Source organism: Gymnoscopelus braueri (genome assembly GCF_963280865.1).
Source record: "Gymnoscopelus braueri genome assembly, chromosome: 18".
In the NCBI taxonomy this organism is placed as follows: Eukaryota; Metazoa; Chordata; class Actinopteri; order Myctophiformes; family Myctophidae; genus Gymnoscopelus; species Gymnoscopelus braueri.
Window position 1 is genome coordinate 31,844,149 of NC_137618.1, and position 222,309 is coordinate 32,066,457.

General features: G+C 40.6%; 3 protein-coding genes across 3 annotated transcripts; 2 read left to right on the forward strand and 1 right to left on the reverse strand.

Moving 5' to 3' along the window:
* Nucleotides 1–14,232: 14,232 nt before the first annotated feature.
* slitrk5b (SLIT and NTRK-like family, member 5b) lies at nucleotides 14,233–16,836 on the forward strand (the record flags this gene model as incomplete). The annotated part of the gene is made up of 1 exon (XM_080457041.1): nucleotides 14,233–16,836. One exon carries the CDS (start codon nucleotides 14,233–14,235, stop codon nucleotides 16,834–16,836), a length of 2,604 nt encoding a protein of 867 aa, XP_080313167.1.
* Nucleotides 16,837–83,069: 66,233 nt separating this feature from the next.
* LOC308105745 (glypican-6-like) lies at nucleotides 83,070–198,648 on the forward strand. Its single transcript, XM_080456672.1, has 9 exons — nucleotides 83,070–83,541; nucleotides 113,857–114,015; nucleotides 132,749–133,140; nucleotides 141,474–141,639; nucleotides 163,429–163,559; nucleotides 164,280–164,423; nucleotides 190,310–190,446; nucleotides 191,710–191,885; nucleotides 196,193–198,648. The coding sequence occupies exons 1-9, from the start codon at nucleotides 83,391–83,393 to the stop codon at nucleotides 196,396–196,398; spliced, it is 1,662 nt and encodes a 553-aa protein (XP_080312798.1). The 5' UTR covers nucleotides 83,070–83,390; the 3' UTR covers nucleotides 196,399–198,648.
* Nucleotides 198,649–201,770: 3,122 nt separating this feature from the next.
* On the reverse strand, nucleotides 201,771–209,771 carry dct (dopachrome tautomerase). The gene is made up of 8 exons (XM_080456797.1): nucleotides 209,176–209,771; nucleotides 208,719–209,018; nucleotides 208,101–208,201; nucleotides 207,215–207,381; nucleotides 206,695–206,874; nucleotides 203,797–203,932; nucleotides 202,344–202,545; nucleotides 201,771–202,202 (listed from the first exon to the last, which is right to left on the reverse strand). Exons 1-8 carry the CDS (start codon nucleotides 209,468–209,470, stop codon nucleotides 202,027–202,029), a joined length of 1,557 nt encoding a protein of 518 aa, XP_080312923.1. The 5' UTR covers nucleotides 209,471–209,771; the 3' UTR covers nucleotides 201,771–202,026.
* Nucleotides 209,772–222,309: the final 12,538 nt, after the last annotated feature.

Sequence of the window (222,309 nt, forward strand, 5' to 3'; positions counted from 1 at the left end):
GAATGACTATTATCTCCAAACACGTGGCACCCCGATGGGTATGGGCCCAAATTACGCAGGTCTTTATATGGGCCTATTTGAACAAGATTCTGTGTTGGGTCCCAACAACCCCTTCTTGACCCATATAAAACTCTGGCGGCGCTATGTGGATGACATTTTTCTACTGTGGGGGGGCACTGAAAAAGACTTAAAAATGTTCTTTGATTATATAAACTTGTGTAACCACTCACTAAATTTCACAATCACCTCTGACAAAATGGAAGTGAATTTTCTGGACATCCGCATAATGCGTAACGGCAAAGGTTTCAAAACAGACGTCTACAGAAAACCCACAGACAGTAATTCCTTGCTGAGAGCTGACAGTTTCCATCCTTTACCCCTGAAACGCAGCCTTCCCATTAGCCAACATAGTCGCATCAGGAGGCTTTGTAGTGATGGAATGGACTACAAAACGCAAGCGGACCTCCTAGATATGCGCTTCAGACGTAGAGGCTATCCAGACGAATGGTTAAAAAAGGCACGCGACAGATTCAGTGACTGTACACAGGAGGAAGTCCTACAGTCCAAACGGGATGCCTCCCCAAGTAACGGACGGTTTCAAGGACATGCCGAGAGTTGTCTACAAACGTCCTCCTAATATAAAACATACAGTTGTAAAATCAGATCTCATCCCTAAAATGCCAGAATCGTCTTTTTTGACTCAAATCCCGAGGGCAATTGAATGCAAATGCACCGAAAAGAGACCCACTTTTACGCACCCACTCACAGAGAAATATTTTGATATCAAGGACACTATAACATGCACAACCAAAAAATGGAGATACCTGCTAAAATGCCCATGCGGTCGAGGATATGTTGGTAAGACCAACAGGGCGCTAAAGACAGGCATTTCTGAACACAGAAGCAGCATTCGCAAACCAAGATCCAAAGAGCCCAGTTGCAATGCACAATGTCCGCCAAGCACAATGTGGCAAGATATCAGGGGATTGAACATGTTAAATGCCCTAGACATGGAGATCTTAATAGATTGCTGCTACAGCGGGAATCTTTTTTAATTTACACCCTAAACACTATGTCTCCTAAAGGAATGAATGAGGACTTTCCAATCAGACACTTTCTATAATTATAACTTTTATAATTATAACTCGTGTTGCCCAAGTTTATTTTAACTGATTATTTAAATTCATTTTTCTATAGATTTTATTAATCAAGTGTCCATTTGTATTTGTTCCCACTGTTGTTCTGTGGATATGTAGATGGTGACACTGTATCTATTAGATGTTTTTGAGTGTGCAGGTTTATTCTTTTTCTTAATGTTACTTTCCAACCCAGCACCTCAACCAAGTGATGTGCGTATTCTATTAGTCGTCATAGTATCATGTCAGGATCACAACATAAATTAACAAAACAACATGAATTATTTGAAAATTAATAATTTAACTTCAGCTTTCACTATACTATAGATAATCCTTATTAACCTTTTAATATATTTCCCTTGTTAGTAATTATTTATTTAATATGTAAATTATAACCATCCAGGTACTTGTAACTACAACAAAACAAATGGTTTTCATGTCCCAAAATAAGCAGAATGGCCCTTTAATGTTTCATAATGCTGCTGCCTCACTAACCAAGGCTAGCTAGCTAGCTTAGTGATTAGCATCTTGGTTAGCATTAAACCTCTTCATAAACATCACTACAACGATACAGTTTTGCACTAAAGTACGTTTAACACAACATTCTCACAACCCCTGGTTGGTTTGTATCAAGTATCTGGACTCAAACAAGCATATAAAGTATGTTATGACATAGTTAGCATAGCCCCGGAGGCGACCTCGCGCCGGCCTTTAGTAGCACCGCTGCTCCTCGGGGCGGTGTGCAAAGGTGGGCCCATGGCCCCAAGGCTTCCATCTTCTAGGCGATGGGAGCGCCGCTGTGTCCGCTGCTTGTGGAGGCCGCGAGGTTCCTGGCCCTCGCGAGCCGATGGTCCAAGTGGAAAACAGTGAAGCACGCGCAGGCCTTACAGGCGTCCTCGTCACCTGGGTAGTAGCAGGCGACGTATGCGTGGTTCACCCCCAAGCAGGACATGCAGACGCGGTGTGGGTCATCCGCTGCGATGAGGAGGCAACAGCCCTCCAGGCCGCATTCCCTCGGAGACTCCATTCTCTTTCTCTTCTCTCCGACACGTGGCGTAGACAAAAGGCTAACTAGCCCCCTAGCCTAGCTTAGCTTAATTAGCGTAGCCTAGCTTGCTAAGGAAAGATAAAAATAAAATAAATAAACGAAATACGTACTTTTAACTAAAACTTTGTTTGAAATACCCTCGCTTTGGGATCAGCTGGATTTCAATGTAAGTTTCTCCGTAGATGTTTCTTGGCTCGTGCGCATTCGCTGTGCAGAGTGAAGTAAGAGGGCGTATCCCAGTTACACAAGGGGTTTTATACCCCTTCCGGAGTACCGGTACGCGTAACATGACCCTATCCAATAGAATTGTCGCGGGAATCCATGTGTGTAGTGCTCTGTGCATCGCCAGGGGGCGATGTTATCCCATAAGTGAATATATTACTTCGAAGGTAAAGAAACTGGGGTTACATACGTAACCCCTAGTTATGACATAGTTAGCATTAGCAACACACTTTGGGCCAAGTGGTTTCACAACAACACTAAACTTGACTGAATTCTCTTTGGTCGGGGCTCCAATAAGAGAATGGCTCATTGCGCTGATGTATTATGGAAATAATCAACACTAAACAATTATTATGTGTGTGTTTTCATACCAGTAGTTGTTCACAGCTTGTTCTCAGCAACTAAAACAACCTGGAAGTGAAGCTTACAGACCAGGAAGCAGTTCCTGAATATATAGTGTATTTGTATTGCGCCCTCCAGTGGGAACATTCAACTACACCTGTTTTGAGTGCATGGGGATCTCATTTTAAATAAGCCATTGTGCTTTTATGAGCGATCCAGTTTAGAGGACCTTGTATTGTGAATTGTACTTCCATGTACTGTTTCCATACAGTACTTCAATCAAATCAAACCTCTAAATCACACATTTCTAGTAGCCCTATGACTCATAGGGTTACACACAGACTAACATACACATAGCAACGATTACTCCCCATACCACTTTGATTCTGGCACACTCATTGATTGATTAATTTGATTGACTACTTTATTTAGAAGTTTGCAGAAAAAACCCACATTTGAAATCATACAAGGTCAACAAAAAAGAAGCCCAAGAAAGCCATTGACTTGTTTCAATTGGGGTCCTTTTGTACTCAATTCATAGTGACTCAAACTCCCAAAATCCACCAGCATACTGGAAACCCCCCAGACCTCCCGCTTGGGGGCATGGTCAGTATGACCCCCACCCCCCTAGAAAAAAAAATCTCCTGTTTTCTGACGGTCTGAGGTTGGCAGGTATGTTGGTGTGAAAGATAACATTTTTGCCTTTGGAGGAGAAACACTGCACTGTAAAGTCTGTTTTGATCAGTTTTCCTCAATTTATGCTGAGCCACTCACCGAAAAATCCAAGACATGATGTGAGGAGTATAGGCTGAGTTTGAGTTACAAGCTTTAAACATTTTAACATTTATTGATTCATTTTTTTGAACTGAACTTGTTATTGTTGTATTTATTTATTTTTTAGTATTATTATCAAGGAACCTCAATGGTTAGGATTGGGGGCACGCTAGTATGGTGTAAACAACTTTTATTACAAAGGCAAACAAACCTTGCTCTTTCTGCAAGCGAGCTGACAAGCTGCAAGCGAGTTAAAAGTATAAATTTTGAAAGGATTGTCTGGCTTTATGGAACCAGTAGGAAGATGTAGACCTATGTTTAACATGTTTTTATAGCCCCTATAGCGGAAGGTCATCTATTCTACTGCCACCCTTCAGCCAAAATCTTCACAATTTCCAAGACATCTCAATATCTATTTGGTGACCATGAAAATTGCTGAGCATATTCATGCATTTTAGTAACCTCTCTAGTGCTATCCATTCCTCAGGTCACAAAAAAAAAAAAAAAGGAAAGGAAAAGAAAAGAAAAGAAAGAAAGAAAGAAAGAATGTTGAACCCCACTAAGTGTGGCTCGGTTGGTTCAACTGAGAAAACAACTTTGACCTGGTGGGGTGTAAAGAGCAGCATGGCCTCAGCCTAGGGCCTTGTTGAAGCTGCAATCAGGAATGTCTTTTAATGAATAAAACATTTAAACGTTATTTTATCTATACTACTCGGTAACGTTGCAAGTTGGAAACGATGCAAATAGGGAATGCATGCCCCACCCTGTCATACAATAACCATCATACCATCAAGGACGCTCCAGAACCGCAGATCCCCCTGTTATGCCTATATATGGGTATGCCCATACATATCGGGGGGATCGCTGGGGATATAACCAAGCTTCGAAATGTTCACTTTTAATGTCACTGAATTGAGGCATTTATGGATGTAAGCCGGCAGAACCAGAATATTCCCAATGAAGTGTGGTCCCGATGGTGGTCAACATCCTGTGTCCTGGATTTTCTATTTGAATGCAGTACTTTGTGATGTAGTTTCCTTTTCATAACCCACCACTGCACCTGTTTGAAACAAATATCCTAGTATGTCATATTTTCCATGGCAACAATCTTACAAAGATGGTAAACAGCTCAACCGGGTGCACAGTGTTCCAGATGGGTCCAGATGACAGAATATACTTCACTGTAAAATCCTGAGTGAATTTAACACTGAAAGTGTTGTGTCCATTTGTACACAGACAGAGTTACAATTTGACTGAATGAACACTGAGGATTTTACTGTGTACGTGCCATCTGTAAGTAACATACATCAACAGCTCTAACCATCATCTACTGTGGCAAGACTCCAGCTCCATTTGTGCATCTCTGACCTTGCAACCCATAATTGTGAGTCATCGTCCTATTCTTTTCATAATTTGTTATGCTGATTGTGTGTTTGTGTGTGCTTGTGTGTGTGTGTGTGTGTGTGTGCGTGCGTGCGTGCGTGCGTGCGTGCGAGCGAGCGAGCGAGCGAGTGAGTGAGTGAGTGAGTAATTGAGTGAGTGAGTGAGTGAGTGAGCGAGTGAGCGAGTGAGTCAGTCAGTCAGTCAGTCAGTCAGTCAGTGAGTCAGTCAGTCAGTCAGTCAGTGAGTCAGTCAGTGAGTGAGTGAAGATTATGTTTAGTGTCATGGAAGACCTAATAAGATTCTAATCAAATCATCTCATGTTGCTTGCTTTTTCTGCCTATGGATGCACATGATGTATCATAATTGGACTTCCTTTGAATGAAATATAGGCTACTAGTGATAATATGCACACAAACAAGCAAATTGCTATCATTCAATGCATTATAGTGACAGCTGTTAATATACCAGCTGGTAGGTTGCATGGTTTGTTCATCATCAAACAACAGAAATACTAGTTTATGCACAAATAGTAGTATAATGCCGGGGTTCCGCTGATGCTGAGGGCCTCGCCCAATATGCAGTGTGTTATCTCCGTTGCAGAAACAGGAACAGAAATTATATGCATGCAAGCTGCATACAGACTTTATTCTCTTTTAATATGTGCCACAGGCTGTGTCCCTGCTGTGTCTGTTATTCTCTCATGTGAGCAGCACAACCATGCAGAGTGCATGATGGAGGCAGTTCCATGAGGACACGCGAGGATGATACACAATATACTTGACATGTTTCCACATGATTGTGTCATGACTTAAAATAAAAGGCAGACAAAGTGGAGACCACACATGACTTCAGTTTCAATAAAACGTAAATTTATTTAGAAAAAGCAATAGTAAATAAAGTAATTGAGTTAAAGTAGTTTATCAATATATCAGTGATGTGTGCAAGTGTATGGATGTATGAGAATTCAAAGCAACGTAAACAAATCAAACAAACTCAAAGAACCAAAGCAACGCAACCAAACCAAACCAGGTGGAGAGACAGAATGAAGACTCAGGCCCCATTATATAGGGTGAGCAATCACCCCACCCAGGTGTACAGGATTCCCCACTAACGAGTCTCTCCCCAGAGGATCCCATGAACACCCATGGACACAGTAAGCCACTGCTCTAAGGCCAAGGGGCCGTCACATCCCCCTCCCCATGAATGAGGTCCACCTCATACCCTGAAACAACAAAAAAAATCAACACAAATACAATCAACCTCCAAAATCCACAAACATTTTCCAATTCTAATCCATTACAACAAACTCTACATTTTCAATAGAATTTTTCCCATCCCCTCCCAATACCTCTACTTATCCTCAGGACCCAGCAACCTTAGCACAGGAAGAAGCATTTTAAGAGTACCTGAAAATCTTGGACAGCAGAAATATCAGAAGAGGACAAGCAAATCTAACAGAACCCTAAGCCCAAGGCGCACGCGACAAAGCATCTGCAACTATATTGTCCTTGCCCTTGATATGACGTATATCCAAGTGATACGGTTGGAGAAATAAGGCCCATCGCATCAACCTATGATTAGGGTTTTGAAGAGACCGCAAAAATGTCAATGGGTTATGGTCCGTATACACTACCAGTTGAGAACGCGACCATATATAGACATCAAAATGTATTAGGGCCAAAATCAGTGCAAGAGCTTCTTTTTCTATCACAGAGTAATGTCTCTGATAGACCTTAAATTTTTTCGAAAAGTAGCTAACTGGTCTTTCAACAGCATTATCATCTGACTGAAGTAAAACTGCCCCAGCCCCCACATCACTGGCATCTACTTGCAACTTAAAGGGCAGGTCCAACCGAGGAGCTGCCAGCACTTTAGATGATGTCAACAATTCCTTTACTTGTTCAAAAGCCTGTTGACAAGTAGGAGACCAGACATAACTTGTATCAGCCTTTAATAACTCAGTCAGCGGAGCAGTTACAGTGGCAAAATGGGGACAGAACGAGCGATAATACCCAGACATACCAAGATAGCGCAATAACTCCCGCTTCGTGGATGGAACTGGAAACGCCTGTATTGCCATAACTTTAGCCTCAACAGTTCGAACTTGGCCTTGCCCAACAACCTTACCCAAATAGGTCACTGTGGCTTTAGCAAACTCACATTTAGCCAGGTTTATGGTCAAACGGGCCCAGACCAACCTCTCAAACAAAGCATGTATCCTTGCAAGGTGTTCCTCCCACGAGTCACTATAAATCACCACATCATCCAAATAGACTGCACAACCCTCCAACCCACGCACCACCTTGTTCATCAACCTTTGAAATGTGGCTGGAGCATTGCGCAATCCAAATGGCATCACTGTGTAAGAGTACAGACCTGATGGTGTTATAAAGGCACAAATTTCTCTGGCCCTTTCGGAAAGTGGTACCTGCCAGTAACCCTTCAGAAGGTCAAATTTACTGACATATTTGGCCGAGCCCACCTGATCAATACAATCTTCCATCCTTGGCATGGGAAACGAGTCAGGTTTTGTCACTGCATTAACTTTCCGAAAGTCAGTGCAAGGTCTATGTGTGGAGTCTGGTTTACTCACCAACAGACAGGGCGACGCCCAACTAGAGTATGAAGGTACAGCAATACCATTGTTCAACATGTATGACACCTCAGAATCCAATATCTTCCGCTTTTCTGGATTCACTCGATAAAAACGTTGAGTGATGGGTTTCGCATCCCCCACATCAACATCATGCTCTATTAGATTAGTACAAGTAGGAGTATCTGAAAACAGACATGGATAACTTTGTATCATGTTAGCAAGCTGTTTACTTTCGCTGTTCTCCAGATGTCCCAATACTGTACTTAACCTTGCTAGAGTTTCTGAGTTTTTAAGCCGGGGTTGCAACACACTTTCCTCCGACATCTCCTCTTCCAAGTCTAACATAGAGTTATTTGCTATTAGCACTGGAAACTCCTCAACAACCTCATCAATTGCATAATAAGGTTTGAGAAGGTTAACATGACAAATTTTACTGGACTTCCTCTTATTAAGCATTTCAATCAGGTAATTTTGTTCTGAAACCCGACGGATCACCTTGCAAGGACCAAAGAACTTTGCCTGAAAGGGAGATTCAACAAGTGGCCGTAAAACCAAAACCTGATCGCCAGCACTAAATTCTCGTCGCTCTGTACTGCGGTCAAATCTTTTCTTCATTTTTTTCTGCGATGCTTGCAAGTTTTGTTTTGCCATTTCCCCAGCCTCATAGAGCCTCTGTCGGAAACCATTAACATAAGCAATCAAGTTCTGTGGAGGGTTATTTGACATCCACTGATCCTGCACCACAGACAGTGGACCACGGACAGTATGTGCAAAAACAAGCTCATTAGGACTAAATCCTGTACTTTCTTGGACAACCTCTCTAGCAGCCAACATGAGCCACGGTAAACCCTCCTGCCAATCTGCCTTCCACTCTGTGCAATACGCCCGCAGCAATGATTTTAAATGCTGATGAAAGCGCTCAAGTGCACCTTGGCTTTGTGGATGGTATGCAGAGGATTTATTGTGCTTTATGTCAAGCTGTTTGAGAACCTGTGCAAACAGCCGTGATGTAAAATTCGATCCTTGATCACTTTGGACCACTTTCGGAATCCCAAAAACAGATATGAACTCAGTGATTGCTTTAACTACAGATTTTGCAGTAATGGTACGCAGTGGGTATGCAGCCGGATATCTAGTTGACTGACACATAACGGTTAACAAATACAAACAGCCTGACTTGGACCGAGGAAGAGGTCCCACACAGTCAATGATCAGATGTTCGAATGGCTGACCCACTGCCGGAATAGGGTACAACGGTGCCGGTTTTATAGTCTGATTTGGTTTACTTGTAACCTGACAAACATGGCAGATCTTTATATAACCCGACACATCACGTTTCAAACGTGGCCAGAAAAAATGTTGAAGTACACGATTGTAAGTTTTCTTTACTCCCATGTGTCCGGCCACACCATTGTGAGCTGTCTGAATTACAGATGACCTAAATGTTGAAGGCATTACAATCTGTACAATAGGATCACCACTGAATGACTCACCATGAGGAGCCCACATTCTAAGCAATAGATCATCTTGGAGAAAATACCCCTGCCTAACCTTCCTCACTTGCGAGAAAGGCAAAACCAGATCATACAGGACTTTCAGCGAAGGATCTTCTTGCTGTTCTTTCACCAGTACTGAACGCGAAACCGAAAGTTCACTTGGCAAAACAAAGTTTTTTACCTCAGATCTTTCTGACACCATATCACCCTCCACCAGAGCAGCCGACATTGCCCGAGTCACAGCACAAACAGTATACACAGGTTTTTCTCCCTTCGATACACCTTGCTGCTCTGTGATCTGTGCCCGATCTGGCTCAGGGACCTCTGAAGGTTCTGGAGAAGAAATGCATGTCTTTTCAAATTGCATTGACACATCAGATTTTTCTACCTGCTCTGGTTTGATGTAATTTGCCCAAACACGGGAACCTGCCAAGTCATTTCCCAAAATGATGTCAATTCCTTTGACTGGCAGTTCCGGGCGAACACCAACCTCCACCTCTCCCTGCACCAGATCACAGCACAGAAACATTTTATGCACAGGCACAAATAAAGTTTGCATGCCCATGCCTCTAACTGGAATGCAGCCCCCAGTATCAGAACCTGGAGAAAATGGTAGGGCTCCCTCTCTTACAAAAGTATGTAAAGCTCCCGAGTCCCGCAAAATTCTGACTGGAACTTCCTTTGCACTCCCAATTAGCTTTGCCACCCCATCAGACATAAATGGAGCATAACCGAAGTCAATCTCTGAACGGTCTATTGGCTTAACATGCATTTGAAAAGGACCCACCAATTCTGCTCCCTCCCCACCCATGGGATTTTGAATGGATGTAGCCAAACCAGCTGACTTCACATATGGACTACTCCTTTTCTCTTTTAGCAAAGGACATTCTTTCAACCAATGTCCCTTTTCATGGCAATAATGACATTGGTCTGGGTTACTTCTACCACCAAACTGGCGTTCCAATTTAGGTACTACAGAGTTGGGTTTCTGAAATTTCTCCACATTTCGATCCCCAAAGATACGCTTATGTGTTAAAACATATTCGTCTGCCAACACTGCAGCCTCACTGGGACATTTGACTTTGCGTTCATTAATGTAGGTTGCAATATAATCAGGAACCGACAGCTTTAACTGTTCTAGAACTACCAAATCACCTAAGTCCTCCAAATTTTTTACTCCAGATGAGGAACACCATCGGTTAAAATTTGACAACAAATCCCTTGTAAATTCGACGTGTGTCTGTCCACCATTTTTACGCCCTTCTCTGAAACGTTGGCGATATGCCTCAGGAACCAACTCATAGGCCTTCAATACAGCGGCCTTTACCTTTGTGTATTCTTTGCAATCCTCTACCGACAGTGCTGAGTAAGCCTCTTGTGCTTTACCCGTAAAGACACACTGCAACATCAGAGTTTGTTCCTGCTCAGGCCAGCTTCTGGAAACAGACACACGTTCAAACATACAAAAAAATGTGTCCACATCCTTTTCATTAAACTTAGGCATTAACTTTAAGTTACTTCCAACATCGAACCGAGAACCAGAGGATCCCTCACTTAAAGCAGTTGCAGACATTTTCCCTTCTTTTATCAATCCTATTTTTTGCAGTTCCAAATCCAGTCTCATTTGTTCCTTTTTGTATTTCATTCTTTCCATATCCTTCTCATGTTCTATTTTTAACATTAACAGCGCCTTCTGTTGTTCAAATGTTAACCCAGCCATCGCACTTTCACCACCCTTACTTCCCTCCTTCACCAGTACCCCAGAACCTTCCAGATTAGCCCATATGATACTTTTAATGGTTTCTTTTGTACGCTTGGTATCAATGTCTATGGAATAATGTTGAGCAATATTATTCAATTGGTCCTTAGTAAAGTGATCCAGCAACTCCTCAGATGGAGACTTAAAAAACTCTTCTACACTGGCAGCCATACCAACCCAAAGAAAACAAAAAAAAACCAGACTTGAGGCAAACTTCATAACCAAACGAGTGGCTCAAAATACCAGTTCTCCCCTGCCCCCTCTTCGTACAGATACTTGCGGGGGGTATTTACTCACTGTAACCTCAGGGGTTGGAAGGCAACTGTATACACAGCGACCCCCAAGAGACCCTGAGACGTGATCCCGAGCCGATGTAGGGGAAGGGAAAATTAGGATGCTCTACCCGCGTTTTCTCTGTCACCTAAGAAAAAAAAACTGCAACCGACTCTCTATTAGAGACTGCTGCCCCCCGAGGAGAACCAGTTCTACCTAATGCCACTCCAAATTTTAGCTTACGTTATCCGTGTACCTCAAGCCAACGAGCCCAAAAGGATTAGTTAAACCTCCCCATGTCAAACTAAAACAAAAATGCCCTCCAAAAAAAAACTACTGCCATGTGTGATACTCCACATGACCAAATTTGTTTTTAACAAGTCCAAATTTGTTTTGACGAGCCCCCATTTGTCATGACTTAAAATAAAAGGCAGACAAAGTGGAGACCACACATGACTTCAGTTTCAATAAAACGTAAATTTATTTAGAAAAAGCAATAGTAAATAAAGTAATTGAGTTAAAGTAGTTTATCAATATATCAGTGATGTGTGCAAGTGTATGGATGTATGAGAATTCAAAGCAACGTAAACAAATCAAACAAACTCAAAGAACCAAAGCAACGCAACCAAACCAAACCAGGTGGAGAGACAGAATGAAGACTCAGGCCCCATTATATAGGGTGAGCAATCACCCCACCCAGGTGTACAGGATTCCCCACTAACGAGTCTCTCCCCAGAGGATCCCATGAACACCCATGGACACAGTAAGCCACTGCTCTAAGGCCAAGGGGCCGTCACAATTGTCACTACATGAGGCTGAGGAGGTTGGCAATGGCAGCAGGTCCTCTCTTTACCTTTTGCTCTGAGTCACTAAACCGACACATGGTGCAACACCGGATTATATAATGTGCAGTATTCCTCAAATGTTAGGACTATGAATAAAAATTAGTGAATTTAATATGGTGTGCTAATTACGTTTGTGTCTGTGTACCACTGTTTGGTCTTCATTAAGGCCAGGTGGAAAAGCAACGATTAAGGGCTGATGAGTCATATTCTGTCAACTTTTAATGAATCTGAATAAACCAGCAGGCAAATATTTCACCCTTGTAATTTAACAGTGTATCATTTTTAAAATATTTAAGCTTTCTGCTGCCATGAGGCTAATGGCTTGGAACTTGTAATCGGGGTGACAGCTGGATGAACAGCCAAAGGTAGAGGCTGGCAATGATATCCTGACCTATTTATTTACATTTGCATGGAAAACTGTATATCCCTCAAATGACATCTCTTAAGACATGCTTCAAAGGATGATACTATTAACGAGGCTGATCGGAGAGCATATTAGTCCAATTAATTTTACCCACTACCAAAATGGAAGCAAATAGACAATTCATCCAAAGATTTGCTGTCATCTGGATCTTGACTAACCTAAATATTATGAGTCCTGCATAAGAAAGTCAGTAATCATATGTTGGCCACAATGTGTAGGTAACCAGGCTATTTCTTATAAACACTATCACTATCAAAAATAGCGACTGGAATATGAATACATTGTGCTGCCATTTGAACCACTTGCAATGTAATTAGGGCATTCTGAAAAAGCAATGCAGCCATTATGATAATTCTGACATAGCTTAAAATGTAATTTGTAGCCTCTGCTAATATACAGTATGTAGGCTGTGTGTGTGTGTGTGTGTGTGTGTGTGTGTGTGTGTGTGTGTGTGTGTGTGTGTGTGTGTGTGTGTGTGTGTGTGTGTGTGTGTGTGTGTGTGTGTGTGGGCTACTGTAAGTAGGTTGTTTGTATATAGTATGTATGTATGTATGTATGTATGTATGTATGTATATATATATATATATATATATATATATATATATATATATATATATATATATATATATATATATATATATATATATGTACGTACGCACGCACGCGCGCACACACACACACACACACACCACACACACACACACACACACACAGGTATGTAATGTTAGTGAGGCAATACTGTAGCGTTGTTAATTCTGCTTGTGTTGTCGGGTGAAGATGATAAACGGCTGAACTATCCTTTGAGGACAAGGGGGTGCAGTAAATGATTGATCTTTTGGACAGCTATTTATTTAGGCAGGTCAACATCTTTAGAGTGTAGGCTGTATGGCAAATAAGGCAATTAATGTTTGTGTATGACATAAATTGCCATGCCGAATTGCCAAAGCGTGCATACGTGTGATGTGATTGCACATGCATGTGTGTGTGTGCATGTGCGAGCAAGTTCGTGTGTGGCTGAGTCGCTGTGAGTGTGCAGCCTGTGGGTGAGAGAGAGAGAGCCTGTGGGGGTGGGGAGAGAGAGAGAGAGAGAGAGAGAGAGAGAGAGAGAAGGGGGGGAGAGAGAGAGAGAGAGAGAGAGAGAGAGAGAGAGAGAGACGGCAGAGACCGAATAAGCAACTTTGTTACCAGGCATAGCTGTGTCTCCCACGGCACAGCGTGTTAAGAGAAACGTTTGGCAGATAATGGTTGATCAGCATTTATTTTTATCCTATTTGGTGCATTTAGTGACGGCGAACTTGCGAGCACCGAATAGAACATAGCCTGTTTCAAACATCTGGACTTGGATTGAGATGAACATAGTGAGATACTTGACGACCATGCATCTTCATCATCGTGCGTGAGGTAGGCTATGTGCACTTCTCCCAAGAGATAGAAATCATGCAGCTGTTTCTGTCTGGCACGGCATGAAACATGCTGCAAAAAAATCATTAAATGTGCTGTGTGCTGACATATTATTTTAGAGTGTTCATTCAAAAGTCTAACAAGAATGCAATTATTAGCCTACTTACATTTGACAATAAATACCTTGCCTTACTGTGGATATTGATAATTATTTTGTGATAAATGTGATGTCTTGATTTGACCTTGTACTTTATTGCACATAGACATGTGTTTTTTTAATTTTATTTACATGGCTTAATGAAATTGTTTTCCACTTTTCATCTTTGATTGAGTAATTATAATAGTAGCCAAAAGTTACCGCTGGGCAACCGCACGAGGCTTTGAGTTTCAGGCTGCAGCTTCTTTAAGGATTCATAGGCTACTCTAGATACATGGTTCTTATTCCTGTCTCCCTTATTGCCTGCATGTCTTTTGTTTCTAGATGACATTGGATACCTTGTCAGGACAGTGAGCTTGCCCATCAAGACAAGAAGATGCATTTTTGGATTTCATTTTTTTGGTTAAGTGCAACAGCGTTCTGCACTATAGAGATGTTTGATAGCTATGGAGAAATCTGTCAAACACTGTGTGCTTGTGAGGAGAAAGAGGGGGTACTCACAGTGGGCTGTGAGAACAGAGGAATTGTAAGTCTCTCTGACATAAGCCCTGTGCACTTCCCAATGTACCATCTTCTGCTCACAGGGAACCTTTTGAAAAAGCTGTCTGCTGATGATTTTGTTGAATACAATGGACTTACAATATTACATCTGGGCAACAATGATATATCTGAAATTGAACCAGGAGCTTTTAATGGACTTCAGGGATTGAAGCGATTACATCTTAACAATAACAAAATTGACGCCTTGAAGGAAGAGCTTTTCCTTGGTTTTGAAAGTCTGGAATATCTACAAATCGACTATAATTACATCACTCATTTGGAGCCAAACGCTTTCAGCAAGCTTCATCATCTGGAAGTACTGATTCTTAATGACAACTTGATATCCACTCTGCCCACAAACATTTTCCAGCATGTCCCACTGACTCATCTGGATTTAAGGGGGAACCAACTGAAAGTATTGCCTTATTCAGGTCTACTAGAACATATGGGCAGTGTTGTAGAGCTACAATTAGAGGAGAATCCATGGAACTGTTCGTGTGAGCTGATTGCTCTGAAAACGTGGCTAGAAAGCATATCATACGCGGCTTTAGTTGGTGATGTTGTTTGTGAATTTCCTTTCCGGCTTCATGGGAGAGATCTTGATGAGGTTTCAAAACAAGAGTTGTGCCCTAGGAGAGCCATTGCTGAATATGAGATGCCACCCCAGCCACATCTGAGCACTGATGCATACTATAGGACCACACCAGCTCTAGTCACGGCCCCATTCACCTCATCTGGAATTGCACGGTCCTCATCAAGGCCCACCAAGGGACCTCGACAGTCGGGCAAATTAAAATCGAAGCCAACCTCTCGCATCCCATCCAATAAACCACAGAATTATGGTCAAATTGTTTCATATCAGACCAAATCCCCTGTGCCTTTGGATTGCCCTACTGCCTGTACTTGCAATCTTCAAATTTCAGACCTCGGCCTGAATGTCAATTGCCAGGAGAGAAAGATTGAACGCATTTCTGACTTAAATCCCAAACCTTACAATCCTAAAAAGATGTATCTTACTGGGAATTATATCCCTGTAGTGCGTAGATCAGATTTTATTGATGCAACTGGATTAGATTTGCTGCACCTTGGTAACAACAGGATAGCTCACATACATGACAGAGCCTTTGGAGATCTGACACATTTACGAAGGCTATACCTGAATGGAAACCTTATAGACCGCCTCACAGTCGATATATTTTATGGACTAGAGAGCCTGCAGTTTCTGTATTTAGAATACAATGTCATTAAAGAAATGACTTCTGACACCTTTCAGCATGTGCCCAATCTCCAGCTACTTTTCCTGAACAATAACCTTTTAAAAAGCTTGCCGGTAGGAATATTTAATGGTCTAACACTGGCCAGACTAAATCTTCGCAATAACCACCTCCGCCATCTCCCTGTCAACGGTGTGCTGGATCAGCTGACAACATTAGTGCAAGTAGATCTGTTTGAGAATCCCTGGGACTGCTCCTGTGCCATCCTAGAGCTGAAGCTGTGGTTGGAACAGCTCAGCACAGGGACAGTTGTAAACAATGTCATCTGTGGCTCGCCTAAGAGGCTGGCCGGAGAGGACATGAGATACATTAAGACGGCTAATTTATGCCCTAATAACTCGGTTATGCTCTCCTCCATGATTCCACCCTCTGAAGAATCATTCCCTGGAAGCACCATCACCATAGAGACATCCTTGGATTCGGACGCACGATACGGCACTGTCCCTTTATCTGTGATGATTCTCGCCCTTCTCCTAATGTTCATTGTGTCTGTGTTTGTGGCTGCGTCGTTGATCGTGGCCATGAAAAAAAGGCATCACAAGGCCCAAAATGATCAGAATATGTCTGTGAATGCTTGCATTAGCTCTCTGAACATGGAATATGGTCTTTACAAGAAGGGCTCCATTCCCAAAGTCAGAACATCCGCTGGCCACGTGTACGAGTACATTCCACCTGCAGTGGAGCCTGCATGTAGAACCACCGCCTATGCCCCAATGCAGGGCAAATCAGCGGATGGGTACAGAGATTTCGATGAGCTGAATGGAGCATTCCTGGGAGATTCTGATGAAGTGGAAGCCAGTAATACGATAAGCTCTGAATACAGTGTCGCTTCTCCAGAGCGGCTCAACAAGCCTTCCACCTCTTTGCAGGGTGATCAGTGTTACTACAGAGATGTGTTGGAGCCAAACAAACAGTCACCCTACAGCAGTACTTTACCATGCAGGCATACAGCCCATTCATCTACTCAGTACACCTCAGACTTTGATGTGAGACATCAATACATTCATCCAGACAGAATACAACAGACAATACTATATTGTACAGCACCGAGTACTGTTTATGTTGAGCCCAACAGGAGCGAGTACTGGGAATTGAAAGCCAAGCTTCACATTGATCCAGACTACCTTGAGGTCCTTGAGAAACGTACAACTTTTACGCAGTTTTGAATGATTCTATAAAAATCTGAAATGATTCCATGTTCAAAAAGCAGGACAGAGAAAAAAGTCTAAATTTACCTTTCTCAGTTTGTTTATGTCAATAATTTTCAGTGTTGTTGTGCTTCAAACGATGTGTAATAAAAGGGAATAGTGCTTAGTTTAAAAAGTTAAGAATCCACTTGTGTTATTTCAGTGGTTCTTGACTGTTTAATCTGCTCTTCCAAAGCAAGAAACCAGATAATTAAGACTAATCAGTCATAATTATCAACATAATCTGATGCTGGACCAATGATATGAAGTGGGGGACAAAACTCTCAAATTAGTTGTATCTCACCAGCATTTGAGAGAACCAACCCGGTCAACCAGATAATAGCCTATGGTCTTGTCCTCCAAGACTCCCCAGGGTGTTGTCACAGTCACCTTGTTTCCATTATTTCCAACGTATTCTCAGTGGAGCTGCACACATCAGTATCAGAATCTAATTTATTCAGCACTTACATTTACATGTACCAGGAATTTGGTGGGCAGCGAAGTCATTAATCGTATAAGGGTCAGACACATTTGGGATGGTAGTGCTTAATGCAGACCTGAAGTCCACAAAGAGTTTATCCAAAGGACTATAGAGGCGGAAACACACTGTTCTTTTGTTTTGTTGCTGTAAGAGAGAAGAGTTAATTTTTACTGAAATGCATTGAGCTGTCCCAGGGCATGAGGATAACTTGTATAAAATTCACTGGTATGTCCATTTGAGAGCTTCCTCCTCCCCTAACTAACAACTTGCTGATTATGTATGCTTAGTTGCACTTGTGTCTGAAATGAGGAATTCAGCTGTGGATATGACTGAGTGTTTTTGTTTCTTTGTGTCAGGGGCGGGGGTGTTATAAATCATAGATTGAAACTCTGTGTGCCCTCTGGCCGATATACAGTAATACATATTTTAAATGGTTGCTTATTTTTATATGATTGATGTACGGATAGCAATCTTTATCTCCTTGAATTCTTGTTCTCAATTAATTCTTCTTTTGCACAAAACTGCACTATTGACCAAAATAGGTCAAGAATATGATGTCACTTTCTTAAATGTGTTTGTTGAAAATGTGCATAGAGCCATATTATGTACACATGAAAGTACCACACAAAAATCATTGCACTATGCATAGTTGTAGCCAGATATGTGTTCAGGAGCCTACTGTATGTGGACAATCTGTAGATAGGCCTAGCACCCCACCCCAATTGCTCACCAACCCTTCCCCTCCCTGCCCCACCGACTATATAACATTTAATATTATCACAACCCAAAAATCTGAAATGACACAGGAATATTGAGTGGTATTTTGTTAAGCATGATATTTTAATTTATAGATTTTTGTAGGATACATTCAGTTCATTTATGTTTTATCATAAAAATTCCATCTCATTAATTGATATGGTTGGCTGTAGCTTTTTAAGGGCCCTACTGACAGTCTGGCATGTTTAGCCCATTGTCTATTGACATATTTCATGACGTACCGTAGTTTGCAGAGACTAAATATCATCGCACATTATTATTATTATTATTTGTCAATGCATTTATTTGAACAATTTAGCCAAAAATAATCCTTGGAGTTTTTTTTTCTGAACAAAATTCAAACATTGACGACTTATTAACGACGACTCATTAATAGAAAAATGTTATATGATCATGTACAATATATGGCTGATGCAATCAGTAGACAATGAAGTACTGACGGTAGTATGGCCCATAAATGCAAAATTTACTGGAATCAGACATGTTCTCATGTTGCTTCTATATGTGGAGAGAAAATACAGCACATGAATGAATTTATTTATTTTCTCTCTCTTTCTTTTTCTTCTTCCCAATGCCTGTCTGGTTACAGTTTTCATAAAATTGTTAGAGGGTAGCAAAGCAGGCAGATCAGTCAGAGATAATGAAGAGTAAACAACCCATTCTTGGGTCAAAAGTGCAAAGAATTGAAGTTTTTGACTTGGAGTAAAATAATGCCATATGTAGTAATATGCACTGAATCTGTTGATAACAGCCAAAAGAGGACATGGTGTGTCTGGACTATGTCTGCGTGTTATTATATACTTTACACCACAGCATTATTCATGCTGTTTTCAAACATACAGTGGCTTTAGGGTCATTTTGGTGGGGGGTCACTATATCTGTCTCCAAATTCTGTTTCTCAGAATTGGAAACACATTAGGACAAACATTAAATCTGTACTGAAGCTGGTTATAAACCTGTTCAGGTGTGTACAGTACATTAAAGTTACTATGTGTAGGATTTGATCATAACTATACTGTGAAATTAGTTGTGATGATGTTCTTCTCTTGCTTTGGTCTGAGGAACACTCATTTGGGCCACTGAAGGAATTCGGGGGCTTGTACTTATCACAATTTGCCACCATTGTTTATGAGAATTCATTGATGATAATAATAGTATATTTTGAACGGAATCCTGTTCATGTTTCCTTCAACAGTTTTGCATTTCTTTTCATTTACTGTTTGTTTTGTAAGCTGATAGGCTACAGCTACCTTGTAAAGATAATTGCATTATGGATACACAAGCTGTATTACTGTATATATCACAAAATGGAAATGTGTTGGTTTTATTTGAGTTTTTCTTTTATTAGTTACCAACTGTGCATTCTTTTATCTACATTCACGTTTATGAATACTGATAGTTGAAAAACATGATGAAATGCAATGTTTCCTGTGCATATGAGCGAATATTTACTTTAAAAACATGTCCATTTGGTGTTCTCCTCTATTTTGTACTATGATTAGTTTTTCTAGTCTGCTCTTTGGCTTTCGTACGAACCAGTGATTTTGCTACATTAACCTCAGCTTTGTAAATAGAACGCCTCATCAGCATTTTCTTGCACACCTGCAGCTGCTCAGCGTGCAAACCCCTGGTCTTTTATTGCAAACAAATTCACAAAATAATACACAAAGCAGCAAAGGATATGGGAGGTACGTGTATCTAAATGTGCTGTTACTCCAGTTCTTAGATGATGAATAAATAATGTGCTGTACATTCATTCAGTATATCCTTTTATCTCTCTTGCCTTGACCCTCCAACCCATGGAGCATTTAAATGAACTAACTGAAGTCAAATGAAGTCATAGTTCTCAGGGATGAGTGCTACAGTGGCATTTTATAGACCATCGCTATTCGCTAAGATTAGAGACTACTACCAATTAGTAGTCATGGGCATGATTTAATTTAAGATGAAGTTAGAATAGAAATGTAGTCCATCACAGAATCTTAATGATTGTAATTGATTAAATGATAATTAGGGACTGTTGTCTAAAGTTTTCCAACTACAGTTGGGTGAATGACCCAGGCTCAGGACTGCATTGTAAAATGGGTTCATTCCAAATTTTCAGTTCTTTGAATTTAATATGTTCAATATGTGGCTCTTCATGGGAACAAAATATTTACGTTGTATCTCAGAGGTGATGTGTGCATACAGCTGGCATAATAGGTTCTGATCTCACTGTTACTGTACAACCTGAACAACAGCCAAATTTGCATGCGTGGATGCCGACAGACACTTGCAAATAAACTCTCTATTCTTGGCAGACACGGCTTTCCCGCACAGTATCCATGGTAACATCCAATTATCTGGGAAAAACATATCTTGTCATAGAACAAGAGGTACTGTACTGGGGCATTGTGTGGGCTAATTTGCAATTAGTCTTTTGACAAATGATGATGGGAATTGTTCTACGTTTGTATTTTAATACACAATTTAATCACTGCTTACCAAAGATGACACTGATTCATTGCTTTAATGAATAATGTTCTCTTTGCAGTTACTACTGATTCAAATTAACCGTTTTAATGGTGGTGTTCCTATTTTGGGTATATCATTATAGGCGGGAATTTTTCTTTTCTTCTAAGATTTTCAAAAATAAATAATAATTCTAAATAAATGGAAAATCTCCAAAAATAGCAGAAATGGCCGACCTGAGCCTGGGTCACAAGTCACAACGCATCAAGATGTGATGCGTTGTGAGCTTCTAGATCTGCTATTTTTTACAATTCTTTGTATGATATATACAGGGCAAGAACAGAATACAAGAAAACATACCATACTTTTTTTTTAATTGCTGTCATGCATCAGTCTCAAGTCAGACGTATTATGAACATTTTTGCAGTCTCATTATCTACTCTGAAATCCTTTTGACTAGATCCGTTTGGCACTTTGCTGGTGTTATTTTGCTTTGTCGCTGGAAGATCCCAGTTTTTGCTGTGAGAGAGAAATTAGGGCAGATCTACATTATGTAAGCTTGAGGAGGTCTGTCAGGCAGTGAGAAGACAGCATATGACTGCAAGTGTTCACTGGAGGAGAAATCTCTATGCCTGCTTATTTAGATCAAGTAAACAGAATAGAAATACACAGTAAATTCCTCTGTGTTAATCTAACTCAGAGAGTCAGATGGACCCTTACCGGTCCATTTGGTTTCATTTGCACACACTCTGAGTTGTAAATGGATAAATTAACACTCGAGGATCTTATTCTGGTCATAAAGCCAGCTTCATGTGATGCATCCCTGTTGCGTTCGATATTGGAAATTTGAGAAAAAGAAATTGAACGGGAATCTCACATCTGGTGACATGTGTATCGCTGCAGGTGCTTGTGTCAAAGAATATGTCCCTGTCCCTAAAGCGCTTTCTGCATTCTGTTTTCCTGTGCAGCACCGAAATGCTCTAAGGTCTTCCCTTCTCTCCTTTACTCTCTCTCTCTCTCTCTCTCTCTCTGTCTCTCTGTCTCTCTCTGTTTGTCTCTCTCTGTGTATGTGTGTCTGAATGCATAAATTATTGACTCAGTCTATTCATGCATGCCTCAAGGACTTCAGCCAATGTGGCAACAGTGCTTTTTTTGTGTTAAAAATAAATATATAACTTGGAAAAACCCTTTACATTATTCAGTGATAAAGTACTTCAATAATAATTAATGAGATAATGATTGAACTACGCAACACTATTTATACCTGTGTCCACTGTGCACGTCTGCATGTAGCAGGTAGCATACTAGGTATGTCCTGTCCACACATGTTCATGCTTGTCTGGGAATACCATGCATCTGGATGCACTTGGCTTTCAGGCATATTATTTGCTGCTGGTGTGGAACGGTAATTACTAAAGTTGGTGAGGTGGATTGGGATTCAAGGAGTCAGCATGCACCTCGCCAGCATATCTACCGCAGCTGGAAGCAGCGGGCGTGAGACACGGTAATATGTATAGGGGCTCATCCAAGCTTGTGACTGCCAATGCGAGAGAGAAGTGACAAAATCCCTCCTTATCCTCTCTCATTTATAGCGCTCACACTTAACGTACAACCAAAATTTCACGTTGAAGAATAAAAGAAACACCGCTTTGGCAAAAGTCTAAATAGAAAAGCTGTGAATACTTAATGTTCATAAGAGGCTTTTGTATCTCCAGAGCACTCTGTGTATTCATTAGAGTGTCAGGCTGGTGGCTGGGACGTTCCCTGTTGTCTGCGAGATGTGATGCGCTGAGGTCTAGTTCTGCCAGTTTCAAGACGAACTGCAAATGTCCCCCAACTCCAGTTCATCTCCTCTATACGTCTACATTAAAACAGTTCTCAGGGCTGTGTGCTTTGTTGGAGATTCTTTTGCTCTTACAGTGATGAGCATACTGTGTGGCTCTTGTGTGGCCCTAGAGATGCTCAGCTCACATTAGCATCTGTCTGTGCCCTACATCCAGCCCCTGTTTATCAGCTCCTTCTTGCCCACATGGTTCTTTTAGGGCATGTCCTTCTCCATATCTTGGCCCCAAAGAAAGTTGTCTACTCTTTACACTCATCTGTTATTTGTTTTACACTCTGTTATCAGTAACTTGCATGGTTGTTGGTCCATAATTTAGAGTGAATGAACATTACAAAGGTTGAGCAGATTGGCACTTACACAACACAGTCGTTTGCATCTTGTCCAGGGGACTGACTAAACAGTCTATTTTAAGACTTGGAAGATATGTAATGGCTCGCTTGCCATATGCTGCACTGTTTCACAAAGATGAGAAGACTTTGGAAGATTAGCTGCGCTGTCAAACACATTTGTTTATATTCCATTTTCAAACCTTTTATTTGTTGTAATGTGGAATCAAATCTAAGCCTCATGGGCTTCAGCACTACTCCCTTTAGCTGAGCCTTTTTCCTGACCTGAAAGCGCCCTGTTTGTGTCAAGCGAAGTTTTCTATTTTCAGAAAGCAGGGTGAAATATTCCCAGTAAAACACCAGACAACTCTCACAGTGTTCTGACAATGGAATGAACATTTTGAGGCACTGGAGCTGATGCATGCATGATTTCAGTCAGCAGCAATAGAACATGTATCAATAAATTATACTGGCTGGTAATGTGTGAGCAGGGGAAAACACAACATATGAACACTATTAATATACAGATGATAGATATGTTGCACAATCAATATGTATACAATATACAGAACACACTGTAAGATATGTACACACATTCATTGATATGCAAGTTGAGATGGTATGCAATATACAGTACAACTTCTATCAGAAATGTATATTGTCATATTATATAAGAATCTATGTAATCATACTCTATTCTTTAAGTATCATGACTTCACCCAAAGATAAATGCGCTTTGGCTGGGAAACAGTTTAATCATGTGCCATGATGCATGAGTGGTCTCAGAGCTCTCTGGGAAAATGTCCATGTACTGTGCCAGCCTGAATTTAAATGTATCTGCTGCTATGCTGTTGCACATCTCTTCTCTCTCCCCTGAACATCTTTACTGCACTCTCTGAGAGCCAAACCAATTGCTAGAGGAGGACCGACTTCCCTCTCTCCTGTAAAACGAAAAAAAGGTTAGGATGAAATGTGTTCTCTGCCAAATAGCAGTTCATCTTATGCCACTTTCTCTATGTGGGGCATGGCAAATTCACTTAATGCACATGTCCATTTTTGCTCATATATACGCGTATACATTTACTGCCTAATATTTCAGGGCACAGATTCGCAGACATGAAGTAGATATAGTCTAGAACAAAATGATTTAATTAGTTGCACAGTACTATATGATTTACAGATATAAATTGAAGTTATAGCTGTTTTTTAATGCCTGTATTTAAAAAGCAGATTTGAAAAGCTGGTTTCATACAGAATGAGGTGAAAACTGGGTATATAAATGAAACCTCTATGGAAGCAAGCTGATAATTATTTTTGGTTAATTGCAGTGAAGGAGAATAAGTCATGGCAGTGATAAAGAACACATTCCACATTTTAAATGATTCCCATGAGAATAAAGAATTTTAATCAAAACTGTCAGAAAAGAACAATTTGTGTTTTTCATAACGTACTGTACGTATAGCTTTGCGAAGTACCCACAAAAAGCATAATCACATTCTAGAAGTGTCAGTGGAAAGATTAACAGCAACTTCTTCGGCGGGACTGTGCACCTGTGGGAAAATATCCGCTGCTAGGTTGTGTCTCATAACCTAGTTATGAAATCTGTTCTAATTTATGAACAAAACAGTTTGTACTCTAGAATGTAGCACAGCAGGAAACCTTGGCCCATTATCTTACCATTTCACTGACCTAATAGGTGCCAAGGATGTAGATGATTGTGCGGATATGTCCCACACTGCAAAATCATGATTGTTAATTTAATAGAGTGCAAAAAAGGGTGATTTGCAGTGCAGTAGCTTGCATAATGTCCTGTGTGTGTACTCACCGCTAAATTGCTTAACACCTATGTTGTATGCCCTTTGAATACATGGCTTTGACATCTCCCTCTAGTCTATTTGTGACAAAAGGTGTCTTTAAAACCATGTCCAGGGAAAGCCGTTTGCACAAAACAATTTGTCTTTTTACCTCACCACAGGGACAGCCACACAGAACAACATGACTGCAGCTAGAGGGAATTCAAGGATCACTGAGGATCAAAAATGGGACCGTCTGACTTCTAATGAAGTAGGCTACTGGAGCGAACTGACAATTAAGGCATTGTTCTTAAGCCTAACTGTTTTCCGTCAAGTGACATGGTTTTACAAAGAAGTATTAGTGTAGTCATTCCAACTGGATCTTAATGACAAATCAGGTATTCCGCCAGCAGAGTGTAGAGGATAGACATCATGCAGTGATAGAGAGAAGTTCAATTCCCCAGTCAGGGAATGTGGCCTTTTACTCAAGATAGTTATATTGCCCTATAGGGATAAAGACAGTTTCAAGGCATCTCAGAACTGGATTAAGAGCTGCAGGTAAACACGTTCAGCTTGAATGTTGCTGTCCATGGCTTATTCATTTTTCCAGATCAAAGGTTAAGTACTTTGTATTTCCCGAGTGTCTTAAACTCTGCATGATGCTTCGCAACCGATTAGCATCCTCTTCACTGGCTGTTTACTGTACTGTTCAACTCTAGATAAAGTGTAACAGAATGCACATGATGTAGGTCATAGACTGTAGGTCATAATCGTCAGTTTTATAAAGTTCTAATAGATTTTGCAAGCTCTCAGCTTTGTGTCCTAAAACAATACATTGTGACTGTGACTTAATTTTTTTATTTACATCTCTTTAAACCAACTGTATTTGGCTGCATGGCACACTGCCTTTTGGGCACAATGAACTGTCTTTTAAAAAGCATGTTCAGAAAACAGGATATACCTGGATTTTCTTTCCTGAGGAAAAGCAGTTGTGTACTGCAGGGGATTTACGTGTGATACAAAACTAAGGGCAATTAACCCAACTAAAATGGACAAGGAATTTTCATAATGTTAATAATGTAGTTTCCCAGTTGATCATGATTTGATCATGAAAGGTTTTGGATATAAAGTCTGACTTGTAAATGAAGTTAAATGTTGCCTTTCTGTATCTTGTTAATATTTGAAAGCTTTTGTCTTTACAGTGAACTTATTACAATTTTTTACACTATTGTGAACTTGCTGAGGGGCTTGCTTCTAGGCTAATGTTTACGCACACTTGGCTTGGTTCCCATCTGCACAGTAAAATCTTCATTGTTAATGTAGCTCTGTAGTGTATAAATGGGTCTATTTGGTTACATTCGTACACTCAGAGTTACAAATGGATAAATGAACACAGGATTTTACTGTGTTTGGGGATGTTAGGTTTTTTCACCAAAACCAATTTTTGTGTGTTAAAAATGTTAGAATTGTGTCCATCGATAAAAATGTATGCGCAAATGTACAGTGACAAATACCTCAACAGCAGCTAAAGGGGACTAAATTATTATTAAATAATTATAATCCAATTAAAGCTACAATCCAGGACTTATTTAATCAATCTGTATCGTAGAGTATGTAATACAATAGCACATCTGTAGTGGTTGGAGGTGATCTCCAATAACGTTATTTGAACCACTATAGTCCAGACATCGTTGTAAGTACCTCTCTTTCTAACAGGAGAGACATGATAATTACGGTTTGCAGCTTTAATCACTTGACAGGGGTTGGCTCTGTACTTGGTCTGCTCGTTTATCCCTCTAGTTTACACCAAATCTCTTTGCTGAAAATAGACAATCTACAAGCTCACAACCAACGCATTACGCAACGCAACGCAACACAACGCAGCAGTGTTGTGAGCTTGTAAATCAGCTATCTTCAGCAAATGTTCCCCCCAGAATAGGGATGCTAATGTGGTTAAGTGAGATTCAAAAGGTTTTATATTTCATAAACAAATTAACAAATGACTTCTGTATCTCTGAAAAAAAAAAAAAAAGCCAATAGGTTTGAACTTAATTGCCCTTACTCTAATCACACTTCTCAGTGTACCAATCCTGAGACAGCTCAGTGAGGTGTTTAGATGAATTCTCCCTGAACCCCAACAGAAAACTTTTGTTTGATGCCAGCTCACATGCCCCCATGCACATTTTGGTTTGATGACACTTTTTTCCCTTCTTTTTTTACAACAGTGTATGGTTCAAGACATAGCAATGTTCTCATGACAGGCTGAGGGTGTACTGCAGTTCCGAAAAGTACATTTCCATGTTTCAGCCTCTTCTCTGTGTGGGTATCCTCATAGGAGATACTATGAGCTACAATGGATTTAGACAGTTGGCAAGGTGGGGGTGTCGGGTAACCATCCTCTGAACCCCAGAGAGCGCTGACATACACGTCGTCAGACAAACGTCTCTTCTCACCATTCGATTTGTTTTTAACATAATGAGATCCTGTCTTTGACATCCATTTATGGCATTGCTCCGGGCATCCTGGAGAATTGTGATTTCACTGATACTGTATGCCGAACCCTTGGTTCTCGTTAGCAGGTTTATGCAAATCACACACATATTAATGATATTGTTGTTCCAAAGGCAACATTAGATCCTCAATGACTACAACAGGGCAACAAGGCCATCAAGAATTTCCATAAAATGCAGTAGCAAATAGGTCACGGATGTGATTAATATTCAAAATGCAGCACTTCAAAGAGTGGCAACCCGATGCCTCAGCATTGAATACATTTGACCATTCTATCTTCCCTCATTAACCATGCTTGGTAGCATCATTTGCTGAAGGCTGTATACCATTGCTCACGGCAAGTGCATCAGCTCAAAGGAGAACTTCCTTTACCTTCTTTCATTGTATCAAGAATATTGAGCAGTTAAATTACTCATAAAAGAGTGAGAATATTTGCGGCTTAGTTTGTACATTGCTATTAGTGGAGACTAGGATTGTGTTCATTATGTTCAATGCAGCTATCATTTTTTACATTCAAATTAAATTAAAGGTAAAATTCATTCATCCACATCATACAACAAGGCCACCAATGACGTATATGCAATTTCCTGCTGCAATTGAGCTTGCCAGGTACCTCTGCTGAGCTGTTTTTAGCATCAACCCCTGTATTTATGCTTAGGTCTGCTGTACAGTGTCAGCAAACTGATGCAGGGATAATAGATCCAGTGTGGGGTTGGAAATTCTGTATCTTCCTATATGATGTGTGATACAGAATCAATCTCCAAACCATTTTACAATAGGAGATTAGTAAGAAAATGAAATTAATTATTCAGTGGCACTGTTTTAGATTTCACTATGTTTCTGAAAAATGTTATGTGTATCCTGCATATTCAAAAATACCTGAGTTTGTAATTTTGTGAATACGTATATCTTTTAATTCAAGAAATTGATCATTTTAACACTAACTCCCGTTCTAAAGTTGTGTTGTGAATAAGCTTTGAACTGAATCTCAAATGAGACTACAGTATTCCTTTTGAAGATGGGACTTGAAGCTTAAAGGATGACTGGCCTACACAAAGCAGAACTTCAAATTATGACAAATTTCTTCCCCTTTTATCAGCTCGATGATGGCAACCTTGATGCACTCATTTCCCCAAAGGGCAGAATTCTCCCACTAGTCATAACACAGTTCAACTCCTCACCTAGCCACTGGCTACCAGATCAAAGCAAAATCCACTCTCAGGAAAACAGTTGAGTTGGGAAAGATTGGTTGCTATAGCAACTTATACTGTACCACATCATGTATGGTCTCTCACTTTGGTTTTATTAGTGGAACAAGTGCGTATTAGCTACATTGATTAATTTTTAATAATTCAGATTTTAATAATGCAGATCCCCTGGCCTATCATCAACTATAGACCAGCACATACATACATTTATCCTATGCTACTGTACTTATGCCATCACATTTGGTACACTGCAAGAGGCCAATTATATATTAGCCTCTAAAGATGGCTCAATTCAGCACCATCAATGTTTTAACTGCATGTTTTTGTATGCATGCCTGAATCACATTTATTGCACATATACAGTATACAGTATGTCCTACTGTGCCTCCCATGAGACCTAATGCTTGTGCATTGGTATGACACAGTAGGACGACAGCATCAAATATTCACCAACACATTTGGAATGGGAGCGTCCACGGACGTATGAGATTTACTGTATAATTAAGTAGTCCGGATTAAAGCAGGAATGGGGCTTAATCAACAGCAGGATGAGTTGATAAGCATTAAGCCACGACGACAAGATTTATTAAAACCGCTAACGATCAGGAGGTCCCTCGATGCATTTCTCCACAAGAATGAGGTCAATCACTCTGAGTTTTCACACAACCGATTTGGTCTATTAAATATGCCAGCTGTTGCAATGAATATTAGTTTATGGCTTACAGAGGCAGAGGTGCTCACAGACCTGCAGTAGGGGAGTAAATACAAATATAAAGATACATTTGAACAAGATCATTGTGTCTTCAGCTTTGACTTGTTGTTATAAAGAACATTACAATGTATTTCCACACCACACAACAGATGTTTGGAAGCTTCATCTTGTGGCAATTACATTCGTCATTAATTGACCTTGATGGTCATAACTAAATTATTAGGCTTTTAGTGTGTCTTAGTGTGTGTATCTATTCACCAAAGAAATATTGGCATTACGTCAGGAAATTATATGTTCTACAATAATGTGCAGGATGCGCATGCTTTCTAATGCCAAGGCAATATGAATGTACTGTTAAGTGCATCTATTATTTATGAAAGGTACTTGGAACATTGGAACCATTTTAACTTTCCTCCACTCTTTCATCAGCCGTCTTCCCCCTGTGTTACAGCAGCCCTCTTGTGGTTGTAACATACCGGGGAGTGGGGACCAGTGTTTGGGAAGTTACTTTCAAAATGTAATATATAAAATTCAATTAAAAGTAATACATTGTGTTGTTATGTGTTGTGTTACAACGTTACTTTCTAATTTAATGTGTTAAATACATTTTTGTGTTACATTCACAAAGCACCCTCAAATGAAGCACATAAATAACATATTGTTATTAATATGAAATGGAAGAGGGTAGGCTAAATATAGGCAGGATATATGTTTTGACAAATCTAATCTCGTCAATGGTAGATAAACTGAACTGAAAGTAATGCATTACCAACTGTAATTTGTGCGTGCGTGCGTGTGTGCGTGTGTGTGTAAATAAGACTAAGTATTCCCTTGGCACATCTCAATAACCGTTCCCCAACTATTGCTGTGTGCTTGCATTTGTGTAATTAATCATTAAACAATCATTACGCATCACTTTATCTTTGTGTACTGCCTTTAATTAGAGACTGAAGTATGAATTCCCTGTAGTAAGATGGTCACTCAAGAGCAAGGAACCTTACAATACAATTAAGCTGTGCTCTGGTACTGGCACTGCACTGCTCCCAATACACTGTGTATAGAAAGTGCATTAACTTGTTGTATTGTCAGATGTCACTTCACATTAGTTTGATTAATTGTTTATGGTTTGTATTATACTTAAAGGTACCATGTAAGCTGAAAGATGACCTTAAAAGCTCATATTAGGTGCCAAATCCTAATTCCATAGTTTCACAATAAAGTGATGCCCCCCTTGAAGTACCATTTGCAGGTACAAGACTACAGTAGAAACCCATTGGGTTGGAAGCTGCTGCTGGATGTTTCTGTTAACAGTGACTGTTCTGTACGTCCAGTGAGCTGACATCAATCTTGTTGATGTCTGTTGATCACTGTGACCAAATGGTGAGTGCAGACTAGAGGGGCAGTGGTTATGCAACACTGTGCCCTTTGCACAAGTGTCACATTGAACTTGACTCATGCAAGGAATCCATGTGGCTAATTAAGTTGTGAACACTGAACTATTTCAGTAAAACCATCATCTACTACAGGCCCACACACCAGCTGAAATAGATTTTGTTGTGCCATTTTTTTTGTTGGATTCTATAACAACAAAGGCACCGCCTTTTTAATTACTGAAACTGCTCCCCTGCAAATCCTTGTTATTGCTCTTGAAAATAAACTGATTAAGCTGCAGCATGCATTTATTTATTTATTCATTCATGTATTGTCATCTGTCTTTTTAATTACTGAAACTGCTCCCCTGCAAATCCTTATTTCTCTTGAAAATAAACTGATTAAGCTGCAGCATATTCATTCATTCATGTATTGTCATCTCTGTCTTTTAGAGTAGTTGGTTATGGTGCATTTGTTAGATGGGCTGTTTGATCATGTCTGTCTATATCATAAATCAACAAACAGATAAGGCTTATAGCATCTCAAACATATATCAGTGACGTTTATGTGCATGATTACCATCCCTTGCCATGCTCCCACATATCCATTATGCCCGTTCTGAGACAAGTGCAGTTCCTGTGTACAAGGGACAATCCACTGGTTAATATCCTCACAATATCCGATGTTACATAATAGACTACTAGTGCACAAATTGGTTGCTCTATCTATGGTTCACTCACTGTAGTTTGAGTGATGGAACATGACATACAGTATATTACTCATACTGTAGCTTAGTTTTTTTTGTGTCATGGTAAAGAGAAAACCTAGTGAGATGTCAGTGGTGATCCAATTCCAACCCTCAGTGTTGAGGAGTAATTATGTTCAAAGCTTACAATAACTTACTTCCAGACTGTCTTCAGAGGCTGTTCGAGACCAAAGACACCCAATATGAACTTAGAAACACTGGTATGTTTGAAACAACATGGGCAAGAACCAATACTAAACAAAAAAAGGGGTACGTTTGTGGAGCTGTTGCGATAATGAATTAAGGAGGTGTAGATCGATATATATAGTCTTTTTTTTTAAATACTATAAACAAGTATAAAGAGGTAGTGTGATCATGTATTGTTATATAATGATATAGTATAATAATGAAAATAAAACAGAAATTAAAACAAAAATATACAAAAAGAAAGTAAAAATAGCAAATCATGTATTCACATGTATAACCATATATGTGAACATGCATTGTATTATGAAGCCAAAACCTTTGTCCTGTTTTTTCTGTATTCTTTTTTTCTTCTCCTTTTAATTTAACCTTTTTGAGAATTAAATTGTTTTTCTTTAATTGTCATGGAGGTATTTTACGTTGAAAGGGTAGGCAAAATAAGCTATGTAGCTTCAGCCTATACCTTTTTTTGGTCACCACTATGTCATGTATTATTTCTGTTGTTGTTTTAAGAGAATGGAGCATATTGTTTGCATAGTGTACAAATGACCAAAAATTAAAACCAGTGAAGTGAAGTGAAGTGAAGTGAGTGAAAAGGTTGAATACTATTCAGATGAGGAGATTTAAGACCTCTGGGGTAGCATTGAATTCTTGAAGTGGGCTAAGTTAATAAAGGTCCATCAACGGCAGCTAAGACAAGTGCAGAATGCAAACACTCTCTGTCATTGTAGCATCCCTAGAGCAGTTGGTTTAGCAGAGTGTGTTTGGAATGTTAAGGCTAGGATCCAGACAAATTACTGAATGCCACCTATAAAGGGGTCAGGAAGGAAGTGGCTCGCAGAAGGAGTGGTAGCAACAGGCAGGACACTGGCAGTGGTATCTAATGTTATTATGGTGCAACGTTATGATGAAGAACCCTTGTCCTCATTCTCCAGGCAAAATGATTATGTGTCCTGATAATCCCTACCTATTTTCCCTGTCTGCATCCATTATGCAGCAAGTTGATGAAGCCTTAATAGTAAATGTGACATAGAAATCACAAATATGTGAGATGAGCATTTCTCTGTGTTTCACACAATAAGCCAAATTGTAGAATTGTGCTCGACAGACAGTAGCATTTCTATGTTGAGGTAATTTAAGAAATGTTGATGCAAGCTTAGGCCACATTCAGTCTGCCACTGGATTAGCTTCCAGGCTGAAAAAAGAAAAGGAATTGAAATGCAAATAAGTAGAGGATTACTGAGAGAGCATTCACTCTACCAGAGCCTCCTCCATTAACTTGTGAAATACCGGCCAGATTCAAAAAATACCACTCCTTATCTGTCTAAGCCTAATGATTATTTGCAGTTTTATATTCACTTCTGTTTATACTGGTCATTGAAAAACTCTATGAATCTCTTGTCATCAATGAAACATAAACAAATGGTGTAATGCTTAACACCTTGCCTAGTAGAGATTACAAAGACTACAATATTACAACAACATAATGATCCCATCTAAGCCGGTAATCATTCCCATTACTCTGCACACTCTAGTAAACAAGATGCACTTTGGCAAGCAGTCCCTATTCCCTAACCACGTTTGCCCTTATTAGCCTCAACCTCAAATAGCTAATAGAGTTGACACAACATCAATGACAGGGGGATGTGTTTTCCATCCATGGTTAAGGAATTTGTTTGGCTGTCCCATGAGTAGTATTTGAATCCAAAGAAAATGGTGCTTAATGAGAATCTGAGTCATCTTGACTTCAAAAGCATATTTCCTGCACACTCCAGCAGTGTGAAATCTGTAGCTGCAGGGTTGACGCTGACTTGAAAGTGTCCAATGGTGAATTTAAAGTATTTTGATCGCTTTGCAGATTTGGTTAGAAATGGGAAAGGTAAAAATGTGCATTCTTATGATTTCATTCATTTACAAGGTAATACATTATTGCTTTTGGCTTGTGTTCGTTACTAAATCTGGACACGTATGTGTCTTTTTAAAAATCTATTTAATTAAATTCTGTGTTGGAAATATTTGGAAACGATGCAATAAATTCTCCTTTGCATCCATTTTATTCTAGCCTTGCTTCCGAAATATTGCTCCTTATCAGATCACTTTGATGTTTTACACTGTCACAATTGCATGAATTATTCAAATTCCTGTTATCTTGATTAAAGTTTTTTTTAGGAATATCAAGGTGACTTTTGGCCTGTTTTATTGTTGCCAGAGGGAAAAAATAAACATGTTCTTTCACATGTAGAGAGTGTCCTCTGCTGGCAAACCTCAGCTATGGCACAGCTCCCCTGCAAATAATCAGTACAACTGGATACAGGATACAGGACAGGCCGTTTTAGTTTTATAAAATGAGTATGACTTAATTAGCCAAAAGCTGCTTCAAGAACATAACCACACTTCTGTCCACCAGCTTATATTTATAATTTTGGTGTGATACATCAGAATCAGCTGAATCATATTTGACATGGCAGAGATGCTTCTGTTCAGGGATGACGAGGATATCTGACAGCAATAAGGTTAGAGGGACAGATGGCCTTCAGAGCAAGGTCACTGTGTAGGAGCCTGGGAACTTAAAAATTCCCTCTTAGTGTGAGAGGAGACTTGACTGATATTGCACAGAACAACTCTTTACACTTAAAGGGATATTTCACTTTTAAAAAACATTTTGGTTCATTTTATCGTCTACTCTGGCTTTTGGGAGCACCCCGGACAGTTTTTAAGTTGCTTGATTCAGTATTTGGACATTTGATATTCATTTTATCAGACACGCCCCCTTCCTATACAAACCCATTGTAACTTCAAACTCCATTTTAACCATGTTAGATTCATCAGAAACACTGGTTCTGGTGACTGACATACGTGAGGAGACCGTGTTTTTTCAATAACTTTTTTCATTTATTTTAAATGAAAAAAATATATACAATAACAAAATTAATCAAAATTAATTAAAAAACTAATTAAAAAAACCCTCACGTATTAGGAGGGCAGGGTGAGTCACCAGAAACAAGGATGGGTGTTTTGATGAATCTAGCATGTTAAAAATGGAGTTTGAAGTTATAATGGGTTTGTATAGGGGGCGTGTCTGATAAGATGAATATCAAATATCTAAATACTGAATCAAGCAACTTAAAAACTGTCTGGGGGGCTCACAAAAGCCTGAGTAGACGATAAAATGATCCAATCTTTTTTTTAAAGTGAAATATCCCTTTAATTCCCATGTTCAGAATCAGTCAACTTGATGGAGTGGGCCGATCCAAAGGTTTATGATTCAGCCAAAGAGTTGTAGTTTCCTGAGGTCACTGGCCCGGGAATGACCCGTCCTATTTGGGAACATAGCATAAACCACTTAAGCCCTATACTTGACCGGGACCCCCAGGGCTCCATAGTCCTTTTTCACTCAACACAATCTCTTCTTCGAAAATAGCCGATCTAAAAGCTCACAAGCCAACATGACACATTTTGAGCTTGTATCTGTTATTTTTGCCAAATGTTCACCCCAGAATAGGGACGCTAGATATTGTTAACAGTTTCAGAAGTAGTATAACAGGAAAGCACTTGCTTTGCTCAATAGTTCTCAAAGTGGGGTCCCGGAACCCCCAGGGGTCCTTGAGGGGGTTCCAGGGGTCCCCTGCTAAATTAGGTAATATAGCATCAAAATCAGTGTTGATTGATTGAATGATTGATTGATGGATGTACTTTATTTAGTAAGGCATGAGAAACAGTACATGGAAGTACAATTCACAATACAAGGTCTACTAAACTGGATAACTCATAAAAGCACTAAGCTTGTTTAAAATGAGTTCCCACGCACACAAATCATGATGACATATAAGAGACAGACAGACACACTACTATACAGAACCGTACGTCATACGATCAGCTTACAGGTTACTGGTATGAAACAGTCTGGAATTGCAGCCTCCTAAAGGCCTCCTAAAACTGCCCTAAAGGTGTTTCTTTAGGGCAGTTTTTAAAGTGAGTAGGGTTTTACACTCCTTTTGGTAGGGCATTACACATTTTTGAGATGGAGGATGACTGATCTCGAAACCTTGGTTGTCACCTGTGCAATTGTAGAGCCTGCCACAATCAGTTTAACAACTTTAACCCTACATACATGCGACGCGTTGTGAGTTTGTAGATCTGCTATTATTTTTTTTTGTGTCTAAAATATCTTTTTAACATTTTAACAACACAAATCTTGTATAGGGGTCCTTGGCACAAAATATTTTCAGATTTGGGTCCGTGGCCAAATACATTAATATGTGTGGCTTAGCTGTTGAATAACTGTTGCATTCTTTGTGATACAAAAGTATTATCTTAGCCCCTAGATTGCCATCCTTTGGAATGCACATTGAGATTTTTCACAGCAGCCCAGATCAGCTCTCAGCTTAAATCCTAATACTTCTTCACTGAGCAACTTAAAGGGACACTTCACCCAAAAAAAACTTTGTTTCAATGGATTAGTCACCCCATGGAGACTTGAATTCATGGATATTTTTTAGTTTTTGTCTCATTCCTAAGACAATAACTTGATGACCAGCGGACCGGTAGGCAGCGGTTCCGGTAGGAGACACAACGGAGACTCGAAACTAAAAAAATATCCATGAATTCAAGTCTCCATGGGGTGACTAATCCATTGAAACAAAGTTTTTTTTTGGGTGAAGTGTCCCTTTAATGCTTTTCTTTAGCCGAGATTGGCAATGCACTTGTACCACACTGAAATATGTATGACTTTGTGACTGATTTGATTTGGTATTAACTTCCATAGCAGGCTAAGCAGCTACAAAATAAATGGTTAACTCTATGGCAATATCCTACCTCTTACAGTTCTGTATAGCGTATATGTCATGTTGTGGTGGAGTTTCTCCTGCTAATCGTATTGCATAGAGCAAATTAACACGACAAATTATTCATTATCATCTTTAAGTATGGTGTTAATGAGCTGATGTGTTTGGAGTCATTTGCTGCCTTAGGGCGTCAACATAGAAAAACAGATTATGGCTTGATTATGTGAGGCAAATATAAATTGATGCCACACAGGACTGCAACTTCGCTGAGAACAACTTGTTATCACCATAGGATGGAACTGTAATCACAGTGTGGAAATATAATATTTGTATCAATTTATTGAGTCAAAATGTCAGAAGCAAGGTGTTCCAGGCAATGATATTTTGAACGTACAATACAAAGGTCTGTTTATCCACAAGTGTGTGTTTTAAAAAATATATTTATGCATAGTTTACTGTCTTTAATGGTAAACTAATACCAGTAAATGCCAAGACAATATCAATTGTTGTATGTAAAGCTTGTAAAGCATTACAGGATGCAAAACATCCTTTATTTTGAAATAGAAGACGAAACAATTCCGTTTTTTGTGTGCCACTTTTTGCAGTTCTGGCTTAATCGTGCAGTCGTTTTTAACGAAACTCTGCAATATGGTAGAGGGCAAATGTCCTCGCCAAATGGCGAGGACAAGAAACTCACAACCATTGGCCAAAGGGTGGCTCTAATAGCAAACAATTGAAAAATGCTAACTTTGAACAGGCATAGCTCATGAACCGTTTGACCGACAGCAATAAAACTTCAATACACATATGCATCTCCTCATGAGATCTGTAGATCTCCCACCATTTTGAATTATATGAAAAACAGTTCAAATCTATCTCCTCCTGGGATTTTTGCGCAATGTGCACAAAACTTTCTACACATGAACTTTGGACAAAAAAACGTACTGAAATGTTTTTAAATAAAAAAAATATGAATGTTTATTTATGAAAATTTCAGTTTTATGAAAATTATTCTTCTGCCCCTAACACATAAATGCAGAGTCACATTTTTATAGCCTCGGACACCCATGCCTATTTTTTTGTTACAAAAGAAAAAAAGTCTGGGGGAACCATGCAGGAACGGTGGTTTCGGAGTGGGAGTGAACCTTGTTATTTCCTAACCAATCAGAGTGCAGAGGGGCGTCGCTCTAAATTTGGTGATGTCAGCGTGTTCCGTGCACAGGCCGGGGGGAGACGGGGGGGAGACGGGGATATAGATTGGTGAAGCAATAGGAAGCGGCGCTGGAATCCAACCGCCTGGGTTTGGATCCGCCCTTCAAGACCATCGATAGGGCTCGCTCTTTCAGGCTACATTTTTATGAAACGTTGCAGTATGGTAGAGGTTCATTCCAAATATCTTACTCCAATAGGCCAAAAGGGAGGCGCTATAGCAATTGTTTTAAAATGCAAACTTTGAACAGGCATTAGTCATGCCTCGTTGACCAGCTTCGGATGCTATAATGCATTGAATGGAACATTATCACGTTTTATCAGACCATTGAATGGGAAAAGTAGGCGACATACTGACCTACCAGCGATTTATCATACCATTCATTGGGCGTAATCAGGAGATACTGACCTACCCGGAGGCAGAGCAGTCCCCACAACATCATTTACGATTCTGTGCCTATCGGTATATAACTTGTATATAATCATATAATCTAATCATCTTCATGTGCCCCTTTCTCTCTACTGTCTTTGAGGGTATTTATTTTCAATGTATGACATATTCCCTTGTGAAAATTGCCGATCTACAAGCTCAAAACTTTTCGGATAGCTCTATTGGTAAATTGTTTGTGAACCACTGATCTAGAGTAGTGTAAAACGTTAGTCATGATAACAGAATTTGTGACACAAGTTTGAAATCTGCATTATAAGCAACACAATACAGAGATACATTATAATATCCACAATCCCTCAGCCCTCTGCTCAGCTGTTCAGAATGCTCATTTATTAATTGCATGGGCTGCTTTGTCTCAAGTTCAATCTTTTCTATTTCTATGGCTTATTGTGCGTATTGTATTGCGCTTTGTATATTGCCTTTTCTATTTTATTCCTTGGCCCCTGTATCGCTGCTTGCAGCTATATGTTTTGTAATAATTGTTATTATTTTCATATGCTGTATGCCCGTCTGCCCTATTCATACTCGACGTAAGACCCTTAAGTAAGCAAAAGGAACGGAGGGGGAGACCAAAAAGGGTAGGGGGGATGGGGGTTTGTCCGTCGATTATGTCATCCGTCAGGTTGAGCTCTGAGCTCAACCTGACGTACGTTCACTGTTTCCCTCTGGAGGATGAATAGCCTCTTGGCCCTAATCACACATAAGAAACGTGTCAAACTATGAATGCACTGAATGCACTGACGTAAAGAACGTACCAGTTCCTCACCCCCGACGTACGTCAATCCCCATCTCCGTCTAGTACAGGGGTCTTCAACTTTTTCAGGCCAAGGACCCCCTAGCTGAGAGAGAGATGAAGCAGGGACCCCCTCTATATTGTATTAAATTTAGTTTCAGATTAAACTTTTTTTGTTTACTTGGTACTGCTCTTTTTTTCCCTCTACACCTATACCTCTTTGCCAAAAATAGCCGATCTACAAGCTCGGAGCTTGTAGATCTGCTATTTTTGGCAAAGGTTCTCCTCAGAATAGGGATGCTAGGGTTCAAAGTGGTTAAGGTAAAAAAAAATCATATCACACAAAGATTTGGCGGACCCCCTGTAGTAACTCTGAGGACCCCCTAGGGGTCCCGGACCCCCTGTTGAAGACCCCTGGTCTAGTATGTACGCCACTTAAATAAGAGACTGCAAACCCTTTCTAAAGTTTTGCACTTTCCTTATGAGATTTTACACATTAATGGATCTAAAGGTCAGAGATTAACTTCCCTGACCTAAGGTTACAACCAAGACAATACCTTGCATTCTCCATAACAATATTGTTTTTAATACGTTTCACTAAATGACATGGACGCTAGTCTATGTAAACCATATAGAGTAATGGGTGTCGGTGTGGGTGTGGGTGTGGGTGGTGTGGTGTGGTGTGGTGTGTGTGTGTAACAATAGTCAACCATCCAACAGGGAGGTTGATATATGATACATTTATCCTTTATTGACTGCAGGTTAGGGAAATATGAACAATCAATATCTTACCATTTAGCAATAACTCCCCAAATAAATGGCAGAATGTCTTAAACACTTAAAGGCCCTGTTTAATTGAGTTACTACTTATTATGAATAAATGATATAGGAAACTACAATCTTTTGAAGTAGTCAGATCTGTCTGTGTAGCATATAGGTCCATCTACTAAATTCTAGACAATTCAAATGATAAAGGATGAATTAGTTCCCGTGTGTGTGTGTGTGTGTGTGTGTGTGTGTGTGTGTGTGTGTGTGTGTGTGTGTGTGTGTGTGTGTGTGTGTGTGTGTGTGTGTGTGTGTGTGTGTGTGTGTGTGTGTGTGTGTGTGTGTGTGTGTGTGTGTGTGTGTGTGTGTGTGTGTGTGAGTAAGTAAGTAAGTAAAGCAATTAAGTAAGCAATAGGCTACTAACAGGGGCTTTAAATTCTCAAAATGTATTTCAGACCAGTTAGCACTTAGCAGCAGACAATTGTTTTTATTGAATAGTCAAAAATGTAAACAAGCACGTGTTACACAGTAAGCCAAAAAGTTCTGGGACCAGTCAGACAGACAAACCTTGAGGCCGCAGCATGCATGAAACGAATTGCATAGTAGTCTGAATGGTGCATTAAATTGATCTATATTTGGGCATAGGATTTGCCATATTTATTAAATTGCTAGAAATTATTTTTCTATTCAGGCGTTTAAATCCTGTACAGGGAGCTATGAATAACAGTAGGCCTACTACTGTGAAAATCAACCAACTTTTGGGCCAATATCTTTCTTCTTTGTACATATTACCTTTATCTTGTTGAAAGAATCACGTTGCAATATAATTAAATAAGTAACATACTCTGTAAATACGTTAGTGCTAGATTGAAAAGTAGAGTAGCAGTAGCGACCTATTAGATCCTAAATCAAGTCGTGCAACTTGTAATTTAACTCCGTCTACGATGGAGTCGCGCTCCGAAAATAGCAGATCTACAAGCTCACAAGGCGTCCTTCCGCGACGCAACGTGAGCTTGTAGATCTGCCATGTTTTAGGCGCGCGACTCCTCCAGTCCTACGACGAAGTATAAAGTCGGGCTTAAAGATCGGAAGTAGTTTCTTTATGCTAATGAAGGAGTTGGGGGTTTGCTCTGTTCAACGGGAGCCGCCCTTCATTCACCACATGGTTAAATCCACGGTACGCTGACTGGCGCCACTTTCGCAATCTTACTACGATTCACAAACTCTTAGCAAATCAAAATATCAGCAGCACACATGCTTATGGGGGTTTCGTTCATGTATCCTAGCCGTACTACATTTTTAGCCCAGTAGTTTCTTTTTTTTCTGCAGCGGTGTGTGAGTAAACGGTAAGTGTGTGTATAAGAAGAAGTGAGTGAAGATGGTGGATATTTTTTTTGAGGCGAGTGTGTCTTTACTACTACTACTCGCATGTTATTGACTAGAAGAAACCTGTTGTTTGTGGCCTTTCTGGGGTAATGCAGCAGTAAAACGTTACGGGAGGGTAAAGTGAAAAGCGTGGTGACTGTAGTAGTTCTGCTGTCTTGTCAGTGATTGTTGCAGAGTGTGTGCCTGACTGTACAGATAATTTTTTTGATATTTGAAAACATTGTTGTTTGGAAGGAAGGAGCGCATGGTGGCCCCATATCCTCTCATCTCCTCCATAGTGTGAGAAGAATGAGGGAGATTTGAAAAGGCGTCGCGTGCTGCTTGCTGCTACACTTCCAAGTCTATCTCGGGGAAAGAAACTGGACTGCTCGTTTACTCTCCCCAAAAAAACCCGATTACATTTCACACACTGAAGCGTTTAGTTGCTGCCTAGTGTGGGCACACACTCGCACAGGCGCGCGCGCACCGTTATATACAACACGCGGATGAGTGAATTCACCGGGGGAAGTTTTGATTTTCTTTAATATTACTCGTTCTTACGCGAGGCGGCGCGTGCTGTGCTTAAAAAGTGCCTCCAGAACAAAGCAGCAGCACATGGGGGTTGCAGCAAGGCCCAAGCGCGCCTTTGCTGCTGCTACCCCCCTGTCTGTGCGAGCTGCTGCTAGGCTAACTAGCGGTGTTGCCATGTTGGCTCATTATAAGCGACTTTGGGCTTATTTTTCTGTGAAGTTCCTTGTAAAAATTGGTAGTTTTGGGCTTGTTTTTTAAGTGTAGTTGCTTATTTAGGCTTGCTTCCAAAAAAATACTGCAGTGAAGGCACTATTTATTTGAACCAGTGGTTCTCAAATATATCTTTTTTGTGCCAGGGAGCCCTGTATTAGACTAGTGTTAGAATGTTTTTTTTAATCCACTTTTATTTAAAGTGTTTGAAAATAGCTTTGAGCTTGTAGGTGTGTTATTATAAATAAGCCGATAAAGTGCTCATGTGGCCCAGTTGCTTCTTTTGGCCTTGGTTTCCTAGACCTGGTTGCTTATTTCTATCTCAAAACCTGGCAACACTGCTAGCTAGGTTGGCTAACGGCTAAGTTCGTAGTACGACGTCGTCACGCGAGCCCCCTTTTCGCTCAACAAAAATGACGTATAATATTAAATTGGCGAAAAACGTGTAGAGTAACGGCACGCGCGGTACGTCATTTTTGTCGGGCGAGGAGAGGCTCGCGCGACTTGTATAAATGAGCCCTTACTTAGCCGAGTAAACGTTGTTTTAATAGCTAACGCTGTTCGTTAGTTACACTCTAGTGGCGTGTCTGTGATAACTGTCTCTCCATCGACAGCTGAACAACAAACGCGTAAAAATACGAATTCACTAAACTTTGCACGTGCTGCAGTGTTTACAAGCACACAAACATTTAGCTAGTTAGCCTAGCAGGCGTGCTAGCATAGTGGATATGACTCGAGGGCTAACCGTTGGGTCGTGTTCTGGTGCTTTACTAGCCACCGGGCAGAAGCTGCTAATCGTTATATTCACACTTAAACGCGTTAAATGCCTTTTTTGTTCTAGCAACCATAACATTTAGAGATACTACGACTGATGTGTACCCTCATCAACGCGCACAGCTAGCCTGCTAATCAGTACCAGCGGCGGTGAGCGGCTAACACCATAGCAGCACATGCTTGTATCACAGTGTTTGTATGCTGCTTGTTGTGTGTGTGATGGACTGTTGAGTAAAGTTTTGCTGCAGCTAGTCACGCGTTGTGCGCTCAGGCACCCGGGCTGCATTTGATGTATTCACGTTATCGCAGTGCATAAGGTGCATGGGTCTTCATTAAGCGTGGGGTACTCTTAGTTGCGCTTAATGCACAGACACAGGATGTCGGTTAAACTTGTATATTTAAATGCTTGTAGTGTGTTGGGGACTTGCGAGCTCCTGGGCGCCATGTTAGTTAGTGAGTGGGGGGAGGGGTCTAAGCTATGTGTCTTGACCGCAAGTGTTGCTCCCACCATGCGACTTGTGCCTAGTGTAGTGTGTGAACCTGAATCAATTGCCCCTACTCAAACAGGGAAACGGAGCCCCACCACCAGTTTCACAACCATATTTAATTGTTTTAACACTTATGAATACAAAGAACATCTCTGATGCAGAAGACGCATGTCTGTCTTATTTTAACTCTTGCACTGAACTTTAATAGTTGGCATTACACTATTGATGCATGATCTCTTTTTCGTTCACAGGTGCTTGTGGAATTCTTTATCAATTAAAGGACACCCCGATATCTTCTCTGGTGATGAACTCTTCTCCTGGACTGTTTAAGTCACTGTAGTGTCAAAGTGCTTACAGTGCAGGTAGTCTTACAATATCTACTGCAGTGAAGGCACTTTAAGCACTATACCGACAATGGTAACCGGCTTCATTGTGTAGTAATTGTGCAGGCTCTTACCACTAGTGCTTATGCTAAGGTGCATCTAGTGCAGATAGTGAAGTAGACTAGCACCTACTGCCCTAAGTGCTCCTTCTGGCATAAGGGGCTGGGACTCTCATCTGCTCTGTTGTAGTATATTGGACTTTTCTAGCAGTTCTCTGCTAGTTTTGCATAGTTGCGCTGCAAGAAAAATTAAGTTGTGCAAATCTATGCAAAACTGACGGTGGCCTGTCTCTCCATCTTGTCTTTGTGAATACCTGTTAACCATCTTTTATAGAGCCCGGCCGATATATTGGTCTGGCCGCTGGCCAGTATCGGCCATTATTTGACTTTTATGTGGACAAGGATATTGGAAATGAAACGGCCAATTTTATATCTATACTGGGCATGTCATTATAGGCAAACGTTTTAAAAAATGTTCTAAGATGGCCAACTTGCTGGTAGATTGGCTATTTTTGAGTAGGGCTTGGTCTTTAAATAATTCATTTTTGTTATGTCAAAGTCATTTGTTTTTTGTTTGGTTATAAGTTAAATGTTCTCAAATAGAAACTTTAAAATACGTTTTTCTTATTTATTTTATACAACAAATCGGGCATCGGCCGGGCTCTTGTGTCATCATACAAACACTGCACGTTTCCTCCACAGCCCAATGTGTCCGAACAGGTTTCAGCAGTATTAAAGTGCTTATAGTGCAGGTAGTTGTCTAAATTTCTACTGCAGTGTGAGCACTTGAAGTACTTCTAGATGCATGCAACATCGTGAAAAGCAGCAGAGGTGATCTATATGCACAAAAGTCTCTGGTCAGTTTTGCTGGTTTGCTTTCAGCTTTTCACTGTACTGCTGTGCAAATCCATGCAAAACTGATCATGGAACTGATAAGAATCTCATCGAAGCAGTCCCTTTCTGTGCAGGTTGGGAGAGGTAGCAATGCTTTATGCTTTATTGGTATTGCACTTGTCCCGGCCTGTTGAGGACTTGGGGAATCGACCTGCTGTAATATCTTGAAATGCCTTAGACTCTTCCTGAAAATGTGTTCAAATATATTACCATAACTGATATAGTTCCAAATTAAAACGTTGGCTCACAGATCTTTGGACTTTGGTTAAAGAAAATAATTTTAGATCGTCTCAAATCAACAATGACAAGACATTTCAGTGTCTAATTATGGAAAGTGTTTATTTTATAACGGGTTAACACTTTTGGTAGCTGCCCTAACCTGACCAGCACCTTTTTGGTAGCTGCCCTAACTTTTCCTAAGTGGATTGTTTGCAATACAGAAATGAATTTAGTGCAATTTTATTGCTTATTTATAGTTATGAAGTAGCGCTTCTAAGATTCTTCATCGTGTGTGAAGCAGCTTAGTTATGCTATGAAATGTCAGCTTTGTTCATAATTAATTCAGTTCTTTTGAGGATAATGCAAAAATAAAAGGGCACTCAAAAGTTACTTTTCACTTGTCATTTGCATGAATTTCCAAGAATTCTAACTCTGCTTGTATATAATTCATTATTGCCTGAGATGAGACCTGTTTAATGTATTGAAGTAAAACTTCAATTTCTATTTGGCATGAATTTCATGAAGTCGGCCACCATAACTTGTGTTAAAACACGGGGTTGTAACTTGAGTATACCGGGTGAAATCTGAAAGGAACTTTGATATTTATCTCTATTCCTTCAAGTGTTCACGTATCCGGACAGGATATGATTATATTGATCAAATTGTCAGTTTACATTACATGGTTGGATTTTAAATGTGCAATAACTTATAGAAGTCTGCAACCTGCAATTATCACTTGTTGGGTTTTATTCTACCTGCATTTCATGTTTTTTAATTCACCTGTGCCTAGGCCGTACTTACAATCCTAAAGTAAGGAGTAGTATTTAAGGAGTAGTTCACCCAAAAAATGACTTATTTTACATGAATTTTACACTCCATGAAGCCTTGAAATCATGGAGATTTGTTTGTTTTTGTTGTAAATTATTGCCAGAGGCAATAATTTGATGACAGGCGGGGTCTCCGGTACTGACCGATGACCCGGTCATCAAATTATTGGCTCAGGAATGCGACATAAACAAAAAATCTCCCATGAAGTCGAGGCCTCTTGGGGTGTGATTGATAGAAAATGAGTAATCTTTTGGGTGAACCACTCCTTTAATGCAAGCAAATTATCTGTTGGCTGACCATTCTTAAAATCATACTCCTGCTACAGTACTTGTGGGACACATTTCTCCTTGCCTTCCCTTGTATACTTAAATTGCAAGTTCAGATGCCAATTCCACATGGGGTATTTTAATAAATGCCAAAAACTGAACAAAATACAGAAATTAGTTGATTTTCAACAGTCTGGTAAGATATCACTGCACACTCCTTTAATTCTTAGAGGTGATTTTGATTAATGGTGATATCTTGTGGAAGGGATAATGCAATCTTTTTTTAGCAGGCTTGTGTTGGAGTGTATTGCCAATCGTGTTGAGAATTATCAAGAAAGGAGGGACATTAAATGTGCTGGCATGACATGAGTCTAATTTGAACAAGACCCATCTCTAGAGTACTGCACTGATTAGACATTCTCTTGAGGTCAAATATTTTATGTAAGTCAACTACAGTTTCATAGTCATCAGTCAGATGTGGCCAAGCTATTGGCATCCCTTATTGTCAAGAGATTTTTGTTAATTCGCCAAATTTCCCAAATGCAAACATTTTGAAAACTCTGAAATACAGTTAAAGCATTATTTTTGCTCTTCTGTTGTATTCAGTTAGTTGAAAATGCAGTTTTATGATTGAAAATTGACAGGATAATGAAACCCTTCAGTTTTTTTTACTGCATAAAGTGGGTTGAGCTTAGACATTAGATTAATTATATATGTTTGTGTGTGAATCTACTGTCATCTCCTTGAGTACTAGTGGAGCTGACCCCACTAAATGGCACATTATCTAAAGGCAGAATGAACGGGAAGCATTACTTACAAGGCAGGGACTGTATTTAAAGGTCTGAATAGATGAGATTTATACAGCACAACGGTACAACTACAAAATACTGGGCCCTTTAATGGCACAGTGAATAATTCAAATCGGTGCAGTAATCACAATCAACACATTAGTCATTTTAAATTTGCATAGCTGCCACATGCTAAGTTAATTTAGCCCTTGGTTTTTACAACAAATAATGTTGAGCAAAGGCAAGAGTTCTACAGTATGATCATTGTAGCAAGCTGTTAGTTATTCAACTTTCTATGGTTGAAAGTTGTTAAACCTCTCACCAGCAGGGGGAGGTAAGTACATAGTTAAAATGCATCCCCTTCAGTTTCATGTGTGGCATGTAACTGAATGAACAAGAATGTTAGATATTTTAACAGAATTGGGACACATTTCTGGCTGTATATGTGGCTTAAAAGATTGCTGTGAAGACAGATTTATTGGCCGGAAGGCTGTAATATGAAAATCTAGACTTTCATATATTTCATGTTTGCCATATTCATGCTGCCAATCAAGGCTTAATGTTTGGGCTTTTTTTCTAAAGTTAGCATGGAGGATGAAAGGGATGCTCTCCCTTGCTTTTCCACCTACAAACTGTGGTCTACTATGTGGCTGGTTTACAAATGGTTTCTTAACAAGGTGGATTCCCCTCTCCACTCACACACCCGAGCTGCTGCATGCAGTTTTCATTATTTGGCATTGTATGGTACGTTGGCAGAAAGAGCCATTTACTGAAGTGTTCACCTTTCATTATTCTGTCCTCTTTATTTGACAGTCAAGATAAATGGGAAGCATCCAGAAAGGACATGAACTCAAAGATGCATTTCTGCCTGTCAGCCTGTGCCGATTGCTCTCACAACCTCTATTTACTAGGATGTCCAGAAAATCTTATGCCTCTGTGAGAAATGGAAATGCTGACTGTTTATGGGCTGTCAGGTGCAAAGCAGGTGGTGCTAATAGGTATAATAGCTGTAGACTCAAATATACGTATTAGAAAGCATAAATAATCAGTGTTGCTCCATTTTAGGCCAAAATATGTTTATATGCTCTTTGATGAATGCTCATGATAAACCAACTAAACTAGTCTGGAAGTATAGTATACTAGTCCTAGTGGATCCTCAAATTAGCTCTCAGAATATCTTATGCCGCTTGAACTCAAAGAAGCACAACATTAGATCATAACCACAGACAATGTGAAATCATTTACCCTTTGGATTCAGTGAATGGTGAAAAGTCTCATTGGAATGAGGAAAAGACAATGTCTCACTTGATTGATCATGTCATTACACTAGAAATATCTTCAGCGATTAATTCCACCAAGGATAATAGGATTGCTCTGAATGGATGAAAACATCTCTTGCTCAGACGATTAAACATATCTATGTGTTTGGGAAATGACATTACATCATGTATTTGCTGGGAGATAATAAAAGAATATATCAATAACATGAACTATTAGTTGTAGCCATGGGAAATGAATGTCAGTCTCTGCAAAAGCATGCCTTTAAGTCATTCAAAGGCAGAGCCTAATTAAGACAACATTCTCCTAGCACAAAAGAGCTTGCTCACTGGTGGAGGCAATGGGCTTTCTGCTCTGCAGCTGATTGTTGTCTTCAACCCGCAGACCTATTCCTCCCTCATCTGTATTCACTGGACTGGTATCCTCTTTTTGTGAGATTGCTTTTAGCAGGAACAGTTTTCATCTTTTTGTCCTGGATTTTTCTCAATTAATGAAGGCGTGTGGGAGATGTCAGACAAACTGACGAGTGTCCATGATGTTCCTTAACATCTGACAGACAATTGCAGATCTGAGACACTACTAGATTATTTTAATCATCACTTCACTTAACCACTTAAAACCTGTATGTTGTTGACAATTTACAATTTAGGCATTTAGCGGACGCTCTTAATCCAGAGCGATTTACAGTAAACAAGGACAACACAAGATGATACATCAAATGCATAGAAACAGTAATCTAATAATAAAGTAATACATTAGTAAACCAAGAATCTAATAATAAACTAATACATAAGTAAACCAAGAACCTATCATCAGCCTGTACATTGAAACTATACACACTATAGGATGCCAGGTCAACAATGACCTGGCATGTTGAGCGGAGTCCCTCGGGAATCTATACTAGTGTCTTTTCTGTTTTCGTTCTATTAAATATCGTCACTGAACATAGCCAATCGACGGGCACACAACGCATTGGAACGTGAAGGTTGCAAATACACTTTCATTCCTGAGTATTTGATTGATTGGTGACTATCTGGACACTTTTAAATGCATTCTGTGCTGTGGTACAGTTATGATTTTGACATTGTCCATGATTTTTTTAGTTATTCTGCACTGGGGCCTAGATGTTGTGGTTCATCAATATTTAATACCCCACAATTTTGTACAGACAGCCAAACACTTAATCAACAACAAGCCCTGCCTTGACTCAAACTCTTGTTCTACTGGTAATTATCCAACCACATCCTTGTCTTCTTGAGACTACCCACTGCTGTCTGCCATTTATGGCAGTCACAGTTTGGCAGGTATTGATTTTTTCTTTCTATTCTGAATGGTTTAACACCCAGAGAGCTTTACATAAGCAAACTACTTTGATGGTTATCAGAACATGATTGATTGTATGGAGACGTGGTTAACTCTTCTTACTTTTCATGGGACTAATTAAATATTCAGAGGGGACCTTGTCTGTGTTGATGTTGTGTCTCAGGAGATTGTGTAATTCTGCTAACAGACACAAAAAGCCCTATGTCAGCCAGGCTGCTGAGGCTGCAGTTCACTGCTGGCATTCACTGACGGGGGCCTGTTCTTTCAGCTGACCTCTGTGAGTTAACTATGGCTCCATCTCCAGGATTCCGCCCGACCGGTGAATGAACTCTGATTTTAAGTATGCATATGGCACACCCCAGCTGTCAATTTATGCTAATGCTCTTTTGAATTAGCCATGAAAAACAATTAATTTTCTGAGCAGGTTGATGAGGAGTTTTCACAAGGAGCCTAATCACATTCCTTTGTGCCAGAGCAGTTGCTGACTGTGGCTTATGAAGCGAGACATGAACTGAATTCAAAAGGACATCCATCCAAGATGAGCAAACACCTAATATTAAACTAATTTATTATTATTCCAGATCAGACAGTGTCATGAAACACAGCCGAATAAGATTAGCTAATTCCTAGTATCCATTTATGGTATTATTTACATCAATCTATTGTGCTTTTGTACTCAAGCATCCAAACTGCTTTTCAAACATTTCCACAACTGTATGTATATGTTTTTAAGCATTTTCTTTGCAAATGGTAAATGCAAATCTCTTATATATTTTATGTGTTATAAGTGGGAGAGGTTGTACACTCCAACTTTTCATCAAATGAATTTAGGAAAGAAAGAAAAATACAAGCCTACAAATTTGATCAATGAACTCCAGTTTAGGGTTGTGAAGGGATGAGTGCAGCAGAGGTTAACAGGGAGAAGTGCATTTTAGATTTCTAAAAGAAAACTGGTTTGTGGGATATATATTGTGCAGGAAAGCCCTTGTTAACCCACCAGTTCTGATTGGATGCCCCTTGATTGATACAGCCTTGATTAGGTTTTACATTCAGCTTGCATGTTTCACTTAATCAGTTTTGTCCTGTTTGACATGCAGAGCTGTTTTCCCCTTTCCTGATCGTGTGTGTTCATGTAAAAGTATTGTTTTATTTATTGTAGAGTACGGTTAATCATTGTAACATACTTAAAATCTCATTCATGTTTCCTGTTTCTGTCATTGTTTTCTGTTGGTTAAACATGCAGTGATTGTAATTTAGTGTTTCCATTTTACATTCATGTCCTGTTATATTCTTTGACTGAATATTTATTATGTACAGTGTTTGATAGGCTGTATGTGCTGTGCCTGTATTGGTTGAACAACAATTTTTCTTTATGCAAGAAGAGTGATTGCTGACTGTTATATTGTGTTGATTATTAAGATTATGTCATCATTTGTGTTTTGTAGACCGCACGCATATCCTGTGAGTAAAGACACTGAACAGAAGCTCCTCTCCTGTGATTATTTTACCAGAGTCATAATATCCATAGTGCACCAGTTCTAATCCAGCACAACTGTAGAGGCCCTAGACCTGTGTTATATTTGTACGTTTTGGTACAAAGAGTAGGCCTACATCAGATAACCGGTTATTGCACAACAGGTCCCTAGGGCATGTATTCCGACTTGTATCGTTCTCGCCATGCATGGCCCCGAATAGTCCGACTGATCGACATCAAACTCAGTGTGTGTATCGGCGAGGACCCGAGGGAGTGTGGTGTCCGGTGAGAAGTCGGTCGGTGGTTTTCCAGAACTGACAATGCGAACGATATGTCCATATATAGGCATATATGGAGATCAGAGATCAGAACCGCTGATCCGACTCCATGGCGGCTCCATAGATGGGTAAATACTGATGACATTACGGACCTCCATATATGGGCATAAAATGGACAAAAACAGATGGATACGGAGATGTCCATATAAGGGCACAGAATAGGCACAGACAAAGATACAGAGATCTCCATAAGACAGACAGACAGACAGACAGACAGACAGGTACAGCAGTATTGTAACAACGGTTATTGCATAACTGGGTGTGGCATGCATTCCCAACTTGCATCGTTTACATCGTTTCCAGACTTGCATTGTCCCATAGTAGTCCTACTCCTAGTATAATCAGTTCACATTGTGGCGGGCGATGTCTGTTGTGGCGGGCACACGGATAAGCCCATATATGACCTGGACATTTGCAAAGACGGGCAGGCTGATTATGCAGCGTGGAGCACCACTTTAACAGGCCAAATCATGCCCAATGTCAATTGACCATTACTATATGCACGGAACAGCGAAGCCCGTATTTCGCTTTCCCGAAATGTCAGCTGTTTATTAGCGTTTTTGTGTTCGCTGGCTCCCGGGTTGCCAGATCATGTGCGCATATCCCCCCACGGGTATGGACTAGTTGTAAAAAATAGCCAATTCTGTCTGTTTCCCATGATGCATTTTACAGGCAAGCATTGGCCTGGCATGCCTCTACGGTGTAAATGCAATTTTGTTGATTGAAGTGAAGCTCACTGTTTTGACGTATACAAAGCAGACAAGGATTATGTCATGGCCACGGCCTCAAGCAGGAAGTAACGGTTATAGTGACACTTGTTTCAGAAACACAGAAAACTGCACAGTTTTATGGATGCAAATGGACCATTAGCCCTAGAACCAAACCAACTGTATGTTGAAAATCATGATAGTATTCCTTTAAAATGTTTCCTGTCTGAGATGGCCACAAGTGGACATATAGGAGTAAATGCACTCAATTTGTCCTCAAGATGTCCTGACTGTGCCACATTCAGAGGTGGTCTGGGACTTATTTGTCCACATGTGTAGTGTAGTGTGAAATCTGTGAACGCAAATGTGTCTCTGACTGTACATATTGGGACAGCTCAGTGGGGCAACGTTGCATGTAAATCTTTGCTAGCCATGGTTCATCAGTGAATGCCAATTAACCTGCAAGCGAAAGCAGCTGCTCTCAAATTCAACCTTTTCTCTGGTTCTCAAATTGTGTAAGGCGACATTGTCCACAATATATGAGAACTTTAAAAAGTCCATAGTAAAAAGATCCACAGAGCGACAGAAAGGATGTAGCTTCATTTCATATCACAAACGGGAATGAAAAACATTTCGCTGTGATCCTCTGGTCTACTTCAGACCTGAGTGTTGTTAATGTTTGCATGCAATGAAAGAATTAGTCTTAAAAAAATCTGAACTTTATTGTCACATCACAGGTTTACAGGTGTAAAACAGTGTGTGAAATGTGTTTTTGTGTAAGCTCCAGCGTTTTTGTTATTTCCATGAAAAAGAAAGGGAAGAAGAAGGTGGGCAAGGGGTAAAAAAGATAAGAAATGATCTACAAAGCCCTATTTACACATGCGGTAAGTACCTGTACCTGAGGTACAGTAAGACATAAGGTGCAGTACCTGAGGTAAGACATCAAGGTGTGTGAACATAGCATACAGTACATGATATGCTATGGACGTTAGTTAAGGTGCGAGAAAAAAAAGACAGCGCGTTGCACTTGGGATTAAGATTCAAAGTGTCAGTGCGTGTCGACCGCATAGTCCACATAAGGTAACTGACACTGGTATAATCCACAGGTAGGTCCATGCGGAAGAGCAAAAGTCTCAGACCAGCCTGACGACAAGCGGTGATCATGCCGTTCAGCAGTCTGACATCACGGTAGCCGGGTGGAAGCTGTTCATGAACCTGGTGGTGTTGCCCTTTGATACTGCGTTAGGCCTCCTTGCCCGGCCGCGGTCGTTGTAGGGATTTGAACAGTTTGTGGCTGGGGTGGTGCTTGTCCTTGATGATGCACTGGGCTTTGTACACACCGCTTCTTGTACAGTTCTTGGAGTGCAGGGAGCTCGCCTCCCATTATGCGTTCTGCCGATCACACCACTCGCAGTAGGTTTTTATATTCTCGGACAGTACAGTTTCCGTACTAGGCCCAGGCCGTTACACAGCCTGATAGAACGCCTTCAACTAAGCTGTTGTAGTACAGCCTTAGGATGCCTACTTGTGTCCTACTTCTTCAGGCGGCGAAGCCAGTACAGCTGCTGAGCCTTTTTCCTTACGTGTATGGTGTGTGTGTCCCATTTGAGCTCCTCCTCGATGTGTACTTTTGCTGACTATTGGGGTGAGAGCGACAGGTCTCTAGTCATTCAAGCATGTCACTTTGGCCTTTTTAGGGATGGGCACAATGGTTGACATTTTGAATCCTGCAGGGACCACGTAGCCTGGGAGAGGGAGAGGTTGAAGATGTCAGCAAAAACTCCTGCCAGCTGGTCTGCGCATGCTTTTTTTTTTATTTTTAGGACCCGGTCTGGAATCCCATCAGGTCCCGCCACTTTCTGGATGTTGACTCGGTGTGAAAGATGCAGGGTAGAGGTTTTTCCTTGGTATCTAGGAAGTGTGCATGCAAAGTTTCATGCCGATCGGTCCAGTTATAGGTAAAAATCGGCCTGTTATAGCGCCCCCATGAGGTTGATTTGGAAAATGTAGGGTGGCATTTCTTCCTTGGCCTAGTGGGAATGTGTGTGTAAAGTTCCGTGGCAATCGCACGATGTGTTCATGATTTGAGGCATTTTGTTAAAAACTACAAACTACAAATTGTCCGAAGGGTGGAGCTAGTGGAAAGACCATGGGGTGGCCAGATTCAGTTTGGTTCCTCCTGGAAACTGTCTGGAATTAGATCATGAGATATCTTGTGTGCATTTTTTTTATTTCAGCCTAAGTTTGGCGCTAGAGGAAAGGCCATTGGGTCACCAGTATTAGTAGGGGCCACTCTCTGGGATTCATGAAGGCGCAGTTACAATATACTTCTATGGCAATCCACAAAGTACTTTTCGAGATATGTGGTTTGGAACCAAAGCGGTGTACAGACCGACCGAAAGCCATTATTTAGTGACCCGCCGCTAGCAGGGCTACTTCAGTCGGAGGCCTTACTGAATGGAATACGATCATGTCATTTGCATTACATTTGTATTTGCCGTACATGCTTTGGCACAAGCCTTGTCAATGGCATGCAGTTAAATTACAACAGATGGCAGGTATCTGCATTATAGGCAACCCTGAGAACGACTTGTGCCAAAACATGCCAAATAAAAATACAATGCAAATTACATTACCTTCTCCTAAATTCAGTCTTGTTATTCAGTGTGGGCATCTGCTATGTTTCAGTTTAATGTTTCTGCAACCAACCAGCACCTGATTATTAGGGACTGTACATGGGCGACTCAATTTACTTGCATATAGCCTATGTATTAGCTATATCTATACTACAATCCGCAAAGTGGCTGTAAGGCAAGGCAAAGTGGCTGTACGAACGAAGTGGGAAGAGTGGGAACGAAAAAACTGCGCACTGCGCATGCGTATGCACCGCTGTTGCCAGATCGTGCGCGAGCAACAAGCAACCAGCTTCATGAAAAAACACAAAGCTGCGCACTGTGCATGCGTCGACGCACTTTCTCTAACCAATTTACACCCACTTCACGCTTACAACACCTGGACATGAAATGGCAACCCAACCCAACCTCACTCTCCCAGCCTATCAGCGTCGTCGCTCAAACACGAACGGCAGCCATTGTTTCGGTCCATTGTTTCTGTAGCCAGCTTTCTCCGGACTTTTCAACTTCACAAAGCTCTCAAACTTCTTCTTTGAGGCACGGAATTTACTTATAAGATATCGTTTGGATAGAATTTAGTTGTTTCACTTCATATGTGTGGTCAATTAATCATGACAGAGCCTATTTAAAAATAAAAATTCAGAGAACCGGCAGGGGCGGTCAGTCACACGCATGTATCCGAATAAGGCACCCTATTTTGGGCATGGCCATCTCAAAAGTCCCGTTGCATCACATTAGTCGCGGAGGTGGCAACCACGCACGTCTCTGTGTGTGTGTGTGTGTGTGTGTGTGTGGGTGGGGCGGGGGGGACAGCCATGCGCGCACACAGGGAGAGGGGGGGAGAGAGAGGGAGGGAACGAGGGAGGGAGAGAGAGGAAGACAGGGAGAGAGAGAGAGAGAGACAAGGAGATGGAGAGAGAGGGAGGACGGCAGGACGCGATGCATTGTTAAAAATGTAAAAAACCTTTTTGGTTTTGAAGTGAATTGGTTTGCCTGGTGGAAGTTAAGACTAGAGTCTGTATTGTTCTGATTTTACACGCATTCCATACCTTGCCTAAACAAGTGTGTAAACTAATGTGTGTGTGTGTAGGTTGTGTTGGTGTTGTGTAATTGTGTTGATTTGGTGCTAGATGTCTGGCTGACATCTCACAGTGGATGTCTTCTCACCGCCTCAAGCTGAACCCAGACAAGACCGAGCTTCTCTTCTTCCCAGGTAAGTCCTGCCCCATGCATGATCTAACTATTTCCATAGACAACTGTGACTTCGGTTCCCATGGCCAAAAGCCATGGTGTTGCCCTGGACAGTCAGCTCTCATTCAAGGCACACATTGCAGCGGTCACTCGATCCTGTAGGTTTACACTCTATAACATTCGAAGACTTAGACCAGGGGTCTTCAACCTTTTCAGGCCAGGGACCCCCAAACTGATGGGGAGATGGAGCAGGGACCCCCTACCTCGTAGGGTAGGGGGGGCTACCACATATATTGTATATTTATGTATACAATTGTGTTTTATATTGCCTGCTCCTATACGCACCTGCCCCAGTAGGTGTGCAAAATAAAAATTCTCTACAAAATATGTATAAACATACCATGTTATTGTGCATTGTGCCTCCATTTATCTGTTTGCTATGGATTCATGTTATGTTTAAAGACAATTTGACATTTTGGGGGATTTTTTTTTTTTTTTTTTTTTTCAAACAAAAATATTGTTTAATCAACAATTTCGCGGACCCCCTGTTGAAGACCTCTGACTTAGACCCTTCCTCAACCCGGTGTCAGCCCAGCTCCTTATCCAGGCCTCAGTCATATCAAAACTTGACTACTGTAACTCCCTCTTTACTGGCCTCCCGGCATGTGCACTTAAGTCTCTCCAAATTATCCAGAATGCCGCAGCACGTTTGGTCTTCAACCAGCCAAAAACTTCACATGTCTCCCCCCTTCTCCGCTCCCTCCATTGGCTCCCAGTTGCGTCCCACACAGAGTACAAAACGCTGATGTTGGCCTGCAAAGCAACCAAAGGCATGGCACCCCATACCTTCAAAGTCTGATCCAACCCAACAACCCCTCCCGCTCACTCAGACGACCTTTACAGAAAAACAAGCCCTAAGTCGATTATAATAAGCAGACCTGGCAACACTGAACCTCACCACTCTGATGAAGGAGAGCACCCATTTTTATGATCAACATGTCATCCACAAGGGAACTTTATTCCAGCAGCTAATCGTCACCGTTTGCAGTTAGATGAGCCCAAACACCATGTTCACCTGCGTGCACACTATAATTTCCCCTCATCCCTATGCACTTGGCTTGTGAGGATGTTCTATCCGTCTTCATTATACAATATAATCGCACACATAATGCATAGTATAATTCAAAGGTAATGGACAGGGAATAACCCGTTATTATTAAATGACAATAACATACAGATGGACTTTTAATGGGTGGCCATTATATTGGGACATAGGGGTTTGTTAAAGCGTTTTGTCACATCATTGTATGCAGGCTACACCCTGTGTGTGTGTGTGTGTGTGTGTGTGTGTGTGTGTGTGTGTGTGTGTGTGTGTGTGTGTGTGTGTGTGTATAAGTTTGCGTGTATGTGCATGTCTTTTCTCGATTAATTTAGCTACCTGAAAGCCCGACCCCCCCCCGTGTGTGTGTGCGTGTGTGTGTGTATTTTCACTATTAATTTAGCTAAAAAAAGCGCCCTTCCTACCTGATAGTCTCCCCATTCCCATTGCTGTACAGGATGAGCCCTACTGATTGTGGTGACCCGATGACCTTGTGTTTAATTTCCTCATGAGCATTAAACATCTTAAAATCTAATGGGCGGATTGCCACAAAAGCGTATTATAGATGAACCCTAACAATTATACTGTAACTGTAGTGACCCAAAATGTAAACTTTTCACACAATTTAATGGGCAGGTTGCAGGATGACCCCTACCAGGACCGAATCTTCATTCATGGGCCCTACCCCCCACCTCCATTCTAGAACCCCAACATTGACAAACAATAAAAAAAAGAAAATAAGAACTTAAATAATATCAATAATCAGATCCAATACAATAGATGATAGAAGGACATTGTCACCTTAAATATTCTGACAGTGCACTGATTCTGCCTGGTCAACTAGACTACAATCAATTCTAACATTTTTATCTGTCCATGTAGCCAGTACAGAGGGTTGCTTTGAGGTGATTTGGAATTTGTTGTTCACGCAGACGGGAAGGGACGTTTTTCCAGTCATTAAGTCCTGATGTGAGGTGAGGGCAGTTGTTTTCTTGCCAGAGAGCTGGCAAAACATAATAACAGAACATGTTGCAGCAGCTTGAGAGTACATATGGTAAGCCACTCTAGCTCGTAACTCACCATTTTTTGGCAATCTGAAAAAGTGGTCATGTCAGTCTTTAGTTGCTGTTTGTTGTCTCGGCTGTAAATACGCTCTGATGCACTAGTCCCCTAATATTTGTCTGGCCTTTTCCAGGTCAAATACTCCCTAATATCTTATTTATTTTCACAGCACTAGCCCTTCAACGAGTAAGTCATGGTCTTAGGTGACCAAAATGTCCTCACCCGCCAGTGAGGTTTGGAACTGGGCGGTTTCACATACAGTACCAGTTTCATTTAGTGCTGCCATTTGACCCAAAAAAAAAACATTTTTGGTGTAAGAAGTAGCACAGCCCCTTTCTTTTGTTTTTGCAATAAAGCATGAAAAGAATTGCTTACCTTTTTTTAATACAATAACTTAATTTCAAATGAATCATAATAATCGACAGGTTAAAGCGGCACTATGTAACTATTTCTAAATGTAATTTTGTACAATCTGTATGGTAGAGTATGTTAATCATCATCCTATAATTCTACAAAGCTCTGTGGCTCTGTGTGTGCGTCTCTTCTGCCCGGTTCTCCTCAGTGCCTGGAGCAATTGATCTGTATTTGCACACAGCCATTGACCATCAGCATGTGCACGGAACACCGACGCCCATTTTTCACTTTACCCAAATTCGAGCCGTTTAATAGCCTTTTTTAGAACCTCTGTTTAATTCTACGGCCGGAGTTTTCGACGTTACTGCGCATGCGTGGCCAAGTGCGCATGCACTCAAAGCCACGCGCAGCCACGCACGTGCGCAAATGCGCTTGCACGTTTGTTGTCGCTGGCGACCAGGTTGACATGTGCGTGAAACAAGCGTGTCATACTTTGGGTGCGCATATCCCCCGACGGGTATGGTCTAGTACGATATAACTTATACAATTGGGGTGGTTGTGGTTGCTCAATGGACTTGTGCAGGAAACCAGGTTCAAATCCTGGGTAGAAGAGGAAAGTTACATAGTGCAGCTTTAATCTATTACCAAAGCAATCATTCCTACTCAAGTTGCTAATCATTTTGGATGGTGTGGCAGGTTTTATTTCCACCAAAAAAGGGACCGCTGGTAAAAAGAAAAGTGTGTATACAATGAATAGAATATTTGATTATTCTAATAATGACTGAATGAATGTAATCAAATTACTTCAGCAATCAAATAATCAGTTTAAAACATTTCTATTCAGTGCTATTGTCACGTTGTGAGTCAGGTGTGGACCCAGAAACAGACGAGTACGCAGGCAGGTCAATTCCAATAACATTTATTTAACACAATGAAGGGCAGGATAGCAAGACAGAACACAACATAACTCTAGGATCAGCTACAAGCTGATTGCTGAAGTGGCCAAAGGTGTGCAGCACTCAGAGAGCTGCAGGGCTGATGAGGAGTGGAAACAGGTGTGTAACTGGGACTGAGGTCACACTGGGCAAGACCTAGGCGGTTGAGTGTCTAAACGGAAATACCTAAATTTGGCGGAAGTACCTAGCCTGGTATCCAGCCTGCTTCGCTACGTTCGGCGGACTTTTTTTTCTCTCTTCGCTTCTCAGTCTGGAAAGCCTCCTATCTCCAAGGGAGGCGGGACATGCCAAAAGCTTCGAATCGAACCTGGGGCTTCTGATTGGTCTGTGGTGCGGGGCGGGACCAAAAAAACAGTGTGATCGTTGTGATTCGTCATTCGTTTGAACAACATCCAATCAGCAACGACGTTGCCCAACGTAACATATGTAGTTCCAGTGTAGTTCTGCAAAACCTCCCAATGGGAGGCTTTCCAGACTGAGAAGCGAAGAGAGAAAAAAATGTCCACCGAACGTAGCGAAGCAGGCTGGATACCAGGCTAGGAAGTACCGCCCAAGGAAATTAAGTTGACACTTTTTCAAATCTGTTTACATTCTCCTGAATGAAACGAGTGTTATGATTGGTCGAAAAGATTGTTTCCGGGGGAACTACATACGAAGGAAGTCCCGCCCCTATAGACACTCTGCCTAAGGTCGTGACCAGACTTTTCTCTTGGCAGATGAGTAAGGCTGGGAACGAGGCTAGACTGAGGTTAGGTGGAATGCAATGTGGGAGTGGCCACAGTAGAAAGACAGAAAGCAGGCAGAGAGACAGACAAAGAGAGAAACAGACAGGTGGAGAGACAGAACGTGACAGCCATGCACAACTTCACTAAAATGTCAATGCTTGTTCTGTATTATAAAAACTGTGGGGTAAATATATTAAAGGAGGAGTTGACATGACTTAAAGGAGAAAAATGACTTATTTTCTATCAATTGCACACCCTATGAAGCCTTGAATCCATGGATTCTTTTTAGTTTTTGTCGCATTCCTAAGCTAATAATTTGATTCCCGTCTCCTACCGGCTAATGTATCCGGTAGGAGACACAAAGTAGATTATTTGTGTCTCCTACCGGAAATACACACGGTCATCAAATTATTGTCTTAGGAATGCCACAAAAACAAAAATAAATCCATGAAATCAAGGCTTCATGGGATGTGTAATTGATAGAAAATAAGTATTTTTTTGGGTGAACTCCTCCTTTAAGCAATTTCAAGGTGTCTATTTGGATTCAAATAACTTCTCAGAATCAGAATAATTTGTATTGCTAGTTATGTTAGCACATAAAAGGGATTTGTCTCTGTGACGTTACTACAAGCTGAGGATATGCCATTGTAAGCCAAATCCTACTATGAATGCGCAAAACCTCTGCATATGTGCGTGTGAGTGGGACTTTTGTTCACGTATCTCGGGAACTGTCCGACCCATCGACTTCATATTCTATGGACCAAGGAAAGACCAGAGGGAGTGCTTTTCCCGGTGTCAAGTCGCTTAGATAGGCAGTTGTCCAGAACCACCGATCTGACTGATATGCCCATATATAGCAGTTTACATGGAGATCAGGGTGTCCAGAACTGCCGATCCGACCAATATGCCCATATATGCTGATATATGGGCATATACTGATGACAACAGGGATCTCAATATGTGGGCATAAAAGGGACATGGTCAGACAGATACAGAGATCTTCATATATGGGCATAAATGGGACACAGACAGAGGGTATAATGGGTATTGCATAACCCATTGTAACACTGTTGTAACACATTTCCAACTTGCATCATTCCAACTTGCAATTTTGACACACGCAACTGGGTTATGGTAGAGGGCCTTAATCATTTGTCTGCATTTATATGCATTCTGGACCAAAACCAAACGTTGGCAGCTTATGAAATAGATAAGATAAGATAGATAGGATCACTAACAATGCACAGATAATTAATTGTTGCACTTGTTGAATTGAGTATGCATCACACATGAGTATTTACCATCATCTCGTCATGATTATCATCATCTTTACAACCTTATTTAACAATTGTATGGTCTAAATGAGTTGCCCAGATTGATATATAATAATAATATATATGTAATAATAATAACCATTGTTGTAGCCCTAGTTAAATGCAATGTAGGCCAGTTGAGATGGTCTCAAATGGGGTTCTAGGGCAGCATGTGCTCTGCGTGTACATGTGAGATGGAGCTGTGCTGTGGTTATAGACTGTATGTCTTTAACCACACTACTTCACATGCTACCACTCTGTGTCCTATTTTTGTGGTAACCCCTTCTATCACCTGTCTCTCATTTCCTGTCTGTGGGGAGTCTATGGCTCCCCCTGGCTGGAAAACCTTCCTCGTCGTTTTTCATCAGTTCAACTAATTTCCAGCAGGCAGCCCAGTAAGAGGATACTGGCAGAGGTTCTAGCTCTACAGATGTTGATGTGCCAACTGCTCCACACAGTTCCTCTCTGCGCCCCTGACAGACACTGCAATGACAGCAGTATCCAACATGTGAAATGATGGTCCTCTTGGTAACTCCCCAAACCAATGACATTACTATATTTGTGATTGGTAATGTACCTCCTAAACAGAGTTTTTAAAAAAAACAGTGTCCAGGATATAAACCAGCATCTGTCTTGCGTTTCTGTCCAAATCGGTTCTAGAGAACTCAGCTAAATGATTGATAGTTTGGAACCAAATGGACCCATACGGGTCTGTAACTGTACTGTACAAATGAAACCAAATGTATCCATAACAGTCCATTTGGTTCCATATAGTTAAATGAAAGGGGAATTTCACTTTAAAACTCTTCTGGGTTCAAGTGTTTTAAAGTGAGGATTTTACAGTGGGTCCCAGAGATAAAAACAACAACTATTAATAAAAAATCATATCAAATGGGGTCCGTGGCCTAATGCATTTCGTTGCTATTGGGCAGAAACCTTCTATTTCCATTTTTAAAACATGTTTTTTTTTTTTTTTTTTAAGTAATGGCCTACTGCGTAGCGTAGTACCAGAGTGAAAAGTAGTGAAAATAGGTTAGCCGATCTACAAGCTCACGATGCGACGTGTTGTGAGCAAAATAATTTGAAAGTGAGAGTGGATATGTCTGTCACTGGGTTTTATAAATATTGAACCAATGAGTATTAACAAGAGCTTGTGACTAAATAATAGCTACCAGTTCCCTTTTTTCCATTTCCTGAAAAGTAAATGGTTTGGACATACAAGGTTTCCACCCAACAGTGACGATATCAAACTGAAGGTCCTTGACATTAAAAAGGGTGAGAATCATGCTCATGTTCCAGGAACATAAGTATTTTCTCTTGATGGATTTTTAAGAGGCTTCTCTGGTGATGATGAGATTGGCTGCTCCCTCCTGGGGTCGGGTTATGTGGAGTTCATATAGGGCAGATGATGGTTAAACATCTGTGTGCATTCTATCAGTATTATAGAGTGCAAACCATCCAGAATGTACCATCTGGGGTTCTGCTCACACCCTTGAGAGTGACAACGAGGGGGCCGGTCTTATGCCTTGACCTCATGTGCCACTGTCATTCTCACCCAAATGCCCAAAGTTTCTGTCTAGACTATTAATTGCATCAATGTGTATATAAAAGCTGCATTAAGCACTACATTTTCGATAGTCACAACAAGGCCTGAAAATAATATGGGCTGTGTTTCATTGAGATATAATGCATCTGACAAACAGGGATATTATGCAGGGTTGGGCAGTTGCTGCTCGAATTTCCAAAGGGCACTTTAATGGTAGGGATGATGTTTTTCTACTAATAATTAAATAAATAGCTTACATGCCTAGAATTATTAAATTTCAAAGACAACTTACTCATGTGACAGCTGATTGACTCGCATCAATTTGCCAGGTCATACACACTACATTAGACTATTGTGGCTGGGGTGTGCCGGTAGTGACCGGATACAATGTCAGCCACATAATTGCAACATCCCCGGTTCAATTCCGGACAGAGACCTGCGTTGCATGTTGTAACCGATCGATCGGACAATGGGCATTTTTGTTTCAAAGGTCCGGAGATCATCTGTAGCAATTTGTGTGACTTTTGGACGAGGTAAAAATGGCACCCAGAGTTCTGAGGTGCCCATTGTTCCTATTACCCTGTAGGAATGGCAAAAACTATTTTGAAGAAAATGCTAAATTGTGCTATATCTAGTTAGGCAGAAATAGATGTTGTGATTGATTGAATCTTTATTAACATTTTGCAAAAACAAGCACAGGGAAGTACAGTTCAATACAAGGTCTGTTAAGAGGATTTTAAACCCAAGAAAGCACTATGCCTTGTTTCCATTGGGGTCTTGTATGTACTCAATTCATCAAACCGATTGACTGATTGTTGTCTATGATGAGTTGCGTCATGATTCAGGGAATCCAGGGGGGAAATGTATGAGTCTATGACCTATGGTTCAAGAGTAATAGGTAATGTGGACTGATATAGCGCCACCATGAGGCCAATTTGAAAAATATGCTGGGAGTGACGTCCTTGGCCTACTGGCATGCACAAGAAATTGGCACTGATCGGTCTAGTTTGCAAGATTATCTCTGGGCACACAGACAGACACAGAGACAGACACAGACAGACGAGGGTGAAAACATTATTTCCAGACCTGGCCTTTGGCCATTGTGTAGACTAATTCTGGGCACTTTAGCAGGATGTGCTAATATAGGTACAAACAAACAACATGGATGTACAGTATTTGTGGTGCATAAAACCCAGAATGCTGCTTGTAGCTTCACATGTTATTTCTGACAAGCAGACAGCAGTCAATAGTAAATAAACTCTAACCCTATAAAGGTCTATATCGACCGATGAAATCAGCCGATATATTGGTCGGGCTCTACTACCCTTGTTTATCATAAGGCAAAAATTATAAAGTTACTGTATACAGTAAATGTCTGCATTTCTATAGTGCTCTTATCCACAGCACTTTAAAATGTGTGTTACATTCACACACCACTGGCAGAGGCAACAACCATGCAATGCACTCAACCTAGTTAGGAGTTCAGTGTCTTGCTCAAGGACACTTCAACACAAAGCCAGCAGGAGCCCTGGATCAAACCAGGCACCTTCCACTTCCCAGACAGCCACTCTAGCTCCTGAGCCACTGCTGCCAGAAAGTAACCTTTCCCCCCCAATTTAGTCGTTCGGCCAACTCCCACGTAGCTGCTGGCACCTACTGTACTGGTTGTCTAGTTAAGGAGCGTTTAGACGAGCACATGTCCCCGCCGATATATGTGAAGTCACCGGCCTCTTCTTACCACCTGACAACACAAATGGCCGTGTCTCTGCCATAGCGACTCCTACAGGGTACCTGTTCAGTAGGGAGCAGAACTGGGAAGGATAGCATGTTCCTTGTATGCCGAGGAGACAATGAGACATGACTAACAAGTAGGGGTTGACAGTGACAGGGGCTATACTGTACATGTAGGGAACTGGCAATGACTTAATTGGCAAAAAAAGAACTGTTGATATACAGTAGTGTGTATGTTGGGGAAACAACAATGCAAAATAAAATGATGGGAACAAATCAAAATGTTTTATAATATAGTAGTAGTTTTTAAATATCAGCTAATTAAATAATGAACACCTTTTTGGTACAATACATATCATAATGGTACACTTTATCCTTACAAAGATAAATACATAATTATCAGGGACACAAATGTAAACATTCTTTAAAGAGACAGTTTCACCACCTGCTTTTTGAGGGTGCTTCAGACAGCTTACTTCAGTGCCAATAGTGTATTTTAAGAATCCTATCCTCAAGTTATTGCTTCATTTGCTATATAGCCAAAGCTGTCAATGCATGGCAAAGATTTCAATTAACACCTTCCAACCACAGCCTAGCAGCCTATTTTTATACGTGTTTGATTGTGAATATATTATCACTTTTACAAGAATACCACACAAGTTCAATTATTTAAAAGCCACTGAGGATGCTTTATCTCTATGCCTTAATCTGACCTCAAATGATGGCCTAAAACAGAATTGACATTGAAATATAACAAAACATGGCATGGGAAAAAATTATAATATATTAAGAAGTGTGTTTGTATCACTCCAGAAACAATAGAAAAGGTTGTCACTTCATCCCATTATGTTTCATAACAGCAACTTGAAACATAGGCATGGCCTTATACCACCAGAGTTATGTTCACTCAAACGCTTCCAGTTCTGAATGTAAATTGTTTCTCTTCCCACATAGGTCCTCATGTCTCCCAACATAGAATCCCCCTTGAGAAAAAGTTCATTTTGCCATTAAACCCTGCATTTCTCTAATGGTAGACCATAATCTTTCTGGCACAGTGTTACAGATGACAGCAGATCCATCAAGAGGCACAAGCTGGGGAGGAAGTGGGTGTGCCTTTGACTGACACGTACACGCCATCTCTGAGTCATGGGATGTAAACGGTATGTAGATGAACAGACAGAATGCGTTGTCTAATCTCCAGACAGTTCCATCTGCTCCATCTCTCAATGCGATGTGTAAAAGGTTTGACACCAAGGACTCTGGGAAATAAAACCTTGTGGTGGGAAAGACTTATTGGCAGCCAAAATGACACGTTCATTTCCTGCAAAGGATATACACGGCGGGCCTCTTAGTTCTCTTCTAATTAATAAATTGTAACACAAGGTCTTGTCTACTATAATGTGGCAGGCACTATTGATGATAAGCAGTACTGGTGTCTACAGTCTAATGGTTTTCATAAGACTACTGGGCCATTCTTATCACAAAAGGCGAGTGTTACTAATTATGAAGAAACTATGCGATATTGGGACAGTGCGCTATTTAGTTATAGATACGGTGATCTCGATCAATCAAATGAATGATCCAGTGAAAGTCACTATACTGTGGACTTGTATGCTTCCGTCAGTGTTTGACAGTTCAACCTAGCAAGTAATAGACAACGGACATTTTGTCCCATGTAAGTAAGCAGTATCAACAGTGTCTATGAATCATAATGTTACTTGTTCATGCAAATGCATTATTACTAAACATGTTTAATACAGGAAAGGTGTGTGTCATCCCACCTCTCTTAATCAAATGATGCATTAGTCCTGTTGCTTTCAAGCAAATTAATCATATAATTTCCCAACAGATATTTCCCCCTGAGCTAGATCACAATCAAAAGCCCTGTCTCTTAATTGCCTGGCCTGAATTACCATATCAAACTTCAGGCCAGTTCTCTGAAAGTTTACAGAATAAAGCTGCAAGCAATTATCTGTCACCATCTCCAGTCAGGAGAATTGAAGGTTTGACCCCACTTGTCTGAAGATCACATTGACACTGGTACTCCTGCAGGCAATGTCAAATAAGACAGCTGGGGCTAACCCTGCCAGACACACGTGATCAAGTGCTGTTACAGATATATCAACTGACAGAAATAAACTAATGTTTCCTCACAGCAACAGCTATCCATGTCAATATGCTCCATAATTACTGAGGCAAATTATTTGCATGAGGGAGGAAAGACCGCACCTCATCGCACAACTGTGATGTTCGCTTGTGCTCTGTCATCGATCTGAACAACGTAAAGCAATGTGAGAAACGCCAAACTCCTGTGAGCCAGGCAGTGCTCAAAGGGTGTGAGACCAGACCTATACTGTTCTTAGACAGTTTTGACAAGGAACTTGGCAAGGCTGTCAAATTGAATGCCGGGAGGGGTTCAGTAACTGTAGTCCACCAGAGAGACAGCCATCACAGTGCATTGGGGACCAGACACTCTGAAGGCTGCTGTGAAGTTTATCATGCTTTGACACTGTGATAGGATGAACTTCAAGTCATTGCTGTTTCCTTCCACTGTGTATACCAGTATATATTGCAACTTTACATTATGTTGTTTGTATTCATGAGTTCATCATGTCAAAAGCACTATTCATCTTTAGCTGACAAAGACGAGACTAAACCAATAATAATGAAATCACACCTGGGAATAATAGCACTGTGTGGGTGTTTTCTCTTCTGAAAAGCACTATTCACTGCGTTCATTCATACTGTGTGGCAGGAAAAGAATTGAGGAATTCAAAGGAGGCTGTCATTAATAGAAATGTGTATAGTATTTTATTAAGACAGTAATCATTAGGATCTTTTTGATGAATCGGTGGATTGTTTCAGGCATATTGAAGTTCAGCAGTCAATTTTCTGTTTCAGTGTCAAATCTTTCCATTGATGGACAAATTGGTTATTATCTGATATGACTTAAACAATAGCTAATGATTTCACATCCTATAATAATTTGATGGTGCATGTACAGTAAACTACAGCTAACATAGGAATCTTATCATATTTATAGAATGTACCTGAAGGGTATATCTCTTAACATTTCCTATAAGGCCAGTTTGTCCTATAAATGGAGGGCCTCTGTCTTAACCCGTTCATCACAGCACCTTGTCTTGGTAATGGAACATAGACAGAGCCTGCACATCACTCAACCGGCAATTTAAGAAGCCAAATTACAGGCATATCAAGAATCTCCAAAAAACTCTGCCATAAAAAGTTGTTAATGGTGTCCATCATTCAACTACCACTTAACCTCCACTGCAACACAGGTATACATTAGCCTATTACCAATTTATTAACTACATCTTTTGCTTGTGCTATATCAAGTTTTTCTATTATATTTGGGCATTAGAATGAATGATTTATGACATTTGTGAAGAACTACTGTCAACAAATACACTGCTGACATGAAGATATATCACAATCTTTCCTTTCCTATTGATAAACAGTGAGTACATTTGTCATGATGAGAGTGCAGTTGATTTATTTGAACGTTATCATACAAGCAGTCTTTCATTGGAGCCAAGCAAAAGCCCCTACTGTAGTTTGGATTTTGGTTTGCACACTAGTATTTGCAACATAAATCTCTTACGCAATTAAAGGACTTCTGTTCTATTTCATTTTGTGAAAGATACAAAAATATGTTTATGCTCACATGAAGGTACAATATTAATATAATTTATATTCCATCGTGATCTGAGCTAGTACGACAAAGTATAATTCAGGCTTATGTCTGCCACGAATATTTTTGAGTTTTACACGCATGTACTTATAGGGGAGTCAGGCAAAAAGTATATGTTTACAAAGGACTAAAATACATGGAAGTAGAACAATTCTATGCTTGGATAAACATGTAGAAATCTGATTGTTTACGTATAGCTTTGTTGACTGGTTCTGAATGAATTTGTGACTTGAATAAAACATTCTATTTATTAATTCTCTAAGAACGCAAAGAAATATAGCCTAGTTTTTTCATCCAATTAAAATTACAGACCATACATAAGCTTAGAACATTGAGGCTGATTATGTGTCAAACTTGTCAAACCGACTTTTCTTTCATTCAAAGGTTGTTGTTTTGTTGTTGTTGTTGTTGTTGTTGCATGCAGTATGATGTTTGAAATTGAATGTGTTCTTGATGAGGGAAGTTGGGAATTGGCCAGCTGTCAGATCAGCACTATTATCTCCCTTTAGGTTGGAGGTAAATTACACTTGGGTTCTCTGAGATCCTAGACCAGGAGTAGGCAACCGTAGGCACGGGTGCCAACATTGGCACAGGGGATGGCACACTGGCATATGTGTGAGAGAAAGGTTTTTTCTTTTAAAATTAAATATTCAAAAAAAGTTTAGTCAGTTAAATTAAGTCCCCTCACATCTATGTTCAAATGATACTTAGCTTGCGAGGTTAGTTCAGGCAGTATATACTCGAGAGGTTTCACACTGCGCTTATGAGGGTGCATAGGGATGCTTACTACTAACGGTATTACGCAAGACCCATACGTCATACGCTGACGTGGCAATCAGCCGACTAATTGGCAAGTTATTTAAGCTCACCTCAGTCTCTGTTCTTCCTCCTGCTGTCATTTGTCCCTGGACTGTTGGTATGTGCCTGTTTCCTCCCACCGCCACCCCAGCACCACAGTGGGCTCTGCTATTAGTTCTGTTCCCCATGGGAAGTTGTTATTGTCTCCGCCGGAGGCGGAGAGTATGTTTTCGCTTCGTCCCGCTGTGTGTTCACCTCCCTCCTAGCCAAGCTAACATTGGTCAAGCTCCACGTGACACGTGACAATATGTTGACACCAATGCTTTTGATTGGCTAGAGGGACGCATGACGAAATAAAATCCTATAAATAGGTGTGTCACTTCAAAAAGCCATATGTTTTTGAAGTGAGGTAAGACAGGATCAATCAGTCTTGATTGGAACAGTACCTTCCAGTACAAATCACCCGTCCGTGCGTGTGTGTGTCCCTCTGAGAACACCTAACATTGGTCAGTTTCACGTGACATCACAATATGTAATATAAATATATAAATAGCTTAGACAGGAGAGGCTGAGATCACACAATGCAACTAACTCCCATTACGCAAACTGAAGAAGCAGCAAATCATCATCTGAAACCTGATGAAGAAGCAAAGGCGCAGAAGGCCAAAGCTAAGAAACAGAGAGAAAGAACACTAAACAGAGACAAAGAATCCCTAAATGACAAAAAACGAAGACGAACCACAAAAGTGATTTCATTTGATTAAAATAGCACGGGTCTGCTGGCGGAGACTTGTGCTCCGAGGAGCACATTTTCTAGTTGTATATCTATCTCCATGCTCTTAAAGGAGTAGTTCACCCAAAAAAATACTTATTTTCTATCAATTGCACACCCCATGAAGCCTTGAATCCATGGATTTATTTTTGTTTTTGTGGCATTCCCAAGCCAATAATTTGATTCCTGTCTCCTACCGGCTAATGTATCCGGTAGGAGACACAAAGTAGATTATTTGTGTCTCCTACCGGATACACACCCGGTCATCAAATTGTTTGGGTGAACTCCTCCTTTAATGGTTAATGATGGTTGTCTGGTTGTGCTGAGCAGGGAGGAAAATGTTGCATGAATGTAGAGCCTGAACGCCAAGATAAAATATTATATCCACACATTCTCATTCTATAATAAAATATTGGTTCAATCTATTTGTGAGTTATCTGACTGAAATTTCATCATGGACATACGGTAATTCTACATTCATTCAAACTCCTAACTCTGACTGGGGAGGGGAGTCTTGAGTGATAGGTGTGGTTATTGCTAATGACGAGTCTAATGATCATTAGCCTACATCCTAATGTGAAAGAAAATATTTCTAAAGAAAAGAAAGAAAAAAAAATTAAGGTTATGTATAGCCTATGGACAATCAAAATCAGTTGTAAATATTACATTTTGATGTGGTGTCATGATTACATTTTATGTTGATATTGCATACTGACTATCAAGAAAATTTAAACTTGGCACTTTCATGTCAAAAAGGTTGACAACCCCTGTCTTAGACCCTGACATAGTAGAGTAGAGCGTTCTCAGAGCGTGTCACTTCCTTGATGGACATTTTTATCAGTAGAAATTTCACAGTCCCATTTGATTTTTTTCACACCTTTTCTTGATTTGTTTTTTCATGGTGAGTCAAATGACAGAAAATGATCCAGGTTGTTGAATAGCCCTTGACACTTCTTGACCACTTCTAGACCAATGCAAGCTGGGAACGATGCAAGTTGGAAATGTATATGCCCCACCCGGTTATGCAATACTAGGTGTACCCGTCGCTGTCTGTCTGTCTGTCTGTGTCCCTTTTATGCCCATATATGGAGTTCCAGCATGTCAGGCATGCCCAAATATGGAAACCAGGCCAGTATATGACGCCAGTACTATGATGTCATATTGTGAACATCAGGGTACTTCAATTATGGGGAACGATTTATTTTGTACCTGTGTGTCTGTGTCCCTTTATGCCCATATATGGAGATCTCTGTACGTGTCTGTCTGTCTGCCTGTGTCCCTTTTGTGCTCATATATGGAGAACCCTGATGCCATCATCCATCCATCTTCAACCGCTTATCCGGAGTCGGGTCGCGGGGGCAACAGTTCCAGCAGAGAGCTCCAGACCTTCCTCTCCTGAGCAACATTAGCAACTTCCTCCTGGGGGATCCCGAGGCGTTCCCAGGCCAGTGTGGAGATGTAATCCGCCCATCTGGTCCTTGGTCTGCCCCGGGGTCTCCTCCCAGTGGGACGTGCAGCGAGGACCTCCCTAGGGAGACGCTCGGGAGGCATCCGTACTAGATGCCCGAACCACCTAAGCTGGCTCCTTTCCAAGCGAAGGAGCAGCGACTCTACTCCGAGTCTCTCCCGGGTGACCGAACTTCTCACCCTATCTCTAAGGGAGATGCCAGCCACCCGTCTGAGAAAACTCATTTCGGCCGCTTGTACCCGCGACCTTATTCTTTCGGTCATGACCCACACTTCATGACCATAGGTGAGAGTAGGAACGAAGATTGCTCGGAAGACCGAGAGCTTTGCCTTCTGGCTCAGCTCTCTTTTCGTCACCACAGTGCGGTACAGCGACTGCAATACCGCTCCTGCTGCTCCGATTCTCCGGCTGATCTCCTGCTCCGTCCTCCCCTCACTCGTGAACAAGACCCCGAGATACTTAAACTCCTTCACCTGGGGCAAAGCCTCATTCCCTACCCGGACTGCACAATCCACCGGTTTCCTGCTGAGAACCATGGCCTCAGATTTGGAGATGCTGATTTTCATCCCAGCCGACGCACACTCGACTGCGAACCGATCCAGTGAGAGCTGAAGGTCCCGGACCGATGGTGCCATCAGGACCACATCATCCGCAAAAAGCAGTGACGCAACCCTTAGCTCACCGAACCGTATACCCTCTCCGCCACGACTTCGCCTCGAGATCCTGTCCATGATGCCATCAGTGTCTGCCCATATACCCGTATACACATATCCGATCGGCGATTCTGGACAACCGTCTATCCGAACGACTTGATGCCGAGCCCTGCACTCCCTCGGGTCCTCGCCGATGTGCCTGACGAGTTTGAAGTCGGTCGGTGCTCATACATGCACATGATGATGACCATATATGAACATAGCGGTCGGATCTGCAGTTCTGGACAACTGGATCTCCATACTGTATATATATATGGGGGTATCGGTTGTATCAGCGGTTCTGGATAACCGCCTATCCGACCGACTCGCACAAACATACAGGGCCACATTCACTAAATGTTGACGGCAAGTAAGCCGTCAACATTTTTGCAAGTTTGTTGTGTCTGCAAAAATAACAATTTCAGAGTGTGCCCTTTACATATGTGTGGGTTCATTTCACATCATAACCATTTTTAGGATAGTATGTTAGTGCATGTCACTTCCAGCCTATTTGGGTTTTTATACTTTTATACTATACATGTCTACGCAGTTATAATGAATAATTGTTTTTTTTAATCATTGCTATTGTTGAGGCACAGGAAGGCAGACAGTGATATTTTCCTAGAGTTTTATATGCAAAGGAAAAGGAGCAGCTATCGACTGGGACAATACTTTGAGGATATCTCCTGTGAGATGTTCTGAAAATGGAAATATATCCAGGGAACCTTTTACTTGAAATTGAATCACACAGATGTGCTTTGGGTAGAAGATTATTTATGTAGAAAAGGTGAAAGAGAGTTTCTGTTTTCATACAATTTTCATCGGCATTCTTTAACAGTATTTAAAAATATATCTTATCGGGTTACTTCCTCGAAAAAATCTTGCCACCCTTAAATATGAATATTCCTTCAATATTAATGTCAGAGAGCAATAAGGCTGCTATGATGACAATAAATTCAATGTTTTATACTCATAAAAGGAATATGAGACGGCTGTGGCCTGCCGCTAAAACTGCCTAAAAAAGACCCACTATGGCCAGTACTTTCATTCTAATGGATCAATGACTTGATAGCATCAAAGGTTAAAAGCATCCAAAAAATATGATATAATATATATCTTCAGCAGGGAGCACCAGACATAATAGTAAATCAAATTAAAAATGTAGAATGGCTGGCTGCCACAACAATGGTTAAACACCTCGACACCACAGTGTGGTGGTCCTGTTATGTATAGTTGTCTCCGACAGGCCGAAAGGCATGGCGAGAGAGTATGTTTTGGCCTCTGTCCGTCCGTCCGTGTGTGTGTCCGTCCGTCCGTCCGTCCGTCCGTCCGTGTGTCCGTCATTCTGTCTGTGTACAGCTAATCTCCGGCACCGTTGGCTTGCTCGTTGGCTTGCTTGAAACTGTGCACACACACTCCCTGGATGCCACAGCAGAACCTCTGCCCCAAATTTTTCACATGGGCCTTTTATAGCGCCACCAGGAGGCCGATTTGTGCAAAACATATTTTCTGACAGTACTCCTACAGATTTTGTCCAAAAATCCCGCAAATCGGTACACAGTATCTCTATAGTCATTAAACGAAACTAGTCATTCAGATTTTTCATATTCCATCCTGATTGGCTAAAAATGGCTTCCAATGTTTGCAGGAGTGCTCCGTTTTGAACAAAATGCCTCAAATCATGAACACAGTATGCACTCTCCTTGAAATTTTGCACGCATATTTCCATTATGCCGAGGACGAATTGTCACTTGAACATGTTCAAATCAGCCTCATGGTGGTGCTATAACAGGCCGATTCGTGATTTTACCTATAACTGCACCGATCTGTGTAAAACTTTGTAAGCGCACTCCCTAGAGGTCAAGGAAAAACCTTTGCCCTGCATTTTTCACATCTGCCTTTTATAGCGCCACCAGGAGGCCGACATATGTAAAACATTTCTTTTTTATATTACTCCTTCCGATTTTATCCAAATTTCACGCAAATCGGTACAGATGATCTCTATAGTCATGTGATCAAGACGGTTGTTTGATTTTTCATATTACATCCTGATTGGCTAAGATTGACATCTAAATTTGCAGTAGTGGCTTGTTTTGAACAAAAATCATGAACGCAAATCATGAACGCAGCGTCCGATTGCGGTCAAACTTTGCACACACATTCACACCATGTTGAGGAGCAAATGCCACCCTTTTAACATTGGCCTGTTATAACGCCACCAGCAGGTCTAATTTAGCAAAACACTTTTTTGGAACAAAATGCCTCAAATCATGAATGCAGTGTCCGATTGCCGTGCAAGGCCTAAGAAGAAATGGCACCCTTTTCACATTGGCCTATTATAGCGCCACCAGGAGGCCACAATAACCTACCTGACCTGGCGGAGACCTGTGCTCCGAGGAGCACTTTTTCTAGTTTGTAATGAGTTTATTGAGATATAGCCTAGTAGGCTTTGGTAGCTGTCTCAAAAAACTGTGAATTAATATACAGCAGTAGGCCTACACACATACGCATACGTTTATTCACACAAACATGATAATGTACATGCTTTCTCCACTCAACAGCGTTAGCTCTAAAAAAAACAAAATCAAATACTAACGCACCTGTGCTCAAAATAGCTCAGTGGATCACACAATCTACCAATGTTCTTTTAACTTAATAGTACATCAGTGTTCTTTCTCTGTACCATCCATCTTGTCTTATCAGTGTTTATGTGCCATCAGGTGTGTGGTGTCTCACAGACCCTCCCCACCCCAACCCCTGGTAATCTGACTTTCAATGTGTTTTCAGAACATCTTCCATGCCCTCAGAATAGTCATTATGGTCCCTGGCAGATACAGAGCTCGGAGCGGATTAACCGGAAAAGAGCCAAGGCGGGTGTCAGGATTTGGTTTGTTTGCCCCAGCTGTGTTGTTTACAACCCCCAGTGCCAGTCTGTTCAGCTTGTAGCCCAACAGAGAGCAGACAGTGGAGAGGTGTTCGACACCAGGGGCTTTGTCGAGCCTATCTTCTCCCACGCTCATCCGCAGGCTCTGTGTGTCCACTATTGGAGAGTGATTGACCACTAGCTTTAGATTGGAATTGATTGCGTAAGGGCCATAACAATGAAATGCTGTTGGCATTCTGACAACGGACGGGAAGGAGTGTCACACCATGTGATGCGGCTGTCGGTAGAACAACTAGACGCTTTATTAACACACATTGTCTTGTAGTCTGATTCTTAGGATGAGAGCAGGCCTTTGATTTGAGTAATGCCGTGGTTCTAATTGGGTTGTATTGATCCGCCCTGCTCCTGTTCATGACTGAGCAGCCATGATGGATGTCAGTCTGCAGCAGTACTGAAAAAAAGAAAAACTGGAGTGGCCAGATGAACCTTGCTTCCAGCTGAAGTGGGTTGTCTCTGTGATGTGTGGAGCCAGGCCCCAAGCATTTAAGAAAGTATGAAAACTACAGAGCGGAGAAGGATACATCACAATAATTTGGAGACCAATTTGAACATTTTGGAACATTAGCAGGTAGCAGGACTGAAACCAATCATGGGTTCTGTTTCAGTGTGTATTTCCCCCAGTTACTGTATCACACTGTTATCATGCCCTAGGGCTGATGCAGCCCAAGGCAAATAAATCAAAAGATGAGCTGCTCTGTGAGTTAGTATGTCCTATGTTATAGCAGAGCTTTGACTTCTGAAACTCGACATATATATTATGCAAACGCTATATCAACTTCTGACTCTACAAATAATAAAAAATAGAACAAAAATATAGACATAACTCTGATGTAACAAATGTTAATTATCTTTGGATACTTTTATTCAACAGACATAAAAGGAGTGGATACTGTATATTTGTGTAGAGGCAATTATTATGCAGAACATTCTTCTCATAATGTAAATGTAAATTTAAAGAACGTACAGTGGAAAGGCATACAAAGAGATACATGAGTGTGTGGGAGGAAAGAAAGAAAAAGCAAATTTTGGCCTAAAGCATATTGATTTTACACAATACAATGTTTATTAATCTGACATTTGTATGATCACGGTGGTACAGAGATGTTATGTGGCATTTGTTTTGAGTTGCTCTAAGCAATTGACATTAAGCAATAATTGTATGTCGTTGTCGATTCGGGTGACATTTAGAGCAATTGCCTCAGCTGTGTACAAATTCATGGCATGTTTTGGAACATTTATGAAAGTTTAATAGGCACTGATTTATCATGCCATGTCTTGAGATATGCCAGGAGAGGGAGAAGAGGCAAAGCGGGAAAGATAGAGCGTGTTAAATCTGTCACGTTAAACATCGAGTCCACACACTAGATAATGCTTCCATGAACATTTATTGGTATACCACCAAGTGAAGTTTCGACGTATAGACTTACCAGTAACTGTTCATGACTGTTCATGAACTGTTCCTGGGAGCATTGTCTAGTAGTAAGCAGCCTCTATGTTTCCTTTTTTCATATTTCTCTGTCCAGCACCTAGTATTTGGATGTGAATGCTTTTGAAACTATTTCAAATCTGTCATGTCTACGGATAAACAGCAGAGTGAAAAGTCCTATGATGTGAGCATATGTCAAGTCACGTAGGTAAAAGCCGATACTTATTAACTCTACGCTTCTGCGGAATGGAGGGTAGCATTTGAGCTTGCACTCAGATGGTAAAAAGTGGGTTAATGCTGTGTTCCCAGAAATAGTCATTTTTGATCTTGTGTTGGAGCTGGTATTAGCTGGCAACCTACTGTGTGACGCTGCCAACAGTGTCCTGCCAACAATAACACCTGCCCATGACCCTCTGCCGTCTCTGGATGAATCATGGGGTGCACAGGAACATTGGACCAATGCCAATATGCCATTTCCATAGATCCACCAACACAAAGCACAGTTAATTCATGCATTTGTTCATTAGAATTCAATTGGACATATAAGATATTGTCATACATCATATTGTCATTCCAGTCTGTCAAGAAAATAAACTGTAAATTGTGACGAATGAATAAACCTTTTAGGAAATGGAACAAAGTCTATATAAAATTGCAGTATTCAGTTTGGAGTAAAGGTGTTTCTGATATCTGAAACTTGTAATATTATAGAGAACTCTGGATTTTGGCCGATTAAGATAACTTGGTCCTTAAAACAGTGTGAGGTCCTTCAGTGTCATAATAACAGACTGAACTTGCCACGGCCTACAGCATGCACAGCTAGATTGATCACTGAAATAGTTAGGTGTAATGACAGCCCACTTATTATTATGTGCTGATCTACCCAGCTTTATTGCTTCACCCCGGCTGTTTGCTGATGATTCGCAGGCTCTGTCAGGTGGAATTCCTACCTCAGGGTGGCCTACAATCACATGAATCTGCAAGCCACTGTTAAGAGAATGCTAATTAGGACTCCAAGTCAGCAGGCCCAGGGGAGGAAGAGGTTTAGGCTTTGCTTTATGAAAGATCAGGTATAATGATTTTAAGGCCGTCAACGTTGTTAAAGACCTCAGTTGAGAATGTTTCTTCTTCCCTTTTGAGATGTTAGAGAAATACATATTCCTTGTCATTGTGTGATTGCGTGGGCTACTGTCAAGTAAGATACCACAGACAGATCTATACAAGTCTGTCAAAAGAGAAGATTAATTCTGTTGTTTGCTGTATTTGCATACTTTAACTGTTGAACCTTTTTCATTATGCAGTAGAATAATTTCCCACAGTCAGCCTTAGAAATACCCCACAGACATATTTGATTCTAACACAATGAACAATTGCTGAAGTCATGGAGAGTGAGCAATGAAAATATATTCAGAGTCATCCGTTGCCTTAGGCTTTTGTATAATGTGTGGAACCTTTCTGACCATACTTCCAGACTGTTTTATTAGAGAAACACTTCAGGAGAAGGGAGTTCTTTTAAGGAAAACAAAATAACATGACACAATTTGGACTTTGGATTTGAAATGTTCATATATATTTACTGATATCACTCAGCAGGAGTATAATGTTTTACAAGGTATCATAAGTCAAATTATCTTGTTACACTACTGCTTATAAACTATCAATGTAACATATTGCTTGATGTCTTTCTGCTCTGATATTCTAGCACAGCATTCAGTTTAAAAACACAATACATCTATGTAACACAAAGGTCTCTTTTGCAACGGTTTTATTCCAGTCATGAAGACTGTGAACAAAGATTTAGAAAGATGAATAGAGCTGCAGTTTATTAGAGGCAGAGTTACTTAACTTCCTTTTATGAATATATTTGCAATGCTATTTCTGTATCCCCTTCAGATGTCTGCCAGCTCAGCTGTGTAAACTAATATAATAATTGTAATGGTAACAATAATACAAAATTATGTATCTCTTATTATTACAATTAGTTCTGACCAAGTAATTTCATTTGACAAGAGGGCTTTCATGAGGGCTGATACACTATGCTCCAGGGGTTCTAACCACAACGATTGGCCACTATCAAGCCTACCTCATCGGAATCACGCATTCCACCAAAGCAACTAAGTAGCAAGATATTGTGCAGGAATGTGCTGCTTGCAACAGTCACTCCCATAGTCCTAGTTCAGCTGCAGAACTAGTTGTGCCTGAAATGTAAATGAAACAAAATTATGTAAATCAGAAAGTTGTTGGATTAACAGTGGGTAAATGTTTTACATTCTTATGTGCTGCTCTGTATGTCAGGACAGGTGCTGTTCTAAATTGCATATAATATATCCTATGGGCATTCATTACACCAATGTATGTAGTACTGATGATGTCTCTGCACATTTATTGGGTTTACCTGCACTTTATTACTTACTGTATTACTACTAGTAGAACCGTATACGTTTGTATGACCTTGTATTATATCTTGTATGTTGGATGTTACTTGTAGCACAGTTTGGAGGAGTTCGCCACATACAAATTTCACTGCACATACAATAATATATGATCACGCGAAAAATGAAGCCTTTGAATCTTGAATCTATAGAGAGCCTGTTTGTGAAGTTTATAAGCATAACTGGGCCTTGGATGTGTGGCTACTTTCAACATCTGAACAGTTTGTAAATATCTCAAAAGAGAGCTCACTGCTTTGGGCATAGGAAGAGTATTTGTCATGACAGGACTGTGCTTAATCATGAATCATGAATTATTAAGGATGCACCTAATGCCTTTCAAACAGGCTCAAAGGAATTGTCCATTGACAGTTGCAGTGGGGAAAAGGGCCGTCCCATCCTAGAATCCAAGTCAAGCTGAATGTAGGCATCTGTCATGAAGAACAAAAGCCTAAGATTACAGTACACAGCACCACGCAATTTTTCGATTGATGTTTGTTATGAAAAAGACCAAACTAGGCTGACCCTTGAAAAGAAGGTGGATGGAACATAGTCCCATGTGCATTCTATGTAAAGTGTCTTATGCAACATAATGCTGTATCCTTGATGTTACGTGACACTCAACATGTTGCTCTGCTTATCTGTTGCCATGTTTTGTGAAGCGGTATCTTTCCTTGTACATGAGGCACAAATCCATCAGATCTGCTGCTTGGGCAGACAGACCATCTCGCTGTTACATAAGGGGGTGAAGTTGATACAGAGTAATACTCACTGTCTTACCCCCCCCCCCCCCCCCCCATGTCAATAAATGCATATCCCCTGATATAAGGAAGCTAATAACTAAAATATGCCACGGATTCTGAATTCCCTAGTACGGCTTAATATCTATCCCTCAATATACAGTGGGGATGCACTATATGGTTCATCATATCATATAGACGCACTATATATGGTTCATCATATCATATATCATATCCCAAATATTTACTTGAAAGAAACATTGTTTGCATTGTGAGCCTACAACTCGGTAAACCTACTTTCGTTGAGTTGCAATTATCCCGTTGATATAATTATAAGTGCGTTATTGGTATCGGACAGATGTAAAATGATATAATGACGCATTTATTATGTACCAACCACGTTGACGCATTGGTGGGAAAACAGCTTGTGTTAGCATACCTACACAGTCTGCGTTGTAGTATTATTTCAAAGTCTCTGGAAGTGACAAAAGATGTGCCATGTGCAATGACTGTTTAACTTCAGTCATGGGAGAAGGGAGCAAGACACAATTGTTTAAAATCAATCTCAATAAGCCACCTGAAGATCCAACATCCCAAAATATAGCACTCCTCCACACTTCCATAGTGCAGAGGTGCAGAGGAGCACTATATTTCAGAGAGCATGATCGCAAAAGCATATTGCATTTGCAATCCCATCGGAGGTACTATACATCTATATTGCAGCTCGTTTAAATCCAGCCGTTAGAAACAGAGTGTAGTTTTCAGTAGGCCTAATAAATCAGGTCATAACAAAGCAGTGTTTTTTTAGGAATCTCCAATTGTACACCCTGCATTACAGTGTGTAACAAATGTACAGTAAACCCTACTGTTGGAAATTAGTATTGCAATATTGGTCTGGGTATTGGACAATATGACAATGGAAATAACGTTATGGAAATCGTTATCTGCCAAAATGACAATATTGTGCATCCCTAAGGGCACGCTCCCACCAAAACATGGTCGGCTGCTGTTAAACGCAGGTTGTGCGCGGCCACAGTTTTTTGCAGCCAGCGGATTCTAAAAAACGGGAGTGACGCACCTGTCACTCACTTTCAAGACCGTCCCCGTAGCCCGCACCGCCTTCTGCCTTGAGCACCTTGGTGCTTCCTGAGTCTTGGGACGGTCCGCCTTCGACTCACCCGATTGGACAGAAGGGGAAATTCAGCTCCTGCCTCCAGCAGAAATGGACAAGTCGTGTAGAGCGGATAAACGCAAGGTCTGCGCGACATGCGGAAATATCCGCTCTTGTGTGAATCCACGCATTTACATTGACAAAGCATTGACAGATTCCGCCCCAGAGGTAAAATAAAAGACCGTCCCCGTAGCCCGCACCGCCTTCTGCCTTGAGCACCATGGTGCTTCCTGAGTCTTGGGACGGTCCGCCTTCGACTCACCCGATTGGACAGAGGGAGAAAATCAGCTCCTGCCTCCAGCAGTTTTCTGCTTCCAATGGACAAGTCGTGTAGAGCAGATAAACGCAAGGTCTGCGCGACAAGCGGAAATATCTGCTCTTGCGTGAATCCACGCATTTACATTGACAAAGCATTGGCAGATTCCGCCCCAGAGGTAAAATAAAAGTGCGGTGGGAGCGCGCCCTAACTCCTCAACATTATTCCTGTGGAATTCAGTTCATAGGATTTTATCATTGTAGAAAATACAATGCATGCCAAAATTGTTTGTTTGAACCTGCAAACAAGTACACCAAATGTCCCCATGGAATATGTTCTCCTGACTCAACATATTCTATGTTCTGCACACAACACGATTTATTGATTGACTGACTGACTGACTGACTGACTGACTGACTGACTGACTGACTGACTGACTGACTGACTGACTGACTTAATTAATTTGACAGATTTTAAAATATACATACTGTAGGGTTGATAGCCCTATATGCACCAATCATACACACAATACAATTGTTGAGGAATTTAAAATACAAAAAAGCCATAATGACTTGTTTCCATTGTGGTTCTCATTGTACTATAGGGCTAGGCAATAGTGAGCTTGGACAAGACTGACAATACATGAGTCACTTAGAGAAATATAACACACACACTATATACATACGTACTATATATAAGTAAGTAAGTAAAGTAGGGCAGGAGCCTATCTCCTGTTTCTGTTGCGTGTGGCAGCTTGATGTACAAGTACACCCCCTGGACATGATGGTAGGGACTTACCCCCAGTCCAACCCTTGATGCTGAGTGCCAAGCAGGGAGGCATTTTATAGTCCTTGGTAGACCCAGCATGGGGATCATCAAACCCCAACCTCCCAAACTCAGGGCGGACACTCTAACCACAAGGCCACTGAGCTTGTGTGTGTGTGTGTGTGTGTGTGTGTGTGTGTGTGTGTGTGTGTGTGTGTGTGTGTGTGTGTGTGTGTGTGTGTGTGTGTGTGTGTGTGTGTGTGTGTGTGTGTGTGTGTGTGTGTGTGGGTATATATACTGTATGTATACTGTATATAGGCTATACTACACATTCAAGAACACTATATTTTCTGACTGCTTCTCAACAACTCAGCAGCCACCTCTTGACTCCTCTTTTGAAACCGTTAGCAGTGGCTGTTGTTTTAATATTAGATGGCAATCGATTCCACTCTAGCTGCTGAGTACAAAAAGGTGTTTTTCCCCTGATGCGCTTTTAAACCTACAGGGGACAAACTGGTTGTTCATTGTCTGTGAGAAAACATTCTGATAATTGTTAGGGAAATAACTTGCATGCACCTTATGATTCCTTTTGAACCACGATTGGATGTTGTGAGATATGTGCTGCCTTCATGTCTATGGGAAAAGTACAACCAACTTGTTGTCAGTGACTTGTTTAAAGCCTTGTTTCAGCTCCCTATACTATAGTGTGGGTTATTTCAGGGGCGTTGGGTTTCATGTCCACATATTGAGTGGAAGACACTGCTTTGCTGCCACCCACCCACCACATCCCAGCCAATTTGTTGCTCTGAGACACAACATGAACTCACACCGTGTTTTTACTACACTGCTCAATCATTTGTGAGGGAGAACACAACAGACAATGCCCAGTAGCCGACCTCTTTGCTCATGCTCAGCCTGAGCATTCAAATGCTCTAGTGAAAAATAGCAATTACTACATGCAGTTCAAGATGTATTTTCTGTATACTTCTGATGATGTGACCTTACAAAATCAAAGTGCTCAGTTTTTGTTTAAAAATGTCCACAAAATGTAATGCTTTCACCTCCATTCATTTAAAAATGGATGGGGAATGAAGGGGACCTCTGTTGCAGGTTTGATTTGAGAAACAATGTTTTGTATTTCATTATCTTCTTCTAAAACATTATTAAGACATTCCAAGTTTGTGTAGGCTGCTGTACGGATGCAATGTTAATCCACTGTTGAGCTACTCTAGGATCGGTCTCCTCCCAAATCAATAAAGCCCTGCAAGCACATTATCCACAACATCCTCTACTTAGGTCACTTTAATCTTATTCTGATGACATTTCATTTCAGTGCTGGAAAAAACATTGACATCAATTAAAAATGCATGCAATCATGAATAAACTAAACCAACATTCTCAAGTTCACTGGGATATAAATAATTATTCTTTATGAATTGAAGAGACTGGAAACCTACTTAGGCCCGCTACATAAGCGACACAACAAAACAAAATCAAATAGCTTCAGTGTTTAAATGGAGCAGCTAAAGCTTAAACATTATTCTCCTAGAAAGACAATATTGCAGTTGAGCTGCAAGCCCACACAGTATAGCATCCACTACACAATATCTGCATATTGATATTGACATTCATGTATGCAATGTAGGCCTATATGGAATTCTAGCCATTCTACTGCTCACTAAAGCAGTGGTTCCCAAACTTTTTAGCTCAAGACCCAAAAGAGAAATGCCCGGTACCCAAACTAGTGAAAATAGCAGATCTACAAGCTCACAACCCCTAGCTTCACTCTGCACTGTGAGCTTGTAGAACGGCTATATTAGGCTACTACTTCTCAAACATTCTTTTGAAAAATCATTGAATTTGTTTTTAATTCATGAAAAATGTTGAATTTTGGGGGATTTTTGTTTTTGTTTTAATGTTTAGAAATGTACTCGTGAGACCCATAAAAATGTGTCGGCGGTGACCCACAAATGGGTCCCGACCCACTGCTTGGGAACCAGTGCACTATAGGATGAGTGTGTGGATTCCACTCCGTATTTTGTGGTGTGCTTTGCTGTGCTACAGCATCTGATCTGAGCTGAGAGCAGAGCGCTCCCCTCTCTCTCTCTCTCTCTCTCTCCTCTCCTTCTACATTTCTACTTCAACACAGCGACGAGCCACTCAATGCCGTTATGTCGCCTGGTGAGTGAAGTTCAGCTCAGCGCGTCTGACTGAAAAACCATTGTCTGGATTCATGTGGCACCTTGGTGATCCTTCACAGTTCTGTTTTCTGCAGCATCGGGGGACTCTTGGCCATTCTTCACTGCGAAATAAACCTCTTTTGTTTGAAAAAATGTGTTGATTAAAAACACACTGATAGTTGTGACAAGTGGCAACCACTTATAACCGCCCAGTCATTTATTAGTATAACCTGCGGATCTGCTATTGCAGGGGAGTTTTTTTTTTTTTTTTTTTCCCCAGCAAGTGGGAATCTGCAGAGGACAACATAATAAGGATTTTTTTTCCCAGAGAAGTGGCAACAATGTTGAGAATAGAAACCATCATTTGCACTTTCTCGTTGCTTTCAGTTGCCGCAAGAGCAGATTTTAAAGCACGGAACTGCAGTGAGGTCAGGGACGCTTGTGTTGCGAAGGGCTTCAGCTTCGCACATGTCCCTCTCCAGGAGATATCAGGTAAGAGACTGCATGGCGCTCAGTGCACCGGTGGTGGTAAAATAACTCAAATGTTTTACTCAAGTAAAAAAGTATCAATACTGCAATGTAGAAATACTAGTACAAGTAAAAGTACGGAATTCAGAATTTACTTGAGTAAAAGTAAAAAAGTAATGGTATCAAAATGTACTTAAAGTATACCAAAAGTAGAAAGTAGTAGTATTTTGCAGAATTTCCCATTTCACAAGTTTAAAAAAATATATATTGAAAATAGCCGATCTACAAGCTCGCAATGCATTGCATGGTGATACATTGTGAGCTTGTAGATCGGCTATTTTCAAATGGCCGAAATGTATATAGGGCTAAAGTTAATGTATGTTTTGTAATAGTGCTAATAATCAAAATCTACAAAGTAACTAGTAACTAAAGTTGTCAAATAATTGTAGTGGAGTAAAAGTATAACATTTGCCTCTGAGATGTAGTGGAATAGAAGTAAAAGTATTGAAAATTGGAAATACTTCAGTAAGTAAAAAATACCTCAAAAGTGTACTTAAGTACAGTACTTGAGTAAATGTACTTAGTTACTTTCCACGTACTGCATTGGACTGAGTGCACCCTGTCAACCAAGGCTGTCCATGACGTGTCAAAAGAAGCACTTGCAGTCGAGATAAAACACTCTTTCAGTGAAGAAATCTGTAGCCTGTCAAAATTGTTATTTCTGGATAAATAAATAAAAATGTGCGAGGTAGAAGTGAAGTGTAAGGACGTTTTGACACGGTTTATTAGCATTGCAGTCGTCTCTGCAATTTATTAGCTCACCGTACACCACTTCAACCACCTGTCAAACCAGAAAGTTTATTTGAACAAACTGACGCAAACGTAGGCTATATTTGATCAAAGACCTATGGTTTTGTTTATGGCAAAAACAACAACAAGAACAACAACTGCCTGGTGAATACCATAGACTAGGCCTTTATGATCTCCTTTCCTATAATCTCTGAAAAGGCTAAATTGCATTCCTCAATTGAAAATGACTTAAACTACTCACTACTAAATGAGGTCATGTAATAATAAACAATTAATTGACTTTTTTAACAGCGTTTGATCAGTCATGAGTCATTATATCAGTGTTCAATTCAATAAGTGTAAAATGATGGTAGCTGATGTTAGGTGTGTCTCTGTGTCCAGCAGAGGTCTCTCAGTCTACTGGAGATATGGTCAGCTCAGCAGATTAACCCCAGTGCTTTGTGAAGAGTATAGCCTAATAATACTGAAGTTGCATTAGATCAGTGGTTTTCAACCTTTTTCATGACAACTTTAAGGACCCCTAAATTGATATACATTTGGCCTTGGCCGTGGACCCCCATCTGAAAATGTTTTGTGCCTGGGACCCCCAGAAGCAAAGATTTGAGTTAAAAATGTTAGCTTAAAGATATATATATATATTCAAAGACATGCACACATTTTCAAGATTTTTCAAAAATAGCAGATCTACAAGCTCATAGCGTGGCACTCGGTGCCACGCTATGAGCTTGTATATCTGCTATTTTTTGAACAGCCAAAGCTAAGTGGTTAAAATGATTGTGACGCTATGTTAACTAATTTAGCTGGGGACCCCCTGGTACCCCCCAAGGACCACTGGTGGTCCCCGGACCACTGGCTGAGAACCACTGCATTAGATCATCAGTGATACCACGTAACCATTGTTCCCTTATTCCCTTGATTCCACATTATTTTAACCACTATGACAATAGGCCTATGCTCTAAGTCTAAAGCAACTTTTAGCACTTACAGTTTTCAGTGAAAAATCAAGTGGTAGACTTACATAATTTTTTTGGCAGGGATGGGCTAGTAGCCATGCAGCTACACAGATGCCACTATAAACTGAAATCATACATGCACACATACATGTTATTTATTGGATGTTTACACATATAGTATATAGTCAAAACGTTTTTTTCAGTCCAAGTAAAATGACCAATAAGTAAAACAGGACATATATTAACTTACAACTCATGTTACATTTTGTTCATTTAATAGGATAGAATAAAGGCGTAGAATATAATCCACGAGGTGTTATAAAACATACAATTCATACAAGTCCAATTTCATTTGAGTTTTACCCATTTGTGAAACTTCTTCTATAGTGCACTGATTCCAGATGTTAGTTGTTTGTTCATCTAATCTCAGGTGACTAGCTTGTCTGTTCATGTCATTTCTGTCAGGTATCAGGTCCCATGATTCTCTGGAAACAACAGGAAATCTGGCACAAGTAAATGGTTGCGTGTTTGATAACAGGCACACCTGTTCATAGATGGGTTCATAGCTGACTGATTAAATCCTCCAGATTTGCTCTCCGCATCATCTTTAATCTTCAAAATGAGTGATAATTTCCGTCTCTGCTGTGAATGATGTCCCTGTGTAAGGTTCTTTGATCACCTCGATAAATGCGTCATAACCTTATGTCTGTGTGAGAGGCAACGCACTGCCAACACCTCAGCATATTTACTACGACAGGTGATGGGCATGTCCTTCATGCTTGTGATTCAACATTACTGTCACCAGCACAAGCCACATGTTAAAAGTACACCAATCCTCTGAGTGGTTGTAGAGATTCCTGTACTCTGGTACAGGTAAACATTCTTAAATATAAAAAGTAAATGTTCAGTCTTCATTGCCTTAATCCCTGGAGGATTAGCTACTATCCATGCTTGCATGCATGTATATAGTAAATGATGCAATATGCTAAAACTCTGTATTTTTCCTGGGGGTAGTATTGCTGACAAGCTACTATAGATATATGAAATGCTCTTACTGCTGTACATACTGTTTATAGTTTACATGTACATGATTACATAGCTAGGTGTACAGAGCGCTGCTGATGTGTGCCTTGCTCAACGGCTCATACTTTAGCACGTCATTGGTGACATGATGACATTAGCATTCACTTAACAGTCTGCCACTTCCAAATCGTTTGGTCTTTTCAGGAGACTGTCCAGATCAAAAGAACAATTATCAAATACAATTTTAGTTATCAGATAATTGGTTTGGTGGTGTGTCAAGTAGCCTATTTTTTCTAAAATGTCCCATTTATAACATCAGCAAAATGTTCAATTTTAAAAGGAAAACTTAAGCTAGGGAAAACATATTAAGAAATTGCAAGATGTTCTGTTAGGGTTCAGATAACTTGCGATGAGCAGTTACCATTAGTTTGTACTTTATTGCCTAATTTCACTTTTATGGTAAAAATTATTTGCATAGATTAGCATAGATAGATAGAATAGCCTCATAAAAAATGAACTGACAGATAATTGATTATGAAAACCATAAGCTGCAACCTTAGGTGCTTGACACTGTTATGATCTTGATGTTTCCCTTGTTGCCTGTTATTTCAGTGAGCACGCCAGCAGCCAGCACATTCTCTTAACTTTACGAGTTGCTGATATGGGGATCGATCTGGAAACCTTTTTGTTTCGGGTTCACTCCAGACTATTGCTTGCCATTTATGTGAAAATAGGTTAAGTGAGGACTGAACTTATTCATTGTACTGCTCAATTTAATCACTTTAAGTTTGTTTAGCTTGGTCACATTCCAACACAGAGAGTCATTGTTGTATAATTGTAGTGATTGAAAAATTGGTGTTCTATCCCTGCTTTTGAAGTGTGATGCCCCAGAGACATACCACTTTAGATGTCAAATTAGACCAAAGACTGAAATTCCACTCTTATCATGAGATATATTATTATTTATAATGTTATTCTTACTTACATTATCTCTGTTTACTTTAGTGATTCCAGATTAAGTGATTACACCAGACTTACATTTTAGCACAGTATGTAAATATGTGTCCTTTTTGTTAAGCTCAATTCAAATTTGACTTGTTTATTACCGTGTTAAATGTGATTGACACCTTAGATTATAGCCAGTTTCATATGAGTGTGATATCTCATTACAGCTGTGACGTGTGTAATGGAGAGCTGATGAATGGAGCTCAACACTGGTTAGAAATGTCAGTTTCTGTCAGTTTCTTGGCATAGTAAAAGCTGAGATGGTGTGATTTTTGTTGGTGTTTTCAGCCACATGGAAGGAAGTCATGTGGAACGTCAGACCTTTTGTTAGTGTTATTGACAGAAAATTTGTTATAAGTCAGAGCCTAAGGGTTGAGTGTGTAGAGTAATGCCACAGGAGGACCAGGGCCATAGTCTCTGCAAACTGACCAGGGTGAGCTTAAGGTTGTCAGCAGCTACGCTCTATAGCCTTCCATTCCAAGGGGGCATGAACTCATGGCTCTAAGTCTTTGTGACTGTCAGCGCATCTAAAAATGGCCAGAGCTTCTCCTCTCCTGACAGTCTTGCTTGTACACGTTAAAATAAATTGTCAGCTACTTCGACACTGGACATTTTGGCCTCCTTAATTCACACACACACATCACTGTCCCTGTAGAGGACTAGCCCTCCTTACAGGCCTGCTATAGCCTCCACTTGAGTGAATAACCCCGGTGTCTCAGATGAGATGAGGAGATTTGGATGGTGAGTCACGGACTGCTGGACCCCACGGAGCTTCCTGGAATGTCACAGCTCTCACCCTATCATTTGACATCCAGCTCTGGCTGCTAATTCCCAGCCATGAGATGGAGATGGGACGGAAATAACGGCACTGATATTTTATGCGAGCTTTGGCTGCCTACACAACCAAGCAAATGATCTCTGCTCGAGCGTGTAATATGCACAGGTCCTCCACCGTCATGTAATGGGATGGAAAGGATTAAAAAGGGCCTAAATGGGGAGTGCCTGCAGAGAACATGGCTAGGTGATTCTGTGATACCAGTGTTGCTATGATGCACATGTCAGATTATTATGACCTACAAGTCACAAATATGGGACATGGGTCAGGAAGTAAAACCCTGAGATTGGTGTCCAAGTAATGCAAAAGACTGTCATAATTCTTTTGTTTATTGGACTGTCGTTAGGCATTTTAGATTATCACATTGGTGGCTGGGCTGCAGGCAGCATTATAATATAACAGTATTCCCTGATGTGACACAGCGAAAAGGAAAGCAGAATTCAAACAATCATGTATTTTTTTCTCCAATAGAAGGGATTTCTCAAATGCTCCAGCCATCTCTGTGCCATCAATCATGCATCATGAATGCCAAAATGGTTTCATGATGAGCTTTCTCTACGGGCGTTCCCTTGCAGAGCAGTAGGGAATCATTGTGTTCTGCAAACATGTGTTTCAGCATAGCAGCGAGAGAAACAATAACTGAGCAGAATTCACTGGGAGTATATCAAAAAGCAGTCACTGGGGAACACTGGAGTCCATCCTTATGGTCCAGAGAATGCTAGATTTTTAGTGCATTACAAATCAAGATTTAAGAGATTCAAGATTCAAAAGGGTTTTATTTGTCATTCACGGGTACAAGCAGCAAAATGTTGGTGTGGCATATTCCACAAAACTGCTAACAACAACAACGTAATAATAGTGATAATACTGGATGTAGGAAGTAATTTCTCTTTTTTATTTTATTTTTTACCTGACCCGGGCATTCGGGTATCTGTTAATGTTGGACCCTAATAGTACTCTATTAGGGTTGGTTGTGCCTATTGACGATAACATTGTGTATCCACAATCCCCAATTGCTGATATCTATTCCAATGTAAAGGTGATTTATGGGCTGTTAAAAAGTAACCAGCCATTTTAAATTATTATATTATCCCGAAGGGGGCAGCTGCCTAGAACTGCGTTTGTCTTGTATGTCCCCCCCCAATTCTGCCCAAATATGGAGTTACCCAAATATGGAATTTCACAGGCTCCAGACTGGCCTCCAAGCTCATGTACTGTAAATATCGGGCTCAGCCCAGACACACAGACATGTTCACAAACTGCACACCTAGTAATGTGCTATCCATAGCTACAGATTGCACAGGGAAGACATGCTGTATGATACCCTGTCTTGTTTATTGTAGTAATCCACAAGTAATTTCCAAAATGTTTAAATTGTGAAAATAAACTTCATTTCACACGCCTACACATTGTATACACATACAGTACAGTATAGTCCAACTGTCGACACTAAAAGTGTGAAATGCAACGAAGGCTGCATAAATTCACATCCTTATATAATTTGTATTTTTCAAATAGCATGAAAAATGTATACTATTGAAAAAGACAGATTATTTTGCAAATTTAACTCCCCATAGATTCTATGATGTTGCCATGATTGAGATTTAACAGAAGAAGCAGCATTTCACAAGGCAAGCTGGCTTCATCATGGTCGCACTGTCTCTCTTTTGTACTTGTAGCAAGCTCTGCCTCCTGTGACGGATGGCTGGAGTGGGCCTTTGCTGACAACAGTAGTCATGATCTCATCTTGGTGCTAGCTAGCAACCTCAACCCACTCAGTGTTCATTTATTTGTAACTCAGAGCAAGTAAAATCCTGATCCATTTATCAATTTCTAACTTGAGTGTACAAATAGAAATCCAAATGGATCCATTGGTCCAATTGCAGTGACACAGTCCAAATACTGTATCACTGATTGAAGGGAAGATCACATTTGGTTTTTCCTACACCAATATTTAGCTCTATATACTTAGTGGACCAGGGTCCCCCAGTGATCTGTACTTGCTACAGGTACAAGCAGCAAAATGTTGGTGTGGCATATTCCACAAAACTGCTAACAACAACAACAACAACAACAACAACGTAATAATAGTGATAATACTGGATGTAATAGAGTACCGAAGTCCTGACGTCACTCGTTCATCCCCTGGGTCGTGGAAGTAATTTGGAGAATAATATTGGGTAATCTCAGAGCAAGTAAAATCCCGATCCATTTATCAATTTCTAACTCGAGTGTACAAATAGAAATCCAAATGGATCCATTGGTCCAATTTCAGTGATACAGTCCAAATACTGTATCACTGATTGAAGGGAAGATCACATTTGGTTTTTCCTACACCAATATTTAGCTCTATATACTTAGTGGACCAGGGTCCCCCAGTGATCTGTACTTGGTCCCTTCCTTTTTTCCTTCTACACCTACTACTCTTTGGCGAAAATAGCTGATTTGCTAATTGACAACATGACGTGTTGTGTGCTGGTAGATTCACTATTTTGCCAAATGTTTGCCACAGAATAGGGACCCTACATTTCATGTGGTTAAGGTGATTTTAACTAACTTACTATCAGAATTAAGATGTTATAAATAGCTCTAAAATCAGCACTCTACTTTGCATTAACAGATGCTTACGGCAGAGCGGCATGTCCGCTCACGGAGCCCCGCAGCACAGTGACTATAGGGTGGATATGACACCCCGTATCCTGTTCTCCATATGCCTGCTCACCAAAACATTGCTCTGTGTTTCATGGTAGTTAACGTATGGATGTGATTTGAATTGTGATATTAAAGATAACGTTAAACAGAACATGATGCTGTTATTGTCGCACTGAGCACAGACACACATTCTTTTTAAATGGAGCCATTGGTTGAATACAGGAGACAATATTAAATGCATCGTTTCAATGTTTCACCTTTGACATTTGGGTAAAACCCATAATATTCCCAAATACAAGAGGTTATGTTTTTCTTAGACACTCAGCGACGTGTATGTTGGCATATCCCTGGCAGGGCGGGAATTATGTTTTCGCTCCCGTGAGTCTGTCCGTCTGTCTGTTTGTCCATCTGTCCGTCTTTGAACAGCCAATCTCGGGCACCGCTGGGCCGATCGGCATGAAACTTTGCACGCACACTCACGGTAGGCTGAGGAAGAACCTCCACCGCAATGTTTTTCAAATCGGCCTCATGGTGGCACTATTACTGGCCGCTTTTCCCCTGGATTCCTTGGACTAGAAAAAAGCGCCCTTTGGGCGTTTGGCCCCGCCCCGACCTGAAAGCACCATCATACCACCAGCCCCCATACCACAACAATCGACCACCCCCCCATCTCCATACCCCCACCCCCAATCCTCCGCCACCCCCCAGCTCCCCCGTACCGCCCCTCTCTCGTACCGCCATAACCTCACCCCCCCAAACCTCACCCTACGTAGGGCTTTCACGATTACAAATTTAAGTTGACGATTAATTGTCACTCAAATAATTGCGATTAACGATTTAATTGTGTGTTTGGCATTGAACATTGAAACATGTGAAGAATACAAATGTTATTTCTGTTTGCCTTTTAGACTTCCTGATAAAAAATTGCTCATGGCAGATATGACATAACTAAAATATACAAATAATTTTTATTAGTAAAAATAGCAGAAATAGTTGATCTACAAGCTTACAACGCGTCAAAGTGACGCGTTGTAAGCTTGTAGATCAGCTACTTCTGCTTGTTTTAATATTTGAAAATGTGTGAACATTCAAAATGGAAACGATTGACGATTATGCAAAAATAATTGCGATTATCTCAAATAATTGCAGACGATTGATTAGACGATTATGTAATAATTGTGACAGGCCTAACCCTACGCCCACCCCATATCGCCATAAACTCATCCCACCCCCACCACCCTGCAACCCCCACTCCACCACAGAAGTCCACCAATCATGAACTCAGCATCCCATCTGCTTCAAATGTGAATCACAGAAGTCCACCAATCTGCTTCAAATGTGAATCACACATTTAGGCCTCTAAACAATAAATTGCACTTATGCACCCATACCAGCCACACATGCTAGATGGCTGCACCCCACGACTGACACAGCCCTGGGTAGGGAACCTGGCCTGGCAGGGATCAGCTCTCCTAGGAGCGCACTTTTCTAGTTTTCACGGAGCTCCATGCTGTAACATAACTCCCCTTATAAAAGACGATGGAGGCTTATTTATTCCAATAGAAATTAATAAATGATGGTTGCATTGAACCTTCAATAACAGGTGAACTCCAAGTCTCAAAATGAATCTCTCTGCAAATCTCTAAATGTCTATGCAAGCCAGAGGTCCAACTCTGTCTCAAAACACATGCAATTTGTTCTGCAAGAAATTACCATAATTCCTCTAACCTCGTGCATTTATAACACCTCCCACCCGTCCTACTCCTGTGATTTTTACGTATCATGATATGAAAATATCAAGGATCACCCAAGCCTAGTGTTCATTTGGTTACACTCTTAGAGTTACATTTATACTGAGTTGGTTACACTCTTAAGGCGGTTACACACCGGCGAATATGCGAATATACGCAAAATTCGGACTCGTTCCGAATAATTAAAAGACGCTTTTTTCGCTCTGCGAAACTGGTGTGGAAGCTTGCATTGACTTTATAAGGTTTTTTAAAAAAAACGTATTATTCGCATGAAAAAAATCGCCCCGGTGTGTAAGGACCTTTAGAGTTACATTTATACTGAGGATTTCACTGTGCAGAGTAGTAACAAATCATGGAAGAAAGTGGAAACACACCTACTGGAACAACAGCAAGAGCTTGAAACACTTGTATGACTAAAATACTTTTGATTGACATCATCATAATATCTAACATGTCAGTAAGGTAATGATTAAAAAAAAAAAAAGCCTTAATGTCATCTCTTTAAAGCTATGAATTACTTGCTTAAGCAAGTTCATGGACTATTTACAGCAACCAAATCAATCTAAATTTTGATTGGTCGTTCTCTGTACATCTGTCTGTGTAGTTAGTAGGCAAACGTATGTAATTTCCTTCATCGAGGAAAACTATTTATTTCTTCATTTCCAATCCTTATGATCCTGTTTAGTCAGAGATATGTTTGGGTTTCTGCAGGGTTTATACCAGACTCTCTCCCACTCATAAATCAGGTTATTGGAAATACATCCACCGATGGACTTTTTCATGCCAAAAGGGGTTTTGGGGCCAGTGGGCAGAAATCCATGATAAATTTGACTTTGTTAATTTATAGCTTGCATGTCAGCTAATCAATCAGTCATCGGATATGATCTAAAGTTTAATTTAATTTACTTCCCAGCTATAATAAATCTTGCCTCTGAAAGCTGGTTTGGTTGATAGACTGTTGCATTCTCATTTTTTGCCAAGTGTGAATTCAGACTACAGGAATGAAAACAGGATTACCACTGAAGCTTTGGTTACTGGGCTCCCTCCAAGCATCAGCTGGCCAAATATTGTACGCTTCACGTGCATTTGTCCACACTGTTGAGAAGCTATTTCCGCCTAGATTATCGAGAGATTAATACTGTGAGCACGATCACAAGTCACGACCGTGAAGAATGAATGTTTGTCAAAATCATTTGAGATAAATCTACTGTGAAAAACAAGGACATACATGGAATGAAACGATTCGCTCAAGATGGCACAGTTATGGTTTGAAGAATAATTTGAAATGTGGAACAATGACTATTGTTGAAAGAGACTGAATTGGTGTTATTTTAGTTTGTTTGTATCACTGTCACACAGAGATGGAGAATGTGTTTTGTCAATGCTTACTAACATTATTAGCTCACCGTTGTGGTCTTTTTTGTTTGCAATGTGCTGTACAAGAATGTGCTGTACAACACTTTGAGTCAAGTTGGTGTACCTTACCAGCATTTTCTTGTTCGTTTTTTAAATGGAATATGTCTGTATGATTGGGGGTTTTCATCACAAATTATGTTATCTTTTTTTAGTGACAAATCCGTTGTTGTTGTCTTAAAGGCTAAGTTCAGACTCCAGGCAAGTCCGATTTGTTTCTCATATCTGATCTTAAGGACTGACTTTCCACTTTTTTGCAAGTGATCAGATCGGATTTGTGTTTTCACAAATCGCATTGGTTGCTCTGGTAATGATGTAAAGACATATGAGTAATGCTTACACATTGTCTTACAATGTTGTCACTCGCAGAAAATAGCCGATCTACAAGCTCACAATGCGTTGCACCGTGATGCGTTGTGATCTTGTGATTAGCAGAAACCAGTTGCCTTGTGCTTTTTTTTTGCCTATCTGATTCCAGTCTGGATAGGCCATATTTGGGCTGCTAGTCTAAGCATTGCAAGACTTCTGCCAGCTTACTGAAATTAAATGGGCTCAAACATGAACTAATTAATAGTGTTTCAATAAAACAAGATGAGAGGTGTTGCATTTGGATTCATTAACTTCTAATCAGGTGTTTTAAGCTTGTTGTCTCTGAGCCACAAACATAACAGAGAATGTATTTGTTAAGTTGAATCGGTAGTGTATGTGTCTGGCCTGACTGTCAGTTAAGATTGTTTTTTGATCCAAATTTGTTTAGAGAATGGCCAAAATCACACTTAAAGGAGAATTTTGGACTAAGTTTTCCTTACCTTTTCTATGATATGATATCTTAGGATGAATGGTACAGTAGAACATTTTCATAACTCCATCCTGGGTCCGCCACAGCTTAAAACGTGCGCGGATAGGCCTTGCGTTAGATCACATATTTTAATAGCTTTTTTTTTTTTGAGAGAGAGAGATCTGACGTTCATAGTGACAGAACAGTGCCCAAAAAAAAAGGCTCGCTAGACGAGATTGAAATCTCGAGATTTCAATCTCGTCTAGCGAGACTTCGATATTTTTTTTTCTTCTTTTTGGTTGCATAGTGTTCTGTCACTATGAACGTCAGATCTCACAGCTATTAAAATATGCATTCTAGCGCAAGGCCTATCCGCGCACGTTTTAAGCTGTGGCGGACCCGGGATGGAGTTCTGACATTTTTCTACTGTACCATTCATCCTAAGATATCATAACATCATAGAAAAGGTAAGAAAAACTTAGTCCAAAATTCTCCTTTAACTTAATCTCTTAAAGGAGTAGTTCACCCCAAAAATGATTAATTGCACACCCCATGAAGCCTTGAATTCATGGATTCTTTTTTTGTTTTTGTCGCATTCCTAAACCAATAATTTGATTACCGGCGGAAAGATGCTAATGTATCCGGTAGGAGACACAAAGTAGACTCTCTGTGTCTCCTACCGGAAATACACCGGTCATGAAATTATTGGCTTAGGAATGCGACAAAAACAAAACAAAAATCCTTGAATTCAAGTCTTCATGGGGTGTGTAATTGATAGAAAATACGATATTTTTTTTGGGTGAACTAAAGAAAATAAAAACTTTTCTTTTTACAGAATGGGTTCCCAGATTGCACTTAACTTAACCACCTACTGCATATTCTATATGGATCACATGCCATTTTCAAGAGATCATTTTTTATATTTCAGCAAGAGATGTGGCTGGCGGGCTCTATTTCCCTATTCGTCTTTTCTGACTGTCAACATTTTGAGCCAACACAAAACAAAGCCCCTCAAATGCCTCATCGCTGTCGTTGGATCTATCTTTAGCCACATGTCTGCCATTCCCGTCTTGTTGACAACGTCTGACTAGACATGACGTGCAACTGGAGAGGATGTGTGCCTTTTACACCACTCCTGGGGAAGGGTTACTGAGGTGTGTGTGCTTAGCAAGATGCCAATGGGAGGTTCATATGGAGCAGCTGAGCTGTGTCCTCTCTCTCTCTCTCTCTGTCCGTCCGTCCGTCCTGCTGAATAGAAGACACCAGCACTGTAGCGAAAGGCATCAGGGCCAATAATTGCTGGTGTTGCTGAACTAAGCTGTAAGTGATGAGTGAAAGGTAATGATCAGTGCAAGTCTCAGGGACCTCCTATCCTCTCCACACAAGCCACCAGCTGCTACCTGTAGTGCAGTCCTTTGCCATGCTCCAGTTAGCAAATTGACGCAGAGGAGAGTTGCTGGCTAGCGCACTCTTAGTCGTTCTCAGGGGCTTCTAGGCCTGCTGCCATGTATATCAAATATCCACAGCAGTCTTCCCATTCCTCCACCAGGCTTTTTATTACATGCTCCTCAATAAATATCAAAGCCAGACATAGTGCTATGTATGCTGATTATGTGCTGCTTGTCATTCCAAAATGTACTGCACTTGGTGTTAGCGTAATCCATATATTAATCTCAGTGGTAATAGTTTTGCTGCACACCTTGCAGGATGTGGCACATGAATATTCCCGACTTATTATAGATCTGCCATGTTTTATACTGTATAGGTATATACTGTACAAAAAAGCTTTTTTCCCCTGCGGCTGTCAGAGCCCGGAATGAGGGTGAGAACAGAAAACAAAAACAAAAGAACAAAAAAGACAAACAAAATAAAACAAACTGCATTCATGCTTGTTTTCAATGTTACTTGCACTAATGTACAGAGTTAAGCGTACTTAATGTATTATGTATACCTCCTATACATCTGTATATGCCTTCTACTAAATAAGTGTACTGATGTATAGTTACAAATCTGATACAATTTTTGTTTTCTTTACGGAAGGTTAGAATGTGTCCTGCCGTTACTACTACATTATAATCCAGCATTAGCTCTTTTATTATCTTGACATACTGTACATACTGTATACAGTGTAGCCTTTAGTATGAATGGCCTCATCCACTTTTTGAGACTCTTAGCTTAGTTCTAAGTTTTGTTTGCTAACTACACTGGACAGTGACTTGAACTGACATGACATACAGATGATAGCTTAAAGGGATAGTTCACCCCCAAAATGATTTTTTTCCTATAGATTAGTCACCCCATGGAGACTTGAATTCATTTTTTTTGATTGATTTTGTCGCATTCCTAAGCCAATAGTGTGATGACCAGCGGACCATTAGGAAGCGGTTCCGGTAGGAGACACAAAGGAGACTCTTTGTGTCTCCTACCGGAACCGCTGCAGGTCATCAAATTATTGGCTTAGAAATGCGACAAAATGTTTTAATATCCATGAATTCAAGTCCTTTTGGGGGTGAACTACCCCTTTAAGAGACAATGTAATCTTTCAATGTCACTTCATAGCCAAGAGCAGTTTTAGTAGATTTGAAACTTATATATGCTCTATAAAAGGATACGCCCCCTGCATACAGTTTATTCTGAAGTCATGAACAGTGCACATTTGCTGTGATTGCATGGATATGTTTAGTCTTCTTGTAAAGAGACCTTTTTTATAGGCACAATTCAACAGTATTTCTATTTATATTCCCATATTTTAGAATCAATGTTTTACTGTTTTATCTTCTATTACAGAGATATAAAACAACTGCATTTAGAAACATTTCATTATGAATTATAATACTTAAGAGATTGCATTTCGTTGCTTTAGCTTGCCTTCACTGTTATACATGGCATATTCAAATTGATAGCTGAATGCTGTGACATACTGAGAAATATGACATATATTAGAACTATGAAACTGTTCCAACAGCTTTATTCCTGTCCTTTTTCCCTTCACACTTGCTCTCTTGAGGATATGGGATAGCGTCATGGCATCGTGGCTTGCTTCCTTTTTATTGTAGACTGTTTTATGTGGCTGAGAATTCATTCTCTCTTGAACCTGTCCTCATTCAGACAAGGACATTGACGCTCCTGTATCAGCATCCCCCTGGTTATTTAAAACACATGTGTCTTTCATTATGACTTCTGACATGACCTAGAATGTGATAGGAATACTGTCATTCAATTTTGATTGATGCAAGTTCTGTCTTCCGCGTGCAACTTGGCTATTCCATACACAAAATCCTCAGGAGACATTATTAAAAATTGCGAAGGAGATACCGTGTGAGGAATACACAGATGTCTGGATCCATGCTGATTTCCGTGCACCCAATTGAATTCATTGCCATGCAGTTCTGTAAAACATGAACTCATTTGTTGTCTGGGTAAAAACAAAACAAAACAAAAAAACAGAAACACATTTTCACCGAGCAGTTTGTTGCATGTTAACCGCTTATTAGTTTGAAGGCAAGAATCGTCATGTGGCACAGCGTAAATGCCCAAATTAATTGAAGTGATGCGGTTTTACTCCTTGGAAATCCTGAAGCGAGAGTCTTCCACTGAGTAGGATCAAGGTTGGATAGCTCTGACATAACCTCTGGCTATGTTTTGAATTTTAATAAAGGAGGTAAAGCAAGTGAACCAATTCGATCAATGCTGAGGGGTAACCCAGTCTTCACTGTAAAGATGCCATATGGCAGAGCATGTCATGTTTATGTATGGAAGTCCAGCATGTATTATATAGAGATGTGGTTGGGTGGCTCTTTCTCAAGCCATGCAATAAGAATCAGCCACACATTGATAGCAGACATTTCCTGCGTGAGCTCATTAGGATGGAGTAGTGTGATGCCTTTAAAAGTTTGTCAGAGAAGGACCATGGGACACAGCAGATGGCAGAGCACATATGCTGTGAGTGTCTTTGGCCAGGTACGCTGATGAATTCTGTTTAGAGTTGGCCTACCTTTTTTGAGTGTTTGGACACTCTTTATCCTCAAAGCTGACTGATAAGTGGAGCTCTGGCATAACAATTTGAAATAGAAAGTGCTGGCCATAACTTCTTTATATGAATTTAAATAGCCCTGGACAGAGTCACCTCTCAGGGTGATACGTTAGGATTCAAAGGTGCTGACCTAAGTGATATTTGCATTGAGGAAGGGCGGTGTGAAGTGTGCTGTTCTTTACTGATCTTGGAAAGAAAACCTTTTCTAATTGCTCAATTATTGTAAGGGGAAAAAATTTACACTTCAATTCTGTGCTCAATTCTAGATTGTTTACAATGGCTGGGTTAAAGGTAGGGTAAGTGATATTTTTGGGTTAAAACAAAAAGTATTTTGTTAAAAGGTTAAAGCACTATATTCTGATAGTAATCATTGCTATAGAGTGTTTTTTCAGTAACAGGAGTCTCCCCGTCTCTCCAGCTCTTTAATAAACAGAAAATACATTTTCTGGTAGGTGTCAAAATTTCAGCCAATCAGGTGAAAGTACCCATTTTTAAGCTTAATTTGTATAGTGTTCCAGTTCCAATTTTTCATGCTCATTCCTTAGTGTCATCACTTCCAATTTCACTTGTTTAATCTATATCCTGATTGAGTTCTCTATCCTGATTGGATAAAATTGGAAATGAAACTGAAACTGAAACGAAAATGCATTTTCTGTTTTATAAAGAGCTGGAGAGACATTGGAGACTCCTTTATATGGACAGGACACTCTATAGTAACGAGCACTATCAGAACATAGACCCATTTAGCAATTATTTAAATAATTGCAAATCACTTACCCTACCTTTAAGCAGCCATCCAAACGAGGAAAAGAGATGACAAACAAAAAATACCGTTTATATCCATGTCTGTCCAGACTTACTTAGTACACAGTATGAAGTGAATGAAGACTTTGACGGAATTTTATTAAAATGCTTTGAGAGGTCGCAGTGACCTTGACCTTTGACCACCTATCTCTAATCAGTCCAAGTGGACGTTTGTGCCGAATATCATGAAATTCCCTCAAGTGCATTCCTTGGATCGTTTCACTGTTTAAATTCTTCTACCCTAAATGCCCAAAATAGCGACCCAGGTTGAAAGTGGTTAAACGATGCATGACGCATGGACAACGATGAGGAAATAACGATGCCAATGTGACATTTCTGTTCATTTCATCCAGCTGTTTTTATACAGATGAATGGAAACGGTTCTACCGGTTATCCCAAAATAATTGTATTTAGCTAAATAGATAATTGCGCTCAGGTGATTATGTATCGTTGTGAGTGGCCTATAGACATCCCCTAATAACAATAGTATTGCATGCAGTACAATATCTACATACAGCTATGAAAGTAGTGCAGCATATGATACAGGGCGGCAGTGGCTCAGGAGGTAGAGAGGCCTCTTGGGAATTGGAAGGTTCCCGGTTCGATCCCATGCAGGCTCCCCCTGGGTTAGTGTCGAGGTGTTTACTTGAGCAAGACACTGAGCAGGTTGGTGCCTTGCATGGTTTCCTCTGCCTTCAGTGTGAGAATGGGTGAATGTAATGCCCAAGCGCTTTGGATAAAAGCGCTATATAAATGCACCATTTATATGATTAGCAGTATCGCAACAACTGTCTGCCTCCCTCTCCCTTATACACATTCATTGTCTAACTTCCTCCAGACTTCTGTCATTCAAACTTCTCTGTAATCCACATAGTCTGATAGTTATTTCCCTTGTGTCAATCATATATCACCGCCAGTGAAAGGTTGCATCATCTTCCAGAACATTCATTTCTATTTTTTATACAAGGTAAATGAATAAATAACTAAGGGACTTGAACTCGACAAAATTAAACATAATTAGCGTTTCTCAAGCTTATTTCTATTTTTCCTGATCTGTTCATTTATAAACCTGATTGTCTGGAGGAAGAAGCTATTTAGCAATCTACGGCCAGTGGCTCTGTGGCTATGAAGCTAAGTTTGCCCTTAAACAGTCTATGGTTGGGGTGGCTAGACTCTTTGATAAGCCTGTGAGCTTTGCTGACACAGCGTCCGTCATATTATGTCCTGAATGATGGGAAGCTCACATCAACTGATGCACTCGGCTGTCCGCACGACCCTCTGCACGCATTGCAGAGGGTCCTTTGTGGTTGAGGTTAGTACTGTTTCCATACTCGGCAGTGATGCAGCCAGTCAGGATGCTATCGGTAGTACCTCTGTCATAGGCCCGTAGGACCTTGGGGCCCATACCAAACTTCTTCTGTCGCCTGAGATAACAGAGGGGTTGCAGTACCTTCCTCAAAGTCGATGTGTACGTCCCAGGTCCGTTTTTCAGTGATGTGTAATGCCAAGGCAGTAGCTGGCCCTCTCCACTGCACCGCCATCGATGTAGGTGGGTTGTGCTGTCTGCTTGGCTTCCTGTAGCTCTTTGGTCTTGTCGATGTTGAGGGCCAGGTTGTTCTCCTGGCATCATTGTGCCAGGTCTGTCTCATCATTGTCAGTGATCATGCCTATCACTGTAGTGCCAAACTTAACCACTCTGTTGGAATTGTGCATGGCCATGCAGTCGTGGTATACAGGGAGTCAGAGATGGGGACTCGAGTTAGGGACTCGGACTCGAGTCGCACTCGAGTGGCCAAAAACGAGACTCTCGACTCGACTCTGACTCGCCCCTCAAAGACTTGAGACTTGACTCGACTCGAGCCTCAAATACTTGAGACTTGACTCGACTCGAGCCTCAAAGACTCGTGGACAATCTTTATTTTATGTTTATTTTTTGGACAAATAAATGAATGAAATGCCCAAAAAACTTCCACTCGCCTGTCCCCCCCCCTCAAAGAAACCTCCGCTCCAGTGCGCGCTGCGCGGAGCCGGCTTCAGTCAAGCTGTTTCATGCTGCTCATTAACGTAAACATGGAGAGGCGAGCGCAACAGCTGCTATGTGTGTGGCCGCCGCGGCCTTTCATCATAAAGTTTAAATATAAAAACTTCGAAATTAAACAAATATGTTTAGCTCAGAATCAGCTATATAACCTCAGTTATCTTGGCATATGCTTACATTTTTTATAAGATGGTCGGATCATCTGTGACAGCACGTTTAGGAAACATCGGATTTTCATTTCGTTAAACCCAGCTGGGTGAATATTCAACACTTCACCACGGTAAACGCTACGCTCATGTAATGTTCACTGCATAAAAGCTGTGGTTCTCAAACCTTTTCAGGCCGTGACCCCCCAAAAGAATCATATTTGAACTGGGGATCCACATTTAGACAGTTTTTTGGTGCGCAACACAGCCCTCGTTTAAGTGAATTGCTTTCACCTGCTCTGCTGTTGGACTGCTGTGCGGAGTCGAGTGTGCGCAACAGGGCATATCTCCGCCAAGCCAGGGTGACCTACCCAGGCCCATGAAATTCATATGCAGGCATAGTAGCCAATTAGAATGAAATCTGCAAAAACTGACTCATATACTGATACAGAACCATATTGGCTATATATTATCGCTGTCGGGTGGAAATCTTGTATGTTCCTTTTTTATTATTATTTAAAAACAATTAAAAATCATGAAAATAGCCAATCTACAAGCTGTAATTATTAATAATTAAGAAATACTATATTTTAAAGAGTGAAAAATCAACTAAAGTCATTATTAGTGCAAGTTCAATCACATTTCATTTGAATGAAAAATAAATTGTGGGGAAAATACATAAAATCTCTAATCTGTGAATCTAATGTGATTTATTATGACCCGTCTATACTTTTACATCTATGCCCCCCCCCCCCCATTTTTTTTTTTTTTTAAAAAGACTTTAAAAAGACTCGAGACTTGACTCGGACTCGACCCTCAAAGACTTGACTCGGACTCGACTCGACTCAACCCTCAAAGACTTGAGACTCGACTCGACTCGAGCCTCAAAGACCCGAGACTCGACTCGGACTCGACTCGACTCAACCCTCAAAGACTTGAGACTTGACTCGACTCGAGCCTCAAAGACTTGAGACTTGACTCGGACTCGAGCTCAGAGACTCGTGGACATCTCTGCAGGGAGTAGAGAAGGGGGCTCAGAATCAAGCCGTGAGGGGCTCCTGTGTTGAGGTTCAGGTTTCTATGCTTGGTATCAAGTCTGGCGGGGACTAGAATGCTGAGCTGTAATATATAAACAGCATATCTCACAATCACATAAATAGTTCCTTTTCTCCAGGTGGGAGAGGGCAGTGTGTAGTGTTGTGGCTATATGGTGTCATCTGTGTGGACCTGGTTCTCCAGTGGCGTTTCTGGCTATCCTGGCCTCCTAGGTGAGATCACTAAGCCCATCTTTAAACATGAAGAGAGTCAACATTTGTGCAGTTAAAAAATAAAGAGATTGCAGTTTTTACAATCCTACAGTACATGAGAAATCACCTATTGTATAATAGAGTCATCTTGTGCTATGGTGTGCTAAGAATAGTTGCTGATTCTAATGTATTTAAAATTAGCACCCTATCCTCTGTGATTAAAGAATTGCATAAAAAAAGGAATACAAAATATAATAAATTGGCAAAATATTATATTAACCCCCCTTTAACATCCTACAGTACATGAGAAATCACCTACTTGATTGATCGATTGATTGATTGATTGATTGATTGAATACTTTATTAGTCAGAAATGTAAACAGCACGAGGTACAGTCAGACATTTAGGCTAAAAGGATAACACAAAATAGTCCTGGGAATTTGTTTCTATTGTGGTCCTATGTATTCAATACATCAACATAGCATAAAAATAACACACAAATACATATCATCAACAAATATACACTATATTTACGAAGGAGAATAAGGTAAAAATGTCGGCAGTGAATGTCACCTCTTTTCTATGGGAAAATGTAGTTTACCTCCCCTTGTGGTCTCCCGATAGATGCATTTTCAGGCCTGTTTTGAAATAAGCCAGTGGTCCACATTTTGTAAGGGATGGTGTCAGGGCATTCCACATTTTGGTGGCAGAGTAGTAGAATGAGACTTTTCCCATGTATGGTCTATAGATGGGTGGTACCAGAGCGTTGTCGCTCCCTCTAGTGTTGTGGCTGTGGGTGTCACTCCTCTTTGGAGAAGTAGTTAGACAGGTATGAGGGTATTGAGGGCACTGAGGGCTATTGTATAATAGAGTCATGTTGTGCCCATACTACCTCAATAGGCTCTATGCATAGCAGCCATGTTGGCTCTGTTCCATTTAGTGTAGCACAGTGGTTCTCAAACCTTTTAATTTCAAGGACCCCCATAACTCTGAGAGTGTACAAATGGAACCAAATGGACCCTTACCGGTCCGTTTGGTTCCATTTGTACACACTAGACCAGAGGTCTTCAACAGGGGGTCCGCGACCCCTAGGGGGTCCGCAGAGTTACTGCAGGGGGTCCGCGAAATTGTTGTTTGATTAAACAATATTTTTGTTTGAAAAAAATATAAACTTTTTTTTTTTTTTTTTTTTTTAAATGTCAAATTGTCTTTAAACATAACATGAATCCATAGCAAACAGATAAATGGAGGCACAATGCATAATAACATGGTATGTTTATACATGATATTTTGTAGAGATTTATTTATTTTGCACACCTACTGGGGCAGGTGCGTATAGGAGCAGGCAATATAAAACACAATTGTATACATAAATATACAATATATGTGTAGCCCCCCCTACCCTACGAGGTAGGGGGTCCCTGCTCCATCTCCCCATCAGTTTGGGGGTCCCTGGCCTGAAAAGGTTGAAGACCCCTGCACTAGACCATACCCGGTGAAGGGCGCAGACGAAAGTAGTTGCAAACTTGGGGTTATTGCGTCCTGTAGCGCGGTCCCCCCGCGGGTCCCCCCGCGGCACCCCCCGCGGTCACCCCTCCCCACGGGCAACCCCCCCCCCCCACGGGCAACCCCCCACACACCCCCCCGTCGCGGAACCCCCCGGGTCCCGTCGCAAACACACACACACACGCAACGTTTAGCGCGACGACCCAAGACGGACACCAAGACAGACAGAGGTTACTCAAATTATAGGAAGATGGGGAGTTACACACCCACAAGGGGCCATTTGGAATCCCCTCAAGGAACCATAAGGGCCCAAAGTGGGGTCCCTGGACCCTTATGGGTTTCCAGTGAGCCAACCTGCACAATATCAGCACCCTGATTTTGTTTGACCAGAATTGAACGCAACTTTAATTAGCATAATTGGTAACGCCTGCGAAGGAAGTAAGTAAGAGGCCCAATTTCTTTCCAATGTGGCTGCTGTGCGTAGAGCCTATTGGCTCCTCTCCACACAAAGGAACAGCAGCTTGACTCTGCGTCCCTCATGGATGACTGAGGCTGAGCTTCTCAACTAATCCCTAAGGGAGATGCCAGCCACCCTCCTTAGAAACCCCATTTCAACTGCGGGTATCCACGATCTCATTCTTTCGGTCATGACCCACAGGTAGGAACGAACACTGACCAGTGGATCGAGAGCTTTACCTTCTGGTTCTGCTCTCTTTTCATCACAATGGTGCGGTACAGCAAATGCTATACCGCTCCCGCTGCTCTGATTCTCCGGCTGATCTCACGCTCTACCCCCCCCCCCCGAGGTACTTCAATTCCTTCAGTTGGGGTAAGGATCCTACCCTACCTGGAGTGGTCAATCCTCCAGTTTCCTGCTGAGAACCATGGCCTCAGATTTAGAGGTGCAGATCCTCATCCCAGCCGCTTCACACTCAGCTGTGAGAGTGAGAGCTGGACATAGCAAATACAAAATATAGCATCTGAAAAGTGAGTTGAATTTTCCTTTACCAAGCGAGTGTCATAAAGGTTGTTTTTTTCCAAAAATGTACGTATGAGCTTGTTAAAGTTGTGTAATCCACTCATTTGTGGTCAAAAAGATCATGTTTATAAAGTTACAAACGCCCATCACAACATGATTTCACACTTTCTCTTGTTTGCTAGAGCTGTTTCACACACGCACCCGCGCACGCACACGCACACACACACACACACACACACACACACCCCCACACACACACACACACACACCCCCACACACACACACACACACACACACACGTCAAAAGGTCTACCTGAGTTCATTGAGTTTGAATGCTGGAAGCAGGCCTGGCTAATAAAAGCATTGGGGTATTGTGTAGCCATTTACAATTTGTTTCACGCGTGTGCGTTCGCATTTGCACAACTGATCCGGTCCTGAGGCCTGGCTAATAAAAGCATTGGGGTATTGTGTAGCCATTTACAATTAGTTTCACGCGTGTGCGTTCGCATTTGCACAACTGATCCGGTCCTCACGAAGTCACATTTTGCCCAGTCCATCAGCATTTGGCTTTTTGCTACCTTTATTTTGATTTTCTAGTAAAACAGAGGCTGGTTGCGTCACAGCCGTCCCGTCTCCTGGGGCTACGGGATTCACTATTGCACACCTCGAGGCAGAGAGAGGCTGTGCCAAAGCATGTTTATGTTATTGCATTGCCTATTTCTCACCTCAAACGTTTTTAATGCACCGTCCGGCCGTCATCTTGAATTATACTCGGAGCTGCCCTGTAGTGTCTCCATAATGAAAATAGGCTGCGTGGAGGAACATTGAGATCCAAATCACACAGGTCATTTTTGATCTCAGCTGGTCTTTAAATACATTTAGCAAATAAAAGGGCGGAGAGTATCACTCTAGTAGTTTCTTCTTTGTATTGGGACTCTTCTTGACAGTGTGCCATTCTTTTTTTTTGTAACCATGAGCTAAGTTTTTGTCTAAGCCAAAACTGTTAAAGATCTCAAATATAAAAGACCTTCTCTGCATCTCTATTAACAGAAGGTCTTCATTTTGCTTTTGAGCATAATCAATAGAATTTATTGTTCGCCTAATGTTGTCTACCAAAAACCTTCCTGCAATAAAGCCACACATATCAGTGTCAATATTATAATGGGAGGCACAAAAGGCGATGGGAAAACCACTTAAACTTTGTTAGGGTTAAGGTTCACCCATGGAAAACCTACCTACATAACAACAATTAACCTCTGGCACCTGTTGTCCTTGAGTGAACATAATGCAAACGAAAAGAAAAGAAAGAATGATGCTGAGTAATATGCAAAGTTAAAGGCACGCACATTTTAGTGTGAAGTGTGTTGAATATAAATGTCTGTCTATTAGGCTCATGGCAGAGCTTCATCAGCAGTGATAATAAGCCAGGTGATCTGACTGACACTCTTCTTGATTACAGAATACAGACACTCTAGTAACAGGAGGTAATTGCAAGTTATGAAGGCAGCTCCTATAGGTGTTGATAAAACACTGAATGCATGCATAAACCTCTCTCATTATAACTGCTCAGCTTTGGAACTGGCACGTTGGAACTGGCACATGTGTCCATGTGCCAGTTCCAACGCTGTTCAATGAAAGATATGCGTATCACTCCCACATGTTTGTATTACTTTGTAAGAAATGTGCCTGTTTTTTGCCCATCTCACAATAATTCTGTGGAATTGTTCATTGTCATGTTAATCACTGTAATGCTGTTGAATGTCATTACCAAATTTCACTGCTGTGACATTGGGTGGAGGTACGCTGCTTTGTATGCATGTGGAAAATGCATTCTACCTTCTCTTGGGGAAAACGGAAGTTGTGGTGCCTGCTCTTGGCCATGACAGCTCTGATGAAAGAAGGGGTGGAGATTGGGTCGGTGCGGCGAGGTTACACTGGGACACATCTCTGTATTTCACCCTCACAGCCCTCTTAATACTGAATGACTCGCCAGAGGCCAGCTTGGATGCGAGGCTATTAGTGGGAAATAATTCCCCCCTCAGCTGCTAAAGTAAAGCTTGCTCAGGATCACGGAGAGTTAGGTTGAAATCATAGTGGCTGCCATGCCAAACTAAAACAAAGGTTTCATCTGAATATGGCTGGGCTTAACATTGTTCCAAGGATCAGAGAACGGGGGTGCATCCCAAAGCCCTAAATGATAAACTGTCTTCAAGTCTAGATGAACATCTTTTAAAGAGTGTCTCCATAAACCCGTCCTTTTACTCCTGTACTCTTATTTCTCTTTTCAATTTAAGATAAGACCAGACTTGTCAGGGCATGATAGAAAGCTTATAAAAGTTTAAATATGCCCTGTAAACTTCGCTCAGTGCATTTGCAATTTGCCTCACATAGCCATAATCAACAGATGTAATCTTGTTGCTGCAGCTGGCTCATTCCTTTGTTTAAACTAATGAAGGCTTTTTAGTTGCCATTGTAATTATTCATGAATTGCCATGGACTGCATGCATAATAAACCTTTATTGGTATATTCTTCATTCTGATAAAAATGTATGTACAACTTTATCAGTGAAAATGTGTGCATTGTTTTGAATAAATGACATTTTAGATACAGACAAGGCTTCATACAACCAGACTTTAATCCTGCACTGTGATAGTCTATTATTTGTGTTCATGAGATATTATGTGTTATCTTTAACAGTATTAACGGTATTTGATAGTAGTTCATATAAATGTTTTTCTTTCTTATATAAACAGATATCAGATGTGTCTGTCAAATGTCTCATGCACTCTCTTTACTGTCTTTTGGGAACAGGCGGCCTTTCTGCTCCAGTAGACAGATCATCTGTGAGACCCACAGTGCTGTTTTAACCTTGGCTAGAAAGGACGCAGCACCTTGGCTGAGTGGTGATGTCCCTTGAAAGCCTCTTCCCATATGTTGATGTATGACAGCCTCATTTTAAGTGATGTTTAGCTCTGTTGAGACTGCTGGAACACACGGTAGGGTTGCTATGTCAATATGGAGGAGCTTTTTCTCAGTGACATATCTGATAGGCCATGGCCAAAGGGACTTCTTAGGATGCGTTTGTACTATTACGTTTCTCCAACCCGAATCACTCAAACTGCACTTTTTAAGTTGGTAATTTTTTTAAATAATCCTTAAGCCTCTGATAGCTTTGTTTTAAGGACAAAATAGACCAAGACAGCCGACAACAGTGGGGTTACAGCGGCATGGGCGGCAGTGATCGCTTCCAAACAATTCCAAATCTCCCGACACAGCACTCACTGCAGCGATGGATCGCCTCCTCATTTGCACAACAATAACAAGATTAAGTTCTCTGTGTGGAAAACGACACTGCCCCACGTCCCTTTTCCTACACAGCTGTCCACTGATTGGCTTGAAATTCGCCTACTACAGGGCAGGCGAATCATCAACAAACTTTTTGGAATCAGCCAAATCCCAACCACTTCTGTGAGGTCAGACCACTGCCGAAAATATTCACACACCATCGCTCTGGAGCCCTGCTGTTTTTAGCCGACCACCAGGTTGTTTGTTTCAAGCTTTGAAGAGATACTTTGTTGATTTTTTATCTAAATCCCATTCTTCTGATATGAGCAGAGCATAGTGGGGCAAAAGCATACCTCATGTATTCAGTGCAATTCAATGCAGAATTAACATCAAATGCATTGTTTTGCATTTGACATACACGAGATGATATATACTGTAGTATGTATAGTTTTGATCGGTGGAGACTGGAGAGAGTAGGTATGGAGAAGGCAGTTGTGTCTTCCTGGAATGTATCGTTGATTGTCGAGGTGTAAACTGGAAAGGTGTGATCTGTGGAGCACAGATCTCCGCCAGCCATTGCTTTTAAAACAAGCTAGTAAATTAACTACGTGTTCTTACTTGATTCAGTGCTTGATTCAGTACTTGTTGGAATGGGCAGCGATTTTAGCAGGGCATTATCTTTTTGTAGGCTACAGAGGTTTAAAACTCAATTTAATGAATAATGGTTGGTTGATTGATTGATTGATTGAATACTTTATTAACAGTTTGCAAAGACAAGCACAGGGAAGTACAGTTCAACACAAGGTCTGTTAAGAGGATTTTACACCCAAGAAAGCACTATGGCTTGTTTCCATTGGGGTCCTTTGTGGAAGGCAAATTTGGGCATGGATGACAGCATTCGGTAGCCTCTTCAGAGACAGTCTATAAATTGACGTTAATGGTGGTTGATACAGGCTGAAACCTTGCCTAAATATGGCATCATACACTAGCTACATGAAGTCAAAGATCCACATGAAGCCATGCAATACAGGATTTAATTGAACTACGTGACATGGCTCTGTTCACACGGGATACTCGACAAACATTCCATTTTTGTGACTTTACCACAAAATGCGGGAAGGGAAGTCAACCAAGCTTTAACTAAAGGTGTGTCTGTTCAGTGCAGTGCTGCAGTCTCTCCATCTCTGTTGCCATCTTTCCATACATGTCCCGGTTTGCCACGCCACGCTACTTTAATCTACTTGGTTTGCTTTGCATTTCCACTTTACTGTAAGATACAAAATACAAATCTAAAATAACTGGTGGCAGTAACAACACTTGTGACCCGCAAGCTTCCATGGAGTCTTTCTCATTGAGCTATGGTCTGTCCATAGCTCAATGGACATGGCTCAGCGTTATACATCACCATTTAGTATTGCCTCAGCCCTGCTCAGCCTGCTTAGAGTACCTCCAAGTACCTCCAAGTACTAATGGAAAGGCAAAGATTGATCTTATAGCCGTGGCATGCCGAGCCGGGACTATGCAGTCGAAAGGCCGGGCCATCTGTCTATTTATGTTGCAGGCCACGTGCACACGCGCATGTGTTGTTGTGTGGGTGTGTGCATCAGTCAACAGTGCTCTGGGCTTTTGTCTCTGTGCATTAATTTGTGTTGGTTGCTGTGTGTGTGTCTATGTCTGTCTGAGGAACTGTAAAACTTGCGTTGAAAAAGCAAGCGCACAATTTATGATCTAAACTAAAGGTAGAGTCAATGACATCACCACCCACATACACAGACCTGTCCGTGTGGCAAATAAAACTTTTTTTTTTGGGGCATCGTGGGCCTTTCCTTCTTTTTAAAGTTTGGAGGGATGGTATTGTATTGGTCTGTGGTAATGTGGTAACAAAAATATTAAATAACGTAGTTGTTGTTGATGGATTGTTAAACTATTCGGGGAGTTATTTCTTTGGCCTACTGGCAATTTGCACAAAAGGTTTGCTGCAAGTGGGGTCCAGCAGTTTCCGATATTAGCTAAGGCACCTGCATTCACAGACAGACATATGGGGTGAAAATATAATCTCTCTACATCTGTGTTGATGATCTAATTGAGTCCCCCCTAGTGTGTGCTACTTTACCCTAGAATTTTGCACAATGGATCATTACATCAATCCTTTGTATTATTCTTTCCCTTATTTTGGCAGTAGCCTACTCATAATAATCCGCATTTCCAAGACACTCTTTGTTTACGGTACAATTGTGTTCATTAGACTGTCTCAGAAATGGAAGTTACTGTATTTTTTTAAATAAAATGCATAATTTGAAACTCTCAAAGCTCATTCAAAATATGGTGCCTGGATGTGTTTGTATTCTGAAGTCTGTCTAATTAGGGGTTCAAGCCCAAAGGGTTGAAACCCTATTGTTTTCCTGCCTATTTTCTTTCCATCTGTAGTGGTTTTAATGTGAGATTGTAAATTGTAGAGACATAAGATTTCCACCAATAATTGGAAGTTGCGTCCATTACTTGCACAACAAGTATGACCCCAATTGGCCTAATGGAGGTACTATAATCAAAGGCCGATTTTTAGAAGTCATAACTCCCATGCCGTAAGATACTGTACTAGCTACAGACAGCCATATCCTCACTCTACAAATTTGACATCCCATAAACCATTGCTACCAAGTTTGCTGTGGGTTATTATTGGACCAAGCATATCAAAAATGAAATAAAACTTGTTGATATCTTACAGCTTAGTTTCGAAGATATTGAACAATGAACTTCCAAAGGACATGACCGAATACATAAATCAACAATCATTAGGCCAATCATCACAAAACTCAGATGTCTACCTGAAACATACCTTAAATGTGGCCCGGCACACATTTGGCCGTAAATGAATGAGTGTTTGTTCAATCATCATAAAACCTTTTAGTTATCTTTAATATGGATGTCCAAAGTCGTAAAGTCTAGACCCCTCACAGCATTACATTTTTACAGTCTGCGTCGGCTATTTATTAATTGATAATTATTGCATTTGTGTGTTTTATTTGCTTATGACTGAGGTTTCTTTGCTGTCGGCTTCAGTGTACAGTATGAGGGACAAACTCTTTGCTCATACTGTAATTTGTAAAAACAGGAAAATAGAGAAATCATTTTTTTTGCAAGGCTAATGGAAACATTTCAAATGGTAGGATAATTCCTTTTAACAGGACGTTCATGAAAGTCCTTGCGGGCTTGTTTCCAATGAGGGCCTGTGAGCAATTAGGGGTTAAGAGTCTTGCTCAGGGACAAATTTCATTTCATCGACACATATGCTGGCGTGGCCTGGGATCGAACCTGGGGCAACCAGGGCCTTTGGCTCCCTAGGCGGGCTCACTAACCACTCAGCTATGGCCACCCCTCTATATGGTGTGTGGATCTCCTTTGAAATCCTGAGATTAAACTTCAAATCCTTTATTCAGTGACACTTTCTAGTCCTTCCTATTGGTTAGTGGGAATATTTTCTGTATATTAGAATCAACATCTGGTTTCATTACTTGTTAAGCTCAGCTGCTCACCACAATATTGCATTTTAGACTGTGAAATGTAGACATGAATGATATTATATTGAGTGTGTGCAGTATGTTTGGCTTTTTATGAAGTGTTGTTTTGGGAAATAGAAGAAGATAAGGATAATTAATGTCACTACTGGCATCAGTTATGTAATATGCAAGAAAATGTTTAGAAAAAGATGACATAGCGTACTTAACTATTGATTCGAATTTGATGACATGTACCCAATGACACCCCTTTTTATCTCAAGCCTGGAAAATAAAAGAGCAATTTCAATGTATTTTTGACTCAGTGGCTGATTTCAGTAAAATATTTAATCTGTTTTCACATTTCCACACATAAGTTGTACAATTGTGCTGTTGTTTTTTCTTTTCTTTTTCTTTTCTTTTATATGACTGTCGCCACAGCGACAGTTAGCTTAGTGACATACTGTACCGCCCATTAGGAGAAAACAATTAGGGACAAGCAGTGGAAATGAATGTCTTTGTTCATGTAGTGAGAAATTATTACATTAATTTCATCTCTGGGCTTCTGGAAATTTTAATTTCACTGGGTTTGTGAGGTGATACATAAGGAGCTGGTAGGTAGCTGTAAGGACAGAGTGATTGCTTGGGAATAACTTTGATGCTTCATCCTCTGTCTCTATATCTCTTTCTCATTCTCTCTCTTTCTCCATTTCTCTGTCCAGAGAAAGGTTTTTTGTGCTTTTATTCCTTGGATTTCATTTCAAGGTTTCTATGCTTTCATTCAATGTCCCAACTCCCCGCTGCTGCAATTTTGAATCAATCATTGTGTGTCCTTTGTTTCCTATTCAGTTGGGAACCCAAATTGACACACATGAAAGCGGCCAATTTACCTGCAGATGTTTTAATGTAGTCCTGCCAATTTTCTTTCTCACATATTTTTTTCCCCTTTCTTTTACATCTATGGTTGGCAATATTAATATTGTTATTAACGGCATGAACTATGATTTAAAGCCAGATTCAGCTTAAGCAGCAATCAAAGTGGTTAAAAACAAGAACACTGTGTATTAAAAAGCTGCATATTGATCCAAACATTTTTAAGCAGCTAGCCTCCTGCTTTGAGTGAGAGCTTTGGATTTTGGTGCGCTCTCAGTCACTCATTTACTGAGAAGATCCAGTAGCATCAGCTGTCAGATTTTCATGGTACAGGCACAGCATACCAATGCAAAAATACATCCTCTGTAAATCCTCAGTGTTAATATAACTGGTAGTGTAAAAATGGACCCAAATGGTCCATAATTACAATCTCAGAGTTAAATTAGGATTTACTGTGTACTTTTAGGATGAGCATTATTTTGTGAGTGTCACAACTCATTAAATTATTCTTTATGAAGGACTGTAATTATCTACCACCTGGTTATTAAGTGTTATTTTTATTTTATTTTATTCGTCCAATATGCCATTGTTTGTATCATCGATTCATTGCTTTTTCATTTGTCTGATTAGAAACAAAACCTCCATAGCGCATAGCTTAATTCACACGTTTAGCATGTGAGAAAAACATCTCTCTCTCTCTCTCTTTTTTTCAGGTGAGCTTCTTCGAGTATGTCCGCAGGGAAACACATGTTGCACCCAAGAGATGGAGGACACGTTTGGCCAGCAGAGCAAGCAGGAGTTTGAGAATCTGGTCGATGAAACCAGTCACGAATTGCGTAGTACCTTCGTTTCCAGACATAAAAAGTTTGATGGTAAGTTATGTCTGAGGATTAATTTTCCCATGTATATTCAAATAATTGAGGTAGTATGTATTAATTTGAGGTGGCTTACTGTTCTGAGCTGTCTGCCCTCAAATGGCAACAGGGATTGAAAATCCCATTAATGTGCTTTGGAGTGGAGAAACCTCTTGGCAGTGGATTAGACAAACATGGCTCTTTGCACAGCAGATTGACAGCTTGAGCAGGAGTGAGTAGTACGAGTCTGCATTATTAAGGATGCTTGCATGGTCTTGTGCTGCGTATGATCCAGTCTTAACACCATAGTGACTTTCTTGACCACCACACCTCCACTGGGCTTCTACTTTTGGAGATGAGTCATTACAGTACCAAGCCAAGCATCTCCCTCCGCCTCCTCTGTTTTCTCTCTCAATGTCTTACTTCATGGAGTCAGCTCCTTCCAGTTACAGTTTAATGAGCAATAATAATCCCTCAAGCTTTACCAGTGGACCCTGCTGTGTGGGCAGCAGCTACTGTACCTGTCACAAAGGACAATAGCAATGGTAGAGGAATTGAAACAGGGGAAATTATGTAAAACAGAATACCCAACTTTCCCCGTTGTCAGATGTTTTGTACAGAACACAGTGTAAAATATGGTCTGTCTTGGAGAAACCCTGAACAGAACGCTTGAGTCGATCGTCTCTCTGCTCTTTTACCTTCTGTTAACTGAAAGCAGACACTGGTAATGAGAGATACAATATGTGTTCATTTGTCTTTTGTCCGACTTTGTATGACATTTTTGATTGCCTCACCTTTTTAATACATAAAAGGTGGTGTGGGAACTAATAAAAAGGCAATTTTCCACTAAAAATACTCGCAAAAGTCTGTTAAAGTCTAATAGTATATCTGGCATGGCCAGACTAATATCACTGCCTATTTCTTTTTAGCTGTGGCAGATTCGTCTGCTTTCCAGGCCAGTATAGTATAGTATAGTATAGTATAGTATAGTATAGTATAGTATAGTATAGTATAGTATAGTATAGTATAGTATAGTATAGTATAGTATAGTATAGTATAGTATTGTGTAGTAGAGTATAGTATAGTATAGTATAGCAGTGTCTTTATATTGCATATAAAAGAATTAACCCCAATTACTGAATTCCCATTTAAATGAGATCTTGCCACCCATTACTGTGGTTCAGGTTGAAGTACATGGCTGATTTATGGTTCAATCAAGTTCACTCTAGGTCCTTAACAAAAAGCAAAGCAGTGCATAACCATCACCCTATACTGTAGCAACCATACTTCATGTGGATTGTGGATAATGGGCAATTCATCAGTGCCAGTTTACTAGGCTAATTTTCTCACTTAGCTCAATGGGAAGTTTCACCTACCAAATTAGCACTGATGACCATTATTAACATGAATGATGGCGGCACAGATATGGTCTGCTTCTCCTCTTCCTGACTTGGACGTCAGGTCAGTTATTGAAGCAACCATGTGTTACATGGTATGCAGCAGAGTCTGTCAAAATAAGCATTTATCAGTAGCCTATGGTTGCACTTATTGTTTTAATGCAGAGATGCAACACATTTATTGACTTGTTTTTTATGTCGATGACTATTGCAGTTATTGCAGTTTTTCATTATTTGCAATGTCATTTCATCTTATCATTCTTCCAAAGCTGTGCAGAGTAAAGATGAATCACATACTACCTGACCTTGCCGCTGCATTGTATCTGTGTTTGGGAAGAATTGCTACACTTGCTTCTCTACTCTCTGAGGGAATTCAGGGAGACTGTAAATGTTGAGTGAGCCAAGTAGCAGGCCTTGAATTGACACTGCAGTCAGAATTACGGTGTGAACTCACATTAGCAATGCTATTGAAGAACAATGAGCCTCTCTCTCCTACTCTATCGGTCTCTTTATGTGTATCTTTCTGGCTTTGCCTTATCACTCATGCGTATAGTAGTTCAGTGGCAGCAGCTCCAAATCTTTCACCCTAATAGTCTTTCACAAAGGAAATCCACACAATTGAACCAAGTATTAAATATTTCAATTGTATTCATACTGCGGCTTCTCGATCCTGTCAGAGACAAACTCTTGCTAATGCGTGTGAAGTGAAAATATTGAACCATGTCTTCGGGATGAGAGAAAAGCCTTACATCTAGTGTGTAAACATCTCTGCAGTAGCTGAGAGTAGGCCTGGAAAAACATTTCTTTCAGAACGCCACATAGGTACCAAATAAAGAGCACAGCATATGTTAAATCCTGCAGACATTTGCAGCTAAGTAGAATCATTTTCCATGCAGTATGATGCACTTGGTAGACACGCCAAAAACAACATTCTGACATTTCTCTAAGAACATCACCGCCACTGCAGTGAAACCGCAATGTCTATCAGCAGTGTCTGAACACATCTTCATGATTAGTGTCTTGGTTAAAGCAGAGAAGGAATAGTTTCGTAACATGTTTCTGTCAAGTTGACTCATAAACTGCTATCCAAATATTGAATAAATAATCTGCATTCTGCATGTAGTACATTTTGTGATTTATTATCAGTACAGTTTGTATGGCTTTTCTGAACTTGTGCAATGAGGCCACAGTTTCCCCAGATCAATATGTCAGTATAACTGCTTACCACACTTAATATAACTATTGCACAGTCTTATCCTCCAGCAAGTTTCCCATTTTAAATATAGCATCAACATGCAATTTCTGCATTAATGCACACTATGCATGCACATAAATAGCATCAATATAAGCCCATATGATTTGATTTTGATGGGTGAAGATGGAATTAGCATAGAGTACCATTAGCAAATGAAACATCTCCCTGCTGCACTTCTGTTGGCTTTTGTCTGGCCACTCTGTAGCCTGAAACCCATTAGCTTGCATGTCAGCTGTGGGATTTAAATGGCAAAACAACAATCTATCTTCCAACGAAACGTGGAGGAGCTAGGTGTTCACACAGGTCTGTGTAGAACATTTTTAACTCATCAAAAGTCTGGTCACTGGTTGTTCCCTCATGCATTTAAAAGAGACAGAGAGGGAGAGGTTTTATATGGTAATATGGCTAGCATAAAAAAAGAAAAATGTTTTGAGTTGGAAGTTACAGTGTTGCTAATAGTAATGCTAGTACTGGAGTAGGATTCTGGACTGGTTAAACTGAGTGACTGATTGACTATAGCTATTTTACATATTAAACTGCAGATGATTATGTTTAGGTCTACAAGTTATAAATATAATAGATAGATGAGGGGGAAATTGACCATATAAATACAATCTACTTGGGCTAAATAGGAAAAATATAATTAATTTAATTCTTAAAGGCACATGAAAAGTATTGTATATTTCTCAAAGGGCTGTGGGCAACTTAAGCCCCTAGCAGATGTAAAGTACAACCTGCAGCTTTGGGTCTATTGATTTGATTTGTCAGAACCTGAATTAAAACGTACTACCCAACAGATTGCAGGACATTCTAAAACAAAACGATTTCTCGAGACTTGGATTACATTTTCTGCAATGCAATATTATTTCCCAGTGTACTCTGATATGGCCAGGCCTACAACCCTGATGTCAATGTCTGTGATTGATTGTTCTGGATCATTCTGTATCACATGATTTACTAACATCAGCATATTTTTTACTTTAAATAATGTTCTTGAGCATACTTAAATATTAAACATTGCAAATTCTTGGAACACTGGATGGCGAAGTTTCCCTCCCAAAGATTCTGGGTAGAAAATAATATGAGGCTATTGATCCAAAACCAGACAGCAATAGTTTACCTTTTCACATAGGGCAATGTTTCTCATACCACATGTTAGCAATCAAATAACATTTGAGTGATTAATGGTGTAACTCAATCCTCAGTAGTCAATGTGATGTCTTGCTTTGCCCACTCTCTTCAAACTGTTCTACATATTGTATGAAATAGATAGTATTGAGTTACAGCGTGCATCTCTCAAATGATTGCACATTGCCCAGAAACCCAATGTCAGGATGCCTGGGTAATGTCTGTCTTTTTTTTCCAGGAATACACTTCTTCAGCACACATGTGATTCCTGGAAGCATGCATAAATAAATAAGTGTTATTTTGATCGGGCTCTGTCAGGATGGTGAATGTCACGAGGAAGACTCCGGTGAGGGAGGAAATGGGGTTTGACCAGCAGCACTTAGATGCATGGCTCCAGGCACCCCTGTGCCTCTTGGGCCCTACTGCCACTCTACATAATTTCATCAGTGTCGAGGCAGATGCCATGCACAGGCTTCAGCTCCGCAGCTCTCTGTTGTCAGGAGACATCGTGTCTGCAAAGGGGTCTCCACTGACCAACTCGCTATGGAAATGTGAGACATTCACTGTTGGATGTGGATTTCACTTTGATGTTGTCTATCAATCCAGTCAGGCTGTTAGAACCTTAGCAGATGAAAGATGTTAGCAGAGACTTAAACAACCTTTGCGAACCCTGTGAATATTACAGAAATCCATCTTGAGGAGGCCAGAATTCAATCCAGCCGTCTTGTATTTTAATGTGAACTTTATAAGTTGTATTTTATTTTGCTTAAATCCCATTGCCCACGGCAATCTTGACTCTGATACAGATCTGTATGTAGGTGATCGTTAAACGGCGGAGCATTGGAAGGAGCTACGAATGGATTAATTTCGATGCCCCTTGCCATATATTTAGCACCTGGACATGGAGTCCTGCCTACACGGAATCAGTGCTTGTAAATTTTTGCCTCTTTATGCGGAGTCTGCTGTGAGCTTTACTGTGGCTGACAGTAGCAGCCCCAGCCCACGCATACCTGACACCACAGCCTATGTGTCGCTACCACTACAGTAAGAGGGCACAGTCTCCACTGTGCCAAGACTATATCCAAGTAGAAATACAGAAATATCCCACAACACCCTATAGCCATGGCTCCACTGTTGAGCAGCTGTACTGGGCTATGAGAGAAACCCCATCATGGCAACAATCAATGCCAATGACACAGCTTCTATTGCTGCAATTTATTACAATTTTACTCTGCTTGATAATGTATGCATGCTAACAGTGTATCCTTGTATATTTCCACAGTTTCCTCCTTAATCCATATTGCAGAACCCCAGGACCGAATAGCTCTGCCTGGAGACATTAGAGAAATAGCAGGCACACTAAATTTGCTCCCGTCTAGCTCATTACAGACTGAGTTGGGGGTCTTAATTACTAATCAATTGTTGGCCCTCTGCTGACCACCAACACCATGGGGCTGCGGAGCCAAACAGAATATTAATGTAGTCCGTGCCCTCCACAATTGATCTTATTTGGATGTACTGGCTCTCAAACAGCCTTATCGTTGGTCAAGAATTCCATATATCAAATGGAACCAACTCAGATTGATTATATTTAGGAGGCAGATGACGATTACATCACTGCGCGTGTGCCCCTGAGCAAAACACTTGACCCGGCCTGAGTTGCTCCCATAGCTGTTCTGTGGTCAATACAGCAGGTGACTTGTGTTTGTTTTTAGGGAGCTCTCAGTTGTGAGTTTTCCTAACTGTATGAATGCCAGGAGTAGGGTTACCAACTGTCTCTTTAAATACGGAATTGTACCTTATTCGTAAACTTTGTTCCTTATTTTTCAATAATAAGAATCAATCAATGACGCACATCTTACAAGTTCAACAGCTCATATATTATACTATAATACAGGTTGTTAACCACTTAAACCCTCTGGACCTGAGATGTCTCTATACTTTTTTTCTGTCTACACCAAATCTCTTTGCCAAGCATAGCCGATCTACAAGCCCACAATGCATTGCAACGTGTCGTGTTGTGATTTGATTTTTTTATTTATTTATTCGCACAATAAAAAAACAATACAAAGGTAACATTATTAAAACAACGCAGAAATAAGTGCAGGTGAGAAAGGAAACCCATAAAAGGTTCTCACCTGAAAATAATAAACAAGTAGTTAAACATAATAATAAAGTTAAACATAATAATCAAACAATAAGACACGACAAACAACAAATACCTAGTGAGCAGTTGAATGTGTGGGTGCGAGTGTCTGTGTATTGAGTGTGTGTGTGTGTGTGTGTGTGTGTGTGTGTGTGTGTGTGTGTGTGTGTGTGTGTGTGTGTGCGTGTGCGTGTGTGCGTGTGTGTGTGTGCAGAAAGCTACGTTATATGGTAGAAGCAAGTGGAGAGGCTTGATTCCTCAGGCTGGCCCTCAGTCTATGTTTAAAGTTACTGTTGTGAGCTTGTAGATCTGTCATCTTTGGCTAATCCCCCCGGAATATGGATGCTGGGGTTCGCTTGGCCGGATTGGCCCTTATTTGAATCTCAGGTAGTTGGCAACCCTAGCCAGGACTCAGGAGGCTCCTGAAAAAGGACACGCATAGCTACTCACAACAACCCCTCCCTGAATGAAGGTTACAACAAGACTAAAGTCTAATTTATACTTCGTAGTAGGATGCTGTTGCTTGTCGAAGAGAACTGATTTTCAAGCTAATAATGTGTTGCATTAATAGAGTATAAATGAAGCCTAAGGGCCCTATCTAGCTCTCCGTGCAACACGACCAATATAAATAACATAAGACGTGGGTGTGTAGGTCTGAAGGTGGGTCTAAAAGTGATGTGCACCTACATGGGTGACCATACAACACACATATACACCAAGTAATCATCTGATGAGATCATTATTATCACCATGTTATCACTAGCTATCACCATATTATCAAAAGCCATTATAAGTATTTTAAATATATAAATGAATACATATTATTACTGTATACATATACATACCTAGACATTACATATTATAATATTGATCCTGAGTAGTAACACAACAATCCTTGAACTTTTCATTTACAGTATATGTAATTGCATTCACTAATACAGTGTTCTTGATTGACGTGACCAAAAGAACCATTTGGCTAAAGAATTGTGCAACGGTTGAGGGATCAATCAAGGGGCACATAACCTTCCTCTCCCTCAGCGAAGAGGGATGCCATCGTAAATTGAGTATATCCCACCAGGCTGTGATGGACATCTGTCATATACTAGCAGATGACCTGGAGACGACTGCCTGCTGTCCCCATGCATTCCCTGTTGCTGTGACAAGTTTGCAAGTGTGTCTTTCCAGCTTCCAGTGAGATCAATCAGAGGCATATCGCAATCTGCCATTATTAGTACGGCAATCCATGTAGTTATACTGTACGTCAAACCTTGTCCAGCCTTGACATGCCAATGAATACATTCACTTCCTGACAGCCAAGAGCGAGTTAAACAGGAGTTCAGGGTGAAATTTCTAGGTTCCATCGATTTCACTTATGTGCAGCTACGTGCCCCAGTAGAGAACACACTCATGTATATTAACCATAAGGGGACCCACTTTATCAACAGCCAGGTCATTAAGCGATGCGCAGTGTAAAATTGCAAATGTCTGCAAATGACCCTGGATCGACCCATGATTTCTTTATACTAGCCAACTCACTAGCCAGTCACCCTGCCCTAGAGGGGTGGCTTTTGGACAATGGCTATCCTTTAAAGACCAGCTGAAATGGATTTTCGTGACCATGTCATGACGTATCTCCTAATGAAACAGGGGCTGGGTGTGTCTCAGCCAATCACAGCGATGGCGGCAGTGGGGGCGGGTCATTTACTGACTGAATCAATCAGCGCAACACATTCAGCCGACCGTCCTGTCCCCTCGGGTTGCACGTTATTGTAACAATCCCAAGAATTGGAGGCAGAGACGTAATCTTCGGTTTGATGCTCTAGCTTTATTATTCAACCTGTGGCTTGTACAACAACGGAGCTCAGCATAACAACATGCTTGCGGTCAGTCACCGGCAGTACAAACTACCCAACAAACACACACACCTCTCGACCAATCCCCGAGCTTCATGCGGCTAAGTGCTGATCCCCCAACACTCCCTCTTATTGGTCACGAGTACACAGACACAGAAAGTCAGATACAGAAATCTCCATATATGGGCATAAAAGGGACTCAGACCGACAGAAGGCTACAACAGGTACTCTGACAACTGGTACAGCGGGTATGCATAACTGGGTGGGGGCATGCATTTCCATCGTTTGTGACTTGCATCGTCCCGATTAGACAGGGCAACGGTCTAATGCTCTTAAATGTAGCTGGTCTTTAAAGACATAGCCCATGACACTATGACATGCCTACAACAGTGCGACAGTAGTCTTTCAATTGAAAGCTCACAAAAACCCATGCTGTAATAGAGAGGACATTTGGACTGGAGTGCTGAAAATGTGCTTCAGCTGTTTGGATAGGTCAGGTGGAACATTACAAGTCAGAGTATTCTTTGTGGCATGTTGTGTTCTGCATAACATCGCCATGTGTTATGGACGAGCCATGGACATTGAGGACACATTACGGGACATTCACAAACGTGATGCTGAACTCCATGTGCCAATGCCAGTAAACACAGATGCACCAGACTGAGTAGCGATCAGTTTGTAAGGGAGCTGCTCAATCTGTAGTCTGCTAAGCATACGGACTGACGGTGCACAGCAAATGATATGGCAATTGAGCCAGCAGTTTTCAAGATACTATGAGCCCTCCCTGCCCTTACCGTGGCAAAACTAGAAAGTAAGAGTGAGGTTGCCCCGACGCAAGTCGTGGCTTGCGGTAAAAATACAATTTGAGGCCCCTCAACATGTGATTGAAATGTGTCTTTCTCACATGAGTCCCCAGAGATCATGTCTGCCAATTTTTGTGAAGTTTGGACAAAATCTTTCGGAGGAGAAGCAAAAAGTGTGTTAAGAATAAAATGCAAAATGGCGGAAAGTCTAGTTTGACTGAAATGGGCATGGCATATATCCATATGATCCAGTGAATCAAGGGGAAAATACATTTTGATTGTACACCCTATGGTTCAAGAGTTATGGGCCAAAATGTAAAGTGGGCTGTTATAGCGTGGTGTTATTTATTTATTTTCTACGTAGGCCATTGGACTGTGAACCTCTCCGCCAAGTAGCCCTTATGGTTTCAAGAGAAAAACACTTGAATGGGAGCTGTCAACTCTTCCCATTGATGTCTATGGGAAACTGTAATTAACTAATACATAATATCAATTAATCTATGAAACATATCGCTTAGCAAAATGCATGCACACCATTCCTGATGAAGCCGGTCCATTTGGCATACTGTATGACTCATGTTTGCCGCCAAAACTGTGGGAGGAGTAGCATGGCAATGTTTTGGGTTTATATACTCTATAATAAATGTAACCAATAACAATACTGATGCATACTAATTACGTTTGGACCATCGAGGAGGAATATTCCTGTCAATATCTCACATTTCCAATTCTAATACTAGTATTTCACAATATCATATTCCACATGGTTTCTCAAAATATGGAAATATTCCAAGATGATTTTTTTTCTTTTTTTCGTTAAAGGTTCTATGACATTCATTTTCACTTTTTAATTTTTGTTATGTTTTTTGGGGGGTTTATGACTCAATTACACCCAAAAAATCTGAACTTTGAACATTCAGTGGATTTTCTGTGGTCTGGGGTTTTCTGAATAATTAGGCTGAAAAGTAATCTGAGCTTGGCCCTTCGGCAGTGAGGTCACAGCCGATTAATCCCGCCCACTCTCCTCCTAGCCCCTCCCCTCCCCTATCCTTTCCTATGGGGGGGGGGGCGGAGCAGAGGCGATGATTGACAGGCAAAATCCCTCAACAGTGACACCCGCAGGCAAAGATTTATTTTTTCGTTGCAGTTGAAAAGGCTTTAGAAATGTGAGAGAAAAACACCTGCCATGGATCGATGGAGTGGAATTTTTTGTTAAAACTTTTTATACACGTTTGAAGGACCATGACAAAGACTTTTAATGTGTGGTAAAACTGATCTTCACGAAACCTTTAAGAATAATTGAAGGTGCTGTAAGTGACATTTTTGGGTAAAAAGGTTCAAGCTCTACAATCTATATTCTGATTGTAATCTTTGTTATAGAATATTTGTTCAGTAACGGGTCTCCCCATCTCTCCAGCTCTTTAGTAAACAACAATTAGTTACAACAACTATTTTCTGCATATTCATAACCACTTACAGTGTTTCCCACATAGTTTCTGTTGGATGTTCCTGTAGATGTAGATTTCTAAAGGATTTGGGACAAGGGATATCCCTTGATTTTGTAATAATTTTTCATCCTTAGGGCGCGCTCCCACCAAAACATGGTCGGCTAGCGTTAACCGCAGGTTGTGCGCGGCCACAGTTTTTTGCAGCCAGCGGATTCTAAAAAACGGGAGTGACGCACCTGTCACTCACTTTCAAGACCCTCCCCGTAGCCCGCACCGCCTTCTGCCTTGAGCACCATGTTGCTTCCTGAGTCTTGGGACGGTCCGCCTTCGACTCACCCGATTGGACAGAGGGGGAAAATCATCTCCTGCCTCCAGCAGTTTTATGCTTCAAATGGACAAGTCGTGTAGAGCGGATAAACGCAAGGTCTGCGCGACATGCGGAAAGATCTGCTCTTGCGTGAATCCACGCATTTACATTGACAAAGCATTGGCAGATTCTTCCCCAGAGGTAAAATAAAAGTGCGGTGGGAGCGCGCCCTTATTCTGTTATCCCGCTCCTCTAATTCCGATAAATGAAATAACTAGTTCACTATCAAAAGCATTTCCCCCTTTTCCCTCATGGATAGATTAGATAAGGTGACCAGTGGTGGAAAAAGTACTTGAATGTTTTACTTTTTTTTTACTTAAGTAAAAGTATCAATACTGCAATGCAGAAATACTCTGTTACAAGTAAAAGTCCGGAATTAAAAATGTACTTGAGTAAAAGTACAAAAGTATTGGTATCAAAATGTACTTAAAGTACTAAAATGTTTGAAAGTAGCAGTTCTACAAGCTCACAACGCGTCGCATCTTGTAGATCGGCTATTTTTAAATAGCCTAGGTATAAAATAGGGCTAAAGTGGTTAATGTTTTATGTTTTATAATGTAATAATTTATATCTACAAAGTAACTAGTAACTAAAGTTTTCAAATAATTGTAGTGGAGTAAAAGTACAATATTTGCCTCTGAGATGTAGTGGATTAGAAGTAAAGGTATAGACAATTGGAAATACTCCAGTAAAGCACCTCAAAATTGTACTTAAGTACAGTACTTGGAGAAAATGTATTTAGTTACTTTACACCACTGAAGGTGACTATCGGCATTATCAGGTTCAGCGAAACCTGATTTCCTTTGCACGGGATGTCTCCTGCCTCTGCTTTTAACTGCTAGTGCGTGACTCAACAATAACCAATGCAGCGGAATTATCAGGAGGCGCCTGAAAAATAAAAGGTCAAACTGTCATGTTCTCCTCAGTAGCACGGCACTAAGAGCACTTCTTTCCAGGCAGCCTCTTCCCATCAGACCAATCACTGACCGTGATGGACAGGTGGAATTGGACGCTGTGTCCTCCTGGCTGTGCAGGTGCATGAGAGATGGAGGTGGAACGCGTCCGACACCACAAGCCGCTCGGGTGTATATATCATATACAGCTTTAAGCCTTTAAGACCGGGGAAAGCATAATTTGTGTCATTTTAAGATTTCTTTGGCTATTCAAAAATAGCAGATCTACAAGCTCTATCTATGAGCTTGTAGATCTGCTATTTTTGAAAAATCATAAAAATGTGTGCAAATCTTGGAATATATATTTTTTCAAAGCGAACATTTGTGAAATATTTAGTTCCAGGGACCCCCAGAAGCAAAGATTTGAGTTACAAATGTTCTCCTAAAAAAAAAATCAAATATTTGCACAAATTTTCATGATTTAAAAAAAAATAGCAGATCTACAGTATAAGCTCATAGCGTGGCACTCGGTGCCGCGCTATGTGCTTGTATAGCTGCTATTTTTGAATGGCCAAAGAAATCCAAAATGACAGAGATGCGTTCCCGGATTGAATGGGTTAATAAACGGGGGCCTTCCGCTGTGATTGTCTGTTGTATAATCCTAAAGAAGACCCCTGAAGTGCCACTGCTGAAGATTATCAGCGGTTTGCCGTGCTGCAGAGGAGAGAAACCTACCATGTTATATTTCCACTGTTTGACTAGGGTAGCATTTACTGATAGTTTATAGGTTTGTGCGAAGGAGGATGTTTTAAACATTTTCTTAAATCTTTTTAGTCTTTTTCATATTTTTTTATTTAGAGTGGCCAATTATGTTTCCCCCCCCAATTTAGTCGTTATGCCAATTAATTCCACTGCTTGCCACTGCTGTTGTACCCTGCTGGATGGCCCTGATGATGTAGCCGCGCCTTCATCCTACTCCTCTCACTCAACATTCCCCGCTGACAGGCGCCGCCCAAGCCGGCAGGAATATGACAACAAATTTTGATTTAGTTTTAGTCATTTTGAATAAAATTCCATTTGGTTTTAGTCATATTTTAGTCATCTGAAATGTTTTAGTTTTTGTCTAGTTTTAGTCGACTAAATATCATCAGATTTTTGACGACTAAATCTACAGTTGATTTAGTCGACTAAAATGTATTTTGGCGGTGCCTTGATTGCGTCATAATGGCTGATTTTATACTTGGTTGCATGCTGAAAATAGCCGATCTACAAGCTCACAACGCGTCGCGCTGCGACGCGCTGTGAGCTTGTAGATCAGCTGTTTTCAGAGCGCAACACCTGAGCGCAACCAAACATAAAATGACTTGTCTTTTAGTTCTACTGGTTCTCTTCTCCACTAGTCCCTCCCTGACATTTGAGTGTAGTTTGTATTTGGTGACGAAATTGTCTATATATTTAGTCTTAGTTTTAGTCGTCATAGCTTAGTTTTTATTTAGTTCTTATTTAGTTTTCGTCAGTGAAAAAAGGTAGTCGACGAACTTTTTTCGTCCTAGTTTTAATCGACGAAATCAACACTGATGTGCAGCAACAAATATCATCCTCCCTGCCCGGCTTCCCTCAATTGTGTTCATTCATATACAGTAGATACTTTACCCTTGCGTCCTTTGATCACGTAAGCCCTATTTGTACATAAAATCTACAATCTTTTGGAACGGATGCAATAGACATTATCGGTTCATTATCTCAGGTACTTTGTAAATATGTAGATAACTTGTCTGGCCTTCTGTTGCTCTCTTGTTTTGATCTCCTTCCCACTTGCCCCCCACCCCTCTTCTTCTCCCCCCCCCTCTTCTTTCTATGGAAATTAACGTTGCGATGGGAACGATGTACAAAAACGAATTTCACCCACTTCTTTACCTTGTAAACCTGTGATGTGACAATAAAACTGATTCTGATTCTGATTCTGATTCTGATTCAATACGATATTATCATCACAATGTCAATATCAAGGAATTTGGTCAAATATATTGTTATACCGTATTTGGTTCTGTCCTATCAAATCATCCCATTTATCCTTGACGTGTTGCATTTAGAGACATAATGCATTAATCAGTGGATTATTTTGCATAATATGCTTTTTTCACTCTCTGTGAATGTGCCCTAGGTGTCAAAAGGTGAACTTGAAGTGATCCTCTTTGTCATCGATACCATTTTTAAAAATTCTGTGCGCAGGCACTGCGGAATGATTAACATGTAAGGTCAATGTTGAGGTTGTGGCGTTTTAGTAATAGGCAAAAGGGTTAGAAATGAACTGCCAAGTGTTGATGAATGGATGTGGACAGTGCTCAGCTATTTTCCCCATGTGTTGCATTAATTATGTGACCTCCAGGTTTTCACCATTAGGTTAACACGTTAGTCTTATATCTATGTCGAACTCCTGCTCCTGCAGTAACAATCTTGTGGTTGACTGCGGCAGAAGCCGTCACTTGATTTAACACTGGAGCTTCCAAATGTTCTTCGGAACTAGAAAGAAATGTTTCGTTGGCGATATCCTTTGAACATCTGTCACACTGGTATAGTACCATCGTTTGTGTTTGCTCCAATTACTTGAGGCGTTGGGCTGTTTTAAAGAGCCCTATATAGAAGTTACGGTTGGTCACAGCTCAAGGGAGTTTGCTGTAATTAACTACTGTCTGCAGGACACATCCCTCTGTGCTCCTTTAATAAAGGCACCCAGTAGCACACTGTCACCCTCATCCATTACCATCTCTGTTGGTTATACTGTATGCTGAAGGCCAAATCAACTTGAGTCCGTAGTCTACAAATTCTCTAAAGCCTTGTCCACTAATATTATGCTGAATGAAGATTTTCCTCTGTGTTTGGGCATGTAATCCACACGCAAATTGCATTGTAGGTCTTTTTAAAACAACCCGATCTCCAGAGGAAACGTTCTCTTTGAACGTTTTTGAACGTTTTTGAAATTCCGTGAATAGACACGGAAAAACCCGAAATTCCGTGCATAGCCGCCTCGCATCTCCCCCATTGTGACTAAACCATGACGGAGGCGCGCAGTCACAGGCGAACTGTCACCCCGTGAAGGACCACCGAGGGAGCTAAGGCGACCGAGTTGCCGTCCTGAACGGTGTGACGTTCGCCTGTGCCTACTCAGCGCCGTTTGAGTTATGTACCGATAGGCACAGAATCGTAAATTTTGTTGTGGGGACTGCTTGCGACTGGTTACTGGTTAGTCCGTGGGACTCGCCGTACATATGCACGCAATTTCAGGGTTTCTAGGCGACTATCCACGGAATGAAGTGCACTGGATCCGTGCAATGTTACTGAGATCTCTGGAGATCAGGCTGTTTTAAAAACACCTTCTAAAGTGTTTTTTTTAAATATTTTTACCCGTTCGGTGTGGACACAGAGTTTGGGAAACGATGACGTCACATCTCAATTTCCGCATTCCCTTTGCACATTGTTACTTTACTACTACTACAACAACAACAAGTGGATATATACCATTGTCTGTCCATACCATCCATGGTCCACACATAAGAATCACATTTTGCTTTCTGGTTCACCAGAGCTTGGCTTTCTTTTGTTTTTAAGTCACTATTACCAAAGGAAAATAATTCACTGTGAACGCTCAGAATGTTCATCTCTGATATTTGACACGTCGTTGATGTAGACTTTATAACCACCTACTGGCCCAGCATGCTTGTTTGAGCATTGTAGTCCTTTTTGTGTTCTTGTGTGTATGGAGATATATCGTTTAAATGTTTCTTTTAGAAAAATATGCATATACTGTATAGGTGCATAGGGCCTAAAGGTCTGATTTATGCTTACAGTAATTGCACACCAGTGTCTCTCACTGAAAATAGCAGATCCACAAGCTCACAATGCTTGTAGATCTGCTATTTTCGGTGCGAGACATGATGCGCAATGTATAAATCAGGCATAAGTGGTGCTTGCAAACGAAAGGGCCACAACGTACTTTTCTTTCCATCTTCACAGAACCAAGATTTACTGTAGGAACGCTTCATTTGAAGACATTAATGTAGAGACCACTGACATCTCTGACATGTAGGAGAGTAAACCTCTGTGAGAATGAGCTGCTCTGTTTCCCAGAAGCAGAGGCTTACTCTGTATCAAAGTGAGAATGGCTCCGCTTAGCCGCAGCACAGTCCTGTGTACACCGTGTGGAGTGAAAGCCATATTGAGCAGCTTTATCAGCGAGTCGTAATGAACTCTCTGGAAGTTAGGAGCATTAGGATTTCCCCTCTGTCCAATATTTCAGGACCATTGTCCTCCGCTTGCTGGCAGCTCTCGCTGCTGTTCATTTGGACCTCTTAATTACTGCGATGTATTAGGGCTTTACGTGAGCTTTCTGAATAATTTGCAATTTCCAACATTCCCCTTAATACCCTATTGTAAAATATGATCCTCTTCATGGATTTTCTGTAATTATATTAAGTTGTCTTTTTTTAACTAAGTGTATTATTCCGTGACCTATATTGAGGTCACATCCATAATGAGAGTCTTAATTATTCATTGTAATCATTCTGAAATGGAGCTTGGAATTATTATACAATATTCTGACCACATTAACAATGAATTCAGAATCCTTCACTTATGTTGATGATTCAATTACTATCTCAGATGACACATACTGTAGGGGAAAGGACTTGACCGCATACAGATATGCTTTCTATAAATATGTGTTCTTAAACCTGACATTAATCGGAGGGCATATCACTCATCAACAGCACTATTTTCTCTATTGATGGGAAGATGTTAAAGGATCATGCTTGAAACACTACATACATAAATTAATTAACACTGTAGTTTTCCATTTAGTGAATAGCCTGAAGAGTACTGAAAGAATGTACTGCACTTTTTTTGCCAACCTCAACGAACGGCAGATGTACTAAATGAAAAAATGATACATCCCTCCTTATTAATATGTCTCTAAACGCATTGCACTGGTGAACAATGAAAAAGCTGTGTAATGTACTTTAATTATGTCCCAAAAGACGCAAACATGGCACTAGAGCTGAACAACTCAAACTCACTGTGAAAAAAAATTAAAATGAAATGATATTCCAAAACGTGTGTGTGTGTGTGTGTGTGTGTGTGTGTGTGTGTGTGTGTGTGTGTGTGTGTGTGTGTGTGTGTGTGTGTGTGTGTGTGCGCGCGCACGCGCACGCACGCACGCCATGCATATCTTTGTCAGATTCGTCTTGCAACCATTAGAAACCATTCTGTATTATGCTACTATATTGATGTACATTTGTACTTGTATGCTTAAAACCAATGCTTCTGCGGTGAGAGTATTATTTCTTTGCATAAAATATTGCTGTATCATATGAATAGTGTTTTGCACAGCATTTAGCAAATCCTTTTGGTAGTTTCAGCTACATCCGACATACTAACACCTATAAATTGTCAGTGAATAATCCTCATGTGGAAGTGGAGCAATTTTAATCTCATTCTCTGAGGAATAAGCATTATAATCAATGCTATTTCACTGGCATGTGAAAAGACATGATAATGACCTGTGTTGCAGCTTGAATGGTAATTGATTGTGAGAAATAGATAGATGAAGCCACCTACCTTCTATTTTGTACTATCTACAAAATGTATTTTCAAGTACCGTCCGTAATCACACCACAAATGTGCATCTCTTTTTTTTATTGGACCCTAATCAGATGAGGCATGTGGGTTCTGTCAGAAGATGATCAGAGCAGAACCTGATAACTGTTCAGACATAATTTACTGTGGCGCTGTGGATCTTTTTTTCCCTGTCATATGAAGATTCTGCTAATGTTTTGCTGTTCTGCTGTAATTAGTAATTTCATCTGTGTGTTGCACAGCTGTAATGAGCACTTCACATTACGATTTGATCAGAGACCCTACTAATAAGCCATTGAAATGTGTACAGCTTTGAGAGCCATGTCTGGCACACCTGGTGAATATGCCAGTCTGCCTGAGACGTCACCTGGCTTGAACTGCTTTAGTGACTCTCCTTCATTAAAAGCCCGGTTGTGAGGTATAGTCCATAGACATAGTCAATACCAGACAATGCTCTTCATTTCTCAGACTGTAGACGTTGCCCCGTAAAGCCGGCAGGAACAGAGGGATGGAAATGGGTTTAATGTAATCTCCAGTACCTCCTTTTTAGGATGTAAGTCGTGAAAGTCTCATCTGATTAGCGGTGAACTATTGCACCCCGTACTCTTAATGCAATGAGGGTGGTTAGAACCCTATTTAAATTTAATCTTGGTCCTTGGAAAGCCAAGACTATCACTGTGGATAGCCGGTGGTGAGAAATATCATTATCTCATACCCATTTCTGGTGAGCCATCTGAGGTCATACAGTAAACAATAAGTGGTATGTGTCTGGAAAGTGGAATGATACAGGTGGCCAGAAGCCAATAAAACCTGTAGATGTAAAGTAACATTACATCTTTGATCAAAACATAATTATTTTGCTCTCTAGCTCACACCTTTATACAGTACCATCTGCATAGGGACCAATACTGTAATGAATGTGCATGGAGGTTTTGACTAATAGAATCTCCAACTCTGCATCACAAAAAGATGAACTAATTGGTTTCCAGAAATGTAAAAGGATGGTTTCCATTGCAATTTCAAATCTGGCACATTTGGAAGCAGAAACGACGTTGCTGTGGAATCTCTTCAAAATTAAATCAACATGAAGGCCTTAATTGTTTATCTACTCTTGCTTGTGTGTATTTACTTTTGGAAAAGCAGTAATGCAGACTTCTTTAAATAGACATCAAGCACTGTGTCACTAACATTGGCTCTAAAGCACCATGAGCCTGGCTGTATGTTAGCATACAGTACATACAGTGTATCTTATATCGGTGGTTCTCAAACTTTTTCATGTCAAGGACTCCCAAATTAATATGCATTTGGCCACGGACCCCCATCTGAAAATATTTTGTTCTCCCCCATACAAGATTTGTTAAAATGTTTCAAATTTCACAATGTGACTCAATGCGACATGTTCTGAGCTTGTTGATCGGCTATTTTCAAATAGCCACTGTATGTAGGGTTAAAGTGGTTAAATGGATTTTGATGCTATATTGACACATTTTTCTGGGGACCCCGTGGAACCCCCTCAAGGACCCTTGGGGGTCCCCGGACCCCACTTTGAGAACCACTGTCTTATATTACAGTATATAAACAGAACATAAACAGAATTAACCACATGAACTCTAGCATCCCTAAAAATAATCAAAAATCCCGGAAATAGCCGCTCTACAAGCTTGAGCTTGTAGAGCGGCTATTTTGGCAAAGAGATTTGGTTTAAACTTTAGAGGGAAAAAACGAGGAGGGCTAGTATAGACAGGTAGATAGGTCAGTGAAGTATATAGAGCTTAAGTGGTCAAAAAAGTTCTTAAGTAATTGTGCTTTACATTTCTTTTCTCAACGCAGAATTCTTCTTGGAGCTGCTGGAGAACACAGAGAAGTCCCTGAACGAGATGTTCGTGAGGACTTACGGTACGCCTTACATGCAGAACTCGGAGGTCTTTCAGAACCTGTTTGCCGAGCTGAAGCGCTATTACACGGGAGGGAACGTTAACCTGGAGGAAATGCTCAATGACTTTTGGTCGCGCCTGCTGGAGCGCATGTTCACGCTGCTCAACTCCCAGTATGTCATCACTGAGGACTATCTGGAGTGTATCAGTAAGTACACTGACCAGCTCAAGCCCTTTGGGGACGTGCCCAGGAAGCTCAAGGCTCAGGTTACCCGAGCATTCATCGCTGCACGCACGTTTGTCCAAGGGCTCTCCGTAGGCCGGGAGGTGGCCAACAGAGTATCTAAGGTAAATCTCTTGCTGCTGTCCCCCCCCCCCATAAAGAAGAAATACATCTAACTGACACGGTTAATGAAGTTAATTGGGGGGTTAGGATGGTTTCATTTTCACTCAAACACTCAATCGAACATGTCTTAAAACGGAGGTTCTGACACAAATCAATTCCCCTTTCTTGCCTAACAATACCACCCAGAGTGCACAGCACCAATGTGATTAGGTTCATTTCATTCCACGCGCAATTACTATTTGAGAGTAGCCCATACGAGAGGATTGTGTGAAATGAACCACTACTTTGTGGCCAACATAATTTCCAACAGCCACAGAACATTTTCCATTTGTTTGTTTGTTTTTCTCTCTGGGTGAGATTGACGCTTCACCTGGGTTTGCAGCCATAACAATTTTTCTGCGTGATATAGTTGTGACTGCTGTGTGTGTTCACCGTCCTCTCAGTGCATGTCTGCAGGCGGCTGGTGCGAAAGCTCCCGCACTTTACAAGTGCTGTCTGGTAAAGTGAGGGGTGTTTTGGCTGTTTGCAGAGAAATAGAAAATAGAAGTAAAACAAATAAATAGAGAGCAAACAAAATAACTACTTGGGTTTTGCCTGGTGGCTCCGTCAGTCAGTCCACCCATTATGCTCCTTGTGGGCGTGAGGACACGGGTTCAACTTCAAATCCGACCCCTGTTTTGTTTTGTATCTTTCTCCTCTCTCTCTGCTCTTGGTTTCCTGTCTCCCTACACTGACCTACGTATCTGAAGTAAAGCATAAAGAAAATGCCCAAAACAAATCTTTTTTTAAAAAGAGAGAGAAATTGCAGAGGATGTTTGTGTCTCAACTTGCTAATATTTGTTAAGCCGGTATACAGAAGCCATTAATCGTGCTGCTGTATCCTCGATATTCCGTTTGATGTGATGTAAGCTCAAAACAGCTGCTGCTGCTGCTGCAGTACACCATACTGCCCTGGGAGTGTTGTTTAGATTTGATCATGTGCAAAGTAAGATTAAAGGAAAAGCGAGAGACTATGGGGCTTGGAATTAGTCATCATCAACAACAAGAAAGCTCTTTTCAAGATGTCTTCACGTGGGTGGAGAGAAGTGCTGTTGCACTGATGATGACCTCTGTGCAGATAAATCCCCGAGCCAGCCTGGTTTCCCCGCACTCTGCTGTATTGGTATCAGTTAAATGGGATCATCACCTTCATCGCTGATAAATATTTATAGTCCTACCGTATATTCTATAAACAGAAGCCCATAAAGAGATGATGGATCATCAATCATCGCCGAGTGAGAAATGGAAAAAGTCTCCAAATGACTGTGGAGAGATGTGCTGTGTAATCAGATGCTTTCTCATAGCTGTTCATCCAAGCCAGGTTTTCCACCACGGTGAACTCTTTGCACCCTAAACATGTTCTTTGCGCCTCCCCGAGTATCAGTTGCCCCGTTTCCAGTAGTGGTGGTGGTGGTGGTGGTAAGACTCATTTATGAGCAGCGGCTGAGGATGAGTTGTTAGTATGCATTTAGCGAGTCACACCATGGGGCTCCCTGGTAGCCAGCATGTCCCAGCCTCACCTCTGACATTTCAGCAGGACCTTAGACACAGGTCATGTGTCTAAGACGGCGGCCCTTTGATCCCCAGGGTTTAAACTCATCATGAGGGATTGGGTATAAGCATAATGGAATAAGACACTCTGCGTGAGGTGTCTATGGCAGGGCCACTGTGCGATGTGACATCCATGCTTATTGCTGCCAGGGTGTTTATTGAATTACAGTAGCCGCTGTAGTACATCATGTCTTTTCACAGCTTGGGAGACACAACACAACACCAGGGGCCTTGAGGAAGTAAAAACACATGTCTGGAGTCACTAACAAAACCCATGCATGCATATCCTACAGCATTACACAAACACCACTCAAGCTTCAAAGCCTGTGGATAAAGATTTGATCATTGGTTCCTGTAATAGTGTCGTTAAATTAGTTCACATGTACTTTAAAGGTAGGGTAAGTGAGATTTTTTTGCATTATATATTTTTTATTCTACTATATTCTGATAGTAATCATTGCTACAGCGTGTTTGTTCGGTCAAAGGGGTCTCTCCAGCTCTTTAGTAAACAGAATATAGTACATTTTCAGGTAGGTGACAACATTTAAGCCAATCAGGAGAGAGCACTGAAAATGCATTTTCTGTTTAATAAAGAGCTGGAGAGACATGGAGACTCCTTTTACTGAACAAACACTCTATAGCAATGAGTACTATCAGAATATAGAGCTATTTAACACTTATTTTAACCAAAGTAAATCACTTACCCTACCTTTAATAATAGTCTTTCCATATGCTTGTTGAGCAATAACCAAAATTGTGATGTTGTAGTCCTGCCAAAATATTGCAATATGCAATATTAACCCGTGGGAGAGTGGACCCGGGTTTGAAATTACATGTTTTATATTTACTACACATGATATGTGTATGTATATATGGGGAAAAAAATAAATGAGTTCTTCTGAATTTTAAATATGGATATTCAGTATTGCTGAACTACGTTAATAATAAGTGTTGGCAAAAGGTGCACAGCATGCTGGTCCTTGTGAGGTGCCAGCCAACGGATTTAACACTAAATAATAAAAGAGTATAGCCGCACACTCGTAGCTGCCGATGCAAATTTAATTGTTGACACAGAGACAGGGTAGACCCTGAAGAAGGCAGCTTAGTCTGTCCGAAACGTTGGTAATTTTTCTGTCTCTGTGTCCACAACGAAATTAGCATCGGCAGCTACGAGTGTGCGGCTACACTCTTTTGTTATTTAATAATAAGTGTTGTATCACAATATTTAGTATTATGGATTATTGTCCCAAGCCTATCTCACCATCTCCGTAGTTCATGGTCAGTATACTCAAGTGAAGACAGTAATTCACTTGACAGGGGCAAAAGTGCAGACAGTATGGCAACATAGGGTTCTGTTTCCATTAAATGAATGCTCGTCATGGAAGAGCTACATTAGACATGTCAGTTGTGTCTTGGAAAAAGAATGAGGCACGCGCTGAAGGAGTCATGGCAACAATATGCTGGCAATTAGAGTTAATTGATTACAAAGTAGCCGAGAAGATCGTTTCTGTTATTGAAGCATCAAAAGTGGCTCTGTCTTCTTGAGTGAAACACTGGCTTTAGAATAAATGCATCAAATCACATAATGATGCATTTTAACTAAAATCTTTGCCTCCGGTGTCGCTGGAACAAAAATATTTTGAGACGGGGGTCCGCAGCCAAATACATATCATTTTGGGTGGTACTTGACATGAAAAAAGTTTGAGAACCACTGATATTATAGCAACATAAGTTTTTTTTAAAAAAGAAAAGACTGTTAGAGCTTGTAGATCTGGATTTTTTGTATTAGCCCAAAGACATCTAAAATGACACAGATGCGTTCCCAGATTGAATTGGTTAAGATAACACATTTCTATTCTATATTCAAATAATAGTATGGTATCAAACTATGGAGGAACAACAATTAAATCATATTTAATAGCAAAATCATAATACTGATAAAAACTCAAATCAAAAGGTGACATGTAATTTCAGTTGAGAGGTTATTATTTCTCTTACACCTGTCTCTTTCGAAACAAAAGACTCACATGGGCTTTAGGAGGGCTTTCCCCTTCTCGCCATATAAAATGTGTTTAGAACAAGTTCCTAGCCATAGCACTGCATGAATAATAGTCAGGCTGTGAGACAAGTCATGCCATTTGTCTTCAGGATGATTGTGTGGCATGTCTGTCCGGGAAAGTCTATTAGACGATGCCTTTGCTCCTGTCTTGCAGATATTTACTGGTGGGCTGAGAGAGAGGTACAGTAGGGGTCCAGTCACATCAAACATTCCGACTGTGAGAAATCACTTGACTGAAAAATTCACACTGTGCTGAAGCTTTCTTCCAGCTTTTTTCCACATTTTGTGGGTTCATTTCTCAGTTTACCCTGGAACGTGACATCTCTCTTTCTCCCTCATTGCAAATATTTCTTCGTCTCAAAAGGATTTTGCAAGATGTTCACAAGGTATCTCTTAGATTCAACTAAAAAGAGACTATATATTTGTTCTCAATTCACAGTGGGCTGTGCTTTCTTGTAGCTGATTTTGAGTAAATGTAAGTTATACAGTATATTCTAAAAGTAATGCTGACACTAGTAGGGAATAGGATACTCCTCTCAGACATACTGTACAGAAATGTATGCTGTATAGCAACTGCATTGGTAGCAGCCTTGAAAACAGCACACTTTCACACAATCTGAGTTTGAAGAGCAAATATATTGAATTGTAAGATTATCAAACTGACAATGACCGTGAAACTGGGACAACAAAAATGAGTTCAATGATCAGTATCTAAATTATTTTAAGCTACATTGTGTGATATTTTTGATCATCACAATGCCTGACATTAATGTCCTGTATGAAATTGCATCCAGACATAATGCTACCGGACAATTTGTGTGTGTCCATCCGTGTTGCTGTTCTGCCCTCTCCTTTCTATAGCAGGTCGTCACAATTTGGCTTATTATTATAATTCTCCTTGTTTATCTGCAGGGAATGCACAGCACTGTTTTATGACCAGAGATACAATGAAGGAGCATTTAGACATCAAATATATCATCTCCACCAGAAGATCTTACATTTGTGTGTGTGTGTGTGTGTGTGTGTGTGTGTGTGTGTGTGCGTGTGCGCGTGTGTGCGTGCGTGCGTGTGTCTTCAGCTAATCTCGTAAACTACTTGGCCGATCTCCATCATATTCCTTGGGCATGTTGGCAGTAGACCAAGGACCTCGATTCTCAAACATTTTTTAAATCTGTCAACGACAATGTAGCTTTTTTTTAAAAGATTTGTTTTTGTATTTTCTGCCTTTATTGATAGTTCTAACTAAGTGAAGATGGACAGGAAAGAGAGAGAGAGACGAAGAGAGATACGCAGCAAAGGTTGTCGCGAACGGGACTCGAACCCTCAACGCGCTGTCAGGCTTTAGGACAGCGGTCCGGACCGACAATGTACATTTAAATTGTATTCATAATCACAAAGCACAGTTGCAATCACAATCCCACTGGGTAAATTCAATTTCACCTTGGTACGTGTCTTGCTCATTCAGGGATACTTACACATACTGTAGACTGTGCAGACCATTCTCATTGGTGAAGATTATAAAGATTGTTATGTCAGTTTAGAGACATTTAAACTACCACTGCCCTGCGTTGCCTAACTTCCTTTTGTGAAGGACTCTTCAAGGCCCCGTTTAGACTGCAGTCAAATCCGATTTATTTCTCAAATCCGAACTTTTGGCTGGGTGTTCACACTGTATTTACAAGTGACCAGATCGGATCTGTCACAGATGACTGATTTAAACAGCGTCAACCCAAAGCCGCCCTGCGTCGACATATGCTTTGGTTACCGTGGTAAAGTGACATTTTGGACAGTTTGATATATACGGTGGTTAGAGCAGGTTACTGGGTTCAGACTGAGACGCATCTTTAGAAATCAGATTTGAATCAGATTTGAAACCACCTCTGAATGTGTCTCAAGTCGGATTTGTAAAAATCGGATTCCATGTGATCTGTCTCTGTTCAGACTTCATAAAACAAATCGGATTCCAATCTGGATATGGCATAGATCTGATTTAGGCTGCCAGTCTAAACGGGGCCAAAGTGAATCAGAATCAGAATCAGAATCAGCTTTATTGTCAGATTTGTCACATCACAGGTTTACAGAAGTAAAAAAGTGGGTGAAATTACTTTCGTGCATAGTTCCCATTGTATTGTTATTTCCACTGAAAAAAAGAAAGGGAAGAAGAAGAAGGTTGGGCAGCAAAACCCTGACACGTACATTTGAAATTGCAACTTTTGATTGACTGGTGAAACATAATTGACACAGTGAATTAACAATCATACCTTTTAGATTACAGAGAAATGTGAATGTCAGAAATCTGAGAGAATGCTGGAGGAAGGTAGACAATGAACTTTTATGAGAGAGAGGGAGGCAGACAGTGGTGATGATGTACAACTGCTAATCACTAGGGATGTCAATGGTTAGACTGTTAGCCTCGGCTTAGTGAGTAATTTGCATGATAAATAGATGTTCCACATAGAATGATCAGAAACTAAACGGCAAGAGACAGTGAATGAAAATGATATGCATAAAGTACTATACCTCGGTTTGGGACCATTTCACAAAGAAAAACAATGACAAAGTTTTATGTAATCTTTGAGAAACGGCGCAGTATGAGCAACATGCTAAATCACTTGACCACTTAAACCCCAGCATCTGTATTCTGGGGAAAGCTTTTGCAGAAAATAGCGCTGCGACGCGCTATGAGCTTGTAGATTGGCTAATTTCAGCGAAGATATTTAATGTAGAATAAAAACTGAAAAGTCACTAGTGCAGAGCTCTGAGGGACTCGGGTCAACAGTATAGGGTTTAAGTGGTTAAAATACAGTCAAGCACCATTCATCCAAGCGATTCATTGTCCATTGGAACAGTGGTTCTCAAACGGTTTTATCTCAAGGACCCCCAAATCGATATATCAAACCCCCATTTGAATGTTTTTTACATAAGAACAGACCTCTGTGTTAAACAAATCGAAATATCGGTATTCAAAATTGTTCACAATTCTTCAAGATCTTTCTAAAACTTAGATAAAGATAAAGATAAAGATAAAGAAAACTTTATTGTCCATTAAATTGACATAAAATGGAAATTTGTCTTTGGCACACCAGCAGTCAGTTACAACAATAAAACATTACAAAAATACACAGGTGCATTAAAATACTATATAAAAATGCACTCACATTAACACAACAACAGTGGTCATGAGCAGTGGCGATTAGACTATTTAAACATTTTCTTATTTAAAATGTCCACAGCAGTTGGCACAAACAACGTTTTGTAACCCTTCTTTTTTGCTAATTTTGCCCTAAGCCTCCTGCCCGATGGCAACAAGTCAAATAGTCGATCTACAAGCTCACAGGGTGCGACACATTGTGAGCTTTTTTTTCCATTTTCATTCTGTGTACATGCATTTTCCAGTTGGATATGTGGATCATCAGCCTTAGGCAACACCATTCATAAAAAAAAAAGCAAACCTTTTTTATAACCGTTAATTAACCAAATAATGATGTCAGCTTTGAGTTGACATCCCTACTCCCTAGTCATCAAATGCTGTGCTACTTTTATGGCTGTGTGTAGATTATCGACCGTTATATTATCGATCAAGTCATTATTCAACCCCACAAACACACCCCAACAACTCTATTATTATTAGGGCATGACTCCTGCTGAGGATTTGCACTCTACTGTACACCATTCTTTTTGTTTTTGATTTCCTGTTGCATCGTCTCTGCTAATTGAATTTTTCATTCCTATCCTGTGGTTTTAAAAGGTCCTAATCTATAAATAAATAAAAATATCTGTTCATTTTAGTATGCACACATATGAGGCCTAGCATACACACATGCAGTACGGTATACACATGCAGTATAGGGAGTGATAGGATATGTGGTCTGGTAAGAAGGTGAAAATGAGACTGCCTGTCAGTGCTGGTGCTTGGAGGACAGAAAAAGCCATTAGCTCTTTACCCAGGAGGTTTGGCTTCATACTGTACATCTGGAACTATGTGGACTATTTGAATTGTTGACAAAAGAAATTTCTGCCTGGATATTTGTCTTTATTCCTGATTACGTGGAATTAACGGAATGTGTGGTATGACACATAATGTTTATGAAGCCAACAGCTCTCCTTCTGTATTTTAACTATGGTATGAGTTTGACACTGAAACTGAGCCATGGCCTCAGGAGAGTTCTGTTCTGTTGCTTGCTCTGTGATCCTTAGGCAGTGGTTCTCCAATATGTTGCATGAAAATGTGTTCATATTATATTATGATTAGTATGATAGTATATTAATGTATTAAGATGCCACTGAATAAGGTGGGATAACTATTCTACTGCAAAAGGATTTTCTGTTAATGGCTTCTCTTTCCAAACATTGTGTGATAGTTTATATTAAAATTATGTCTTTTGTTGCGTGATAATGTACGCAAACATTTATTTAATTATAATTGTAAGCCATTGTGCAATGAGTGACTAGATTTCGGGGAATCTTATCCAGGGTTGTGACGGCTGCTCTCACGCTCTTAAAGGATGATTATACTTGGTTGCATGCCCGGTGTCACACACTGAAAATAGCAGATCTACAAGCTCACAACGCGTGCTGCGACGCGTTGTGAGATCGGCTATTTTCAGCGCAATACGTGGCACGCAAACACGTATAAATCAGGCATTTAGTAGTGACGGCTGCTCTCACACTCTTTGCTCCCTGCAGGTGAGCAGCACTCCAGCATGCATCCGAGCACTTACCAAGATGCTGTACTGCCCCTTCTGCCAGGGCATGCCAGCGGTTAAGCCCTGTAAGAACTACTGTCTGAACGTCATGAAGGGCTGCCTGGCCAACCAAGCTGACCTGGATCCTGAATGGAATCAGTACATAGGTAAGCGCCGAGCATTGATGACCCCATGATATTATGGCAAATGAGTATGGCACATTAGAGCAGTGGTTCTCAACCTGTGGGTCGCGACCCCCAGGGGGGTCCCCACATAATTTTTGGGGGGGTCCCCAGATGACATTAAAGTGACAATTTTAGGACTTTAAGACCTTTTTAATACTTAAAAAAAAAGAAAAACGTTCTCTAAATTGTCAAATTATATAAGAAAGAGGCGTTGCGAGGCGTTGTGAGCTTGTAGATCGGCTATTTAAAAAAAAAATCTGTGGAACAGAGTCAAACAAAATTGAATGCCTCAACTCCTACATTCCTCCTGCAAGTGCTTGTCGGGGAGGGGGTCCCCAATTCAAATATGATTATTTTGGGGGGTCACGGCCTGAAAAGGTTGAGAACCACTGCATTAGAGGAGCATTACATTGTGACGTTCTGAAAGTCACATGGCGCGCTGTGCTGCCTGGCGTCGTTCGCCTCGTGTTTTTGACCGCGTCAGTCACACTGACGTCTGCTGGACCCTCAGACGAGGGGGGTGCTTTAGTTGTCATACATCTGTCTACGGTTTCCCGGATGAAAGTCTAGACTTGCTTTCTGCTTTCCTGCTGTGCTAAATGGGGACTTTGAATGGGGCAGGAGGACTCCGCGGGGAATGTCAAGCGTTGTGAAGGAGCAGCCCAACTGGAGCTTGTTAAGCTCCATTTGGATGACACACAATTAATTTATTTATTATTTGAGGATGGAATTTTGGGGTGCCTTTTCTCAGCGGCTTGCTTGAATTCGTTGGTTCTGCAAGATTATGGTAAAGTGGTGACTTGGAGGTGTGTAACTAGGCTGCTGTCAGAAATATGCAAATGAAACAGGAGCTGTTGCTAGTTCTCAACAGTGTCAGCTGCTATGTAATATACACCACTGTGAGATGGTTTTGCAGCATGAGATTTGACCTGACACACTAAATCCATTGATAAACATGGTTTCAGATCTTAACACCAGGAATCCGATAATACTGATTGTATAAACAAGCTACCCCGGTAGTCCATTGAGTGATTTAGCACAGGGGGTTTCAAACTCTTTCATGGCCCCATGAACCCCCAATTTCAAATGACATTGAATTATTGTAATAATGAAATTAAATAATCAAATGTAATAATAGTACATGAGAAATAGTGGTATAGTTGTGATATTGAAACATAGTCACACTGTAGTCATTTCTATAGTGAAGTGAATTATGGCTGGTGACCCCCTGCAAAACCACAGATTAATTACAAAGCAACCTACTGCATACACCTACAAAGTACTGTATATACATGCATATAAAGGCTTTAGATAGCATGGAATTAATTATTTAATGTTGAGTCGAAGAGCAGATGGTTTCCTCCTACGAGTCCATTAAAAACTAAGTTTATTATCCTTATGCTTATTCTTGGCCCACTCGCCAATGACTTAAATAATGACTGTGCATTCATCTGTTCCTAGATTAAAATGTCATCTGGTTGTTTTTTAACAAGTCAGTCCCTCTGCAGCTACTGTAGTAACTTTGTCCTGCTGAATTCGCCTACACAGTCAAATTCTCAGTGTTAAACTGTAATTCTGAACTTTCATGTCCTACCCGGGAATTGAGCCCGGGTCCCCCACGCAAGCGTTTTTACTGTTGAGTTGTAAGAGCACGTTTAGGAAGGTGAGTTATTGTCTCCGCCAGGCCGAAAGGCATGGCGAGAGAGTATATCCGTGTGTCTGTGTGTCCGTGTGTCATTCTGTCTGTGTACAGCCAATCTCCGGCACCGTTGGCTTGATCACAGCGAAACTGTGCACACACACTCCCTGGATGCCAATTCAGAACCTCTTTCCCAAATTTTAAACATGGGCCTGTTATAGCGCCACCAGGAGGCCGCTTTTTGCAAAAATAAAAATGTTGACAATAGTCCTACAGATTTTATCCAAACATCACGCAAATTGGTACACAGTATCTCTGTAGTCATTTAACAAAACCGGTCTTTCAGATTTTTTATGTTCCATCCTGATTGGCTAAAAATGGCTTCCAAAGTTTACAGGATTGGTCCGTTTGGAACAAAATGCCTCAAATCATGAACACAGCGTGCAATTTCCGTGAAATTTTGCACGCACATTCTCACTAGGCCGAGGAAGAAATGCCACTTGAACATTTTCAAATCAGCCTCATGGTGGCGCTATAACAAGCCGATTCTTGTTTTTACCTATAACTGCACCGATCTGTGTAAAACTTGTGTTCACTCCCTAGAGGCCAAGGAACAACCTTTGCCCTGCATTTTTCACATCTGCCTTTTATAGCACCACCAGGAGGCCGACTTATGTAAAACAATTCTTTGGATATTACTCCTTCAGATTTTATCAAAATTTTACGCAAATGGTCTCTAATAGTCATGTGATCAAGACGTATCTGTTTGAAGATTCACATCTAAAGTTTGTAGTAGTGGAAATCATGAACGCAGCGTCCGATTGCAGTCAAACTTTGCACGCACGTTCACACTATGTTGAGGAACAAATGCCACCCTTTTAACTTTGGCCTGTTATAGCGCCACCAGCAGGTCTAATTTAGCAAAACAAAATTTTGGAACAAAATGCCTCAAATCATGAATGCAGTATCCTATTGCCGTGCAAGGCCTAAGAAGAAATGGCACCCTTTTCACATTGGCCTATTAAAGCGCCACCAGGAGGCCACAATAACCTACCTGACCTGGCGGAGACCTGTGCTCTGAGGAGCACTTTCTATAGTTTCCATTTGAGTTTCGTGCAATACCTCTTGTCAACCAGTAGTAGTCCTACCCGACTGCATGATCTATTATGTCTCAAAGAGCGCGAGACCGCCTCCATCCATTCCATCTTAAGGCTGTGACACATTGAAAGCATCACTGACGTGCGTCAACGACGAAGTTTGCAATAAAAAGAGGTTAACTTTCTGTATTGCTCTAACCCCTTTTTTCTATGCCACGGACCGACACCCCAAAATAGAATCGAGGTGAGAGAGACGCGTCAACAGGTTTTGACACATCCAATTGACGCCTCCAGTGTGGCGTTTTAGCCGTTGTAAACAATGGGTGTTGTTTGTTGACTCTCGCATCTGAGGCTTGCAGTGTGTCAGACTGTCAGGGGCTTTAGCAATATTGTTTTATTTTTGGGCTTTTATTGACAGGACAGTAGGCTGACAGGAAATGGGGAGAGAGAGATGGGGAGTGACATGCAGCAAAGGCCGTCGGGATCGGGACTCGAACCCGCGACGCGCTGTCAGGCTACAATTAGCCTAGGTGCCTGAACTACTACAGCGATCCAGGCCTGGGGTTTAGCTATATTGTATATATTGTACTAATATAAATAGATATTATGTGTTAAGTAGGCATTCATGAATAGTTATACTGTATAACATTCTCTATCATTCAAATTGGTTAAAATACCGGTAATGTTTTATGCACATACTGTAAAAGTTATAGATTGCAGCTTTACTCTAACCCAGAAGGTATGATACACTAATCATGGTTCCATTTGTACACTCTTTAGAGTGAAATGAACACTGATAGATTTTACAGTGTATTAAGTAGCTGAGGGTTAGTCGAGGTTATCATCATCAACCCACAAGCACGAGCCTGGGGTGCCAGCTGTCTACTTTTATTCCCGCCTACTGCAGGTGAGCAGAGAGCAGTGCGTTTAAGTGTATACATGAAGACTGAACAGTATTACTTTTGAGAACTACTGTCCTTATCCGGTTTGATCACTGCCTTGGGCAGTTTGCTATCTCTGAGATGGAACTCTCAAACCTTGCCTTCCGATCAGTTGAGAAGAGTCATTTGACAGGTCTGGAGGTAATGCCCATTCACTCCTGCCAATCAGACTCAAGTATTAAGTCACTCTATCGTAACAATCATAAGAGTTATGACAGGCAGTGCAGAATACAAAGGAGAGACACGTTACACATTATAAATGATATTGCTACTAGAGGTTCGGGCTGTGAGATCCCTGATGTCATCAGTATATGCCCATATATGGGTAATGCCCCCTTTTGTACCCATATATGGAGCTGACTGATTTGTTTGCGCCTGATGCCATGAAGACACATCCTTATATGGTTATGGCTGAGTCATGGTGACATGAGTGTGACGACGTGGTCCGCCCGCCCGCCCGCCCACCGGTCCTCCCTTATGCAAATTTTAATATAGGATATAAAAGTATATTGCTTTTCCTGGATGTTTGTTAGCTAAAGGGGTGTCATTGTTACAAGCTGAAGTTCAGAGATGGCTATGTGTAAAACAACTCGGCCTACCTCGATCAAGTCTATAATAGTCTATAAAAGTCTACGCAATCTCTTACTGATGCCAAGTGCCTCCTGTGTGTTCAGCTACAGCACATCATCCAATGTTCTTTTGTTCTCTTGTTTAACGATTTATTTTTGGCTTTTATGCCTTTATCAATCTGGGAACCCATCGCCAAATGAAAAGGAAAAACAGCGCCCTCTGCTGTTTTTTACTATCTCACTTGGCTCTGGGAGGAAGTCGACGTAGCACACGTGCGCAAGGAAACCGGGGTTTTGGTCTGCCTTCAGCCTTTCACTTCCGGTGGTGCGACTATGTTTTCATTCCCACTAACAATATTTCTACACAGAACACTAACACCACTTCTCCCAGAGAACATGGATCGTTTTGGTTATAAGCCCACTTGTTTCTATGATGAAAGAACAAGTTAAAATGTGAATATCTTTCCGTGGTTTTGTCTGCTCCGAAGACGCTATTGTTAAATGAGTTTCGGTTTGTTTCTAGTGGGGAAGGATCGGCAGACACGTAAATCCCGCCCACTACATTTGATTGGGTAAAGCGCGGCCTGCTTCCTGATCTGAAGGCACGCCCACTTGTAGGCCAGTGCGTACGCGATATGACGAACCCCCCCCGACAGATTCAAACGCAGAGCAGAATCTGTTCTTGAGAGATTATGCCTTTATTGATTTGCCTATGGGATATTGCCTTTATCCCATAGGCAAATCTTAGATTGCGTCATATAAGAACTGTGTTCCAAAAATAAACATATCACCCCAGCGATTTTGTCAGGTATGTAAATTTGTACTTTTTCACCATCAGTTGATGCTTCATATCCATCTTATATCAAAATTGGTTTAACCCATTAAGACCTGTAACGCATCTGTGTCATTTTTAGATTTGAGCTAAAAAGCATTATTTTACACTTTGGCTATTCAAAAATAGCAGATCTACAAGCTCGGAGCTTGTAGATCTGCTATTTTTGAAAAATCGTGAAAATGTGTGCAAATCTTTGAATATATATATATTTAAAGCGAACATTTTTTACTCAAATCTTTGCTTCTGGGGGTCCCTGGAAAAAAATATTTTGAGATGGGGTCTGAGGCCAAATACATATCATTTTGGGGGTCCTTGACATGAAAAAGATTGAGAACCACTGATATAGAAACATATGTTTTTCAGAAAACTGTTGGGATTTAGGAGACATGTAGAATCGGCTTCAGGTCTTAAAGGGTTAAGGAGGGGGGGGGGCAGGCGGGCGGACCTCTGACGTCACACTCATAAGCATAACCATAAGGAGTTCCCAATGCAGCTACGCCCAAATATGGAGTGTGTTGTCTAACCTCAATGTCGTCATGGCATCAGGTGCAAACAAATCAGTCAGCTCCATTATGGGCATTTGGGTCATTGTTTATTTTTGGAACACATCTTATATGACACGATCTAAGATTTGCCTATCGGATTTCCAATACAAAAAATAACTCGGCCTCTAGCGGCAGTGATGTTAATTAATGTCTAGTCTCGCATAGCCAGGCTATTCCACAATCTCCGAATGCTATACAGATAGAGTCTGGAACTACACCTCCCAAAATGCGAGGCAGGAAGCTGTCATCTGTTCATTATTTCCGTTCACGAAGATATATTTTAAAATATCCTTACACTTTATTTTTAGAATTTCCATTTCTAATAAGCAGCGAGCTATATATGCTTCGATTATTTTGATTTATATTAGGACACATTTGCGCGACTGTAAAAACGGAACGGAAGCGTGGAGGTGGCGTCACATCCGCTTTCCCCCTTAATCATTTTCAGAGCTTCCGTGCTCCATACTGTATGACCGGAAGCATTCGAAAATTGTGGGAGGCAACAGTCTGGCCACGCGAGACTAATTCATGTCTAACTAGAAAAAGTGCTCCTCGGAGCACAGGTCTCCGCCAGGTCAGGTACGTTATTCTGGCCTCCTGGTGGCGCTATAATAGACCAATGTGAAAAGGGTGCCAACCGTGCCATTTATTCTTGCATTGACACTGCATTCATGATTTGAGGCATTTTGTTCCAAAAATGTGTTTTGCTAAATTAGACCTGCTGGTGGCGCTATAACAGGCCAATGTGAGAAGGGTGGCATTTCTTCCTCGGCCTAGTGGGAATGTGCGTGTGAAATTTAACGGAAATCGCAAGCTGTGTGTATACTTTGAGGCTTTTTGTTCAAAACGGACCAATCCTGCAAACCTTGGAAGCCAACCTTAGCCAATGAGGATGGAATATGGGAAATCTGACAGATCCATGTTGATCACATGACTATAGAGATACTGTGTACCGATTTGCATGACGTTTGGATAAAATTTGTAGGAGTAATATAAAAAAATGGGTTTTGCACAAATCGGCCTCCTGGTGGCGCTATAACATGCCCATGAAATGTGAAATTTGGGGCAGAGGTTCTGAATTGGCATCTAGGGAGTGTGTGTGCACAGTTTCGGAGCGACTGGGCCAACGGTGCCGGAGATTAGCTGGTGACTAGCCTCGATCTCCAGGCTTTTATTGTTTAGTTTTGCTAAAAAATAAAAGCCTGGCCCAGCGCGTCGGTGTACTCGGTATGAGGAAGTGTTTCACTTCCCAACCAACCAGAGTGCAGTGGGCGTCGCTCGTAATGTTGTGTTAACGGGGCGGGGGTTGACGGACAGATCGGTGAACCAATGGGATCAGGCGCAATCTCTCGCCGGCTCTATACACCCGCCCCTCTATACACGAAATCAGGAGCGTTGGGGCAGTCTAGCTGGTGACAGACTGACGGACACACACACACACACACACACACACACACACACACACACACACACACACACACACACACACACACACACACACACACACACACACACACACACACACACACACACACACACACACACACACACACACACACACACACACACACGGACGGACGGACGGACAGGGGGTAAAACATACTCTCTCGCCATGCCTTCGGCCTGGCGGAGACAACAAAGTTGTGATCCTTTGAACCCTGGAACCCCCTATTATTAAATCCTCACATTGAACAAATTATTCAAATTTCTTTGGTCAAGTGTGAAATTTAATATTGTTCCATGATTGACCAATCCAGAGTCCAGTCATAAACAAGCGAGACAGACCATAGTTATGAGCAGAAAGTTATTAGTTAGGCAAATGTTCTCGCTGAACCTAATGGTAGGCCTGTCACAATAATTACATAATCGCCAAATGAGACAATCACAATTATTTTTGCATAATTGTCAGAATCGTTTAAACATGATTAAATATGGCCTATTTTAGCCATAGTAAATTAGTTATTTTTGGGCGGTGAAACCGCCCCTATAAGTGAGGTTTGGAAAAATGTACAAATATCCTGCGCTGTGAAACCGCCCCTATAAGTGAGGTTTGGAAATTTGTACAATTATCCTGCACCGTGATTGGCCAATCACAATCTATTCAGGACTGTGATTGGCCAGTGTCACATGACACATGTGCATAGCCCTATATAAGAAACCATAACTTGAAAAAAACCATACTTTGGTTATGGTTTCGTCCATCATAAAGAGTGTTTCAATAAATGTATTTATCTTTTGTACATGATTGGTTGACTCCATTCAGTATTGTGATTAGCTAGCAAGACACCGCCCACTTCACACAGGGTGTGATTTTAATATTGGTAGCGCTCATCGTCAGTCATTTCTTATTTGTCATATCCGCCCTGTGTAAATATGGTTTACAAAGCCTAAAAGGCAAACAGAAATGTGATTTTTTTATTCATGTGTTTGCATGACAATTGATTGTCAACAAAAATGTCATGATCGTGGCAACCCTATAATGAGAAAATTTGGTAAGCAAATTGGCACCAGTGATGGTGGAGGGAATATGACGGCTCAAAGCTTTTACTTGCCAGTGACTTGGACATCAAGGTAATCATGAAGCAACCATCTATGAAGTACTCCACAGTAATGTAAATGAGCCATTCGCATACTTGCCACCGTGCATTGTTATGTGCACCACAGTGTATAATATTCTGAAGTCTGAAAATGTCACGTATGTCACGTATTACCTTTGACTGTGACTCACACCTTAAATTACTATTACTTCAGACAATTTTCCAAAGCATGCCGGTTATTATCTCTGCCAGCCCGGACCGGCTATCAGGCAGAGATAATGTTTTCACCCGTCTGTGTGTGTGTGTGTGTGTGTGTGTGTGTGTGTGTGTGTGTGTGTGTGTGTGTGTGTGTGTGTGTGTGTGTGTGTGTGTGTGTGTGTGTGTGTGTGTGTGTGTGTGTGTGTGTGTGTGTGTGTGTGTGTGTGTGTGTGTGTGTGTGTGTGTGTGTGTGTGTGTGTGTGTGTGTGTGTGTGTGTGTGTGCGCGACCCCCCATATAGGCCCACCCTTTTCCGCTTGACAAGACTTTCCGTCATTCCTTTTTCTTAAAAATACCTGCTCCGACATATTTTGTCATATTTGTCTGGATTAATGTGATCAAGATGTATCATGCATGATGTATCACAATCATGAAATTACACCTGTAAACCTGTGATGTGACAATAAAGTCACAAGAGGGGCCTTTTTTGCACCATAGATGCTACAAATCATGTCAGTGTTTGTTGCCAAAATTTGATTTATTTTTCCACCAAATTACACACAAATGATCTCAGGAGTCATGTGACAATGACCATCAAATCATTTGATACTCCATACCCTTTGCCTTTAATTGCCTTAAAATTTTGAATACAGACTGGGCCTATTTCTTACAAAAAACGCCACACGAACGCAACATTTTATCATACCCAAATTGGAATTGCATGTTGAGGGGCCCTCAAGAACCACTTTCATTTCTGCCCTTAGGGGACACCACAAACACTTTCACTTTAGCAAGTTCTGCCCATAGGGGACAGTTGCACCATCTATCGTACAAACTCTATTCCCCCCCGCATCTTCCTCGTGTCCTGACGACTGCACCCCATGACTGACAAAGCCCTGGTTAGGCCAACAGGCCTGGAGGAGATCTGATTGATTGATTGATTGATTGATTGATTTATACATTATTTATACATTTCTGTGGCTCAGCTGAAAGAGACTGCCACCTGAAAAACGTCCCTGGATAAAAGATTGTTTTACGAAAAAAAATCAATTGGCCGATGAAGTAGATACATTTAAAGTGGGTTTGTCACCTGAAAATGTTAACAAAAATAAAATAAAATATATTATATGGGCTAAATTTGCAATACCACTGATATGGGTCCTTAAGGCAGTGTTTCTCAAATGGGGGTACACTACTACAGGGTGTACCTCAGTAGCCTGGGACCAGACGAATCTGCCCTTGGCGATTTGGGTCTGGCACTGCTCCGTTGTGAATCCATTTCCTGCTCCTGAAGTCTGGGGTGACCAATCAGGGCCCAGTATTCAAATATGGGAGACTGTAATTGGTAGTTGGTTGTAGGTCTAACCAATTGCGTCCAGAGCCATTGTTTTGATCCCGCCTCCTTGGAAAAAAAACGTCCTCATAGAAGCACCAGACTCATATCCACGCAGTGATATAGTCTGGCTACGCGAGGCTAGTACATCAGAGAAATGACACAACACTGACAAACACAATGTTCAATGAAAAACTTGACTAGCACTGCACAACTGTTTTTATATAGAAAACAATACTTATTTGCACCGTTCATATTGACATAAAAATGGCCACAGTTTCAAATTAATCTGCTCAGAAGGTACTAATTACACCTCTTTCACTCCATTTCTTTGTAATGTTATATTATTCAAAAGGTGAGATGTCATTCATTCATTCATAGCATCATATGCTAGCTATGGTTTAGAGACCATGGTTTTCTCTTGCAGTTTTCAGGGGGTACTTGTATTTAGAAATCAGGTACTGAAGCCCAAAAAGTTTGAGAACCACTGCCTCCAGGGTAATATTTCTTTGATATTGAGCAAACCACTTCACTCTGTCATCATCAGAATTCTTGTCAATTGGATGATCATTTCCAGGATGTAGACTAAATGCCATATCTGTATCTTTTGTTTCTTTTGACATTTCATGTTCATTACAGGCTTAAAGATTTTCCCATTTTCTAAAGGTCCAGCTGTACAGAGATATTGACCTGGCTCTTGGGTATTATAATCCCTTTCCATTCAGTGCAGATAGACAAGACAGTATAGTGTCTGCTGATATACAGGATATACATGTATGGTATGGTATGGTTTGTATGCATACAGTGTTCTCTCTTAGATCATCATTATTTCTTTCACTTAATATACTAGTATTCACTTACGGTAACCACCTAAGGCCTATATACTCCGTCACACAATGAATAGTGAAAATAGACAATATTCAAGCTCACATGACAAATTGTGAGCGTGTAGATGGGCTATTTTCGCTATTTTGGTAAATTTGGGTACATTTTTGAAAATGTTTGTACATTTTTGAAAATGTTTGTACAATTTTGAAAATGTTTGTATATTTTTGAAAGATTACACCTATGCCAAAAATGAGAACGCCAGGTTGCAAGTGTATAACCTTCCAGTGCATTCACAGAAACTCCAGAGCTGTGTCGGTTACTCTGACCGGGCTGGAGAAGCCGGCAGCTTGAGGGCTTAGAATGAAATGGGACATAAAAGCCTTAAGAGACTGACATGGAGCTAGCACAGACTTTAAGCTAAGATATTCATCTTGATTCCTGTGGCATCTATTCAGACCAACATCATGTGCCTGCTCCACTGACCAGTGAAGACAAGATATCGGGCAAGTGAAAAACTAATTCAACCAAAGAGTAAGAAATCCTTTACACTGGAGGCTGAACCGCTGATAGCAATGATTTTTCCCCCTCAGCACTTCCTCACCGCGCAAGTCTAGCAGGAAATAACACTCCTTCTAATGAATTCAAACGTCTGACAGAACATGAACATAAAAACAGCCACAAATTCACATTAGCCCAGGTCTGACCTTGATTTATCAATGATGTTTGTGCGAGGGGAAGAGAGACTGTCATGGCACTGCTGAAAGCGGCCTAGCACAGATGTGCACATCAAGAACAGCTGCGCCTCTATATATTCTGCAGAAATATGAAACATCAGACATTTCAGAATAGCTATAACCTACGTGCAAAGTTTGGTGAATCCGTTTTTATGTTTTTTGTTAGTTTAAAAAAAAGAAAAAGGACAAAAAGAGACAATATGAAGCCTTCATTGATTACAGGGAAACATGGAAGAATGTGTCTGCGAATACGGTCATATCTACAGTATACTCTTGGGATATACATATGTATAATGTGAACTCTATACTGTACGTAGACAGTATATACGTAGTATGACGTGCAGAATCTTTTGAAAAAAAACATAGCCCTCTACTGTCCATTTCATCCATTGACCACGCACAAGCGTAACCACGACCATGCGCAGGGAATGATTATCGTATGCCCGCCTAAAAAACCTAGAACACACCACTGTACGTAGACAATATAAATACCTACTATAAAACATCTCAAATTAGATGTCCTTGAGAACTTAACAGTAATTTATAAGTATTGTAGCAACAAAGAAATTTTGGTTTGTTTTATTTCGCTCTCAGATGGGAGAACCAGCAAGTCGGCACATTTTCCTTGCCCAAGGCAAGGAGCAAGTGGGGCAAGCAAATGAAATGTGACTTGGATATTTCACTTAAAACAAAAGGTGAATGCGGGCTTCAAGGATCGCTATCGTGATCCTGGGCTTCAAGGCCCAATGTCAGATTTAAATAAGTGGTTCACACAGGGTTATTTTAGATTCACCAGGCACAGTTCTGGATCCAGTAGAGCTGCTGTTGAACTTGAAAAAGTCAGCACACTGCAAAATCTGGAGTGATAAATTGACACTCGAGTGTACGGGTCCATTTCTTTGAATTACACTTACATGCCAGATTTTTCAGTGTATTCATGTTAATCGTAGTGAGCTCGGCTCATGTTTCCTGTGAAATAGCAATGGTGACTGAGAAGAAAGTGATTTGCTGCACTGGGAGGGTGATTTTCAGCTTTTATCATTAACACAAATGCCTATTGTTTTAGAAAACTATCAAAACTAGACCTGCCTATCTCCATATGCAAATCCATTACCTGTGAGATGGTTAATGTCGTTTTTTCCCCCCTAGCTTGTATTGATGTAATTAAAAATAGAATAAATCATGGATTAGTCTACGTGGGTTCCACTGAGTAGCCAGTCACTAATCTGTGTGCTCCCACTGGAGGATAAATCCTTGCTGACCTCTCACTATTCTGCACATAAAAAACAAGAATCCCCCAGTATATAAATTATAGAAACAGGTGGCGCGTCGCCACGCGTGTCATTCTTTTCACGCTGTATTTTATATTAATTCCGTATAATACATTTATGACAGAGTTCTGAAGTGAAAGTAGAAATTAATTGGCATTAGATTTCTACGCACTGCTTGCTCATCATTGAATATGTAAGAAAGAAAGACAGAAAGAAAGAAAGAAAGAAAGAAAGAAAAAAGGTCTTGTACGTAATGTTGTGTAAAGTCGCCTGAGATTAGGAGTGAGATTAGGTTTTGATTAGATGAATTATGTGAAGCATAGAGCCACTGATGAACAGCTGTCAGTCGGCTCCTTGGCACCTGAGCGCTCCGTAGCGAACATAATGAGTCCTCACGTTCCAGCTCCCCTGGGGTGTATCCACATTAAAGCTTCCGCATAAATCAGGGCTTGGACTTTTTTGAGCTGGACAGTTAAACTGTGTTTACTCCTCTTTTGAGATGTTCAAAAGCGTCTGTGGTTTTGAAAACAACAACACACACGGTCCAGACACACAAATACCCACATTCCTTTTCTTGAAGAATGTTCAGAGGTGTGCTGTTTTTAAACATTTTGATGATGTTATTTATCAGTCTGTCGTTGTGAATTGATGTCTCCATCCGCTCATGTCGTGTGAACATCAGTCACACGCTGCGGATGATGAATATTGTCCTCTGTAGTTTTATACCTCATGTGTCATTATCATTTTTTTTTGTGTGTGTTGACAGCCAGTTGACACCAGTGATAGAAACCTATTTTCCCTCCTACTCCCACTCAGTGCCTACAGAGAGACTAGCTATTGGCTTCAAGTCATAAAGTCATAAAGTCATACAGTAAAGTACAGCAGTGGTGGAAAGTAACTAAGTCCATTTACTCTAAGTACTGTACTTTTAGGGTTCAATATTCTGCTACTTTATAATTGCACTCCACAACTACTTGTACTCTGTTTGATACATTACCTTTCCTTACTTTGCCATTAATAATATACAGTAAGTATAATCACTAAATAAATTAGGATGTATTATTGTAGATTAAGTTCAAATTTATATTGATGGGGTGAATTAAAATAAGCCTCTCCATATAATAACATAATATACACTGTATTAGTCTGAAATGGGCTATACCGCATAATGAATAATTATATTTTTTGATACTTGCACGACTTTCACTTGTATTTCTGTGGTATTTCTCCTTTTACAAAATATCGGAGGACTTCTTCCACTGCTCAAGCAGAGTGAACTGGACGATGGTGCTGCAGTTTGATCCGTCTTTGTGTTCCATTGCTGTTGTTGCCGACTGTTGTTGTTTCCCTCTCTAGAGAGACGTGTCACCACATTGGAAGTGATCTGCATCGATTCTATCTGCTCATTTCTTTTTAATTAGGTGATTTGTTTCACTGGGTAACCAGAGCTAGCCACAACCTCACAGTTTATGAAAACTCAAGCCAGCAACATATCCTCCCCTTTGTGAAAATTTCCTCATGAATAAAATATAGACAGGGTGAAAAAAAAGAACACAGCCTTCTAATACACCATGAGGGGACTGCCCATGGCTGGAAATTAGACCTCACAACTGGGCCAATATATTTCCTCCTCTGCAAGGACACTAAGGGGACCGGAGATGTTGATCTCGTTCATTAATTTTGTGCTTTTACATTTTGTTTAAACATGGATATTATTAATTGCTTCTTACATTTTTGACGCCGAGCCAGCTAATGGAGTCCCCCAGGAGGTACTCGCTGTACATTTACTATATTCTATTAAGGCTCGTCTGTCTTTGTCTTTCAAACAGATGATTCTACACATTGACGTCTTTCACAGCTTGGTATCTAACTTTGAATGCCATGGATCTCGGAGAGAGTGCTCTCTTCAGAAATGTGGCCTTGAGCCAGTAATGATCAGATGAGAATAAGCCCTCTAAATAAAAGATAGTAACATCTGATATGATATCTGCCATGCTTTTCCCCCCGCACTCTGTAGCCTGCCTTGTCTGTACTCTACCCACTTGAACCTCAGCATCCCTTTTCTGGGGCTAACGTTCAGGGAAAATAGCAGATTTTAAAGCTCACAACGTGTCGTAATGCAACACGTTGTGAGCTTGTAGTTCGGCTATTTTAGGTGAACATATTTTGTGTATTGCGAAAACAGGAGGGAGCATATAGTATAGAGCCCTCCAGCCCTAAAGTATAGCAGAAAAAAAGGTCTATATGTACAGAGTGTGTGTGTGTGTGTGTATTTTTTTCCTATCATGCTGTATTTCAGATGAGATCACATCCGCATCTCTGATTTCTCTGTAAGATTTCTAAGAGAACCTCCATGCTACACTCCATGCTGCGTCGTGACTCTTGCATCGGCAAGTTGTTAGTCACTGCATTCATTCTGAAGAAAGAAAATAGACGCAAACGCTGACCGGCAGTCTGATGATGAATCTAATAATAAAGCTCTGTGATTGTGCAATCACATCGGATAGCTTGAGAACTTGGTTTGCGACAGAACCAGGCAAGCTGCCATCGGTTTCTCTCTGTGAGGAGGATGGGATCTGTACAGCCAAGACCCTTACCACCCACAGCTGAGCAAATAGAAGAATTAATTGAATATGTAAATTATTTCATATGGCTCATTCATTTATACTTTGTTGTATGACGGTGTCACGTGGTGAAAATAGCTGATCTACAAGCTCACAAGGCTTTGCATCCGCAACACATTGTGAGCTTGTAGATCGGCTATTTTCACCACGTGACACAAGTATAAATCAGGCTTTATTTCTCATCTTATTGCCCATTATATTCCTAAAACTGCACAGGGCCTCTCTGCAATGCTATGCCGCTACAAAATTAATACCTCATATCAAACCATTTGCGGCTTGTTGCACGTATCCCTGAATATCTCTCTTTCTTGCGAGTGTGGGGTCAAAATTTCCATCCGGAGGGGATAAAAGTCTTTGAGAAGGGGTGACTTAACACAACCCTCTAAAACCCATTTCACCCACACCTCTGGACCCTTGGCTAAATGGATTTATAATGGTTGTTTGCTCTGCCTAATCTTTGTGGCCTGTATCACAACACACGGACACAAGGTTAGGCAAATACAAATAAGTAATCTTATGTCCTTTGTGATGTGACCACCACTGATACAACTCTGAGGAAGTCATTAATGCTCCCAACAGTATGAAAGGTGTCGGGTGAATGGTCAGGGCTGTTAGGAGGAACACCTGATTTAATGAGCCTGGCACTGCTAGAATACACTCCAAACACATTAGGATTTATTCCCCATGGACTATAGGCGCAGCCGGCAATACATGCCTTTACCCAATCTGTCAACAGGAGTCTGGTGTTTAAGTTGGAACATTGTGTGCTCTTACTTGCATAGTAATGCAACAGTGAGTGAAAATAATGCCCTCACCCCCCTTTTTATGGGCAATGGCATCTGTAGCAACAACATTAATTCCCATTTAGTTTTATAGTTCCTTACTAGGCTAATCACTCATGGTTACATAAAGATGCGGTTGAGTGGATCTCATTAGAGATTCTCTCTTCCCACCTGTGTAATTATGAGTGTAGAAAGAGGGATTTGGGTTGAAAAAAGGGAGAAATTGTTCTCTCGGCTGTGCCTAAGAGCGGTGAAGCTAATCATTGTTCAGAGCTGCTCAGCTGTTGAGACTGTCCAGATCACATCTGGGTTTTGTGGTGGTGATATGCTAAAAACATGTGGCTTTTACAAGGAAGGGAAAAACACGATGTTGACCTAGAGGAAGGACCAACATATTTGTGGACAAAATAGTTGAAATACCCCTGTCAGTACGCATTAGACACAGATGCTTAAATGTGGTAAAAAGAAAAAAGAAAAAAAGAAAACAGGGATAATAGAATATATATAAATAAATTCCATGACATCCCCAATGCTATTAGTAATGGGATCTGCTTGAGAATGGCTCATTATTGAATGCTTTTTCTCATTAGCAGTACGACAGTGTCTGCACTCTCCCATAATATGGTGTTGACAGTTATGCTTACTGTACCCTGGTATCCATCCAATTCAGGCAGTGATAATGGAAATATACATACTAGAGATTATGGGTGTATTATGTTTTTTTGTTAAAATATGCTTTAATCGAGCTAGGACTTCATGAAGCACAATAAATATTTCTTACAGCACTTCTGTGGATTTTCTAACCTAGGTTAATATACAGTTTTAGATGGTAGATGGTATTTACAGTATACACACACACACACACACACACACACACACATACACATACACATACACACACATACACATACATACATACATACATACATACATACATACATACATATATATGTATGTATACACATACACATACATACAGTACTCTCTTATACTCTCATATACAGTACATACAGTATAAGAGACAGACAGACAGACAGACAGACAGACAGACACTTGGTTGGTACAGGACAGGAGGACATAGTTGAAGGAGTTTTTATTAAATGTTTGAATATATTATAGTTCAATATGTGTGGCCATGTAGAAAATCCTACCCATTTCCCCAGCATTACCATTAGATTAAAAGGAACAGCCAGCCAGTCAACTCTGGCTGGCTATATTGTTATTAAGCTCCTGTTAATACTTTTCACTGGGTAAATATTTATAAAACCCACAGACAGACTTAACCACTTTCAACATGGAATCCCTCTTGTTGGCATGTTATTGTAGGCAAAATATGTTTTTCAAACTGTATCGGGGAAAAAAACAGATCTAGATTGGAGATTGGCTATTTTCACTAATTGGATATGATAGATAGATAGATAGATAGATAGAATACTTAGCAGGCAATTAAACCAATCAAAGCGCCTACATTGATTAGACACAAAAAAGCCAAAGCTTGTTTCCATTGTGGTCCACTATAATGCATAGTTACAACACCCAACAGACTATACAATAGTTTTGTGCCATAATTTCATACGGCAAAGTCTAAAATCAGGCATTCATTTCTGAAAAAATGAAATAATTAAAAGATAGAATATAGTTTCTGCCCGACAGCGACACTATTTGTCTCCCTAGTTTAATGGACTAAACATCTTAGAAAAGTCCTCACAAGACATGTCTTGTTTGCAAGTATTTATACAGTCAAAGCAAGCTCTTTCTGATCTCTGTATTGAACAGAGGATGCTACTGCATGGCTGCATGTTGTCTTTTTTTGTGTGACTGCCCCTAACAAGTCTCTGGAGGTTGGTGTTGAGAATGTACAATATCACTGGCCTGGCTGTGACCGGAGAATTTTCATTGGGCAGACACTGGTCTTTTGGAAATGGAAGGGAAATTACCATTTTACTAAAGCTTTTAAAGTTTGGCAGGAAATGTAATTCCTGCCAGTATGAGGGTGTCGTCTTTATGTGTTTTTTTTATTGCTATGAATATTTCAAAAGAACAGTTAAAGCATCGTTTGTCACTGTACGCGTGTGTGTGTGCGTGTGTGCGCTTGTGTGTGCTTGTGTGTGTGTGTGTGTGTGTGTGTGTGTGTGTGTGTGTGTGTGTGTGTGTGTGTGTGTGTGTCTGTGTGTGTGTGTGTGTGGGCATGTGTGTGTGGGGGGCGTGCGTGTGTGCGTGCTTACTGTACACGTGTTCAAGGACTTTTCTATCAGACAAATTGTGTCCAAGGGACAATATGCTTTTTCCCTGCCATTCTTTCGGCATTTCATATAGCACCATTAGTTGGTTGAGTGAACCACAGATGAGCTATGCTTTACAGAATCCAAATTACACAAGAGCCATTTTTCATCCCGTGGATCTCTTCAGAGGCAAAGAGCCATAGATGGGCTTTTCACTCTCCTTATTTGTCCTTGTCTGCTGGAGGTTGCCGCCGGCTGACATAGCCTGAATTTAAGTGGGCATCAATCTCGATAAAGAGGCAGAACACAGAGCAATATTTGCTCCTCCGAATATTTTTTGTGTGCCTTTCATCAAGGCAATGTAAATTAGTTGGCCATTACACATAATGAAGTAATACGACTTAAACGTGAAACAATATAATCATTTCGTGAGGTGCACAGTGTTAATGTGATTTTACTGTGCCACTCAAGTTGTCAAATGAAGCAGGGCAAGATTCCCAGTTATTGTTTTCAGACCCCGCTCATCTCTGAATAGAACACGATCGGTCTATTTGCATAGCTGCGTCGTGACGATAACCAGATTCCCTCCCCGTTTTTTTTTGGACAGTGGCCTATCTCCGCACTACAAAAGTGATGCAGGGAGAATTTGGCTCCTCGTAGCAGCCTTGCCACAGTGGACTGGACTTCATGCACTCTTTATAAATGAGAGTCATTAATTCTCCATGTAGGTAGAGTTTGCCACATGTAGCACATGGGCTGCTGTTCCTCAGAGAGAGAAACTGCCCTGCCCTGACTTGACCCAATCAGCAATGCCACCCCCCATCCACGCCTTCAATTTTCTCTGTCTCCTTTTTTCTCTTGTTCCTGCTCTCTCGCTTTATCTCCCTGTCTCTCTCCACCCCCCCCCCCCACACCTCTCTCTCTCTCTTTCTCTCTCTCTCTCTTTCTCACTCTCTCTCTCTCTGTTTCTCACAGTGGGTAGTACTAAGGCAGAGATCCAGAGTCCCTCGGTTTTCTTGAGTCTATCTGATAAATAGAAGTCACCCATTGTTTGGGAATGATTGCCATCATCCTTGATGCTAGAGGCAGTGCTCTGTTCTCTTCAGAGATACGAGCGGCTCCCAGTTAGTTGCCATGACCTGAATTTAGAATTTTCAGCATTTGCACTTGACAGACTCATGTTTGATTGTGATTATATATTTGTGGCTGTTTCGAAATAGGTCGGCCAACCTGAGGCAGGTTGCATGCATTTACATCATAATCAGACCGAACAGCTGTTTGGCATCATCAAAGTTGTAATATTCTCTGAAAACAATAGAAGAAGGTGACAGCATTCTGCACTTTTATTGTTTCTGTGTCTGTCTCTTGACATGCATACGCAACATGCTGTACAGCCTTTCTATCATTCATTTAAGCCAATGGTGAACCTTTAACCTAAGCCTTCCTTTCTCCCGTTAACTATGCAGTTAAATCCTTAGTGATAATTTATCCAGAATGTACAAAATGTTACAAAATGTTTTTTTCCCCTTGATACCAAATGAATTTCTGTGAAATTGTGCAAGCTCATAATGCATTGCATTGCGTTACAACATGACACGAACGGCACGTTGCGAGCTTATAGAGCTGCTATTTTCGGTCGAATGTTCACCTCAATTAGTTTTTTGAAACTATACTTGTAATGGCACTGTGGTGTGATGAACCAGTGCTGTAAAAAACTTTTTTTTCTTTCATTTTTTTGGGGCCCTGACCTAACCATTCTCTGTGTGAAAATGTGAGCGCGGGCATTATAGGCTACGCTCAGCCCCAAGTGTAAACAAACAGAAGTGCTCTTCAAAGGCTCGGCCTTCGACGTAATTGGAAAGGAAATGGAGGCAGAGCTGAGCTAATGTTTCTCAGCTCTTTTCCCCTTAACATTAGCGAAGCTGAACTCCCAAGAGACATACAGTAGGCCCGGGCCAAATATGCTATCAAAGAGGTGCAAATGTAATTTAGCTTTTGGAAATATATTATGTTTCCCTTTAGAGTCGTTGTTTTTTTGTTTTTTTTTCACCAGTATCTTTTTTCTTTTACATTTTTATCAGTTCTCAGTGTTGTTGGATATAGCATTATTTAGATACAGATCTACTCTCCCTGGACATATCAGGGGATGCACAGAACTGTATCTGTGATACACATCTTTGCTCCTCTTATAATGAAGGGTTTCAGGGAGCGTATCAAAGGGAACAAACCACTTGAATTTTGGTACGGGCTGAATGCTTAAATGTTGGAACAAGCATGGAAAATATGATCATTATTAGTAGCCAGTCTGTAGCCTCAAAATGACAGGATGACCTTATTCAGCCGGGAGGTAATTGTGGAGTCATTATGACAGACCACCGCTGAGGTACTGTCCTGGGAGGTCTCCTGCTAGAGGAACTCCTTCAGCCTTTGCTGCCTAGACTAGCGAACCGTTGTCCAGACCCGGGGACCTCCTCCATAGTGAGTTAGTAGTGCAGGGGGAGCTGTCCAGCCTCCCCCTGTGACACACCACTCAAACTCTGCCCCGCCATTACAGACAGTAACATTAGCATGAGCCGTTCTCGAGGGTTTGCGAGCACAGTGCCATTGTTTCATGGCAACGAGTGAGCTCAGCTCCGGCCCAACTGATTTAAGATGGTGTGAAAAAATGCCATTCCACTAGAGTATGCAAATACATGTTTCGAGCACATTGTCATTTTTTTGTAAAATGTTTCAGGGTTGCAGGGACGTTGATTGGACGTGATGGGGACAAGGCGGCCGTTCAGAGACGTTAATGCAAAGTGTCTCTTGTGTTCAGACAAGGCCTTATGGTTTCTGTCCACACAGGGATATTAATGAGCCGTTGACCTCACTGCATCCATGGCCCGCAGCGCATGTAAATATGACCTCAAAATGCTTAGCTTTCAAAAATTCCATTAAATCAATGACTCATCAGCAGGATTCACTTTATTCACGTTAACTACATTTTGTACCCTCGATTGAGTTGATCTACATAAAATTGAATTTTGCCCCCAGAAGCATCCATGCCTAATGTAATTATGTGTTGGTGTGCTGTGATGAAACAGAGGAAGTAATTGACATGGCTCAGGCTGTGTAGTAATCAGTTCAAGAGACACAATTGTTTGGCATTCCCAAAACATGTACTCTGCTTCTGATGACTGATAGTGAAAAGTATCATTTGTTGGTCTGTTGTATGGAGAGCAAAATTATCATTCACTGGCTAGAGAGAAATATCGTCCCACACTCTAGGGCTGCTACTATTGATTATTTTTCTAACGACTCATTTCTCAAAATAGCGATCACGATCGATTTGCGTTATAGATCTTCTTTATTTTGCTATTTTTTAAATAATTTTTGCCTGTGTGACGTGCCCAAGCGGAATGCCAGGTTGAAAGTGGTTACCCGTTGCAGCCCTATTTTATGCTACTTGATTATTCAAATCGATTCTTTTTATAATTAATAATATCCATTGGCTCGATTTACTTTCACCCCTACTACACTTTTTTCGGTGTTTCTTTGACTGAATGTGTCTTTTTTGTGCCCCTTCTCATCAAGTACTCGATCCACCCTCTTTCTCTTCCCACACACTGTTGTGACAGATGCCATGTTGCTGGTGGCACAGCGGCTGGAGGGGCCATTCAACATCGAATCGGTCATGGAGCCCATTGATGTCAAGATTTCAGAGGCCATCATGAATATGCAAGATAACAGTGCCCAGGTCTCCTACAGGGTACGTTGAATATCTTTATTCCTCAGGGAAACAAAAACATGTGCAATGGGTTGTTGATGCCAAATAAAACTCCCACTAAACTACAGAGTAACAAACTTTAAGTGGGTAACCCACCATAAGTTATATGGCAGTTTCACATTCTTACATGTATGCTTTCCAAAACAACTCCTCTGCGTCTTAAGGTGTATAGTCCAACACATTCTAATTATGTCCAAGTTTAGGTCTTTGTATTTGAATTACATGTTTCATTTTGGTCAGATAATCTTAGTTCAACTAACAGTAGTTAATGTGTTTCCTGTGTTTTACTGCATTTTCCTTTACCCACAAAATTGTAGTCACAGCAAGACAAAAAAAATGTAGGTGGTTGTGAAGACATTTTTTCTGCCTACACAACGCTGGATGCCAGTTCTCGTTCAAGGCTAACTGCTCTGTTGGTTTTCTCATGGAACAGATGCAGTTTTGTTTATCCTGCAAGTATGTGGTGTATTCCTCCAAAACCCTGTAAATACTTAACTCCATCTTTTATAACGTTGGTCATGGTCATGTTGGAGACCCGTTAGATAAATGTGACTTACTGCAGAGCAACGTCATGCTGGTAATGTGGGGTGAATGACCCGCAAGGCCTTAACTAAACATCGTGTTTTCCCCTATTTTCCGCGATATAATTCTAGCTCTTCAAGCTAGTCTGAAGGTTGGGTGCCCATCTCTGTGTAATTGCAGGTTTTCCAAGGTTGTGGCCAGCCAAAACCCGCAGGAATGAGCAGGTCTGCCCGCGGTGTTTCGGATGTGTTCAACGCCCGCTTCAGACCGTACAGCCCAGAGGAGCGGCCTACCACTGCAGCTGGCACGAGCCTCGACAGACTGGTAAGGAGACACAGAGCCAGGCTTCTGTTTGCAGGCGGGGACGCTGCTTCACTGTAAACATCATTTGTCTTTGTGACTTGACACTGTTGATTAAAGCTGGTGATTCGCCATCGTAAGCCCCTGGCGCCGGAAATTAATTCTTTGTACTTGTCCTCCATTCAGGCTCCTCTATTGATCTGTGTTTGTTAACGAATCAACAACCTAACCCCAAGAGGGCAGAGGAAGGCGCGGCGCTCTAAAGTCCTGCGTCCTTCTCGTCTCTATGTACTTTGCAAATAGAGGAAAAGAGGACATGAATAGAATTCGCGAGATTGACCAAATCAATTGTTCGCCCGTAAAGCAAACCTTTGCTTTCTATCAGATGGGTTGTATGTTTGCTGGATTGGATCTTTGTTGTTACATGGATTTCCATCTCAAAACAACCTTGAAACCTAAAATGCTGCATCAGGGTAAAGGTTAACGTGGAGCTGACAGTCCAATTCAGCTGAGAGACAGTTCTCATCATGGATTACCTTTACAGCAACGTTACCCTTCCAGTATCACCTCTGGTCCTTTTCAAATTGGCTCCCTCAGTTATTATGTGGGACTATTTTCTCAGAGCACCAAAAATAAGAAAAAAAACGGAAGGCACTAAAGATTATTTTGAGCCAATTTCCTTTCAAAATTACCAAATTGAGCACTCATTTTACTCTTACTGAAAAGAGAGTTCTTAAAGCCTTCTGAGTTTTGCTCCAGAATGAGTGTTCAAACTATCCTTCCTAGAATGCCTGCATGTTTTGCTGAGCTTAATAATAATTAACTTGGTTGGTGAATAATAGAATGAAAATAATCCATAAGCCATCCTCCAGCTGGTAGGGTAAGTGATTTTCTTTGGTTAAAATAAGTGTTAAATAGCTCTATATTCTGATAGTACTCATTGCTATAGAGTGTTTGTTCAGTAAAGGAAGTCTTGTCTCTCCAGCTCTTTATAAAAACAGAAAATGCATTTTCGTTTCAGTTTCAGTTTCATTTCCAATTTTATCCAATCAGGATAGAGAACTCAATCAGGATATAGATTAAACAAGTGAAATTGGAAGTGATGACACTAAGAAATGAGCAGGCAAAATTGGAACTGGAACACTATAAAAATGAAGCTTAAAAATGGGTACTTTCTCCTGATTGGCTGAGATTTTGACACCTACCGGAAAATGTATTTTCTGTTTATTAAAGAGCTGGAGAGACGGGGAGACTCTTGTTACTGAACAAACACTCTATAGCAATGATTACTATCAGAATATAGTGCTTTAACCTTTTAACAAAATACTTTTTGTTTTAACCAAAAAATATCACTTACCCTACCTTTAACTTCATGACAATAAAATGAGTTATTTGTCCTATTCACTTCTAATTATGATTTCCCACAACTGCATTTTTTACATATATATATTTTGATATCCGATATTGTAATTTGCTTTCCTTTAAAGTTTACAGTATGTGCAAGTCCGTCAATGTCTCTTTCCACCTTGTCTCAATGCTTAATTAAATCCTTATTTTCCTGCTTTTATGCTGCAAACCAGAGGATTGTCTGGAATGAGATGCATCACAGCGTAAGCCCCACAATTTCATATTTGTCTGTTATTCTGTTATTCTTGTAACCTATTGCACACTTCACTGTCATCAGATATCTTCTTATGACAGCCTCTCAAACAATTAAAAAAAAGAAAGTGCCATGCCATCACAGTCCTGGACTTGATGGACATGTCAGCCATGGTCACGCACGGTGCATTTCCAATGAAGGACAATTTCAAATAGCCTTTTTAATAATACATTAGCTGTTATTGCTGTGTGTGTTTCTTCTTTGATTTTTATGAGGCATTATTCTGTGATGTGGCTGCGTCTTCAACGTGGTTCGTTTCTTGATCTTGACAACTGCTGTGCTTTATTGTTGCCTCAAAGCGATGGCTGTTGAACGCAGCGTTTAACAGTCAAGTCGCTAACACCGCAGGGAGAGTGTGAAGCATGTGCCGCATTGTCCTCAGCTCGGAAGGCTTCTCCCAGGAGATCCGACACATACTTTCCCTCACCCAGTATATCTATTCTAGACACATCAGAGACCAAGACCCCCATTGCCTTAGCTAATAGAGTCAACTCCTCAAGGAAGCCAACCAATCAGCAGGTGACCTGCCCCATAAGAGCTAGCAGAGACGGGAGTCGCGACAAGTAGGGGGCTGGTGTCACAGCCAGCATCTGCTCCACAATGCTCATGAATAACTGGGCAATTAAGCCTGGTTCATACTTATATATATGACAGTGTCCTGTGCTGAAAATAGCAGATCTACAAGCTCACGGATCGCACCGTGCAGTGACACATATAAATTAGGCATTAGCCTGCTTGGGGAACATGTCAAAATGGAGCTTATTTTTGGTCATTTTGGCGAGACAAGGACACCTGCGTAGAGGGCTCCATTATGAACATCCATGCGCCTTGGGAGGACGGCTCACCATGTGCTGGTCCATACAGTAGCCACAATGAACCAGTCATCATGACATTATCACGTTGTGCTAGAAGAGGGACATGAATTATTGAAAACATATTTTATTTGATCTATAAATCTATCTATCTATCTATCTATCTACCCCCCCCCCCCCTCCCTCCCCCCACCTCTCCATTTCTCAGATGCCTAAAACTTCTGTTTGAACCATTATGGGTTCTATGGTGCTGACACTGTTCACAGAATAGCACTTATGTTTTATATGATATTGTAAACGCAATCTCATCCTCGGACTGTTTATGACCGGGCATATGGTCTTTGTATTGGACACTTGTGAGAGACCGTTCTTCAGTACCTTTGATAATTGCATCTCGCCAGTGGGCGTGTTGATCTTAAAATGACGTGTGGTCTGGTGCATTGCTTACGCACAGAGAGAAGAGTGCACTGCTGAGAGAATGCAATTTTCCTCAGCAGCAAAGCGCATCTCCTCCAACTTGCTAAATCCATCATTTAAATAACAATGCGCTATGGTGAAGGTGCAACAAACTCTTAAAAAGGAATGGTAGACTATATGGTCTAATTTATGTTATGCCCAAAACACACCCATTACTAATTCAAAGTAATATACAACCCCTTTGCCGTTTCACCAGCAAAACTGGAGGGTAAACACCCCCATTTGCGCCCTGCGTTCTGCGACCTGCACCATAGATCCTCTAAATAGGGCCCTTAAAGTTTTAAACCTTGAGATTAAAGTTAATTATAAATATTGAGATATGTAATCACCTTGTACAAACACTTGGATCTTAGTCCTGATCTCAGAACTTGTTTATCTGTCCTATAACTCTACACTGTAAGAATCATACTGTACATCTCCAGAATATGTATTACTTATTTATTCTCTGCAGTGTTACAGATAAAAATATGTCAGGCTCTTTTGTGTTGAAAACAGTTTGTGTATTTTCCTGAGAGATCGCTAGAAATGTTTTATTACCCATTTTTAAAGGTTATTTATGTTGCACACTGCAGCACATTTTTGGACTCAGATTAGATGACCATAGTAATATGTGCCAACAGAAAGGGAAGTATTTCAGCTCTCAGTAGGCACTATTATACTACAACAGCTCATTTCCAAAACATTCAAGGCTATCTTCAGTAAATAATTGAAGAGCACGGAAACATTGTGTAAAAGCCTTTTATTAATGTGGCAGTTCTGTATCAAGACAATAAAAACTCGAGCATTTCGACCTGAAGGCCGTGTGGAAGTTGCGGTTACCCCTACAGTAGTTACTTTATGGAAACCAATATTATATTCTGCCAAGTGTTGCAAACCCAGTATTAACGGGGGACAGAATCAGTTACCACGATGAGTCATGAAAATGTCTAAAATAAAAACTGTCAATTACTACCATTGTCAGAAGTGGGTTGTTCAGTAAGCATTGCACGGTGTTGTGTCACCTGCTCCAGATGAAGTGCGATGTTCTGTGAACATTCCTTCGGTGAAGCAGACTACCTCCAGCTGCCAGCTGTTAAACAGGACGACGGTGTCATTCTCACCCCCGCAGCTCAGCCAGTTATCAGTGGCACCGCTGTGTGTGTTTATTCATCAGCAGGGATGTCTGGATTCCCTGTGGGAGCGTTGAGCGTAACCACTTAAGCCCTAATTTAAAAAATGTTTAGAATTGTCTTTTTTTTTTCAATGGGGAAATTGTTGAAGATAGCCGACACGTTTTTTTTTACAACTTTATAGGCCCTATAATGGCATGCTCAACATAGAGAGTGGGACGCCATGGTTAAAGTGGTTAATTTATACTCCATTGTACGGCGGTGCTGCTCAGTGTCGCTCGCTGACAAGAACCGATGCTTGTAGATCTGCTCTTGTCGACACGGGACACTGTCATACAGTACGACAGTGTGTATAAATCAGCCTTCGCTCCCCAGCACTGTGCCGTCCCCCGCTCACTGTCCTCGTTTACATTCTGGCACATCATAATTACCCCACGACAGTGTGACACGGCTCGCACTTGTGAAGGTTGGCAAAGCGTTAACGTGTCCTTTGATTAGAACTTAGTGTCAGGACTTTGCCGGCGAGTTTTTTGACTCAAATAGTTTTTGAGCGAGGGATATGGCGGCCGGGGAGTGTCTGCGCTCATCTGCTGCGTTGCTTACGGGGAGGGGAGCCTGGAGGACTAAAGCCCACCTCCAGCTCAATGAGCCATGGCTGCATAATTGCCTGACATTCTGTCACGGCGCACCCCCTGACTGCTCTGAGAGAAATGGAGATTTGAGCGTCCAAAGAGGGGATAAAGGCACGAGAGATTGCTAGACTCAGAGGGCATTATAGATGAGACGGGGGCTTTAATGTGACATTTGTAACAAGTTTCGTAGCAGTTTAGTTCTTTTTTTTTAATGCCGGGGAAGTGCGGTGGTGGTTATTAGTCCATTTGGTTCTTATCGAATTCAGGGCGTGAGGCAGTTTGACAGTTTACACTTCATCAAGCTATTAGTGTAATAAATGTTTTATTTGATCAGGATGCAAATAACAGTTTTTCCTCAATAAGAATGTAATTTTGTGTTTTTCAATGTCTGATCAGATGTTTACTTTAGCTACTATTTTTACGGCAGCGTTAGCTGCTATTATTACGGAACGGAAGCCATCTAGAAGAGTCTGTCCGTCTGTGTGTGTTTGTCTGTCCAGAGCTAATCTCGCAAACCACTGGACAGATCAGTGCTACAGTACAGTACATTTCTTGTACATGCTGCCAGTAGGCCAAGGAAGTACCCCCACTCATTTCTTTTCACATAATGCTTTATGTATATTTTTTTATATTTAACTTTAACCTTAAACCCTATATACTTTGCTCTATACTTAGTCCACTCCTTTCTTCCCTTTACAAATCTCTACGGCAAGAATAGCAAATGCACAAGCTCACATCTTCTGTTTTGCAGAAGGGTTCATATTGTTAACCATTACTTCTCTCGAACCACGCAAAGCGGGAACAATGCAATAAGGAATGCATTCCCCACCCGGTTATGCAATATCCGTCGAACTCGTTGTCCAAGTACTCGCTGTACCCATTTTCAGAGTACCAGTTGTGGTACCCATTACTACAGCTAATACAATGAATGGGGTATTGGTATAGCAGTTCTTGATGACAACAGGGGTCTCATATCCCACTATCGCCATATGGACAGCAGAGACCTCCAAAGTACAAAAGGGCACAAAAGTAGACACAGGCAGGCCACTGCCCGGCATCAATATCGACTACAACATTGTCGCACACTGGTTATGGACAACCGTTGATCCGATCGACTCACCACCGACACACCAGTCCCTCTGGTCCTTGGCGTTAGGTAGTGTTGATCAGTCAAACAGTTCCCGAGATACACGGAGGACACACACACACACACACACACACACGCACACGCACACACACACACACACACACACACACACACACACACACACACACACACACACACACACACAATCACACAGAGATTCAGTGTGTTCTTCAAAGACCTCCATATATGGGCATGAAATATGCGACACAGAGAGACACACGGATACAAAGATACTTGGATTTTCGGGTTCTGGCCAACCGCCGGCCCGACTGAATTCCCACTTGGCACAACACATCTTCGGTTCCCCGGCGGTAAACACACACACACACACACACACACACACACACACACACACACACACACACACACACACACACACACACACACACACACACACACACACACACACACACACACACACACACACACACACACACACACACACACACACACACACACACACACACAGACAGTGAACTTTACTGTAGATAGATGTCATATACGTCATTGATGACAGACTGGCCAAAATGAAGTGCGAGATGCACATGGGAGCCACACCGTTATTCGACCCTGTCTTGTTGTAACAGTAAATGTACTAGCCTGGACATTGCTTCAGATCCATCTATAATTTGTTGTATCGATGCAATTAATACATTTCTTAACGATTTTCGCAACTGGATACTCTAATGCCTATCTCCATACACTTGAAGAGTTGTGCTCTCTGACTTCATATACATACATTAGGTGGATATTCATGAATTGCTCTGGCCTCCTTGTTTGCATTCAGCAGACTGATATCCTCACTCAATACGGCCTCATGGGCAATAGGCAAAATTGGATCGTTGAAAAACTCACACCCACGGCAGGAGATGTGTACAGAGGCATTTCGGGGAAAACAACTAGGAGGTGGCAAAAAAGTTACCATTAAATACTATTTAAAAAATGTAAAAAATGCTCACCTATAGTGAGATGCTCAAAATAGGGATGCCCGGTTGTATGTGGCTAATGAATGTACTGTATGAATGGTGGAGAAAATGTGTATTAAAAAATATAGAACCAAATGAACTCACCAAATACATTTTGTACACTCAGGATTTTACAGTGTACTATACTGCACAATATTCTTTTGAAAAATACAGATCTGACATGCACATTTGTGGTATCACAAGCTTATTTTGTGATTCGCGGCCATGCACAATGGAACAGTCAAGTGAAACATCAGCATGTGGTTTTGTGAAGTAAACTGTCAGGAAACGGCCATCCATTCCATTCCCAAAATCCTGACCCATGCATAATCCTGTTGCCGTCCAGGGCCATTTTAAGCCACTAAAACATTCTTGTTTTGGGTACGGCTTAATGGAAATAAGTAGGCCTATCCACAGTTCCTTCTCTCAAAGTTGTTGTATTTACCCACTCCTAGCCCAAGCCATGCTATTATGTAGATTCCACAAATTCTAGCATAATTGATACCTTCCTTAAGACCACATGAAGATAAACAGTCCAGAAACAGACAGTGTTATTATTTGACAGAGAATTTTATAGTGTAGAATAAGGGGTGGAACTCGTGCATGTAAATGTGACAGCTGAAAATGGTATCCACTTGACGAATTTGGAACATGACAGCAGTTATGAATCATCACCAGAAGATGGCCTTCAATTGAATTAGAAATGATTTGGTCCAAACTGGAAACATTCAACTATTTGTATTGTTGTGTAAAATCCAGTGGTGGGAAAAAGTACTCAAATGTCAAAATGTACTTGAGTAAAAGTACAAAAGTATTGGCATCAAAACGTACTTAAAGTACCGAAAGTAAAAGTACTAATTATGCAGAATGTCCCATTACTATTTTCAAATGTATACACATCTTTTGAAAATAACAGATCTACAAGCTCACAATGCGAATCATTGTGAGCTTGTAGATCGGCTATTTTCAAATGGCCGAAAAGTGGAAACAGTAGGGCTGAAGTGGTTAATGTATGTTTTGTGATAATCAAAATCTACAAAGTAACTATAACTAAAGTTTTCAAATAATTGTAGTGGAGTAAAAGTACAATATTTGCCTCTGAGATGTAGTGGAGTACAAGTAAAAGTATTGGAAATTGGAAATACTCAAGTAAAGTACAAAAACCTCAAAATTGTACTTAAAGTTGTACTAGGTAACTTTTTCAAAAAAACTAAAAGTTAAATTGTATATCTTTTGTGAGTGGCAAATGTTCCACAACACCCATTCCATGAATTTCACCCCCGAAAACCTTTTATAAACATATTTTCTAGTAACAAAAAGGAATATCACGCTGTTTTTATCGCATTATAGGATTTGAAGATGGAAAAACAACAGCAAAAGAAAACACAGCTCACGGTAACTAAAGCTCCACTGGCTAAGAGAAACGATCCATAGATAGTATAAAACAACAAAAAGAACGCTTTTTGAAACGCTTCCGCCTTCCGGTGAAAACAAATGGAATTCTGGGTAATGCAGGACTCCGCTAAAGACCTGCAATGACGGTAGTGACCAGCAGAGTTTTTTTTACTTTCCAAGTACGGCTTTAAGTACAGTACATGAGTAAATATACGTAGCTACTTTATACCACTGGTAAAAACCATGGTACTGGGAGAGATCACAGTATAAAAAGGCTTCATCATTGATAGTTCAATTCAATGTAATAAAAATATGGAGGGATATAAATTCTGCTACACCTTTACGAATGTCACAAGGAATTTAAAGCTGCAATCTTGAACTATTTCAATGGATATAATGCTATTTTAACCAATTTGGATGGTAGTACATCTACAGTGGTTGGAAGTGGTCTCCCTACTCTTTCACTGCGAAATGTAGACCCTGGTGTTGGGGTAGGACACCTACTATACTGTTTAACAAGTAGTCTTGCCTGAAGCCCATAAGCACAATATTTCTCCTTGCCAAGTAGGGATTTTGTTGCCTTGGGATCTGTCTTGGAAGAGTGGAAGAAGTTTGCTTGCTTTCCCATGCGGGAGTCTGGGTTCAACCCCTAAAGAGCAGTGGTGGGAAAAGTACTGATTTGATAACTTAAGTAAAAGTATCAATACTACAATATAGAAATACTCTGCTACAAGTGAAAGTCGGGAATTCATGTACTTGAGTAAAAGTACAAAAGTATTGGCATCAAAATGTACTTAAAGTACCAAAAGTAAAAGTACTCATTATGCAGTTCTGTATGTCCCATTTCAAGTTTTAAAATGTATAAAAATATTTGGAAAATAGCAGATCTACAAGATGAGACGCATTGTGAGCTTGTAGATAGGCTATTTCTAGATGGCTGAAATGTATATAGGGCTGAGATCCGCTCCGAGATATAGTGGAGTAGAAGTAAAAGTATTGGAAATTGGAAATACTCAAGTAAAGTACAAATACCTCAACATTTTACTTAAGTACAGTACTTAAGTAAATGTACTTAGTTACTTTCACTGCTAAAGAGGACTGTGTAGTCGTAACATTGGTTTACATTGTGGTTACAAGCTGTGCGACTTCCTTCTTTTAACTCAAATCCCAGGTAGGAGTTTGTGACTATGAATCGCCTTTTCACCCTTTGCCTGAACACGTGTTTATATCTATTGGCTTCAATAATAAAATCATACAGTAGTCAGTCATACAATAGAACACAGAAGAGCAAATATTACACAGTAAAATCCTCAGCGCTAGTGGATCTATTTGTAATCTCTGATATAGTGAACAAATGAAAGCAAATACCGTTGTAGACTCTCGGAATTATATCAACACTCTGATAGTGATTGTTGCGTTGCACACATTTCACACAGAAGGGGACAAGCAAGAGATATTTCCCCAAACAACAGGAGGGATGTGAAGGCTCTCAAACAGCTGTGTTTACTGCTGCAGAGCTGGTTCGAAAGTAGCCTTTATTCCCCAGGATGTCACTCTGCCCTGCTTCGAACAGCTGTGGCATTGCACCACATGCAAATACCCTATACAGTAGCTGTGCATTTCACCATGGGGTCCAGATCAGAAACGTTTTTTCGGGCCTATAGCTGTGTTCTGGTCGTTCCCCTCATGACAAGAGCACCAGTGTGTTTTAATGAGCTTTGGTCCTACGGTGAAGCGACGCCGGTGATGGCACCTCGCTCACTTTTTTTAACGCTTTATTTTTAGAAAGGTTTTAACTATAGTGTATGACCTTCACAACTCTGCAGCTACACTGTCCACATTCACAGAGTATGTAAATATAATCACCACTGGTGTGTTCACTGTGACATTGTTGACTAGGCAACTATAGCACTCTTGTTAAGTTGGGAGGCATGAATCATAGATATATGACTACGAACTACAGTAACTACAGTGGTGGAATGATATTAAGGGTAAATGGTAAATGGTAAATTCACTAGTACTGTACTTAATGTAAGTACAATTTTGAGGTATTTTTTACTTTACTTGACTATAATTTTTTGTAATACTTTATACAGTACCTCTATTCCAGTACATCTCAGAGGCATATATTGAGGATATACAGTACATACAGTACTGTATATAGAAGATAAATTGCACTTTTGAGCCACATGTCAACCGACCACAGGATAGGGAGACAACCACTGCAGTTGTGTTAGTTATACAGTGTATGCAGTAACCATACATATTGGTCAAAATATTGTTTCATTCACTAAAAGGTTACGGATTACAGCTTTAATGCAAGGCTTTTATATGTAAGAAGCATGTCTACATTGTGGGCCTGAGTCCATGGGCCTATGGGGTCTTACTGCCTCAGGGCCCCCCCACCACCACCGCTAACACACAACTGCATGGTGTTGCCACAGCCAGAACCATTGAATGTACACTCCACACAACTGCCTGTCTATTTACATTTATAGGAAACCAAACACATGTAATATTCAATGTATATTTAATTAAAGGTTATGTAGATGGCATTTCGTGCAGGATTTACAAAACGCTGATAGTATGCAGTGGGAATAGACAGAAAAACAAAAACAAAATTTGCATCCAATCAAAATCACAGGCACTCGTAATACTAAAGCCGATATTCACATACGAACTCTGGAAAATGTCCAGGTTTGCTCTCTCACACTTGTAGCACGCAATAGCAGAATGTCCATGTCCGTTGCGTTCTCACATAACTGTGAATAGTCTGTTTGATTAGGTGAGGGCCGGTGTCATCCTCACATCTCCCTCACTTAACGTGAGGGAGATGTGAGGATGAAATGTGATATTTTTTTATTTGTTGAGTTGAATTCCTCCCACAGAAAAATAAATAAATAAAAACATCAACTAAAGACTATGCTTCTAAGAATTTGAACTGATTGACACACTAACAGCTATAAGGACTGTAAAGATCAATGGTTGTATTGACCAACATACTAGATATAATAAAACATGAGTACAGTTCAAATATATCAAATTCACTTTATTTTTTTCTTCATCCAGGCAGATTTAACCACTATCACCCTGGCTTCCCTATTATGTCATTATAGGCAAAAGAAAAAAAGTCAAAACATGTTCAAATATTCTCCAATTGAAAAAAGATTAATACGATTAATAATACAAAATAATTAATGATTTAAAAGATGACACTGATTTTGCAAGCCTTAGGTCATCAGGTAGGGCGTTCCAAAGCTTAGGGGCCCGGACTTGCAAAAGCCCGGCCACCCTTTGTAATGAGGGTGGCCGGGCATGGGAACGATCAAGAAGGCCTTGTCTGAGGATCTAAGGCTGCACACAGGCTTGTAAGGTTTCAGCATATCTGAGATATAACTGGGAGCCTGTCCGTTCACAGCTTTAAAAGTCATCAGTAAAATCTTCAAATCAATTCTGAAACTAACGGGCAACCAGTGAAGAGCAGCTAAGGTGGGGTTGATGTGGTCAGTCTGGCAGCTGAGTTCTGTACTGGTTGGAGACGGGATATCACTTTTTTTGCAGAGGAAGGAATAAATAGAATTACAATAATCTAAAGGTGAAGAAATAAAAGCATGAATTACCTTCTCAAGATCTGCAGGTGACAGGAACAGGGGTCATCAATATGTCTGTACACGGACAAATGTGTCCGTGGCAAAGACTTTCCGTTTTACACACCATTATAATGTTCTTATTTTAATCATAAGACCCAATTACTGAATGTCAAGTCTCCCGATTTTCTTCAGAATAATGTATGACACTGATTTACTATTATACTATTATGACACTATGGCACATTAGGAGTCCACTAGTGGTTCTCAAATGTTCAGAGCTACAGACCTGTTATGGTCATTCAGGGCTATCTCTTTATGTGTTTCTGGTAATATTATTGTCTCCGCCAGGCCGAAAGGCATGGCGAGAGAGTATGTTTTGCACCCTGTCCGTCACGCCCTGTCGTGTGTCATTCTGTCTGTGTACGGCTAATCTTCGGCACCGTTGGCTTGATCGCAGCGATACTGTGCACACACATACTCCCTGGATGCCAATTCAGAACCTCTGCCCCCAATTTTTCACATGGGTCTGTTATAGCGCCACCAGAAGGCCGCTTTTTGCATTGTTTTTTAACATTGTCAATATGTGTGCCATGGATTCAGATTTTTTTGTCTGGAGTCAATTGTTCTTTGCCTTTTTAGTTCAGTTTTAATTTGTTTGAAGACCACCTCTCCAGAGATGGACTCCTGGTGTATGACCAAACCATATTTGGTTGACCACAGTGCACACCACAGACCAATGGAAATCCTGATCCATGGTACGCCGAGGAAGAAATGCCACTTGAAATCTTTTAAATCAGACTCATGGTGGTGCTATATCAGGCCGATTTGTGTTTTTACCTATAACTGCACCGATCTGTGTAAAACTTTGTATGTACACTCCCTAGAGGCCAAGGAAAAACCTTTGCCCTGCATTTTTCACATCTGCCTTTTATAGCGCCACCAGGAGGCCGACTGATAAAAAAAAAATGGATGTTACTCCTTCAGATTTTTAACAAAATTTCACGCAAATCGATACACATGATCTCTATAGTCATGTCATCAAGTGATGTGTTAGATTTTTCATATTCAATCCTGATTGGCTAAGATTGACATCTAAAGTTTGCAGGAGTGGCTCGTTTTGAACAAAATGTCGCAAATCATGAATGCAGTGTCCGATTGCGGTGAAACTTTGCACACACATTTGTACTACGTTGAGGAACCCTGCCACCCTTTTAACATTGCCTTATCATAGCGCCACCTGAAGGCCGATTTTTGTAAAACATTTTATTATATATCATTCCCACAAATTTTGTCCAAACATCACGCAAATCGGTACACATTATCTCTATACTCAAGTGATCAAGACGGATTCGTCCGATCTTTCATATTCCATTCTGATTGGCGAATTCCGAACATTGCTGGCCCACAATAACCTACCTGACCTGGCGGAGACCTGTGCTCCGAGGAGCACTATTTCTAGTTGTCCGCTAATTTTACAAAAATGTAATTTTGACAAAAATGTCCACCACAAGCCAGCATGGCTTGACCCCTGGACAGGAAACATTTAACTCTAGCTATATTCCTTAGCTGCAAGTAGCATGTTTGAACAACTCGTGTGGGAATAAAAGAGAGAAAAGTTAGGGCACTTGTTCTCCACCTTTTCAGGCCGTGACCCCCCAAAATGATCATATTTGAACTTGGGACCCCCCACCCTGAAGAACTTGGAATTGTAGGAGTCATTTAGTTTGACTCAGTTCCTACAGATGAATATTGTGAAAATAGCAGATCTGCAAGCTCACAACGCCTCGCAACAAGCTCTGAGTGGAATGGCTTGTGGAATTTGGGGGACCAAAAAATTATTGTAGTAGTAGTAATAATAAGAAGAAGAAGAAGTCCGCTTCAGATGACTCAGCGCTGTTCGAGTTGCGTACCGATAGGGACAGAAATTGTACATGTCATCATGTCCCCCATCAGCATGCAACATTGCGGGTATCCCCGGAACGTCTAATAGTGGCTTATGGTCAAATCTGTCCCCAGCCGTCACCCGTTTGACGCCATGGGTGTGAGAATGCGTTAACTTTCAGTGAGGTGACAGTAAACTTTGTGCTCAGTGCATCCACAACTGTTACACTGTATTGTATAATTTATCATGATTGCTAGCCTGTTGTTGATGTACAGTTATTGATGTACAGTATAGTGTACTGTAGGCTACCGTATGTTCTGCAATACATTGTTGCACTGATGTTACAGTACGTTTTAACAGCGGGCGACTCTCGGGCGATCGCCGGGCGACATCGTCCAAAAGATAAAGAAAATTCATCTTTCATCGCCCCCCCGCCCACTTCGCCCTATCGCCAGTAGTTGCCGGCTCTCATAGACATATAATGCACTTCCGGAAAATACTATCCATCATTATCTCAATGGTAGTGAGGTTAAAAATTTGCAAAATGCAAACAAATGTATTCTGTCAAAGACAAGTTTGGAATTGTTACATAATGTTCTTGAGCCTGCATGATGAGAGAGAGAGAAGATGAAACGAAATATTTCAAAACCATGTTTCAAAAACCATTCATTATAAAACTCTCTGCACCTAATTTACTCATTTGAAACTCTTCCTAAGGCACATACATACATATGCCATTTTCAAAGCCTGAGCATATACAGTACAAGGCCTGAATCTCTAGGGAATTTACTACGCGGCAAGAGAAAGTTACACAGTAAAATCTGAAATGATAATTTACCTCTGGGAGGACCATTATGGGTCCATTTTTTTAATAGTTAAATTAACACTGTAATATTACTGTGTAGAGAACCACAGGGCCTAGACCAGTTAGTTAGTTACTGCATTCAGTGGCGGAGCGTCCGGGGATGCCAGGGAGGCGGCCGCCTCCGGGCCCGCGACCCAGGAGGGCCCGGGCCGTCAGATAATAAATCGGTAAAATCAGGCAAAAATAAGAATTAAACAACATAACCCTAACCTAACCCTACCCTAACCCCGAAATAAAGTGACAAAAAGACCCCCAAAAAGTGACCGAATCCGCCGGAAACCAGCAAAATTCTGCGCGCGCGGGATGGGCACCCACGCACACGCGTGCGTGCATGCGCAGGGGGGGCCTGATCACTGTGCTGTGCCTCCCGGCCCGGCTTTGAGTTGTTCCGCCACTGACTGCATTTCTCAAGTTCAAGTCAAGTGAAATGTTGTGTTGTGTTCCTTAAATCCCTCCTCATCATCAGTATTTTAATATGACTGAGTATACATTGTCACTCTGTGTGCGTACCTCAATCCAAAGAGATCTACCAAGAACAAAGCAAACCAGCCTCAAGTTACAGAAAGTAGAACAAAAAAGCTACGTAGCTCATTAATTGTCATACGTACCTTTAGAAGGTGTAGAAGGTGCTATTAGTCAAATTGTCCTGTTAAATAAGGATCAGGATTACAGGACAGAGAGGCAGAGAGAACATCAAGAGCCGCCGCATTTAATTTGTTTCCATTTAGTACTCTATGCCTCCATCATAGCTATGAATGACTGTTGTCATCAGACCAATCACAAGTCATGAACCATCAAATTTACATTTGAGTTGTGTAGGCCTATTCCCGTTTTAGATGTGAAAACTGACTTCTGCAATGCTACTATGGACTCTTTGGTGCTTTTCTAGCAATTCCACCAGTGGGAAAGCTCACGCGCATTTAGAGTAAATAGAAACAGTGATAACCCACACAATACTCAATGTGAACCCCACGGTTCAGAGAAGGAGTTAACAGCTGCAACAGCTTGATGTTTCCAGCACAAAGCAATATCACACACGCTTTCATCAAGAAGATCCCATGTTATTGTTTGAGTCGTGTTCACTGCCGTTTTCCTCCTTGCTTTCTCGTTATCCGAGCTCCATCCATGGTTCTTTCTTTCATGACTAATGGTGCCATGAAGACTACACTGCTTTTCATATCTGTCAATACATTAATGAGAGACATTGGCCCCATTACACTCTGGCCTGGCTGTTCCCCCGGGGAAGCGGGGCAGTGGGGAGAGAGCAGGCCTACCAATGATTGCTGTGTTCTTCGCCACAGTGTGGAGCTTCCCTTTAATCATCTCCCCTTTTCAGAACTTCTCCAGTTGTAGCCTGGGGCATATCACAAGCACAAACTTACCGCCATTTCATCAATATTCTGTCATTTGGCCTCACCATGGGATCCTTGTGTGATAAATTGTGCTCACCATGATAAACTATATTGCCTAACTGTGCAGTCACCAAGGGACCGAGCCCCGGGTTTGCAGAATATTATGTAAAAAGGACCTCTGTGAATATGCTACAGTACAGTGAGGTGGCAATAGGCAAAGTGTAAATAGTCATGAAGCTTAAAAACATAATGGAAAGACTTCAGCATGTTCAGCATGTATTGTACACGTACTGTAACCAGCAAAAAAGAAAAGAAAAGTTACATTTGAATTACAAGGCCAAGTAAAATGTCCTTCAACAACACAAGCATAGTAATTAATGTCTAATGAAACATCATTTTAAAGCACGTAAAAGTAGCTTACCTCAAATGTCCTTCGAATCTCAGAGGGTGGTCACATAAAATATTTTGATATGATGTTGGTGGTGTTTCTCTGGTGCCTTTTCATAATTTATACCACGGTGTGTATTTGATTTTTTTTATTTGATGAAAACTAACTAAATTAGCCAAAAGAGACTGGGGCCATTAAGAGGTAATTATGCACCCCTCATAACAACACTTGTTTCTGCTATTTTTGGAACAGTGGGATTTTCATGGGCAGTGACTGAGAGAACCACCATCACATTAAACAAAATGTGTGATGAATTATTTCTAGTGACATAAAAACAGACAAATATCCAAATAGCTCCCATTAAAGGATTTTAATTTGTAATAATTGAGGCTCGAATTATCTTCCTCAGACTTCTGAGTAAATCTGAGGAAGATGCTGTGTGCCTTGAAACATTGCAAATTTAAATCCTTTTAACGGGAGCCATTTGGTGTACAAATCCTTCTGTTTTTATTGGTTTTGGGATATCAATGACTTTTTTTGATCATTTGATTTGATTTCTTCCGTGCCCGTTGTTAACCATTTTAATCCTTGTGTCCCAATTTTGGGTTATGTCGTCATTAGCTATCATTAGCTAACATTCCAGACTTCTCGTGTTAAAGTAAGGCAGTGTATTTCAAAAGAGCTTTCCCGTCAACTGTTGGTTATACTAATATTAGAAAGAAATAATGACACCAATTCTAGTGACTGAGATAACCCTGTATCCTGTTACATTTAAGACGGTGTGGGCTATAGGCATACTAGACACATAGATACATTATTTTATTTAATCATATCTGTTACAGTATGTGCCTTATCTCCTTTTCTAACATCGCAATCGCATATTTTAAAAAGTACGGTATGCATGACACCGTGGGAGGAATAAATATGCATTGCCTTTGTTTATTGTATCGCCTGCATCTGTGTCTTTCCTTCAATCTCTGTCAGGTACAGCATTAAGATGGATCTTGCAGCATTGCTACTGTTCCAAGCCGAAATGTGTGCTGAAATCAAAACAAACTGAAAATAATAGCCACATTTGAATAACAATAGGATTTCACTTCATGTCAAGTATCATCTGTGTCTGAGAAGCCGCGCGAGAGCTGTCTCACAGGGCTGTCACAGACGGTGCCATCACTCGTGGGGGTTATAAGAGTGATATACAGGCTGGGCATGCCGTTGCTTTGTTGAGATGTCCATGGTAAATCATGCTTTAGCATTCTGCTCTGGCAGATTTATGCCAGGACATAATCAGGTGTGATCCGGGGAAAACAAGGACGGAGTCTGGAGAAAGCTCGGAGGCCTCTGGAATAGTGCTAAAAAGAGTGGGGCTAGCATTTACAAAGGCTGCAGCTTGCACTGACACCAAGGCATAGCTTCATTTGGTTGTTTTGATGCGTAAAAAAACCCCATATACACATTTTTGTCTCAAAGCCCCTGTGTCATTTTCAGTCCGGTGACTGAATCGGAACCCGCTTTGGTGCAACATTCCCATCTGTGGGAGGACTGAAAACTTGAACACTTGGTTGATCGCTGTCTTGCCTCATCTATTGCAGAGTCACAGAGGGGAAACATATTTGCTTTTGCCCTCTGCTGATGGATATTGATTGGATGAAAAGAGCCCACATCTATATGCACTCTGGTGGCTACCTGCTCGAAGCATCAACCTCTGTCACCTTTGAGGCGACTGCTGCTAGACAAGGACAAAAGGATAAAGCAAGGGATCTACTCGCATAATGGAGACAGACTATCCTAAACATTAGCACAGAGGTCATTATTTAATTGTTTTCATCGCTGACTGGCAGAAACCTAGTATCTCCATATTTCATCTTTTTATGTTTTTCATAAATGAATGCCCTATTTTGTCGTGTAAAAGTAGCAAAAATAGTCAATCTACCAATCCAATCCAATCCAATCCACTTTATTTATAGAGCACATTTAAAACAACAGTGTTGAACCAAAGTGCACTGTTGTTACACTCAGTAACACTCTTGTAACACTCAGTAACACTCAGTACACTTTGTACACTCAGTAACAAAAAAATACTAAAATACCAAGAGCAAAAACAATACACAATAAACAGGACAACATATAGACACATTGCCTGAATTTTTCAACGCTCTAACATGGGGTGGAAGCTCGTTCCATCGTTTGGGCGATAGAGCAAAAAATCAGCTTTGTTGGTGGGACCTTAAGAAGTGACTGGTCAGTAGACCTCAAGACCCTTGTAGAGTTATTGGGAGGTGGAAGCTACAATATGTACAATGGTGCCACCCATTTAAAGACTTAAAAACAAACATTAAAATCTTAAACTGAATCGTGTAACGAACAGGGAGCCAGTGTAGGGAGGCAAGAATCGGGGAGATGTGATCATACTTCCGTGCCCCTGTTAAGAGGCGAGCGGCCGCGTTTTGGACTAACTGTAGTTGTGACAAGCAGGCTTGGATAACATCTACAACCTCACAACGTGATGCGATGCATTGTTATAGATGCTAAAATAGATTTTTACCTAAAATGATATGCCCAACATAGGGACGCAAGGTTTAAAGTGGGTTTTATAGTATTTAACCAATGAAAAATATGACTTGTGACTAAATAATAACTACATTGGAACTTCCATTCTTCCATTGGAGCAACATTATTTTTCCATTCCCTAAAAAGTAATGGTTTTGGGCATACAAGGTTTCCGCCTGACAGCAACGTTATGCTTCTGTCTAGCCAATATTATCTCTTTTATTTTTTTAATATGTAAAAAGTGCTTTAGAGACAGATGGTGGGTCTTGGTTGAGAGAGTCTGCTGTTTATGGGTAGACCTGAGCCCAGGAGGAGGGCTTTATGAGGTGTTAGACACCCAGTGATTAAATAGCCATGTCCAGGGACACGCACCCATAGGGCCTCCCTGCTCTGACATTCGACACTATTGCAGCACAAGCTGAGTGTTCAGTGCTGCACAAACACAACCTATACACAGACTTGGAGGACAGTCTGATCTTGTCTGTCTGTCTGTCTGTCTGTCTGTCTGTCTGTCTGTCTGTCTGTGTCCGTCTCTCTGCCTACTGACACACAACATTTAAAGTGATGTTGAACCTTCATAGAGCCTTGGGTTGTATAGCTATCCGTCCAATTATTGCGATTGCGAAGAAGTTGAAGGATAAAATTAAGTCTGATAATGATGTACCGTGCATGTTCACATCATGTATACTTTACATTACTTAACACAATTTTTCAATGATATATTCTTTTACCATTTTGGACAAACTAGCCAATTTTACATTGAGGTGCCTAGATGTCCCTAGTGCCCACCTATCCTGTATCCGTATGAACATAAAATAATCGTTTTTTGCCTGTTTCACCTGCTGGCAATAGCATTGCATTGTTGCTCACGTTACACCGATATCAGTGGCCTATTAAGTTTTGAATAATGTAGCAGAAATAAAGCCATTTCACTTCCCCCACATTACAGGACAATTTATTTTATATCAGCTTTGTTTCACTTTGTTTTATGTACCAAAAGCATACTTTTGAGACCTGTTTCTCAATGAGAGTGAATTGCTAATGATGGTGTCTCGTTCACAGCTACAGTACAGATAACATTGGATAATTTCTGGACTGGATTATGCCCAGGTAGCATATAACCAAAGGTTCTACCAAAGTTCAACATTGCTTTTACAAGAATTCTGACATGGGGTTCTTAAGAATGTGATGAAGAGGCAGAGTTATTCTTGCTGTGGGCTTTCTCCTTTTGAGAAACCCTTCAGTCTGAAGTCAACGTGGTCACTGGTCAGAGAGAATCTTATGGCATGGAAAGCGTTTGGGGGGGAGCTGAACCAACTCCTTAACTCTGTAATTGAGATGCACAAAGAATACAGCGTTCGTATCAAATGAAAAACTATTTTAATGCAAGACAGGAGCAGCGGTTGCCAGGGAAAATAAGTTGATCGAGGAGTTGTCTGCCCCTTGTGGTTTAGTGGCGAGACCTACTGCCCAGTCTATGATTAGCCAGGACATGCACTAATTTAGCTCAGACTTGCGGCAGAGGGATGTGCTTAATGTCAAGTACTGTAGCGATGACATCTGTTGATATTAGCTTGAAACAAAGGACTCACTGTTAATTTATCAAAACGCTGGTATATTTAAGCAGCCTGTGAAACAGAATGTCTAACAAGGAGAAAGAACGAGAGAGTGAGAGAGAGAGAGAGAGAAAAAATAAGTTTTGTATAATTGAACAGAGAGAGAAATGGAGAGATGGATAGGGGTCAGGGTCAAGTCAGGCTAAAGGGTGGTGTTGCGTGTGAGCTGCGTAAACGTTTTCAGGGGGAGATGGTCCAGCTTACACATTCATATCACTGTCGGGTGGAAACCTTGTATGACCAAAATGGTTACTTTTCAGGAAGTGGAAAAAATAACCAAAAAATGAAATACGGAGATACATGGTTTCTGCCCGACAGGGACGATATGAGAGGTTGACAGCTCTTCAATGGGGCATCATCTCTCCGACAGTTAAAAGAACTGGGGTCCCTGACATCCTGCAGCCGGCAGGAGTGTGACAGAAGCTTCAAAGCTTGTGACACGTCAGCTTTTGATCTGAGTATAGGCAAGGGCATCTGAACACACCATTGGCCAGAGTACAGTTGACTCACATTTGTATGCTGAGCCGAACGGTGGCATTCAGCCACTTCTCGCTGAAGACACACACGGGCCAATACCAATGCATGTGCCAGGTCATGCATGGACGCATGGGTGCATGTGCGTACACTCACGCAGAGTGCGCACAAACGTACATTCATTATGAGTTCAAAGGCGGACAACAAATGCTGTTCGAAATACACAGAGTGTAGGTGAACACAATACAGAATGAGCTTGGTACATTATTATCTCGTGCTATAGGTTGTTTGTCTTTGCAGGCTACCCACTTTTTTTCACATAATGAGCAAACTATGTGTATTCAATATGTTGGGTTTGACATAATACTCATTCCTATGAGTTGAAAGGTGAGACCATATGTTGATGTGACAGACTGCTGTATGAGCATAGGATGTAGCTGTTCCCTTTTAATGATATTTACTTACTGAATTAATCCCTTGTATAGCTGTCTAGTCCTGTCGGCTTCTGCTTCCCTGTTGGTATTCCTCTCAACACACCAGCAGACGGTCGAGATGAAAGCGAGTGAGAAAAAGTTTACAACTGACTGATCGATTGATGTTGGGAATACACACAGCAAGATCCTTAAGGTTGATCTAACTCTGAAAGTGCAAAAATTGACACGTAAGGGGTCCAGTCATGGGGCCTTATTGACAAAGCTCCTCTCTATCAAATGTGTACTAAAGCTGGACTCAGCTCAGACCTACTCTATTAGACAGGAATAAATAAAAGCCCATAGCGCACAAGAGAAAAAAAGATAGTTCTGTGATGACTAACACTTACGTTTGAGACCAGCGAGACAGACCCATCCCAATAATAAAATGTATGGAGAGAGGAAGTGCAGAAAAAGAGGTGAAACCACAGTGAAGTAATATATGGCTCAGGACAGAAACCAGGGAGAGGGCAGAAAGAGAGTGAAAAATATGGTTGAGGAGAAAAGGATAGAAATAGCAGAGAAGACTCCAGTCTCCTGCAGTTTTCATGAATTGATGTTTAATCATGACTAATCACTCCCCATTATTCTGAAGCCAAGCACTTTTTAGGTGACCTCTATCAAAATTCTAAACTCAAGCACTTTTAGTTGACCTTTTCAAAGAAATGTACAAGCGGATACATTTGCTTTGTTTTCTTTTTTATTATATATATTTTTTAATCCAAGTTGAAGCAAAGGAAACATCTCGGCTGTCCGTTTGAGCCTCTGCAATCTTGATAAATACAACACTGAATCAATCGCACATTTCCCAACTACATTATGCCTGGTTCTGTAAATCTGAAACTAAATCCGCATTTGCAAAGTTGTCCGAAACTGATCCCTTAACCACACACCCTGGGGGTACTGTTAAAAGATTCTGTCACTAGCCAAAAGCGCTGCCTCAAACCTTGAAGAGAAATAGATTATAAATAATATATGATACTTAAAGCAGAATAATGAAGGCCACACTAGGGTTCTTTTTTTGGCACTAGTCTACCACATATGGATGTGGGCAATGTATAGAACGTTGGCCTCCCAAATGCTGCATGCCAAACATCTTAATCTTAGAGTAGCTGTAGGCTTCCAAGACGCTTTGCTTTTACCACAAAAAGCTTCATTCAGGAGTTGTGTTGTTCACACTGTACACATAAGAGGGAATGATTAGGAAGGTGCCTTCCTAAGGCATACACCTTGTTGTGATTAATTATTTGATGCGGATTTGCTAATGAATGCTATATAATATTCAAACAAATAACTTGACAGACAGACAAGATCTCAGCCCGCACGTCCCCACCATAAACTCCTCTCATGGGTGTCTTGTCGACGCTGATTACAGAACCATAACTACCGCACACTAATGGCACCTTTAATGTCATCAGGCACCAGAATAGTCACTATCAAACATCAGGATGATAATCATCAGTTAGGATGTCATTGAAAACAAAGGCGGTGTAATTTCCTGGTGTGAGGCATGGGGGGCGGGGTGCTTCTGTCTGATCTCTCATAATCATTTTGATTAGAACATCTTCTATATTGTCTGACGGCTGTTTGTAGAAAACGTCCCTCTTTTACAGGTGCATGTATGTGCACTACCTTCCACTCCATGCTTCGTCATGTTATGTTATGTGGACATCATATCTGCTTGTCATCTTATCGTGGTAGATTGTTTATTGATTTGTTTATTTTGCTCTGTTTGCATGCGTGAATGCGGTTGTGCCACAGAAACAGTATACTAGTTGCATTTACACCCTGTTTCATAACAAGCTTTCCCATAGCATGATAAACAGTATTGCAAAAGGCAGTGCAGTTCCATGTTAGGTCATGTAAATTTAATGAAGCCATATTGTATTAATTATGAATGTGATTTGCATGAGACATATTTACACATTTTCATTTAAAAAATAATATTCATTTATGCATTTGTAATGAGTGTGTTTTGCTGTCTCCTGCCAACTCGCAACACCCATTCCTCAAAGACATAGTGCCACCTAGTGTGCATTGTAGCACATTACATGCCAGATTGCTTGTTGCAGTAGTATTATTAATTCATGGGCAGTGAAGACCGAGATGGACTTCAGTGGCCTTTAACAGAGGCAAACTACACCTTCGCTATTTTGTGAAGAGCTTCAGTTAGTCTCTCTCTCTCTCTCTCTCTCTCTCTCTCTCTCTCTCTCTCTCTCTCTCTCTCTCTCTCTCTCTCTCTCTCTCTCTCTCTCTCTCTCTCTCTCTCTCTCTCTCTCTCTCTCTCTCTCTCTCTCTCTCTCTCTCTCTCTCTCTCTCTCTCTCTCTCTCTCTCTCTCTCTCTCTCTCGATCGACCTGTTTTATGGTGACTTGGACAAAGACTTTATATTTATAGAGCTCATTGTAATATGACAGGAAAGGTAATGTAATTTCCATTTTATCTTGACTCAATTTGATTTGATTATTCACGGAATGAGAAGGAATTCATCATTAAACATGTTAATTCATAGCATTTTCTAGATCAGTGGTTCTCAAACGTTTTCATGTCAAGGACCCCAAAATGAATACCAATCTGAACACGTTTTGTGGTAGGGACCCCCATAAGAGACGTTTTGTCAAGATTTGTCAAAATGTTTTGAATATAGCCAATCTACAAGCACACAACGCGTCAACCATTATACTCGAAAAAAATAAGATAGGTAATTTCGCTGGGGACCCCCTGGAACCCCCTCAAGGACCCCACTTTGAGAACCACGGTTTCCAGGTCAATCCTTCAGATGTGTGAGGTTTACTTAAATATTACTAGCCAATCTGTTGCAGTGAGTGCATGGCGTTTGACCCTCTGGGCAGTATCAGGCCTGTTGGAGTGTTTTGACATCTCCTGTGACAGGATTAACACATCAAAAGCAGTGTTGGGGCCTACAGCAAGTATAACACTGTCATCACACCACCTTTCATGTTCCGCTCAGGTTCAGTACAATTTTGCGTAAGCCAACAGCATGTCAGACGGAAGCCGATAATGGAGATGACCTGCCACTATCAGACTTTCCCTCAAGACTTCAGGGGAATGTCAAATCCTGGGTTTTCGATAAAAAAAAAGAAGGCCAGCCTCCATCGTGAAGCAAGCTATGTCACCGGGCCAAACTGTTATGGATTATTCATCTATCTAGTAGGCTACTCTAAATCTGAATAATGCTGCAAGTTGACATAGTCATAGTTGATATTATTCATTTCAGAATAAGAAAATGAAACCCAAAATGTAAAATATGAGATTTCAGACCGGTCAGGGTCATTTCTAATCTCTCATGATTCCATTCTGCTTCTTCTCCTTCTCCTTTGTCTCTATCGAGGACAGTTTAGTCAATTGTGTGTGTGTGTGTGTGTGTGTGTGTGTGTGTGTGTGTGTGTGTGTGTGTGTGTGTGTGTGTGTGTGTGTGTGTGTGTGTGTGTGTGCGCGTGTGTGTGCAGAGAGAGAGATTGATTTAAATAATGTGGTGGTAGGTGGTAGAATATATATGTGACATATTCAGATATTGCTAGGGACCTATATACTGTACCTGTACTGTAGGTACAGTACCAGGGTTCAGAAAGGAGATTTGTTGTTATTAACTAATAAAATGACACTTGTAATTAACAAAAAATAATAGCACATAATGGAGCAGATTCTGCCAATAAAGAGTGAAATGGCTATATTCATGTTATATTAATCCTAATCGCGTGCCCTCTTAACGTCACAGAATCCAACGGGTCACAGATTTCAGTGTACACAGAATCTTATTTCAAATTCAATAACATGATTACAGCCATTTTGCTAAGTAACTCATTTTTCATATATTATCTTGCCATACATTGCTCTGTATGCTGCCTGTGCCAACTAAATAAAAGAGTGAAAAAGGATGAGTGCTGGTACCTATGATCATATATTATCTTGGCCATGTAGTTATACAACCCAAGGTTCTACAATGTTCAACAATACATTAAGGAGTGAAAGAGTATTTCTGAGTTTTCTGGCACTGGGATTAAGTTGAATATCCCCCACAGACGTCTTCTTTGTATCTTACAAACACCAGCTGAGCATGTGATGTTGTCATACAAACAATATAAACTTTAAAAAGATGCTGGATTTCTTCTAAATAAGCGCCTAGTGTTTCTATGCTCAAAAGTGCTATTCCTAACCAACAACAAAATTAGTTCAAGTGTTGAAGCAATTTTCGCACATCATTTTGAACTCACATGCTGCCAGTGCCATCACATGCCTGTTTTTTAACTACTTGAACCCTAGTGTCCCTTTTCTGGGAATGTCCTAATAGGCAAACTGTGAAAATAGTCGATCTACTGTACAAGCTCAGAACGCATCGCAATGCAATGTGTTGTTGTGAGCTTGTTTTCGCTGAAGAGATTTGGTATAGAGGGGAAAAAAGGAGGAGGCCAAAGATAGTCCCATGGGAGTCCCCAGTCAACGAAGTATACAGTATATTAAATGGTTAAAGAAAGTCTCTAGCTAACATTACCCTTCTCCCCGCAGGTGATTGACATAAAGGAGAAACTGAAGCTCTCTAAGAAGTTTTGGTCCAGTCTTCCTGAGGAGATCTGTGTGGAGAACAACGTGACGACTGGAGAGACTGGTGATGAACAGTGTTGGAATGGACACACCAAGGGCAGGTAATGATCATAGCATTAGAATCTAGCAGGATATTTACAGCAGAAATTCAAAGGCTGCTGATCACCTGCCTTGAATGAAGAATGATATTATTTACGTTCACTGACTCACTGACTGAGTTGTTCGATATGCTATTGCATTATTTGGTTATAATTTTCTAACTGAGTCATTGCAATACTACACTTTTGGTGAATTACAAAATCAATCTTACAAATTTTCAGTCCAGGAAATGTGAAGTATAACTTATGGAAGCTAATTTCAACCACTGAATACATTTATAAAGGTGTTTTTTTTTTTATCTCAGAATAAAGCAGGAATTGTGAAAGTGAACTCTCAATGCTCAGATATACAGTACATTAGCAATTGCGCGGGAAAAAAAACATAAAATGGAGATTTTGGAGAGTTGAAGTCACAATTCAGGACTTTTTAGTGGCAGAAATGGGTTTTCTGGCACTGATTTCATTTAAAAGGTGAATTATGATTAGTATTCTCATTGGCAAATCAATTGAGGATTTGAAATGTCATCAAATAGTGTTCAACATTCTGAGAGATTAGTTTAAAAAGAAGCCGTGGTCAAAACATGTTGGCTTTTTAATGATTTATGCATTATTATTTCCTTCCTTGTTTACTTTTTCTGACATTCTGGAGTGCCTGGATTGTTTTTCTGTTTATCCTGTTTGTGTCCCTGTTTTCCAAGAGCACCCTACACATTTTTGATGTATGTTTGATTATACAGAGCAACCGGTTATCTCTTTTTCTTACACTGCTGAGAGACTTGAGAGAAATGAATACTGTTGGGGCAGAAGGTGCATGGAGCTGCCTCACAAGGAGTTCTTGTTACAAACAGCATGTTTTCCCTGGAGTGATATCTCGAGGATGTCAACATGACTGTTTGGGTGTAGGTCACATGTTCATCTTGTCAGTGTGGATCTCTGCCGTGTTAGAGCCTACAGATCAAAGCGACAATGAAACCCATGTTTGAGGCTAATTTATACTTTGTTGCACTCCCCCACAACATAAGTCACTTGACAAATGTATGTCATTTTTGTCAAGCAAAGTATTAATTAGGCTTTATATTCTCTCTGCCTGTGAGACTTCAGAATACTGAGTATGGTTTACAGCTTCTATAGAAGTCCATACAATTCACTGCATACCGGAGAGCTCAGAAAACTTAATGTTAAGTGTCATTACATTCAGACAAACAAACTAGTCCAGTGTGTAGTAATAATGTGTTTATAATAAATGTCCTTTGTCTACCATGCCAGGTACTTCCCTGAGGTCCAGAAGGATGGACTAACCAATCAGGTGAATAACCCTGAGGTGGCTGTGGACATCACCCGCCCGGACACGTTCATCCGCCAGCAGATAATGGCTCTGAGAGTAATGACCAACAAGCTGAAGAATGCCTACAATGGCAATGATATCTACTTCCAAGACTCAAGTAAGCTATAATATTACCATATCCAATTATTTTTCCTTACACAATTGGCCTCCTTACAGTAATTTATGTTTATTTTCTAATTGTATTTATTATTATTTTATCATAAACCCTATGGACACAAAGAAAAGTTCAACATAATATGTTGTACATTATATAACTTGTATATTATACAAGTTATATGTTTTATCACTCGGGTATTCATCAACCGCCCGGGCTGATATGCCTGTGTGAGATTGGATAGCCTCAGGCAACGATGAATGCTGGGTGATCATCTGTTCATCACATGCCTATAGCCTTATTTATTCGCAAATAGGGTTTGATCAACAATACTTGATATCATTTACAACAGTGCAGTTTTACTTAACTTCTGGAGGTGTATTGCTTAAATAAACAAACAATGTAAACGAGGACTCAGTTCAGAGTCTGAAATGTTCTGAAATAAGTATAATCCTAAATCATGAACGTGAATGAATGTAGATTAATGAGAATGTCAATGAGAAAATAGCATTGATCAACACTTGAATTTAATAAATATATTAAAACAAGGCCTACTGTAAATGAGGACATAATTCATCTCAGTTCATTACAGCATTTATTGCTTAGATAAATCAACATTAATGTAAACAAAGATACTATTGTTGTTGTGAAATATTATAATCATTCATTTCTAACTGAACCCTGTAATTAGAACATGAATCAACTTAGTTTAACATTGGTCCTTATCACTAGAATACTGTCACACGCCTGTACTTCTGGGGCTTCTCATTGCTGGTCGCTGAATCTGCCAAAATGGGTTGACATTCTGTCAAAATCTGCTGTGTGGCTTGAGAAGAACTTGAACAGCATCCAAGATTTCATGCACCGCCATGAAAAACCCAGCGAACGAACAGGTAGTCCCACTGGGATTTCCCCAAAAGTGTGGGCAGAGAGTTGGCTGAGAACGCGGCGGGGTGTTGTTGGCATGACAGTCCATGTTGAAGGGCTGGACTGTGTGGATGCTGTGTTTGACAGAATGTCAGACATTCTCATCTGTTGCTCCATCGGTGTTGCTCTATCGGTGCTGCTGGCAGCATACAGGTCTGTGCCAGCAGGCACAGATCAACAGCCCAGAGGCATGTGGGCACAACCCACCGCTCCAGCCAAGAGATATATATTCGCATGCCATCTACACCCACCTTCACACAGTTGGCTGCAGTGTTGATTTCGTCGACTAAAACTATGACGAGAAATGTCTGTTGACTACCTTTTTTCACTTACGAAAACGAAATAAAAACGAAATAAAAACTAAGCTATGATGACTAAAACTATGACTAAATATACTGACAATTTCGTCAACAAATAAAAACTAGACTAAAATGTTTGGGAGGGACTAGTGGAGAAGAGGTCCAGTAGAACTAAGACAACTAAGACTAAGCGCGCGGGTGTCACAGACCGAAAATAGTTGCTCTACAAGCTCACAGTGAGCTTGTAGATAGGCTATTTTCGGCATGCAGCTAAGTGAAAATCATTTCGATGCCATCACGGCCCGCCAAATCAACTGTGGATTTAGTCGACTAAAATCTTAAGATATGTAGTCGACTAAAACTAGACTAAAAGTAAAACATTTCAGGTGACTAAAATATTACTAAAACTAAACAGAATTTTAATCAAAAGACTTGGACTAAAAATAGTCAAAATCAACAGTGGTTGGCTGTGTTGCCAAGCAATCTACCATCTTCCAAAGTTTAGTTTAGTTTAGTTTACATGTAGTTGACGTGGACATCACAATAACATTGTAACTGCAACAACTAATATGTCAGCCCCCGATGAGCCGGGTGATAATTTGGTAGATTGCTGCCAACCAGGAACTGCCCCTGCCAACAAAATGATAGTCTGCATGGGATTTCTCCACCTTGTGGGGAATGAGTTGGCTGAGAAGAACACGGCAGGTGCTGCTGGCCCTCAGTGCACTACACAGCCATTCTGTGAATCATGGATGGTCACTGTTTTCTGCTCTTTGTTTTTGGTTCCTTTGTGTCTGGATGAAATGACTGTAAGTCAGTGGTTTTCAACCCTTTTTCATATCAAGGTCCATTATTTATTCAGCATTTGAGCCACAGACCACCGTTTGATGAGATTTAGCCTCTCAGGCTATTTATTCTATTTATTTTGTTGTCGTTGGATAAGATTTTGTCTACAATTCCATGCTGTATTTATGTGGTACCATTAGGAGAGATAACAGGCAAACGTTGATCAAAATAACAATTCTTTAATTAAGTAATGCAGATATTTAACAATAATTGAACTCTTGAGAGCGTAAAGGTTTAATTTACACTCTCAAGAGTTAAAGATCTAAAAGGGTCCATTTGGTTACCGACTCTCCATCATTTAGCTGGGGACCACCTGGAACCCCCTCAAGGACCACTGGTGGTCCCCAGACCACTGGTTGAGAACCACTGCTGTAAGTGACTCCTCAGCTGAGAATTCTACCACGTCATCTGCAGAAACTGTTTTTTGGTGGCTGAATTTGTCCATGTTTGACATGGTGAGTTCCTTCAGCAGCACGGTCGCTCAATGTGACAGTTCAGCATGCAGTGACACTCTAGCTTGCAATGATAAGCTCAAGGTGATAAGCTCAGTACATCACCCTCTTTAACTTTTTACCACTCCTCCCTCTCACCCATGGAAAATAAAAGGTAGGTAGTTACGTAATGAATTTATCATGTACTATATCTAGGGCTGTCACGATTACACATTTAAGTTGACGATTAATTATCACTCAAATAATTGGCGATTAACGATTTAATTGTGTTTCTGTCATTGAAAATTAATGGAACATTATGAATAAAAATTACATTTATGTTTGGCTTTTAGCTTTCGTAAACAAAAGTTGCACAGGGCAGATATGACAAATAACACATATTTAATTACTTTATACTTAATTGCGACGCGTTTTGAGCTTATAGATCAGCTATTTCCACTAATTTTGCCTTTTTCTTAACATGGAATTGATTATGACGATTATGACGATTATGCAAAAATAATTGCGATTATATAAAGTAATTGCGATTAGACGATTATGTAATAATTGTGACAGGCCTAACTATATCACATATGGCAGCTAACCAACCAATTCTAGCAAAAGCCTTATCTTCCTGAGGGGTTATGGCAGCTGACCAATAAGCAAAGCTAAATTGCCACCACAGGCTCAACTGGCATCACGAGTGACCTCACTACTTAACCCATTAAAACCGGGAACGCATCTGTGTAACCACTTTAGCCATTCTTTTATACTTTGGCTTTTCAAGAGTGCAGAGTGCCGCACTATGAGCTTGTACTGTAGATCTGCTATTTTTGTGTGCAAATCTTATTATTATTTATTCTTACATTTTCTTACATTCTTACATTTTTAACTCAAATCTTTGCTTCTGGGAGATCCCTGGAACAACATATTTTGAGATGGGGGTCCGTGGCCAAATACATATAATTTTGGGGGCCCTTGAAATTAAAAAGTTGAGAACCACTGATTATAGCAACATAAGTTTAAAAAAAAAAAAGGATTTAGAAGACATTTGTAGAATCCCCAGAAGCAAAGATTTGAGTTACAAATGTTTGCTTTAAAAATATATATATTCACAGATTTGCATATCTGCTATTTTTTTATAGCCAAAGTATAAGATAATGGTTAAAGTGGTTTAAGTCTAAAATGACAGATGCTTTCCCGGTCTTAATGGGTTAAGTATCGTCATGAATATGACAAACCGGGAAGAACCACAGTTGCTGGATGTGGTCAAATTCAGGGCTGAGGAGTTTATCCAGGCGCAAAGGAACCAAAACACTGAGCGGAAACCAATCTCTCCCCACAGTAGGGAATCCCAGCGGGACTACCATTTAGTTGGCTGGGATAGGTCCTTGTTGACAGTAATGTTAATCTATTTATTCACTTAAAAAAATTATTATCGCCTGCGTGAATAAATAAGGCTATGCTTATGTGATAAACAAATTATCATCCAGCATTTTTTTGTCGCCAACCTCCAACTCTAAACGCCCAGTGATGATGAATGCCTGGGTGATAATCTATCACAGTTCTATTCCTTGTCTAATGTTTCTCCTCACATAAACCCTACACTTAGTTGACTGGATTCCCAAATGCTCTATACTAGGCCCCCTCCTATTTTCGCTCGACACAAAATATCTTCGCCAAAAATAGCTGATCTCGACCTTGTAGATCAGCTATTTTCGCCGTATGCTAGCCCCAGAATATGTATGCTAGGGTTCAAGTGGTTAATCTTTCTCAAGCAGCCTCCTTACTCTTGCCTGTGTTGTAGGTGATGAGGGCAGTGGATCGGGCAGTGGCAGTGGCTGCACCGAGGCCTGTACTACAGACGGGGACTTCACTGCCAGCGAGGCTCCCGTGGTGGAAGCAGACCGGAGCGGGCCCGTGGAAGACTCGGCCACACTCTTTGCCCCCTCGCTAGCCCTGCCAACCATGTTGGCCCTCTCAGTCCTGGCACTTCACCGACAATGGAGATAATGCTTGGGGAAGTGGCTAAACTTGGACAGCAGGGTTTCTCTTTTCACTGTTTTTTGTATTCAGGCAGATTTGGAGCGACAGTCAAGCAGACAGTCGTCAGGCTGGCTTGGCCTCGAGGCAAAGAGGGGTCTGCTCTAAGAAAGAGCAGTCATGCATCCTGATTTCCTGCCCTTCCAAAGATTGTGCAGTGCCATCCTTAGACTTGATATGTTTGGCATCACACCACTGTGTAATGTTGATGCCACCCCGATAAACTTTGCTCCAGAGGCTGAAAAAAAATACAATTTTGTTTGCATATGGCAGATGTTAAAGAAGGATTCAGTGTTGAAAAAAAATCCCATGCACTTTGATTGTTAATTTTTTTTAAGGCAGTTGTGTTGTTTGTCGAACCATACTGAAAATGTGGACATTAAGGGTGATCGCCTGGTTTCTAATCTAAATTGCCTTTTAAAATGCAAGGCAATGGCCACCACTTGAATGTTGATTCCATCTTTGGTCTGCTATTGTTCAATTGTTTAACAGAATATTTAACAGAAGAGATAGTTCATGTGAATTATATATAAAATGTCATTTTGTATATAATACACAATAATGGATTATGTAAGTTTATAAGTTAATCATTATTGACCACCAACATGAATTGGATGTTCTCTAACTAATATGACAATTTTACCAATGACTGCATTCTTTTATGAGAGCAGACCACAATGAGAATAATAACATTGACCTTACCATGTTTGTGTCATGATTTCCCTTTAGCAAAGTTGCGAAAAGAAAGGATGTCTCCAAGGTATATCATGGGTTGGTCATGGGTCTGCTCTTAGCCAGCTCCTTGCTCTTGGCTATCAATTGAAATGGGTCAATGGCTGCCTTATCCCTGGACTCAAACCAAGCATGCTCTTAACAGTTGAGTGTGCTCACATCCAGTGTTTCATTAAAATTGATGAATTATCATGAGATTAACCAGGCTGTAAACATACGTTGGATAAAGAATTTGATTTATATTTTCTCTTTTATCAAATATGAAACCTAGCCTGGCAACTCAGGATTAAAATGTTCTCAGTTATAGTATGCCAACTTTTATTGAAATGCACATGCTTACATTTCCATATACTTATTTGCCTTGCAAAGTATTAGTTGTTATCTGCAAAATGCCTTCATGTTATGCTGGATTTAGAGGCCTGGTGTCAGGATCAGACGGTGTGGACAATTGTACTGTACCTTGAAGCCAGAAAGAATCACCAATGAAAATGCAGTTATTGCTATACATATGTATGATCAAGGTAAAGAAAATAGCTTGACTTTGACCGTGCCACAAATTTCATAGATGTTTTAAATTGGAAAACTATTAAATGTGTACCTGGCATGTGACTGCACAAAATATGATGTACTCTGTGATTACATTAAACAGAGGTTTTGAACAAATTGTTCTAAAAAAGACATGCATTTGAGTTTCTAGAAAACAGCATTGAATAAATGCTGTCATTCAGTCAGTCTTAAAAGTATGTGAAATGTCTTCAAAGTGTTAAATTATTGATAATTCGTTAATACAGTCAAATGAGAGGAAAATATACTGAGAGTACGTGCCAAATAGAAGACATTGGTGACTAGAAATGCAAAAAATAAATAAAGAAGTGTCCCCAAATGTATCTCTTAAGCTTGAATGGTTACGTCTGTACCACAGACAGGCTTGTAGCCGACCACAGTCACCTGTGAAATGAGAATCTGTGCAGACTGGACAAGGCTGAATGCTCTGGCGAAACTACTCACTAGAGCGAGCTTACAGAGAATATGAGAGGCTTGGGATTGCTGGAGGGGGCGTGCAGTATCCAGCCGCCCAACTCACGCCAACAAAACCAGCCCCGAGCAGCACTGTATATCCACAGTTCTCTCTGAGAGTCCATCAGCTCAATAAACCACAAAGGCCGGCTAAGCTCACATCTCAAGGGAATTAGCCAGTATATACACTATATCATATCCCTTATCAGTTGGGCTTTGCAGTATATCACAGAAAATGTGTTGAGCTTTCATTGTTGCCGTTTACTCCGTATTAGTGTTCACATTTCAATGAAGGACAAAACGAGGGGAAAAAGAAAAATGTGGTGTGCAAACATTTTTGTCCCTTTTGTCTACAAGTCCTTTAGAGAAATATTCTTTATTCTGAATAATGATCTTACAGGATACCCTTTTTAGGTTTTGTATCATTGCACTTTTAATGGTAATATTTTTGCAATAAAATAAAAAAAATGGGATGTGGGTCTGGATGTGGATATGAATTAGCCTGGTAAACCCTCCCTCCGGAAATCTCAATTCCATTTCATTTCAGGAGTGAGTCTGGCCTGATCCGCCTGTCTGCAATATTGGCTGTGCTGGAGTTGGGCGGGAGTAATACCGTTGACCGACAACCCCTTCAGCCAATGATAATTTTTCCCCTTCAGCCAATCAGCAGTTCACCAGTCTTAATGTGACGCGACGGGACTTTTGAGACAGCCATACCCAAAATGGGTTGCCTTTTTCGGGTACAATGGTGTCACTGCCCGCCCCTACCGGTTCTCTAATTTTTTTTTTTTAAATAGGCTTTGTCATGATTAATTGACCACATATATGAAGTTAAACAACTAAATTCTATCCAAACGATATCTTATAAGTAAATTCCGTGCCTCAAAATAGAAGTTAGAGAGCTTTTTGAAGTAAAAAAATAGCGGAGAATTTGCCGCACAAGAAAAAGATGGCTGCCGTTCGTGTTTTGGGCTCACTCGAACTCGCCACCTGATTGGCCAACGTAAGCTGTCAATCACAGAACAATGAGCGACGACGCTGATAGGCCCGGCCGTTTGGCATACAGAGCCAATATTGCAGAAAGGCGGATCATGCCAGACTCACTCCTGAAATGAAATGGAATTGAGATTTCCGGAGGGAGGGTTTACCAGGCTAGATATGAATATGAATCAATCAAAAAACAAAATTAGCAAGAAACAGCAGTTTTTCTTTTCTTCCTCTTTTTTTTTTACTATCAGTGCATTAGTGTATGAATTCAATTCCTAATGAATTCAGTTCATAGGGATGTTAGGGGTTTGAAAACACTTTAAAGCTAACAAGAGTAATGACCTGGATAAACAAATATGCCTTACAGTTTTTTTTCCTGATGCAATGAAGACTATTGCATTTGTGTTTTGTTACTCTTCTTGAGAATAAATATTTATTAAAAAGATTCAAATAGCTTTGTACTGTATCTAATAACAAGTGTTTTAAAATAAATGTTTAATAGTGTGTTGCAATTTTAATTTCACCATTTAACACCTTGTTGCGCAAGGGGTTAAAATAAGTGTTAAAGAACTCTATATTCTCATAGCTATAGAGCATAGCAGTGGCGGACATTTTGTGGTTCCACCGATAAAAATCCCATTCATTTTGCCCATAGAGATTTCCGAAAAATATTTATATTAATTATTTTAAGCCTGGAACCAAGCCATCCAGGCCCCTGGGCTCTGGTGAATCATGACCATAAAACATTTGATTCTGTGTCAAGAAATATGAATATTCAAATATTGTTTGACACAGAATCAAATGTTTTATGGTCATGATTCACCAGGAGCCTGGATGGCTAGGTTCCAGGCTTAAAATAAATATTTATATATAATATTTTCAGAAATCTCTATGGGAAAAATGAATGGGCTTGGAAAAATGAATCAAGTGCCTTGTTTCTGAACACAGAGGTTCCTTGTTCGAGTTTTTGACCTTCTGTTGTCAAGTTTTGAAGCTAACCATAGATTAGATAGCAGCACCATAGAAAAGAGGTAAGCACCATAATAAGCACCATAGAAAACAGGTAAGCACCATAATAAGCACCATAGAAAACAGGTAAGCGCCACAGGGAGCACCATAGATGACAGGGAAGCACCACAGGAAGCACCATAGGTGACAGGGAAGCACCACAGGGAGCACCATAGATGACAGGGAAGCACCCCCATAGGGAGCACCACAGAAGACAGGGAAGCACCATAGACATCTTACATTTAAAGGTCCTAGTGCAGTGGTCTACTCTAGCCCTGTCTCTGAACCCAGACATTCCTTGTTTAAGTCCCAGACATTCTGTCAGAAAGTTTTGAGGCTATCATACAAAAGAACACCTCAAAAGCACTATAGGAGACAACTTCTACTCATCAAAGGTATGATGTTATACTAATGCTCAAACTCTCAGCACTGAGTTTCCATGTTCAAGTCCCAGACCTGCTGTAGTTAAATGCAGGAGTGCTGTAAAGTTTTAAATGTTAATATATGAACAAAAAACTCAAAAGCACTGAAAGACAAATCTGGGGTATAACAGAAAAGTGCAGCTATAATGTATTTCAACTTTACTAACTGAACGCTAACATACAAAAGAACACTTCAACAGTACTAAGAAACATCTGCTGCAGTGTGACAGAGTTGTGGAGTAGTGGTCTAATGATCAGACTCTCAGCACAGCGATTCCATGTTCATATCCCAGTTCTCTGATAGTTCAATGCTGGAGTATTTCATCTTTACTAACTGAAGGCTAACATACAAAAGAATGCTTCAACAGTAAGGAGACATCTGCTGAAAGTGACAGAGTGATGCTCAGTAGATGGGCTAATGACCAGACTCTCAGCTTCCATGTTCAAATCCTAGTCATCCTATACTTCAATGCTGGAGTACTCAAGGCTAAAATACAAAAGAACTAAAAAAGCACCAGAAGACGCCTAGAGGGTCCAAAGGTGCAGTGGCACAATGGTGTTTTTGTCACTTTCCACAAAAAAAATGAAAAAAAGATATCCAAGTTTTTAATTAAAGCAACTTTATATAAAAAATGCTGACCCAGATTATGTTTTCGGTCCTTTGAGTCTGTCCGTCCGTCTGTTCATCTGTCTGCTAATCTCGGGCACTGCTGAACCGCTCAAACTTTGAATGCACACTCCAAGTACAGTAGGCCAAGAAAGAATCTCTGCCCCTAATAATTCAAATTGTCCATAGTTGGGCAACAGGATTATTCATGTTTTGGCCTATAACTCTTCAACCTAAGATTTCCCTCCCCCTGGATTCCTTGTCACTTGCGCATTTTTCTTGTTTGTCATTTGTTCATTACTTAGCCTACATGGGTTGTTCATGTTTTTGAATGCACTCACACTGATGAAGTCCTGCTATTCGAAACATCTGTTCTAAACAAATTGTCTTGTAAAATTTGTGTGGACAACCTCTACTTATACACATTTTCTTATTTGTTATAACAAAATTAATGTGACAGCTTACCCAGTGTGACAACTTACCCCATGATGGGGCACCTTGTCACTCATGCACATTCTGTATTTAACCATTTCTCTATATTAATATGAGAATGACAAATCTAAGGAACATACATTTATGCAAGAGTTTATTATATAATGAAAAGTGAGTGATTGTGATGTACTGAGCCCAAGATACCTGTATTGTAGTGAAAGCAAAAAGTGTGACAACTACCCTTGCTATTAATTTACAAAATTCACATTTCACATTTCCTTTTTGGCTCCACAGTGTTAAGACAGTACAGTACGTTATAGAATGTGCAGCACCATATTTCTTAGTTATTGTATGTGTGAATATTTGTTTACATTTTATGATGGCGCATGACATTTAAGCCTCCTCTGTGTACTTCTTGTTAGTGAACTCTGCTTTTATCAGAGGCTCAAAGCCTCTATTTCTCCGTTGCTTCAGGTACAGCACAAAGATAAGCAGAAGCACCAGGAGACCGGTGAAGACGCCACCAAGGGTGGAACCCAGCACAAACACAGTTGCTCCACCATCTGTATCTGTATGGAATTGGAAAGAAATATATATTTGTATCAACAATTGCACAACCAATATTTAGTTTTTCCATGCATTGAGCTGACTCAATATGAGCACCGTCAACCATGGGCAGATTCTGTCCATTCATTTAAAAGATTGCGTACCATCCAGGGCAATGGCATAGGAATATCCCAGCTGCTCAGACGGGAGATATATCTCGTCATTAGTGATAGGAGGGAAGAAAGGAACCATGTTGTAATCCCGGTTGTGACCAATAGGGGCCATCTCATCTGGGAAAGTGCCGTTTGCTGGAATGAATCTCCTCATCCACTCGTCAAAAATTGCATCTGTGAAAGCGTGGAGCACCTAAAGGCAAAAAATAAAATTGTAATTGCGAAAATTGCTAATTATTGATTTGTACATAACAAAAATCCTCAGTGTTTGTTAGCCTAATTAAAATCTGAGAGTGTACTGATTTATACTGTACTTGGCACTGAAAATAGCAGATCTACAAGCTTGCTATGTGCGATGTTGTGACATGTTGTGAGCTATTAGATCTGCTATTCTCAGTGCACGTCACCGGTGCACAACTAAAAATAAGTCACCCTTCAGAGTGCAGGCTAGAGTTAAAGGAGCACTTCACCAATTTTCAACACTATCTTCATATAATTGTTGATAATTGTTAATAAGATGGATCTACACGAACACAATTGGCCCGTGTCCCCGTTCGGGGGAGGGCAGCCGGGCGGGGAGGGTGATAATAGTCATTGCACGTACTCCTACGGGCCGGGGCGGCACCTGTCAGCGGGGAGTGTTGGGCGGGAGGAGTAGGACGAAGGCTCTACGTCCTCCTGGTGGGGGCTCCTCACTGGCAGGTGAGTCAGTAGGATACAACAGTAGTGACAACACAGAAATGTGTGTGGGGAGGAATGAATTGGCATAATGACTAAATTGGGGAGAAAAAGGGGTAAAAATGTATTGGCTACTCTAAATAAAAATGTAAAAAAATAAATAAAAAAAAGATGGATCTCATTATAAGATGGCACCATTTCCATCGACTTGCTCTGCGTCTCAGATAGATGGGCTGTGGACAGTGTGGTCAGACACCTGCCTACCAATGACATCATTGGCGGTAACAGGCTCTGTGCGTAACTGTAGTCCTGGGTTTCCAGAAGGTGGCATGCCCACATCCCACCTCTGAGATGCAGAGAATGTGATTGATTGATTGAATACTTTATTAGCAGTTTGCAATAAAAGCACAGGAAAGAACAGTTCAATACAAGGTCTGCTAAGAGGATTTTAAACCCAGGATTTTAAACCCAAGTCATAATGCCAATGAGTGATAAATTTTACGAAGATTATGTTGAAAATGGGTTGAAAAGTGCTCCTTTAACCACTTAAAAGTTAAAACCTATATGGGCTGTAGTTCTCTGGGGCTCTATATGGGGTGCTCAGATTTCCCCTCGCCACCAAATCTCTTGGCCGAAAATGGCTGATCTGCAAGCTTGCAACATGTTTTGTTTAGCTTGTAGATCTGCTATTTTCGAATGTTCGCCCACAGAAAAGTGACGCTAGGGTTCAAGTGGTTAACACTGAAGTGACAGGAATCCCACTTACCAGGAAGATGGGGTCGTTAGCAGCAGAGTGAGGCAAATTGCTGGTTCCACTGAGGAAGGAGTGGACCAGATTGTGCAAGTTGTTGACTGTTTCATCCAGTTCTCCATTTGGTTTTTCATAGCCCTCCAGAGCATTCCTGTGATTGACAAAACATACGAGGTATTGATACATAATTATATATATATATTTCACTATAGGAACACTTCTTGATATGTGTTGTTTTTTTAGAGGTAGTACCAGAACCAAAACGATGTAAAAAAAAATCTACAACGAGTTTCATGCTGCGTTCACACTGGCAGATACAAAGCTACAGTTTAACATTCATTTTCAATGGAAGCCAGCGACATACAAAGTGACACCATGACGTTTGTAGCTGCTACAAAAGCTACAAATAAGTTGAGCTGGCTTCAACTTCAGATACAAAGCTACAAAGCGAGAGATATGCTGTGTAGCTTGTATCTTTGTATATTTTGTATCTGCCAGTGTGAACGCAACATCAGAGTCTTGGTTCTTGAGGGCATTCCGGAGCGTGTCCAGCACAAATGAGGTGTAGTTTAGTTGTTGTTTTTTTATTCAAGGGTCGAATATTTTTATGTTTCTCAGAGGTTTTTGAGGTAGACCTTTACCCCTGCCCGATTACGGCTTTGTTTGAACTTCTCACCTCTAACCAAAGCTCAGTCGGATAACGTGGCTTATGCCACTCTTTTGGCCAGATGGCTTATTTACTTATTTGGAAAATGGACTTAAACTGGAGGAGCTAAAATTCAGTACATGTGGGAAACCTGAACGTTTTTATGAGAATTGGTCTTTATTGTCTCCGCCCGGCCGAAAGGCATGGCGAGAGAGTATGTTTTACCCCCCGTCCGTCCGTCCGTGTCCGTGTCCGCGTCCGTGTCCGTGTGTCCGTGTGTGTGTGTGTGTGTGTGTGTCATTCTGTCATTTTGTGTACAGCTAATCTCTGGCACCGTTGGCTTGATCGCAGCGAAACTATGCACACACACACTCCCTGGATGCCAGAGCAGAACCTCTGCTCCAAGTTTTTCACATGGGCCTTTTATAGCGCCACCAGGAGGCCGATTTGTGCAAAACACATTTTTGGACAGTACTCCTACAGATTTTGGCCAAAACTCCCGCAAATTGGTACACAGTATCTCTATAGTCATTAAAAGAAACGGCTAATTTCAGATTTTTCATATTCCATCTTGATTGGCAAAAATTGCCTTTCAAAGTTTGCAGGAGTACTCCGTTTCGAACAAAATGCCTCAAATCATGAACACAGCATGCAATGTCGGTGAAATTTTGCACACACATTCCCATTAGGCCGAGGAAGAAATGCCATTTGAAAATGTTCAAATCAGCCTCATGGTGGCGCTGTAACAGGCCGATTCGTGTTTTTACCTATAACTGCACCGATCAGTGTAAGACTTTATATGCACACTCTCTAGAGGCCAAGGAAAAACCTTTGCCCTGCATTTTTCACATTTGCCTTTTATAGCGCCACCAGGAGGCAGACTTATGTAAAACTATTTTTTTTATATTAAGCCTTCAGATTTGATCTCTATAGTCATGTGATCAAGACGGATCTGTTTGATTTTTCATATTCCATCCTGATTGGCTAACATTGACATGTAATGTTTGCAGGAGTGGCCCGTTTTGAACAAAATGCCGCAAATCATGAACGCAGCGTCCGATTGCGGTGAAACTTTGAATGCACATTTGCACTACGTTGAGAAACAAATGCCACCCTTTTAACACTGGACTGTTATAGCGCCACCAGCAGGTCAAATTTAGCAAAACAAATTTTTAGAACAAAATGCCTCAAATCATGCATGCAGTGTCCGATTGCCGTGCACGGCCTAGGAATAAATGGCACCCTTTTCACATTGGCCTATTATAAGTGCCACCAGGAGGCCAAAATAACCTACCTGACCTGGCGGAGACCTGTGCTCCGAGGAGCACTTTTTCTAGTTTTTATCTTATTTTGATCAGTCCTCCCTTTAAACTTTATTATTATGGCCGAATACTATTAGTTCCTTCTTTTTCTAAGCTCTGTACTTTATAATGTTGATGTTGTTGTGGCAGTGATGTAAAGTGAATATGTATACTTTTTAAAGGATGCATGACTATTTTTATTTCACTTTTGAAGGTTTATTATTTTTTCTCCTGTGTTTTTTGTTATTGTTGTTGCTTTTGTTATATGGTGTTTTGTCTTATGTTTTTTTTTATTACGTACTCTGAGTGGTTGTATGTATTGTATAAAATATATTTAAATAAAAACAATTTAGAAAATAATAAGTATGAGTATTATAATGATATGTTTCAATATCACCACTATGGATGTATTTCTTATATAGAATTATGACATTTAAAACAACAGATCTTTTCATATCAGGGTCCCTATACAGAAACATTTGAAATGAGGGTCCATCCATGGCCCAATGAAAGTTAAAATGTGGGTCCATGACATGACAAAGTTTGAAAACCCCTGCACTAGAGAACCTAAAACTACAAGCTCAAAAAAAGAAGAAAAATAACACCCTGTGTGAAGTGGGCGGTGTCTTGCTAGCTAATCACAATACTGAATGGAGTCAACCAATTATGTACAAAAAATAAATACATTTATTGAAACACTCTTTATGATGGAAGAAACCATAACTTAAAAAAAACAAATTTATGGGTTTTTTTAAGTTATGGTTTCTTATATAGGGCTATGCACATGTGTCATGTGACACTGGCCAATCACAGTCCTGAATAGACTGTGATTGGCCAATCACGGTGCAGGGTTAGGCGGGGTACATTTTTGGCCAATCACAGCGCAGGATTTGTTGTACAAATATCCAAACCTCACTTATAGGGGCGGTTTCACCGCCCAAAAAAGAAGAAAAAATACTTACATACCTAAAACTAGAAGTAGAGTTGGTGAAGTATGGAGGGCTGTCAAAGTCTCTGAGTCTGAGGCAACTTCTGACATCATTCATGGTGGGCAGACTCACGTTACTTCTCTCCATGATACCTCTCCTAATGAAGCCATCATTGGAGCCGTTACAAAGAGTCACCAGCCGGTTATAGTCATCCAGGCTGGAAGGAAAGACGGTGTTCAAATGAAATGTTAGTCAAAACATGTCATTTTCATTTCAGTGCAATGCTGTTTTAAACCCAACAGCTAATGTTTTTTTCTTCCTTCCGTCGTTAACCACTTAAACCCTATATACTTCATTGTCCCTCAAGGGCCAGTTCTTGGCCCCCTCTGCACCAAATCTCTTTACCAAAAAGAGCCAATCTACATTTTGTTGAGAGTTGTAGATCTACATTTGTTTTCAAGTGTTCGCCTATTTTAGAAGAATGCTTTCTTATTATTCATAGACATGGTTCATGTGGTTAATACTGGATGTATACGTATAATATCCGTGTTACTGACTTGTCACAAACCACGCCCCAGCTGGCGAACCTGGACTGGTTACTGATCAGGGTGGGGTCTTCTGGGTTGGGTCCCCCAAGGAGAGCATCAGTACACACATCACAATCCTTCTGCCCAGTGGCAAAGTTCCAATAAGGCACCGCAAAGTTCTCATTGCCAGTCAATCTCTGTAGGGGGCATAATAATAGGTTATTTTTTTATTATTCATAAATGTTTTACTTTTTTTAATGGATCCTTTGTCAGCCTTCTGATTGGTCCCTGACCAACCAACCAGCAGGCTCCTTCCGGATTGTTCGGCCCTAATTCCGCCTCCTTCTGATTGTTTATGCCGAGTTAAAACTATCCTGTTTTTGGAAGAAAAAAAAACGTTATGCCCAGTCACTCTAGGGCATTTTGTGGTGCCACAAATCGAAAGCCCATTAATTTTTACCATGGAGATTTCCGAGAATATATATATGCACCAAGCCATCCAGGCTCCTGGTGAATCATGACCATAAAACATTTGTTTCTGTGTCAAAAAATATTTGAAAACCACAAAAAGGGGTATTTATTTAATATAGTATATAATGTAATTAAATATTCAAATATCTTTTGACACAGAATCAAATGTGTTATGGTCATGATTCACCAGGAGCCTGGATGGCTTGGCTCCAGGCTTAAAATAATTAATATAAATAAAATATCTATGGGAAAATGTATGGGCTTTCGATCTGTGGCACCACAAAATGCCTGCCACTGCTATGCCCTATACTGCTATATATATGTTCCTTTTTACTGAGGCCAAGTTTAAAATAAGAATAAATACGAGGCCACCTGCATGCATGGCTACTATTTCAATGTTGTTTCCAACACTGTCATTCTTTGTTTTTCAACAGATGACAATTACCTGTAGCTCTCTCTCCAAGCTAAGTAGGTGGTATCTGTGCCAAGTGATGAACGCAGGCCCTTTATGGGAGAAATCAATGGCCTTGAATGGACGACCTGGTCCTATATGCAAAAACATAATAACGTAACTGTATGAAATATTCCCATCAATGAATAACCAACAGGTTGTTGTTGTTGGTTTCACATGAAAATTACTGTTGGATATTATATAGTTAATTAGAATTTATACAATTATGTAAGCCTAGTAACAAAATCGATAATAATCTCAGTTTTGCCAAATCTTTTACAAAGCCTAGAAAGTTACCTAAACATAATATGCAGAGAAAAATAAACGTGAAACAGCATTATAGGGAAATTTGAGATTTTGAGGTGATCAAATTTTTTATATATATATATTTTTCCCATTAAATATCATTGTCATGTTATTTGATCTGCTTAGTAATCTACCAAGCTCACTGAGAAATCACCTATGATCCCGTTGGATTTACAGGAGCAGTACGGAAAAGGATAAAAAATAATAAAAATAGAAAGACAGGGCATCTGTCTTCATGTAAGCTCAAATACCATTTCAATTACGTTCTTTTTCTGCTGGACATTGTTATTAAAGAAAAATGTTTACCAAGAAGAGTGTCTCGGACAGAGTAATAGTGTTGCCAGGCAAAAAAGTCATAGATGGAGATGTTGACAAACTGTGGCTCAGTGCCACTTGCTCCCAGGAGCCCAAGCCAGTGCTGGGTGGCAATGACATAGTCTGGTTGGATGGTGATTTTAGACAGCTCCAACACATCCAGGAATTCCTGGAGCTCCACTTGAGTCAGAGAGTGAATGTCCTTTCTCACAGTTTGGGCTTTTCTCAGGTCACAGTTTGGTCCAGTCCAGCCAAACTTACACAGGCCACAGTCAAAGCCTGCAAAGTTACCTAAACATATGCAGAGAAACAAACATGTAAAATGTGGGGATATTTAGTTTGTTGTGTGTTTAAAATAAATCGGTGTTGATCATGTTATGTGATCTGCCTTTGTAGCAAAAATCAACTCAGCTGCTGAGTAAAATAGCATGGACTGTTATTCACTCACCAATACACCTGCAAGTCTGGTTAAAGAATTTAGTTGGCCACCCCTCTCTGTCATCAACGTTTCGCATCCGGTAAGGTCCTCCCCAGGGTTTGGTGTCCACTCGGATGGCTGAGCAGTTTCCTCGCCCAGACAGACGTCCGCACACATTAGCAGGATCAGAGCCCAGGGCAGGACAGCATAGTTTGGAGGTGATTCCCTCCACTGTACAACAGACTCGAGGAAACTGAGCCTGTGTAGATTTGTGCTGGAGGAAAAAACAAAGCAGGCCTAAAACCAATGCCTTCATCCTTTTCATCGTCCCGTTCTACCTGCTGTATCAAATCAGTTTGTAAACCAATTCGACGCAATAATACAGTCAATTAGTTCCTCCAGAAGGGCATGGAATCTCACTCTGCAATGGTCCTCTGCTGTGGGAATCTTCAAATTAGATGGTGAGTGATAACTTTAAAGTCCGTGGAAAAACACCCACAGCATAAGTACACAAGTGTTCCAGTTAGTTACATGCACATTTTAGAGGACCTCCTATCACTGTGCTTGCTTTTAGTACTGCTCGAAAGGATTAAGCCCTAGGTCTCGTGATAGTCACCTGACAGCACAACTGTGATCTGGAATAACACCAGAGTAATACAGTACCAGTGAATTCATGCTCTCAAGCAACAAGTTGTTACAGTATAGTCAATTAATTAAGCAGTTATATAAAACACATCTGAACTTTCACTGCAGATGATCATTTTAATAAATAGAATTTGAAGCGACTCATTTTTGTAATAATGATAATAAAAATGTGCTTGAATTTACCGTATCTGCTTTACTGTACCCTAAATCAAATGTTCTGCCAGTCTCAATAGAGTATAAATACAGCCGTTACAGTTACAGTTTTGACCAGCTTTAGGAAGTTACTATGCTACCAGGGCGTTCAAGCTTTTTACACATGTCTAATAGAAACTTAATTTCTAATCTGAGCTAATCCCCTCAGAAATGAAAACACACTTCAAGTATGAGGTAGGAAAAAGCTCTTTGTTAACAAGTAACCACTCCATTACATGCATAATACTTATTATTATTCAAAAAATAATAATTAAAATGTGTGTGTGTGCGTGCGTGCGTGCGTGCGTGTGCGCGCGCTCGTGCGTGTACCTCAAAGTGCTTTTTTCACATTTTTCTTATATTTCAAACAAAAAAGCTTCCATTCAGGCCAAACAGAACCCACCACCTCCCACCCACCCGCCTCTCTTTTCAGTAGAAACTCTGAGGCCATTCTTGTGACTTAAAGGTGGCTAGTAACGTTAATCACTTGTTGTGTGTTGTTGTCATGGGACATGAACAGTTGAGTGAAGTTTGATTCACATCTTGTGTGGAATCTGTGGATGACTAGACATTATATCTGAAATAATGTGTTGTGTTCTTAGAATTTCCAAAAGACAAAAAGGTTTTGGATAACCAAGCAGTCTTTGTTCAGATTTAGGAAGTTCACACACATCAGGGCAGGCATATGACGCATGGGACCTCAAGTGCTCCTGCATACTCCCCGACCCCATCCGCCTGATGCATTCCTATGGTTAGGCATGTGATAGTTTTAGTCCATGTTCAACACAGAAGAATGTGTATTCCTGAATCTGTACTGGACCTCAGAGGTCATCAGAGGTGGTGTGTTTGGAGGGGACATCTGAAAAAATCATATTATTTTTATACCTTTTATTGTTGAATTTTTCATATAAAATAATAGGATTCATAAAACATATGGGGTTTTGCCTAAAAAGTGTTTTTTTTTCATTATCACATAATTCAATCTTAGTTTTCATCACAAGTTCTCATCTCAAGGATTAAGTTTATATACACTTAAAAGTAGCATGTGCCCTGGCTCTCTCAGCCCTTAATACTATTCAATAACTGCTAAAACAATGTACTGTATAAGCTGTCACTATCTTCAATATTCATATGGGGAGTGGTGTCAAAATTGGACCTCAAATCAATACGCTGGTGCTAGACAGTAAGTAGAAGCTTACAACATGAGAGGATCTGGTTATCACTCACACTTGATAACCAGATTTTAGGGAGGTATAGTAGGTATTGACAAAAAGTCAATCAATCGCCTTCAACTTGTTCCAAACACAGCAGCTAAAGTTCTTACAAGAACCAGGAGATATGACCGCATTACCCCTGTTCTTGCCTCACTGCACTGGCTACCAGTGACGTTCAGAATTGATTTAAAAATTACATTGTTTGTTTTTAAAGCACTGAACGGACTTGCTCCTATTTATATTTTTGAGCTGTGCAACCGCTCCTATAAGAGGGTTTAGGACCCATCCGTGGTGAAAGTTTTTCTTTCCGTCGTGAAAATGTGTCTTTCGCTGTGACGCCATGCTGTGGAAAACACGCCCATAGGCTAAGCTTTGTAGGACGTGCTGTGATTGGCTAGCGAGACACATGATGAAATTAACTTCAAACTTCGCAGACACGCTGTGATTGGCTAGCGAGACGCATGATGAAATTAATAATAATGTAAAAAACGTAAGCACGTCACTTCGCAGGACGTACTGTGATTGGCTAGCGAGACGCATGATGAAATTAATAACTCATAAATAGCACCTTCGGTCTCCTCACATACCCACCCGTAATCTTAGATCAGCAGACAAACTTTTACTTGACCCCCCCAAGACAAGGCTTGTGACGGAAGGTGATAGGGCATTCGCTGCGAATGCCTGTTTTTGAAAAGTGCTATATAAATAAAGTGTATTATTATATTATTACTGTACCAACAATAGTCTCTAGGTATGTACAGGTATGGATCTATCCATGAGAAAAGCTTTGTGTATGACCACAGAGACTTTAGACAGACATCAAGCCTATACTAGTTGGTTCACTGCACTTAACAGGATTAGCAAAGAGAGAGAGTTCCTAGAAAAGTCAAATGGAATGTCTTTGAAGAAATTACAGTTATGCCAATAAATGAAGGGGATGAAATGAAAGTGTGATTATGAAATAAATGCTAAAGGGAAAAGCTATTACACCCTTTTCTATTTAGATCCTAATTCCAGTGGTGGACAGTACATTTACTTGAATACTGTACTTATAAGTAAAAATGTAGTAGATCTACTTGACTTGAGTATTTGTGTTTTTGGAAACTTTCACATTTCAAAGACAAATTATTGTACTTTGTATTGAAAAAGAAGAACTAGAAAAAGTGACCCTCAGAGCACAGGTCAGGCCAGGTATGTTATTGTGGGCCAGCAATGTTCGGAATTCAGTCATTATTGTCTCCGCCAGGCCGAAAGGCATGGCGAGAGAGTATGTTTTGCACCCTGTCCGTCCGTCCGTCCGTCCGTCCGTCCGTCCGTCCGTCCGTCCGTGAACAGCTAATCTCCGGTACCGTTGGCTTGATCGCAGCAAAACTGTGCACACACACTCCCTGGATGCCAATTCAGAACCTCTGCCCCACATTTTTCATATGGGCCTGTTATAGCGCCACCAGGAGGCCACTTTTTGCAAAACTAATTTTTTGACCGTACTTCTACAGATGTTGTCCAAACATCACGCAAATCTGTACACAGTATCTCTATAGTCATTAATAATTGATTTTTACTGTGATCTCTCGCTCTTGAAATATATAATCCTTGGTTTCTGTTGTGTGTAAACAATAATAACAATTCAAAGCAGTTGTCCACCAAACCCCACCTCCAGTGGCCGTCATAAGAACGGAGGGAGCACTCTATGATCATGGCACCAGAACCTGCTTGGCTCGCGCAGCTGAGCCTAATTTATGCTCCGTCCCGCGAAGGTGTTGCGCAGAGAACGGCAGAGAATAGCAGACCTCCAAGCTCACAGCGGTCGCATCCGCAACGCAGTTGTGAGCTTGTATGTTAGCTGTTCTCGGCGCGCAATACCGTTGCGCGACAAAATATATGTCTCGCTAGGGCGCACCCCACTAGCCAACACTCAAGAGGAGGTTAAATGAAGTGAAACCAGCGCACCCCAAAACAGCAGGTTTGAGGATCTGTTGGGAATTGATTACATGAAACAGTCACCTGTGCGTCCAGTCTCAATGTTTGTAAACAAATAATTAAACTTTTAAATGAAAAAGTAGATTGTCTTGATTGGCCCGGATTTACACAGTCCCCTTGACCTTTTGGTACCTACCAAAAAGTGACCTTTCAAATGACCAGGTCCAGGCCCGGATTTACAGAGGCCTATGTCTAAAAAGTATTTAATGCAAAGTCTCTCTGTCACACACACACGCACGCGCACGCACACACACACGCACACACACACGCACACGCACACGCACACGCACACACACACTTCCAATAACAGCCACAACACAGCCGACATAGTCACTGATGTTTCACTGCCACACCGGGCCCCACCAGAGCTACATCTTGAACCACATCAGCACATGACACGAACAGTATCCAACACAAACTGCAGCAGCATCCAGCAAAGGAAAAGGAAATATTAGGTATGTCACAATTATTACATGATCGCCTAATCGCAAGTATTTGAGATAATCGCAATACTTTTTCAGATAATCGTCATAATCATTTCCATGTTGAAAAATGTTAACATGTTTTCAAACATTAAAAAAAATAGTGGAAATAGCAGACCGCTATTTCCACTATTCATGTTTTTTTTAAAGTATAAAGTTATTGAATTATGCAAGTTATTTGTCATATCTGCCCGTGCACCTTTTGTTTACGAAGCCTAAAAAGCCAGACCATTTTTTATTAATAATGTTACAAAGTTCAGTGTACGACAGATACGCATTTAAATCATTAATCGCAATTATTTGAGTGACAATTAATCGCCAAGTAAAATCGTGACAGTCCTAAAGAGGTTCCTACTTTGAGCCGTCTTCATCAGCCGTCTTCAGGGGAAACCCCGAGAAGGACGAGGTCTTCGGCCGTTCGACCGTGCGGACCAAGTCTTCGGAGGAATCCCCCATGCAGACAAACCCATGGATAGAGAGAGATCTCGTTCTCTAGGGCAGGGCATCCTCGGATGAGCCTTCCAGCGGCGACTCCCGCCATCTCCACCCTCCATACATCTGGTTAGCTTCACCAGTACTTTATTAGAGGTGGATGGTCTGGGAGGGTGTTACACTGTAGGTGAGAACCTCAGTCTTCTGGGCATTGACGATGCAGATGTCATGTGTACAGTGTGTGTGTGTGTGTGTGTGTGTGTGTGTGTGTGTGTGTGTGTGTGTGTGTGTTTATTTTTAAAAAAAAGAAAAAAATTAAAAGACTACATCAGGGAGCCATCTAGACCTCCTAGTTGTAGTAGTGAAGCCCAGTTCTTGCTCCCCTCCTCCACTGATGTCTTAATGCATAGTCCAGGCTTATAATGAAGCACCTCTGCCAGCCTTGAGTATCTGAAAGAAAGAAAGAAAGATTCATTCAAGTAACCTAAAGCCACATAAACGTATACTGTATCCTGTCACAACATACAGCCTAGTAAACGTATACTGTATCCTGTCACAACATACAGCCTAGTATACGTATACTGTATCCTGTCACAACATACAGCCTAGTAAACGTATACTGTATCCTGTCACAACATACAGCCTAGTATACGTATACTGTATCCTGTCACAACATACAGCCTAGTATACGTATACTGTATCCTGTCACAACATGCAGCCTATTATACGTATACTGTATCCTGTCACAACAGAGAGCCTAGTATACGTATACTGTATCCTGTCACAACAGACAGCCTAGTAAACGTATACTGTATCCTGTCACAACATACAGCCTAGTAAATGTATACTGTATCCTGTAACAACATACAGCCTAGTAAACCATTTGGCCAATTTAGTATTAAAGTCATTAAATTGTAACTTTATAAATGTGCAAATACCCTCTATACACTTATTAAAAGGCATAGCAGTGGCGCCCACGTTGTGGTGTCAAACCCATTAATTTTAGATTTCCGAAATATTTTTTATAAATTATGTTAAGCCTGGAACCAAGCCATCCAGAATCCTGGTGAATGTTAAAAAGTACTCAATTTACTTGAGTAAAAGTACCAATACAACAGTTTAGAAATACTCTATTACAAGTACAAGTCTGGTATTCAAAATTTACTTGAGTAAAAGTACAAAAGTATTGGTATCAAAATATACTTAAAGTACCAAAAGTAAAAGTACTCATTATGCACAACGTGTTACGATGCGACGCGTTGTGAGCTTGTAGATCGGCTATTTTCAAATAGCCAAACTATATAGGCTATAGGGCTGAAGTGGTATGTTTTGTAATAATAATCCAAATCTACAAAGTAACTAGTAACTAAAGTTTTCAAATAATTGTAGTGGAGTAGAAGTAAAATATTTGTCTCTGGAATGTAGTGGAGAAATAAAAGTATTGAATATTAAAATACTCCAGTAAAGTAAAAGCTCCTCAAAATTGTATAGTACTTGAGTACATGTACTTATTACTTTAGTTTACACCACTGACTAGGCCTGCATACTGTAGCCTGTCTTAGCATCACAATCAAACATGGCTCAACAATACAACATATTCACTTCACATCACATCACATCACATCACATCACAACAATGCTGCATCCTGACTAGTTGTTGCTTTACCAAGTAAAATAGTAAAATGCCTTTAATGCTAAGCAGCTAATTAGCTAAGCCAAGTCACCTGCAGAAACTCACCTCAGCTTGGTCAGATGGAGAAAATGCACTTCTGTTTGTGTTTTAGCAGCTTTCACCACTCTGGTAATTTAAACACTGACAACTCTACTCAACGTTCATCTGGAGTAACGTTATGAGTTGTTTATTTTGATCTTTTACTTCCAAAACATTGCAGAGACTGTGTGTGTGTGTGTGTGTGTGTGTGTGTGTGTGTGTGTGAGAGAGAGAGGGTGGTGGGGGGGAGGGGGGGCGACAATTGGAGGACTTAAAAAGCCCGCCCCTCCCTCCCTGCTCCTAGGACCTAGAGAGTGTGGCGCAATACCTTCTAGGGCAGGGTTTCTCAAAGTGGGTGCCCCGTGGCAGACGGTGGCAGCCGTGACACAAGTCCAGGGTTGCCACAGCAGGATACTAATATTTGGAATTCATCAATATCACTTCAGTTTAACCACTTAGACCCTTTAGATTTAATTAGTAAAACGGACCTTGCGACATGTTGTGAGCTTGTAGGCTAGATCGGTTATGTTTGGCTAATGTTCCCCCCAGAATAGGGATGCTGGGGTTCAAGTGGTTAAACGTCAAGTATAACGTCAATCTGTCCTAACTCCAAAAGGAATTATTCTCTCAAGTTTTCACTTTGACACGCTGTATCTTAGGCGGAAAGGTTTACATATTTGCGTAGTGTAATTTGACATAAATGTAAGGTGCTATAAAGTAACAATGTTATTCAGAGGTGCCGTGGATGAAAAGGTTATTTACAGGGATGACCTGAGAGATATATAAAGTGGTTAAAATGATGGTAACGCAGAACGCTACATCAACTATAATTGTCTCCGCCAGGCCGGAAGGCATGGCGAGAGTATGTTTTGCCCCCTGTCCGTCCGTGTGTGTGTCATTCTGTCTGTGTACAGCTAATCTCTGGCACCGTTGGCTTGATCGCAGCAAAACTGTGCACACACACTCCCTGGATGCCAGAGCAGAACCTCTGCCCCACGTTTTTCACATGGGCCTTTTATAGCGCCACCAGGAGGCCGATTTGTGCAAAACAAATTTTTTGACAGTACTCCTACAGATTTTGTCCAAACATCCCGCAAATCGGTACACAGTATCTCTATAGTCATCAAACCAAACAGATCTTTCAGATTTTCCATATTTCATCCTGATTGGCTAAAATTAGCTTCCAAAGTTTGCAGGAGTGCTCCGTTTTGAACAAAATGCCTCAAATCATGAACACAGCTTGCAATTTCCGTGAAATTTTCCACACACATTCCCTCTAGGCGGAGGAAGAAATGCCTCTTGAAAATTTTCAAATCAGCCTCATGGTGGCGCTATAACAGGCCGATTTGTGTTTTTACCTATAACTGCACCGATCTGTGTAAAACTTTGTATGCACACTCTCTAGAGGCCAAGGAAAAACCATTTCCCTGAATTTTTCACATTTGCCTTTTGTAGCGCCACCAGGAGGCCGACTTATGTGAAACAATCTTTTTGATATTAAGCCTTCAGATTTTATGAAAATTTCACGCAAATCGGTACCCCTGATGTCTATAGTCATGTGATCACCTGTTTGATTTTTCATATTCCATTTTGAGATTGGCTAAGATTGACATCTAAAGTTTGCAGGAGTGGCCCGTTTTGAACAAAATGCCGCAAATCATGAACTGACATGATACTGACCATGATACTGACATGACACTGACCATGATACTGACATGATACTGACCATGATACTGACCATGATACTGACCATGATACTGACCATGATACTGACATGATACTGAACATGATACTGACATGATACTGACATGATACTGAACATGATACTGACACTGAACATGATACTGACACTGAACATGATACTGAACATGATACTGAACATGATACTGACCATGATACTGAACATGATACTGAACATGATACTGACCATGATACTGACATGATACTGACCATGATACTGAACATGATACTGACCATGATACTGACCATGATCCTGAACATGATACTGACCATGATACTGACCATGATACTGACCATGATACTGAACATGATACTGACCATGATACTGAACATCAACATGATAGTGACCATGATAGTTGACTTAAGCCTATACCTACTGTATATTTCCCCCTTCTTATACTTTCCTCTCTCCCCATCTGACTCCAAGCTAGAGCCATTTCTGTACAATATTGTTTAATAATTTAATAATTCCTGTGTTCACTTAATTCTGAGAATGTAAAGATTTGTCCAAATGTACAGGTCCCTTAGAAGGGCATCCCATTTAATTTAACAACATGTGTCCAATTATACACAACGAAAATAACTTCTGAAGTTGAAGCCAGCTCAACTTATTTGAAGCTTTGTAGCAGCTACAAACGTCAGGTGTCCCTTTGTATGTTCATGTCGCTGGCTTCCATTGAAAATGAATGGCTGTAGCCTTGTATATGCCAGTGAGAACACAGCATAAGTAGTAGATATTTTGTTACTCAAGTGTGATATCAAGCACCAGTGAAGCAATAGTTTTACAAGATTCATTTATTTGTTATTTAGTGCAATACAGCTCGAATTTTGTATAGGGATCCTCTTAAAAATGATGGGAAAGGCAGCACTCCATGACCAGGCAAAACAAAGGGCAAAGATCACATGATTTCTTTGTCCTTTCTGAAGTCTTTACAGACACAAGAAACATGTTAAACACAATGCTGACACATTTGGGTGCTGAGCCTTTGTCAGAGCATGTAGCCTACAACATACACTAGATGGACTCTCTCTCTTTTAAATTACACATCTTGTCCCAAATGCACTGATATATTCAGACATATTAAGCATGTTGCAGTGCACTCTGTCAGCAAGAAATCACTTATAACTCTCATTTCCAAAATGTGATAGAGAAAGAAAAAGAAAGACATTATCACAGGTCAAACACAAGATGGTGCCAGAGAGCTATAAGAAACCGGTCAAGCTCATATTGTAAATTAAATGACAGAAATAAGATCCATTATGGAGGGTGGAGAGATAGATAATAAATGAATAAATACAAATACATAGATAGATAAATGAACATTACTTACTTCTTATGCATTTAATGTCCATAAAAACAGTTATCTCACCTAATCTGGAGCCCCCTATTGATACTAACTTGAAAGTATAACCTAATTTTGTTGAAATAATTTGGAAAACACTGTATTTAGTGGGAGATTGCTGTTGATGTTTCCCCCCCCCCCTTTTTTTTCAGTAGTTATTAGAAGACTATATGGAGGAAATATATTTATGATCATACACCAGGGGGGGAGTAAGAATTTAACACAATTTACATATCAGTTGGTTCATGCACATCTACAATGTATATTAGTCTCTCTATATGTGGATGAGGAGTTGCACAATGGCCATATCTGTCCATTCCATCTGTGCATCTTCACTATTATGAATTAAATGAATCTGATACCCCCCTTCAATAGGTTCGGTTTTGTAAGGGAACATTTTTTTAAGCTTTAGATTTTTTAGCTGCACATTATACTGTGTGGGCCATGCATACATACGGTTGTTACAGTGTAGAAATTACCATGTTGCCATATTAAGAAACAATATTGTGCAAGGGTTGAGCATTCTCTGCATCACCCTCAATAAAAGAGCCATTGTTTTTAAAATGGAAACTTCCAAATGAAAGGCCTGAACTCCAAGAGGAGAGGGCTCAGCCTTTGAAGTGGAGCAATCTACTTTAATAGCATTTCAAAGAAAAATCACACAACGGGTGATGCTTAATTTGAGGAATGATCTACTTACTGTTTTGCCATGCTGATGGCAAAATGCATCCATTTGATAAATGGGACTGAATATTCCACTTAGCTTGATGTGCTCACTCCGCACACATGTTCAGGAATATGTGTTAGGTGGCATAAAGAGGGTCTTTTCACATTTTAATCAAGGACACTTGAGTTACATTCGCTAACTGCGCTCAGTTGTCAGAAGACTAGAGATACCTCACTGTCGTGAGGCTGAATTAAAGATCATTCATATGCAACTGTGTTCTGGTCTTTACACAAATTGTACTGTGACCTCACAGGAAAATACAGTACGATATTTTTTTTTTCAAAGCTGAAAGTTGCATTAAAAAAATGTATTATCTATTCAGAAGATGTGATGTTACCATTTCTTTTATTTTATTTTATTTTAGAACATAGCTGGATATCCCATATTGGATGTATGCATGTATTGTAATGTAATCTTTGGTTACATTTGTACACTCTCAGAGTTACCAATGGATAAATTAACGCTGGCATTTTAATGTGTATAATATATATTTGACGATACATCATCAAAACAATGATGTGATATTTCTTAATGACTATAGTGTGACAGTCAGATAAGTAAGTCACATCTACAGTATTGTGTTTTACTGTATAGGGTGACTATATTTTTTCTGTCAAACTGCAACTGCAAGTGTAAAATTCAAGTCTCTTAACATAATATTTGTCATTTTCTCCACAGTATAAGTGGAACAGAGTCGTTTCATTGGTCAAACTCAGATCAGTCTTTCCTATTTTAATACATATTGTATGATTTGTAACTGTTTTGCAAGCATCAGTTTCAGATGATTGTTTTGTGTCTCTAACAAAAGCTCCAAATAATTCCTTCAGAAAGTTTCAGAGCAAAAATGTACAGCAGCCATAGGAGTTGTATTTCATATTCATATATAATAGTCCATAGAGTGTGTGTGTGTGTGTGTGTGTGTGTGTGTGTGTGTGTGTGTGTGTGTGTGTGTGTGTGTGTGTGTGTGTGTGTGTGTGTGTGTGTGTGTGTGTGTGTGTGTGTGTGTGTGTGTGTGTGTGTGTGTGTGTGAGCGCGCGTGCGTGCGCGTGCATGCATGCATGTGCATGCATGCATGTGCAAGAGAGAGAGAGAGGGGTGGGGGGGCAGTGACAGAGTGAGTGAGATATACAGTATCTCTAAACACTAGGAGAGAGGCACTGTGTGGCTGTTTTGAATGATTGGTCCTATAACTACAGAGTTTCCTGCAGGATGCTCCACCAAACATGCCATGAAATAGTCTCGGATTGGACATCTTTGTACTTTAACTGTCGCCATTTCAAATCTCCAGCGTCTCTCGGAATGACTGACTGTGTGTACACAGGACTAGGAGGTACTGAATGCACACATATAAATTGAGTGGCTGTGTATGGAGTTTTAATCCTCTTTAAGACTCCTGTACCTTCAAACTATCCAGGGGCCACATATCCCCCATGTGCTAGTTTATACTCTGTATACCCCACTTCTCGAGCAAACTGTTCCAATTATTCACTGGAAAATAAGATTAATAGTTATGATGTGAAACATGCTTGAGGTCAATTATTTAGAAGATTCCGATGATATTCTCATTAAACTATGAAGCCAATTCAAGGACGATGAGTACCGTGAAGAACTGTGTTGTAGATTAATTGGCATTAAAGGTCAACATGCTTTCAAATTTGAAGAGATGCGAACCATTTTCTTCATTACAAGGTGCACAGTATATGAGGAAACTATAACGCTCATTACATGCATCTAAATGGGCCTGTCCTAATTACTAATCAGTCCCCTTGTACCATTAGAGATGGAAATTAGAAATACTAAGCAGACCCTTGGGCATCACTCACTCAGAATATATTAAAGATTCCTTTATATGGATAAGAATGTTGAGAGTTTGTAAAAACAACCTGCAATTCCCGGGAATTTTGTCAGACGCCTGACGATGTTTTAAAGATGGGAATTTCAGTTCTGTTTCTAGTTCTGTTTCTCCGGCCATTCATGTCACCACGGAACACCAAAGACAATTGTTGTAGAATCTAACAACTCAATATGATATATTTTTTATTCAAGTGGCAGATGAAAACAAAACTATACAGTATATTTTGCTATGCCTCAATCAGAATATTGGCTAGACCCTTCAGTGATTCTTTCTTCAGTGATTCCCGCCCACCTCTCTGGCAGCTTACCGATTTACATTTGAGCATAATGCAAGCATTAGAGGATGCACAAGGCAGCCCTGATAAGTTACAAAGTGCTTCAGGGGTAAACCTCGTAAGAGAGGGTTTGGAGTTATTTACAGCGTTCAAATCCTTCAAAAAATTCATGTCTGGAGGATGAGATTGGTTTTGCAGTTGATGCTTTGCACACAAAGCAAACACAATGCATATGGACGGTGTTTAGCTCTAAATGACCAGATGACATTAATTCTAATTGACTGATCTCATCCCATGCATTGGACCAGTGTGCATGATACTGCTCAGGACACAAGGGTCCTGTCAAAGCACAATGTCACACGCAACACCAAAACACACAAGCGCCAAGATTTCTCAGACGAGGAGAAGCACAATGGGGCTAAAATTATTTTTAAATGCAATTAAATTTTCAATGAAGCACTACTTAAAGTTGTATGCCATTTTCTATTCAAAGAAATGTATTGATTGTGCAACTCACATAAGAATGCTCAAAAAAATGCAAAACCATTACAAAGGAGGTTAAAGGCAAT

Coding starts and splice junctions, on each gene's coding strand:
- LOC308105745 (XM_080456672.1), top strand. CDS start 83,391: ATGTTGAGAATAGAAACCATCATTTGCACTTTCTCGTTGCTTTCAGTT. Junction 114,016..132,748: donor CAGACATAAAAAGTTTGATG/GTAAGTTATGTC, acceptor TTCTCAACGCAG/AATTCTTCTTGGAGCTGCTG. Junction 133,141..141,473: donor TGGCCAACAGAGTATCTAAG/GTAAATCTCTTG, acceptor TGCTCCCTGCAG/GTGAGCAGCACTCCAGCATG.
- dct (XM_080456797.1), bottom strand. CDS start 209,470: ATGAAAAGGATGAAGGCATTGGTTTTAGGCCTGCTTTGTTTTTTCCTC. Junction 203,933..206,694: donor AACTCTACTTCTAGTTTTAG/GTATGTAAGTAT, acceptor TGTCAATCACAG/GAATGCTCTGGAGGGCTATG. Junction 202,203..202,343: donor CTATGCCATTGCCCTGGATG/GTACGCAATCTT, acceptor AATTCCATACAG/ATACAGATGGTGGAGCAACT.